Source organism: Panthera pardus, unplaced genomic scaffold (assembly GCF_024362965.1).
Source record: "Panthera pardus isolate Hobbes unplaced genomic scaffold, ASM2436296v1 HiC_scaffold_12, whole genome shotgun sequence".
Taxonomy (NCBI): domain Eukaryota; kingdom Metazoa; phylum Chordata; class Mammalia; order Carnivora; family Felidae; genus Panthera; species Panthera pardus.
This window is the reverse complement of record NW_026526677.1, coordinates 89,728,383-90,016,740: the sequence shown is the minus strand read 5'-3', so window position 1 is coordinate 90,016,740 and position 288,358 is coordinate 89,728,383. Positions and strand designations below refer to the sequence as shown.

The 288,358-nt window shown below is 43.7% G+C and overlaps 1 protein-coding gene, 2 long non-coding RNA genes and 1 other non-coding gene across 9 annotated transcripts; 1 reads left to right on the top strand and 3 right to left on the bottom strand.

The window, feature by feature from the left end:
- Window positions 1-56,628: 56,628 nt before the first annotated feature.
- On the bottom strand, window positions 56,629-56,735 carry LOC128776271 (U6 spliceosomal RNA). Its single transcript, XR_008421359.1, has one exon. It is a non-coding gene; the product is annotated as a U6 spliceosomal RNA (small nuclear RNA).
- Window positions 56,736-68,985: 12,250 nt separating this feature from the next.
- On the top strand, window positions 68,986-69,652 carry LOC109250328 (uncharacterized). The gene is made up of 2 exons (XR_002072988.2): window positions 68,986-69,460; window positions 69,562-69,652. It is a non-coding gene; the product is annotated as an uncharacterized LOC109250328 (long non-coding RNA).
- A 50,112-nt stretch (window positions 69,653-119,764) lies between these two features.
- Window positions 119,765-123,717, bottom strand: LOC109250359 (uncharacterized). Its single transcript, XR_002073001.2, has 3 exons — window positions 121,213-123,717; window positions 120,752-120,861; window positions 119,765-120,374 (listed from the first exon to the last, which is right to left on the bottom strand). It is a non-coding gene; the product is annotated as an uncharacterized LOC109250359 (long non-coding RNA).
- A 31,597-nt stretch (window positions 123,718-155,314) lies between these two features.
- Window positions 155,315-287,854, bottom strand: ETS1 (ETS proto-oncogene 1, transcription factor). 6 transcript variants are annotated; one of them, XM_019421387.2, is made up of 10 exons: window positions 287,745-287,854; window positions 274,214-274,299; window positions 257,499-257,643; window positions 188,654-188,773; window positions 186,927-187,127; window positions 184,083-184,160; window positions 182,951-183,199; window positions 178,374-178,634; window positions 160,352-160,470; window positions 155,315-159,396 (listed from the first exon to the last, which is right to left on the bottom strand). In XM_019421387.2, the coding sequence occupies exons 2-10, from the start codon at window positions 274,280-274,282 to the stop codon at window positions 159,181-159,183; spliced, it is 1,458 nt and encodes a 485-aa protein (XP_019276932.1). In that variant the 5' UTR covers window positions 274,283-274,299; window positions 287,745-287,854; the 3' UTR covers window positions 155,315-159,180. The 6 variants fall into 6 exon arrangements, with proteins under 6 accessions (XP_019276932.1, XP_019276933.1, XP_053756242.1 ...); XM_019421388.2 differs by having other exon boundaries at window positions 287,734-287,812; XM_053900267.1 differs by lacking the exon at window positions 178,374-178,634 and having other exon boundaries at window positions 287,734-287,816.
- Window positions 287,855-288,358: the final 504 nt, after the last annotated feature.

The following is a 288,358-nucleotide window of genomic DNA, read 5'->3' as shown; positions in this document are numbered from 1 at the left end:
AGAGCTTCCGATGTAAGGAAACAATGTCTGGTGCTTGGAGAAAACCATTCTGCCAAGTGCACCCGCAAGGGTGCTGACAAATCATTATGAAAGTTGTTGCATAAATGTCAAGTATAGTTACAAAACGTGTGCTTCTTAAGAGATGGGACTTTGTCTTATTTACCATTCCAGCAGTGGAACCCAAAGTAATGCCTGGCACAGGAGACGTAATTGGCACGTGTTTCTTGAATGAATAAGTAAAATAATGAATGACTACAAAGGGATCAGTAAGTGATGGAAGAAAAACTCCTTCCGTCCTTTGCCTCAGCAGGTCCCTCAATATATTGTGCTCAACTTTTCCGAGTTTGGTCCCTTAGAACTGGGAATCTCTTTTAACCATTGTCACAATCAACTGGGGTTCTTAAGATGGGTTTTGTTCTGCGAATAAATTGAACCCCATGACACTGTTCCTCCATAGAACAATTTTCCATCTGTCAGGCAGGGAACCTCAAATGGGAAACAATGGCAGTGACAGAATTAGAAGAGTCTTTTCCCATTGTCTCTGCTGTTCCCCGAAAGTTTACACCAGAGCAACCCCACCTTTGTCCAGTGCTATATCCCTTCGTGATGAGAAACCAAGATGGCCCTTGACTCCATGGGGCAATTCCCCAGCAAGGGGCAAAGAAAGAAAATAGAAATGAAACGAAGGCTGGGACAAGAAGGGGCAGGAGGGTAGCAGTAACAATGTGAACATGAAACAAAACTGTGGCCTCCTGGGTCCCTCACCTCCAGAGTATATTCCCCAGCAGGCTAGGCAAGGGCAGTTGGACATGGCTTTGAGGGTGAGCCCCAGAATGTGTATCGCTGAGTGGAGTCTCAGGCTGTAGGGCCCTTTGTCTGAACAGAAGGAGTGCTGAGGAGACATGCTTATCATTGAAGGTGGCAAGAATCTAATATGGGAGACTAATCATGGAGGTCCATGAGGGAAAGTGACCTGAGAAGGCTGGAGGGGATGGAAAGAGGAGATCATAAAGGGATCCTTCCAGGAGAAAGACCAGATTTCTGACAGACATTTACTTGATTTCCCTCTCTCTAGAGTGATGGATGAGTGGCTAACTAAATGACCCTGTTAAATATTGAATATTTAGGAAAAGGAGGTAGCAGGCCCAACACAAATGGACTCAGAGCTTGCACTTGGCTCTGGCCTTGGAACGGCTTTCATCTCTTGGGTGGACTCAAGTTAGAAGTTCGATCCATAATGGTGCTTGCATTTATTTATTTATTTATTACTGACTTGCTTACTTATTTATTTATTTATAGAGCAGGAGAGAAGGGCAGAGGGAGAGAGGGAATCCCAAAGAGGCTCCACACTCAGTGCAGAGCTTTGAGGCAGACCTCAATCCCACGACCCTGGGATCATGACCTGAGTCAAAACCAAAAGTAAGATACTCAACTGACTGAGCCACCTGGGTGACCCCATGACAGTGTTTTAAAGGGTCTATAACATTGCCTATCTTGGTTTTCTTACTTTTTTCCTATAACTTCTAAACATTTCTAAAAAAAATTTTTTTGACGTTTATTTTTGAGAGTTGGAGAAAGACAAAGCACGAGCAGGGGAGGGGCAGAGAGAGAAGGAGACATAGAAACAGAAGCAGGCTCCAGGCTCCGAGCTGTCAGCACAGAGCTCGATGCAGGGCTCAAACCAATGAACCATGAGATCACGACCTGAGGCAAAGTTGGATGCTTAACCGACTGAGCCACCCAGGTGCCCCTAAACATTTTTAATAAAAATTCAATTATGTGGAATTATTTAATTAAACTCCTTCCCAAGGAAAAAAGAGGGAGGTCCAATGAAGTCTCAGCCAGTCTTGTGCATTTTGATGTGTAGTGAGTCTCTCTCTGCCCAAGTCTCTTTTTCTGTTAATTGTCCTGGTTGACTAAATTCAGTGTTTTCCTCCCAATCACCACATACTCATGTGACTTTCACAATGATTCTTCCTTTTTTTTTTTTTAACTAAAATGAGTATCATTGCCAGTCTAAATTTTCAAATAAAATAGCCTGGAATCATTTTAATTAGAAAATAGGTAGCCTGGAGGTACACTGTAAACATTTATGTTATGAAACCCAACAAGAGGATGAAACAAAAAGAGTTTAAGCCTCCCAGTGAGGAATGTTCTACATGAGATCTTTGTCTTTGCACCCTGAAGAAAGCTTGGGAGAGCTCAGGGAAGTGGCTGCAGCTCATCTGTTCCCCAAGTGTACTATTTGTACTGTATTACGTGAGGTTTGGGAATGGTGTCACCGAAAGGAGCCGATGAACAAGGGAATGCAGTGAGTTTGCTTGGTTCAGGGACAATCTAGAAAGCAGAGGTTCAAGGACACCCCAATACTCTTTCCGTGGCCACAGTTACACAGTGCATCTACTCAACACATTTTTAGTTCAAAAGACACACTCATTTGAGAGCCTCAGTGGGTTATAAGGGGGTAACTCCTGTTGTGCTTCCCAGGATAAAGGGAGAAAATAAGACTCTAGGAGTAAGGGAACACATGGGTTCCCAAAACACACTGACAAGGTTCATATCCCAGCTCTATTGAACAACCAACTCACATAAAAATTGAAGCAAATGATTTGAGGCATTACGTGATGTTCCTATTATCTTAGTTTGCCCCTTTATAAAATGGTAAAGATAACAATGCTTATGCTGTAAGTTTATTGTGAATATTACACATGAAAACACAGAGCTTAGATGTAATTAGCATTCAATAAAGCTTAGCTATCATTATTATTAATCACCCCAATAAGATTTCTTGTATAAGAGGTTTTGTGTTATCGAGTTATTTGGAACTCTATATCACCATTTTCTACTTATTTTCAGTCAACAGAAAGCTTTAAGAGAACTCTTTCAATATAAAAAGACTTCTAAATCCCTGTCCTCTGTCCCATTAGGCTGTAAGAAAAGAATTAGATGACCCCTTACCAAGTCTTTAGGATGGATTACATTATGCCACTGAAAGTGACGCATGCAAGCGTAATATAGAAACGGCATTGATCAAGGACAACTTTCCAAGGACCTTAATGGACTTACATCTTGGTCACATTTGGCCAAAAGATAGCATTTAAAAATGGGAAACCAGTTAACGGCTGCCTCTTATACTCTGCTCACTCTCATTAAAAAAAAAAAAAAAAAAAAAAAAAAAAAAAAAGGAAGCTATCATAAGCGGAATTGAAACTTGCAAAGCAAGTTAACTAATATGTAAGGCTAACACATGGGTTCTAAATTGTTCAACCTAATATGGACAGCCCATACTCCCATCGCATTCTCTCGAAACTATCCCTGATTAGGACTCTGTCCCATCTATATCTTATTAACATTTCATTTCCAAATGGCCCTGTGTGGCGAAGTCACCTACCAGCCTTTTTTCCGAGGGCTTCCATAATTAGATTGCTCCTCATCCACTTCACCTGAAGAGTCACAGTATCTAAGAGTCTGTTTATTCTCTCTTCACAAGGAATTGGTTGTCAGAGTTCACAAGATGTATATTCTGTTCCTGAACTGAGGACAGCTCCGGGTGCTACCTACTGGTCTCTGGCCAGCCCTCCAATCCATTCGCCATACTGCAGCCAGCAAGATTATGTAAAAATGAATTCTTACCACGTCACCTTCTGTAAAAGCTTAAATGTTTGAAAGAAACAAACTGTTGGATACATACGCCATTATCTTCTTTATCCATTCATCAACTGATAGACACTTGGACTACTTCCATATCTTGGCTACTGTAAATAATGCTGCTATAAACATAGGGGGGCATGTATCCCTTGGAATTAGTGTTCTGTAAATACCCAGTAGTGTGACAGCTGGATGGTAGGGTATGTCTATTTTTAACTTTTTGAGGAAACTCCATGCTGTTTTCCAGAGTGGCTGTACCAGTTTGCATTCCCACCAACAATGCACGAGGGCTCCTTTCTCTCCACGTCCTTGCCAACACTTGTTGTTTCTTGTGTTGTTGATTTTAGCCATTCTGACAGGTGTGAGGTGATATTCCATTGTAGTTTTGATTTGTATTTCCCTGATGATATATGTATATGTGTATGTATATACATGATATATGTATATGTGTATGTATGTACATATATATATACACATGTGTATGAATATAGAATGTAATTCCATAGAGAGAGAGAATATAGAGAGAGAACGTATATGTATGCACATGTACGTGTTCATATACATATGTGTGTATATACACATGTGTATATACATATATACACACATATATACAAACGTATATATATGTATATGGAATGTCATTCTATATACATATATATACATTCTATATACATTAACATTCTATATACATACATGTACATGTATGTGTGTATATATGTACATATGTATATAGAATGTTATATTCATATATTCTACACATGCTATATTCATATATATGTATGTGTATGTATATGTAAATAGAATAATACTCATACATATATATGTATATAGGATATTATTAAGCCATAAAAAGAATGAAATCTTGCCATTTGCAACAACATGAATGGAGCTAGAGAGTATAATGCTAAGTGAAATAAGTCAGACAAAGACAGAAGATGATTTCACTCATATGTGAAATTTAAGAAACAAAAAAAAAAAACCTAGCAAAGGGGAAAAAAAAGAGATAAACAAACCAAGAAACAGACTCTTAACAATTGGGAAAAACTAATGGTTACCAGAGGGGAGGTGGGTGGGGGATGGGTTAAATAGGTGATGGGGATTAAAAAGTGCACTTGTGATAACACTAGGTAATGTATGGAATTGTTGAATCACTATATTGCACACCTAAAATTAATATAACACTGTTAACAGCTGGAATTAAAATAAAAATAAAAAACAAACCATCTTAAGTGACATCCCACCGCTCCTGATGAAAATAAAAGCCAAAATTTAACATGGGCAACAAGTCCCTAAGGATCCCAGTCTAAATTTCAGTTTCACTTTGGTAGACCTCTCCCCTCACTCCAGCCAGACAAGCTATATTTTTGTTTCTTACTACACCACCAAGAGCATTTACATATGCTGCTCCTTTCTCCTAGAATGTTCTTTCCACTGTTCCCTTCATTTTGGGCTCAGGGAGTTCAGGCATCCATTGTCTAGCTCAGGTCTGGTTTGGGTCCTTTAGTTATATATGAATTCATAGTACAAACACCAATATTCAGTTATGTATTTATCACAAGTATTTAATTAATGAATTAATATTCTCTCTCTCTCTAGGATACAAACCCTGAGAGGGCAGAGACTATTTGTTTTACTCTTGGCCACATCTCCCAGGCTTAGCACATGGTCAGCCCTCACAAACAATTGAATGAAAGCATTTTTATTTTGATGCATTCATGCATATTTTTTTTAACTTAAGAAGTTACATCAGGGGTGCCTGGGTGGCCCAGTCAGTTAATCATCTGACTTCGGCTCAGGTCATGATCTCACTGTTCGTGGGTTCAAGCCCCACCTGGGGGTCTCTGCTGTTAGCACAAAGCCTGCTTGAGATCCTCTCTCCTTCTCTCTGCCCCTCCCCTGCTCTCACTCGTACTCTCTCTCCCTCTCCCCAAAATAAACATTTATAAATACATACATACACACATAAAGTAAAAAGCCAAATCAGATTAATTTGCACCTTTCATCATCAATCTTTTTTCCCAAAATTAAAATAAAAGTTATCCAAGACCATAATTTTCTTGGATTACTAATGTGAAGTCTTTCCCGAACATGACCTTCTCAGTGAGATCTTCCCTGGCAACTATTTGTAAAACCTAAATTCCTACCTCAACATTTAGTATACTTTTCAGCTCAGCACTACAAGACCCATTAATTCTGGTGCTAATATCTTCTCAACAAAACCTTATATGCCATAAGAAAACAGATTATATTATTATATAATTATATAGTGGATTTCAAACGATTAGTACAAAGAAAAGAATGCAATATATCTCAGGAATAATTTTATACTGATTACATGGTAAAGTGATAGTATTTTGGGGAAGCCTGATTGGCTCGGTCTGTTGAGTGTCTGATTCTTGATTTTGGCTCAGGTCGTGATCCCAGGGTTGTGGGATCCACACTAATCATGGAGTCTGCTTAAGATTCTCTCTCTCTCTCCCTCTGCCTTTCTCCCCTGCTCTCTCTCTCTCTAAAGTAAATTTTTAAAAATGAAAAAAAATGATAATATTTTGAAGATACTAAGTTAAGGAAAATATATTATTAAAATAAAGTTTACCTCTTTCTTTTTATTTTTTTTTAAATTTTTTAATGTTAATCTTTTTTTGAGAAAAAGAGAGAGACAGGGAGAGAGAGAGAGAGAGAGAGAGAGAGAGAGAGAGAACTAGCGGGGGAGGGGCAGAGAGACAGGGAGACACAGAATCCCAAGCAGGTTCCAGGCTCTAGGCTGTCAGCCAGAGAGCCCCATGAGGAACCCAAACTCATGGACCACAAGATCATGACCTGAGCCAAAGTCGGACACTTAACCAACTGAGCCACCCATAATTTTTGAATTATGTTACTAGAGAATGTAAAATTACAAATATGGCTTACATTATGTTTCTATTGGAGAATGCTGTTCTGGAATATAATATTCCAATATCTAAAAACATTTTGGGGGACAAATGTCAGGATGCAAATCAAAGAGTAAAGAGTCCAATTTCTTAATTATCTTTGAAGGATTTCATATTATTTGCATGTGAGGAATAAAGATTTTAAGAAATGAGTTCCTTTTCACATGGGTTGTGAATCTCTTTCTTTTCGAGGCATGAAACAAAGAAATTTGGTAGAACTCAGAGTGGTTTGGGGATCCTAAAATCAGGTGATGGTAGTAGAATTATTTATTTGTCCATTTCTGGTATATAATCATTATTCTGATTTTCTCAGATTTGGCAGAATTCACCAAAGAGACTGACCTGGGTTGTCTTAGGTTTGTATTATTCTAATTATGTTTCCAAATTATATTCCTCATGAAAAGACGCATGTAGGTTCTTTGGAGGTGGTATCTCCATTTTATAGTCTGGACTAAAAAGTTTATTTTCTCATGGGCCACTCATCTAAAAAGAATAGATTAAATCAAAGAAGGAAATACCTAGTCAAATTCATCTGTAGGCATGGCATGAATGAGTGCTCATGGAACTAGTCTAGACATATTCTCATCCCATTTGTGAAGTAATTTTTGTGCTGGTCAGCAGGTTTTTAAAGGAATATGTTAACCCTGTCTTTGGGTAGTGTATAGTTTAGTGAGGAAGATAATACACGAACAGTTAATTTCAACATCATGTGGTAGATTCTCTGATAAAGAGAAATGCTGGGTATAATAGGTACATAAAAGAGGGGGGGAGAGAAAGAGAGGGAGGAAGGAAAAGAAAAAGAAAGAAAGAAAGAAAGAAAGAAAGAAAGAAAGAAAGAAAGAAAGAAAGAAGAGAAAGGAAAAGAAAAAAGAAAAGAAAAGAGAGAGGAGAGAATGGGAGGGGGATAGGGGGAGGAAGGAAAAAAAGAACCAAGCTGGGCTTGCTAATGCCTGTGTGTGTGTGTGTGTGTGTGTGTGTGTGTGGTGGGTGGTTGGAGAGATAGGGAGGAACTAATACTATATCTCCAATTATAAATCAATGTTTTGATTACTTAATAGTTAGACCGTCCTTGTTTATCACCATCTCGTGCAGATATACTAGATTAGTTTGAAAGTGATCACTTCCTCCTTATCACGACTTTCACTATTAACTGTCCCAAATGGTTTGCTCTAACAAGGAGTGAGATCAAGGGGATAAGACAGCTGTTATGAAGATTGTCTGCATTTCTTTACTTTCGAAGAAACTATCCGCCATCAGAAAAGGAATGGTATCTTCCTTCCTTAACTCCCATGGCACGGTTTGCTATGGTTACTCAGCCAACCATCCCTGTGGGTCTGACAATCCACACAAGCACCCCTCGGAGCATTTGAGAAAATCCAAGACGGCTTCTTGAGAAAGTCCTGGTCTTGACAGCAAGATCCCCCCCAGAGTCCATCTTTGGAGTGGTTGGAAGGCCTTTTATCTAGGCGAAAGGAGAGGGTAGAGTCCTCAAGTGCCTAATACAATGTCCGAACTTTTGTCATCTGCAGATCCAGTATCAAAATCTTGTGGAAATTCCTTCACTCAGGAAGCAGCTCTGAATGCAGCTGTAGGCTTGAAATGTAAATTAGTGAATTTCAATTCCTGTCCTAATCAGAGATAAATGGATTAGTTTTCAAAGAGAAAGAGTTCAAAGTATTCTAAATTTAATGATTTTTTTTTTAATCAAATGGGGTGACTGGAAAGCAACAGGTCCTACTCCCCTTCCCCAAGTGCAAAATATCTTTTCCTAAGTTAAGTTTTCAGGTTATGTCCTTGGCTTGTACCAGCAAGTAATAATAATTATTATTACTCCACATTTTTCATTAAGCCATGGCTAAAGAGATGATTCTTTATGTAGTTCAATAATCTTCTTGCATCCAAAATTCATTTGAACTTAGAATATGAAACAAAAATAGATTTTATCTGATGAAAAAACTATAACTCATTATGTTTCTTTAATTGCCCTGTCTGTGAGAAAGCCCAAGCAGAACTAATGTTCAAACAAAGCAAGTACATGAGCCTAGGTCAGCATTTCCCAAAGGGTACTCTGTAGATCGCTACCGCAAGCTGCTTTTCAAAAAATGTGTTTAATGGCCACAAGTGTGAGAAATGAGATTTACAATGCCATTAGCATATTAACAATTCTAAGAGGTCCAACAATGAATGTTTGAACTTGTTTTATCCAGCCTTTCCTGAATTTATTTGCTTGTGCAATTCTGTCTTTGTCTAACACTTCTTACCATGAAACACAACGAATTTGGGAAAGTCTGGCCTAGGCATTGATTTTTTTCTCTCCCCCATCTAGAGATGCTTTTGGATCTACTTTTACATATGCATTATAAGTCATAGATAGTAAATACCTTGTTAATGGGGGTATGTCTACGTGTATGTATATGTCTATATATTTATATACACACACACACACACACACACACACCACATCAACACAGGCAGAAAGGTCCAACTTCTACTTTGTTCCTTTGTTCCTAGCTGTACAGCTACTCTTTACTTATGTATTATGGTGTGTGTATTTATTACACAGAAGGTCTCAGTTTCATTTTGGCCTGCCTAGCAGATCTCCTGTCTGTTCCTGGCAGGATCTATAAGTGAACAAGAGCCTTCTAGGGAAAACCCAAAACCCTCCAGGAAGTGGTCTGTGATGATGTGATGTAGTAGCTAGTGAGTTTCCTTCTGAGTCAAGGTTGCCACAAGGGGGTCCCCAGGAATTGACACCTCTCCCAAAAGATGTAAAGATGTTAGTGCTGAGGTCATGACCACCTCTACCTTTGTTAAGGGCCCTCTATGGCCCTTAACATTTCCCAAGTCACTGAGATGAATAGAATCCAAACCAGATTTCAGCCCAGGTCCTCCCCCTTCTCTGAATTCCCCTTGCTTCCCTGTTTTAATACTTCCTTGGAGTATCTTCGGTTGCCTGTTTTGGGTTTCACATGCTTCCACCATGAAATACACATCCCTGTGCTACATCTGAAGCAGCATCATAAAGACGTCCCCCTGGGTTCATTTTACATGTTCTCCCACATCTTTTCATGAAAAGACTGAGTTGAAAGCATGCTTGAAGAATACCATGTGCCTGGGCCAGCAGTAATAATTCTGGTCCACAAGTTTATAGACCTTTAAGCTCTTCTCCGCTGTATAATTCTTCCTCAACTTACGTTGAGAGTAGGTCCCAATAAACCCATCGAACGTTGAAAATGCCTTAAGTCAAAAAATGTATTTAATACACCTAACCTATCCAACATCATAGTTTAGCCTAGCCTGCCTTATAGGTACTCTATAAGTGTACCTTACACTAGTCTACACTTGGGCAAAGTCACCTAACACAAAGCCTATTTTATAATAAGGTATTGGATATCTCACATAATTTATTGACTACTGTATGGAAAGTGAACACCAGAATGGTTTTATGGGGGCACAATGGTTGTAAGCTTATCGGTTTACCTTGTGTTTATCCTGGTGATCACCTGGCAGACCAGGAGCTACAGTTTTCTGCCCCTGCCCAGCATCTGGAGAGAGAATCCTACCACATATCACTCACTAGCCCAGGAAAAGATCCAAATTCAAAACTCGAAGTACAGTTTCTACTGAATGCATATTGCTTTCATACCACTGTAGTGTTGAAAAATTGTAAGTAGAACGATCGGAAGTCAGGGATCACCTCTACTTCTCAATGCTTGTCTTCCGAGGCTCACTTCTGTTAGGGCCACACTGAGTTGGGTCTTACACAAAAATACTCCCATGCTGCTTTGTAAGGACTCAATTCTACCGTATCAGGATTCTAGGATTCTTGACACTTAGTCAAAACCACACTTACTCCATGCAAAAATGATTTACAATTTAAAATAACCACTGCTCTGAAGTGTACTTATATAGGGACATGTTTCTCCCCTCAGCCTGAATGTGTTTTAAGGGTAGAGGTTCCCTGATTGATCGCCGCATCTTCATTGCCTAGCAGAGTTAGGGCGCGAAGTTAGTTCTTAATAAATATCTGTTGAGCAAATGAAGCAATAAAGCTAGTAGTAGTTACTTGGTAAATTACAAAAGATTCATTCACTTGGGAAAGCAAAACCAGGGCGCTAAAGATTTGGGTCACCCACTGTTATATCAGGAAGTGCTTTCTCAAGGGAAATCTATATCCCACCCATTACGGGCAAAGCGCATTTCTTCTGATTCTGTGCTCAGGGACCATGACAGATGCCACCTGTCTGGACCCTGTGTTCTGACAATGGCAGACAAATGAGATATAGGAAGTCTCCAGTAATATTTCTTCCAGAGCTTTTTTGCTGTTACTGAGTTTGTATCTACGATTCAGAAACACTGGCCTGTTATTCTTTTGATAGCTGCTGTCTGGGAAGTTATTACCTACAGAACAGCTTTAGATCCTAGAACTTCTTCCCTCTAGAACCCTCCAGATAATTCTCAAGCCATCTATGCTATCATTCTTCTTTGAATCTTGGAGAGTGAGGCCCAGTGAATGGCCACGAAACACAATAGGCTGCCACTGAGACTGTTCTGGGTTCAGCATAAGCGCTGACTGTCCCTCCAATAGTCAGCACTATTTCCTGGACTAAATCCATCATAAAAAAATCAATGTTTCTAAAACCTAGGCTCAATAAACCAGAATCCCCTGAGGTGCTTATTAAAAGATTATATTTTAGCAGTGAAATCTGAATACAATCTGTAGTTTAGTGAATAGTAATGTGCCATGGTTATGTGACAAATTAATATTAGGCTTCTGGGTATACACCCAAAGTAACCAAAAGCAGAGATTCAAACAGATATTTGTACACTGCATTCATAGCAGAACTGTTCACAATAGCCAGAAGTGGAAGCAACACAAGTATTATCAAAGCAGTGTGTGTGTGTGTGTATGCATACATATAATATATATATATTATATATTATATACACTGTATATAATATATATATTCTACCTTTTATATATATATACATATCACAGATTATTTTTTCTTTTAAAATTTATTTAAATTCTAGTCAATTAACATACAGTGCCATATTGGTTTCAGGAGTAGAATTCAGTAACTCATCAATTACATACAACACCCAGTGTTCATCATAACAAGCAGCCTCCTTAGTATCCATCCCCCATCTAGCCCATCCCCCACCTACCTCCCTCCATCAACCCTCAGTTTGTTCTCTATCTTTAAGAGTCTCTCATACTTTGTTTCCCTTTTTCTTCCCCCCCATCCAAGTTCATCTGTTTTGTTTCTTAAATTCCACATAGGAGTGAAATCAGGAGTAGGTGTCTTTTTCTGCCTTATTTCACTTAGCATAATACACTCTAGCTCCATCCATGGCATGCAAATGGCAAGATTTCATTCATTTTGATCACCAAGTAATATTCCATTATATATATATATATATATATATATATATATATATATCACATATTTTTTATTCATTCCTCAGTTGATGGACTTTTGGGCTCTCTCCATAGCTTGGCTATTGTTTATAGCATCACAGATTATTATTCAGCCTTAAGAATGAAGAAAATTCTGACACAGACTGCAACATGGATGAACCTTGAAGACATTGTGCTCAGTGAAATAAGCCAGTCACAAAACAAATACTGTATGATCTCACTTATATCAGGTACCTAGAGTAGTCAAATTCATAGCAGCAGAAAGTAGAAGGGTGGTGTCCAGGGTGGGGAGGGAGAGAATGGGGAGTTAGTATCTAATGGGTACAGTGCTTCAGTTTGGGAAGATGAAAATGCTCAGGAGAATGAATGATGGTGATGATTGTACAACCCCAATGGATGTATTTATTTAATGCCACTGAACTACACGCTTAAAAATGGTTAGGCGGCAAATTTTATGTCATGTATATATTACGACTGTTTAAAAAATTTTTAATGTTTATTTATTTGAGAGGGCTAGGGAGAGTAGGAACAGGGGAGGGGCAGAGAAAGAGAGAGGGAGAGAGAATCCCAAGCAGGCTCCATGCTGCTAGTGCAGAGTCTGACACAGGGCTGGAACTCATGAACCTCCAGACCATGACCTGAGCCAAAATTAAGAGTCAGATGCTTAACCAACTGAGCCACCCAGGCGCTCCTACCACAACTTTTAAAAAAGAGAAATCAACACCAGGGAAAATGGCACGAAGGCTACACAGAATTCTTGATGCTATCTTCGCAACTTTTTCTTTGTAAATCTAAAATTGTTTCCCCAAGAAAAAGTTTATTTAAAGAAAAATAAGTAAAAACACTACTGGATGATTGGACAAGCCCCACTACCAACAAGAAAAAGATATTCTTGGCCTCTGCACTAAACTACATAAGAATCTCTGGAGTTGGTGGGGGTGGGGGTAGTGTAAGAGGCCTCATTTTTAATAAGTTCTAAAATTTAGGAACAGCTATTTTTTAATACATTCTTAACAACGGTTTTAAAAATTGCCTTCTTTCTTCCTGCCTCTTTCAGTCTAAGTGCCGGAACCAAATCCGTCCTAGAATTCTTGAGCAACCAATTTTTATGTAGATCCTGTTTTCCCATTGTGCTTTGGTTAGTCTGTGGGCCCAACATGGACCCCAGGGATCGTGTGTGATCCCGGAACTAGGGGCGTTGCCAGCGTCTACCCCTTCCCTGGATCTTGTCTCCATGGCTCCTGCTTTTCCGCCATTTCTACCCTTCAACCTTGTGAAAGGCGCTCCATTCCTGAGAAACTTAGTAACCATGGACAGATTGGGTCATGACCAAGCTTATTTTTCCCTCTCTTTCCTTACCACTTCCAATGACCCCTTTCAACAAGGGTCACAGCCAGATTTGTAACTGAATACAAGAACAACAAGCAGAAAAAGGTGACAAGAGCATCAAGTCATGCCGGGCTGCTTTAAAGCCTTTATAACCTTGCTATGCTGGTGCATTCAAGAAAAAGAAAGAAGGGGGCTGCTGTGATGGTCATGAGCATATTAGGCAAAGAACTCCAAGGCCAGAGAGCACTCCATAAAAGCCACATCAACTTCACCTCTCAGTCCCTCAGTTTACCATTTGTAAAATAACAGACAAGAGAAACACTCGGGGTTCTCCAGTTTTGAGACTCTGTGATTGAACAAAACAAAATCATCCTGACCAGAAGTATTTGAATGGCCGCTATCCTCAGGGGTGAAACTTGGCATTTTTTGCAGCTCAAGATTTTTGAAGAGAGATTTGGCACCAAGGGTGACTCACATGAAGCTTCTAAAAGCACGAAGATCATATAACTTAGTCAACTTTTCCAAGTCCACTGGGAGGGGGGAGTGATGAGAGGAGAGAGGAAAGTGGCATCTGAGAGACCATCAGAAGTGACTCTGTTCTTAAATGCATGTGAATGGCTCCTGTCCTGTTGTTGATTATGTGTTGAAGGAAAGGAAACTGGAGAGAAGAAGGTAGGTGTTCAAAGAAGATGCTGGGGTGGGGTGGGGGGCACTTGCTTATGTCCCCATGCTTGCTCCTTCTTTTCTCCTGCCCACAGATTTCTCATTCTTTTTTCAAGCAATACCCCCTACCCCCGGAGAATCTCAAGACTTTGGTTCAGCTGGTCTGATCTTTGGAATTTTGGAATCTGGCATTGTGAGATTTGGAGGCAGTAGGCTTCCTGGTCAAGGTCAGAAAGGTGAGTATTTAATAAAGTTTAGGAGCTAGTGATCCAGCTGTGACAAACAGTGCCCCAAAGCCATTCTGAGTAGCACAGAGTTAGCACCTTTAGCTCAGCATAGAAAGAGGGAAACAGGTCAAAGGTGAAATGAGGCAGAGAGGCCAGAAGAGAGTGCAATGAGAGAGTAGTGCAGATTTCTCAGGATGAGGGGCTCCCTTGCCTGAAGTTGCCCTTCTCAGGCTGAACCCAATAACATCTAGATATACAGACTTCCTTAGGTATCCCCGAATTCTCCTTCCTGGGCTCTGGGGTACAGAAAGCTTATAAGCAGCACCACAAGCCTACCAAAATCTTGCTTACTGTTCTTCCTGTTGCTTTCATTCTCTTTCTAGAGTTGGAAGGTCATTCTGCCCAGGACATGGACTCTTGATTTCATTCTTTCTGCTGCAGAGGCAGCTGTGATGGTTGGTGGATTGCTTTGGGCCTTGGAGGATGGGCAGGCGATGCTTCCACAGTTGCTAACAGGGTCATCTTAGAAGAGCCTCATTTCTCTGACTCTAGGCACCAAAGCGGGGAGAAAATGCACAATGGGCCAACCATCTGTGGCTAAAGAGAGCAGCTGAGCCCGGGGAGAAGCAGGCAGCTGTGGCCAATGGATGAAAGGTGTCAGCACACCCCTTGCAGGAACTTCTGCAGATTCCCAACCTAAACAGACCCCAAGGAAAAAAGGCTCAGCTCACAGGCTGGGAACAGACAACCAGAAGCTCTATGAAAAGTTGTGAGCTCTCACTGGGCAGAGTTAGAGCCTTGTCTGCCTGCTTTGCACTTCAGACACGGGGCAGCAGTGTGGGGGACCTGTCATGCACAGCCACTCCACTAACTGATTTGCCTAGTGACCTGGGGCAACTTGCTCAGCCTCTTGAAGCTTTAGATTCTCCATCTATGAAACAAAGTTCAAAATGCCCCATTCAACGTTCAGGGACCTAGAACATTGCAGATGTCCATAAAGACATTACTCTAGTCTTCTAAGTGAGCCTTGAGAATGTGCGTCTTTCTGTAAGTAAATAAATAAATAAACAAATAGTGAATAATTTCTTCTCATGATTCGTGGTCTTTTGCAAAGTTAGGGGGGAAAGAATTCCCTTGCCAGGGCACTTTTCTTGTGTTCCTGTTATGTCACTGACTCACTGGGTAGCTTTGATCCAGAGTCAGTCTTCTGATCCTTGCCTCAATTTCCTCATCTCTGAAAAAAATTCCCCTCCTCCTACACTCTCAGTTCAACTGAGAACCTCCTGAACCACCCCCACACAATCCAGCCCTGGGTCTCACGTCTTCTCCTGAATACAAATGATTTCCATGAACTCCTCATGTCCGGGGTTATCAGATTCCTGAGACGGAGTGTTCCATGCTCTGGCAATGTCACAGTTTACGGAGCATGACATTTGTAAGAAAGATGAGCCCCGGATAATCCTGCCCACAACACAATTACTATCTAATCCTGCCCCCAATCAAGGGTTGCTCTTCCCCTTTGAGTCACAAGGTATCCTTGTAACATGAAAAATAAAAAATTTGAGAAGACTATCAGAAACACCAGCACACGTATCACCCACCTAACCAGGCTGCAGGGGTGGTGAGTTCTCGCTTTGGTTTAGATGCTGACGTCTGCGGGACTCCGCCCATCAGCTCAGAGGCAGAGATGCTTCTCGAGCAGGGAGGTGGCTCAGAGGGAATATTTATATGTTTATCTTTATAAACACTATATATTCATCTTTATAAACACGATGGGGCTCAGCATCAATGCTCACCACGTAAGAAATTGTCTTGACTATTGTCATTAGTGGTAGACAAATAGCCAAGGGGGAAAATAAACAACCCAAGGGGAGAGATAAAGGGAGGAAACCTAAAGTCTTTCTAGCCCCATTTCTAGCTAAAAGGCACCCGTAACAGCCGTCTGGAAACTCAGCCGTGTCTCCCACCACCTCCTGGAAGCAGAGTGCTAGGTGAGCACTGGGAGCCCAAGCAAGCTCACACGGAGGAGTGTGGAGTGCTCCCCACCACCTCTGTGCAAAGCACACTGACATGCCAGACCGCCTGCAGCCTGTTGGTTGATCTTATCGGGCCTGTCAGGGAGGTGAAGTGAATGTGTCAAGGAGTTCGTGCCTGTTCATCATTGTGGTTGCCCCGAAGTGGAGCAGGCAAGGTAACACTTGAAGCCATTTTTGCAGAGAATTGCACAAACATCAGCGGCTGTCAAGAGTCAGTGGTTCCATTTCAGATCAAGAAAACACCCACAGAATGGCGAAGGCCGCTAACAAAACACCACAAACACAGAGCGACATGCACACGCACACACACAAAATCAAGCTTGAGCCCCGAGCCCCCGGAGCTAGAGGAAGTGCTCGTGTGCCAGCAAAGAAGCGAAAGACTGGAAAGGAAAGATGGGTTTGGTGGCAGAAGAGTCTAGGGCCTGGGGTGGTGCTACAGATGTGTGGAAGCCACACGGCTTTCTTTGAGGGGACAGTTCTGAGAGGAAAAAAAAAAAAAACCCAACCCTGACTGTTCTCAGAGTTTGAAACTGAACATTTCTACTTCAGAGAATTGGAAACAATTTCTTTCTGAAGGTGAGGGTAGATGGAGCAAGGAAAGTCTAAATTTGGGCCTTGAAGGAGGCAATGGACATTATTCAACCTGCTAAGCACTGCAGGGGGCAGGGACTGACAGTTGTTGATAATTTTACAATCATTCTTAGATAAATATGATTTTTGTATAATGATTTTGTATAAAGAAGTTTTCTTTTTTCTCCAAGCAGAAAGGTAAACCATGACCTGAATAAGTTAGCATTTGAAACATCTAAATTGATGTCATGGTAACCGCTATGCATTTGTTGATTTGGCCAACATTATACAAAAGTGAATGAGACAAACTTTGTCTTGTTCTTGTATAGTTTTTTACCTAGTCAAGGGAGCAGACATTAAAGAAACAGGCACTGAAATGTATAATTATAAATTATAATTAATGTTTTTTAATTTTTTTAATGTTTATTTATCTTTTTTTTTTCACCAGAAATAAGGAAATATTTATTTAATTTTTTTCCAATATATGAAATTTATTGTCAAATTGGTTTCCATACAACACCCAGTGCTCATCCCAAAAGGTGCCCTCCTCAATACCCATCCCCCACCCTCCCCTCCCTCCCACCCCCCATCAACCCTCAGTTTGTTCTCAGTTTTTAATTGTTTATCTTTGAGAGAGAGAAAGAGAGAGAGAGAGCAAGAGCAGAGGAGGGGCAGAGAGAGACAGAGTCATAGAACCTGAAGCAGGCTCCAGGCTCTGAGCCATCAGCACAGAGCCCAATGCGGGGCTCGAACTCATGAGCTGTGAGATCATGACCTGAGCCAAAGTTGGACGCTTAACCAATTGAGCCACCCCAGGCATCCCAAATAGTAATCAGCGTTTTAAAGAGAGATTATGTGGTGTTAGGAGAGAGGATATTTTTACCTAGAAGTTTTGAGTCTCTTCAATAAGCATTTTTTTTTTTCAACGTTTTTTATTTATTTTTGGGACAGAGAGAGACAGAGCATGAACGGGGGAGGGGCAGAGAGAGAGGGAGACACAGAATCGGAAGCAGGCTCCAGGCTCCGAGCCATCAGCCCAGAGCCCGACGCGGGGCTCGAACTCACAGACCGCGAGATCGTGACCTGGCTGAAGTCGGACGCTTAACCGACTGCGCCACCCAGGCGCCCCTCTTCAATAAGCATTTTAAAGCAATGATTCTGTGTAAAATTTTAGTAATATATAGAAATGCCTGAAATATGACCCTTACTTGCCAGGAGTTCAAAACCTTTTAAGGAATTCAGGCATGTTGATAAATAAATAATAATATTTGAAAAGAGAAATAAGATTTTTCATTAAGTTACTTGAAAAACTACAGTTTATCTACAAAAGAGATGTGATTATGCTTTGTGCTACTCACACACCACACACACACACACACACACACACACACACACACACAATTGTACCTTTTGGTTATGCAGGTCTGTGAGAGTCTTTATAATTAAGATTAGAAGACGTAAAAGATATTACCATTTACCTGGTATAAGCCATCTAACTCATGGGCAGAATGTCTTAGAGCAGAATTTCTTAAAGTTAAATCACTTGAAGATTTTGCCAAATACAAACTCTGACTCAGTTGGTCTGGAGTGAGCCCTGAGATTTAGCACTTTCTGTAGCAATTTTGCAGATGCTGAGGATACTGGTGACCTGTGGGCCACACTTTGAGTAGCAGGGTGTTGAAGGAAGGAATCAAATTCTACAATACTGTGTTCACCCAGCACTTTTTCATTCAACATATGCTTCCTGAGTATCAACTGAAGTTGGCTTATGTTAAGAGTCCACCAGCCCTTCTCTATATAAAAAAGGGGGTTCACAAACTAGAGATTGAACAGTATATGGTTTTTCCAATCCGGGTAGCCATTTTGTAGCTGGTGAAAATACTCAAAGAATCTGTGGAATGAACCAACGAAGATGTCAAAGACAGCATCAAGATTCTGAATCCCTCATTGGCTTTCTCACCAATGATGGCTACATTGTGATGGATGACATAAATTGACATGGACGTAAATTTTTACACCAGAGGTGGCTCTGGAGCTCAACATGGGTGTGTCTTAGGATCATGGACCTCTCCATTCCTCTCAGGTGAGCACAGAGCACCACCTGCCTTTTTCTCCAACCCCTCACATCTTCCCCTCAAGTCCTTTCACCCTGCCATTTTGCAGGCAGGCTTCCCAAGAGAGACCATGGGTCTGCTGCTGTCCTTTCCCACATGACATTTATCAACCAAATGAAACTTGGCATTAGAATTGTCATTTTAGTGAGAAGATGATAAAACCCATTTAACCTTCCCACTTGATAGGCTGATAACTCCCTCCAGCCTGATGAAGCTCGGCAGGGGTTGGCCAGAAGAACAGAGTCAAGCGGCATAGGGCATGTCTTTCCTTTTCATGTTAGGATTTCATTTCTACCCGATCATTGTCAACCTTCACACAAATGGAATTTCCAGAGCCGGGTTTGAAGAAAGCACCTTGATTGCCTCCCACTCACATCATGAAGAACATCAAAAGCCTTGATAAATGATGGAAGGAGGTAATATTCTAGGCACAGATAAAGTCCTTCCTCCACTTGTTTCAGACTGTCAGGGACATAATTGATGTGCTTCCCAGAGCCCAACAGCCTCGCTCCACCACCTTTTTTCCTATTGGGAATTAACCCTGTCACTTTGTCTAATTCTCCACCAGTAAGAAGTATTCGCTGCCAGAGACTGACCTGTCATTGGCAGGTGTGATTATTTGAAGGCAATTGCAACATTTAATATTCTGCAAATGAGGGACAATCCTGAGAATAAAAGAAAGGATGACGCATTAAAAAAAAAAAAAAAAAAAAAAAAAAGAACAATTACTCTTCATTCTCTAACTCCAGGTGAATGGCTGTCTACATTATCTGAACTAACTGATCCAAATCCAAATCTTAGGAACAGGAAGAGCTAGTCAGAGATTCAAGGGAAACCACTTAGCAAAATGCTTCCAGGTATGCCATTGTTTCTTCATGTTACAAATAGTTTGTGAACATTTCCCATGGGAAGGCACTATTACAAACCCCACCCATTGTGTAGGGGGAGAATACTCAGAAAAGGGAAGAAGACCAGCTAAGAGAACATGTAGAAGATATGAAAGGCAAAGTGAGAATATGATAGAGTAAGAAAAGCCTTGGGCTAGGGGTGCTGAGCTCTAAGCCTGTCCATACCCTTAGCTGGCTGTGAGAATTGGAGCTTGACTGAACTGGCTCCTAATTTCCTCACTTGTAATTAAGAGAACTGGGTCCTTGGCGAAGTTAATGTTTTATGGCCTCTTGTAATGAAAACCTTCCCATCTCCTAAGGAAATTGCATTATCTCCCAATCCTTTATCTTGCAGGTGATTGTTGGCTTGATACTAAGCTGCTCACCATGAGAGACCAGGAGATGTGATACAAACTTCATCACCCATTCCTTCGAAATAAGTCTGTCTGTCATTGCTTCACAAACCAAAGGATAATCTTACCCAATCAAAAAGGCATGTCTGGATATCACTGTAGGTATCTACAGAGGGCATGGTCCTTCAGTTTTAAGAAAGTCAAACTAACAAGGTGACCAAGGTCAAAATAAAATTAGTGTCTCCCACTAATTTCATTCTGAAATAAATTGGAATACTTGGGGTCAAGCAGCCTGACAAAAAACATCCTAATTTTACTCCGTGTCTTTTTTTGGCTTCTGAGTTTAACAGACTAGGTGTGGAAAGAACAGAGACACCATATAAAACTAAATTCAAATTTCAACTGCTCTATCTCATTTGACCTCCACGATAATTCGCTGATGGAAGTTATGCCCTCTGATTCATAGATAAAGAAACTGAGCATGGAAGGGTTAATTTATTTCCCAAGTACCCTGCTGCTTGTGGACAGCAAGACACAATTTGAACCCAGATGTAATTATTGATATTCAATCTTAGATATCTGCCTCAGCTTTCTTACCTGTGAAAATAGATCCGTAATATATCAGTAAATAGACTGATCAAAAATGGATCAACAAATCACAGTTTTGTAGACAGAGTTAAATGACATGATGGACACAAAATGTTTAACTCAGGGCCTGTGGCATAAGCGATACTCAAACTTTATTGCCTTTTCAAATATAAGAAGACACAGGTCTGTAGTATGGGCTTTAGAAATAAACATTCTTACTACAGAATGGGGAAGAAAAAGAAAACAGCATTGATGAAGCAGTTGGATGAACTCACCCAAGACCTTTCTCCAAGTAAGTTATCTTTCCAAGGTTCCTGTTATTACTTTCTCAAAGACTTTGTGCTTATGAAGCAGATATGGACCCAGAAGGGTGGGCCAGGCCCTCTGGTCAGTCTCTCTCCAGCCTCGCTTGTGTTGGGTCAGCAAGCTAGTGCTCATGCCTCTGTAGAGGGTGAGCACCCTTTCTGGAATCTTGACGGGAAATGCATCCCCACCCGAACCCCCGCCACTCTCTCCAGGAGTCATGGGTGATGAAGATGTTTCCTGCCATTCTACACGGGACAGAGAGTCAGTTAACCCTGGTTTCATTATCAGCAGAGTGGCCGGCGATTGGACCTCTGCCCCCTGCAGTGAACAAGCAGCCAGGACTAGCCCTTTGGCATCACCCCATCTTGGTTGCAAGCAGGCAAACCTGTCACCTTCCTGTTTTATCTACACATGGTGTTTGCTTCCTTTGACGTGGATTCTTACACTCGGGGTGGGAGGGATTTCTCGAAAAACAACATTTGTTGTATGCCACTGATTCCCTGTCTCCCCACCCCTTTCTCTTTCCTTTTCAAGGCTCCAGGAATTGCTAAATGGCATGTCCTGAACACCCAACACTCTCAGCTAAAAATACCAACGCGTGTGTGCTTATCTACATCGGTGCTTCCTCTCTAGGGGCTCTACAGACATTATCTCATTTATCCTTAAAAACACCCTGTGGGGTAGGACGTGGTCAACGAACGCTATTCCAGAAAGGTGAGGAAGGCTTTCAGAGGAAAGGTCATTGTTTGAGGTTCTATTCCGAGGCCTGGTCTTTAACTTCTCAGTTTAAAATCCCCATCACTGTGTATTTTCCCCATGGAACCGTGGAAGTCCATTGAAAGCAAACCTATATGCAAGAATACTGGCCCACAGGGAGAAGCCAGGTGTAGATGGAATTGGAACCCCATCACTGCTGCTTCTGCCTTTAGTCTCATCACATCTCTAAAGACTGGTGACCCCCCCTATCCTGCCGCCCTTACTCATCTTCAAATCCCTCTACAAATATCCTCCGGATTTACCTCTTCTGCCGCCATGGTTGTGACTCTCCCTATATAAACCAGTGGTAACTACCAGCCTTCTGTATCTCTCACCCTCTTGCCTATATTAACTACATAGTAGACGTTTTATATGAATTTGTCACGTGTGCTTCAAAAATGTGTTCCTCAATGTTTCTTGATTCCTTATCTCAGGACCTAAAAGTAATGACTCCATCCCCAAATCTAGGACTCATGGCAGATTCCACCCCCTTTTCTTATTGCCATGTATAAATGGTTACTGAGCCAGACACCTCCTACATGCCCCTCCAGATCCACATCCCCTTCTGAAGCACATGCCCAAGGAGACTGACTTATAGGACATAAACCATAGAGCTTCCTTGTTCTTTGGCCGTGAGCTGGGTTTGCCTTTGGTGAGCTTGGACAGGAGACGGATAGAGCAGGAGTGAGGATGCTTTATGTATTCCCTCCCTACAGGGTCACACCATGGTCTGGCTGTTTCTTAGACAAAAGGGCAGACCCGATGACACATCCCTTCCCACACAGCCCTCTCTAGGTGCTGGTAATCATCTCTTCCTGCTGCCCGTCAGGCTTGGAGGTGATAAAGGCTCCTACTTCTGGATGTTACCAACCCCAAGGCACTGCTCAATCCTCACTTCATTTCTTAAGCCTCACTCATGCACTCTGTATTAAACTTATTAATGCTAGAGTGGACCATTACCTTCCTGATAGGACCCCAACTATTATAGTCACTGATTTCTATCCTTTTCATCTGATTCAGATGACTATACTTTAAGCCATCAGTACGTCTTAGCTGATTGCTATGTTACTTCCAAATCTGTCTCCTTGTAGTCTCTTTGCCATTGTTCAGACTGTCAAAGTAACTTTTGTAAAATGTCCATGTAATTATACCAATCTTGCATAAGTCCATAGAAGGCTCTCAGTGCCCTTCAGCACACTTGTCGATCTGTCTTTCTAGAGTAAGTCTTTTATCTCTCCTGCCAGAGCATCCTGCCCTCAATGAATACTTATTGAATGAGTGAATATTGAATGGGACTTTAGGTCTTAAGGGAAATATAGCTATTTCCTTTGACAATATTATTTTTTATTATAGAGCAATTTCTTGTCCTCTTGAATGAGTCTCATGGTTATGGGAATACAAACACCTGGGAATAATGTCATGCCTTTCTATTGTCCAGAACTCTTATCAATGAGGGGTTATGCCATGATAAAAAAAAAAAAAGCAAAGGCTCTAAGCTACATTTCCTGGATTTAATTCCTGATTTCTCCTGTAGTTCTGTGACAGCAGACAAGTTACTTAACATCTTATGCCTCAATTTACAAATCTATAAAATGAGGATAGGTCTATCATCTCACTCACGGGTTTGCTGCAAGAATTAAGGGAATTAGCACATACCAAACACTAAGAACAGTGCCTGGCATAAGGTGAGTACACAATGTTTGCTCTTATTGCTTAGCTACCTTTGTCCATCACTGTCATCCTGTGTTGTCTCTGCTTATAGTTCAGCTCATTCTTTTACAAAAACAGACCTCTACTTAAAAACCTTCTAATATCAAAGACTATTCCAGGCACAACTATTCTAGCAGTTGTGCCCATGAGAACTTCATCTTCAGTTGGCATACAGCTGCCACTTTCCATAGCCTCTTCATAAATGATCTTCTCTTCCATTCAATGGCCTGTCAAGAAGGGGTTGGGGAAAGAGCACAGGTACTTACAATGTATTTGTATATTACAGCTATGGTTCCCTCATGATCTTTTCCAAAACCCAAAGAACATTGCCTCCAACAATATTGAGCCTCTGCCTCTCTTTCTCCTCTTTTCCTTTTTGAAGACACTCACACCTACATCTCCATTTCTTCCAGAGACTGACAGAGAAACATTACATTTGGAATTTTAAAGATAAACTTGCCAAAGCAAGCTTTTTAAAACTTATTGTGGTATTTATGTCTATAATTAAAACAATTTTAGAAAAATCAAAAATATATATATATATATATATATATATATATATATATCAAGAAGAAAAATATAAAACTACCATTCTAACATTCCTAATATCCAGAAACTATCACTATTAATATTTTACAACAATGCTTACAGACTTTTTTAGATTTATATGTGGTTTCTTTCATAGTTGGGAGTACATTCTACATATATATTTTGTATCCTCCATTTTCCCATTTTGTCAAATAATAGTCACTGATCCAAACTATATATAAAAGTAATTTTAACGATATCACTCATTTAATAATTTAATTCAATGTCCTCATGATATTCTATTATTTTCAGCTATTTAATTAAATATCCCTATTATTAGAAAAGTTATTTCCTACTTTTAAAATTATTACCATAAAGCTATGGTAAACATCTTTGGTTATAAATTTTTGTTCATATTTACGAAAGATTCCTAGAATAAAACTGTTGAGTTGAAGAATATAAATATCTTAAGGCTTCTGATATACCTTAATAAAAAACTGCTTGTCAGAAAGCATACGCCTATTTATACTTTTCAACAGCAGTATGTGAAGGTTAAGGTTAGAATTAGGATGCCCTTAGCAAGCTCTAAATTTATGTTTTGTTTAATCTCTTCTCACTGAAAGGCAAAGCCTATATTTCTTAAATGTGTGTTATAAACAATAAGTATTAAAATAGATATAAAGAGGCTTAATCCTCATTTGAATTTCACATACTTTATTTCACTCCAATTTAGACAATTTTAGTTAATTATGTATGCCATGAGGTATTTAAGGAAGAGCTCCTTTGCCATCAGAGACGCACCTGGCAGAGCAAACCATGTCACTCTGGAGGACACCCTGCAGACACGTTCCTGATGGAGCCATCTCTAGACGTGGAGGATTGTGGGGAGGGTCTGGCAAGAAGCAAAGCCCTGCTCACAGATTGCAACTGGCTGCTCGTGGAGTCTGTATATAGAGAAGGAACCCATCAGCAAGAGAGCATTCTTTCCCCTAATCACCCAATAAATGAGAACTAAGAGCCAATTACATGGGAGAACTATACTGAGCACCAGGAACACCACATTAACAGGAGAGACTTAGTACCTACCTTTGCAAAGCTTGCAATTTAAAGAAAGGGATGATATTCAACAATTGATTACCCAATTAGATTTTTAATCACATTTCCAATGAAATGCTAGAAAATGTATTAACAGACATATTGAACATTCCATCTGTTGAGTTTACATTTCTGTTTGAGGTATAGCCACATGTCACAACTATCTTGGTACATGGAAGTCATCCTGTGATTTGTAAACACACAGTAAGACTGAAAATGCCATCTGATGACCATTTCTTTCCTTTATTCTTTGAGTTTCAGAGTTTCGTGAAATCACACATGTTCCAAGAACAAACAGAACAGGTGCTGCTTCCCTAACACAGTGTACTTGTCAGAAGAAAAGTTGAACTTCCAATGCTCAATGAATAATGGCTGGGCAAAGATGGGGGGAGGGGGGAATGGGTTTATCTAAAACCTTTCTTTCCATGAGTGCAGTGCCTTGGAGAGCCTCAATGGCACACCCCATGTGTTAAGGGAAAATTAAAGCCCAAAGAATTTATTTTTTTATTTTTTATTTTTTTTAATTTTTTTTTCTTTTTTTTTTTTTAATATATGAAATTTACTGTCAAATTGGTTTCCATACAACACCCAGTGCTCATCCCAAAAGGTGCCCTGCTCAATACCCATCACCCACCCTGCCCTCCCTCCCACCCTGTCCTCCCTCCCACCCCCCATCAACCCTCAGTTTGTTCTCAGTTTTTAACAGTCTCTAATGTAAAGCCCAAAGAATTTAAATGATCTGTCCCATTTCCAGTTTATCATGGAAGGACTAGGAACTGTCCTATGAAAGAAATTATCTAGTTCTTTTAGATCGCTTTACAAATAGTCATTCGCTCACCTGCTTGACCAGCAAGTAACAATTTGTGCTGGGTAAGTGACAAAGAATCCTACTTTGGATTATTTCCTTTCCCTTAGCCTTTCACATACTTGGTTTCATTATAGGTTATTATTCTGTAGATGCATCCTCTTACATGGCAAAGGAGGGGTGATATCCTAATCTATGCAACCCCATCCACACCATATAGATCTAGGGAGATCAGATCAAGGTGCAGATCCAGGAGAATTGCCTGTTGCCCTCTGTTCCTTCCACACCAGGCTTCTCAAGTTTCCTTTCGTGGTTATTTGTTTAAAAGGATGAATGCAAGGCAGAAAATGTGGCCAAATAGCCCACTCTCACCACTGGTGAGGAATGGCATCCTCTGAATGCCGAAGTAGCTTCCGGTTAAACGGAGCAAAACAGAGATCTTTGACACGTACAGGCCAGGGAGAAGTTCTTGAAGGAACAATGGGACATACTGCGGACTATTTACAGACTCCACCGCCCTGTGTTATGGCTACTGAGTTGCCTGGCGATTTGTATTGTTTGGTTCACAATCCCTAGGCCTCCCTCTGCACCCCCTGCCCCCACCAACTGCCTGCTCAGCTATTGTCATTGATGGCATCATCCTGGCCTTCCCCACCCCCCCACACCCACTGCCCTCCATCATCATTTCCCCTATTGTTTGCCGGGCCTGGCCCTGACCCCTGGGTATTTATAAAGGCCACTTCCCGCTGCATCATTGTGTGCTCCGTGGCCCTCAGCTCCCCACATTTCCTGACAATGAGGGGGGAGCTTGTTAACAGCCTGAGTCCAGCTCCCGACTTCCTCCATGTCCTGTTTACTGTGTTTTGCAAGCACCTCTCTGGCCACTCCTCAGAGCCCAGCAGTGCGGATTTATCCCAGCATGGGCTGCAATCATATTCCAGTCTAGCAATTTGCCTAGAATCAAACAGCCCAAAGGATGAAAGACTTCCGCATAACGGGCTGGAAACTTGAAAGGTGTTTCGGTCTTCGGATTAAGCTACTCAGGTGGTGTCCTAAGTCAAGATTAAAGATGATTACAAGATGAGTGTCTTACATCCTGTGTGTTGGCCAAGGGGAAAAAAAAAGAGTACTTTTGTGCATCTGTGACTCTAATATTTCAAACTTTTGCTAGTTCATTTTCAAAATTAATTTAACAGGGAGCTCCTTCCATTTCCTTTATATAAGGTGAGAGAACCAAAGCCCAGGCAGTGCGAGTAAGAAATTTTCCCGAGGTCATGAGCTATATTGCAAAGCCCAGTGCCTACCGAAAAGCACTATGGTTGGTGGCTTTGGTCACGTACTCATTCTTGATGTCACCCCGTCCTTTCTTTCCTCAGGGTTCCAGTGTCTGCCACCTCCCCATCTCCTGCCTTTATCACTCAGTTACTCTCCGGGCATGTGTTGGGAGACCTGACATAACGTCCATCAAAACTCAGGAACTCCTTTTAGAAGGATTCGTTGTGAAGCCCTCCGGACCCACAACTGCTAGAGAAGAACGTTCTAGGCTCCATCTACTGGGATGAGCTCCTGGTTAAATCAGGCTCTAGCCCAGGCTGGCTTCTGTGATGTTTGATCTCCCCCAGTATGGATCCTGTCAGGAACTGAGACTTTGACTGCTCTTTGTTTGTTATTGCAGCCGTTGAATGGGAAGCACAAAGGTGACTGGAGTCACCAACCCATCAGCCAAGCCTGCCCCCTCGTGCCTCGACTGTTTGGTTTGGCAAAGCCACGACGTCTTCCTAGTGTCTGGGTACCAAAAGCCAGACCCCTTTCTCCCAGGGGCCCATCTAGCCGTCCTCTTTGTCCCTGATCACGCTGCATCCACGTTTCCCTCGGCCACGCAAGCTGAGCGTGTGTGTTTGGTCTGGCCTACATCATCCCCCTCGTCTCGTGGCCTCCACCCTGTCGCCTCTCCCAGCAAGCATCCTGTTTCGTCCCTGGCTCTGCCGCTGCTCCAGACCGAGGAGCTCCCGGCAGGCAGTGGGCCAGTCTCGGGACTGGTGACAGGGTAAATAATGCACAGGCCAGCCAGGAGGTCAGAGGGCAGTTGCTCCTGGGATTGCATCTCCTTAGATGAGGAGGCCTGCTGGCTGTGATCATCCTGTGGAATTTGTTGCCAGAACTGATGGGCAAGATAAAGCACATTAGCAAAATGCGCCCTCTTTGATTTTATGCCACAGGGGGCGAGAGCTGGCCTGGAGGATTTGAACTCACCACTGACCCTCTCCTAAGGCTGCTGCTGCTAGGCTACAGGCTGATCATCCTTATCAGCACCATAGTCATTGTACAACACTAGAATGTTAAAACCAGAGTGGGTGGGGCAAAGCCTCCTTTAATAAATGAGGCACAGAGGTCCTGAGGGCTCAAGTGACCTGCTGTAACCTGCACCCCACTCCCTTGTCCATCCCAGCGACCTCTTCAGCTCTATTATGCCACCGCATCCGGGAAGGGCCTCCCCGGGGTTACGGGGAGGAGGTTGGAAGTATGAGCTGCTGATAGGAGGATATCCCTATTTCTCAGATTAGCTTCAAAAGATGAAGAAGAATGAAATGCCGGGAATGAACTCCCCAGTCCAAGAGACACGTCCTTACTTGCAGGTAGGGGGAGATAGGAGAGACCACAGCCTCCAGCCCTGGGGACCAGTTTCCTCTCTACCCGTTCATTCTGACCTACTTCATATAAAGCTGAAGTCACAGAGCCATAGCAATAAACACTAGAAAGAGAGAAAGAACACACACGAAAAGATAGCATCATCGCCCAATAATACTTGTTCAACCCATAGATATGTATAGACTTATGTGGTCATGCCAAACCCCCCTCAACTCAAACTAGATGGATATAGTCCCTGACATATAAGATTACTCATTCAGTCAGTCAGTGAGTCAGTCAGTCATTCCCTCATTCCTTCACTCAGCAAAGAGATACGTCAAGGTCTCTATCAATCTACATTTATCCATAGCATACTCTATGCTGAACTAGGTGGCAGGGTAATTCTTCTGAGGAATTGGAGACTACAGTTTGGTGGGGGTAATAGACACATTAAAAACAATATAGCCTGACATGAGAATATATATGCATAATACATATACATATACATATACATATACATATACATATACATATACATATACAATGTATATATGCACTGTTCACACACACAATAGAGATGTACACAAGGAGGCTGAAATTGCTTGGGATGGATGAGAACATCAAAAATATCTTCACAGAGAGACAATATTAGAGCTGAGTTGCAGACTGAGAATTGAGAGAGCATAGCAGAGGCAACATCCTATCAAAGAGGCTGCTCAGAGAGCCACATAAAGTGCAGAACAAGTGGAACAGAGGATGACATGGCTCTTCGGGCAGGGCCTAGATCCCAGGAGGCCTTGAATGCCATGCCAAAGAACATGGGTTTTATCCTGAAGGTACTAGAGGTCCATTAAATAACGAATAAAGCAAATAAGAGGGTTCTGTTTTCCATAAAGAAAAGCGTTGGTGCTCAAGTGAAAAATGAACTGAAGGCAGGTGAGACAGGCAGCAAGAAGTCTCTGGAACAGTCTAGATGGGTGCTTCCATTTGTGTCATGCCTGGTCAGTGTCAGAAACTGAACTTAGCCCTTTACCCAGTCTAATAAGTCTCTGTCAGCGAATATTAATGAGAATCAACTCGGTTCCAGGCTCTGTGGACACAATGGTCAACTATACAGACGAGTCTTCCCGTCAGAGAGCTTCCTGAAAACTGGCATATATCAGATTAGCACGTGACCTCACAGGCAACGTGGCACTCTGTCTCAAAAGAAACCTCTATGTCTGTGATGGTTATTTTTCCCATTTTCAGAAGTTAAATGTCTTGCCCAATTCACACAATTAGTAACTACTGTAAAATGGATTCAACCCCAGACAGTTTAACACCTGGACTCACAGAGATAGTCACTATTCTATACTATTCTTCAATACTTGATCATTAAACAGATTTGTGTTTTAAGTCCCTCACAGAGCCTTGGGCACTTTTATTTTTGTAGACCTCGTCTCACATTTCGTATTAAAAAAACACTAAATCGTATATTGAATATTATACATATAGAACTGTATGAATTAAGTTGAAGTATACTAAGTTTAAATCATATAACACTTCATAGACATTTAATTAAGCATTTATAAACTATGATTGGGCACTAACTTCAGATGCAGGCTAATGTAATAGAAATCAGATATTATCCCAAGAAGTTTAAAAGTAACACACCTGATGCAAATTGGTGGAACTGGGGAATGCTTCTTCGGAGATACATCTGAATGGAGTTTGGAAGGATGGGGAAGAGTAAGTCAGACAAAAAGAGGCAGCAATCAGTCCAAGAAGAAGGAAGGAAGGTTGTGATGTGTGAATAAAGAGAGAGGTATGAGATAGCACGGTGGATCTGGGAAGTTTCAGGAAGACATTTAGACTCTATGGAGATAACTGTCATTTCAAATAATATTTCCATGTAGAGAGAAATGTAGCTTATTTCTAATTTTTTTAATTTTTTTTTTTGAGAGAGAGAGCGGGGGAGGGGCAGAGAGAGAGGGAGAGAAAGAATCCCAAGCAGGCTTTGTGCCCAGCACAGAATCCAATGCCAGGCTCGATCCCAGGGCCATGAGAGCATGACCTGAGCCTAAATCAAGAGTGGGACATTCAAGCACGTGAGCCATCCAGGCGCCCCATAGAGATTTTTTTACTTTTAAGTAATCTATACCCAACGTCGAGCTCAAACTTGCAACCCCAAGATCAAGAGTTGCATGTTCCACCGACTGAGTCAGCCAGGCGCTCCTATAAGGCATCATTTTAGAGTCTTGTATTGCAGAGAAATAGAACGTCATAGTGGTTAAGAACTAGGGATTTAATCCTAGTTTCAGTTCAGAATCTTTATGTGACCTGGGGTAAGTTCTTTACGTCTCACAGCTTTTATTTTTTTTCTCATTAATGAAGTAGGAACAAGAGTTATATTTACTTCACATGGGTTTTTTTTTTAAGTGGAAAAGTCATTTTGTATAGTACTTGGAATATAGAAAGCACTCAGCAAACTTTTGATTGCAATTATTGTTCTTCTGTTGGCCCTAAATTGTCCTGCATTGTTGTTTTTGTTAGTATTCTTCATGCTGGGATCCTCTGAGACTTAGGCTGTCTCCAGAGATCACATTCACACGCAAAAGAATAAAAATGAACCACTAGTAAGGATATTTGGGAAAATGCGCTTCAGGTTTTGAGTAGGTTTCATACTTCTAAATGAGTAGGTGTCCTTTGTGATGGGAACACCACTGAACTCCGTACAGAATGTCTCTCAGAGTGGAGCCCTCTCACCTGGCTGACTTATTATGGCACTTTGGGTTCAAAGAACAAAACTCCATATAAAAAATAAGGTCTCTCTCTCTCTTTTTCTAAAATAATTTTTTAAAGTTTAAAAAAATAAAAATCTTTAAAAAATAAATAAATAAAAATAAAACGGTGCCTTATAACATAGACCTGCAGCAGGGCCGTTGCATAACCCTCCTACAACTTACACATTCTAACTGGTGGACGCCTACGTCACAATATATCAAACATATGATTCTGTACTTATATCTTACATAAATGTGGATTGTCTCTTTGTTGAATTGTTTGAGACTATTTTGTATAACAAATAGCTTTGTTAGTTTTCACTTATAGCTTTATTTTGAAATTGGCACTTTTCCTAGTCTCAAATATTATCTTAGGGTCTCAAAAGCTCTGTAGACTATGGGGGAACTATGGCTTTAATACCATCCTCTGTAGTTTTTCCCAAGGAGGCACCCGAGAAAGGTTTAGAATCCCTCAGTTGAAATAAGCACATGGCCTCCCCAAATGAATATTGTACTTTGAAAAACTTTTACCCTCATTATTTCTAAGCCTCAATATGCAGATGCCTGACATTTCATACTCTGAGGAAATACAGCAGCACGTCCCTTGTGGTCATTTTCCTTGAGTGTCCTGGGCCTTGGCTCTGTCGCCTGAAGCCCAGTCCCATGTCTTCTTTCCGTTCATCTAAAAACCACTTGGAAAGCAGACAGAATCTCCTTATCACTCTGAATTATTCATGGGCAGAGCCTAGTGCACCCATCTCTCAAGTCACACTTTAGTTTTAAGACTTATACACTGTACCCCGTTATGTATTTTCAGGAGCAGGGCAAGCCTGTACCGCAGCCTCGTTTATTTTGCCTTTGAAAATGGAAAGAGATTTCCCTAAGCACTGGAAAGAATTTGAGATAGGAAAGAGAACACCAGAAGGGAAACAAAACTTCAGACAGAAGGGTGGAGGAAGGAAGTAGAAACAGAGACCAGATGAATTCTGCTTTCCTACTTTCAACCAAAGACTGTCTCCCAGAGCTGTGGGATCCCTAGGCTGGCAGGTCCCCCAGCCAGGATCAATGTGTGCATTTCCATATCAAAGGACAACACACTGGCTGCCTAGGTCTTCAGTGAGAGATCCAAAGTGAGAAGAAAGTGACGTTGGGCTCCTTGGCACACATTTAGAAATAACTTTAAGCTTGAGCAGCTCAGACCTCATTTTGCTCATCCACAAAGACAAATCATGTATTAACCAACCCATCAAGTCATCCCAATCTCCCACTTTTATTCACCTCCTTCAAGAGATACAGTAAAGCTTCGGTCTGTGAGCCTAATTCGTTTCAGAAACACGATGGCAATCCAAAGCACTTGTGAATTTCACAAAGTGAATTACAAGAACCATTGGTTCAGTTGTGATCGTGTGACATACTACTCGTATTGCAAGACATTATTCATTTATCAAGTGAAAATCTGTTGGAAAATTGGGGCACCTAGGTGGCTCAGTTGGTTAAGGATCTGGCTTTGGCTCAGGTCATGATCTCACAGTTTGTGGGTTCGAGCCCCACGTTGGGCTCTGTGCTGACAGCTCAGAGCCTGGAGCCTGCTTCAGATTCTGTGTTTATCTCGCTTTCTGCCCCCCCCCCCTTGCTCTCTCTCTCTCTCTCTCTCTCTTTCAAAAAAAAAAAAAAACATTAAAAAAATTATTAGAAATGTTTGCTCGTCTTTCAGAACACTCGCAGGACAAGTTACTCAGAATCCAAGGTTTTACTGTATGTTTCTGGACTGCCTGCCATAGTGTATGAGCATAGCTAAAGTAAAACATCTCAGAAAGTGTAGACTGGTTCTACCTTTCAGGTATCAAAGGAGAACTAGTGGCCTCTGGGGCCACCAGGAGGAGAACACCTTCCCTCTGCTGTTCAAACACCCATAGGAAGTTGGAAACTGAGAAAGGATCTATTTCCTGAACATAGAAGTCTTCTGAGAAAAGATCTATTTCCTGAACATAGAAGTCTTCTGAAATCTTTCCTCACCTCCAACCTGAGCTGAATCCATTCCCAATAAGAGGGCACAAATTGGAAGAGAAGCAGGAAACAGGACAGATGCAGGAAATCAAACCATTGAGAGCACCACTCAAATAGCCTCATTTGGATGCAGCTCCCTTTGGGAGAATGCATTGATGGCATGAGGGGGGCACTGGCCCAGCCACCATGTGTTGAGGTGTAAAGTGAGTAAGCCATGCTTGGCCTCCAGGGAAAATCTGCATCCATCAAGTGGCTTTCCACCCTGGGAGTCACAAAAATGAACTTCAAAATAGCCGCTATAATCAAGTTGTATGGGTGGAGTATTCCCCGGCCAACTCCAGGAAGTTCCCTATCCAGAGCTATTCAATAGGCTGGGGCTGTGCAAATAATTAGTCTCCTACTTGCTCCACAACCCTGCTAGGCTGAGAGCCCAGCTGATGAGTCCAGGTGGGACCATTAAGCCACATTTGGGCAGGCGGCTCAGACATCACCATGGAAACAGGAGGCTTTATTAATTTGACTAAAAAGGACGAAACAACACATGCTGTCCTTTAGACAATAGGATCATGTCATCTGAGGCCTCCGTGCCCAGGTGACAAGCCTGGCCCCCAACTTCTGTCTGCTGGGCCTCCCCACGCACATTCTGGAGGAGGTGAGCCCAGCAGGCTGCTCTAGGCCAGGCGATCTGAGGCTGACAATGTGTCACTGCAAAGCCGCCCTTGCAGATGTTTCCTGGGCTGAGCCTGAACAAGGCTGAGAGCAGAGATTTTGGCAGCAGGAGGCAATGGGTGGCGGCCCTGAACTCTGAGTCTTGATAGCCCTCCTGAAAATTATAAGCCAGGTGCAGGGGAGATAAAAATGCCCTGCAGCAAAGGATCCTTAAAAAGTTCTTGTTATTTTAATTAATAAAAGGACTTACAAGTTGGAAAGAAGTGCCACCTTCATGATCGATGACGACTGGCCCTTTTGTTGACTGGCCCCGAGGAGATCTCGAGGAAAACAAAACATACGACTTCCTCTCCTCTCGTCCTTCATTCATGATCCAAGTTCCTGCCCTACCTTCTTCAGGAAGCTTCCTTCAGTGACTCTGGTTTCCCTAGAGCTCTCTTTTCTCTGGATTTCAACAGCATGTGTCACAGCAACAGTAGTAGCGATGGCTCATGCTGAATGAGTGTCTTCTCTGTACCGAGCGTCACTCTAAGCAGGGTACGTGAATTACCATAATCTCTCCTCACAACAACCTCAGGTGGTAGCTACTAATATTATCCTCACTTTATCAGTAATGGCGCTGAAGTATGGAGAGATTAAGTAACATGGCTATAGGTCACACAGCTAGTATGAGGCAAAGCCTGGATTGGAACCAGACATCTGACCTCAAAGCCCCAATCTACCCACTTCACTTTCTCTCCTTAACGGGTTCTTTTTTCCTTTATTTTTTTTTAATTCACCAAATATTCTGGAATATCCAATATGGCAAGGTATTTGGCTAGAGATCGTGTGAGAAGTGACGGTGGATGCAAAACAGTCTGAAACATGTACCCAAGGTCTTCAAAATGTGCAAGCGCGTATAATACATTCCCAAATGAGAATATTATGGGAAGAGGAGATCCCGTCGTAAGTCATGGTTACCATAGGAGATCTGTTACAGGCTTTAGGAAGAACCCACCACTTAAACAGAATTTTGAGGGGGGATAAAGCCAAAAGAGAAAGCGTTTCTGACAGGAACATGTTCAAGCAAAGCAGAGCAGAATGCATGTTTGTAGATGGTGACTGTCTAGATTGATAAGAATGACACACATATGAGTGGAATCCTGGGTGATAAGGACAAAATTGGTAGGTTATGGCCCGAAAATGAATATTACCTAGTTTAGGGTTTATTTGTAGATAAAAAGAAGTCAGTGAAGGTATGTGTTTGAGCAATGGAATGGTGCAAAAAGAGTAGGCTTTGGAAAGAGTCATCTGCAGTATGTGGGAGGATTAAGATGAAAATGAGAGAAGAAATAAGGGATGAGCTGGGTGACTATCACAGAGCAGGCAAAAGATAATGATAAGTTAAGCCAGAATGAGATAGCAAAGGGAGTGGAGGTTAGAACTGATGGGAAACCCACAGGGAAAGTTGAATCAAAAGACCTGTTGACGTGTTGTACATGTAGGGGCCCCTGGAGGGGGACAGTACCCAACTAGGGACTGGAGGAGTATTGTGGCATTAAAAGAAAAGGAAAAGTTATGAGGATGACACGGTTGGTGGACAAGAGGGGAAGGTTTATGTAAATGGTCTCAGAGAGCATGAGTTTGAGATACACGTAAGTACATAAAGCAGAAAGTTGAAAATCTTAGAACACAGCTTAAGAGAGATTCCAAATGTCCTGAAAGAGATTCAAGCATCATCCACAGAGTGATGACAGTTGTAATAGAAGGCAAAGATGAAATTGGCATGAAAACGGGTACAGAATTTGCAGTAGATTTTTTATTATAGAAAGGAAAATAACACAGGCTCTAAGCTCCCTGAAGGTACATTTCCCTGATGTAGATCTAATGCATTAGACCTCAACTTGGTACAGAAGAGCCTAAAAGAGGAAAGGAACAAAGATTTATAGGCTCGAGGTGATTTAGAAAATTAACCTGTTTGGATGATTGGGAAAACTTTGAATTCTGCCCTGTATAAAATACAAACAGGCAAACTAATCTAATGTGTTGTTTTCCAGAAAGAGTATTGGGAGCATCCAAATTAGATCTAGAATCTCCTCTTATGGTGATGGCTTCCAAATTCAGAATTATGGGAGCTTCGAGGCCACAAAACCACAGAACTGAATAATGATGGGCTTCATGTATGTTTTCCTCTCTAAGCCCTTGGCAGTTTTCAGCTCCAAAATGTCAGCCTTTCCAGCATGGTAGACAGGTCGTGCTCCCCATCTCCATGTTCATCCATAAAATGGGGACAGAATTCTCAGCTTCCACACTGCAAGGAAACATCTTGTCAGACTCCTTGCAGAAGAATTTTAGATATTTTTTCTAAATAGTAGAGTAATTATTAGATGATGCATTTACTATTTTTTAAATCCCTTTTATCCCAGGAATCACTTCTAAGAATTGTTTGGCCCAGTTTACAGATTAAAGAGGATAGATTCTGAACTAGGACTGCAGCCAGCTTTCTCCAAGTCAAAGATAATTAAGTAGGAAGATTGTGTATACACTTGAGATTGGTGGATATCCAACAATGGCCAAGAGTACACTCTGAGCCATGCAGTACTCCAGTCACGGAATTTCCATCTGAATTTTCAGGTCAGCTCTCTAAGATATATTTGGGGCAACAAGATGACTGTGCAGTGGTTTTTCTCTGGTGGTTCTGTGTAGATTGAGGGATGGTTGAGGAGATAAACACGGAGACAGTGTTACCACAGATACCTAAATTTGTTTTTTTTCTCATCAAAAGATATTCACCACATACTGGTTCTTTTTATCTCTTTGCTGGTCCCTATCAAAGGCATTGACAGGCACCCTCACCTAATTCTGAAATCAAACTTCTGAAAATTTAAAATAAAAAAAAACAAAAGGATTTAATACACCATTTCGTCTTTTCACCTCTTTCTGTTATTGTCTTTACATTTCCTGTTTCCCTGCATATGATGATATTGCCTCACCTCAGCCTTATCTGCCAGGGGAAATGTTGAAATGTGCTATTTGTTGGGACCTGACACACTGATAGAGATTAGCTTCATTGGTTTTATTTTTCAGATCCAAAGTGAGATCAAAAGGCTTCACTAAGATCACCCAGCAACTGAAGAACTAGGGCGGGAAGTAAAATTCACAGCTACCGTATCCCGGAGCATAGAGTATGAGAAAACAGAAGACCATCACTTCATCATCCTTAGCTTCAATAAGCAACTAGATTAAAGGATTGGAAATGATAATAATGGGAATAATTTTTAAAATTAAGTTAAATGGCAAAAGCTGGAATTGGGTTTATTGTGTCTTCAGAAGATTATCTACCTCCATTCCGATCTAACCAATATGTCCACACTTCTACACATCCACACCTCCTCCTCTGTTAGGAGCATGAAGTCAGCCTGAACACGTTGACCCCATTCCCGTCCTTCATGTCTGATCAATTTTTGTCATTTATGGACCCATGTTCAGTTTTAGGTTTGCCTCCTCAAAAACACACAGACACAAACATAACTATCTATCCACCCATTTATCATGTCAAAACCATTGACACTGAAGGGGAATTCTGATCCAGAGAAGGGGTACTTTATATATTTGTGGTACATTACAATTACATGATGCAGAATTATTGTTAAAATTCAGTAGTGAAGTTGAATATTTTTAACTTGGGACACGTTTTATTAAAGATACACATGCCTATGAGTAAACGAAAGAGAATCTGTTTTTCCACAAGAATGTTTGAAATTCTTTCAACTTGCATTTTGCATTGGAGACCCAGGTTCAATCCATACTTTGGGGTGAAGACTCCTATAAGGGAGTCATGGAATCGTGTTTGCATTAACAATCAATAATCCTACCTAAGGTGAAAAGAAAATGAATTTTTCTCATTGTTTTTCAGGGCTGAAAGATGTGAAGAATGCACATGGCATAACTTATATTTCCTACATAGTAAATACCCAAGAACCACACTGAAATCCAATGTTGGGTTGCTTCCACTTTATGGTAAGAAGCCACCAAAGGCCAGAAAGAGCATCACCCAATTCATATTCCACTTCCAGTCATAGTACAAATGATCACACATCCACACCCACATGTACTCTCACATACTCTCAATTGAGAGTGGTGAGTCAGGAGCTGTAACTTTGCAGCCAACCTGCCAACAAGAATGATGCTCTTAGGAATCCAGCAGGTTTTATTTAGCATAGGAGTTATGGCCTTATAGACCAAGGGTTGGGCTAAGCCAGAAACACACCCTGTTGTTATCTCAGGATACTTACTGCAAGAGAAGGTCACCATGGAAAATGCATTTATGACAGAGCTGTGGCAGAATGTGACATCACCCATGTGCTTAAACCTTCACCTATGCCTGGAAACACCAGACCACACAGAACAGGTTTACCTCAACATGTGAAGGCCTCTCTTCAACTGAAGGGGAGCCTAGGGACCTTGAAAGTGTGGGCGGAGCCTAAGAGAATGGAAAAATTGACGTGTCACTTTTGAATTCTCAGAACATAACTATAAATACCCTCGGGGCTTATTTGGGAGAATAATGTGTGTAAGTTAATGAGTGTATAGTTTGTGGATCTAAAGCAAAGAGTGTAAATCAGATCTCATCCAAGTGTGCTAACAAAGGCCAGACATATGTCTCTAGAATCTGCATGGTCTCAGTGCTGGAGGAGACATCATCCGACCAGGAAGGATGCTTCTTGTCAGGATGAAAACACTTGTCTTAAGTGTAGAAGACAAGGGTTGTGACTCCATACTTTGCACTCTCCATAAGCCATTTCTCACTTCTGTGCTCACTTTCCTATATATAGATAGGCAGACTGAACTAGCTGATTTTCAAAATTCTTTCTAGTGTGGAACGTTTGTAGCTCTAAGTCCCTAGGTCCAGCCATGAAGATAAGACTCCAGTATTCTATGCTCCATGTTCCAATGTTCTCCAATATTTTAAGTTCAATCCTGGCTTCTGCATCCTCAGGGAAAACAGACAGATACCTACTATCTTATCTATTTCCTTTGATGTGATTTTTATTTATTCAACCATCTCCATTCAGCAAACACATAGTCAAATGCAAGGCACCATGATAGATACGGGAATTACTGTAGTAACTTGTACCCAACTAAAAATCCTCCATGGCCTCTCATATGTGTTTTTTACTTGGAGCCTCATAATAAGCCTGTGAATATAGGCACATCAGGCATGCCTATTCCCGCTTTGATAATGAGGATACTAGGAACTGGTGAGAACAGATGATTTAACAGTGATCACATATCTAAAAATTATGAGAGACGGAGCCAATAATCACATTTTTTAACTCTTGGACTCATCTCTGATCTAACATTCCACACAGCCTCACCAAAGTAATATTCTACATTTTTAATTGAACATTATACTTTATAGAACACTCTTCAAAAATATCTGTTTATCTTCACAAAAGCCCCCAAGTATCTATGAGAATGAGGCCCAGCCAACATAACCATGCATGAAATAAAGACTTGAGACCATGTTATGGTTAATTCAGGTACTGTCAGCTACAAACTTACCTGAATTTCCACAGGCTGAAAACAAGGAAGATTATCAATCACTTCATTCTGAAAATATATCAGGCAGCCACTGTGCTATTTTCTTAACATGTATCTTTTTAAAATGCCTACAGGTGGCCCCCAAAGTAGGCATTATCACTTGACAGATGAGAAAAAATTGAGGCATAGATAAGTAATATGCACAAGGTCACACAACAACAGAAATGAAACTCTAACCCAAGGACATCTGACTGCAAAGTTGAATCTCTCCCACAGTTCATAGGGAGAGTCTTTGGTTCCAAACTGATAACCTCTGTTCCAGGTCACATTAAAAGACTCATTTGGCCTCCATCCTTCAAGAGGCAGTGATACTGAAGAAGTCCCTAATCCAGCGACATCTGGATGGGAAGTATAGAGAGGTGAAATTTGGGGGAAAAGCACCTTTAGAAAGAAAATAATCAAATAAATTGGGTGATAAGGATGCCAGGATCAGTAAAATCCCTGCCACAGTCTTACAGAAAGAAGATAGCAAACAGTGGTTAGTATTCATTCTTAAATCTATTGCACAGACTCCTTTACTGGCAAACGCATCTTCAGCAAAATGATACTAGCCAGTCACATTTTTAAGAGTTTTCAAGAGGCTGGACATTTCCTAGCTATAAGAGTCAGGATGATTAGGTTATGCTGAAAGAAGAAATTAACCTAAAAATCTCACTGATACTACAAGAGCAATGATGGAGTTTTATTTCTAACTATGCAGAATTTGCTGCAGCTCCAGTAGCCCTCCAGGGCAAGTCTCTTCCATGAGGTATATTAGGCTCCAATCTACTTCCCCAATATGGCCTCCAGGTTACCAGAACAAAGGAGGAGAAAGCCACAGGGTCAAGTGTTCTCCCTTAAATGCTTCAACCCACAAGTAACATGTGCCACTTCCACTCACAATCCAGTTTTCATAAATAGTCACATGACCTCCCTTGACACATGGAGAAATTTGGGGAGTACATGGATATTCAAGAAGTTATAAATATCTCTGCCAAACTACTTTTCAAGGACAGTAAAGCCCATCCCCAGTCATAATGAGAATGGGTATTTTTCCTCTTCAAAAGGCACTCTTTACCCCCCTCCATCCTACTCTGTGCCCTGGAAAAGTGAATCATACACACTGCACCAAATGGTCACCTGCTCTTTGACTTCTTCTTGTGTTTGGTCAATAGAGAGTGCTTTGAGGTCAAGGTAATGATTCCTTTTTATTCCCGTGGCATCACTGGAAGTGGTGCTGAGATTCCACCATTCTCCACTTTAACTCTCTCTTTCTGGGTTCCAGAAACCACTCCTACCCCATCCCTGCAGGGAGGTCAACAGCCTACTCTTACAAAGCTAGAAGTATTGCACCATTGCTTGTGCTTTCCTCACAGTCTGTGTCTCTACTATACTCTAATTGCTCAATTTAAGTGCTCTCTCTGTTTCCTGCTGAGATCCTGACTGATACAAGGGAGCTCTGAAAAAGATTATAATTTTAACTATTGAGAAGAGCCTTTATTATACTTACCATTGAATTAGAAATGTGTCAACCTTTAACAGAATCTACTTATAGTGAGCTCATAAATTGGTGTTCTTCCTCCATTTCCACCTATTCTCAACATCATCAGAAAAGTTGCTTATTTTTTTCTGATTATCCATGCCTTTATAATCTTCTAGTGGCTCCCCATTACCACAGAAAGGCATCAACACTTTAGCCCACATGTCAATACCCTCCATGAATCAATTTTCAGCTCACTTTGGGTACATTATACTCAATTTTCTAGACCAGAAGTTGGCAAACTCCAATCCATGGACCAAACCAGGCACTTTGGTAAATACAGTTCTACTGAAACAAGCCACACTCGTTCATTTACATATCGTCTATGGCTGCTTTCACAGCACAATAGCAGAGTTGAATAGTTGAGACAGAGACTATATGGCCTGCAAGCCTAAATATTTACCATCTCTTCCTCTGTAGGCAAGGCTTACCTACACTTTCTGATACCCACAGTATCTGCATAAACATTCACAGATGCTGTTCTTTAGCCTACAATGAAAAATGTCTCTAGCACCAACACCACCTACAAATATTAGGCTCAGGTGTAGTCTTTGATCTCACCCCTTCCATCAAGTTTCCCAATGATTTCAGCTAGATTACCATAGTAGCTTATTTGCACCTCTACTTATCATTTACTCTGTGTATTAGTAAGAGTTCCCCAGAGAAACAGAACCAGTAGGATATGGGTAAATATGTATATAAGAAGAGAGTTATTTGTGGAGAACAAAATGATGGTTACCAGGGGATGGGTAAAATAGGTGATGAGGATTAAGACTACACCTACAGGGGTGTATGACTGGGTGGCTCAGTCAGTTAAGAGTCTGACTTCGGCTCAGGTCATGATCTCACAGTTCATGGGTTCGAGCCCCACGTCAGGCTCTGTGCTGAGAGCTCAGAGCCTGGAAACTGTTTCAGTTTCTGTGTCTCCCTCTCTCTCTGCCCCTCCCCCTCTTGCGTCCTGTCTGTCTCTCTCAAAAATAAATAAATATTTAAAAAAAACTCTTTTAGAAAGTACACCTACAATGATGAGCACAGACTAATGTGTACCTAATTGTTGAATTGCTATATTGTGTACCTAAAACTAATACAACATTGTGTGTTAATTATCCTGGAATTAAAATAGAATAAAGAAAAAAAAAAGAAAGAGAGAAAGAGTGGAGAGAGAGAGAGAGAGAGGAAAGAAGGAAGTAAAGAAGGAAGGAAGATTTATTATTGGAATTGGCTCGTACAATTATGGAGGCCAAAACTCCCATGGTCTGCCATCTGTAGGCTGCAGACCCTGGAGAACCAGTGATGTAATTCAATCCAAATTCAAAGGCCTGAGAACCAGAGTAGCCGATAGTTTAAATCACAGAGTCCAAAGACCCAGGAACAAGGAAGACCAATGTCCATGGGTAGGAGGAGATAGAGGTAACAGCTAACGCAGAGACAAAATTTATCCTTCTCCACATTTTTTACTCTATTTAGGCCCTAAACTGACTGGTTATTAGCCATCTGTACTGGTGAAGGTGATATTCTTTACTCAGCCTACCATTTTTATGATAATCTTTTCTGGAGACATCCCCACAGACATGTCCAGAAAGAATATTTTACCAGATATCCGCACATCCCTTAGTCCAATCAAGTTGCCACATAAAATTAATCATTACAAATCCTCCCTTGTTAACTTGGCACCCATATTCATCTCCTACCTACTTGCCAAATAAAGACAATAATAAGGCTACAATTCTGCCTAACATGATCCAACTTTCCTGTGTACAACCAAAAACAGATTAATCCATTCTCCAGATGAGGAGGTGAAGTTCTTGAATGATGTTTACTTTTTTCCTGATATTCTATAACTTGAGTACTACGATGTAAAATTAATGGCACTTAAATACTAATATAAAGTCAATACACCTATATTACATGACAGAAAAATAAGAGAGGAAAGAAAACCAAGATATTTGCTTAATATGTGTGTACATAAACACACAAACATATTCATAACAAAATAAGAAGGAAATACTCATGACAATTACAGTCCTCATTTCTGCAACCAGTCTCCTGTTTGTAGCTGGTGTTTATAGCTATATTCCACTACCTAATCTGCATTCCCTTTGCCTTTAGCAAGCACCTCAGCTTGTTGTGGTTCTTTATCTGGCAGGGTGACCCAAACCTTCATTCCTGAAGGGACTTGGCCATTCGTAGTCCTGCCAGGATTAAGTTGTTGTAGTTTTCCACTGGCCTTAATCACAGAGCGTGGTGAAACCCTATGAAATGTCTTGCATTCCAGACGTACTCTTCCTTATCCCCAGTGTAGAGTAGTAAGCCAAATTTCCCTTGGTAGTTTGGATCAGTCACCCCAGCCAACACTGTGACTCCCTTTTTTGCCTGTTGATTCAGAGGCACGAGGAGCCCCCAAAATGACCAGGTGGCAGTCTTAACCTCCAGTTCCCTGAACATTGTTATGTCTCCTGATGGGAGCAGTCCTCCCTCTGGAGCTAAGACATCTAGGCTAGCAGGGCATAAAGTCATAAGAACCAGAAGCAAAAGTTTGGCTAGTAGGTCACTAGGGATAATAGTGAATGGCACCCCACCCATTTCTGCTCCTCAGTTCTTGGACCACTGAATCCTGGCTTTCTCAGAGAGGTAGCACCATATACCGGATGCTGCTTCAAAGCACACTAGGTTATACCTTCTAATGGAATTGGCGGTTTTTATGGCTGCTTCTTCTCAGTAGATTTGAAAGAAACTTGAAGACAAAAATTGCATTTTCAGTATCTTTATATCTTCTTTGATACTTACATACTGCCTGGAACACTTTCTGTGTTGGGTTACTGCGTTTTGAGTGAATGGATGCCAACAGCAGGCAGAAGTATCAATGGCTCCTGGAATCAGGAGGAGAGAGGGAAGGGAATTGACGGAAAGTGGTCAAAAGGCACAAATTTACAGTTATAGCCTCAATAAGTACTAGAGACACAAGGTACAACAAGATGATGATAGCTAACAGTGCTACGGAATACGTAGGAAAAATGTCAAGAGAGTAGATCCTAAGAGTTCTTGACACAAGGAAACTTATTTTTTTTTCTCATTTTATTGTATGTATATGAGACAATGGATGCCAACTAAACCCATTGCGGTAATCATTTCACTATACATGTAAGTCACACTGTCATGCTGTACATCTTAAACTTACACGGCGACGTATGTCATTTTTCAACAGAAGATGAAAAAAGGTAACATGATCATGGGGCATAAAGATGCGTACAGAAATTGTCATCATTTGACCACTCAGGAATCTAAGGAAAGACAGAGATAAATGTGGATACCAGTCTTCAATACAGTAGGGTCGCCTGTGTGAACACTGATCACCAGCTCTTCCCACCTGCATCAGGGAAAAGACAAGGGAAACCTATATTTCCACAGAAGCAAAAAGAATTTATATTAATGTTGCAAAATAACACTGAGGCACCAGGGGTTGTGTGAGCTGGAATCAGTTAGCAAACAGTAGGTAATATCATGGGATGTCCCAACATATTTAAGTACACCTCACATCATTGTCATTATCAGCCTTATAAATAATAACCACAGTGTTTTTCTTCCACAAATATAGTTCACTGGGGCTTTTGATGCACTTTAACATCCATTTATTCCTCTAAATATCAGAACGATTCCTGGTTGAAATACGACCCTGTTTTAGTGTTGGGAAACACACAGAAAAGCCCATGAAGATACACTCTGAACATGTGCTCTCTGGCTTTCAAGTATGACAACAAAAAGTTCGTGCAATAAAAAATGGGCTGTGGGTATAGGTAGGAACTTCTTGTCCATTCTGTTTTTAAGTTATTCGTAGCAATGAACAGCACTCATTTTCTGAACACACACACAAAAAAAATTCTGGACCATTGAATACTGAACAAAAAAACCCTGCAGACACTTCTTCTCGTCAATCAATTCAATTGAAGCCAACATGTTTCTGAGGGAAAACCAATACAATACAGAGGATGTAGATTATTAATAAAGTCATTTACCTGATTCAAATCTGAATTCATTCCAAATGTCCTTATTTTTCCCATTGCAAGTCCATTTGTGAAGTATTGTCTATCTCCTTTTCCCTTCCCAATGACTACATCCAGGTTAAGAGAAATAAATACATGGCAGAAAGATGCATAACAGGATAAAATTGGGGGCTATTACCACAGGTTGTTTCCCATTGCTCTCTCTTGTACCCATTACCGTCTCCAATTTCCATTGTCTTCATTATGACTCTGCCAGTGGTAATAAGTTTATATACTATCCTGTGGAGAGAAGTTGGTCCAGACTCTACACTTGAAACTCAAGACATTATACTTGAAAATCTGCCCTTAAATCTCCTGTCTGTGATAAAAGTATTGAAAATCAAAGCTTTCAAATACATAAACCAGTGTTTTGAGAAATGGGGGGGGGGCACAGGAAAGAATGCATTATGATCTAAAAACATTTTTCTCACTCAAAAGAAGATAAAAGTCTGACCACAGGTAGGAAGAGGAGAATCAGAGAAACGTGACTAGAATTTCAGTATTTGCTGTTCTCTGAAAAGGACCCTTACTTTTTGCAACAACCCCCAGGGAAAGGATGAAGGGAGCAGACTTTCCAGAAGAAACTTCGAATCTGTCTATTAGAGGTGATGCAGGGGCAATTTCAAAGCAGAAAGCATGACTGCCTAGCTTCCCAGGGTTATAGCCCTAATGAGCTGCAAGACGTAAAAAGAACCCCATTATTGGGACCTCAGCTACAGAATAGCCATTCCTGAGTGGATTAGTCAATGACAGCCTCCTATATAGGGCCCAAAGCTAAGCCTAACCCCAGTGAGCAGAGATGGTGATTATCTAGAGAGCTCATGAAGTCCCCACCCCATTTGGAAAATTCCGCCCATCCTTCCCTTTGCCCAACAAATAGAGTTCCCTGGAAATTAGCTAGTTCAAAGCCCTCTCTCTTCCTGGACACACTTTATCAGAGAATCCATGAAGAAGAAATGATCTTCAGCAGCAAGATCCCAGAAACATCTGGGTTGCATCCCGAGCTGTCAATCTTGCTAACTTATGAATAACGGAGAGGAATGGCTAAAAAACTGGATAAGAAGGTTATCAGCTCCTCTTCCCTCCCTAGCATCTTTCTGATGGCCTTGATTGATGCCAGATTGCCTGGCAAGGAATAAAAGTGCTATTTTTAGTTGGCTCTGACTCTGAGGGACTTTTATTTCTGCTTGTGAACCTTTATAAATATTTAAGAGAAAGAAAAAGCATGAATGGAAGAACATGTGGTCTCACGGATATCCATCAAAGCTGTCTGTAGAAATTATAGATATGTATGTGTGTGTAGCTGGAGAGCCGTCTGGAGGTACAGAGCTGCATGTGTATGAATAAAAGAAAACTCCCAAGGCCTTGGAGAGAACTTCAAAGTTAAGAGGAAATCAAGGCTAATAAGGTGCACACTCTGAACTCTTTATTCAGCTGCCTTCACCACCTTCAGCCTGTTTTCCAGTCACAGACCAGGCGTGCTTACCTTCTTCCTCCTAAAAAAAGGAGAAAGGCTGGGTGTGAGAGGAGATCAGAAAGTTGGGTCCAAGTTCTGGGTCTGCATCGTGCATTTGCCTGGATGAGCAAAACATTTCACCAGGCGGATCTCAGAATCCCTATGTGTAATACGAGGGTAGGGCTAACTTCCAAATCGAAACCTGTACTTGTGAAGCAGTCTTCTTCCTTCTTATGACCTTTATCCAAATTGTTTCCTTCATTTCAGAAAAATCTGAAATGTCCTGCCTTTTGTGTTCTGCTATGGCACATTAAAAAGTCAATTCAACAGGCATTTCCTGAGTGTCTGCTACACCAAAAGCTCAGTACTGGCCTGTGGGAGAAAGGAAGCTCAGGGGAGGATCGTGTTCTCTGGCAGAACAGTGCCAAAAGTTCTTTTCGGTTCCCTCAGGTACAACTTCAAAAGGAGCAGTTCCCTTCAGGCGAGAAGAGTCTTCGTATTCCTTCTTCCAGGGAAAGCACTCCAGTGGATTCCAGTTTTAGTCGAGATTTTGCCCACCCTTTCTGTCTCAACGCAACTCCTAATTACATGCCCTACAGGGCCAGAAAGTACACACACACGCACGCACACACACACACATATCCAAAGATTCCATCAGTAGTATTTGCAGAGCACCTACTAAGCTAAGCGCTGAGATTACAGCATCAAAGGAGCAGGACCCACTAGTCCCACTGTTGTGGAATTTACACCATAGTTGGAAATACAGACATTAGAAAATAATTATAAACTTCATACGTAAGCACAGGGTGCCATGACATGGCCACCCATATAAGACATTCTAACCATCCAGGGGCGCAGAGGTGGCTCAGTCCGTTAAGCGTCTGATTTCATCTCAGTTCGTAATCTCGCAGTTCTGGAGTTTGACCTGCTATCAACAGACAGCTCATCTCAGACCCTCTGTCTCCTTCTCTCTCTGCCCCTCCCCCCCCCCCCTTTCTCTTGAAGACAAATAAATAAACATTTTTGTAAAAAAGGTCCTAACCATCCAGCATACAATGAACCCCTGTCTTGATCTTGGCACATCCCCATAGGAGGTCACAAGCAATTCTTCAAAAGCATCATCAGTATCTGAAACCAGCTCAGGAAATTCTCTCCCTACATCCTAAGCAAACCTCCTGTTGTCCTGATAGGGTAGCTCTGTGTCTCAGTTTCCTTTTTTCATCCATTCCGGGTTCAAGTATCCTGGCTGCAGGGTACCCAAACTGGCATTTCTTTAGGAAGTCAGTGCAAGCAGCCACCCCTCCACAGTTGAGGTGAGTTTTGGCAGGATACTATACCCTGCCCCTGGCCCAGCCCCAGCTCTGTAACACCACCAGCCTTCCCTTCGGCCACTCGGCTTCCCAGAGCTTAGGCACCGATGGAAGAAGGCAGCACAGCAGTGAAAGAGCTATAGGTGGTGAAGTAGGGGGTGTGAGCTCAACCCTTGGGGTGGGTTGGGGGTTGGCTTTAATGTCTGACTCTTAGACTCAGTACAAAACTCTGCTCGTGTGGGCATTAGGTCAGTAATTTCTGGTGAGTGCAAAGTTCTGGGAAGACAGAAAGAAAGAGATGAGTATATGAAACTCTCTGGGACCCCTTAGTACAGAATAAACTGAGACTTCCTCTTATTTAGAATATTAAAGCAGTGACAGTTTGTCCCCTGTGTATCTTGCTGGCCGTCATTCCCTTCCTCACTCACACATGAAAACCTCAATAAAGCAGCTCTGCTTGAGCCCACTCAGCCCACCCTGCGCTTGCACACCTCTGTGAGCTTGTCAAATAACTCCCACTCGCTTCCCATCCAGCTAATTCCAGCGCCGCCACCCAGACTGTGCAAATGTCACTTCCCTTGGGAATGCTTCCCTGACTGCCACCTCCCACAAAAAGAGCGAATTTCCCAGCAACAGGTTTTCGATAACACTTTACAGTTTTATTAGCATGAACTCATTCTTTCAACAGACATTTATTGGGCACCAACAACACTGCGGGTCCTGACATGGGTCTTCGGCAGAACCATCTTCTCCATTAGGCTGAACAGCTTCGGAACAGAAACCACGCCTTTTGCCTTGGGGTCATGCACACATCTAGTTCATATAAGCCACTCAATCTATGCCTGGTCAATTGATGTAAACTGATGTAAACTGTGAGTTTCTTCTTAAAGGAGTTGATGGACATGAATTGGCAGAGAGGAGATCTGAACTGATGTCTAGGGAATTAGACCTTGTGAACAAAATGGAATGAAATTTGATTACGTGGATCTCTTGCAACATCGTAATTCCATTCCAGAGTGGAAGTCTCCAGTTTAGGAGAGCTAAGCTCTCGTATCTAAGCTTCCCTAAGGGATCCCAGGATGGGATATGATCTATTCCACAGGCCATGTCCTCTTTCCCCTTTTGACTTCTGATTCTTAGCATTGCAGAAATATTACTCCCAGAAATAAACTGACCTTTTGAAAAGTAACCAAAATCATGCATTCCAGCCGAGGACAATGAACTTGATGTTTAAAAAATACATTTCTGTGCCAACATAACGAACTTGTTGGCTACTACTCCATTCTCTCAGTTTTTAGATAAACATAAATGTGATTCTCAAACATTTGTCTTACTAAAAATGCTTTTTTTCTCTACCTTAGGAAAATGCTATTGAAAATCCAGTGGGGTGATTAAACACTACCTTGTATCAAGTCAAGATTGTGGAATTCTTGTTTCAGTTGTGTGACCGTCCTCCAATGACTTGCATCATCCAGATAGATTTGGATGTGAGTGCACTGTGATTAAATTTTAATTCCACGATGATAAATGTGGGAGCTAAAATATAAAGCCTTGCTTTGAGTCAGATTGATTCATTCATCACTAATAATAATAATGGATATTGGCACAGCAAGTGACAGTTTACCAAACTGTATTTATTGGGGTTTTTTTATAGGATCCTCCCAACAAATTAGGGAAATGTTTTATTATTACTGCCATTGTCTATATCTTATGGCCACAAAACTAAAATTTGGAAACATTACATGATTTACCAAAGAGCAAAGATAAGACAAGGTTTGGAAACTTGCACGGTATAGCAGAAATTATGGTGGCTCCAGCCAGACAAAACTTGGTTTGACTTTTGGTTCCTCTACTTACCAGCTTTGTGATCTTTAACCATAAGAGCCATTACAACAAATATTTATTTAGTGCTCACCATGTGCCAGTCAATGTCCTAAGCACTTGGCTTGTCTTGTATCGTTTAATTTTCATAAGAGTTTATAAAGTACATTCCATCATTATCCCCAGCAATGGCTGATGAAATGGACACAAAAGGATAAGCAACTTGCCCAGAATTTTCTAACTGCTAAGTGGGAAAAAACAGGATTTGAACCCAAGTAATGTGACCCCAGAGTCTAGCCTCCTAACCACTAGGAAATAGTATTTCCCTGTGAAGTTAGTTTATCTTTCTTACCATCAATTTTCTCATCTATTAAAGAGAGGTGGGGTGCCAGGGTGGCTCAGTTGGTTAAGCATCCAATTCTCGGTTTTGGCCCAGGTTGTGGTCTCATGACTCGTGAGTTCAAGCCCTGCATTTGGTTCTGTCCTGACAGTGAGGAGCCTGCTTGGGATTCTCCTCTCTTTCTTCCTCTGCCCTTTCCCAGCTCTCTCTCTCTCTTTTAAAATAAATTTAAAAACTTAAAAAAAATTAATATTAGAGAGAGACAATGCTACCTACTTTGCAGGATTGTTAGAAAATTAGAAATAATATCCATCAAGTACCTAATAAAATTCCAGGTACATAGAGAGCTTTCACTAAATTTTCAGATTTTACTAACCCATATGATATTTTCTATGACACACTATGCCGGGATTTCTAACCTGAACCTATATATGTGTCCACAAATGAGCTACAGAGAAACTGCAAAGGTGTGTGTGTGTGTGTGTGCACGCGCACATGCATGCATTTTTTTCTACAGAAACTGTCTGTAGTTTTCATCAGCCTCTCAAAAATATCCATGGCCCCAATAAAACAGTACCACTTTGGATTATCTTGAAACAAGCCATACATTCTCTGCCTCTATTTTTTCATATGGAAATATATTCAAATATTTTCTTCAGTCAACATCAGCAGCAGAAATGAACTGGTGAATTCGGCTTACTGTTATCCAACTTTTAAGTACAGGTTATTTTTAAAATCCATTTATTTAGACGGGTATAATAGAGTTTGAGAATTTCTGCCTTCTGTATTCTCCCCTGGCTCTATTTGGGGTTGGAGAAAAGTTTTCCTAAGTACGTGTGAGTGCGTGTGTTTCCATGAGCCCTCAGGGTGAGTGAATTCTGTGAGGCAGGCTGAAGGCCTGGCCTCAATTGGCTGCCCTCCACTTATCGGAAAGCAGTGTCCATGTTTATCCTGTTCCCTAATTAATCTCATCCCAGCCAACAGCAGACTACCACCAGCAGCTTTATGTCTCACAACATTTGGCGACCATGTGGAATGCTGGGGAATGCTTGTGGTCCTTGCCTTGTTTGTCTCCGTGACTCACTGGGCTCTGCCAGGCTGATGAGAAGTGGGTGTCAATGGGCACGCCAGCCCAGTAGCCAAAAGAGCTTCATGGGAATGGGCACTGCCAGGGAGTCCAGAACCTCACACGGTCAAAGGACAGTACAGGCATCCGATGCTGATTTGTATGAGATTTACAGCAAGTTCAAACCAGCCTAATCCTATTTTTAGTGAAGAAGTTGGTGGTGAGATCACAAAGGGCCTTACTTAATAAGTCACCCTATCTGAGAATGCACAAGGAAACAAATGCTACGAACAGTGTGAAGTTGTGATCCCCCCTCCTGTTCCACACTGGCTTTCTCACCATTTCTTGTCTTTTATTTCTGCGTCTCCGTCACCACTTCTGCCCACTTCCTTCAGCTGGTTCTTTGAGAAACACAGCTGGATTTCATGAGTTCAGTGAGTAGAACTAAATATTCCTGGGCAAAATCAAGGTATGAAAGTTATGACATCTCCTTGAGTACGTAGTCCATGGTCTTTGAAAGATTCTAGAGAAAGACCATAAGGTCCTCTCCAAACCCTCTTGCTCTTAGATACTTCATTAGGGCTTTGCCATTTTCAATGTTGGATGCATTTTAACATGAAAGTGTAATTGTTCACATTTATGTAGCTCCATTGACCAGAGTCTCTGATGTTATTATAATCATCTGTAAGGTATGCAAAGGAGAATTGAAGACAAGAATACTATTTTAAGTGGTATAAGGCTTTAAAGGTTTTAGACCATGATCCCTATTTTCTTACCTATGAACTAATGTATCATTTTTAACAGGTAATGCCCCAAATTGTGAAGTATACTTTAAAGCCCAATATTAATCAGAGGAGACGGTTAATAAGCAATGCTTGGTTTATTTTGAAACTCTAGAAAACACTTAGTGGAGGTGTGAATGAAACTTCAAATTGATGATGACCTCCCTTAACCTAAAGAAAAACTCTCTTCAAACTTCCCACCTAAACTATCATTTTATCTCTCGCCTTCCTTTCTCAGTCACATTTCTTGTTCTCCGCCCACACATTGCCCAAAACCTGTAAGCTGGGTTCTTCTCTCAACACCTATAGAAACTAGCTTCCTATAAGTGATGTATCTAAATACCATTCCCCATCTCAGAACTCCTTTCCTGCTCATTCTCTTTGAACCCTCCACAGCGATGCTTCCCCCAACTACCCTACAGATTCCGCCTTACTTTCTGTCACCCATCCTGCCACTATTTTCCCTGCCACTTATTTTGACATTTCTATTGGCCCATTTTGTGGAAAGCTTTACTATCAGATATACTCATTATCCACTGTTGCAGCTTGTTCCTTTACCTGAGAGTACTTACTAAATGTCCAATCATGCCTTGGAAGTCTGCTTCTACCAATATAGCAGAGACTATAAAAACCTCCCAGGTACAAAATCCCTAGAAATACCAGATAAATATATAAGAAATCATTCAGATATGGAGAAACTACCCAGGACACATGAAAATAGGAGGAAAACCAAAATCATAGGCAGGATGTTGAATAATCCTGAGGCTGTCTTTTCAAGAAAAATCCGAATTCACAATTTTGACCACCTACCACACAGCCTCCTGTGACTATGGTATGAAAACCCCAAACTTGAGATAGACTAAAGAAAGAAAAGCAAAACATCTTCCAAAATGTTCTCTCTCATTTGTTATCTGCCTAAGCAAATGGAATCACAGATTTTTCTGCCAGTCATCTCTGCGGTTTCTGTGTTATCCTCTCCCCAGTAACCTGTAACCTGTAACCTGATCTCCAGTGTACCCAGAAAAGAGTCTTGGCCCTCAGGTGTCTTTAGGGTTAGTTCCTATTAATTCTTCCCACTGGATAAGTTCATGTGGCTGGGCTTCTCTCTTGGTTATCTCAGGCATTCTCCAAATCCTCTGATGAGGCTAAATTCCTTCTGTGTTAAGCAGGAACACTGACACTATCTAATTCTTACCAGACTCTGCCTTGACGATCTTCTGTGCCACCACAGTGTGACCTCAATGATGCTGCCATGTCATTTTGAGCATCACATTTGCCTAAATTCTCTACTGGTCACACCAAACCTACAACTTCACATCCCAGTCTATAGCCCTCAGCCTGGATATTCATGCTAGCAAATATAGCAACCTGAGAAGCTGCTGCCTACATACTTTTCCCTCTTTCCTGGAAGGGAACACTTCTAACTTAAGAGGGAGACACCTTGAAACAAAACTTAAATTTTACCAACGACTGGGATTCGTGTATTTCTGAGCATGTATCTGGGGAATTGGTATATCGGGTATGGTCATGCCTACCCAAAGTTCACGTGCATGAGAATGTGATGAGTATCTTGGGAGAACACACATCTCAGGGAAGAAAAGGTTAGGGAGAGAATACAGGCTAAGATATAAAGCCTTGGTCATTGAAAAGAAGGAGCAACTTTGAGTTTAACACAATATCAATTTCTATTTCTCATATACCCCTCTAAGCCCAGAACCCTATAAAATCCTGTGTGTAAGCTACATAGAAATGGTGTGTCTGTTACAGGGATAAAATGCAGAGAAGTGAAAGTCTTTTTTGTGCTATGGTAATTACCAGGCTGAATTTCTGGTTGCCATCTTGTACTCAAAAGTGAAAAGAAATCTCAGGCCTAGGTTTGGTGGGAGGGTTGACAGAAAAAGATGACATTTGTCCTCACAACAATACAGTGCCCCAGAGTCCAAGAGACTGAAACTCTGGCTTCAAATTCAGCATAGAAGAAGAAAGGAAGAAAAGGTCAGAGTGGCATGAGATTAAGGAAGGTCCAGGAAGAAGCAATAGGCACAAGAGTAAAATTTCAAGATATTGACTTGGTACAAGTGTTTTAGCTTCAAGGGGTTCCCAGCTCCCCACTTTCCACTCAGTAGGCCTACATCTCACTAAGATTCGCCAGCTTCACATTCCCATTGCACTCTCTACACAAAGTAGGTTATCAAGAAGAGGATGTGGAGGGGCACCTGGCTGGCTCAGTCAGTTAAGCATCTGACTTTGGCTCAGGTCATGATCTCGCGGTTCGTGAGTTCGAGCCCCGCGTCGGGCTCTGTGCTGACAGCTTGGAGCCTGGAGCCTGCTTTGGATTCTGTGTCTCCCTCTCTCTCTGCCCCTCCCCCGCTCATGCTCTGCCTGTCTGTCTGTCTGTTTCTCACACAAATAAACATTTTTTAAAAAATTTTTTTTAAAAAAAGAAGAAGCTGTAGCAACTAGTGCCAGAGTACCAGGTTATGCTGTAATAAGTTAATATAACCCACAAATACTTACTACAACCCCTTCCCATGTGTCCTGGTCAAGCAACTCAGGCTTGCTTAATTATAATTAGCTCCTATTATCAGTCTTACATCTCTTTCTCTTTCCTTATCTTTATTTTTGTGCCATGATCAAAAGTACATTTTTCAAAGTCTCGCCCCCTCCTACCTCTTAACAATGTATGAATCCTCATATCCCCTGATATACCTCCTGGAAAATTAATATCACAGGTATGCGATGAAAATTACTATGATATCTTTCTCTGAACAATAACTGAATGAAATGACTGGCCTAGCTGGAAGCAGAAAGAGATGATTCTAAATATACAATTCCCCTCTTAGGCAAAAGGAAATTGATCTCATGTTGAGCTGTATCCACTTGACACTGACAGAATAGCTTACTATGTAATTAACATAGTAGAAATTTTGAATGGATAACAGATGGAATCGTATTGTGTCTTCTGGTCATCACTCCAGAGAATGAATAGACCCCAGTGTTTCTAAGCACCCTGGACAGTTCCTTTGCTCTCATCAGTCCTACCCTTGCATCTTTCCATTTGAATAAATGGGTCATATTATCACTACACAGGTTTAAAAATTGTATATCAGAAAGTATCTCAGCTGTCATCTTGCACAACTTCTTTTTTGAGAAGTGAAGAAGCTTAGACCCAGGGGCCAATTACTTTGTCCAACGTCACTGCTATCTTGTCCAGAATAAAGAACAACAACAGCTACAACAACTTAAGTCTCATGAGTCCTATTCTGAAAGCCTTCTCTACAACATATTGAGGTTTCCTAAGTTCCTCTTAATCATTACTTTGAAAGTAAGAGAATCCAAGAAGGTTGGGAGACTCTAAACATATTTATTTGCCAAAGTTAACATTCTCTCCTTTTCCACTCATCTTCATAATCTGAAAGTGTGGTTTGGAAGAAACTTGTGTCATTCTTTCTACCTAGTTGAGGTTAAAACTATGCCATATTTATCTATATTTTTGTTCATTTTTTTTCTCATGCCTCTCTACATGGTTAGGACATGAAGATGTCACAAAAACCAGTGTCTCCAAGGAGCATGCCCCTCATGCAGGAAATAAGAGATTAAATTTCCTCTAAGACATTACCTTATATGTACATAAAATATGGTTGATTCAAAATGCTCTTAACCTAATAATAAATCTTTGAATGTTAATTGTGCCTTTATTTCCAGCACACATTTGTATCAATAACCTCATTTTTAAATCACTAGGGCCTTTTGCTACTGTTGTTTTTGTTGAAAGCTAATGCTGGAGGTGATGTGCCCATAGGAACCTCTAAAAATCCATTTTTAAGTTTATTTTTATTTATTTCAAGAGAGAGATAGAGAGAAAGCAGGGGAGGGGTAGAGAGAGAGGGAGACGTAAGCAGGCTCTGCGCCATCAGCACAGAGCCCAATGCAGGGTTCGAACTCACAAACCATGAGATCACGACCTGAGCCGAAATCAAGAATCAGATGCTTAACCGACTGAGCCCCTAAAAATTCATTTTTACATAGCATTACTTACACTCATCCATTCTTTCCTTTCTGCTTTACAGCTCTATTGGCATCTTTCCTTTTCAGTCAGTTTCTATTAATGAATGTTAACATATCATGTTTTAGGCTATGCTAAGATGAAATAGTGTCAAAAGAAATAAACCTTTCAACAGCCATCATCGTTTCCTCTTTTCCTGATTTTCCTACTGCAGTAGAAGTTTTCTTCCTTTTCTTAAATGTCCTTTATCTTGACACCTTTTTCTTTTAGCTACTATACTGCTAATATATCATATTTACCAACGTAACTGTTCTAGAATACATCTGATTCTTAATTCTTAAAATCTTATATATCTAGTCTCACCTTTCATCCTTTCTGATCAACTAAAGTGAAAGCCACAGCAACCTCCCCCACCTCCACCCCCCCACTTAACCTTTCTTATCATCTGCAGGACCAGAACTGTTGCAAGAATTATTTCTGCTGTTAGAAAGATTATAACAATCGAGTTGCCACAGCCCTACATTTCGTTTGTATCCCTCCTCACCCTATATCTAGAAATCAGACTTCTAGCATTTCTTCTTTGAATATGATGTGGCTATAGTGTCATCAACAACACTCATTTTTTTTAACACCCAAGTGCCCTCCTTATTCCCCATCACCTATTCAAAAAAAAAAAAATATGGCACCTTCACGAATTTTCATGTCATCCTTGTTCAGAAGCCATGCTCTTCTTCTCTGTATCATTCCAATTTTAGTATATGTGCTGTTGAAACAATCACATTCATAGATTGTTGTATTCAAAAAGACTTTTCAGAACTCTCTCAGAAGCACAATATCACATACATTAGGGCCACAATTGTAAAACTTCTTTATATTAATTTTCTGGACATTTAGAAGCATAAGCAGAGTACTAATTCTTGGCATATCTTTTTTACGCTTATTTATTTTGAGAGAGAGAGAGAGTGTGTGTACAAGTGGGGGGAGGGGCAGAGAGAGAGGGAGAAAGAGAGCGAGGGAGAAGCCCATGCAGGCTCCGTGCTGTCAGTGAAGAAGACACAGGGCTTGATCCCATGACTGTGAGATCACAACCTGAGCCAAAATCAAGAGTCGAACACTCAAATGACTGAGCCATCCAGGCACTGCCTTGGAATATCTTTATAGACTTTAATCAGTTTCTTAGCTGTAGCAACCTCTAAAAGTGTCACAAATATTTTTTTGAAGACTTTATTTTTATTAAGACAGTCCTATTATTTTAAATTTTGTCCTAAACTTTCTTACTTTCTTGTAATCAATTTTCTTTTTTCTTCTTCTTCTTCTTCTTCTTTGTTTTTGTTTTGTTTTGTTTTGTTTTTTTGAGAAAGAGAGAGTGCGAGCGGTAGAGGGAAAGAGCAGATCTTAAGCAGACTCCATGGCCAGTGTGGAGCCCAACAAGGGGCTTGATCTCACAACCGTAAGATCATGACCTGAGCCAACATCAAGAGTCGGACACTTAATCGACTGAGCCACCCAGGCGATCCCTCCTGCAATCTTTTTAAAAGTTGAATTTTTGTTTAATAAATTTGAAATTACTGGCATTGCCAGTAGACTTGTCTTTTAGACCCTGTTATGTTTTAGTAAGAAAAATCTCCAGGTGGTCAGGTGAGGCCAGATAAATACTGCTAAATAGGGAATACTCTCAATTCTAATTCTTTGTAAGGAAGTGTACAATTATTTCAGCTCAAATGTCTTCGAAGTTTCTATTTGTGGGTTTCCATCTAAATTACTTTCACTTTGTATAGGATCAAACTCTTCAAACAATATGTCTCTATTTGCCACATTAAAAATGGTGGCCAGAGGAGAGGGGCTGGGGGCTGGGCAAAATGGGTGAAGGGTTGCTAGAGGTACCGGAACTCTAGGCATGGAAGGAATAAGTCATGGGAATGAAAGGCATTCATAGGGAATATAGTAAATGATACTGTAATATCGTTGTATGATGACAGATGGTAGCTACACGTTTCACGAGCGTAGCATAACGCATAGAGAAGTCGAATCACCATGTGGTACACGTGAAACTAAAGTCACATTGTGTATCAACTATACTCAGATTTAAAAAAAACTTAATAAATAAAATAAATGTCTCATAAAATGCAAACGCTGCAAAATCATAAGTCTTCTCAACTTTATTTCCATTCTGGAAGAAAATATAAATGCATCAAATTAAAAATAAAGTTTCCATGAAAAGACTATTCCCCAAAGCTGAAATATTTCAAGGTCTTATTGAATTCAGAATGAAGGCTTACATATGTTGAATCCTCACAGCCTCATCAGACAAGATATACCCCACGCTGGTATTCAAGATCAATTCTTCTCCTGCATTTGTATTCGTTTTCAGGATTGTCTTGCGTGAAAATTTTGTTTGTAGTGATTCCAATTTTCTAAAACCTTCAAAAACTGAAGTTGTATAGTGTGCCAATTATTGAAAATTCTTTTTTTTTTTTTTTTGACTGTAACTGACCTGCTGGACCTCTGCCTCCCACCTGTCCTACAAAGGAAGTTGGTTCCCAGGTCCTTGGCCCTGGCTGTGGCTATGCTGGCCCGGGAATTTCTGGGCCCCAGCTACCATGAACAACAGCAGCTATAGCCCAGCTGACAAACAGAACATCCCAAAAATTTTCATAACAGATGTCCAAGTGATTTGGAACAAAATGCAATTAAAATCAGGTAACTCATTCACACACACAAAAAAAAAAAAAAAGAAAGAAAGAAAGAAAAAAAAAGAAAAAAAAAACAAGCTTATAGGACATGTAAGATGACTTACATAAAGTTTTAACATTTGTAAAATATGCTCATTGACAGCAAAACATTTACCTCCTTTTTATTTTTTTTTTGTATTCAACATCAGCTTCATAACAAAACATTAAGTTTAATTGTTTTAGCTGTATCTATAAAAATAGTTGTAAATGTTATCAGCAATAGCTTCTATTTTTGACTATGGAATACTGTGGCTTGTTTGGATGGATGCAATCTGAATAATATGTTCGTCACTAATTCCATGCACATTTCTATTCCACAGGTCTCTCCATTTAGTAACAAACACTGATCATCCGGAGGGGGTGAGCCAACAAACTTTGTGCTTATATTTTCATCACAGAGTATTTCATTTTGTTTCAATATTGAACATTTTCCCGAAATGACAGTAGCATTCAAAATAATGTCGGAAATTTCACCTCTGGAAGAATGAACTTCCAGAAGATTTACTTGATTCCATGACTGGGTGGGTGAAAAACTATTTTTGGAACCATCTTTAGGGACTTGCGATTTGAAACACATGACTCAGCCTGTTTCAGCCAGGAATCTTTCAGAGAATTAAACTCTGATGCTCCAAGGCATCCATTGTGTGCAATGGCGTGCACATCTGCAATGGTATAGTTATGTACCATCTTTGGGAAAATTGAGAAAACAGTCTCTCAAGTCACTTTTCTGCATTCTGTGGCTCAGCCGAGAAACTCAGTTGATCGCACTAATGTAAAACTGTCATCATTTAACTGCTACTGAATATGCTCTTCTGTAAAAGGAGCCAACACAGTAACAGTTACTACTTCAGTTCTTGTATTGTATACACAAGAAAACTCGGCATAAAAAAAAGGCAGAGAAAATAATTTAGAAGAATGTTCCTTTTTTAAGTGTGCATAAAAAAGTCAAGCTTCACATCATTGTCTGTAAACACACCCTCTAGAACGGCAGAGATTAAGCCGTTGCCTTCAAGCGTGATCTTCTTAAACTACGAACCCTCTGGATGCTGGGGCTTCTTCAGCAGTTTTGTGTTGTCATGTTGCCATGTGGTCAGTGACCGCACCACAGCCTCCGGGGTGGACGGTGAATGTGGACAAACATTGTGTGCCAGGGACACACTCGTCATCAACTTCCATGAGAATGAAAACTTGGTCCTTGAATTTTCATTGGTGCACTTTTCTTCCTTTTGGGCTTATTTCTGTCAAAAAGGTTTACTGCCAAAGAAAAAAATGTATCACCAAACATTATAATATTGGCCATAGAGTATATCCTATCCGTGGTGACATCACCTTAGCGAAAGCATTCACACTAGTCAGTACCTGATCTACACTGGACCGCCCAGTTTTCAGTTCAGGCACACATTTCATTTATTTATACCTCACAAAAGTTCCCATGCTTGTCATTGATCCTGCCAACCGGTGGCCTGGGGGCTTTGGGCCTCCTTCAGGTTAGAGCAGGAGTCAGGGCAAGGCCATGTCACAACTGGCTGGCAAATCAAGACGCCACCAGGGCAGCAACTACGAATGCCTCTACCAGTACCTCTCAAGACCAGAAAAAATGAACCATCCCACACCACTTGCATCTGAATGCATTTCATCACTGAGCATCTGACGTTCCTCCCTTGAAAACGAGGCATCTGCGAGTTGTGTCTTAAAGGAGTGATATAACCCCACAGTCAGTTCACACCTCCATTCAATATATACATAGCTCACACAATACTAGAAGAGATCAGAGCGGAGGCGTTATTGGCTACAGAGTAGAGGTCCACTAAGACCAACCTAACAAAGTGCTGTTAATGCAACAATTAATATCTCTACTTCATTAGCCAGTGAACAATGCCGAGCAAATGCTAAATTGGAGGGAATGCTGGACAGCAGGTAAAACCTGGAGACGGTTGCCAGCAAATTGAGGCGTAAGAGTCCTTGAACTATAAGGAAACAAACAAAATCGTCTAAGCAGAATTTTTCCTTGAAATATTTTCATTTCCACGTTATAACATTCAATAAGGATCATGGTTTTATTACACGGTTTCTTTAAGAAAAACAATCTCTGCTAAAATGAGTATATTCCAAAGGACATTTTATGGGGTTGAACCAAACGAAGTTGCCATTCTTTACAGTTCAAAAACAGTTGACTATCAGCAACTTTGTATTGATCGTCTTAACACCTCGAGACAGTCCACCGTTCAGATAGCACGTTGTTGAAACCAAAGAACGAGAAAGACTCTTGGAGGAAATACATTCTAACCATGAAGAAAATGTACACATTCCAGAAGACGATTAGAAAATGGAAGATCAATCAAGGGCTAGACAAGTCACCAATGGGTCTTTGCTTTAATTACGTCCCTAAAATTTTGTGAAAATCTTGTCTCGAGCGAGATCTACCCTGAAGTATCCTCAAGAGGGTACGTTCAGAAACCAAAAAGAAACCAGAGGCTCGCAGAGGATACCAGTAATTTGTCTGGCACTTTGCAAAGTGAGAAAGAGAATTGAAAACGGAATGGGACCGATTAGACTCGAAAAGAAAGAAAAGCAAGAACAGATTCTCAGGGAACCTCAGGCCTTGCCCTGAGGTGTACCAGTCACGCACTTAAAACCCTTTAACATCAAAACCCTGTTTAACACATGCTAACGCCCAGCTGGATGTGATTTTCAATCCTCCCCTTAATTTTTCTCAGGTGCTGAACTTGTAAGGGCCCAGCTTCATGCAGCTCACAAGGTGGGCGGGGAGGAGTTCCTAACTCAATGCTATTCCACGGCAACGGGGGGTTGCGAGGGAACCTCTACTGTTTTAATCTGGGACAGCAGGGAACAGGCTGTTTTGGGCAGAGAGGTACCGGTACTGGACCTGTGATTGGTCACCTCTCTCACATATTAGCTGTGACACCCACCAGATCACTTCATTGCCCTAGACTTCATCAAGAAAGGGGGAGCTTGGACCAGGGAAGCTCCAAGGTGATGGTTCTGTGCTATTTTCCTGAAATTGGGATAATGCAAAATTAGCAGACCACTTCTGTTCCCTTATTTGTGTTCTTAGGTAGCTCCCAAGAATGGAGAGAGACAGAGAGACAGAGAGAGATCCTAGGAATCTTTAATGTGGAAGAAGTTACAGGATCAATAAATAAGAGCAGAGGCCAAAAGTGGGGTCCAAGTTCAGGGGAGGAGGGGGTGAAGGATGAATTTGTCTGTTTTGAGGTTACTTTTTACCAAATCTGCTTCTGAGTGCTGTGGAAAAGAAACATCATTTAAAAGGAGTTTATTTTTGCTTCTTGCTGAGATCGGTGTGACTGAAATTCAGCCTTGTTTTTTTGTTTTTTTGTTTTAATTCTCCTGATGTTTTTCTGTTTGTTCAGTCCTGAGCTCTTGAGAGATATTTTAACTCCAAAAGAGAAAGAAAAAAACAAACTACAGGGTAACATTCTATGTCTGGACATTTTTCTTATAAATTCTCTCTCTCTTTTTTTTGGGGGGGGGAGTGCATATTTGAGGAACTTCAAAGCATGTGTTGTTAATCACTCTATTGGCATTTCATTAATGTTTGCAATTCTGACTTATTAAATCTAAATGAAGTCCTTATTGGAGACATTTAATATATGCTACAGTATGCTATGAGCAGGGTAAAATGTCCCGAAGGATGGAGGAAATGAATTTCCCTGCGTGTCTTCCAGGGTAGCATTTTTTCCTGGAAGGATATCCTCCAGAAACAGGAAGACGCCATTGTTAGTTGTTTGAAATACAGATATTTCACCTGCAGTTAACCTATTAGTGGATAATGTTGTTTTGACTGGAGATACGAAATGGACCATAAAATAATTGTTTAGTCCTCATTGTTTAAATAGAGAAACCAAAACTATCCAAGGTATGGGCTTTGCCTAAGGTCATATAAGTAATAACACGGTCACACCTTCTAACTTCTGGCCCTTGGTTTATCCCACGACATAAATTAAAGAATACTTACTCACATCTGAAAGTTCCCTTATCAGGCTACCATCTTGGATTGGCTGGGTGAACTTAGGTTGCATAACCACTTGACCCTCACTGTTTTTTTGTTTTGTTTTGTTTTGTTTTTTGTTTTGTTTTCTCTCCTGATAACTTGGAGGTTTCCACCTTACCCTGTTGAAGGTGGCAGGTTTGAACAAATGAGTCCATCTGTCGGAGTCTATATTAGAAAGAGTCAAGCAGGAGAGGTCGGATAATGTAGGCTTCAGAGCAATTATCCCTGCCCCAATTCCTTAAGGATTTTCTCTATGGAAACTTCTCCACTGTTCCTCCAAAGATCAGAATATTGAGAAATAAGGGAGCCTGTTGTTAGCAAAACTCAGCTAATCCCCCGCCCTCATTTACACTAGCATGTCTATGATCCCTGTTCACCATTCTGAAATCTGAAAAAGAGTTTCTGAAAAAACTCTGAAACCAGAAGTTATCCTCAGTGAGTCACTAAAACTCATTCGGCAACAAAAGCTGATATAAACTAGTGTGTTTATTTATAGTCTTTATTTATCCTAGGGAGTATGAATGAATATTCAGCCAGTATCATGGCATTCATTTATAGGGCAGGTATCCAGAACTTGCTGGGGGGTATAACATAATGGCATAGACATTATATTTCTAAACTTTACAAAGTCCCCAGTTGCAAGAGACATCTGGCAATTTTGGATTTTGAATAAGAAATATATACAGGTTGACCTGCATATAAAAGTTGTGTGCTTTGAGAGCCTTGGGAAAATTCAAAGCATGATTTGTGGCACTCAAGTGAGATGATGTGTCTCATGGCGAGGCAAGAGTCTGTTTTGGGTGGCGGCATCTCTCGTGTATGCAGAGCATATGTTTCCGTACCATACCAGAAGAAATCACGTTGACTTTCTCAGAGGACAGTTCAGGGAAATTCTTTTCAAGAACTGACACGCTCCATAGCTTAGATCCAGAAGTAATTCTTGCGCTTGGAGTATATATGTACAAACACTCATGAACTGGGGACTCAGCAAATGCAACGAAGTTTGCAGTTAAGCTAGTGACAACTTCCCCCAAACAAGTGTTCCACGGCCAACTGCCGAGACAGAAAAGAAGGCTGTGACCAAAAATGCTAGAGGAGCCCCGAATATTCCTCCTGCTCTTGAAAACCGACAGTGCACTTTAGTTGACTAAATGCTTGGAAGACTCCTGCAAAAACAATAACTGTTTAGCTCCTTTGGCAATGAAATCTTTCATTTCCAAAAATACCTCGTAACATCTCAAAGTGCTTAACATTTTCACGAAAGAAACACTGAGAACGTTCCTTGCTGACGTTGAATGTGACTAAATTCCGGGTTCTCTGCCATTCCTAAATAGGATGACAGATAGAGAAGAGCAACAAGGAGCCAGGTCATGGAGGAAAGGTTATAGGCACTTGGGTGGGAATATGAGTCTGACAAAGAGAAGATCTGGGGTCTTCTGATCCATCGCTGATTATTATCTTTAAATGTTCCCACTACTATCATCAGAGTTTCTCCTCCTGTGGCTATAAAGCTCCTTCAGATAAAATTTTCCAGTTGGCCTCTTTTAGCTGAACACAGCTATTTTCTTGAACCATGGTATCATACTTCTAACATGAACTTTCCCGTATGAATCATTTATGTGTCAAGTTCAGCGGCGTTAAGTTCACGCACATTGTTGTGCGATCGTCACCACCATCCATCTCCAGTTTGTTTCCATCTTCTCAACCTGAAACTCTGAACCCATGACACAATGCCTCCCCCTTCCCACTTTCCCCCAGCCTCTGGCAGCATCGTTGTACCTTCTGTCTCTATGAATTTGACTACTCTGGAGACCTCCTATAATCGGAATCACACAATATTTGTCCTTTTGTGGCTGGCATACTTGGCATAATGTCCCTAAGATTCATCTGTGTTGTAGCACATATCATAATTCCACTTCTTTTTATGACTGAATGATATTCCATCGTATGTACATTTTGTTTCTCCATGTATCCATTGATCGACATGAGGTCTGCTCCCATCTTGAGGCTATTGTTAATGATGCCCCAATGAACATGTACGAATATCCGTTTGAGCCCTTGCTTTCCATTCTTTGGATGTGTACCCACAGGTGGAATTGCTGGATCCTATGGTTATTCTATGTTTAATTTTTAAAGAAACCATTATACTAATTCCAAAACAGCTGCACCATTTTATATTCCTCCCAGCAGTGCACAAGGGCTCCAGTTTCTCTCACTCCTCATCAATACTTGTTATTTTCTGTTTTTCTTACTGGTAGCCATCCCAGTGAGTGCACAGTGACATCTCATTATGACTTTGCTTTGTATTTTCCTGATGACTAATGACGTGGAGCATCGTTTCACATGCTTATTGGCCATTTATGTATTTTATTTAAAGAAATGTCTATTCAGGCCCTTTGCCCATTTTTCAATCAGGTTACTGGTTTTGTTGTTGTTGTTGTTGATTTGTAAGATGAACATAATTTTTATATATTTATATATATAATATATATACTTATATATTATATATTTATATATATTTATATTTATATATTTATATTATTTTTATATATTATATATAAGTTATATATTATATATAAATAATATATATATTAGTTATATATTATATTATATTTATAATATATAGATATATTTATAATGTATAAATTATATATAAATATATTTATAACATAAATATTATATTTATATTTATATATATATTTACATTTATATTTATTATATATTTATATATAAATATATATAAATATTACCTCTCCCTAAAGGTAGAATTCACTGCCTCTAAGATGGTGAATTTGTATTATTTGAAATGTTCAAACAGAAGCTGAAATTGTAGCTCTTTAGTAATTTATTTCCTTTAATAAAAAAAAAATGTTCATGCTCTAGTTAAACATGACTGTTTGAATGCATGCATTTATTGACACGTCCACTTGAAACTCCACTAAATTGGAGTTTCAGTGATTCATTCCACAAATATTTATTGAGCACCTACTATGTATCAGGCCTGTTTTTGGCACTGGAGATAGAGCAGTGGATAAAGCAGTCTCTGGAACTGAGGAACGTATGTTGTGACATGTGAGGAGTTAGAAAATGGAAAGTGTTGTTATTTCAGAATCACAGTGTCTGTAAGAAGAGAATTTCAGGTAACAGGACCAGAAGCAAAAGGCCTTGAAACAAGAGAATGCTCGGTATCTTCAATAGAAGTGAAGGCTAGTATGGCAGAGAGCAGTAAGTACAGGGGGTCAAGTACAGGAGATAGAATTTGAATAGACAGAGCATATAATGCTACAGAAAGACTCTTGGATTTTATTCCAAAGATAAAGGGAAGTCAGTGGATCACTTTGAACAATGGAAATGCATGAGCAGATTTTGATTTTAAAAGGTCACTCTGGGGGTGCCTGGGTGGCTCAGTTGGATAAGCTTCTGACTTCGGCTCAGGTCATGATCTCACAGTTTGTGAGTTCAAGCCCCGCATTGGGCCCTGCACTCCACTGACAGCTCAGAGCCTGGAGCCTGCTTCAGACTCTGTGTCTCCCTCTCCCTCTGCCCTCCCCTGCTCATGCTCCGTCTCTCTCTGTCTCTCAAAAAATAAGTAAATGTTAATTTTTTTTTTAAAGATCACTCTGTCTTTTGTGTAGAGAATGTTCTTAGCAGGCCAAAAATAGAATTAACTATTAAGAGTAAACCAGGTGACAGACAATACTGGGTTGGTCAGGTCAATAGTTGTAAAGGTAATGAAGCTTCAGAAGTGAAATATTCTTTGAAGGTAAAGTCAATAGATGTGCTGATGGATTGAATAAGAAGGTAAAAGAAAGAAAATAAGAAGATCTCAGCAACCAGGTGATTGTGCCATTTGCTGATATGAGGACATGAGAAAGGCAGGTCTGGATGGATAAGAAGAGTTTGGTATTAGAATGTTAAGTTTGAAATATAAATGACATATCATAAGGAGACGCAAAGTAGGGAACAAGCAGAACGTTAGGCTGACTTAGCAGGATAGAGAAAGAGAAAACTTCCTCTGGCAGTTAAAACAAACAAACCAAAAAAGACTGATTTACCCTATCTGAGAAAAGATCAGGAATTTGAGGTGATAAGATAACTTCTGAAAATGGTAGTGGAAATAAGACTGAAAATAGCAAAGTTGATTAGAAGTCTTTGTAGGAGAGTTGGATGCAGAAGCCTGCGTCTCTACTCCCTCCATTCAGTTGTGTATCTGCCTATTCTTTGTTCCAGCAGAAGAATAAGGGGCTGCCTTCTGGATATGTCGAACCAAAGACATTCTGGAGTTGAAGACATGAGGTTCAGGAGAGTGTGGGAACATGGCACTGAAACAGGAATGTTACATTACATTACACTGTATGTGAAGACCCCACCTATTCTCCTACTCCAACTTGACTCTCAGGGGGGTAATCAAGTTTATTTCTCCCTATGGAAAACCACAGATTCTTCTTTGAGGGATCTGCCTAATCCACTAGGAAAGATTCTGAGATATGAGGAGTCTCAAAAAAAGTGACCAATAAAATCACCCTATAGAGAACCCCACCAGCCCACAAGGTACACTGAAGCAGAAAAAGTTTCCAAAAAGTTTTTAATTTTTTATGTTTATTTATTTTTGAGGGGTAGAGGAGCAGAAGGAGAGGGAGACACAGAATCTGAAGCAGGATCCAGGCTCTGAACTGTCAGCACAGGGTCTGATGTGGGGCTTAAGCTCTCCAACCGCAAGATCATGACCTGAGCCGAAGTCGGATGCTTAACCGACTGAACTATCCAGGCACCCCCCCAATGGTGTTTAGTGAATTGGTTTTAAATATACAAAAAAACCAAAGAATATCAGATATTTGAAGAAATTCTATAATATGAAAGATATACCAAAACAAACAAAAAAATCAGAGAGCTAAAGAAAACAAAAACTATATCTATAATTGAAAACTTTGGAAAGACAAAAGTTGTAAGTCAATGAAACAAAAATATACAGCTATAAAAAGAATGTTTAGAGAGGTCAAAAAAGAGATTTTGGTTGTTAAAAATATCTAACCTATGTTTAAAAACGTATCAGTGGAACCAATGAATAAGATTGAGAAAATCTCACTCAAAGTAAGACATACAAACTAACATACAGCAGAAATGTATTAAATGTAACTGAAAGTGTTAAATAAAACTGAAAACCAGTCGAGAAGAGCAGATATCCATAACAGGAGGTCCAGAAAGATAAAATGGAGGGAAGAAAATTATATAAGAAATTTACATAGAACCGAAGAGCATGAGTTCCCAGATTGAAAGGGGCCCAACAAGTACCCAGCAAAAATATCTATGACACACAGGGAATCACATCGTTATGAACGAAATTTTAAAATGTTGGAGGTGAAGAATAGACCCTAATAATCATGAATGAGAAAAAAAATACAAATCAGATTACCCACACAAACAAAGGACTCAAGTCAGAATGCCATAGAAATCTAAACCAACCTAGTTGCTAGAAAACAAGAGGAAAAATGCCTTCAAATTATGAGGGAAAATGATCTACCTAGAAAGTGTATCATCCTATTATAGATTAAATGTGAGCAAAGAATAAAGACATACTCAGATTGCAATTTAGAATAAGAGTACTTCCAAATACTTTTCCAGGATTTATGGTACTACTTTTTTCCACCAAACTTAGAGGAGAGACCAAAATGAAAGAAGGCATAAGATAAAGGAAACAACCACACCAACAAAGGAGACAGGAGAAAGGCCCAGGATGATATGGGAAAGCCCCAGATGACATAGCTACAGTGGGCAAAGAAAACAACCGGTCCACATTGGGATAGGAAAATGGAGGACCACAGAAGATATTTCTCCAAGAGGTCAAAACTGGCAGAGTATCTCATATGTTTGAAAATATTAAGGGGATATTGACACTTTTGAGACAGTGTTCTGGGTTGATTTTGTTCTGGGGATACAGGAAACTAAGCAAGCAAAAAATTAAGAAAAATTAGTAATGCTGGGGGAAGCAACATTGTACAAGAAAGGATATATAATCATAGTAGTCTGCATGGCTCAGCTGCACATAACATTTGGTATTATCATGAAAATGTGAAGATTAAATACACCACCAAGAAAAATCATCCTATATCTATATTGAGAGAGCAGATGAGAAATACATGTAGGGAGGGAGGATATGAGAACGAAATCTTTCATGGTCATAAGTTAATGGAAAATGTTTAACTTCATAAAAAAACCCACATTTTGTATTGTCCACCCTTAGTTTGTCTAATGTTCACTTCCCTTTAAGGACCACCTCAACACTGAAATCTGGCTTCCACACTTGTCAATAGCAAATATCACCGATGACCTTTTTATTGCTTAGGCCAAAGGACATGGACACTTTGTAGCTTTTGTGTGTCTTCTCCACAGCCATTTCTCTGTCGACCTGAGCTCCAGTTGCAAACAGGCAAAGGCCCTCTTAACATGTTATGGATGTCCCAGAGACTCCTTGAGACTGATGGGTCAGAACCTGGACTCCCTGATCACAACCCAATCCCCATCCCCCACTCCCAGATCCCCTACTCCTTATCTCATAGTCCCAGGCGTAGTTAATAACACCATCATTCAAAGCATTATGGAGCAGACCAGACCAAGGGCTGATCAGAGGGAAAAAACCTACTGTAATGGCTAAAAGCTTATTGGAAACAAATAAAGAAAACCCACATCTATCAGATTTCCTCTCAGAGGGACCTGTCAAATAAACCTTTTTCAGTCGAAGGTAATTTTTCTAAGAAGTATGCTCTAGTACAAAGAGAGGATCACTAAACCCTCTCCTAAAGTGGGACAGTCTGCTTAATTGCTCTCCTTTTGTTAGTTTAGGTGGAAGAAGCAAGTTTGAAGCCAGAGGACAGTAGAGGAGAAGCAGGGGACGTTTGCGAGGTGCTATGTCAAATAGATCTGTTTGATAGGGTGCTACTTTATTTACTGATGGGAGACTTCCACCTGTTAGAGTCTGGTTTACCATTACCCCGTCAATTACCTAAATCATACGCCTAGATCATTACCCTTTTCCATACAACCCACAGGCAGCCAGTCACCACCGAGTCCACTTTCTCAATCTCTTTTAATCTGCCCCCAAAACTATTTTCCCCCCTTAACCCGATTTCAGGTCCCGAGTCTCTTCATCTCTCGCAGAATTCTTTTAGTAGCTCCCTAATGGATTTCCATCCTCATCAATGTTTTTCTTCAGTTTCACGTTTTTCCCCACCCATCCTCTGTATAGGTTTCCACTGATTTTTTCCCACCTAAAACGTGAATCAGATAATGTCCCTACGTGACTTACAACTTTGTGAACTTCCAAATGTCATTATTTAGAAAAGAATGCTTTACGTGACTTCTACTCCTTACTTAGTTTCACCAGAAGGATTCATGGCCAATCCCTGCACAGATCAGTACATACTGGGTGTGTGCTCACCTGTACACAGGTACAGACCTCCACCCAATCTGTTCATTGTCCAGCCTGTGGGCATGTGGGCATTCACACCTACCCTCGGCCTTGAAGGTACTGCCGACTTCACTTACCCTCGATAAATCTTACCTGAACAAGGTGCTCACACAACTGTCGCTTTTAGGAAGCCTGCCCTGCACCCCCTTGTCCGTGTTAGCAGTTGCTCTGTCTGTGAGTTCACCATACCCTGTGCATACCATTATCTTCGTCACTATCACATTGACTTGAGATCTCTTTTGTTTATTTTTCTTTGCCTTCTCCATTAGACTAAGTTCCTTGAAAGCTAAATTCACATAAAACTCCTAGTCTAGTACAGAACAGTTAAATAAATTAAAATACATTGAGTGCGTAGTTGATCTTCAGAACTTTGTGGGGTGTATAAAATAGGTTTTAATATCACCATTTTAAAGATAAGAAAACTGAGTCAGAAGGGGTGGATGTGACCCAGGCTAATAAGGACCAAAGTATCTCAAGAACAGGAGTCTCATGCTCCTCAATTGTTCGGGAGGCTAGGTTTTCATGCATTTGTTCATTCAGTAAGTACTTACTGAGCTCCTACTATGCGCCAGCCATCACGCTAAGCACTGAATGAATAAAACCAACCAAAATCCTTAGTTTCATGGAGCTTGCATGCTAGATAACCTCAAGGTTCCTACACTTTTAAGATTCTACACTGCGATACTCTAATTCAGAGAAGGTGTCTCCCGTTTGCAGAAAGGAGAAAAGCAAACTATCTTCTAGAGCTATGAAAGCGGAAAAATCATGGGAAAATGTTGCTTTGTTTTCTAGAAGCAAAGACACCTCCTGAATCTGCCCTTTGTAGGTTCTTGTTGATCAGCAAGCCACAATTCAGGAGAATGGGACACACACCCGGAAGCCAGCGGGCCCAAAGATATTTCCAACATGTATTCTCTGCTCTTGTCCGCTCCAGGTGCCATATTTATGCTCACCTCAGGGCTTTTGTTTATGGATTTTTTCACCTCTCCTTTCCTCCTTTTCACTCAAATCCTACCCACCTTTCAAGGTTTAGCCCATTTCACACCTTCTTGGCAAAACCCAACTCAATTTGAAGACTCACTAAGGCCAACTCTTTCTCAACACCAAAGATTATTTTATCTATTATGTGTAGGATTTTTTTTTTTTTTTTGCCAACTAACAGAGTTTTCTGAAGGAAGACATCATGCCTTCTGCTTCATTAGCATCTGCTAAGTCCTGCACGTGTGTGGGGCATACGAGAGATAACTAAACAGCACTGAATGAATGAATGATTGATTGCTAATTTCCAGTCATTCGCCATCTGATACTCTCCCGGAAGGGATACAAATGCCTCCCTATGAAAGGGACACTTCTGACACAATGGCAGGAGCATCCCACCCCAGTGCTATTGGCCATGATTCGGTTCTTCTGAGGGAAACATCAAAGGGGAAGCAAGACAGGCCTGGCACACAGAAGCCGGCCTCTCACTTGCTCCTTATACCTCGGACAGCAAAATGCCAGAATGAATCTCTTGTCTGAGCCATGAGGTTAATGTGGCCATTTATAGATAGAAGGAGATTAGGTATGTTGAAAGGGGAAGGTTTTTATGCTTTGCTTTTGATCCCGTCTGGCACTCCCCAGAGCTGCCATGTGCCCCACACCTGATAAATACTGTTTTATAAACGGCAAAGAAGAGAATTTAAAGCCATAAATCTATCCCCACCCCCACCCCTCTCTTTTTTATGGATCTAAAGGCTAATTAAAACCATGCCCTTGCTTTGCAAATGAAGCCTCATCTTTCTGGCAGCCCCCCTTTCAAATGAACTTGAGGGCAGTGTCAGTGCAAAGGGCGACCTTGGGTTGAGGCTGTCCAGGCTGTCGTGAAGCACTCTCCGGCCTTCTAAGTCTGTCTCCAGGTGTGTGCACACCCCCCAGGGGTGCTGCAATGAGCAAGGACACCCAGTTCTTCATGGGCTTTGAACTTGGTTGATGCACAGTGTTAATGTGGGCCAGTTCAAGATGTAGTTCTTTTCAGAGAGGAAAAAACAACAACAACAGCTTTCTTCTTTGGCCGTAGGCTGCTACCCCAAACTTCAACCATGGCTTTTGGTTTCCGATAGGCACCGGGAGACTGAGAGAATGAATATAAATGGAACAGTACTTCCAAGGAAACAGTGCAAAACCTTATGTAGTCATTAATCGAATCATTATAAAGGCTATGTAATATCAGGGAAAATGTTTAAGATGCAGCTTTAAATGGAAAATGCATGCTACAAAATATGTTTTGGTTTGTGATAGAAAGTAAAACTACATCGTTTTTTATTACATATTTTCAATTATCAAATGATACGTGTGCACATGGTTGAAATAAGGAATAATCAAAAGGGCTTACACACAAAAGGATCCCATCTCACTTACCCCCCATCCCCTCCCCACAGCAAATACTTTGAACTCTTTCTGGCAACTTCTTTTCCCCTGGGAGTTAGTGCCATACCTCCAGATAATATATGTTTTTGCTTCTACTTCTTATTCACTTTATATATTATCTCTTGAGTTCCAGATAAATTAGAATCTGACTCACACAACCCCACCCCATCTTCCCCGGCACCAAATCTCTTTAGTAAATCAAAATTATGTCCTTTATTCTTTACCTTTCCATAATTACTTTGTTGTTTTTGTAGTTCCACCAACGAAAGAGAGGTCACTCTGGTCACTCTGTCAAGTAAGAATACGAGCATCCTTGCTCTTTCCTTCCAATCTCAGCTTTTTCTCCCCATCTTCTAGCACCAATTTCTCACATGCACACTTCTTTTACATCTTCAGAGTGAAAAGCAGTTACCTTTTGTTCTATAACCAGTTTACATCAATGAATTGATTCTAGAAGTTGTAACCACTGACGTCTCTGTGATCAAGACCACATCAGCATTGAACACAGCAGAATTAAGTCATGTTTTCATGCATATAGCTCTTCCTTGCAATGCTTTGTGCATCTTCTGGAACTTTAAATGCCTATTTTAAAATTGTTTGCCTTTATCTTAATTTAAAAATGTTGCATCAATGGGGCGCCTGGGTGGCGCAGTCAGTTAAGCGTCCGACTTCAGCCAGGTCACGATCTCGCGGTCCGTGAGTTCTAGCCCCGCGTCAGGCTCTGGGCTGATGGCTCGGAGCCTGGAGCCTGTTTCCGATTCTGTGTCTCCCTCTCTCTCCGACCCTCCCCCGTTCATACTCTGTCTCTCTCTGTCCCAAAAATAAATAAAAAACGTTGAAAAAAAAATTAAAAAAAAATAAATAAATAAAAATGTTGCATCAAAATTTGTGTTTCTGTTTTCACATAGATTTGTCCTACCTAGGTCCCTCTGTCCTTCTGATTCAATCTAGACCTGTGCCCTCTAGTCATGTACATTGTCCTTCCTGGGATTTTTCTTTTCTTCTTTCCTGGATAAGTTCCAACATATTCTTTCCTTATTGGTTTAACCCCTGGTGTACCACAGCAAAGTAGCAGACACACTCCTCTTTTCTGTAACAAAATCTTGTTTTATTCCTGTATCCCATTTAATGATTCTGTACTTTGCTAAGTCAATCACATTAACACTTTCCATTGCTAATGATTGGCTGAGAATGTGTATGCATTCCATTCCAGATAATGAAACATGAGGGGAAACTTGCTCAGGGATCTCCAGTGAAGTCTTCAATTAAAAAAAATAAAAAGACCCACAAGAATAGAATACCTTTCCTTCTTCTGTCCATTTTCATATTTGCGTCTCACATCTTTTAATCATCTTTTAATAAGAAGAGAGCCATCTAAGGACTATGCATCTCACCAAGAATGACAGAAAGGAAAAATGGGAAGAATATAGAATTTTGGCGATATTGACTTAAACTTCACATTTATAAGGTATACAATTTGATAATTTTTGACATGTGAAGATATTCTTATTTTCAGGCTTCTTTAACTCAGTACAGTTATTTATGGGCTCATCCATATTAATGCATGGATCAAGAACCCATTCCTTTGTGTTGGCATATTACAATTTGTTAATCCTATCAGTATGGTCATAAACTTCCACTGGGTAAATAATAGAAGTGGAAAGGGAGGGTCATATGATACGTGTGTGTTTAACTTTTTAGGGAAGTTCCACGCTGTGTTCCAAAATGTAGTGTTTTACATCTCACCAGCACAGTGTGAGAATTCCAGTTCTTCCACATCCTTTTCAACATCTCATAAGACCATGTCTCCCCTTCTCACAGTCTCTCTCTCTAAAATAAAATTTAAAAAAAATTTAAGAATAGAAACAAGAATTCCAGTTTTAGCTCTGACATGTAAAGAGCTTAGAAGTCATCATTCATATCCTTTCAACAAGAAAGTTAAACAAAGTGAAATCAATGACTTTTCTTAAACCAGTCAAGAAACTGGTTGTGAAGTTGTATCTTCGAATGTTTTTCAATTACATTTTTCTATTAGTATTGATGGTTAACATCTTTTAATATGTTTATTCCATATATTTATTCATTAATTAGATATTCTCATTTTCTGCAATTTTCTTGTCTACTTTCTCAGTTCTATTTTTTATTTTTATTAATTGATACATTTACCTGATGTATTTACAACACTAATTCTTTGCTAGGTTTATATGTAGAAAATATATTCTCCCAGTTTGTGGCTCAATATTTCATGTCTCTGCGACATATTTTTTATGCATTAAAAACGTTGATGACTTTAATTACCAATTTAAAAAATAAAAAAAAAATAATTGAGCCAACCACCCACTTCTAGGTTCCTTGTTATTTGAGATAATAATTGTCTTTCTCCATAAGCCTGGTGAATTGGAGTTTTCTGTTCTTGCAATAGAAGGCATCCTATCCAACAGAGGTATTTCTTCAACAAGTTTCCTAAAATGAGTGAGTGAAATAAATGTTGAGTCCTTAAAAATAAAAATGTTTTTTATTTTACTAGAACAATTTAGTGATAGTTTGGGTGGGTATAGAATTGTAGGTTGAAGACTCATTTCCCCTAAGAATATAATACTATTAATGCAATTGCCCCAATTTCCTCATCTTGTTTCTTTGTGAGGTTATCTATTCATTCTCTCTTGTTCACTCTCTTTCAGTCGGCTTTTAGAATCTCTTCTTCCTTGGTATTCTGTGATTTCACAATGATATGTTTAAGCATGGCTTTTTTTTTTTTTCACTCATTGTACTAGACAATTAGATGTCATTATAATTGAGAATATCCTTTAGATAGATCTGGATAGTTAAATTAATGCTTCAATTTTTTCCCTTTTATTTATGCAGCTCTCTCGTAGGCATGGCTGATGAAGTCAACAAGTCAAATATCTGATTGACAGGTTAATTAGATTAGGTTAATTAACAGGTTAATCAGATATTTGACTTCTTGAATTCATCAGCCATGCCTATGACCATTTGTTCTCCTACTTTCTATCTCTTTGCATTTTATTACTCACTCTTGGATATTTCCTAGACTTTACTTTCCAACCCTTTTAAAATTGTTACATAAAATGATACTTTTAAATAATGAAAGTTCTGTAGTCTTCATTTCCCTCTATCACAGCATTTGTTCTTGTATTATGTGATATTTTTCAAATGTCTCTTTGTTCACGTTTAAGGAAAAGACAACAGCAAATTGATTGGATGTTCTGGATACAGCTGGTCTCTGCTATTAGGTAAAATGTCACAGTCATCCCCCTGACACATGCTTTTCATCTTCTACAAATTTGTCAAAATCTCTGATACTCCCACTCCCATTCTCTATCTTTCAAAAATTATTTTATCATAAGTTTAGAATATTTTAATGAAATAAAAGAAAAATCTATGCAAGCAGGCCTTCATATTTGAACAGAACTCTTTCTGTAATTAATTCATTTATTCTCTTAATACTTATTGAGCATTGACAATGCACTAGGTTTCAGGCGGCATGCTAAGCACTGGACATAGAACAATGCATGAATCTGGGCGCCTGGGTGTCTCAATCGGTTGAACGTCTGACTTCAGCTCAGGTCATGATCTCATGGTTCGGTTCATGAGCTCAAGCCCCGTGTGAAGCTCTGTGCTGACAGCTCGGACCCTGGAGCCTGCTTCGGATTCTGTGTCTCCCTCTCTCTGCCTCTAACTTACTCGCATTCTGTCTCCATCTCTCTCAAAAATAATAAATAAACATTAAAAACATTTTTAAAAAAGAACAATGCATGAATCATAGGGTTTTCTATGATGTTAAAGATCTCTGGTGGAGAATTAAAGAAAAGTCATGACGATACAGTGTAATATGAGGAGCATGGAGTCTTAAACCAAAGCATTTGGGTTTTAATCCCATTTCTACTTATTGGCTGAGCGATTTTTGGCAATGCATTCAAAGTATACGAGCTTCAATTTTCTCAAAAATCGAATGAAGATAATAGTATTAACTTCCTTAAAGGATTGCTATGAAGAGCCAGTGAGGTAATTCACTCAAAAACACTTTATAAAAATTTAGTGGGGTGTGATTATACCAATCATTATATGCTCTCCATTTAGCTTACCCCAGTTGGCTAAAGGATCCTGACTAAAACCAATATTGGGTCTCTTTTGTTTAGGTTTTTATCTTTATCATAGTTTCTTTTAATGTAAAGCTTCATGTTATAGATCCTAGCTCCATATTCCTCATGGACACTCTTCCACATTCGACTCTGATTTCCATTCACACTGACCTTAGGGATCTGATAATCATTCTGTGTTAGGGCTTTTACTCATTTCCCACAAATGTATTGGTCATTTCTCTCAATCCTCCCCACCCCCTCCCAGTACAGGCTGGAGTATTATTTAATCATTTTTCCTTGATCTACACTGTAGAGACACAAATACACTGAAGTGGATACACACAGATTCATTTTAAGTTCAATTCTAATTACTCTCCCAATGACCTTGAACAAAGTCCCCTAGACTTTCTGTGCCTCAGTTGTCACATTGCCAAATTAAAAAAAAAAAAAAAAAAAAGGTTATACACTGCAAGAACTTGTTGGGACTAAATGAAAGGAATTTATAAAGGTGATTTGTGAGCTGTATAGGTGCTAAAAATGCATAAAAGTTGAGGGTCTCACTTTTCTGTGTCATTTACATGTGAATACACATTGCTATGGGCTCAACTGTGTCCCCTCAAAATTCATATGCTGGAGTCCTAACCCCCAGTGCTTCAGAGCGTAACCACATTTGGAGATAAGGTCTCTGATGAACTTAAAATGAAGCCATCAGGATGATCATTTAATCCGTCCGGTGTCCTTATAAGAAGAGGAAGTTTGGACACACAGAGAGACACCAGGGGCATTTGTGCACAATGGGACAATCATATGAGGATTCAGAGAAGGAAGCCATCCATAAGGCAAGGAGAAGGGCCTGGAACAGATCTTTCCACTGTGACTCTCAGAGGAAACCACTCCTACTGGCATTTGGATTTTGGAGTTTCAGGCTCCAGAAGCGTGAGAAAATAAATACCTGTTGTTTAAACCACCCAGTCTGTGTATTTTGTTCAGGCATCCCTAGCAGACTAATACACATGTGAATGTTTTACATCATATATATTATTGGCTCCTCCTTTTCCTCTATTCTTTTCTTTCCCAAAGTAGAGTTTAAATTTTTGTAGCAGAAATACAAAGAAAAAGAAAGAACAAACATTCTGTTTTTGAAGTGTAGAATGGAAGTTTTGAATCTTCCCTAAAATAATAGCCTTGGATGTCAAGCATTATCATGAGAGGAAAAGTCTTTTTTCCTAAAATCTTCAAGTTTCTCTTGATATTGTCAGTGTCTGAGCAACTTAAATATTCAGCTACCAAAGGTAATGGTGAAAATAACTTAAGATGTATGATGTAAAGGGAGTTGGAGAGAGAAAGTAAAGCAAAGTAGAAGCCCCTTCCTTCCTGATTTTAGAGAGGGAAAAGAGAGAAGTGAAATAGGGAAGTCACTGTCTGCATCCTCCTTTCCACTCCCCCACCATGGGTGAGGAGGCTCGACTAGTGAGTTGGACATGATGGGGCCATCTGGATGGGTAAGATGGACTCCCAAAGCACAAAGGCCAGTGGCCCACTTCCCTGTCTGGAGGTCTCATGTCTCTGAGCAGAGATTCTCAAATGTGGCTGCACATCAGAATTACATCTACATTCTCAGGGCACCTACAGCATAATCTCTAGACATAGGATTTAGGCATCAGTAGCTGAGAAAACTTCTCAGCTGATTCCAAGGTACAGGCAAGGTCAAGACTATCGCTCTTTGAGAAGACTGGCCATCAGCTCAATGTTACTTCCAAACTAGCTTAGGGGGAACAGAACACACAGCATCAAGAAGGCAGGTGGCTGGAAAGATGGCCCCTGAGGCCCGCAGGGCTTCTGGCTCTCCTCAGTCTGTGTGTGTGTGTGTGGAATACAAGAAGGCTCAAAGCCCCACAGATGCCAGGATGGGAGGGGAAAGAAAATAGGAGAACATGGAGTCTCTGTCCCCTAACCAGTGAAGATTACAACCAGATCAGTTGGCTGGGACCAAGGACTTAAGCAATGGGAGCCAGAACAAAGACTCAAGAGCCAGAAAAGAACCAGTCCCATCTCAGCCTGATGAACAGCATGACCAGCATGACCTGTTCAAACCAGCTCTTCACAAAATAGTACAGCAAGAGCTGGAAGCCAGCAGGTGGATCTGAGGCTCTCTTTCCCCACCTCAAGAGATCAGTCACGTAAACATTCCCATACACGATTTGAGGGGGAAGCAGGGAAAGGGATAGGAGATCTGAAATACCAGTCATTCACTTGAAAGATTACTTAACCCAAAAAAGACTCTCTGAACCAGAATTTTGATGCATTGTTTTCTGGTAAACATAAGACACACATACACACATGCTGACCCTATGAAATGGACAGTGACTCATGCAGAAGAATAAACCAGAAGCAGTATTTTCTGTACATCAGAACACAGTGCAAAACTGAGATTCATCTCCACATGTGTGTTTACATGCGTACCTACAACGATATAATCAGTAACATAACCTTCAGCCATGTCAAGAAGCAGGTGCAAGCATTCAGGGTTGAATTCTTGAGAGATCCTAAGAAATCTATCTGCTTTACTTTTGGGTAAGAGCAACCACACTGCTACAAAAAAGCAGTACTCCTTAGAGAAGGATCCAGACAAATGGAAGATTAAACTTCTCAGCCAGCAGTCAGGTCCTTGTGCCTTTTGCTAGCTCTCAATTCTCATTTTTAAAATGTCACTCTCTTGTCCTGCCTCCTGTGCACTGCTCCTCGGGTGCCCAGCCCTTTCCATGTCTAGCCACTACCTACCCAGTATATCTCACAGGATATAGGCTGACACAGTTCCAATCTGTTCTGGATACATCATATGTCAGGCTATGAGCTACAGAGACTATATAACAATCTAATTTCACCAGCTAGTAGATAGAGATATCTTTATTTTACAGATGAGGTTAAACGATCCAAGTTCACACAGCTAGAACGAAGGAGCCTGGGTTGAAATCTAGATACTTCTGACCCTGAAGACTTTGCTATTATTCAGCACTGCCTCCCTGCAACCCTCCCTCAGTCATTCATGCGTGCCCATTAGCTCAACAAATATTTATTTTCTAAAGCATATCTGCTCTCAAATATCCAGGACCCTTCTCTCCAAAGCACATGTATGCTGGCCCATGTGTCCTTAGAGTTATTTTGAAAAAATCTGTTTGAAAGAAATTCCAGCTCCAGTCATGGCCTCATCATACTCTGGTATTATTTTGTTGTGTTCTATTTTGTTAAGGTTGTGCTTCTTTTTATTTATTTATTTTTCTTCCAAGTTTTCATTTAAATTCCAGCTGGTTAACATACAGTGAGTGTAATGTTAGTTTCAGGAGTAGAATTTAGTGATCCATCGCTGACACGCAACACCCAGTGGTCATCACAAGTGCCCTCCTTAATGCCCATCACCCATTTAGCCCATCCCCCCACCGCCCCTCCAGCAACCTTCAGTTTGTTCTCTATAGTTAACAGTCTGTTTTATGGCTTGCCTCTCTCTTCCTCTCCCACCATGTTCATCTGTTTTGTTTCTTAAGGCCCGTTTCTAAAGGGAGAGTCAGTTATGCTATATTTTAGAACTCTTCAATTCTTTATCCTTCATTTATCTGAATATTCTTGATAGAAGATATGGATTTTTTTCATCTTTCGATTTATTTCTTCATTTACCTCTTCATGACCTCTCTCCCCAGTGAGCTATAAGCTCCATAAGGACAAAGTCTGTGGCTCAAACACAGTCACCAATGTATGTATACACCAGCCTAACACACAATAGACACCCAACAAACGTTTATGGTACAAATACATGCATAGTCTCAAAGGGTAATGGATATATTCTAGTGCTTATATTCTAACTTTTTCTTAATGTTTTCATTTATTTTTGATAGAGCACCAGTGGGAAAGAGGCAGAGAAAGAGAGGGAGACACAGACTCCGAAGCAGGCTCCAGGTTCCAAACTGTCAGCACAGAACCCGACGCGGGGCTCGAACCCACGAAGTGTGAGATCATGCGCTGAGCCGAAGTTGGACGCTCAACCGACTGAGCCACCCAGGCGCCCCTGGCGCTTATATTCTAAACCTCACACACAGGGCAAAATTTTCCACAGATTTCCACACTTACCAGAGGAACAATTATATCAAAGCAAAGTTGTCCTGCCTGGCCACTCTGGCCCAGCTGCATTTCTGCACATTAAGCACATAATTCCCTCCCTGCTGCCCCTCCCTCTCATTTTATAGTTTTGTTTGGGTTGGAGTTTGTGGGTGTGAAGGTCTGAATTGTTTGGCTTTGCCATGGAACAGAGACCTATCTCAGTGACCCTTCCTGCTTACCTGCAGTCACCCTACCCTCCTTATCTGCAGCCCCATGCTTTTGATCTCTGTGATACCAGCATTTTCCCAAACCCCCCTGGGATGAGAAACTGGCTCAGAAAGTGAAAAGTGATCCGAGCTTAGCACATTCTGCCCTGATGAACACAGCCAGCGACATCAAACAGCACAGACTTCCCCTGAGTGGAAACTCGGACAACGAGCAAGGGTTTACTGGGGTCTCTCTCCTCACCTGAGGCACGGTCTGATGTACACCCGCAGGCACCCGGTCCCTGGGCTACAAATGCACCACATTCAACTCCGTGTTCACATTCCGCCTTTGTTTTCTCTTCCCAGTGCATGAATTTATACAAAATATGTATTGATCACCTGTGAGTTTCTGGTTACCGGGTTGGATTCTGGGACTATAGTAAATACACGTGCACACACACACACACACACTCACTTACACTCCCTCCATCCTTCTAGATCTGCTCTGAGGTCCATCTCCTCCAGGCAGCCTTCTCAAATCTCCATAGCTTCCATGATCACTTATTACTAAGTGCCAATTAGGTACTTAAGCATAATCTCTTTCACATGGTCTGTCATGGTTGCATGTGGGTTAGTTCTATCTGTGCAACTAGATTATAAATTCCTTGAGATCACAGGCCACATCCTTCATTCCTGCTGCATTCCCTTAATGACCACTAATGGAACTAGGACGCTAGCTCCCCAGCGAGCTGGCTGTTGTTGTGAGCACACGTTTTTTATGCAAGGCTTAGGCAGAGAAGGAAGAGGAGACAGAAGAAGACGCAGTCGCCTCTCCTTTTTATTACAAACATTCAGCCCGGCATCTAGGCCTGTACCCTCGACTGTGACCCAAACCGATTAAGTGGGAGGCTGGGGGTGACAAACCCAGAAACCTTGCAGCTGATAGAGTACTAATGTCAAGAAGCCTCCCTGAGTTGTGACTATTTGAAGACCTAATGCTTCTAGCAGATTGGATTCTTTTGCTCCCTGTGCATGCTGGCATTCCAAGACCCAAAGGTCAAGACAAGCACATGTGAGTAGCAAACAGGCACTCGTTGAGCGACAAGAGCGGGGCCAGGCTGGTGAAAGCTGAGAGCCCGGGTGCGGGGAGACAGCCTCAGACTGTGCGGTCACAGGACGACTGACCGGACCCATGGAGCCTGGTCAGGGAGCAGAGAGAGGCACTGGGGATGAGAAGAGGTGGTCTCCCTGTCCTGACCTGCAGTGGGAACCAAGGTGAAAGGGGAGATCGCTGGGCCAAGGCAGTGACCCGGAAGGCCCCTCCAGAAGTAAAAACAGATGTGAAACAGAAACTGTCAGTGTCCTGTGGGCCATGGCGGGGGGGTGGGGGTCTGCCCCACAGGACATGACCAAATAAGATGCACTGTCGCTGACGTGTCCGCACTAGGCCAGCGTTTGGCAATTAGGGCCAGAGAGCCATAGGCTTGAAGCACTGACCAGAGCACGCAAGATACTGTGTCTTTCCGAATCAGCAGGGAAGGGGACAGGCCCTGTTATGTACACTGTGGTCATTGTTGGCTCAGAGTCCCAGGGGTGCTGAGTTCTATAAGATACAGTCTTTGACTTCAGGTCATATATTAATGCCAACACATGAATTCTGAATTGCTGCCTCTGGTCTAGCAGTGATAAAGAAGACTGGATCAGGGGAGTGAGGGCTCTTCAAGAGAGAAATGGAGAGGTCTGCCCACAAACCTAGAAGATCGAAGACTGTCTCACTTTCTGGGCTGTAGTAAAGGCATTGACTTATGTCTAAAAAAAGACCAGCCCGCCCTGTACCCAATGTTCCTTCTGTAAGAGAGGCCAGATAGGACTGTGATTATTCTCAGGACTCATGCCGACGGGACCCCCAGGAGACATTCTAACTTTCGTGCCAAAATCCACAGAGTGTCCCCCAGCTGGGATTTAGAGGGATCCAGGCCTGAAGCCCCACTTTAACAATCATTAAGATTTGGTTGGTGCTTTATTTAGAGTTTAAAAATCTGTGTTTCGAATTCACTATTTCATCTAATTGTCATGATCCCTTATGATTATCCCCATCACAAAGAAGAGAAAACTGGGGTTAAGAAATGTTATTTACCCAAAGATGCGCAACAAGTAAATGACAAAGTCAATTCCGAAATCTACATTAGAGCTCCTCTGCATTTCTGTTCTGAACAACTCATTCCCTCCAGCCATGCCCTCCTCCTGTCTCCCGGCAAATATCTCCTAATGCTAGATTAAATATCACTCCTGCAAAGACTTTCCCTTAGAGACATGCCCCTTCTTTTAGATGTTCACCCTTATTTACTTAAAATATACTGGTTAACGGTGACTTTTAACTCATTTTCTCGTCACTTTTTTTCACGACCATCCATAAGCTTTCCTGCTATCAGTTTTCGGAGAATTTTGGCTGTGTTTTATTTTTCCTGGTGTTCTCTTTCGGTTGTTGACACACAATGGGGGATTAATAAATGTTGATTGAGTCCAGGTCTTCCGGGCTCCAAATCTCAGGTTCTTTCCACAACAGAACACTTCCTCCCTACTCTCAAAAAGAAAGCAGAGAGATAGGTCCACCCAGCAAATATACCCAACCCCGTTCCTCCTGACTTAGCTCATCAGATCAAGGGACCTGAGTAACAACATGGTACCTATCTCTCTCGGGGCTCCCCTCTAACATATGGGGGCTTTGGGCAGTAATGTAATTGGAGTGCAACATGCCATGAGTATAAATATTCAAACACAAAGTATCTGGCTACATGATGGATCTGGCTATCCTTCTTTCCTATTCTATTTACCTTCCTAACAATCGACAAGACCTGGGTGAAATGCAGTATTCTCAGTTTCCACTGATTTCTATACCAAAACATGGAAGCACGAAGCATCCACCCTTGGCCCATGCTCCATTTCTTTCCACCCCTGTCTGTGGCCTCCAGCATGGAAGTTCGGTCTGTCTGCACTCCCATAAAGAGCCACTTCTTGGCCACCATTTAGGTTGAAGACGTATACACCATCTACCCTCCAGATAACACCCATGAGGAAGAGGTCCAGGAAAACTCTGGAAGCAGGCTGAAGGCCAGTTGAGCAAGGAAGTCCCGGGCCACAAGTACCCCGAGTGTGACCTAAAAGGTGACGTGAGCTCCAGATGTGGGGCCAGAGTGGAGTCCTTTAAAGCAGGTCCTACTATCCACACAGGGGTGGTTCTCTCTCTTCTCTCCAGTGTGTTTCTAAAAAAAATGTCCATTTCACATGGAAATGAGTGATAGAGTATTGCCCAAATTCTTCCACCATTTCTGATGAAGCTGAATTCCTGAAAAAGTCTAATCCTTGTCCCCAAAGAGGAGAGCCCAGCCTACTTGTCTTGGGGGCAAACTAAAGTGAATAGTAGTTAGATTTATGCGATCTAAACTGTTCTCTTACAGAGATCATAGGTCTAAAGAGGAAAGGCATTTCAAGAGCCAACAGCCTGGGCATGCAATCTGTTTTTCCAATGTTTTCCCCAATTAAAAAAAAAAAAAAAAACAGGTGGAAAAAACATAAATGCTTCGTATCATTACCAATGAGTTTCATTTGATCTGGGGGGAGAAAGGGCAAATAAAATGCTATGAACTCAGCAAAATGGTAAAAACCAGCTGTCTGATGCCCTGAAAGCACTTTAGAGTTGCCTCCAAATCACAGAAAGAAAGAAAGAAAGAAAGAAAGAAAGAAAGAAAGAAAGAGAAAAAGGAGGAAGGAAGGAAGGGAGGGAGGAAAGAAGGAAGGAAAAAGAAAAGAAAAGAAACTCCTTTCGTAACAAATTGCATGAAGATCAAATCGCTGAAAACAAGTCTTGAAAGGAACTGGGATCTCAGAGAAAGCAATTCAGGCATGTGAACGTTGAACTGCAGATGGCCTGCCACATGTCTCTTTCGCCTCAAGCCCGAACTGCACAGCTACCCATCCACAGCCTATAGGGAATAAACAGGGATAAACAGGGAAGTCCGGGGTAGGTGGGAGAATGTGAGGGTGTTATGAGAACAACCCAGTTCCATCAGAAAATGAGCAAGAATTTAAACTATAATCTGTGGGTTCCCCCTAGAAAGTTTGTCTCCCAAACATTCTCTATAAATACCAGAAGACCCAATGGTCTCCTACCGAATTTCAGTTGTCCTATTGAACTCACTGATTTGGGGCGGGGGGGGGGGGGTATATATTTTGAAAGACTCATCTGCCAAGGTCTCAGGGCCTTGCCAGGCCACGAGTCACTTTTGGTTAGATGATCATTATTCATAATTCAGAAGTCATTCCCATTATGGGAAGGAGTAAACTAAGAGAATATAGAGTTTTGCCTCGCGGTGTGATCATTTCGTTCGTATCTACAGATTCATAAAATCCTCTGAATCCATTTACATATGTCGGAAGAGAGATTTGGGGAAATTAATTATCTGGCAGAATGATTGCGTTGTTGCTTTGTTTTCAAGTCGCTGCGTTTGCAGCCGTGTTGGTACAAACTGGATTTGCACTTGTCACATCCCCTTGAAACAGGTGTGATTTCCAGTATTTTAACGTTTATATTCTTCATGTCCTTCCTTAATTTTCTGCCTGTTGCACATCTGTACCACTGAGCGGCATGGCATCGATGGGTTTGTTGAGAGGGTTTAGTGTCTTGCAAAACACATAGTGTTCTGCTTTTTCTTCTGACTGTTAGGGTTGCCATTTGGGGGAAGCTAATAGCAGAGGGGACTTTATGCTTCTGTAGAAGCTTGTGCTCTCTGACCTTGGTAAGGAGGGACGTGGGAGGAGACCAAGATAGGAAAAACCCAGAGGCGGGTGTTGGCAAGTTATTAAAGGTCCCAGGACAGTTCGGGGCCAGTGGAATATTTTTGGCAGAAATTAACTTTCAAAACCACTTATAAGACTGACTTCATTCACTCCTAAAATATGTATCATGTCTACATTAGGTAATAGATACACAAAAGGAGAGAAGGCTTAATAGAGAAGCTTTGAGCAGAGACTGGGAAAATGAGTCAGATTTCTATAGTTGGAGAAACGATTTACAGCCGGAGGAAAGAGTTGGCCCAGAGGCACGGAGCCCCGACATTCTTGGCATTTAAAGAAATATGGAGCAGCATTAAGAGGGAAGTTAACTGGGTATTTGAGCAATCCAAAGGCTTCTGTCTTTGCCCAAACTGAGGCCCATAAGGAAGAACGGTTGCATGGACGATATTTTCGCTCCTTGTTTTTCGGCCCCTCCCATCCCCGCCAAAAAAATGAACAAGTTCCTTTTAGTCCTCCAGCCTTGGCTGATCCCTCACCTCCTAAAAATATTTGTGCACATGATAGCACACACGCACATACACATTCATGTGTGCGCGCGAGTGCACACTCACATGCACACACTGCCTTGCACAATTAACCTGCCAGACATATAAAGTTTTGTCAGTGGAGTAAGAGACGGGTTTCTTGAAGACAGACGTCAGTAACCATCTGTCATCCCACTGTAAACGCCACAGTCTGAAGCAGTTTTAAGCAAGCATACACTTAATAAATATTTGGTGAGTTGAAGTGAATGAGATCAACAGGCAGGATAAGACATTGTGTATGTAAAGCTCTCCCTTGGGCCTCTTAGATTTGTATTCATGACTTTGTTCCCAAATAGACAGAAGACTAGCGGGAAGCGATGTAATCCTTTGTCTTCGTTCAAAAGCAAAAGAAGAAAACTAACAAATACCGAGTGTCTTCTACATATTTTACTTGCACGCATTTCATTTTATTTACCCCAAGTTGTCCCCATGTTATAGACAAGAAAACTGAGGCGCGCAATGGGAAAGCAACTTCCAAGGCTGCACAGCCGTCTGCAATAGAAACGGGTTTTACACTCCCATCTGTATGATTCCAAGGACCTCAGGTTTTGCGCTCTCCTCCAGTGCTTCCTGGGAATCTGAGCGGTCTTTCATTTCACTAAAATGAAATTCCTCAAGTTCCCCTTTAAAAGAAAAGGTTTTATCTTCATTCACAAAAAGAAAAAAAGAGAGAGAGGGAGACAGAGAGAGAAAAAGAAAACTTCCTCTGACCAGTGGAAAAAATAATCCATTGCTTTGCTTACTGGCAAAAGGCCCGATCTGTGGGCCAGGCTGTGAAAGAGAGGGAGCGAGATTCTCATGGAAAGCAGCCCCTTCACCCACTCATATTTGTGGTTCTCTGAGGTTAACCCAGGGCCCCCACCACCGCCCAGGACATCGCTCTGGTGACTGTTCCCACCATCAGCAACCAGATAGTATAGAGGGCTGAGGCATTAGAATCTTATCACCCCCTATTAAAAGATAAAGCCTCAAATTCAACCCTTATCAATATGAGCTTTCTGTGCTCCATTCAGCGCTTTCAAGGAAAGCACACTAAATGTTTCTGTTTGCTGCTGAAGTTAGACCAGGCAGCCTTTGCCTTGCTAGGGCAGCCTTGAAAAGGGTAATTAAAAACAGAGTGGTATCCTTTGTTTTGATACTGGCCAGACCTTCTCTTTAGGAAATATATGGTAATAAAAATGGATGAGATGGGAGTAAAAAACATGAAATCAACGTCTCCGCTCAAAGTCAGCCAGAGGCTTTGTGAACATCCGTCACTTCTTCCATGCGGGCCGTTCACAGTTAAGTTGTGCTCCCAACCCCATACAGCTCATCCTCCCGTGCATTCATTCATTCATTCATTCCATAAGTGTTTTTGAATGCCCTCCATAAATCTGCGTTGCACTGGTCACTGAAATATAAACCTGAACCAAACAAGACCCTGGTCTTCGGCAGAGGGGAAGATAAGGGGTGTAAACAGAGAATTATTTGGAAGTGGATCTTAGTCTCCTCTGCAAATTTAACTCATAACCACCAGTACCCTGCACCCACCTCCACCCCCACCCCGCCCTGCCCCTGCAATGCTCTCACGCAATGTGCTCCAACCATCTGGATGTCTTGCAGCCTCCCAAGCGTGACTTCCCTTCTCTTCCCATCACGGTGTGCCCACTGTGTCTCCCTTTTCTATTGGTCTGCTACCCTACCCTCTCTTTCCAGCTAATTTTTACTCATCCTTCAAGGCTCAGCTCAGATGTTAGTTTACTCAAAAGCCATCAATGCTATCTTCTCCCCGTAGGTTGGGTGTCCCTCCCATCTCTTTCCAGCATCCCTAAATTTCCCTCACAAAGCCTTTACATACCTCACATTGTAATTATCTGTATATTTTTCTTTCCCCTCTACTGTATCAAGAAAGCTCAGAGGGAAATGGGCCATGTTATAATTGTTCTGGAACAAAATGTCCAACATATAATAAGTACTCAGTAAATGTGGAAAAGAGAAATTGTTTTTGTATATGGTCAGCTCTGGGCTGAGGGAGCAGATGGGGTCAGAGAAGCCTTCACAGAGAGGACTATTGAAATCAAGCTGGAAGAATTAACATGAATTCGCCAGATGGGCAAATTGGTGGAAGAACTTTCCAAGGGGAACGGCACAGGCAAAGAAAACACAGAAAGAGAAAGTGCACTTGAATACATGTAAGTTACCCTAAATGTGCCTGGGGTGTAGATTATCAAATGGGAAATGGGAAAATAGCGCAAGAGAGGAGGTTGAAGAAACAGACACACGGAAGACTGCAGAAGGCTGCGACTATAAATACAAGTTTGCATTGTTTCTTATTCGCATGCAATAGAGAACGTGTTCCTACTGTTTCTCCCTGCCAGCACGTCCACATAAAATCATTCCAGGAGTGTCCGAACACCCACAACAAGGCATGAAAAGCAAATCTCATGTAGGAAAAAATGGTCTCTATGTTATTCTGAAACCAAACGAATACAACTTTGGGTTATTCACTGTGTTGGATTATCCATATTCCTACCCAATTCCAGCGACATAGAGAAGGATGGAATTTATTTAAAAAATAAACGAATAAACCACCATCGTTTAGGCTCTCGCCTGAATCAGGTCAATAGACCCTGGGGGCACAGGCATGCATCCTTCAAGAAAAGTTTTCACAGGTAATTCCAATGTGCACCCAAACTGAAGACTGCGTAAGGAACTGGGGCCATGAGGACACGGGCTGTCTGAATCCATAGTCCGATTGTCCTCATTGGTGTCTTCGTTACTTTAAAATAACGGGTTCCAAGTCTTGCAAAGGGACACATTCTCCTCCTGCTTACTTTTTGTTCTCAAACTAGGTTTTAACACAACCCACTTGATCTATTCAAAGGCTGAGTGAGACAGACTGCCAAGGTCAGAGCAAGCAACTGTCATCTTGGGAACCGAAAGACGGATGCACCTTCAAGGGAGATGGGATTCTCTTTCTCGTGTGGGTGAAGAGCCGTTAGACAAACAAACCAATGGGGCAAGGGCAGCCGTGTAGGACTGAGCACAATCTGCTAATGTAGGTGCTCACTGATGGACATAAGCCAGCTGGCCCATATGCAAAGGGCGTATCTTACACTCGATTCTTCCTCGTCAGACACCGCGAGCTTCTGGTGCAGTCAAGGACACCGCTAACCGAATTGTCCTCCACGAGTTAAAGCTCAGCTTTAAATGGATATCTTATTGTCACTTGCTCACCCAACCCCACGTTTAGGAGCGTCCCATATGTTTGCAATATCCCACACTTCTTAACTGCAGTCGGGACAAATGACCATATGGGTACTGTTAAAGGAATTACATGAGGAGGCCACTAGACTTTGGTGGCTCTAGTGCCTTGCAAACCAAAACCTAAGCCAGAGCCAACTCCCACAAAAGAACATATATCGGGGTTCGGGAAATGAAATTTAGAACAAACCGTCATGGCCAGCCAACGAGGCTTTCCCAGAGAAGGTAACCACGGAAGCTGTAGCCAATCGAATGAGTTCCTTCCTTTTGCATCCACAGCTGCTCCCTTCTCCTAGCTCTCGTTGGTAGAGAGCTCCCAAGCACTTCCAGTTTGGCACCGCCCGATGCAAACTGACAGTTGTTCAAAAAGCTCTTGAGAAGTTTCACATATCTCAGTTTATCTTTCAACAGTATAATATTCGTTACACAGGGGAATGCAAATCGAAGCGCCCGTGAGATACCACTCCACACCCACTAAGGTGGCCAGAGTCAAAACGGCAGATAATAAGAAGCATTGGTGAGAACGTAGGAAAGTCAGAATCCTTATACGTGGCTTGTGAGAGTAAAAACTGGTACCCCTACTTCGGAAAACTGACATTTCCTCAAACTCTAAACCTAGTTACCAGGGGATCCTGAAATTCTACTCCTACGTACAGAACTCGAGAAATGAAAACATGTGTTAACACGAAAAAAAACTTGTCCAAGGATAGTCACAGAAGCAGCGTAGGTAATAACCAAAAAGTAGAAACCAACCTACATTCCCATTAACCGAAGAATTGATACATATGATGCACTGTATCCAGAGGACGGAATAATATGCAGACATGAAAAGGAAAGAACTATTGGGACAGGCTGTGGCCTGGACCTTGAAAGCATTATGCTAAGTGAAATAAGCCAATCAGAAAAGACCACATATGATTGCACATACATGAAGTGTCCACAATAAGCAAATGTGCAGAGATAGGAAGTAAACTGGGGCGCCTGGGTGGCTCAGTCGGTGAAGCATCCGACTTCGGCTCAGGTCATGATCTCACGGTTGGTGAGTTCGAGCCCCGCGTCGGGCTCTGTGCTGACAGCTCAGAGCCTGGAGCCTGCTTCCGATTCTGTGTCTCCTTCTCTCTCTGCCCCTCCCCTACTCACGCTATCTCTTTCCCTCAAAAACAAATATGAGGAGGAAGAAGAAGAAGAAGAAGAAGAAGAAGAAGAAGAAGAAGAAGAAGAAAAACAAACTTAGTGGCTGCCTAGCCTGAGGGGAAAGGTATAAGGTATATTGGGGGGATCTGGGAAGTGACTCCCAATAGGTACAGGGTTTCTTTTGGGGGTGATGAAATACTTTATTTTGTTTAATGTTTATTTATTTTTGAGAGAGAGAGAGAGAGACAGAGCACGAGCAGGGGAGGGGCTGAGACAGAGGGGGAAACACAGAATCCGAAGCAGGCTCCAGGCTCCAAGCTGTCAGCACAGAGCCTGACACAGGGCTGGAATCCACGAACTGTGAGATCACGACCTGAGCTGAAGTCAGACACTTAACCAACTGAGCCACCCAGGCGCCCCATGAAATACTTTAGAATTGATTGAGGTGATAGTTGCACAACTCTGTGAATATTCTAAGACACACTGAATTGCAGGCTTTAAAAGATAAACTAAGCATAGCTTAACATGTAGAATTGTCAGGTCACTATGTTATACACCTGAAACTAGTGTAATATTATGTGTCAACTGTACATCAGTAAAAAATAAAATTAAATCTGGGGCGCCTGGGTGGCTCAGTTGGTTAAGCATCCTACTCTTGGTGTCAGCTCAGGTCATGATCTCACAGTTCATGAGTTCGAACCCCGCACTGGGCTCTGAGCCAACAGCCTGGAGCCTGCTCAGGACTCTCTGACTCCCTCTCTTTCTGCCCCTCCCCATTCATGCTCTCTCTCTCTTTTTCTCTCTCTCTGTCTCTCTCTCTCAAAAATAAATAAACACTAAAAATAAATTAAATTTACAAATAAAATAAAAGAGAGTTATGCATTTAAGAAATAAAAGAGGAGCTACCCAGGAATAGAACAGAATATTTCAGTTCAGCTCAGTCAACAAAGCAAGGATCATGGTGTCATCTTAGGTAAACATGACCTTGATCCCCTCCGCTGCCCTCCCAAGGAGCCGTGGGGCCCCTGCTGCTTCTCACTGTGCTTCTCATTTTGGCCACAGCCTTGGTGATGCAACCCCACCTCTCAACAACCCTCTCAGATGTTCCTTCAACAACAGATACAAGTGAGAACAACTTTTCACTTTGCAAAAAGCAGGGGTAATATTCAAACCGTCACCAACCAGTCAGCACACATTCCACGCAATCCGAACCGAAGGCCAACCAATCAAAACGCCCACGCTGCTAAACACGTGCCTGCTGAATGCCAATGAGACCTCGCATCAGCTTCATGGTGAGGTACTGGGCAATTTTCTTTGGAAAGGGTCATTCCGAAAATTCTTGTACTAAAATAACATTTTGGTTATTCTATCAAATTAAACTTTTTGAGAAAAACATAGAAAAAATATTTTTTAACCTACAATGTCTCAAATAAGGTGTTTTCTTTAGTATTTATTTCAAAGTTTTGCCACATTGGGGTGGCAAATGTAATTCAATAGAATTATATTCCACTGCACAATATAAATTTATCCAATGAAAAATAGGACTTATGTTAAAATATTTTTTGCAAAACGAACAATTACAGAATTTCAGAATTAAACTTCGCACCTTACTTAAACTAGCCTCAATCATTAAATTTCTTTCCTGTCTTGCTTTCACAGTAATACATTTCAATGTATTTCTGTAATACGGTCATATTTACAAGCATTAATTCCAATAATTGAAATTCTCTAAAAGCTACAAAAGACGACCCCTTTTGACTTCTCAATCACCGGATTTTTTTTTTTTTTATTGAAAACTTCCAACTGATTTTGAAATAAATGTGACCAAATGTAGAAGACCCATTTGTTAAAAGGCTCAATAGAATTGTACCCTCCTGACGTTGGTTGACAAAATACTTTTTTGCAATTTCAAATCTTTCTAAACTTCAGTTGACCCCAGACACCAAAAGGTAAAAATGCCTACTGCCATGCTAAAGAAATGAAGAGGAAGAAGAGGGGAAGGAGTAAACATCAGATTCATCACATAAAAAAAAGAATATTTAAGGGGTGCCTGGGTGGCTCAGTAGGTTAAGCAACCGACTTTGGCTCAGGTCATGATCTCGCAGTTTGTGAGTTCGAGCCTCGCATCAGGCTCTGTGCTCACAGCTCAGACCCTACAGCCTGCCTCATCTTCTGTTCTCCCTCCCTCTCTGTTCTTCCCCTGCTCTCTCTCTCTGTCTCTCTCTCACTCAAAAATAAACATTTAAAAAATTTAAATAAAAAAGGAATATTTTAAATAAATACATCTTTTTGTCACATTTTACTATTAATCACCTATAGTTCTAATCATCTAAAACCATTCTCTGTTCATTTTATTGTATTTCCTTCCTCTCTTTTCTCATTACCTAATTTTTTAGCCAAATTGCCGATTTGATATGTATTTCCCTCTTATGCCTTTTTCTTATTACACCAAAAATATTTTTCATGCAGTATATACTTTTCAAACACACAACTTTTTATGGCTAGAAAAAATACACCATTAAAATGTTCTTAAATTATTGAACCCCTGACTTAGCTGGTTATTTTAGGTAAGTGATAGATTTCACAATTTTTATAATACTGCAAGAGACATTGAGCAAAAAGATTTTGGTTTTGTTTTTGAATTTAGGATTATTTCCTTAAGGAAGAATTCTAGAAAAGGAATTTCAGCTATCATCATTAAGAGTGAATTTGGGCACGTTATTATAAATAGAAGGTTATCACGTTAATTAAATATATCTTAAGACTCAATCACCTACTTCAGGAATTTCAGAGAACTAGCATAAAATTTTGCATTAACCACAGACACTTGAACCTGTAAGGGGTATTCAAGATCACTGTTGTGTTGTGTGTGTGTGTGTGTGTGTGTGTGTGTGGTTTGTTTTCATATATAAATATAAGTAGATAAATGCACGTATACATAGAGACACAGAGGGGGGGCAAAGAGAGAAAAGGAGAAATAGAGGGGGGGGCGCACAGAGAGAGACTAGAAAGCTTGAGTGACTCATTCAAAGTCAAGAGCAACTTAATAGCTGACTTGGGTCAAAACAAAATACTGCCCTTCTATCCTTGCGTTTTTCCCACTGTACTACAAGACCATGTTAAACAGTTCATCTCGAACCACATATAAGAAGCTATATTGACTGAAATAGTATAAGAACACTACCTGAGCTTTCACAGCAGACCTAAGAAAGGAAATTAAAGATGCAAGTTATTTAAGAAAATCTGTATTTGATTCAGAAGCTTAAGTAAAAGAAAAAAGGAATGTATGCTGTACTCAAATGTATTAGCTTTCATTATAAAAGCCACGACAAGTTAGAGCTGCGCTTCCTTCATCATGTCCAAATACCTTAGCTGAGGTTTAGATTTAACATTTATAATGACTGACATATAACTTCTACCCAAAGAAAGAAATGCCACGTTCTGGGGGTGCCTGGGTGGCTCAGCTGGTTGAGCATCCGACTTCAGCTGAGGTCATGATCTCACGGTTCATGGGTTTGAGCCCTACATTGGGCTTTGCGCACCTGCCTTGGGTTCTCTGTCTCATCTGTCTCTGCCCCTCCCCTGCTAGCACTGTCTCCGTCAAAAATAAATGAACATAAAAGAAAGAAAAAGAAAGAAAGAAAGAAAGAAAGAAAGAAGAAAGAAAGAAAGAAAGAAAGAAAGAAAGAAAGAAAGAAAGAAAGAAAGAAAGAAATGCTATGCTCTGGACGTTTACTAAATATTTTACATTATTCCCTATGTTACCTTGAAGAATCCTTGACTCCAGTTGTGTAGACCAAGGTAACATGAACCGTTTATGTAATCAACTGTAATTGCATAAAATATTCTCTTCGGTCCATGGTACCCTCTAGATGCAAAGCAGGATATGATCACTTGACTCAGTATTATGTCATTTCCATGATTCTAAACCAAGAACCTTCAAGAGAGTTTGGGCTGCAAGTTGCAGGGTCAAGTCGAATGCCATTTGTTGTAGAGTTGGCTCCCTAGCATACAGATCTCCCAGGTAACTTGCTTTAGATGGTGTGATCGGGGGCGCCTAAGTGGCTCAGTTGGTTAAGCATCCGACTTCAGCTCAGGTCATGATCTCAAAGTTCGTGAGTTGGAGCCCCACGCCGGGCTCTGTGCTGACAGCTCAGAGCCTGGAGCCTACTTCAGATTCTGTGTCTCCTTCTCTCTCTGACTTTCCCCCACTTGTGCTCTGTCTCTCTCTGTCTCTCAAAAATAAATAAAAGTAAAAAAATAAAAATAAAATTTTTAGATGGTGTGATCGTATGGCTCAGATTTTCCATGACAGTCTTATTTATACATATTGCTTCAGAATATTTATTATAGCTGCTCCTTTCACGCACAAAAGTGTTCTGGTAATTTATAAAATAGTTAGCCTACCCGTATGGAGTATGTTTACTCATTTCACATTCAACATTTAGTGAGTCACTCTCACACATGGTCCTGTGTTTAAGGCTTAATAGAGGTTATTGGGCAGACCTAGCTTCATTTTTACCAACATCACTTTATTTTAAAATAACTGAAAACCTGCCTTAATCCTCAGACTAACTCCTTAGCAGCCATTAGGTGGCTTCTGGAAATTACTTCTCCTCTATTCTTTATCCACATATCCAGGAAATGAGGAAAATTACATCAATCCTACCACATCAGGTAATAAATAATGGTCTAGGAAGTAATGAGGTTTAGGAATTGGACAGAAACTGAGCAAAATGCTTTAGTACTAATTAGCAACATAGCAGATCTGGCTAACGGATGTCTAAACGAATGCACAGTGAGTAAGCTACCTCTAATGTTTACCTTGTTAGTCATCTTATTTTTGTATATATCTTCTAAGTGTATCTTCTTTTATATGTATCTTCTAAGTGTCCACCCTTTAGAAAGTACCAATCTTGAATCAGTTGGGCTAGAGGCTATATTTTATGCTTTGCTAGGCATCTGCTAACCCTAACAGTAAAGGAGTGTGGGCATGGTCAGTGAAGTGATCCCATATCCCTGCAAATATTATTCTGTTAGTGTGAAGTAACATAACAAAACTCCATAATTATACACACACACACACACACACACGTATATATACATATATTTTTACATCAATAATAATAATATAAAGAAATACATGGATTTACACACATAAAGTGGTTCAGGTGAAGAGTGGCTCTGGTGTTCTTGAGCTGTGTCAGGCTCTGTGCTTCTGAGATGTTTGCTAACTGCGAGCAGATCTAACGTCAATGAACACTTCCCAAGTGCCTGCTGCAGTTCTGGTTTGGGACTAGACAGATGATTTGTCATCACATCTTCATTAAAATCCTGTGCACTGGATATTCGGATCCTCATTTTGCAAGTGAGTTAACTAAAACTTAGAAAGAAAATAAATAATTTACCCCAAGTTACAGACATAACAAAGGAAGTAAGTAAAACTTAAACTGGGATCTTTTAAGTTCAAGGCTAGTTCTCTGTCCCTTGCAACATATGCCCAACAAGGAGGTTGCCCAGAGCAGCAACAGAAGTGAAGAGGCAGCTGCCAGATGGACAATGTATATTTTCCCTGTTGAAATAGTTACATCTCTTGCTACACAAACGGCATGAAAATAACAAAAAGCTTTTCCTCCACACACTACTCCAGCGCAGATAGTCAGAAGTTCCAGATTCTATTTTTAGTTCTTTATGTTTTTCTGGTTACTGAATTCCTGTGCAATTAAAAAGAGAAAAGCAGGGAAGAGGGGGGAAGTGAAGGAAAATATTCTTTGGAATTTCTTTCATGCTCGGTTCCCAGCCTGTGTATTTCTTAGTGTGTTTTTAAAAGGTTGCATTGACTCAGCAACAGGATAGCCAGTTAGGTGACAGTTCATCTCTGGTTTCTATTACCCATGATTAATGCCAGGGATCGTGTTTATACTTGGAGTCTACACATCAGTTAGGGGCTCAGGGAATTTGGTTCCGGCCCTGGGGAAAAAAAAAAAAAGAGTTGCGGGGGTGGGGTGTGCACAGGATGGGGCCAAGCAGGTAAGAAAGGGACTGCAGGCATTTCCCAGGCAGTAGGGGTGAAAGGTAATGGTCAGAGGAAGGAACAACTCACCAATCCTGGATTCCAAGTGCCTAGCGTCTCCTGCCCTGTTTCTGATGACAGCCACATTTCAGTCAGGACACTCTTAGGAGAAGAAGGTGGAAGTCAGAGCTGAGAGCTGTGACCTTGTCAGATCAGAGAGGCCGTAACAATCATCCAGTTAATGAATGAGACCCTCTGCCAGCCATGAGTTCATAACCAAAATTCGGAGTGGGGGATGGGGTGTTGGGGATAAACGTATCGTTAAGAAACCGCTTTGGAAGGGCACCAAACTTAATATTTGTTTGCTGGGCACTAGTCCTTTCCATGGTTTATAGAATAATTCTCCCTCAAGGTTGCTTATAGACATTGAAAGTCACCTGGCCCGGCCTATACTTCATGCTTGAATGTCTTCTATCATGTCTCACCAAACATCATGTCTGGATAATTCCAAGAATGAAGAAACCCTCTCCCTTTTGAGGCAGCTCTTACTGTTTAAAAAATCATTGTTCATTCATCCAACAAATATTTATTCAGTAACAACTAAATGCCCAAGCCCTAGTTTAGACCCTAGAGAAAAGCCGTAAACAAACAAACCCAAAAATCCCCTACCCTGATGGACTTTCCTTTCCTTACATTAAGCCAAAAGTTGGTTAAACTTCTTCCCATTGGACTACTTACAATCCTCTGGATCCTCTTTTTAAGGGGAAAATGTGCTTAAGTATTCTCCCTTGTAAATACTTGAAGACAATGGTAGTGTCTCTCTTAGCTTTGTCCATTTCCTTTATTTCTAGTTATATAGTTCCGACACTCTTTGCTACACTGGTTCCAAATTTCTGAACTTGTGCTGGTTTGTCCATGTTCCTTTTTATTTATTTATTTGTTTTATTATTATTATTATTATTTTTAACATGAAATTTATTGTCAAATTAGTTTCCATACAACACCCAGTGCTCATCCCAACAGGTGGCCTCCTCAATACCCATCACCCACCCTCCCCTCCCTCCCCCCCGCCATCAACCCTCAGATTGTTCTCAGTTTTTAAGAGTCTCTTATGGTTTGGCTCCATGTTCCTTTTTAAAGCACAACACTCAGAAATAGTTAGAGGGGTGTCTGGGAGGCTTAGTCAGTTGAGTGTCCTACTCTTGGTTTCGGCTCAGGTCATGATCGCATAGTCATGGGATCGAGCCCTGCATCTGGCTTCCAGATGAGTTGAGCATGAGCCTCCTCAAGATTCTCTCTCTCTCTCTCTCTCCACCCCTCCTCCACTTGTGCACACTCTTTCTCTCTCTCTCTCTCTCTCTCTCTCTCTTTCTCTCTCTCTCTCTCTGAAAAAAAAAAGAAGGGGGAAGAGGAGGAGGAGGGGAAGGGGGAGAGGAAGGGGAAAGGGAAGGAGAAGGAGAAGAAGAAGAAGGAGAAGGAGAAGGAAAAGAAAAAGGAGAAGGAAAAGAGAAGGAGAAGGAAAAGAGAAGGAGAAGGAGAAGAAATTATAATAGTCACAAGGAGTTCTGACCAGCATGGAACATAGCAAGGACATCATTCCCTTGTTCTACTTCTCAGATGTCCATCATTATGATCTGAGTTTACTTTGCCAGTTTTGATATCACATCTCTCTGCTGACTCATACGAAACCCTCAGCTAAAGTTTGTAAACCCTGTTATTATGCGAAGGTATTTATCTGAATTGGAAATAGGCCCTATTTTCACTGCTAACCAGCGGCAACAAACCACACAATGAGAAGTGCCTGAGAAACAAGTCTGGGGCCTCCCAGAGAGGTCGACGCCACATTTTTAGCCAGTCTGAGGACCACACGTGCACCCTGGTGCAGCTCTCTCCTGCACTGAGTGAGCAGATGCAGACCCTAGTTATAAATGTCAAATCTCAACCTCAGCTAAAGTATTTGCAAACCATAAGGCAAGAGCAGCTCTACCTTGGTGTCCTATTTGTGACGATGAACGCTAATGCATTTTGTGCCCAACATGCATTATTTCATTTCATTTTTACAACCCTTTCGGTGGGTGTTAAGTTTACCAATATCCCGATTCATGGATGAGAAAACCCAAACTTACTGAAATTAATAAGTTGCCCAAGGGGCTCCTGGGTGGCTCAGTCAGTTAAGTGTCCCACTTCGGCTCCAGTCACGATCTCACGGTCGTGGATTCGAGCCCCACGTCAGACTCTGTGCTGACAGCTCAGAGCCTAGAGCCTGCTTCGGATTCTGTGTCTGCCTCTCTCTCTGCTCTTCCCCCACTCGCACTCTGTCTCTCTCTCAAAAATAAATAAACATTAAAAACATTAAAAAAAATAAGTTTTCCAAACTCATTCCGATTTTAAGGGCGAAATAGAACTTACACACAGATTGGTGAACCCCAAAGCCCATCCACCTGACTACTGCAATCACCTGGCTTCTCACCTGCATTACTAGCTGCCCAGGAATGTTTCTTGAGAGGGAAAGAGGCACATCTGCCCTAACATATTCTTCTTCTTCACTCCTTTTGAAAAAGTTAATCGTCAAGCAAAAAAAAAAAAAAAGCCCAACAAATCTGTTAAGTGGAGAAGGATAGGACTAGGCTTGACCAGTGTCTCCTACCAGCTCTGCTGAGCAAGAACATTCTCGAAGGTTCTCTCATGAAAAATCCCTCTGGGGGATGCCCGGGAGGCTCAATTGGTTAAGCATCATACTCTTGATTTCGGCTCAGGTCACAATCTCATGGATTGTGAGATCCAGCCCCACATCGGGCTCTGGGCTGATGGCACAGAGCCTGCTTAGGATTCTCTGTCCCTCCCTCTCTCTCTGTTCCTTCCCCCTCTTTCAAACTAAATAAATAAACATTTTTTTTAAATTAAAAAATGTTTAAAAATCCTTCTGATTCCAGCCTGAAGACTGTGACTCTCTCCATTTCAGAAGTCACGTGGATGGCAGGGGGTACTGAACTTGACAATAAATAGCACTTTCCTGGCTTCTGCATCGTTCCCCATAGTTTGCAACAAGAGTTGACTGCATTTTCTCTATTGGTCTGACTCAGTGGAGTGGTCTCTAAGTCAGGCCACACACAGCTTTGGATCTCTGTCTGCCGGGCAGGAAGCCACACAACCTCACTGTGCCCTGCCCAGGCAACCCAGGCATCAGGGAGGAACCTTCCACAGACTGTAGAGGACACTCCTGTAATCAGCGATGAAGAAGAGGGGGATCGCAGATTCTAGCACAATCAAGTCATGTTCACAAAATTTCATGTTCTTCAGGTTTTACAAGGGAATTCACTTTCTTCGATTTCTCCACCTACATATGGGAATTTATTTTCTTTCTTCTTACTTTTTCTGGGTTGCTTCTTTCGCTGATCCCCCATCCTGTACTCCCTGCGTAACTCCAACAGAGACAACGATAAAATTGGCATTATCAGTTTGTTGGAATTGCTTTCTATTTGGTTTACTGAGATGCCTGATGACCAAAATAATGGGGTAGCGATGTATGTTACAGCAAAAGGAGAGAAAAGTACATTTCTTAAACATTTCAGAGAGAGAATTTAGATATAATTTTTTTACCTCCTTTTCATTCCATTTAAATAGGGATTTAAGGACCTTTCTCATGAAATAGCCTCAGTTTGCCTGCTAACGTCACAAAGCTAAGTCAACAAAACACATACGCCTCCAAATTCAACTGAGACCCCAAAAGGCTGATACCATACATACGGACTTATTCTTTGAACAATTTTTCTTCTGTTTTTACATGGAAGTTACTCTATCAGGTGCCCCAATCTTACAGACTCCGCATGGCAGAAAATCAGCAAAGAAATAAAGTGGGTTAAATAGAAAGCTTACAGAAATCTAGAATCACTGACCAAAAAATTCACTCAGAGAAGGCCAACATATCTTTCCCCTTGAAAATTCTTTCAATTTATGTGGTACAAGTTCTGTGGGTATCTAGAATGACAAAGTGTTAAGTCATCTTTTCAAGTACTAATCTCAGAGTAGTGTTTTCCTGGGGGGGAAGGGTCCTCACAGGGGATGAGAAGGCCACAAGGGATTCATTGCAGACTCCAAAATATGCTGGGGTTTTTTTTGAAGAACAAATTCATCTCAGGGGTGGCGGGGGGGAGGAGGGGTATTGCAGATGATCTAAAAGTGTTTTTACTTTAGGGAGGCTGAGTGGTGGTTTTCATAGCTCCAGCAAGAGTGCAAGGTGTTCCTTGCACCGGTCAATGGTGACAGGAGGAAGAGGTGGAAAGGCAAGTGACCCCACATGGCCTTTCCAGCCTGAACCTGCATGGCATTTGACTCTTGATTTATGGGGCTCCAGTTCACTTCTGGATGAAAATGGAAAGAGGCATTTGTGCCCTTTGCTCTACCAGACAAGTTTACTCAACTGTCCCCAATCTGTGCAGCGTTCACCTGTGAACTGGGTTAGCCTTAGAAACACTGCTGACTACCAAGCTTCCAGGCTCTTTGGTCCATGCTAAAGGTGGATTTATGATCTCCAAGCCTTGGTTGGCTCTGTTCATGGGATGTGCACTGAATCACAAATAGTAATAACGATGTTGGAAATAAAACAACCTGAGTGTGGCCTGTATGCAAACCCCACCCTCCCGCTGCCCCCTGCTAGGCCAGCAAAGAGTCCCCCTTGACCTCAGGCTTGGCTTCACCATTCATCCTTGTAGGATTCTTCCTTGGGTTGCTACCTCCCAACCCATGACCCCAGGGGCTCCTTACGTTTTGTGTTTCCTATGTCTCAGTGCTTTTGAAATGCCTTTAGTAAATTTAATCTTTTTAGGAAGCTAGACATATTGGGGCTGGACCAGAAGACCCAGAAAACCAAACTTCCCAGCCAGTGTTGCCCAGAATTCGGTTGCTTCCTAGAAGTATGATATGCGCTTTTGAAAGCCAAAAACATTTTGGAGGCCAGAGAGCATTAGACTGACAAAGATTTCCTAACCTCAAAGTTGACATACTCCAATATAGTTACCAGGAGGAAGTGTTCCTTTAATTATTGAATTCTGCAATATGCATTAAACCCTTTACACAGATTAACTCACTTCTCCCTCCTCCCCTGTGTTAAATTAGCTCCCCTTTACCGATGAGGAAATATTTAGCATAAGTAACCTACTAAAGTCACAAGACTAAGAAATGGCCGACACTGGATGAGCTCAGGCATTTGACCAGTATGCCAATGCTGCCTTTAAGAAGCCTTAAGATTGCTGGAGCTCTCCATCCAAACTCTTCTTAATCTGGAATGGTCGGTGACATGCCACAGGAGAGGGCGGTAGAAGGTGTCTACACTGTGAGAAGGAGTATCACAACACTCATAGTGTTTAGAATTGCCAGTGCACGGTGATAATAAAAAAGCAGATTGACTTATAGTGAGCTTCATGATTGTCTTTAATTCTTTATAGAAAATGCACCCTCTACTGCTTGCCTCTAATTCTCCCCCAACCTCCACCCTGGGGTGAATCTCAGGATGGTGAGAAGGTATTTGTTTAAGAAAATTAAGTCTGGATTATATTTGAACTGTATCATAATGGAACTCTTGCCTATACCTGCCCAAATGTCCCGGACCAGCCCCTGTGTACAGCCTTTTCCTCCTAACCCTGTAATAGAACCACCTTTCAGAGAATAGATTAAACTTCAGAAGCCATAGGTTACGATTGTCAGGGAGGGGTTTGGGCTCTGAAGGAATTTTAGCCTCAGTCTTCCCTCTGGGGCTTACAGACCTTACATTTTGCAAATCAATGAAGCCTAAGAAACACCAACCCAATCAGTTTTCTCTCACTGAGTTGAAATTCCATTTTTAAAAGGTGTGGTAACTGGAAAAACCTGGCAAACACTGCCTTCACCAACTAATCCAGGTTAACTTCCCCAGAGGTAAGACATATTGCTAGCGTGTGCCCCCCAATATGTATTCTTTATCGTATTCTTCCCCCAAATGCATGCCCCAGTCTAATCATGAGAAAAACAGCAGACAAACCCAAATTTCCTGGTCAGTACTACTCAGAACTACTAGGATCGTGAAGGATAAGGGGGAGAAAACTATCACAAACCATAGAGGACCAAAGGGGACATGATGATTAAATGCAATGCGGAGTCTTGGATCAGGCCCTGGATGAGAAAAAGGCCATTGGTGTGAAAGAAAGAAAGAAAGAAAGAAAGAAAGAAAGAAAGAAAGAGAGAAAGAAAGAGAAAGAAAGAAAGAAAGAAAGAAAGAAAGAAAGAAAGAAAGAAAGAAGAAAGAAACTTAAAATTTAATTACTATGTGAGATTTGTTAATAGCTGCACACCAATGTTAGTTTTTAGTTTTGACAAATGTACCATGATAATAGTAGATGGTTAGCATTCGGACAAACTGGGTGAGGGGTATATGGGACTTCTCTGTATGATCTTTGCAACTTCTCTGTTAATCTAAAGTCATTACATTTAAAAAAAAAAAAATTTGTGAGCCCTTGAGAAGAATAAGGAACACAGAAAAAGAAAACAGGAAGTCTTCGTTTGTAAAGGCCACCAAATGTCCCTAATGTTGACCTGGAAATCAGAACATATTGCTTGTTTTCCTATAATATTATTAATAGCGTCAATTTTCACCCTCAAAATTGTGTTTACTGGGTGATGAAATCTATACTGACTTATCTTTGCGCACGAAGACAGACAACAAATATACAAACACATGGAGTCAGTAAACAAAAAGATGCTCAGTAATTCTCTAAAAATTAAATAAATGCACACAGGTATCATTTTCTTGACTCACAAGTTGACTGAAATTGATATTGAATGATGTTTTATTATATGGGTGTTTTATATTTTATTTAGTCCTCTGTATCTAGGTATTTAGTAGATTACATCTGGTTCCCAGCTATTATAAATAATGTTGTCAAGAACAATTTTATAACTAGACCCATGATTATTTACTTAAGAATTTCAGGAAGGAACACCAGCAGCTAGCACAGGGACCTGCAGATATTCCTTTCACTAGTAAATAAAATTCCTGTGTCCGGAGAGCAGGCACAAACAAGGCAGAAATACACTCAGTGGAGGAGAAGCCACAGAAGAGAAATGCCAGAAGCTGCTTCAAACGTCAAAAGAGTAACAGCTCAAATTTAAATCTGTACATACTTTCATTTGATCTCCCCAGGAGGCTCCTAAAGATGAGAAAATGGAGGTTCAAAGTAAATAAGCAACTTGCCGAAGGTCTTCTGATGCCCAAACCAGTATCTTTCCACTACTTTCCCACCCTCTGAAGAATGAACATGTCAACAATGTACATGACATTGATGGGCCTGGGCCCTTTGTTTAGAATATAAAGGCCCGGTTTCTCCTTATTGGTGACTTCCTTTTTTAAAAATTTTTATTTATTTACTTTTATTTTAGACTGCAAGAAAGCATGAGCGGGTGAGGGGGCAGAGGGACAGAGGGAGAGAGCGAAAATCTTAAGCAGGCTCCACTCTCAGTACAGAGCCCAACATGGGGCTCGATCCCACGACCCTGGGATCATGACCTGAGTCAAAATCAAGAGTCAGACGCTCAACCCACTGGGCCACCCAGGCACCCCTTGTTGGTGATTTTCTGATCCTCTCTACCTTGCACCCTCCTTCTGTCTACACACCCCCAACCCATACTCTGGCTCAGAAGTACTTTCCCAAGGGAACACAGGTCCTATTGCTTAAGTCGTCTTCTTAGTCCAGTGCCTTCAAAAAACACCCTATACTTTTGCACTTTGACACGCTACTTCGGAATTACCCATCATTATTTCAGACAACCAACATGCACTAAGCCCATACTACTGGAAGAAAGACCTCGTGCTAGATGTGGTAGGGTTGCAAAGGCGAGACAAAATCCCCGTCCTACAGTAACTCCAGTCTACTAAGGGAGATTGATTTATCCATTCCCCCAGTGCGAACTGAGCATTTATTTGCCCTCCTAGTTGGGCACTGACAGTTACCGAATTATAAATTAGTTAGAGATGAGGAATATCAAGGCTGGGGAAGGAACCAGATGTGCCGTTCACATTACACAATCAGCCACCGGGATACAAAAGGCCCGGAGATAAGGGTCATGAGAAAGACACAGACACATGCTGAAGGTCTTTCAAAGCTGGCCCTGGATGAAAGTGACCCGGAAGTAGCAGCACTTGAATTGGATATTGAAGGATAAGGTGGATTTCAACACGGGCTGTGGGGAAGAGGCCACTCCAGACAGAAAGTGAGTCCGGTTGGGGAACGATAGGACTTCCCAGGGCACCTGAAATTGTCCATGAATTTGAAATACTTGTAGGTGACTGAGGAGGGGCATTAAGTGGATGATAGGCCCAAGAAAATGCTCACTTTGGATGTGATGCTGATATTTCTGAATTTTATTTAATAGATTTATTTAATAGTTTTGAAGATGCGGGGCACCTGGGCGGCTCAGTCGTCTGAGTGTCCAACTTCCGCTCAGGTCATGATCTCGAGGTCCGTGAGTTCAAGTCCCGCGTCGGGGTCTGTGCTGACAGCTCAGAGCCTGGAGCCTACTTCGGATTCTGTGTCTCCCTCTCTCTCTGCCCCTCCCCTGCTCATGCTCTGTCTCTCCCTCTCTCTCAAAAATAAATAAACATTAAAAAAATTACAAAAAAAAAGTTTTGAAGACGCTCTTGTATAAGAGGATAAACGGATCAGACATACATTCCTTATACCTCCCAGTAGGCCACAAGCTGCTGGAATAAAAGGGAATATACTTTCTTTCCTTTACATCTTCTTAAGCATCTAGAACGGAGTTTGGTCTGAAAAACAATGGGTGCAGTTCGGCAAACATAGGCACCAGCAATGTGAACAGGAGTGTCACCTGGTTCCAATCTTTACAACCAAGCAGAAGACCCAGTTGGAAACAGATGCGTTCAATGTCATTAGGAAAATGATAGAGTTATTCGCAGGATGCTTGGAAGCATGGAGGGGCACTAAATATTTACACTCGATAAATAGCTGTGGCCTAACTGCGGGGGAGTGTTTGGAGAGCTAAAGTTGGCATGAGATGTACAGATGCAGAGTGTGATTCTGCAGAGACCATCTAGGATCTCTTCATTTATGGCCCTTTTCAGCTCCCCCGCGGACTCTCCGCGCGAACTTGAGTGAGTAAACCTTCTCGGGATCTGTTTCTTTTGTTTACAGAACTAGGCGTTGCATGACAATGATTTGGGGGTTCAAATTTTCATAAGCTCGTATTTTAAGCTGGGTGATTCTGTGACTTCTCTGGTTCCAGACCCCTTCTCTCACTGCCTTCCCCACCCTGGGCCCCAGAGCCATGTTAGTGTGCCCCCCTCCCCAGAATCCCTGCAGGATGTGAAAACCGCAAGTCCCCCCTTTCAGGAGACACAGGGGAGGGCCTGGGCAGGGACCTTGGTAAAGCTCTACACACGCAGTCAGCTTGCTGTTGGGCTGTTGGGCTGGGCAGCCCTGCCCCTTCTGTGCACAGAGACTCCACTCGCCACTCCAGAACCCCCTCTGTAAGGCCCCCCCACCCCCACCCCCACCCCCAGGCAGATGAGCCACCCCTCCTACTCCCACTGGTTTCTAAGCGAAAAAGACTTCTGCACTGTGTCTAACGTTATCTGGTCCCTTTTGTAAAAAATGAGATTGGAAGAGCCACAACTCCTCTCTCCAAGGGAAAACCCTCATGGCACTATTTTAATTGCGTGATGAATTAAGCCCTGCTGAACGGCTTTCATAAATCAACTGGATAATGCCTGGAACTTTAGGAGGCAATACAGAGTCAGATGGGGGCTCTAAAAGTCAACTTAAAAGACAGTAGGGGGAAACAGAGAAGGACCAGCAGTAAGCCTCAGAAAAGGATCAGATTCGAGTTAACGAGAAAAATTGGAGAAGCAGAGAAATTTCTCTTTCTCGGAGCCTGGTTATTGTTGGCAAGCCACAGCGGTTCTGCTGCAGGGACCTCCCATGATGTCCAACAGAAAAAATAAAAAGATGAGACTGTGCGGGTGTTTTCATTTTAATTAGGGTTATTTATAGAGCAGAGAATGCTGTGTTTACGTGTTGTGCATTTTCTTTCTCAATGGTCATCGTCAGCTTTTTTGGTGTTCTCATTACAGAAACAGAGAGGCGACTACTGCTTCTGGTTAGTGCCGACCTGAGAGTTGGTCGGCGCACGGGAGGGAGATTCCAGAAACCTCTGCTGAGTCAGGTGGAGATTGAGCTGAGTCTTAAGAAGCGAGGGTTCTGAGGTCCTGCCATTTCGGTCCCAGAGAAGATAAAAACTGCTGACATGCCCCGGCTGCCCCTGGGAAGGAATTCTCTGGTGTTAGCCTGGACTGTGAATCAGGAATCTCAGGAAACAAGGAGAAGAGATTGCAAAAGTCTCTGGTGTCAAAGCGGAGGAGCCTGAGAAGTGAAGGAAACAACTGAGGGCAAAGCTACCAAGTCTGCCCCCGCTCCTAGCTCCAGGGTTCGAAGAGAGGGACGGAGGAGGGCCCCTGAGTACTTTGCTGTTGACTAAACAGGCCGCTAGACAAGAAGTCTGGGATCTAAGTGCTGGTCCCAATTCTACCATAAATAAGAGTCCTGGGCAAGTCCCTTCTCTTACCTGGTCCTCAGTTTCCCTTTCTGTAAAATGAAGAGTCTTTACTGTTCTTTCAGAAACCAGGGAGCTCTGTGAGAAGAGGAGAGAGCTGCCTCGCTCACTATTTCTTCAAACCATCGTTGACCAAGGCACTGGATTTCCCGGCATGCCTTGGCTCAGCAGGCCATGAAATGGTACCTACTTCTGAAGGAAGGGATAGGGAAAGCAACGGAAGCTGGAAGAATCTGTCCAACTGCACGCGACACCATATTCACACAGATGTATTAGCAGAGACATTCGCTATGTTAATGAACATGTAAAAACACACACCTTGAGATGCCTAAGCCTGTTGTCTTATGTGAATAATTTGTTACTCCTCTGCAGAGAGAAGTTCCTGTGCCTCCAAGGGTAAGAAAAGAAACATACTTATCCAATAAACCACCACCCGAATTTAAGACTGTAATGGAAACAAGGTGGACGGGCAAAAAGATAAAAAGAAAGGAATGGAAAGTTGATGCTGTTCACCACACACAAAGCCGCCAGTGGCTCCTATTTCATAACTAGGTTCCGTATCCTCCCCCCACCCTGATCGTGATCCCCACTGCTTGTTCATCCAATCACCTCCAAACACCCCTTGTCTTCGTCTGGGGCAGTGGTGGGAAAAGAAAGAAGAAAGGTAAAAGATCCGAGGGGAAGGTTCTGGAGAAATTTATGATTAGCTAAACAAGCGGCAAAAGAAAGAAGAAAGGACAAAGAGAGAGAGGCCACAAGAAGAATTTGTTGATGTGGACAGGACAAAAAGGGTAACCTTGTATGTTATACAGGCAACCTCAATGCAGGCTGAGCTCTGAAAACAGCGCTCCCCTCCTTAACTGTGACCAGAGGACCCCACACGTGTCACCCTTCCTTCCCCGCCCATGGCTTTCCCATCACCTCTGTCCCACATCCCCTATTCTGTTTCTGAGCAATCGTTCTAGTAAGTGAACAGTGCCCTTCCCATACACTTAGGCAGATGTAAACAGTTCTCACTGCTGCGCTCACTGCCTCTGTCTGCCTCTTTCAATCTCTTCCGAAGATAAAGACAAAAAGAATGGTGGGAAACTAGGTTTCCAGAACCCAGCAGCCAAAGAGCAAATCTCCTGGTTTGGAGCAAGGCTGAGAAGAGGTAGAAGAAAGATTAGCAACACTGTAAATTAGCTTATATGAGCTTGTGGTATATACACCCTTGCTTGTGGTAAGGAGAACTCCTGGCGACTCACTGTATTATTCCTAGGAGTTTGGCTCCTGCCAGCTGGTTTGCTTCAAGATCTTCCTAAGTTTTTTGTGGTTCCCGTATGCTGAGAAAGCCATTCTTTAAGAGGGAACTGTGATCCATTCCTCAAGTTGTGCAATCATCAAATTTGCAAAACCAAAGCGTATTACAGCTCTGCCAGATTTCATCTGACCCCAAATAACTAAGGGACCAGTGCTGGTCATTTGCATGGCATTGTGGATCCCAAAAAGAAATCTTGAAAAGAAGCACTCGTGCTTACAAGATTGGCTGACACAATTTTTCAACTCTGTTAGCCCACAGAATGCTTACAAATCTCTTCTGAAACCAGTCCCAGGCCAGTGATGATATATCAGATAGAAATTGTCCAAAGGGGTGCAGTATTAAAGCTCCAAAATTTGCCCAAATTCAAAAGGATCACAGCCTGATTTCCTCTCAGCTCAGCCCAGTGTTTTTCAGCCTCTTCTTCTTCTAGCCAAATTTGAAACAATTGACTCCATACTAAAATCATTCTTTTATTTGGTTTGCAAGTCCAGGGAAGGATGGCCTTACCACAAGAAGTAAAGAGACGCCCTGTATGCATTCAGATGCGCCTGTCCCCAAACCAAGGCACATTTGCACACATCCCTAAACTCTGAAGCCATCCGTGGCTTCTTTGCCAGAAACATTCTGATAAGCCCGAGGGGCGAGGATCATCTCTATTTTTCTCTCGGGGTGGCTCAGTACTAGGAGAGCTCTCCAATACGTCTTTAAGGTCTCTAAGATCTCCACACATTTTCTGCACTTTTGATTCCAGGAAACTGAAACTCCATTCGACATCTCCCTACCTGTGAGAGACTTCTATCCATTAAATTCCATTCTTCCTTTTTTTTTTTTTCTTAGTCCAACATTTCCTGTATTTTTGAATCAGCAGCTGCACACATCAGGCATAAACAGGTTTCTTTTTTTTCATTTGACGACACATCCTACTTTTCTGTGTTCCCCAGTTTCATTGAGATATAATTGACATATAGCATTGAATCAGTTTAAGCTGACGCCATAATGATTTGTTATGTGTATATGTTGCAAATGATTACCACAGCAAGTTTCCTTAACATCCGTCACGTCCCAGAACTACAACTTGTCCCCAAAGCAATGGCAGATTCTACCGATTTCGGCACCGACTCCTAATTTTTTCTGCCATTGTTCCAGTAACGAAAGCTTAGGAAGATATCGTCAAACGACTGCACAAGAGGACCCACTCCGTGATTTAATCTCCTTCCAGACTGTCTCTGGAACACCTCTTTCTGATTCTTCCGTTTCCCTTGGAAGGGAGGCTTTTGTTCCAACAGATATTTTTCAAGTCATTCGCTTTGTCACTACAGTGTTGCAGCAAAGTTTCGTGAAGTGTCCCCTTATCTCCTCAGTAGCTTTTGATCTTTTAATAATCTGGAGAGTGGTAAGGTGAAAGAACTGGCCGCCATCTGGAGAGAATTCTCTGGTTGATATTTCTCTGGCCTTCTGTTTTCCAAGATTTTTCTGTCTTCAAGACACCTCAATCTCCAAGGGGAATGGAGCTGAGCACTCACCCTATGACTCAGCACCCCCGCACCTCAAGTTGGGTGAGATTATGTCTATGTTGAGATATTGTACGCTCATTCTTCTGCTTTTGATATAATGCTTAGCTGTTTATTGCTAAGAATGGCTCCAGTTCCAACCACTGAAAGATTAAAAAAAAAAAAAGTGACTTGAAGGATATGTGAGTCTAAATCATAAGAGAACAATGAGAATAAGAGAATACTTTCTCTCTAGATAGCACGTCACTTTCCATTCCTACTAAATTCCATTACATCAAACATCTCCAGTGAGCACGATAATTTCTAATGCCCAGCTAACGGACCACTTATTTCAAGAAATATTAGATATACCTACATTTGAAGCACATTTTACAAATCAGGCAGATCCTCGAGATTGTAAAGGAATGTTGCGTGTGGAACACTCTAGTCACCCTGGTAAATTTCTTTAATCTCCCATCTCTTGATCCATATAGCTACATTAAAGTAGAAACGATAAAGGCTTTACTATGACCTACAATGCCCGATATAATCTGATACCTACTGAATTTCCAACCTACTCTCCTGTCCCTCCCATCTTTGTTATTATTTTTATTTTTAATCATACTGGCCTGAAGTTCACCATGTTCTGCCCTACCACACCCCTTAGCAAGCTTTCATATGCTGTTCCCTCAACTGGAATGCTTTTCACCTTCTCTCAAACATATCCAGCTTCTACGCATCTTTCAGATCACAAACACCATGTCTCCCAAAAAGAAACCTTCTGTGTTGTCCCCAGACTAAGTCAGTCATAGTGAATATCTGTGGCTTTTGTGCTCCTGTACCCATTCAATTTTCCAATAATAAGCCTATTCCATCATTTCTGGGGAACCACGCACCCCTCACTCACAGACCACAGTCTCCTTCTGGCGGGGATCTATGGAGTCTAGGCCTAAGCCAAAAAAGATTGGTGTAGAGGTGGGTTTATTACCGGATTAGATATTTATCTGAGAATGCTGGAAAAAAGATTCTCACTGTTTTCCACTGGGCTTAAAGTTGAGATGTAAAGCTACTGTATCTACAAACTTTCTGAAAATGGCATCTACACAGTAGGAACAGAGCTGTGAGATGGAGAAAGATAAACAGATTCAGATGGCTTTGGAACCCCTATTGCCAGATAGGCCTACAGATTTCAACTTTCCAATTATGTGAGCAAATAACACCCCCCCCCCCTTTTTTTTTTTTTTTTTTTTTTTTTTTTTTTTGCTTAAGCCACTTTGATTTGGATTTTCTTTCATTTTCAAAAGAAAAGTCCCTGAGAGCCCGGTGTTTTCTTGCATTTTGGCAATCCTGATGTGGGTAAGCATTTGTTCAATTTCTGTTTTTCACATTAGGTTGGGAATTTTATGAGAGCTGGAGCCAGGCAAGTCTTATTTATTGTTGTTTTCCAGTTTCTAGTACAATGTGGAGCACGTAGTAAAATATCAGTATTTTTGAATGAACAAAAGGAACGAATAATGCATGAATGGGAAATGCAAGGATCCCAGGGCCCGTCCTAAGGTCCTGATCTAAGAAATGTTCTTTGTTCCAAGGTCCTGGTCTAAAAAATGGGGTCTAGTTCCCTGTGCCTCATGTTGGACTTCATGAGCTATTAGGGGACATTCCCACCTTCCTTTCTCTCCTTCATTCTCCAGAAGAGTAACTTACGCAGGTATACCTCAGCTATGTAGTCCGGCATACCCCACTCATGCTCCCTCGGCCACCAATGCAATTTCTATAAACTCAGCCTTCTGTTTGAGGGCAGTGGGAGGAGGAAGGGTTCATACAATGCAGAGACTCTCTAGCAAGACCATAGGACCCTCACACCTAAGCCATGTTCTCCAACTGCTTCTTTTTTTTCATTTATTTATTTTTGAGACAGAGAGAGACAGAGCATGAACAGAGGAGGGGCAGAGAGAGAGGGAGACACAGAATCTGAAACAGGCTCCACGCTCTGAGCTGTCCGCACAGAGCCCGACGCGGGGCTCGAACTCACGGACCGCGAGATCGTGACCTGAGCCGAAGTCGGACGCCAAACCAACCAAGCCACCCAGGCGCCCCATCCAACTGCTTCTTTAATAATAAAGCCATTGCATTAATCTGCAGCCTGTTGACTCCATAGGCAGCGTGTCTAAACTGCTCCATAGACTTCATGTCTAAACTGGAGCAAGAAAAAATGGGAAGCTATTTACTTTCCCTGTGAACCCCAACATCTTGTTTATTGGGTTGGAAATGTTCAGAAATAAACAAGGATTGTGATTTGGAAAACTAGTAGCTGTAGATTAGGGCTTCAATGGGTCCTTGATTGAAGGCTTCAGGCCATAGATTTTAGCAACCATGGGTATTGTGAGGTTCTGACCTTCTGCCATGGGGTTGGTTTTCATAGTTGTGTGGTTGGCTTTTAACTAGAGCAACTTGTGAAGGCGAATTTCGGCCTTAGGCTTTAGAAGTAAAGCATATGGGATTTTGACCTTTGTAAGTCACTGTAGTTTACGGTAGTTTTGTCTGCAGGTGAGTAGCTTGTCTTAGCACCCACAGACCTTAGCAAAATGCCAAACAAATGGAGGGGAGGTGGTGCTTGGTAAATGTGTACAAGCTGTGCTGATTCTGGCACGGATTTGATCAAAGGAAAGAGTCCTGCTTATCCACCCCTTTGGGCATTGTGGTAGAACAGAGAGTTGCTGGGGCCAGATTGAGGAAGGGACACTGCAGGGCAATGTTGGCTGCTCAGTCCAGAAAGTCGGTCTAGATTTTAAACTTTGAAGGTAGCTACCTTGCATTTGTGCGACAGCACATTATTATGTGAGATGCTAGCTTTAAATTTTTAAACCAGTGAAGTTTGTCCTAGATCAGCTACTGATAGAAGGTCATAAATTTCAGAGTCCTAAGCTTCTTCCAGAAAAGAATAGATTGTTTACATAAACAAATGAAAAAGAAGCAGAGTCTTTATTATGAAAAGAACATACCATTATCTTGGGATGATAGAGAATAAAGTGGAATTGTTATTGGAATTATTATAATCATCAATGGAAATATTAAAAACTCAAAGGCTAGAAGAGAAATTTAAATACTTATATCTATAATGCTTAATCTCTGGGGATCAAGCCAGCTCAGGAAATTCAAAAGGAACTGGAATACTTTGCAAAATCAAAACCTTTGAGTCATACAAACAGAACAGGGGCGATAAAATAGTAGGAAAACTTGTCCAAACCCTGGAAAAAATCAAAGGGGAGGGCGGTATTTTCTTTCAATATCATACAGAAGCTTTGTTTAATAGGCCAACCCAAGGATGATTTCATTTCTTGGGGAATTTGTTTACTTTTGACTTTACTATTACAATTTGATTAGAACCCAGACATTGTAAAGTTTGCGTTAATGAGAATATTTCTGTCTGATGAAGAAGTTAATCCCAAAGGTTACAGTTTTACTGCCCTGTAGGACATTAACCAATTTGGTATCTATTCTAGCAATCTTATGCTAACGTTCCTTCTTTTTAATGCCTATAAAATACCTAGATCCTCAAAGCTGTCTTCTCTGAACCAAGTGCACATTCTTAACGGTTCCCTCAATAATGAATAAACATGGATAAAGTTTGCAAAGCAGTCCTTCTCTATTTGAATGAGAGTCAGGTTTTTAACTTCTTGACAATTGTTCTTTAACAGTTGGGAGGGCCCAATGAGATGCCCACAGAGCCAATTAAACTGTAATTGTCCATTTCACAGATTAAGCCCAAGAAGGTCTTTTCTTGGTTCTTATAGTAAGTCTTGTCTCTAGTGACACTATGTCTTATCCTGCCCTGACTCTTTTCCTAGTCTTTTTTTTTTTTCTTTTTAATTTAATTCTGTGTTTCTGTTTTTGCTACCGTCATTAACCAAGCTTGGTTCTGCCTCGGACTTGTGCATGGCTGAGAAGTTCTTCCCCAAAAATGTCAGCACTGGTTGGCAACCCAGCCTTATCATCTGACCCTTTGATGATCTCTCTTGAACGACGGGGATCTATTCTAAGGTGGGACACAGTAGAGATTCTGGTTTATTAACTTTTGTCTTCCTGTCTACTTATGAGCTCAGATAAATACTATATGCCCTCTGAGAAGGAGAATAAATCTTTGAGATCTAGTCTGGTGAGTTTTTGTGGTTACTTTGACCTATGGCTGAAGTTGTAAAGCTGCATCTGTAAGTGTGGAAAGTCTTTATCTCTCAGTGTGTAAATGTGAACTATTTTTCTGCCTCTTAAGTATATTAAGAAATTAGAACATAAAGTACTTTATTTTTTTATTTATTTTTACATTTATTTATTTTTAAGAGTCAGAGAAAGACAGAGCACAAGTTGGGGGAGGGCCAGAGAGAGAAGGAGACACAGAATCCGAAGCAGGCTCCAGGCTCAGAGCCATCAGCACAGAGCTTGATGCGGGGCTCGAACTCACAAACCGTGAGATCGGGACCTGAGCTGAAGTCGGACACTTAACCCACTGAGCCACCCAGGCGCCCCAAACATAAAGTACTTTAAATTAAAGGAGATGTATTTTAATTAGTTTAGAGAGAACAGTAAGTGTCTATGCAAATCTTTTTCCAGAATTAGGAATATTTTCCTAGAAAATGAAGAAAGGAAACACCTCATACTTTTATTTTTATAGGAATAAAAATTCCTTCTTATGGAAATTGCTAGCTCAAAAACATTTTTATGTAAAAATCCAAATTTATGTAATTAAGGTGAATCCATGCTGGTTTGGTCTTTTTATCTGAAAACATCCATACTATTAAACCCTAGTTTTACTGGTATTAAGTATAATATAAGCATATATTTTATTTTTATAAGGCTTGGATTATTTTTCATGAAGAAACTAGTTATTCTGATCTTCCTAAAGTTCTTTCATTGGCTTACTGATCAAATAAGCCAATATTTCGCCTACATTAATTACATTTATGAAAATTGTAACACTATGTGTTCAACTAAATTAAAATATAACGTCTACAAAGTTGTAACATGTTCTATAATGTTTCAACTTAAAAATAACTGCCAAGGTTCTTTGTTAACTAAGACTGATATTAAATTAATTGATGGCTATTTTTCATATACCTGGGTAATTTCTAAGTAAGAGAGACTGCTAAAACATTGATCATACCATATATCATAATTTATACACCTTTGTTTCTTTTATATGGTGTGGAGTGAATAAACCTCCAAGTCACATTATCGAATATATTCATTTTTACCATTTCAGAAAGACAAAAGTGGCTATAGGAAGTGGTACCATGTTATGCCTTTGCAAGTCTGCTAAAATGCTTGCAAATGAACAGATAATTATCAACCATCTACTTCCCAGTTTTTTTCCAATAAAAGTAGAAGTGATTTAGTTGCAAGTTATAGTTAACATGGGTAATTAAGGCCATAGTAGCAGAGACAGTGTTTGCATAATGATGAAATGTGTTCTTGTCCGTCAAGAACAACAGGAACGGGAGCCAGCAGGCTGGAGACCCAGGGAAGAACTGCAGTTCAAATCCAAAAGCTATCTGCTGACAGAATTCCCTGTTGCTCCAGAGAGGTCAGCCCTTTGTTCCAGTCAAGCCTCCAACCGATTAGTTGTGGCCCACCCACATTATAGACAGCAATCTGCTTTGCTCAAAATCCACCATTTAAATGTTAATCTCAGCCAGACAAACACATCCCCACAGACACATCCAGAACAGCGTCTGACCGTTTAGCTGGACACCTTGGCTTAAGCAAGTTGACATATCAAATTATTTTGGAGATTTCCCAGAAAGTCCTGGACAATCACGAAGATTTATCCTTTCATCTAATACAAAGGCAAATACTAGAACTGGCTAGGTATACTCGGTATGGTCTGTACTTTTTAATTAGCTCGGTGATATTTCCGGAGCTGCAGGGGGAGAGTTGTTAAATCAAAGGATAATTTTACGTAGGCAAAATGTCACTAATATAAATGTTTCGGAGATTGTACACTTTATGAATTAAAAGTACTTGGAGATCTATTAATGTCTTCACTCTCTACAATATGTTCTTATCTTCAGGAGAAACATTTGTCAAACCCTTATGAAATAGCTATGTATTCTCCTCCAATAGAAAAGTTTGCATTTGGCTATTATTGATGACTGTAATAGCCTCCATTTGGCTATTATTGATGACTGTAATAAATTACGGACACAAGCTATGATCACTTTAATTTCATCCACAAATATTTTCTGCTTACCTGAAGGCTCACAGCCTTTTCTTATGTGTTCAACAAACGACAATCTCAGAGCCTCATGCAAAGGATTCCACTGTTCAGTAGTGCAATTTCAGAGTAGAAAATCCCAAGTGTGGGCTTCAGAGCTTAAAACCTAAAGTGTTTTTCGTTCAAGAGCAGATGCATTCAAGAACGCAGACTGAATCCAACATCTAGCAGCCCAAGAATGAACTTCATGGACAGAATGAATTGATGAGGTTAGTTATGGTTATTTGGAAGATTATCTCTTAACATTCAGTACTCTGATAGAAATAATGAGTAAGACCTTTCCTTTCCCTTCATAATATACCTCAAATTTTCAATGTGGTAGACTCTGCTTTTGCAAACTAAAATTAAACATGTATAAATGGCGTCTGATTCTCAATGACCATTCTGAAATCAGAAGCAATTTGAGGGTTTGCAGAGCATATAGTCTCTGTTATAACTACTCAGTGTTAATGAATAGATCTAAATTAACATAATGGTCAGTGTATCTAAATTCTACAGCAGCCATGGATTATATGCAAATGAATAAATATGGTTGTGTTCCAAAAAAACTTTATTTAGAAAAACAGGGGATGGGCCTGATGTGACCAGGTGGGCCATAATGGGTTAACACCTGATCTCAGGCATCCTGAAATTTCTCCCTTTGCTGCCCTAGGACCTTGACTATTCCAGTGCCAACCTAATTGCTAAGTCTAAAGTTTATCAGATACAAGCTTTCATTGGTGAATCGTTTTTAGGGTCTTTGAATTGGTGAGGCTTTTCCTCTCTGTCTGTTTAAATGGAGATTTTATCCATGAGGTAGAGGCTAATAAGCACCAACCATCTTCACCCAAGTTAGAATTAATACAAAACAAAAAACAAAAAAAAACACAGGAGTCAGAAAGTAGCGATCAGCATGTCACTTTTAATCCAGATAAAATCTATTTGGGAGAATGCAACCAAGGTTTGTAGTCAATTAAGAATGCTAGCATCTGGGGGCGCCTGGGTGGCTCAGTCGGTTGAGCATCCGACTTCAGCTCAGGTCATGATCTCACAGTCTGTGAGTTCAAGCCCAGCGTCAGGCTGTGTGCTGACAGCTCAGAGCCTGGAGCCTGCTTCGGATTCTATGTCTCCCTCTCTCTCTGCCTCTCCCCTGCTCGTGCTCTGTCTCTCTCTGTCTCAAAAATAAATAAAAACATTAAAAATAAAAGAAAAAAAAAGGGAATGCTAGCACCTGATTCTGAATTAGGCAGGCTTGGCTTACCCCATCACAAGCACATTTGGACGCAGGTCTCTCCATGTGGACCTATCCCTGTAAAAGTCAGATTTATCTCTCAAATTCTCAATCAGAAAAGTAATTCCCCTCTCCCGGCGGGGGTGGGAGAATTGAATTAGGGGATTATGAGGTCAGAAGTATTTCTGCACTAGAGGTTTATTCACAATGAAATATAAGTGAGGGGAGAAAAAGAAAGGGTTTCTCCCAATACCTAAATAATTCCTGATCAAAATGTTTAATAACCCCTCTTTCCTTAGAACACCAATTCTGATATCTTAGTGTGGTATTAAAGATGCTTAGCTATCTGGCTCTAATTTACAAATGTACCTTATTAGCTACTACCTAGTGTGACTCTGGCCAGATGAGTCTACTCATAATTTCTAGAATATGACATTCATATTGTATGACTCCTTTCTTTTCCCATGCCATCGCTTCCACTGGAATGCCCTCCCTAATTTTCTTATTTGGCTCATATCTATCTTTAGGGCCTGCTCCAGCCTCTGGGGAAACTTCCTTGGTCATTCCAATTCTCTTTGCCCTTGAACTTCTAAAGCCCTTGGGTTCTGTACCACTCATTAGGTATTTGCAGCTTGTGTTTCCATAAATTTTGCATGATTATATCCTATTACCAAATTTAGATTTTTCGGTTCCTTAAAGATCAGAAACACTTAGTAGGATTCTTTGGATTCTCAGAATGGCTAGGACAGTGATTTCACATACTGTAGGTACTCAAATATCGGCTCATTGATTATATACCTTTTAAAATGATTTGTGAAATGCTTACAAACATATACCAACTAGGATTCTTCACTAATCTGTAAAAATTAATATGGAATTGCTCTCTTCAAGATAAGTCCCCAGGCAATTTTTACATGTTTTTGTGCTGTTGTTGACTCAGAACCACGAAGTGAGTTTTTAGCCAGTTGTCCCCCAGTGCTGTGGAAATACAGGTATGCTGGACTTCCAGTCCACATGCTTCGGTGAACAGCTCAGATGGTAAGGTTATTTGCTTCCCGAGAGAGAAATGGAGTGGATTCTTTCTTTCTCCCTCAAGAAAGTGTTGACTCATCTTTTGCCACAATACCCAAGTAATTTGGAAGTGTGAGAACATGTGCATAGATAGCGTACGTTTTTTAAATAACACTGTTCCATAAAACGTTAACGCTAATTTCTCAAAGTAATTTTTTTTTTTTTACCTGAGTAGTTCAGTGCAGATGTAGCTCCACGTTGGTAAAACAGTCTCGGAAATTTGAAGTGAATTTGCGGCTGTCACAATATCGAGAGGGGATGTTACTGCCATTTAGTGGGCAATGGCCACAGATGCCGATCACGGAATGTATAGGACATGACCATGCAACGAAAAATTACCCCACATTCCAGATACTTTTCAAATGCCCCTGCAGTCATATGGGCGAAAACCTATTTGTAAGTATCTGAGCCTAATACTTAATTGCATTTACATATAAACACCAAGGATCTCATTTTCATACAGTTTTAAAACATGGTTTTATGTGTTTTGAGTTTTCCATAAATGCCACTGTTATGTAATTCAAGGGAAGTTTGCATTTTGGCTTGTATGGAAATTTAGCAAGCTCCGTTAATCATTCTGAAAAGTCCTATTTCCAATGGCAATACCACTTATGGCCTTTGAACGCCCATTGCCACACACTCGTCAGGTGTAGAATCATCATTTAGAATATTTACTCCATAAACCATTTTCCAGGAACTTCTTTTCTCCAGATTTATTCAACCCACTGATCTATCCTGCTCTTATCAACACGCTAAACACCCTCAATTACATTTATTAACGTGGCCTACAATTTTTATTTACATGTTCATGTCCCAGCTTTTAAACCGTGAATTTCCTTAAGAACAAAGACTATGCCTTATTCATTTTGATATCTTTAACATCTTGCATGGTACCCAAAATGGAGAAAGTACTTAGGACATGTTTAGTGAGCATATGAATTCATCCTTGCGTTTGTCTTCTGACAAGTATTTATTTAGCATTTACCATGTGTATCACTTCTCGGCCTCTTGGTTAAGATCATATATATGTATATATCATATACATATACCGTGTATAAAATAATGCCAGATGGTAGGAATATTTCAGGGAGCGAATCAAATGTGGTCTCTGATCTCATGGGGCTTAAACTCTAATCAGAGAGAGAAAAAAGTATTATTTACACAATTTTTAGTTCTGATAAGCATTGTCATCCATTATACAATTGACAAGTATAAGGTTCTATGAGAGTGGATAAAGGGAGAACCCGATTTAGGCTCAAAGAGAAATAGGAAATTATATTGAAGTGTATCAGCTACCTACTGTTGCATAACAAATCAACCCAAAGTTAGTGGCTTAAAATAACCACCATTTATCATTGCCCACAAGTCTGTAGATCAACTGAAAGGTCCTGTGGGTCTGGCCCGGGCTCTGATCTCAGCCAGGCTTCCTCGTGAGTTTGTGGGCCAGGTTGGTTGGTCTGGGATGGCCTCAGCTATGATCCTCCAGGAGGGCAGACCAGGGTCATTCACGTGGTGATGGTGGGGTTCCAGGATAGCAAGCAGAAGCCTGCAAGGCTCAGGCTCAGAACTGGCACAACATTTCTTCTGCAGGATTCTATCGATCAAGGCAGGTTGCATGGCCACCTCAGATTCAAAGGGCAGGAAAAGAGAATCCGGCTTTCAATGGAAAGAGCTGCAAAGTCACATGGCAAAAAGTGCAGCTAGAGGAGGGGTGGAGAATTATGGTCATTTTTGTGATCAGCTGTATCAAGTTAAGACCAGAAGAACAAGAAGGAGGCAACCAGACAGACGGGGAAGAGAATTGTGATCGGCATGTAAAGACCCTAAGGCAGAAAGAAGCATGAACGTTCCCAGAAGTCAAGAAAGCCAGAGAGGCAATGTGCTGAGTGAGAGAAAGAGCTGTATAAAAGGGGTCTGCTAAGGAGGGAGGGGCCACATGCCAAAGAGCCGTGTAATATAGCCACGTTAAGAGCCTGGGCCTTTCTCCAGGAATATATTGTTAGCACAAGAGGGACATGTTTAGAGCTTATACATATATATCTCTCTTACCTTATGAGTGGACCACATCTCAGATGAGTTAAATTAGTAGCTCTGGGACCAGGTACCTGCAGTAGTAAAACTTTCCCAGGTCATTCCAAGATGCAGGCAAGGTGGAAACTCTCTGTGTTAGAGAGAGGCAACACGTAGGAAGTTATTACCACCTGCTGTCTAGGTGAGAGAGGATCGTGGCTTGAATTAGCATACTTAGTGAACGAATGAATGATGGATTAAATGAGTGAGTGAATGAGTGAATGAATGAATGATTAAATGAGTGAGTGAGTGGACAATTAAATGAGTGAGTGAATGAATGAAATCAAACCTAAGTGAGAGGCCTAGGATCTACAGTAAAACTGCTTTGTTTCAAGCCACAGCTCCATCACATACCAGCTCGGTGACCTTGGACACCCTACCGACTCTCTCTGAGCCTTCCACATCTTCGTGTCCAAGATGAGGAGCGCAATCATACCTACCTGTGCGATGTGTTATGAGAACTAATGAGGTGATCCTCCCAGGGTATCGAACGCTGTGCCGGGGGCACGATAGGCACGCAGTAAACATTAGCCACCGTTACAATCGTCGGTAAATGGATGATATCTGGAGCAGTGCGTCGTCTCATGCGGTGAACAGCTTCATCCCCAACAGTCTCCCAGAGGACACTCTATTCCAATTACAACTGTGCTGTGCAGCCCTGAGTTTGCTCATGTGGTTGCGATTAAGCCAAGGCGTGAGCTGGGACCAGATATTGTCCACTTCTGCTTGGCGTGCCATCGACCCCCAGGCTGTTCCTCCTCGGGTCTCATGCTCTGTCATCTGGCTTCAGCCCATCTGGGGGAGGACAGGGAGAAGCCAGACAGCCGTGAATCTTGCTGTCTGCTCGCGATGTCTGCTGTCTAGGGAGGTCTAAGAGGAGCTCCTGTCAGGGGAAATGTATGGCTCGGTAGCAGAGGCGGATGCCCTTTGGCTGTGCCAGAGCTCAGGGTCAGCTGAAATCCTTCCAGAGACAGCAGGGCCCAGTTGGGGCCTGGATTTACCACACACTCCTGTGGAACTCAAGGTGATAAGCAAAAGGGAAAAGGAGGGCGCTGCAGCCTGAGCCAGAGCTGTTTCTGTGCGTGTGCAGCTGGGGACGGGGGTACAGCTCAATTCACAAGAAAGAGGTGATCTTGCACCATTCTATGTAAAGAACTGTTTCGACTAAAGTACATGTTTTAAGGAGGCTTACACAGAAGCTAGAACACTGAGCTATCAGAATGGCGATGGTGGTTGTCTCTGAGTAGGAAGATTAGGGATGTTTTCATTGTCTTCACCCTTGTTCTTGATATTCTCATGGGTTACCAATAAGCCCATATTTTAATACCCCTCCCCCCCAAAAGGTGGACATTTAAAAATCAAATGTCAAGTGTCACAGGGGTTTGCCCTGCATTCTTCCTGGATTGATGAATTGCTCTTCATAATTCTAGAGTGCAGTTCTGGAGAAAAAAGGTTTCACTCCCAACCAGTCCCAATTTACTCCATTTGGGTGTATTGGATAAATACGTGACCCCCAACAAAGCAGACGCACAGTCTCCCTGCCTTTCTCCCCTTAGGCCTCCTCTCCATCAGCCCTTGACACTCAAGATTTGCTGTACCCATTCCTTAGGGCTCGAGAGCCCGGTTTATGGTGTTAAGAGGTGAGTTGAATGTAAATCAGACACGTCTCAGTAATGTAACATTTACCGGATCCTCAACTCAAGTTCATCATCTCTCAAATGAAGATAAAGCTAGTATCTGTTTCACAGGCTGTTTGTGAAAATTAAGTGAGATACTAGATATAAAGCACTTAACAGTGCCTGGCATACGGTGACATTTAAAGAATGATTATCCCTAGCCCAGTCTCTCTCACTATAAGGCACGTGACGTTGACTGTAATCGCTGGGCTCTGGTCGGTTGCCCACTAGGAAATATAAACATGAAATAAAAACTAAGTCAAATAATAAAAGCAGGCCAGTTTTTATTATGCCAGTATGTGCCTTGGTGACATCACGTCGGTGGCATTGGCAAACACCAAGTGTTTTCCAAGGAATCTGAGTGCAGAGGACCTGCCCCAAATATCTCCCCACCTGTTAAGATTTCCTGCCTGAAACTGACGGTGGTTAGGAGCAGAGCTTTGAAGACAGACCTTGGTCCGCACCCTCTTTCCCCTCCTGATAGCTGTGGGACTTGAGCAAGCGGCTCTGAGGGTTTTTATCTCTCCCGGGGGTAATGACACCTACCTTGGAGAGCTGAGGGGCATGTACTGTGGTCTGTGCTGTCGTCCGGCAGGTGCCCTAGAACCACCCCAGGGGCTTCCTCACTTCTCTCGGGCTCTGATCCCATGGCGACTTCTTGGCAGGCTTTCTCGGCTCACCCTGCATAAAACAGAGGCTCTCCCCCACCTCCAACCCTGCTGAACTTTTCGCCAGTGTTCTTACCTGCACCTGAAATTTCACATGCATGTACTAATCACCTCTCAGAATTTCAGTACCATGAGGACAGGGTGGTTGCATGTTGTATTTGATGCTTTACTAATACATGGCATGTAGCAGACACTCTATAAGCATAAAGGACCAGATTAATTAACTAATTTTGTCAAGGAGAGCAGGATCTTTGAGAAAGGAGGATAGATGAACACCACAGCATGATGTGGGAAGAAGTCCTGATTGGTCTCAGTCAATAATTACTCACTGATACAACACTGGCCTAGGACATTGCTCTCGGGGCCTCAGTTTCCCCATCTCTCAAATAAAGACCATACCGTACTTACCTCAAACAGCTGGTTGAAGGATAAATTTCAACCGTGGAAACACAACTGCCTTAAACACTGTCAATCACCACACAAAAATGAGATGTTAGCATCATTTATTTCAAAAGAACACAGCAGTGTATTTCCTGGGTGACACCCTAAAAAGAGAAAGAAAAAAAAAAAAAAGGTCCAGTCAGAATGGGACAAAGGAGAACGTTTCATTTGGGATCAGTGTCTGGTTTGAAACCTTGCTGCCTCTACCTGAGTCACCCAACGCTCCCTCACTCCCTCAGTCCAGCCTCACAGCTGCACCAACATTGCTGAGAGCTGGTCTCTGGAAGCCTCCATCTGCCCTCGCCAGCAACGCGCCTTTGGCACATCCAGCCCAGGGTTAGTAATGGGATACAGAGCTTCTCGCTGGGCGAAGCAGGGTTTACGTCAGGAGTTGTCGCTTCCTGGTGGTTGCCTGGTGACCCTAATGGAAAATGAGCTGTGGCAACAATACCACAGAAACCACTCCCTCAGCTGGCGAGCTCCTCGGAAAGCCCTAGTGCCATGGGAGGGGGAGGGGGCTGCTTCCAGATGACTTGTCACGGGCGCTTCTGTGTAGGCGGTGGTGGTAGGGATAGGCAGACAAGTGCGAGGCCCAAGGAGGGCCGGGCCCACAGCATGGCTCTCCTTCCTGCCTGATCTGCTGCTCATAAAGGAAGGGACCCTGCACAATCCTTAATGCTGGTCCCAGGCCCAATTTTAGAGAAAAGCACACACATGCAAAGTTCTGTCAGTGCTGACACTCCGTAGCTCCGACAACAGGTGAGGAGACATTCTGAAGCTCTTATGAGGCCCCCCTCTCAGACCCTTGCATTGAGAATTAGAGTCGCCATAGAGGAAAGGCAGGGCCCACTCTGTGAAGCGACCCAGCCAAGAGAAGCCCCTGCACCAGGACAGGAGGAAGCTTTCTGGTTGCGTGGCCTGGAGGAGAGAACACCCGGAGGAGGGTAGGACACTAGTTAGTCACGAAAGTATGTGGTGCGTGCCATTATCGGGAAAATAAATTACACGGTGCATTGAAAAGACCTTGAGCCAGAGCCAGACCTGACGAGATGCCAACTTCTCAAAAGTGTGCAGATATGCTCTCCCGTGTGTTGGAGATGCTCTCCCATTCTTGTCTCATTTGATCCCAAGGTTATTACGATAATATTTGTAGGTATTAAAAGTCTTGATTTAGCAATGAAACCGAGACCCAGAGAGATTGAACAATTTGCCTGAGGGTCACAGGGCTACTCAGAGAGTCAGGATTGGACACTTGCTCTTCTGATTTTAAGTCTTGTGGTCCTTTCCTAATGCCGTACCACCACTCCCCAAAGAAAATTCTTTCCCATCACCACACCACACTCTTTCCCTATTCTATTCCCCTTCCCTCAATATCTGACAAGCAATATGCCCCACTCCAATGGTGGCTTAGTCTCACTTTGATGAATCAAGAGCAAATATTATGGATTTATTCATTCAGTCAGTCACTTATCCAATGAGGCCCCCTTTTTTTTAGTTTTTTAATGTTTATTTATTTTTGAGAGAGACAGAGCATGAGCAGGGGAGGGGCAGAGAGAGAGGGAGACACACAATCCAAAGCAGGCTCCAGACTCTGAGCTGTCAGCACAGAGCCCGACGTGGGGCTTGAACCCACGAAACCGTGAGACCACGACCTGAGCCGAAGTCTCCACTTAACAGTCTGAGCCACCCAGGCGCCCTTATTTTTTGAGGCAAATTTCAGGCATCAAACCAGGTGCTGGAGATGCCACAGCAAACTTAGGGATTCGTTCCCGATCCTCAAGGAGCATAGATTTATTTACCCCTTGAAACGATAGATTCACAAATAAGCCACAGCAAATACCCACTTACGGGGCTCCCCATTACTACGCCTGCTGTATTTGGAAAGAAACAGCATCTGGATGAATGGATAAAGAAGATGTGATATATATATATATATATATATATATATATATATATACACATACACACACACAATGGAGTATTACTCGACAATCAAAAAGAATGAAAACTTGCCATTTGGAACTACGTGGATGGAACTGGAGGGTATGATGCTAAGTGAAATTAGTCAGCGAAAGACAAAAATCCTATGACTTCACTCATATGAGGACTTTAAGAGACAAAACAGATGAACATAAGGGAAGGGAAACAAAAGTAATATAAAAATGGGGGGGGGGACAAAACAGAATGGACTCATAAATACGGAGAACAAACTGAGGGTTATCGGAGGGGTTGTGGGGTGGGTAAGGGGCACTAAGGAATCTACTCCTGAAATCATCGTTGCACTATATGCTAATTTGTATGTAAATTTAAAAAAAGAAAAAAAAACAAAAAACAAAACATCATCATTTCATGCCATCCTCTTCTGTTCAAACAACTGCCCAAGCAGGTCCCCAATCCAGCATCCGTCCAATGAAAAGTTTACGAGTTTCCAAAAAACAACAAGTAATATTGTCTTGATTCATATTTTTGTCTTAGGATCGAAAAGACTTTTGCTGAAAGTATTTCAATGAATGTGTTACCAGCACTTACATAATGGTCTGAGTGCAGTGAAGAAAAGGCTGAGAACACAGCTGAGATCAATCCCATTCATGAGCAAATGAGTCAGGGAGACCCTGCCAGGAGTTCAACCCTCCCTGTCTGCCTCCGGGCCTCCCGAGTTTGGAGCAATCCTCAGGTTTCTGGGTGCTTCAGTTCATTTGTACTTGGCTGAAGACTGTTTCCTGTTTCTAAGAAAAGACTCCTCGGATGTCTTATGAGGTCCCTTGGACAGCAAGTCCTGCTGGCCTAGGCATGGCCCAGGGGTAGCAGGGGTGGGGGTGAGGGGGGTGAGGGGGGGTGGTTGGGAAGCTCCACAGGCAGGGGTGGTTCTCATTAACCCCCTACAGCCCGAAAGGCGTCCTGGGATTCACAGAATGAGGTTATTACAAATATTTGTCAGACTGGCTGAAAAATGAAGAGACGCGTAGGCCTGGGCCAAATATGCCCAAGCTGGTCGAAGAACATCTGGGTTTGCTGAGCCTAAACCGAAAGACAGGACATGACGAGGCCCACAGAAAGGGACAGGTGCGCCTCGCACCTTCCAGCTCCGGCGTGGACGCCACCCCCTCTCGGGCCGGGGCTCCCCCTCTCCCTCCGGCCTGGGCTCCCTGCTTCCAGCTCTGTAGTCCTACAAATGGCTTTTCCAGTCATGCCTCAGGCTGTTACCATGGAGGCAGCTGTTAGGGCAAAACAAAGCTGTCCCATCGTCACCCTGTGGCTCGCAGCCACATGTGGAGGGGAGCCATCCTGCGGCCACGGGCCTCGGTGGGGCGCAATCGGGACCGCAGGCAGGGGTGTGGGGTGGTGGTGGGAACGAGACCCCGTGTCGTAGGCAGGAAAGCCCACGGGAGGGTGGAGCCGAGCCTCCTTGCTGCAGGGAGACCATCAGCTGCCTGGTCTCCTCCTCCCCCCCACCAGCCCCAACCCCGCCCTGGCTGGACTCTTCTAACCTAACGGATGGCTAGCCACAATTTTTCTTTTTATTTTCTTTTGCTTTATTTTTTTAAAATAAAATTTATTGTCAAATTGGTTTCCATACATCACCCAGGGCTCATCCCAACAAGTGCCCTCCTCCGTGCATGGCTAGCCACTATTAACAGCATCATCGGACGGGACTTACAGAGGTTTTTGATGGGAGAAACAATGCACCGAAGGTTTGTAAACTCAGGCTCTGGAGTCAGAGCTTCCCCAGGGTTCAGATCCCGTCTCCGCTGCTTACTAGGGGTATGGCCTTCCTAAAACCACTCAGGCTCCCTGAAGCCTCAGTTTCTCAATTAAGACAATAGCACATCATCCTCGGTCGGGTTGTTAGGATAATCAGTTGAAATACTGTTGGTAGTTCCCTCCTGATGGAGCTCCCGGTTTTCGCTCTTGCTTCGTTCGGATTCTTATCGACCAAGAGCCAGAAAGCTCTTGTTAAAATGTGAATCAGATTATGTTGCTTCCCCTCTGAAACACTCCAGTGGCTTCCACCGGCAATAAGAGTCTCACCGTGTCCCACAAGGCCACACCTGCTGGCAGCCCCATAAAGCCTCTTGTCCCAGCCCCACTCATGGATCTGCTCCAGCCCCCCCGCCCACCCTCCCCTCCCCGGGACCTCTTTCTGCTCTTCAAGTTTACTTCTGCCTCAGGACCTTTTCGCTTGCTCTTCTCTCTACCAGGAGCACCTCTCCTGTATCACGTGGTTGGCTTCTTGGTCGGTCTCTTCCACCTGAGCACAGAAGTCAACTCCTCAGAAGGCGACCATCTATAAAAAACTGCCATGCTCCCCACCCCCAGAGACTCTCCATCCCATTTTCTGTAGCATTTACTTATAGCAGTCATTAATGTCTGAAATTGTCTTCATTATTTTTGTGTAATTGTTTACTGTCTCTCTCCTCCAGGAGAAAGTAAGCCCCAGGAGAGCAAGGATTTTGTTTTCAACTGTATTGCCAGTTCCTACAACCGTGCCTGGCACGTAATGAGCACTTAAATAAATGTAGCTTATTACATTAAATTATTTAGTGCAATGTCGGTTAAATAAATATTCGCTGCATATATTATTAACTAATAGTATAGGATATATGTATCACTAATAACATATTACCTTGTTTGAATAGTGATAATAGTCTCCTCATACACAGAACAGTCCCTTACAGATTCACAGGACATTTGACCTTCATACCTCACTTGCCTTACAAAAAGCCTACAAAATGGCGGGCATTACTTTCACTTGCAGATGGTGCTGGAGGAGACTGGGCAACGTGCTGGACTTGACGCCAGGCCTTCAAACTCCAAGACAGAATTTCAGCCACCCATATGATCTGCCTTCAGACGACATCACATCTCGAACCAGGAAAAAATCATGCGTGTCCTGTTCGGGAGGCCTCCCACCTGAAGTGAGGCGAGGTGAGGATTTCAGGGCCTGTGGCAGACAATGGTGGGAGGACCCTCTGGTCACCTTCAAATCTCAGTTCCCTCCGCTGGGAAGCGCGGACATCTTGGTTGGCACATCTTCCCGCACTCATTGTCTGAGACAAAGATAGCTTCCACCTCAACAGCTTCCTCTCGGCCACACACCCCCTCTTCCCCTAGCCCTGGTCTGTTTAAGGCAGTTAGAAGATATGCAAATCAAGGCCTGGGAGAGCCTACTGTGGGCTCTGGGGGCCCCAAGAATGCAGAGCTTGCTTAAAGGTCACAGCTGAGGGAAGAGAGTTTGGAACCCCTTCGCCCACTCTCTCCCTTCTCTTCTCTCCAAAAGGTCAATAGGGGGTTCCCCATCCAAGTGCGGAGCACTGGGGCCAGAGGAAGAGAGGAGGCCCTGGGGTTGTAGCCTTTGTGCAGACTGAGGAAAGGGGGCATTCCCTTCCTCACAGTGTGGGCCACATTCATAAAAACAGTCGAAATAATAACAATGCAGGCCCCTGCGCAGGGGTGACGGCCTATGAGGTACCCTCCTGGGCTCTAGGATATTGTGGAAGGACCCAATTCCCTCTGGCTGAACTGGTTGATCCCAGGCCCTTCTTGGTTGGCCCAGAGGTGAGAACCCTCATCGCCATCACCGTTTTCTGTCATGCTCAGCCTTCTCATTCTTCCCATCATGTCAGAGTGGGAGGGGTCGGTTGGAGGGATGGAATCACCTCTGTCTTCTCTCCTTTCCTTTGGATTTGCCCAAGGAAAGTTGTATCCTGGCATTTCCGGTAATATGAATACTCCATGCCACGTTTTCAGTAGGTGACGACGGCTAAGTTTTCTGTTCCCACCCACATCCAGCCACTGAAGTGGAACTAACACCAGCACTAGAACTAGAGATTTTGCTGGTAACTATTCCTGGGAAGATGGAAAAGAAAGATACTAAGCTCCCGCGGAACCCTTGTTGTCTTAGCAAATACCCAAATACCAGTGTGGGTATGAGTTCAAGTGGCAAGGACATGCCACGTGACACTGGAAGGACGTTCTGGGTTACATGTTGACGCATGTCACAGAGCTCTCAGTTTCCAGAGAAGCAGCAACCCCAGCTGGGGTGAGTATACACTCCAGTCAATCAGCCAGGGCGCAAATAAACTCAACCACTTTAGTTGCAGGAATCTCATAGGCAAACGGGGGTGATAAGAGTGCTTTCCCTTTAGCATTGTTGTGACAATTAAGTGACATAATTTTGTGCAGTGTGATTGGCACAGAGCCCGGCACAAACTTGACCAATGCTGTAGTTGCCATTACTATTATCATTCAGTCGAGGCTACGTGCGCTGCTGGATTCAAACGTGTTTGTGCGTTTCAGTCAAATTCGTAGTTGAGGCCATCCAAAAATGTTTATTATTATTAGCTGGGGGAGGTCTCCGAGAGAGGACTCATTCAAAGGAAAGTTGGAGCTAGGTACAGCTATAGTGAATTATTTCAGTAGCAAAGCTTTAGCCAAACAAGGCTGTGGGGAGATTCTCAGATGTTCCTGTAAATAGAATCAAGGCCCTTCTAATGGGACTTCCCACCTTAGTGTATGGTAGGGGTGATGGAGGGGGTGTCATCTGTTCATTTTAGCTCAGACACTCAAACTCTCTCCCATTGCCCTCAGGCTCTGGTGTTAGTCATTTAGCCCTTAGTATGAATTACATCAGGCTCTTAGCTCCCCTGCACAACTGAAGCATTGAAAACTCATTCTCTGGGTCAAGTGGAAGTTTGCAGCAAATGTTGTGTAAAGCAGAAGGTTCTTCCTTGAGATCCTAAAAGACATGGGAAAGGCACTTGTACAACGAGAACTTTGAGTCCTCGGCTGTCAGGAATGGTCTCAATTTCAAATAATCTCATCTGTTATTCTCATGACCCATCCATTTTTTTCTGGAAACTACATTTCCCAGGCTTTTCCTCACACTTGGATGTGGTACAGAAATCCTTTATTATACCATATGAGTCTCCAATTAACCTGGCAGAGGGAGCCAGTTCATTAATGGAAAGAATTCTAGATGAGACTCAGTTCTGCTTTGAGTAGAAGACTTTGATGGACTAAGAAGTGGAAGAATTCATGGAACATAACTCAAAGCAAGCGCTATACCACAAAGGCCCATTCTAGATCATTTCAAGGCCTCCAGAAAGACCCACGAGTCCCTGAAGTTTCAGTAAAAACCTCCCTGCGAGAACGATGGAGTTCATAATAGAGAAATACATTAACAGCATCCCTTGGGAATCTTAAACCGAAATCTACTTAGTCCTAATACAGCATCGCTTGAATTTTAAAGGCTGATGAAACAGAGACCCGGGCTGAACCATCTATGCAGTTTCAGTGTCCATCAGAGCGATCAGACTGGAATTTGATTGTGCTGACAGGTTCGTCTGTGATCGTCTTAGCCCATGGAACCCATTGCCCCACCCTGGCTCTCCCCGAAAGTCAACATAAAACAGCTTAATAAGTAGAAAGAGGCTTCACTTTAAAAGGCAACTCTGTTACAGAGAAACTCAGTTTTACCACCGGCCCTACTGAGATTCCACAAACGGCATTTCCTATTACTTAGTTTTCATGCTCTCACAGTCTCTGCCTAGCTCTGCTCTAATTTGGCTACCACTCCAAGTCATCTGGGTGTGCTCTCCCTGCCCCTGTTGACTTTCTTGTGAAGTCTGTGGGCGGGAGGCAGGGAGAGGGGCCCTGGCACAGACCTGGCCTCTGCAGAGACTTTCTCATGGAGAGACACCCCTGTGCTTAGCCGGATGGGGCAGGCGGGTGCGGGGAGAGATATCGAGGCTCAGCCTCCTAGAGATTTTGACTTTCTGAGTCCTACTGAAAGCTGCAAGAAAGGATCTGAGCCATAACCTGGACTCTCTCTCTTTCTCTCTCTCTCTCTCTCTCTCTCTCTCTCTCTCTCTCTCACACACACACACACACAGAGGCACGCACACACACAAATATGCACCGCCCCCATCCCCTCACTGCCCACTCACTGTACGGAGAAAAAAGGCAGAGATATCCCACGCCTGGCTTTCTTTACCAGCCCTCACCAGCCTCTGCTGGATTTGGCTCTTTCCAGTGAGAAATGAGCCCTAAAGCCCTGGAGCCTTCTTGGTGATTTACCGAGAACTGTACTTCCACATGGGCTTTCCGGCTGCAACCAACCCCAAAGAGTCAGAGGGAGGAAGAGGGAGAAAATCATAAATGGATAGTAAGATGAGAAACAGATGTTTGGAGCCTTCACTGGCAGGGAATTCTCCACCTCAACCTCCTCTCTTCATGAGATTAGAAGGGCTTAGTCCCTGAGGGCACTCTCTTGCTCTACCTATGTCTCACCTTCCTCCCAACCACCACCCCCAACTGCTACTCCATCTTGCAAGGGTCTTGTGGGCAACCTTGCCATGTGGGTATCTACCTTGTTAGGTTATTTCTTTCTGAATTTAGCCAGAATGAATGAATGTTTGGTGCTCTGACCATAGACATGTGTTAGACCCAATCCTTTGCCATCAAGGAGCTCACAAGCTAGCAAGGGAGACAGAGAAAAAAACAGGCGGTTCCAAGAAGATAGGGTCTATCCTAGGACAGAAGTCAATGGTGGACACTGTAGAAGCACACAGGAGGGACTCTGAACCCAGGCTTGGGGCTCAGGTGAGTGCTGGGATGTCAGAGGATACCTGAGCTGAGTTTCGAAGATCTTTCTCAATTGACATTGATAGAAGTCACTTTGGATATATTAACGTAGCAGCCTTCAAGAGATTCATACATTTATTTGGTACAATACAATGGTTAAGGGAAACATCTCCAAAGCCAGGCTGCCTGAACTTGAAACCCAGATTGGCAACTTAGTAGCAAGTTAATGAATCTCTGTGCCTCAATTTCCTAATCTGTAATATGAAGACAATTGTACCTATCCTGTAGGGTTCTTACAAGAAGTGTGTGAAATATTATTGTAAAACATTTAGAATAGTGCTTGGCACATAGTAAGCTCTATTTGTGTTTTTCAAAAAAAATTTTTTGAGAAGTTCAAGAAGTATTTTGAGCCTGCTATATATCAGGCAAGTGAAAGGCCTTCTGGATACTCAAAAGTCCCAGTCTCTCTTTTTAAGAAGTCCTGAACAAATGTGGTTGAATTATCAATGCATTATGATGCAGTATCTTAGGTGGTAAGATAAAGGTATCAGTCACAGGCATCTGATCTTCTCCATCCTTCCAGTTGATCAAACCTAATCTAGGAGCCAGCGTGGACTCTTCCACTGCCCACCCCCACATTCAATCACAGAGTCTACTGCTTTATGATCAATTGCATCCCATTCCTTTGCTCTTTGCATTGTTATGCTAACTCTGGTTCCTTGTCACCTTTTATAAGGACTAGTGAGTTTATAACCAGTTTCCATATCACAGGAGGTAAGCTGTCTCCTTACCTCTACTAAGTCAGTTTCTTCCTTCCTTCCTTCCTTCCTTCCTTCCTTCCTTCCTTCCTTCCATCTCTCTCTCTCTCTCTTTACAGTTTTATTGACGTATGATTGATACATACCAAAAATGCACATATTTAATATATACAATTTGATGAGTTTGAACATACACACACACACCTCTGATACCATCACCACAGTCAAGGAAATAAATACATCCATTACCTTCAAAGGTTTCTTCACCTCTTTGCTTGTTTGTTTGTTTGTTTGTTTGTAGCAGCATCAGTTATCATGAGATCCTCCCTGTTAGCAAATGTTTAAGTGCACAACACTGTATTGTTTACTATAGGCACTATGTTGTATAGAAGATCTCTGGAACTTCCTCATCTGGCATAACTAGAACTTTATACCCGTTCAACAATAATTTCCCATTTCTTCCTCCCCCTATCTACTTTTGGCTTTTGTAAGTCTGACTATTTTAGAGACTTCATTTAAATGGAATCATGCAACATTTGTCCTTCTGCACCAACTTCTTTCACTTAGTATGATGTCTTCCAGATCCACTAATGTTGTCACCAATGGTAAGAATTCCTTCTTCTTAGAGACTGAATAATATTTCACTGTATGTATATACCATGTTTTCTCTATCCTTTGTCCATCAATGCACATTTGGGTTATTTCATATCTCAACTATTGTGAATAATGGTGTAATGGACATGGAAGTGCAGAGAGCTCTTTGAGATTGTCATTTCAATTCTTTTGGCTATATACCCAGGAGTAGGATTGCTGCATCATATAATAGTTCTATTTTTAATTACTTGAGGAACCTCCATATTGTTTTCTGTAGTGTCTGTACTACTGTACATTCCCACCAACAGTGCCCAAGGTCCCTGATTTCTCCACATCCTCACCTAACAGGTGTGAGATGGTATCCCACTGTGGTTTTGGTTTGCACTTTCCTCATGATTAATAATATTGAGCACTTTTTTCACATACCTATGGGCCATTTATATGTCTTCTTTGGAGAGATGTTTATTCGAGTTCTTGTTTTAATTGTGCTGTTTGGGTTTTTTGCTATGGAATTGTAGGAGTTCCTCACATATCTTGGAATTTAACTCCTTACCATCTACATGCTTTGCAAATATTTTCTCAGATTATGTGGGTTGCCTTTTCACTCTGTCGACTCTTTCTTTGCTATGCAGAAACTTTTTCATTTGACAGAGTCCCACTTGTCTATTTTTGCTTTTATTGCCTGTCCCTTTGGTGTCATGTCCATGAAATCATTAGACCAAGGTCTTGACACTTTCCCCCTACGTTTTCTTCCAGGGGTTTTACAGTTTAGGTCTTACTTTAAATCTTTCATCCATTTGGAGTTGAGTTTTGTGCATGATGGGAGAGGGGACCGTTTGCATCCTTTGGTGTGTGGGCATCCAGTTTTTCCAGCACCATTTGTTGAAAAGACTATCTCTTGGGATGCCTGGGTGGCTCAGTCGGTTAAGCGTCCGACTTCAGCTCAGGTCATGATCTCACAGTCTGTGAGTTCGAGCCTGTGTCGACCTCTGTGCTGACAGCTCAGAGCCTGGAGCCTGCTTCAGATTCTGTGTCTCCCTCTCTCTCTGCCCCTCCCCTGCTCATGCTTTATCTCTCTGTCTCAAAAGTAAATAAAAACATTTAAAAACATTTTATGAAAAAAAAGAGACTATCTCCTTACCATTGTGTATTCTTGGTACCCTAGCCAAAGATTAGTTGACAATATATGCCTGGATGTATTTCTGGGTTCTCTCTACTTAAAAAAAAAAAAATGTTTAGTTATTTATTTTGAAAGAGAGAGGGGTGGGGGAGGGGCTGAAAGGGAGGGAGAATTTCTGGGCTCTCTCTTATGCTCCAATGGTCTATACTGTCTTTTCTAATGCCAATACCATATGGTTTTCATTATCAAATCTGTTTCTTACTGCTGCTAGAGTCATGTTTTTGGCACTCAAATTTCCTCATAGCATTCCTCAATTCAGAATTTCTCCATTGATCCCTCATTGGCTATGGACAAATACCTAAATTCCTTACCATGGCAGAGTCCTTTGTGATCTGGTTCTTAGTTTCCTTTCCACTCACATCTCTGGACACCCTCAGCCCCTCAACCCAGGTGACACATCCTTCTGTGGAATTACTGTGCTCTCTCTGTGAGCATGTTTCTCTCCCTGTTAGCAACGCACATCCTCCTTCTTTACTAAACAATGTGTGCATCCTCTGTAACAAATTCCCTGAATCCTCCAGTTCCTCCTTCATCAAATTTCCTTGCAATCTGCATCTAACTACACAATGATGGGGAGAGTTTGAGTGGTCAGAACATAGTACCCATTTTCCCTACATGAGCTCTGAAATGCATTTTTGAAAAAGACCAAAAAAAAAAAAAAGTAGATGGAACGGGATCCCAAAATATTACCCTTCCTAGTGATAAAGCTGACATAATAATGAGGAGTGAATAGCTATGGGCAACTAGACAAACGACATTCCTAATAATGACCCTAGAATGGGGCTAACTTAACCGTCAAGGCACAGGCTCAGATGGACTGGTCAGTCTACCTCACTAGAGGGCCTACCACTATAAGATTTACAGCATGGGCTAACAGAAGAGAAAATGAATCCCTCATGAGCAGGACTAATGTCTTCTTTCAAAACTCAGTCATCAAATACATCAGTCCTTGGAGTAGGGTAAGGAAAGGGAAGAGAAAGGCTAGGAGGGTTACACTGATGGCGTTCCATCCACATTAAAGGAAACACCAGGAGCAGAGAAGAAAATTGCCTATCCCTTCTGCTACACACACATACACACTATATGTTATATGGTATTAGTCTTTTCTTGTCTCTCCATGAGATTTAAAAGATACTTGTAGGCAAGAAACATGCTTTTTTATCCTATATAACTACAAGTCAAATACTTATACCTGACACAAAGTAGGTGCTCAACCTATTTGTTAAACATGTTGAAGAGTGAAGAACGAAAGTGTGGTGGGTTCACTTAAGCAGGAACGGCTCTATCAGCAGAAGTTGGAGGAGAAGGAAAAAAATAGGAGGAAAAATGGGAAGGAAGACTCTTCCTAAAAGAGGAGATATCTAAGCTGGACTGTGGCAAATATGGAGACTCTTCCTACATAGAAAAAGCCAAAGGCAACAACAATTGCATAAACCCAGAGGCAGGCATGAGATTGCATAGCAAGTCTCTGGATTTAAAAAATCCTATATGAATGTAGTACAGAATGAGGCAGGAAGGGCTTCATGTGTTTCCCCGCCCTGGAATACTTCATAGAAATACCTAAAAATTTAGCAGCCAAAGGGTGACTCTCTCCTTGAGTTTAATTGTTTTTTCTTTGAGTTTAATTTTGATCATTAGTACAGTCGGGACCATGTTTTAAGCTATAGGGAACCCTCCTCTAGACCTGTCTGCTTACTCTTCCTGATCCAAAAACAACTCCTACTTAGAGTACTAAGAGCCTCTGGGCTCACATCTGGGAAAACCCAGAATGCTGATGTCACTCCAGCAGTATGAAGCAACAGCGAGTAAGAGGCCACAAACCTTGGCATCAGGGGAACCACATACTGCATGTCTAGATGATGAAAAATGAGAGTCTGAAAAGGCTGCTCGTTGCAGATGGTACGATTTCCCTATTTAAATAAGCCAGGCAGATAAGATGATGTTTCCTTTATTTTCATTTTCAGGATGTTTTTTCATGAAATAATTATATAAAAATTTCCAGCCGAAAATTAAGCTTCCTTTACTCAGGAAATCTACGTTTGAACCCAAAGTTCATCACCAATGTGTGGAATATATACCAAACTTTGATTTCTAACAATACTTGAAACTCTATGGTGTTTCAGTGACTCATGTAATGACCACCTACAGAGTTTTCCCCCTGGACCCTCTTTTCTGGGAACAATGCACCCCACACATAGGGGCTGGTCACCCGTCATATTTCTGCTGTGTGACCCTGACCCCTGACTATACCTAACTGGTTCAGAAATAGGAACTTGACTCATGCAGAGAATTTGGAACTGGGGCTGAGTTAGTTCATCCTTTATGAGACTTAAATTATAAAATCTAAACTTGGGAGCTGAACATCCACCATCTTTTGCCTTTGTGTGGACTGAATACTAGAGATTGATGGTGAGCAGATAGGGAAGAAAGATGCTTCCATGGATGGCCAAAACACTTGGCAAGAGACTGGACACAGCAGAGGGGGGAAGAAGAGTAGTCCAGGTTGATGCCTCAGCTTCTGGCCATGAATATTGTAGGAGATGATGCTACTAATGACAGAATAGAAGAGCAGTTAAGAAGGGGATACAGGTATTGGAGATCAATATTATAAAAGTGATAAATGAAATTATGAGAATTGGTAAGCTTCCTGAGAGGGTGTAGTCCCTGAATTCCATGCCCAGATCCTTTGAGGTCACCCAAAATTAGGGGCAGAAGAAAAGGAGACTCTAGGAAAGGAGTATGGGAATGAGTTAAAGACACAGAAGGAACAAGATATAACGTTAGATTGTCCCTCTCCGATATTTTAACTATCTAAATTGAATATTACATTTGAAAGACTTGGATATAGTGGGACAGACTGCAGAGCTGTTATTTTGATTTAGAAATAGTTGTTCCTAGGCACCATTGGTGGGAAGGTAGACCATTCTGGAGGAAAACATGGTAATATACATTAAAATTGTTACCTGCATACATTTTGACCCCATAGAGTGGAAACAGTGAGTTGTCTGCCCAGACACTCCTCTCTAGACACTGCCTGCCCTACCCACAAGAGAAGCTCCCAGAAAAAGGATATCTTTCCCACTGCTACATGGTCAGAGGTAAGAATTTGACCCATGCTGAACTAATCGGAGCCCTTTCCTTGGGATTTTTAAAATGATGACAGAGAAAGAGAGAGATTTGGTTTCTTGTTATGTGGTTGGACCCATGCCACTGAAACTCCGGAACTTTTGCAAGGCCATGTTTCCTATCATATGGAACAAGAATAACAGTGGAATCTTGCCTACAAAGAGGAGGAATAAACCTGCAGAAGTACAGAAAGCAGAAACAGGAGATGAACGGGAAGTCCTGATGATCTTTCAGTCCCTGGTTCTGGAAACTTCACAGTTCCGGCTGCCTTCCTGACAGTCACAGAGGCCCATCACTCACCCCCGAATCCATAAAATGCATATTTCCCTAGGAGATCTCAAGATGTCTTCTATTACTTGTAACTAAACAAGTCTCAACAGTAATCCCATTGGATGGTGATGGATGTTAACTGCACTTACTACAGTGATCATTTTGCATTATAGGCAGATATCGAAGTATTATGTTATACACCTGAAACTAATATAATGTTGTAAGTCAATTATACCTCAACAAAAAGTTTTTAAAAGACACTGGAAGTTTGGCCTTAGGAAATAGTTGCGGATGTGTGAAGTTATATATATGTGAAGATAAATATCACTCTTTCCATACAATCCAGCAATCACCCAAAGGAGTTGAAAACTTAGTACACACAAAAACCTCAATAAAGTTTCTTTATAATGTTATCAGTGGCTGGTTAGCTCAGTTGGTTGATGTCCAATGTCAGTGAGGCCAAGACCATGAGCTTGAGTTATCTATAGGCCAGTTAGTTGCTCTATTTCCAGCAGCAACAAAATGGGCCTGTATTTTCCCTAAACTTTAAGGTCATTGAATTACCATGTGAACGGCTTAAGGAAACTCATAATTACTATAAGTAAGATAGAATTTCTCCAAGTAAATTGTTTAAAAGCAGTGGATCTTAGCAGACTGTTGGTTGCAATGGAGAGCACTGTATTTTCTAAAAATGGTTTCTAATTAAAGTACACTAAGATGCACATGTGTAAAGTGTATAATTTGATTGGCTTTGAAAGATGTATATTCTCATGAGACCATCACCATGATCAAAGTGCCAAATATTTAATCAACTCCAAAATGTCCTTTGTGCCCCTTAGTAACCCATTGTTCCCTCCCCCTCATCCCCAGCAACGACAGAACTGCTTTCTTCTGTGCTGAATAATTTGCTTTTTTCTATAATTTTATATAAATGGAATCATACGGTAGGTGCTATTGTATCCCTTAATATCTTTAGAAACGAGCTATGCCACCTCTCTTATTCCTGATATTAGTGATTTGGGTCTTTTTTTCCCCCTGATCAGTTTAGAAATGTATTGGTTTTAATGACCTTCTCGAAGAAAGTCATTGATTTTCTTAATTTCATTGATTTTCTCAATTGCTTTTCTATTTTCTAGTTCATTAATTTGGTCTCTGATCTTTCTGTGTCCTTTTTTAGATTTGCTTTTCTTTTTCTAGTTTCTTGCTTTTTTATTTTTGAGTAAGCTTTTTATTTTAATTCCAGTACAGTTCACATGTTATACATAGTGTTATATTAGTTTCAGGGGTAGAATATAGTGATTCAACACTTCTGTACATTACTCAGTGCTCATCATGGTAAATGTGCTCTTACTCCCCATCACTTTTTCCCCCATCCCCCTCACAGCTCTCCTCTGGTAGCCATCAGTTTGTTCTCTATAGTTAAGAATCTGTTTCTTGGTTTGTTTCTCTCTGTTTTTCCATTGCTCATTTGTTTCTTAAATTCCACACGTGAGTAAAATCCTATGGTATTTGTCTTTCTCTGACTGACTTATTTTGCTTTGAATTGTATACTCTCTAGTTCTATACACGTTGTTGCAATGGCGAGATTTCATTCCTTTTTTGTGGCTGAATAGTATTCAGTATATTGTGGCTCAAGAGTATTCAGTCCATTATATGTATGTACCACATCGTCTTTATCCATTCATCTGTTGATGGATACCTGGGCCGCTTCCATAATTTGGCTATTGTAGACAATGCTGCAATAAACACACAGGTACATGTATCCCTTTAAGTTAGTGTTTTCATACTTTGGGGTAAATACCCAGGAGTGTGATACTGGGTCATAGGTAGTTTTATTTTTAACTTTTTGAGGAACCTCCATACTCTCTTCCAGAATGGCTGCACCAGTTTGCATTCCCACCGACAGTGTATGAGAGTTCCTTTTTCTCTACATCCTTGCCAACACTTGTGTCTTGTGTTTTTGATTTTAGCCCTTATGACAGGTGTGAGGAGATTATCTCATTGTAGTTTTGGTTTGTATTTTCCCGATGATGAGTGATGTTGAGCATCTTTTCATGTGTCTGTTGGCCATCTGGATATCTTCTTAAGGTGGACACCGTGTGCATCGATTTGAGGCCTTTTTTTTCCCTTGTCTAACACGAGAAATTTGTGCCATAAATGTTCCTTTAGGTACTACTTAAATCCACATTTTTTAGTGTTGGTTTTTATTTTTGTTCAGTTCAACATATTTGGAAGTTTCTCTTTTGATTTATTCTAAATACCATGAGTTATTTATAACGTAGCTTAGGACTACTTGGGGGTTTTCCAGCTATCTTTCTGATACTAATTTGTAATTTAATTCTGTGTGGTTATAGAACAGATTTTCTATGATTTGACTCCTTTTAAATTAATTAGATTTGTTTTACAACACAACATATGGTCTGTCTTGGTAGATGTTTCATTGATACTCGAAAAGAAAGTATATTCTGCCGTTGTTGGGTACAGTGTTCTGTAATTGTCAGTTAAGTCAACTTGATTAATAGTGTTGTTCCAATCTTCTAGATACTTACTGACTTTCTGTCTATAATTTCTATCAGTTATTGAAATCTTTGACTATAACCATAATCTTTGATCTGTTTTTTTCACCCATCAGTTCATCCTTTCTTGTCTCATGTTTAGTGAAGCTCAGTTACTAGGGGAATGAATATTTAGGATTGTTATATCTTGGTGAATTGACCAGTTTATCATTATTACATGACCCCCTTTACCCCTGGTTCTATTCATTGTTCTAAAATCTACTTTTTATGGTGCCTGGGTGGCTCAATCAGTTGTGCGTCCAACTCTTGATTTCAGCTCAGGTCATGATCCCCGGATAGTGGGATCGAGCCCTGCGTTGGACTCCACACTGAGCATGGATCCTGCTTAATTAAGAGTCTCTCTCTCTCTCTCTCTCTCCCTCTGCTCCTGTCTGCTCACACTCTCTCTCTTTCTCATAAATATATAAAGAAATAAACAAAACAAACAAATAAAATCTACTTTTGCTGATATTAATACATCTACTCTAGCTTTATTTTGACTGGTATTAACATTGTATATAATTTTTCATCTTTTAATTTTTAACCTACTTGTGCCTCTATATTTTAAGTGCATTTTTTCTAGCTAACATATAGCTGGGTCTTTCTTTTTATCACTCTGATATTTCTGACTTTCACTTTGGGGTGATTAAACTATTTCTGTTTAACATTATGTACACGATTGGTTTTAAATTTACCAGCTGGCTAATTTTTTGTATTTGTGCCATCTGTTTTTTGGTGCTCTTTGCCCTCTTTTTGTGCCGTCTTTTGGATTAGCTGCATATTTTTGTTATTTCATTTTATCTCTTGTATTATGTTAATGGTCATAGAGTATGTCTTCAACATCACGGTCAGCTCTCAAGTAATACTGTACCACTTTACATACAGTAAAAGCAACTTACAACAATGCACTTCCATTCCCTACCTGCTGACCTTTGGACACCTGTTGCCATACATTTTATTTCTTCAGTGCTCTTATGTTTACTTCACACAGTCAGTGTTCTTTCAGAAAGATTTAAATAATAAGAAAAAAAGTATTTTATATTTCTGCTCATTATTACCACTTCCAAGGCTTTTAATTGTATTGTGTGTATCCAGATTTCCATCTGGTGTTATTTTCCATGTGCTTAAAAAATATCCTTTGTGATATCTTTTTTTTAATTGCTCATTTTATGTTATTCTTTTTAAAAATATTTTAAATTTTATTTTAATTTCAGTGTAGTTAATATCCAGTGTTACATTAGTTTCAGGTGTACAATATAGTGATTCAACAATTCAATACATTACTCAGTGCTCATCAAGAGAAGTGCTCTCTTAATCCCTATTTCACCCATTCCCCTTCCTCTCCCTTCTGGTAAGCATCAGTTTGTTGTCTATAGTTAAGAGTCTGTTTTGTTTGTTTGTTTGTCTCTCTTTTTTCCCTTTGTTCATTTGTTTTGTTTCTTAAATACCACATATAAGTGAAATCATATGATATTTGTCTTTCCCTGATTGACTTATTTTACTTAGCATTATACTCTCTAGGTTCATCCACATTGTTGCAAATGGCAAGATTTCATTTATTTTTATGGCTGAATAATATTCGTGATATATATATATATATATATATATATATATATATATATATAATATTATATAATTATATTATATATTAGTGTTTTTGGATTAGTGTTTTCATATTCTTTGGGTAAATACCCAATAGTGAAATTACCGGATCATGGGGTAGTTCTATTTGTAATTTTTTGAGGAACTTCCATACTGTCTTCCTGAGTGGCCGCATCATTTTGCATTCCCACCAAGAGTATAAGAGGTTCCTTTTTCTCCACATCCTCGCTAACACTTCTTGCTTCTTGTGTTTTTTATTTTAGCCATTCTGGCAGGTGTGGGGTTATTTTATTTTATTCTTGATTGGATATTTCAGTAGGTTGTGAAATGATCACAGTAAGTCTAGTTAACATCTATCACCACATATTGTTACAAATTGTTTTTTTTTACGATGACAACATTTGTTTTTAGAGAGAGACAAGAGAAAGGGGGTGAGGAGAAGGGCAGAGGGAGAGAGAAAGAGAGAGAGAGAGAATCTTAAGCAGGCTCCACACTCAGTGCAGAGCCTAAGGCGGGGCTCAATCCCATGACCCTGGGATCATGACCTGAGCTGAAATCAAGAGTCAGACACTCAACCGACTGAGCCACCCAGGCTCCCCTATGAGAACAACTTTTAAAACTTTATGATATCTCATAGTGTAGTTCTGCTGATGATAAAATATTTCAATATTTTATGTTTGAAAAGGCCTTTGTTTTGCTGTTGTCTTTGATATATTCACTAGGTATAAATCCTAGGTTGACTTATTTTTTCTTTCTGTTCTTTAAAGATGTACACTGTCTTCTTGCTTCAATTGTTTCTGATGAAAAATATGCTATTATTCTTACTTTTTATTCTCTGTATATATATTTTTTCTTTAATTGCCTTCCAAGTTTCCTTTTTATCACTGGTTTTAAGAAATTTGATTATCATGTGCTTTGCCATAATTGTTTTCAAGTTTCTTGTGCTTGGAGTTTGGTGGACTTCTACCTCTTGGATCTTTGAGTCTGTAATTTTGATCAAATCTGTGACAATTTCAGGCAGTAATAATTCTTTAAATATAATTTTTTCCCTAACACACTCCCTGCCCCTGTGGAGAGTCCAATTACATGTTTATGCAGACACTTAAAATTTTCCCACGGCTCACTGGTACCCTGCTCATTTTCTTTTTAATCTTTCTTTTTCATGTGCTTTATTTTGGCTAGTTGTTTTGCTATGACTTCAAGTTCACTATTTTTTTTCTTGTGCAGTGTTAAGTCTACCATCAATCCCATCCACTGTACCATTCACCTCTCACGTTATAGTTTCAACCTCCAGAAGCATGAATTGGGTCTCTTTTTTTGTATGTTCTGCATCTCTACTTAGCATGTTCAGTCTTTCCTATAGCTATTGGAACATATGAGATTGTTACTCTCCTTTAATATACTGTGTACTAATTCTAGTATCTGTGTCATTTGTGGGAAATTTCCTCACTGATGTTTTTCCTCGTTATGGTTCATATTTTTCTGCTTCTTTGTATGCCTGGTAATTGTTTATGGGATGCCAGACACTATGGATTTGTTGGATATTTTTGTATTACTAAAAATATTTTTGAGCTACGTTACTTGGAAATATTTTGACCCTTCTGAGTCTTGCTTTTAAGCTTTTTTAGGCAGGAGTACACAGCATTTAGTACAGGCCTAATTTTGTTTCATGACTGATGCAAAACCTTTCTCAGTACTCTATGCAATGCCTTATGAATTATGAAGCTCAAGAGCTGGCCAAACCAACCTATGGTAGTCGAGTTCAGTGATTGACTGCAGGGGGTGGATTTGGGAACTTTCTGGAGCATTATATACACAGATATATCAAATTGAACAATTAAGGTTTGTGAATATCATTGTACATAAATTTTACCTCAATAAAAACATAAGTTTGGTATTAACAATACACATATTCAATAGTGAAGCACATAAGGTGATTTGTAAAATTATCCTCTGAATAGTTTTCAGTATTACTTAAATTTTCAATAAATGCACAATCTTTTTAAAACACAGATAAAGCTAATATTGAAAAAAGAACAAAAGTATTTTGGGGGAACTCCTTGCCGTGTGGAATCGATGAAGGAGAGGAAACAAATGTTTACTGGGCATTGCCATGTATCAGCCCCATACAGGGAAATTTATTACATTATTCGACTTGATCAACATGTCAATTCTATGAAGTAGGTATTATCCCATTTGCAAAAGAAGAAATGGTGATTCAGGCAGATTGTTATTAGTTCAAGGTCCCCCAACTTGATCTTAGGTCTGCCTCCTTCTGGAGTCCACATTTGGATTTTAAAAAGAGACTGAAGCTCCCGGTATGGACTTTTGAAATTCCGAGAATAAAGAATGCTTGGCAGGATGAGAAAGTCCCAGGAATATATCACTGTCTGCTGGCTTAGGAATTGGCACCCTCAACTCTGGGAGTTTACTCTCATGGAAAAGTGAAGGCAGCCACAAATCAAGTATAGTTAATCTGAAACTCGGAAGTCTGGCCTAAAACAAGAAGAGAATTGGGTGGCTCAGAGATATTCCAAACAATCTAAGACCCTGTGCGGCTAATGGTGGGAGAGAGAGCGATGTGCTTCTTCCTAACAATTTGTCAACAGCTTATAAGGACAAAGCCCGCTTTGTCCTCAGATGGGATAACCCCTCTAAGGTCAAGGGTCATGGCTGTCAGGTTACAGGAACGCAGGTATTCCCTATATTGGCTGCCTCCTGCCCAAGCAAGCCTGACTCACAGGTTGGTCACCTGTCTGGAATGGACTGTGGGACAGCACACCAGTGAGGTCACCCAGAGAGCAGTGGGCCAGACCAGTTTCCTTGTCAACCTGTTCAGGCCACACCAGCTCACTCACCTTTTGCTGAAGACTGTTTCTTTGTGTAGGGAGTCTCTTTCAATAACTACACAACGTACTTTGACTGCTGGGCTTTAGAAAACCTCACTTGCTTTCTTTTCATCAGCCATTTTCTTAAATATTGGGACAGAGAATCTCTGATTCCCAAAAAGCTCTCCCAGGTCCAATTGCAAGGGGTGCGGGGGGATCTGGGATTGACTTGAACCTAAAGCTCTGTTTAGAATGAGGGGCTCTGACGGGTATGTGCAAGCTGGTGTGTGTTCTCTCAAAGCTAGCATATGACTGTTAGGAGATCATCTAAATCTTAGTTTGAGCCACAGCTAGGGACAGGAGCCGGCAGAGAGAAAGAGTATGGCTCTCGCACTCTGATGGCTCCATCATTCTTCACCTTGTATCCGTGGGTGCAAAATGGCAGCTGGGGAGAGGAACCAGAAGGACTGAGCCTCACTCCCCACACCAGCACCAACACTGCCTCTTTTGTAACAGGGCCGGGCTGTGCCAAATTCTCTGCCAAAGGCCAGGCCCCAGGCTCAGTGGGGGCTTCCTAGTTTCCATGGCTCATTCACTTCTGAGACCTTTGGCCAAGTTGCATCATGGGGGGCTAATTACTGCCAATTGTGGAACTGTTGTGTTCTACCTTCTGACGTAAAAAAATGGTTCTGCTGGGAACTGGGCTAAAACCAACATACAACCATTTATTGCACACTTGTTAGGAAGCCACCAGGAAGGCCTAGCCAGAGTGGTTTTTAAACATACACACTCAAACCTTCTTTCCCCTTAGAGCCAGGAACAGCCAATCAGTGATTGTTTTGAAAAACACAGGCTTACCTTCTCAGCCACAAGGGAACTTTCTCTGATGGGCAGTAGTAGGATTTCATAGAGAAGGAGTTTCACCTGAAACCCTTGGGTCCTCCTGAGTTTCTCAGCAGAAGCAAGATGAGAGCCGAAAAAGCAAAACATTTCTTGAGTGCTTACTATACGGTAAGTACTATTCTAGGCATTTAATATAAATTAATTGATCCTCAAATTCTACCTGTGAGGTGCCCTCGTTGTGATTTTGTGGAAACGGAGGCTCAGAGAAACGATATCTGTTCCCAAAGTCACATCGTTTTTTAAGCAGTGGAGTCAGAATTTAAACTGAGATCTTAACTGATTGCAAATCCTGAACTTTCGTTCACCATAAACAGAAATCTTGCTGGCCCACAGAAAATATTCCTTTAGAACAGTCATCTCCAAACTTTTCTGACCCCATATGCCCATCAGGAAATATCTTTAAGCACCACCTCTAATATGTGCATATGTATTTATAAATCAGATGCACTAGTTAGTATCTGTCAGAATTGGTTGATAATACAATACCCCAGGGCATTAATTCTCATTCATGACAATAATCGTAAGTCTATATTTAATATCATGTTGATAATTTGGACATCTTTCTACCAAATCTAATTAAATCGTTGTTGTTTTAACTTCAACATGTGACCGACAAAGAATTTGTTCCAGGAATAGAAGTAATCTGGCTTTTTTTCTTTTTTTTTCTTTTTAAGATATATTTATTTTTGAGAAAGAGAACGTGAGCGGGAAAGGGGCAGAGAGAGAAAGGGACAGAAAATCCGAAGAGGGCTCTACACTGACAACAGCAAGCTCGATGGGGGGCTCGAACTCACGAGCCCTGAGATCACGGCCTGTGCCAAACTCAGACGCTCAAACGACTGAGCCACCCAGGGGCCCCTGGCTTTTTTTTTCTTGTCTTTATGTGCCTGAATTGTTCCTGAATCTGCAATACAGTTTCATTGCCGGAGACATTGCAAGCCACTTGTCCATTCTGTGAGGGTTATTTGGCTAAAATTAGATATTCTGGTTTATAAATCTGCTCATTGTGTGCCTTGTACACGGTAACACTCCAGAATATGCTAAAGGGGAAAAAAGAAGTAAGAGCACCAGAGTAGACCCCCCCTTCTACATCCCCTACTTCCCCCCATCATGCTTGGAATTCCTACTTCCCCCCATCATGCTTGGAATATGTGCAGATGACCCAAGGCAGCCTGACTGGAGGCTTCAGGGTCCATATGCATATTCAATATTAGTAAATAAAAATGCATCGCCTATATTTAGACTAAAAATAAATATGCCTCGAAGTTTTAAATGGTTTCTGCCGCACCCCATGCCGTCTGTACAGTTCCTGGAGTGGGCAAGACCTCCCCGGGAGACCCCTGCCCTCGAGGAGGCCGATGCTATATTCCTGATGTAGATACAGAAGGCAGAGGGCTTGGATGAGAAAAGCAGCCTGTCAGGACATGGGGAGTCAGTGCGTGGGGCTGGGACCAGAGGACGCCCAGGCTGGAGGACCACAGGAAACACTCTGAGCACAGGCAACAGAACAGCTCTGGGGCATGAAGGCCCCACTAGAAGTGGGTTCTGGGCCATCCCCGCACACCTCCCCCCACCCCCCCACCCCCGTCCGAGGAGGGCCCATAGGCTCCAACAGCCTGGTTTTCTAGATCTCACTTATCCTTTCTGAATCCAGGTCTTTCGCAGGCCTCCCTCCTAAATGCTTGAATACCAGAATAAATGGAAACACACGCACCAGCACAATGACCCCTTAAGGTTTGTTTTCCAAGATGGAAAATAAAGGCATTTCAGCCCTTCCATGGATAAAAATAACTTGCCGTTGATTTTGAAATCGGTTTCCTTTGTCTCCCACAGACCAGCCCCATACAATGGCACTTTGTGTGAGAACGTTCGGCAGGGGCCGGCCAGGCCCTGCTTCCTTCTGCCGGCCAACGGGAGGAGACGAGAGGTGGGCTCGGAGCCCAGCCCTGGGAGAGGACTCTGGGCAGGCCCAGCGTTGTTGTTGGACGTCATTCAGAAGTCCCCGCTCCACCGAGGGGGGAGTCCAAAGAGGAAAGCAAACAGAGCAAGGAGTAGTGGAAAATGCTGAGTCCTGGAGCTGGCCGGAACAGCATTTGCCTTTCCACGCTCAGAGCCAGTCTCTCTGCCCACCTGCTGCCGCAACAGCAAGCGTGACCCACAGCAAGCAGGGAGGCCTGGGCACCCAGCGTCCCGTCCAACGGCTGGGAGGGCAGGAAACAGACACTCCTGTCTCTTCAGACAGGACCCCCCAGAGCCCTTACACCGAATGCTGAAATCTTCTCGTCCGGGAATCGGGGAGGAAAAAAAAAAAAAAAAAAAAAAAAAGGTTCTCAAGGGAGAAAAAGACTTTCTTGAACCGTAGTTGCAGATTTACTGATAACTCCCACTTACCCAACACTGTTGTGTCGAACACCAACAGCTATGAATTGGCAATCACCGTATCAATCCTTTAGGTTGGTATTATTATTCCTATTTTTCTGGATGAAGGAACTGAGGCACAGAGAGGTTAAATCACCTGCCCAAGCCGCACAGCTCGAAAGCAAACGGGGCTAGGACTGAGGACCGGGCCGTTTTGAGTCAGAACCTGTGTTCTTAAATGTGACTGCCTCTTGTCTTCGGCCAATCACATGCATTTTCTCTCCAGGAATAAGAGATAGGAGGGGCAGAGAAAGGAAACTCAGATGAAGAATGAAGGGAATGGGTGAGAAAGAGAGAGAAGGAATCACCGGGGACTAGAATATTAGAAAGACTTAAAAAAAAAAAAAAAAAAGGCAGGAAGCTGTCAGTCCAGGAGAAGGTGTGTGAGGCCAAGGTATGCACATGGCAGGAAAAGCCAGGTTGAAAATGGAAGCCATGATGGTCCTGGCCAGACACCTGCTCTTTCGTAAGCCCCAAATAGGACTCTGGAAATAATACTCAGAGATCACTCAGCAAATGGGGCTCAAACAGCTCTCAGGGAGGCTGGAGAGCATGCAGCTGGAGAAGAGAAATGAGCACCTTCTCTTTCTCTTCCAATTACAGCCTGGGGTGGAGGCAGGTGCCCAGGGCTCCAGGGAGAGATTAGCACCCTGATGAGAAGAGACAGCTTATGTCAGCCCAGCGGGGAGGCCTGTCACATCCATTTGTAAGCTAAATAGCTCTTGTCCTCCCAGCAAAGAAGGGTAGGAAGGAAAGAAGGAAGGGAGGGAAGGAAGAGATAGGTTATTGGTGGCCTGTGTTTGGAGGGACAAGCCCTTGACCCTCATCAGATACATAAAATTGGGTTTAGAGTCAGAAGACCTAAGACCTAATTTGCCCCTGTCACGGGTTAGCAAGGTGATCTCAGATAAGTCACCTACACCCTCTTACCTTAAATCCTTTATGTATACAATGAGAGGATTGGACTTTATCTCCAAGGTTCTTTCCAGATCTAAAATCTGTATAACGGGGGCGCCTGGGTGGCTCAGTCAGTTGAGCGTCCGACTTCGGCTCAGGTCATGATCTCGCTGTCTGTGAGTTCGAGCCCCGCGTCAGGCTCTGTGCTGAACAGCTCAGAGCCTGGAACCTGCTTCAGATTCTGTGTCTCCCTCTCTCTGTGCCCCTCCCCCACTCATGCTCTGTCTCTCTCTGTCTCAGAAATAAACATTAAAAAAAATAAATCAAAAATAAAATCTGTATAATGGTGACATTGTGACGAAGGACAAGGCGCCTTGGCATACAGCCCCCTCTATCCCTCCCCACACCCCACCCCGCCCCCACCCCCGCCAAGTCCTGTTCCTACCAGTGGCTCACCACCCATCCACACCGACCAATCACCCGGTCCTAGCAATTCCATTTCGCAAGTACCTTTCTGATCTGCTCGCTGCTGATTCTCTCGGAGGGCTCTCTTCTGGAAAAATAAAGCCATTTTCCAACCGCTCCCCTTGCCTCCATCCTCGTGCCCTCTGATCCATTCTCTGATGAACAGAACTATTTTTCTAAGCAGAGATCGGATCACGTGACTTGGCCTGCAGGAAGGTCCTCGGGCCTCCACCTTACCCATCGCAGGGGACACAAGGCTTTGTATCATCTATCCCTTCTCCCTCTCAGCACCACTCACCACTAGTCCATTTCACCGTGAGCACTGGTTCCACACTACGACTTCCAGTTTCTCAATCCGTCCATGAACTTTCTCACCTCTAGGCCTCAACCTGGACCTCTTTCCACTTTCCACTTGGCTGACTGCTACTTACCTTCAGGATATAAATTCTTCCTGGCTGAGTGCTCCTCCTAGATGTCAAATTACACTGTTACTGCACTGGATGCTCATTCTCCCTTTACTTGTCTACAGCCTCAATTTACGAAGAGCAGAGTAAGCTAAGAGTTGTGCCTAAATTTTCTTTACGGTTCCCTGATATTGAACCCAGTGCCAATGGCAGGGCGTCGATGAATGTTTGCTACCTGAATAAATTTGTTTGGTAGTATCGTCACATAGGGTACCTTCTGGCAGTCACATCCTGCTGGAAACCTTCCTTCACCCCAGGAATCTTCGGTTCCCAACCTGAACATGTGCATTTCGCAGATTTTTGGAATCCATCAGAACTAATACAAAGAACTGTCATTATCAATTCCGAATCAACTACGGTCAACTTTAAACTAGGATGTGTTGTCTGGAAATTGGATGAGATCCAATCCAGTAGAGAAAGAAGGATAAGGGGACATGGGGAGAATCAGATCTACCTTCTAGTGCCATTTCTGTCATTAATGGGGTGACTTTGGGCAAGTCTTTGGGCCTCTCTGGACCTTGAGTTCATGCATGCCTTCCTAGTTGAAGAGGCTGGACTAGATCATCTTTAAGGCCCCTTTTAACTTGAAAATGTAGAATTTTGAATTATGGCGTTCACTCTTTCATTCATCAGCTTCTAGGCCATTAATGGTTTTTATAAGGAGACCATATAAAATATCATCAAAGTGGAAGGAACTGCTGTGAATTATCCCAGACAATGGGTAGACACTGGGACTGTCCCAGGTATACCAGGCTCTGTGGTCACCCTTGTCTTAATTCCGTCTTTGTTGGCAGGTTTCAGGCCTTTGGCTGTTGTTAGTGGTGGCAGAGAAGACAATTTGGAATTTGTGCCAAAGCCTCTGATCTGGGATTTCAAGCAGGCTGCTCACATGGGTGCCCAGAACAGCTAACAGATTCCTCCCCTCCCCCCTCACCGCCATCATGCAGTTGACCCACCTGGTTCCCCTACCTGCTCCTGAGCAAGAAGCCTGAGCCCAGAGGAGCCCATCCCCTACCCCAGTGGTCTAAAGTCAGTGAAGAAACTACTTTAAATCCCCATGGGCTCATGTACAGCTTTGCTCCATCACTCTGAAAACTTGACCACAGAGAAAACAGATCCCTGAATGAAATATCTATTTACCCTCCAAACACAGCTCGTTGTCTTTACCATCACCCTTACCTTTCCTCTGATACATGTAAACATCTCAAATAAAAGGTGCAGTGGCTGGACTGTAATTGTAAACTTTCTGATTCCCATGGAAACTAGAACACACGGGACAAAATCACTCTACCCGAGAAGTAGATTAGTAGAGAAGATTCCCCAGTTCAATCACTTTTGAGGTTCTGAACTTGTATTCCCCTGACATCTGTAAGAGCAAGGACCAGTTCATATGAGCACTACCATTCCCAGAGCCTTTTTTTCCTTTAAGTTCGTTTGAGAGAGAGAGAAAGCAGGGAAGGGCAGAGAGAGAGAAGGAATCCCAAGCAGGCTCCACGCTATCAGCATGGAGCCTGACGCGGGACTCAGTCCCACGAACCGTGAGATCATGACCTGAGCTGAGAACAAGAGTCAGATGTGTGACCACCTGAGCCACCCGGGTGCCCCCCCCCCAAAGCTTTTTTGAAGTTCCCAGTCCCATTTCTCATCTCTCCTTCTAATATTTGGAATATTCTTGCCTCCAAAAGGCAATCCCAGATCAAAGCCAATAGTCATCATCAATTTTCTAGCCTTGTGAAGATTCTTGCCACCTCTTCAGGCCACTTACTATATCCAGGCACATCTGGGGGACAGCCCTTCTAAGGGTAGAAGAAGAGTTACAGCTGAAAGTTCAGGATTTGCCTGTGGAAAGATTAAAACTGGCCTGCTCCTGCCCAGGGTCAGTGGCTCAGATTCACAGCATGGAAGGAGCAGAGAGAAGGTAGTGGTCAAGCTATCTCCTGACCCTCTGTAATTCCCACAAGTGGCTGCTGAAAACCTCCTTGGTCTTCCACGTGGTATCTCATGGAATGACCAGAGCTGACCTGACATCAAAGCTCTGTAAAAATGCCGTGGCTGAGAGAGCACTAGAGCCTGAGTGGCAGAAATGAGAGATTAGGGACAGACTGGGAACTCAAAAGGGCTTGGGGACTGCACAGCATGTCATGAGACCTGGGGGTCATTGTTGATTCTCTAGTGCTGCCATGGGCAGATGATCGTCACTATCGTTACTTTGGATGTCAGCACACGGAGAAAGACCAGACAATTGAACGAAACCGGCTTTTTCGGGATAGAAATATTTTCCAGAAAAAGGGAAAAGAGATCAGAACATTGAGTAAAAGAGGAAATGGCACTGGACAAGGGGCAGGGGCAGAGCCACTTTACTCCCAAATTTGCAGTTTTAAATTCTCAGTGAATGGTTTGTACCTCAATTTTGAGCCTTTTCAATTTTTCAACAATGGATTGGCACCTGCTTTCATCAGAATCCTTAAATCTCTGCCTCATTGTCAGAGGTGCTAGGAAAATGCTTTGCTCTGTTACTTGTTCTTAGGGGAGGGTTCTCATAGTACGGAGGGATTCCAAACAGCAGTGAACAACCAGCCGCATGCTGAGTCTATTTACCTATAAAATGGCAAGGGCCAGCTACCCAGGTCAAGTTTCCCTATAGCTGAGCCAGAGAAAGGCCTCTGTCCAACTGAAAATGCATTACAAACCGCCTTCCCAGAGCTACCACTGGGAAAAAGCAGAGGTTAGAAAGCTGGTTGTGGAAATGGAAAAGCTTCCTCATGGAAAGAAGACTGCCCTTGTCCCGTGTTTGATGTATGAGGTGTACCTCCTAGTAACTGGGGCTGTGGCTCCCATGGATGGAGGGCCATTAGCCAACATCATCAGAGGAGACCTTTTGGAGCTGCTGGGTGGCAACGGGACGTAACGGAAAGAACAAGGGCTCAGACGTCAGAGGGTGCTGATGAATGTGATGACCTCTTGTACTCCCTTCCACCATAGGTTCTAGAATAAAATGGGTCTCATGCCAAGTAAGCGTAGATCCTGAATAGATAGCTTCATAAGGGTCACCAAGTCAAATTCTACAGGGACCAGGCAGGAGTGCAAATGTGTGGGGCTGACCTAGAGACAGAATAGGAGATTCATGTTCACCTTGAGGGGCACCTACCCCTCGGTGTCCACGGGTGCCTGCTACAAAGGAATGCTGGGATTCGAAGACCACCCATGACTGTCCTGCAGCACACTGTTCCCTGGAGCTGCAGAGGTGAGTCCCAACACCATGAAGGCCAAACTGAACATCTTTATGGTGCACAATTAGCCCACGGTCGGCCCCCACGTAACTTCTCGTCTACGTTGCCTGCCTCATTTTACCCAAAGCACAAATCACAATCCTTTTCCTTTTTAGGTTAGAAAATTACACCTCATTATACAGGATTTTTATGTATTTGTATGTGTGGCCTGAATGTTACAATTTGCTCCAAAGCCATAGCAGTGGTGAGCCAGATTAGCCTTGGGCAATTACGTTATCCCGTAACCTCCTGAAAGCCTGTCAAATCTAGAGATTTTTGATGACCAGCTTCTCTGAACGACTCCCCTTTTCCCTGCGTCTCTATCCTCACCCTACCCTATTCCTCCAGGTCCTGTAGTTGTTTTAGAAGATACTGTCTCTCTGGCCCAGCTGCTCCCACCACTGCTCCAGTATGGTGGTCTTGGCAGTATCATTAAGAGAAATCACCCAAACCAAGTTGTCTGAGACTTGCCCTCTAAACTCTAGCTCCTAGTTTGAGAAACAGAGGTCTAGCTTATTTCATTCAAGCATATCTTGTATCTTTTAACCTGGTCAACGTTAAATCAGATTCGTTGGGGGAGAAGAGCAACTTGGCACCAAAGGAAAGCTCTCTGACCTACTCCTTGACTGAGGCAGAAATCTATTCTCTGTGTAGTGTTTATTCAGGGGAGATAGCTCTGATGGGGCCTCAGATTGGCTCAGGAACTCCGGCTTTGCTTGGGATTGCAGCTGAAGACTAAACCATATAAGGACCTCAAGCCACCTTCCCAAAGTCTCCCAGGGGGTGGTGGTGGCTTGTCTGAGGTGTAGGACCCAGAGCCCCCCTCGTGGCCAGTCCAGCGCTCTAACCACTAGACCACACAGTCAGCGTTCAGCATGCACTCAGCAAACCTCAAGCTCCAGGCCTGAAGAAATAGATTTTCCAGAAACAGAGCTCTCTTTGTGAACAATTCAGCAAAAATTCTCTTTCCAGCTGTGACTTGGGATTCGTGTTGCAAATGCTGGTGTTAATTAAAAACATCCACCTTCTACAGTTTCAACAACAAGAGAGGAGTTCCACGCAGGATGTGTTCCCAAGCACTCGTCCCCAAAGCACTTACAAATATGATTTTATTTATGGCATGGGCTGCTGGGGGTTCTGACAGATTATCATCATTCTCCGTTTTCAGTCCCAATGAAAGAGTTGGGGCCATGGAAGTGAATGTGATGGGTCCAAATTTGCACAGAGCAAAATTAGTTTCAGAAGAAGAAACCAGAACACTGTTCATGTCCAAAGCACCAACTAAGATGTTCAACTTTTTTTTTTTTTTTTACTTATTAAAAAAGGGGAGGGGCAGAGAGAGGGAGAGAGGGAATCCCAAGCAGGCCTTGCACTGTTAGTGCAGAGCCCGATGTGTGGCTTGAACTCACGAACTGTGAGATCGTGACCTGAGTTGAAATCAAGAGTCGGATGCTTAACCGACTGAGCCACCTGGGTGCCCCATCTTTCTGTGTTAATATCAGGAACTTTATCCAGTTGAAATCAAATGTTTATCTGTTGGGTCATTTAAAACTTGTTTCACGTGGCTCTTAGTTCCTTCAGACATGAGCAAAATGCGTTGTGAAAGGCCACGGACATCCAGCTAGGATGACACCATATTATAGTCAATAATCAGGGCCTTACTTTATACTTCCCTGTATTCTCTCATTGTAAGTTTATTAGGAAATCTTTAGCTGAACTGGCCCTGAGATAGTGAGATCAGCGAGACTGAACTGCATTGATTTCTTCCTGTGCTTGTCTCTGGTTGGTGAGTCTGTCCCACTTTCACACATGCACCAGACAGGAAAGAATGGAGCCAAACCCACATTGTTATGAATGAATTTCTTTGTTTTTAATCTCACACAGTTTAAAATACAATATGAAATCAGGCTACAGTATATAAAAAACTCTCCAGCAAAATGATGTGCCAGCATCAGCTACTAAAATAAACAAACAAAAAAACTCCCCTGTAAGAAATTTTTTTTGCATTTAAAAAAAAAAAAAAACACATAGACACTTACATCGCTACATCTCTAAGCTACCTCAGTTCTGATTTTTAAAAAGCACCTGCTTTTCCTTTTTTCATCTTGCTTTTAAATTTTCAGCTTTTAAAAAATATAAATTATATGAAAATACAAGTTGGAAAATAGTCAAACACAATATAACATCTTTTTCACCCCTATACTTCTCAGCTTAAAAAAAAGTATTCTTAAAAAAAGTTCAATAACTGAGGCAGTATTCCTGATAGAGATAATTTCATTTTAATATATATACTTTATATATGTATATGTATACATATATTTATGGTTCCTTGAAATTTCTTTGGAATGTAGATATGAGTTCAACACATTTATATAGACCCCAACAGAAAGCAGCATGCACAGCATGACTAGAACAGAGAAGGTATAATTTTCACCACGAAGATTAGGCAGGTTAATGCTTTAAAACCCAGAGTGTTCATCTCCAAAGTGAGGAAAAGCATATCTGATCTTTGAATGCTACCTCCGATCCCCAAAGCCACAAAACCAGGGCTCTGTGTAGGGAAGTCCCTCCCCTGCATGGAGAAGGAAACAAAAGTGACCCTGAACCCTACAGCCAAAACCAACATGGGTTAAGGCATCTCCAGGAAAATAAGGGTTTCACCAGCTAAACCAGATTTGCCCATCCTTCCTCTGAAGTTAATGTGTTTTTAAAAAGCATAAATGCAACAATTCTGCTACATTTCCAGTGTATAAACCACCCACCACTCTTCCTGGGATGGTCTCTGGCCTCTGGACAGAAGGAGAAAAAGCATCTGGCCAGATCGACAAAGCTGTCTTAACTAGCACACTATCTACAAATACTGAAAACGGCCGACCTCGAGAGAAAGGCATCTTAGCAAACAAGCGGGCTGAGGAGCATTAAGGAGGCACTTTCTTATCTCTTATCTGCTATGGAATGATTGCAGGACTTAGACACACTCACACAAGGGGAGTTTTCAGCACAAATTTAACAGGAAAGGTTGATGCACGGAGAAAGTGATGTTATGCCTGGTTGCGAACAGCAAGCAATGACCGATGTCCCACCTTGGTTCTACTCTTGCCTGTTCATTACTGAAATGTGGAAAGACTTAACTGAAAAACTCAGGTATTATATCAGCTGTAGTTTTGCATGTCTGCAAGCACACACACACACACACATGCACACACACACACACACACACACACACCTTTGCCAGTGCCCAAGAAAGATCACATGATCTAAGAGAAAACAATGTAGTCCAACAGTTCCGCCTAATACTCCCTGAGCAGCTCCTAAAATATTTCGAGAGCTTCATTAAGGCACCTGCATCCGGAAGGAGATCAAAATACACAGCTGGGCCAATTCTGCTTTTGCTTTCCAAGTGGATGCTCTGATTTATCAGTATGAGGAAACTCATGAATCACAGAGCTAAGTTCCTGATCATTCAGGGTCTGTAAGAGGACCTGGGAGTAAACAATCCACGTTCTCGAAGATAAGCCAGCAGGTAGTTAGTACCTCCTGTTTCTCAGCCAGATCCCAAGAAGGGCTAGCCCCTGAGAAACCCACCTAAAATGTTTCTTCGCCTTGCCCACTGGTCCGCGAGAGCTAACTCTCTGTCATCATCCTTTTAAATCAGGTATCTATGGGACGCCTGGGTGGCTCAGTCGGCTAAGCATCCGACTCCGGCTCAGGTCATGATCTTGCAGTTGGGGAGTTCGAGCCTCACGTTGGGCTCTGTGCTGACAGCTCAGAGCCTGGAGCCTCTACAGATTCTGTGTGTGTGTGTGTGTGTGTGTGTGTGTGTGTGTGTCTCCCCCTCTCTCTGCCCCACCCCCGCTTGCACTCTGTATCTCTCTCAAAAATAAATAAACACTTAAAAATATTTTTAAATCAGGCATCTATGGTGGGGGGCCGGGGTTCAACTGTATTAGGCACTTTTCCTCACTGGTTAGATGCTGGTTTCCCTCCCCCCTAAAAAATCCACACATTTTTCAGGCCACCCTTCACCACTGCCCCAGGTGATTAAGTTTCTTGTTAAACTTTGGAGGAACTAAAAACCATAGTTTTTAGTATAGCATATTCGAATCTCACAGACCACCTTGTTTTTCCAAGCTCCTTTTCTTATGTTTCCTTTGCCTTCATTTCTCTCTTCTGCAATTATTACCCTTCACTTAACCCTGATCCAAGCACAGGGCTCTCCTAGTGTCTGCACTGTTCACTCTGCATGCACAGCCTCACCTGACGTCTGACTCAACTAGCTCAAACTCTTCAAAGGAAAGCCTTGTACTTCTCTCAAAGACGGCCAAGCCACATTTTTACTCCTATGCAACCCTAGTCTCCACTGTTCCCCAAACTCAGTACGTCTAAATGGCTTTGTCCGACACTCTTCAACTCACGTCACGTCTGCCACTCCTCTTTCACTCACCAATTGGAAAGCTGTACATTTCTCTCTACTGAGTCATGGGGGGGGGGGGCGGCGAGGGGGTAAGCAGTAAGTATGGGATGCCGGGAAAATCAGACATAAAGGAGGAAGTGTAGGGTTTACAATGACATGCATTCAGGACTTACTTCTTAAGACCTGAGGGATAATGCCCGTGCACACAGCTTTTCTTCCAAGTTCTGTATGTTACAGGTATAGAACCCATTAAGAACCAAGTCAGTCCTCCTCCTTCGATACCCATTCTATGACTTCAACAGTGCTCCTACATTTACTGGGGTCCAAAACCAGGGCGGCAAAATACATTCAGTTCAAAGACTTAATGCTTCTTAACTCAACGTTAAGCCCAAACCCCGAGAATCCACTAATGACAAGTAAGTAGAGGGGTGTGATCAGTTTTTAAAATACAGATGAAATTCACATGCACAGGTCCCTTGTACCCAAATCAGCATTGTTTTTTTTTTCCTTCATATAGAAGTCACATGAATTTGGGATCCCCGATCTGAGTGACAGCACTTTGCGTTTCCAGTGGGGTCTATATAAACAGTTTCCTTTCACTGTGACAGAATCCTCAGTCGGCAAATAAAAACAAACTCGCATGAAACCGCAATACTGAGACCACCTTAGAGCTTAAGACGATTTTTTAAGAAAAAAAATACTGGCACAAAATTTAATAAAATAAAATTTTAACACAAAAACAGTTTTGGACCCTCCCCACTGAAGTCTATCTTTGTTTTCAAAGTAGAGTAAAAGGTAAATAGTCCTTGGTTTTTAGTGCATCCCCCAAACAAAATGTTTTATCCCACCTCCCTCTTTTTTGCCCTCCCAGACCTAAAAACAAAAGCAAATAAATTGTCTCTCATGGGTCTCATGACTCCTGACGTGTCAACTTCTTTTGCTAATAGGTCCACCACTCGAGACGCATTGTTTTCACGGATGAGTTTTAAAAATAATGGGACACATTAGTCTCCTCCCTTAAGCCAGATTCTTCAAGCTTCTTAAGGAGACCCTTCTCTCTGTCCTGAAAATTTGCTCAAGAATTTCTTGTCCCCCCCCACCCCTCAAGTCCTGGCCGTCCTTTTCCAACTGTGCACAATTGATTATAGCTGCAGCCCACTTAGCGCCCACCCCTGATTGTAAAAAAATGAGTTCTGGAAAATTAAAAATAGAATAACAATTAAAAATTAAGAGTCCGACCGACGTGGTTGTTCTTCGAAATGTCTCAGCAGAGGTGCCCCGACCCCTTTGGTGTCCATCACTCGTCGGCATCGGGCTTGACGTCCAGCATGGCGTGGAGTTCCTCGGGCGTGTACCCGAGGAGGCTCTGCAAATCACACACAAAGCGGTACACATAGCGTTTACCCGCTGTCTTGTGGATGATGTTTTTGTCATAATAGTAGCGGAGGCCGCGGCTCAGTTTCTCATAATTCATCTTAGGTTTGTTTTTCCTTTTTCCCCATCTCCTGGCCACCTGAAATTAAAGGACGAGAAAGGGGTGAACACCTACAGGATATTCCAAAGAGACGTGTTTATATGCCTCAATATGTACTCCTGGGGACCCATGACGTTCGAGTAGGACCGATGGGAGATTCCGTGCACCGAAGATCTTTTTTTCCGACCTGTCTCTTCTAAATTCCCACTTTCAAGAGCTGGGCAACAACGGTGATCAAGCTGATTCTTTAAATTAATGAAAATCAACAGACCCTGTATCTCTATGTGATAGAGTTACCTGATACTGAAAGGAAGAAAAGACAAACAACACTAGAGACTCTCCTTTCCTTATGTTACTGGCAGAGTATCCTTGCTTTGAAAGCGTGAAATTTAACGTGAGCGACTGGAGCAGAACTAAGCTGCCTTTCATCCAGAGGACACCTGCCTTTCATCCACAAGAAGCCTTTTTCCTGTACTGGGGCACCATTATCTACGGGGGCACCATGTCTCATGTCTGCCGGGATAGAGCTATCGTCTCTCTTCTTCAGCATCTTTGATTCTCTCTTGATGTGGGCCCAGAGCAAGCACTCAATATGCACTTGTCGAATAAAATAATAAGTGGAATGAATGAACTGTAGTAATCCTCTAACACCTCTTGAATTGTCCGACCTCTTCCAGATTCACAGAGCCACAGGGCCAGAACACATGCTAAGACATATTTATGAAGGGTCTGCTATGTGCCAGGCACCCCTTGCGCATCGTATCTGTGAGTCCTGGAAAGCAAGTGAGCATTGTGGGTATTTTCTCTATTTTCCAAATGATACCACTAAGGCTCAGGCAGGCTACGTAACTGGCTTGACCGAGGTCATGCAAGTACCCAGGGGCAGAGGTGGGACTGGAATCCTAGGACAGGTCATGCAGGCCCACGTAACGACTTTCCAGAGTTCACCTTCCTCCCCCTCAACAGGAGTCCTCACAAGTCGATTCCTTCATACCTCATCTGGATCAGAAAGCTTGAATTCCCAGCCATCTCCGGTCCAGCTGATAAAAGACTGACAGGATTTATCAGTGAGTAATTCCAGAAGAAACTGCCACAGCTGGATTGGTCCACTGCCTGGAAACACAAGGCATTGTGAATCATTACACCAGATGCTCAGCACTGCCAGCAATGAATCCCATTTTACGTGTCCCTCTTGCCTCCTCTCCAGTCCATCCAGCCTAGAGAGAATGGAGGCAACATGTAGCCCAAGTGTTGGAGGAGGTGCTAAGAGTTCAAATGGATTGAAAGGTGAAAAACTTTCTATCAAAAACAAACAAACAAACAAACAAACAAACAAACAAACAAAAAACCACACACAGTATACCATGGTCTTATCGATCTCATCTTGATTGGCTTAAAGGTCAGTCCATTTTTGTTGCTACACAAATTCTAGAAAGAAAATACTGGATCTATCCTCTGAGATATCCTCAGGCAGCATAATCTTTTCTGCCTTCAAGAACCAAGTCATTATTTTTGCCTTAATTCGTAATAAGGATATTAACTAAGGAATATCTTTGCCAGTTCTAATCTGAAGTCAGAGCTCATAAACACTTCTCTGTATCTGAGAGCTCTTGGCCCCTGATTTGTAAGTGACAAGGATTGCTACCCTGGGGCCATCTAACAAGGACACAGAAGTTAGATATTCTTTAGTCATAAGGTCATAATATTCTCCACCACCATCCTGTTCCTCCAGGCCACTGGCAGGCACCCAAACTAAGAAAAGAGAACATCATTACTTTGTAAGTGATTAACCTGCCACCCACGAAATCCTCACAGGTGAGGTGAGGACTGTCTCAGAAATTCCTCATGGGTTCACTATATTCTAACTTAAATTTTTTTTAATGTTTATTTATTTTTGAAGGAGAGAGAGAGAGAGAGAGACAGCATGAGCGGAGGAGGGGCAGACAAGGAGGGAGACACAGAATCCGAAGGGGGCTCCAGGCTCCGAGCTGTCAGCACAGAGCCTGACACAGGGCTCGAACTCATGAGCTGTGAGATCATGACCTGAGCTGAAGTCGGACGCTTAACCGACTGAGCTACCCAGGTGCCCCATAGTATATTCTAACTTAAACGCACACACACACACACACACACACACACACACACACACACACCCTCTTATCTTAGCCATCAACACTCCCAAGATCTTAGTTCTATCAAAAGCCAGGCATACTCTGATACTCAATTTATCTTATGCTAAAGGACTTCTGCTAATAGATTTCCTTTTAAGATCACTTTCTATTCAGATATGACAATGCTGCCAGTGATTCCTATCTAATTTACGGGTGTAGCCAGAGAAACAGATATGGGTTCAATTGTCTCTGCTGCTTGTTACATGTCTACACTCACAACACCATCTTAGAAGCCATCTGGCAGAGCAGGGCTGGGAAAGACCCAGTCTGTGCAGATGAAGGAAGCCAGGAACACTCTAACTCATACAGAAAAACTTGACTTTCTAAGGCCCTCATCCTTAATCTGAGCTTCAGATTCATCTGATCCAAAGTAAAGTGAGATTCAATAGAAAACAAGCTTTAGGTTCTCTCTGTCAAAAAAGGCAACGCTCTTTATGATCTAGAAGGGTGATCTCTTGTTATGCCTTATACTTCTACAAGGTATGTTCACACGCATCATTTTGCTTAGTCTTAAACTCCGTCCCCCAGCTCTCTCTATAGGTGAGGCACAACAGGTCTTACTATTTCCATCCTATTAAGGCAGAGAAAGAAAAATGCTCAAGAAAGCGATGTGACTTTGCTCCAGGGCACAGTGAGAAAATGGTGGTGTGGGGTCTAACGCCCTGGCCTGCAGACTCACTCCAAGTACCAGGGCGACAGCGACTGGCATGGACTGTTATTAAGCAACCAAAGAAAAGGCCACCCCCACCCCCTACCACCCCAGTAACGGCCTGCGGGGGGCGAGTCTCGGTGTCCTCAGCACAGCCCAGGCTAAATATGGAAGATGGAACAGCTCTGCCTTATCCTTCCAAGAATGCACCTGGAGCTCTTTAAAACCATCCTGCAAGTAACACCTTATGCAGGTTCTAGAATACAATGACTCAGTGGGCCCTACAAAATAACCGGACGTTCAAAGAAACAGCCCAGAGTGTGACACTGGTAAAGCCTTAGCCTCTCCTGTTTCCCTGTGCTGTTAAAACACCATTTCGGATGCAACTCAGACACATTTGCAACTTTCTTGGGAGGGGAGTTCAAGTTACCGGCTACCACTGCCTGCCTGGGCTCACGGGCTGAGATGTGACATTATATGAGGAATCCGTTGAGAAGCCATCCTGGTGGACAGGCATTAAGTGAACAAACCTCTGTTAAGAAATGCTATGGAATTTCTGGCAGTGAAGAACTTCAGAATCCTTGCAAAAGAACAGATTTCTGGAAGAGGTACAGAATGGCTCCATACCCAACAGGACACCGCTGTCTTCCTCTTATTTTGAAGAGAGACAGAACAAAGGAAAAGTCAACTACTCCAAAGCTAGGCAAATGAGCCCTGGAGTCTGCAGCCCTCTCCTGGGCCAGGCCCACACACTGTGGACACAAGACAGAGACAGGAGTTGCTTTGAGACCCTGAACAGAAAAACTACAAGCGAGAGCCGTTAAGCTGTTGCACACCTACTATGCACGATACTACGTTTGCTGCTTTATGCTGATCTCATTTATTCCTTACAATCACTCCAGGGAGTAGATACTATTACCAAATTTGCTTTTACCATTTTTACGACAGGGAAAACTGCTACACTGTGCGGCTTGTGTCCACTGGCCTTGTCCAAGGCCATTCAGAAGTAAAATGGCCGTGAGTGGAACCCAGGCAGTCTGGCACTCCAAACCCCTTTGCCTCGGCGCTGCTTTGTCATTAGACAAAAACAACCCAGAGGATGGCATCTAATCAGCCCGGCTGGCTGAGGTGACCACATGATAAAAGGACATAGCTTTTAAAAATATATATACATGTCTTCCTCACCTCTCACGGCAGACACAAGACACTGGACGGCCAGTGGTTCTCCAGACGATCTGACCATTGGTGACCTTGGTGTTCACCTCCACAGGTGGTATTTCCAGCCCAGTGAGTCAGTCCCCCTCCCGGTAACTATTAGGCTAATGTTACTTCGCTACCCTTCCCTCCCTCAGTTGCCTCCAAACCTCTTTCACACTGCTCATCTTAACATCCCTTTGGGGAGTGAAGGGCCAGTCACACCAAGCTGAGGAAGGGAAAGGAAGGACATACCAGGTTACTTCTACCCAGGCAAGTCCTAGTCATTGGCAGGGAGCCGCTAGCTTGTTCCAGGTCCCAGAGAACATACCACAGTCCCTTGCCCTTGAGATGGGGCAGCCAGAAAGTGCAAAGGGGGAGTTTAAGTCATGTCGGTGGAACCAGCTCAGAGGCAGGGACGTCAGACAGAATTATTATTGCTGTTTTTCCTGGCAGGGCCATTTCCCGAATTGAAATGTCAGAGGCGCGGGCTCTATATGCCTGCTCCAGCTCTTTCTCTGTGTGCATTTGACCCCCGTCTGCATATAACGGCCGGGTTGGGTGGTGGGCAGGGTATATTCTTATCCACGGGTCTCCTCTTTTGCTCATTGTGAATTTTCCTCTGTTCACAAGGAATACAAAACTGACACATTTAGGAATGCGGAGCCCAGGTCGTAGGGGAGGGGCTCTCAAACTTCTCTTTTGTCTTTACACTAAAGGGAAGAAGGGAGCGTAAAGAGGTAAACCAGATGTCTAACAACAGCATAGACACTTGAATGAGGAGAAATGTGTCTGGGGAACGTCACAGCAAGGAAGTCAAGACAGGGTGATGTCAGCTCAAGCCTCCTTCCCCCGACTCTGGGAGAAAGATCGTATAAGCCCACCCAGCGCTGATAGGCACACACAGCCTTCTCGCCATGGCTTTCCTGAAGTGGCTGTTTCCCCCTTCGGAAGGCTCGCGCGTGGTACCAAACAAAAGGAATCCAGGAGACCCCCCCCACCCCCCGCAAGGTTCCTCCTATTTGCTGATTCCCAAACTGCCCTTTGGTTGCGGGGAGCCATAAAGAGGAAGGACGTGGAATTATTCTTCCGGCTAGAAACGCCTGGTCAGGGCAAGCATTCTGGTCTCTGGGGGGGGTTCGTTCCCTGGCCGGAACCAGTGGCCAGACTTAACACAGCCACTTGTCACCTTCATTTCAGATCTGGGCAGGTACAGCAGGGCCACCTGAGGGAAGCACACCGCCGGCAGGCAGCTCTAGGGCTGGAATGCATGGTGGCCCCCTGCCAAGAGCATCCACATCTAGGCCCTCGGGAACTGCTGAGGCCCCACAATGGTTGAAATGCTGCAAGGAGGCCAGCGCTCCCAGAGACACATCTCCCACAGGACATTCCTGTATTGCTTAGCGTAGCTCTGCCCCATCTTGCACCTCCTCTCACCCCGGGCCCAGCCCCATCCACCCACCCAACTCGAAGGTGCTCCCAGTGACCTCTGTCCCAGGGAGCAGAGGATGGTGCTAAGAATAGTACCAGTCATGGGAAGGGGGAGTTCACAGACTCAATGTGACTCACAATGGTGTCCCTGTCTGGGGCCCCCAAGGCAGTCAACGGCGTCCTTCACCATGCTGCCCTGGGGTGTCACACATCAGGAATCCGGTGGCATCACTGGGAAACTATGCTTCTCAAGTAGAGACTCTCAGCCACAACAACAGAGGGGTCCCTGTTAGAAGGGAGGCTCTCGGCAAAGAAGTGCAGGAGGGAGGGCCCCACACACGCTCGCGCTGGGCCTGCACACCCCCCAGCTCCCTCGCTGGCTGCAGCAGGGGGATTTCCTCAGTTCCTCACACTGCTTTGTTCTTCTCAGCTTCTGGGCCAGAGGAAGGTACAACAGTGACAGTCCTGATGTGAAGAATGTGATACAATCTTCGAAGCAGAGGTATCAGGTGGGGACCCTCAAGGCTTACTTCAAATCCAAGGCACCAATCTACAATTTTTTGAGGTACAGCTTCGAGTAAATTCCTACTCATTCTGGTGATGTGTTAAGTCCCTTCTCCTTGTCTAGGAACTGGAAGGCCTGCCACGTATCTTGATGAGGGCTGGTTGTTAAAAATCCCCTTCTATTTTTGTTGTTGTTGTTGTTGTTGTTGTTGTTATTGTTGTTGTTCCCTTACTCTGAGTCTAAGAAGTGAGCCACTGCAATTTTTTTAAATGTTTATTTGTTTTTGAGAAAGAGACAGACGTAGCGTGAGCGGGGGAGGGGCAGCGCGAGGGGGGAGACACAGAATCCCAAGCAGGTTCCAGGCTCCGAGCCTGACATCACAGAGCCCGACGCGGGGCTCGAACTCACAAACCTCGAGATCACGACCTGAGCCGAAGTCAGACACTTCACCGACCGAACCACCCAGGCGCCCCAAGAAGTGAGAGACTTAAGATATACAGCAGAAATTTGGCTAGGACCAAATTTCAGTAAGATTCTCCTGGTAACAATGCCTTCCATTTGCCAATCTGTCAGTCGATTTCTTCTCATTTTCTAGCTTTGGGGGCTATCTGCCCAACGGACTCACTGCTAGCGAACAGGGCCCAGGATTGGACTTGAGTTTTTCCTTTTCATTGCCACCACAAGGTCTCACCCTGTCATCTGCACCCCAGCACGAGGCTGACAGATCAGAGCTGATTTCCATGCAGACAGAGGTCAGCACAGAGCAGTCGCTCTGTCTGGTAGCCATCCATTATGGTGTATTTATACCAAGGCCATCAGCTCCAGGCCCATCTCTCTCATCACTAGAATATATGCTCTGAGGACACACACTGTGCTTCTTCACTGCTGCAATCCAGAGCCTAGATGGTGCCTCACCGGCAAATACCGACAATCAAAAAGCTACCTGCTGCCGAATGACCCCAGTTGTTGGCTCGCTGTGCGCATGGACTACCCCTCGTTGATCCTTATTTTCTCAATGGCAGGTATGGCATCTCAGACCAGGGCTCAATAAACATTTACTGACTTGTACTGCTCAAACAATCGTCCTCTGAAGAAAGGGGTAAGGATCTTAAAAACCACCCCACCTGCTTCTCTCTATTAAACCAGATCTGGGACTAATCAACATGAGTGACTCCCGGGCTGTTTCATCAACATGTTCCCCAAAATAAAAACGACCACACCGCCTGCCCTTTGGGGATTAATTTGCTACTTTGAGAAGTTAATCTCTTCAGCTTGACTCTAAAAGTCAAATCAAATACCTCAGTGTGGGCAGGACACCACATTTATTTTAACCTATGAAACTCTCATGGTTGGTCACCCTTGCACAAGGGCAGACTCTGCCCTAAGAACACACATCTGGCAGGTGGTCCTAAAACAGAGGAACGGGCCTGATGGGCCCCTCCCTTCCACCCAGGTGTCTCTACCCACAGCCAAACGATGATAGCAAAAACAGAACCCTCAAATCCAGAAATGACCCATCTGTTCACAAGTCTTATCTTCCTCTCCTACTACTGTAAAGGTGTCCACCTCTGGCAGCAGACGGGGTGACCCCAGAGCCTAAGCATCACACCCCTTCCTGTCAACCCCCTTCTAAGCTCTCGTTCACGAAAGATTCCAAAATGTCTCTATTTCCACGAAGTCCTTACGAAATGAAGTTGAGGAATGACCAGGAAACATCCTGACAGTTAGCTTCTTGCTCTCTGGACCCAACGCCACCTGAGGCAGCAGACATCTTCTGCCTGAGGATGAGTAACTGCTGGGCTGTTTGACAATCAAAGCACCGGGAAGATTTTTAAAAGAAAAGGAAGGGCAGAGATTGCTTGATATTTTGGCTTGGCTTTCTGTCCAAAAAAGGTATCTTTCCCCTTTTTTCTTCTAAGTTACGCCCATCTCTTGCCCCCCAACCCCAACCCGATCGCATTTCACCTCCAACACGATCTAGATACGGTATGTTCTATAACTCGCCAACAATGCCTTGGTTTAATGAATCGCATGTTCTATCAGTGAGTTCCCATATCAGTGCCTAGAAACTCAAGGACAGCAGTTGGGGGATATAAATTCTAATAATTCAATGCACAACCACAAAGAACACTCTCTGACAGGGGATGGAAAAACACACTCCACGAACATAACGCACAATAACTCCGTGAACTTTATTGCTCAAAGAGCCAGTACCTAACAATGGAAGCAAGTTAGAAAACCGCTCTCAAATCAATTAAAACCAGCCTTTGATGTCAAGTCCATGTCTCTGGCACGTGAGACCAAAAGAAAGGAGAACTTGAAAAAATTAAAAACAGACAAACGTGTCAGGCAGTGGTGAACTGAGAGAGGAGAGCAGAGAGCATCCCACGAAATTAAAAAATACATAACATATGCCCATGGGATGCCCCAAGTGGGGAGTTCAAGCATTCGGCACTTCCCTGATTCACTGCACAATCTTATGCAACTAACTGAACCTCTCTGGGCTTTAGTTTTCCCATCTCTAAAATGGAAACAGCTATCCCTGCTCCTCCCTACTTTATAAAGACATAAATTAAGTTCCTGTTATTAAGAAATATAGAAATATAAATACACACACACATATTATGTATGTACATAAAGAGGTGACCACAATACTGAACAGTTTGGGAACAATATAAAACACAACAGTGGAATTTAACAGAAGAACAACACAGCAGAATATATATATAGATATATAGATATATAGATATATAGATATATAGATATATAGATATATAGATATAGATATATAATAGATATATAGATATATATATACACACATATATTTTTTTATAGTTTATTTTTTTATTTTGTGAGAGAGCACATGCTCACATGAGCAGGGAAGAGGCAGAGAGAGACAGAGAAGAGAATCCGAAGCAATCCCAAGAGAATCCCAAGTGGGGACTCGAACCCACGAACAGTGAGATCATAATCTGAGCCAATACCAAGAGTCTGACGCTTAGCTGACTAAGCTACCCTGGGTTCCCCTAGAACATATATTTTTAAAAACAGACTTGTCAGAGAAAGACAAGCAAAAAAGATGAAATTAATAAAACACACACACACACACACACACACACACACACACACACAGCAAAGCACAAGATAAAATTCAACTATTCTTCCAAGAATTAAACCGGCCTTTTTTTTTACATGGCAAACTTGGAAAAGGAGGAAGTGGCAGGCTGAAAGGAAGGTTCAAGTATATAAATGCGTGATTTTTAAAAGATACTGTACACGAGAACAACCAGTGAAGATTTGCTAAAGTTAGGGATAACTCTGTGAAGTTCTCGCTCTGATTCAAAGTAGGTGCACACAGACAAGAGCAGATGCACACTGCTTTGCAAGTGAAAGTATCACACACATTTATGGTTTGGGGAAATCTTGGCCACAGACAGACTTAGATCCTCTTTCCCCCAGTGTGCTTTTTTTCCCTAATCATTTATGCTCCTCACAAAGCACGCTCCGCCTACTTATTTTGTAGGGCTGACCTAGGAATTCAGCAGCATTGCCCACAGACGTCGGTGGGTCGGACCCGGAGGCGGATCCCATGAGCATGACCTGAAGGTAAAGCAGAAAGTCCTGTCCAGCTCATCCATGTGCAAGACACACCGGGGGGCAAGCCGAGGTGGCTGGCCACAGGCCAGCCGGGCCGCCCCACCTGGAACAGACGTCGGCGAGGCTCCCGGGCGAGTCTGTCTCGGTCCTGAGAACGAGACAGTCACACGCTTTAGGGTGTAGAGGAAAGACCCTTGTTTTTGCTTGGGCTCCTCACACCTGCATGTGCTCAAGTACACCTGCGTGGGGGTGGAAGGAGAAAGGAGACGGGTCTTCTCTTAAAGGGGCCGCCTATATTCAAATACAGCCACCCCTGCCACCAGACCCAAGAGCCCTGACCATACTCGACCCACCACTCACACACAGACTCGGACACAGAGAGGGGGAAGCTCGAGTCAGGAAGTGGGTTATTCAGAGCTTTTCCTCCTGATGTCTTCTAGGTAACGGACTCTTTTACGAAGTCCCCAGAAACAGGTTGGGTTTGGATTTGAGGGTATGGGGTGAGAATCTTGTTAGAAACCCAAGAGACGCTTTGTGGTACCAATGCAAATGTCAAAAGAAAATGCCTCCCGAATGATGTATCTGGGTAACAGGAAGAAAGAAAGGTGTGCTCACTGATGAGGATTAGAACACAGAATTGGAGGAGTCGGGCACCCGTGCTTCTCAGGGGGCGGAGGGCACTCTCTGGAACTTATTCTCTCCTAGCAGCAAAGTCCCCCCTGCGTGTCCAGGATGGCACGAAATGACCAGCTAAGTCTGTTAGAATTCTCGGGGAGGTGAGCTAGACCCCAAGGGACCATCGAAGCACCGAATTTTTCAATTCTATCCAGCTATCAACCTCCGAACGCCCCTCAGATGTAAGGTGTGGTAGCCAGACCGGGTTGGGTAGCAAACAGAACGTGAACAACAGTGAGGAGGTAGACAAAGGAACGTATTTTGTTCCGCCATCGTGTGATGGCCTGTGTCCTACCTACGCCTTGCCTTTAAAGAAGAAAGGACCGAGAGCCTTGCCTTGAGGGGCCCTGCCCGAGAAACGGCACCCATCTCAGCTTTGAATGTCAACCACCTCCACAGAGCTGCACCCTGCGAGCACCTCTCCAGCGGGTGGAGAGGAGCGCCCCGGCCTCCCGTCAACGTTTCACATTCACTCACTCAGGACCACTTTCACTCTTGTGATTCTCAGGGAGAGGTGAGTCACACAGAAGACAATGCCATTTTTGCTTTGTTGAGGGCAACAACAGGCACAGAGCTCTGAAGCCTATCATGGGCCACCAAGAGCATCGGGACCGTGGCCTTGAGTCCTGCCGTGCTGGCCTACCCGACAACCCGTGTTCGTCGGGGGGCTGATGTGGCCGGTCAGCAGACCTGCGGCAGCCGTGACGAGGTGCTACTCAGACCTCTGACTGCAGGCAGCAGGACTGATGGGATCCACCATGTCCCCGCTGAGGCCACACCATCTGGGGCCGCTCCCCAGAGGCATGAGGTTCATTCCTGGGGGACACAGAGCTGCTCCGCTGGGCAACTCTGGCATGAGGATTCCCCAGGAGCCTGACCAGACTTTTCTTGGCACTGAGCCCACTCATGGAGGCTCTTCCCCACCCAAATCCGCCCTCCCTCTCTCCTTTTACAGGTGTCAGACCTGCAGCCTGGTCTAAAAGCTCCCCGGCCTTCCCGTGCTGTCCCCCACTTTGTCCTTCATGGACCTCCCTCACACACCAAGACATTTCTTGCAAGTCTAATCCCGTCTTGACATCTACGTCTTAGCAGACCCAGAATGACACTAACCCGGCCACTAAGAGTGGATCTTTTCCTACTAATTGCCCGACACCGTGAAAAACTTTGAAAGGCATCTCCTTTGTGGTTTTCTAGGCGACGTTGGGCTAGACCTCTTTCCCCCTCTGAACCTCGATTCCCTCATTCGTACAGTGAGACTCACAGAACCTACCCGGTGCGGTGGTCGGTGACAGTTCAAAAAAGGTAATGTCCATGAAAGAGGCGAGTGCACAGTAGGAGCTTAGCACAGATGGTTTGAGCTGAATGGCCAGAGTGACCTAATCTGGTATTAAGTATCTTTCGTGCCCTAAGTCACTGCCACCAATTACTGGAATTCTCTAAATAAAATACATTAACCTCTGGCCTCAAGGAATACAGAATTACACCGGAAAGACAAAAGTTGCAGGATGATACGGAACAGTGGTAACCTGCTATGTACCTAGCAAGGCTTCTGGACGCTTTCCCCAAACGATTCCTTCCATCCTCACAACCGTCCTATGAGACCATAACTATTACTGCTACCATTTTGCAGATGAGAAAACTGAGGTACGGGGACGTCTGCTTGCCTGAGGTCACACACGGTCAGTGGCAAAGCTGGGACACACGCAGGGTGACCGGCGGCCGAGTCCAGCTCTTGACGTCTCCATGAAACATAACCAGGGCTTAAACAGCCTAGGAAGGCCTCCCTCTTGGGCGTTTTGCCTGGACTGAAATGGGAAGGCATTCCCAAGTGACAGACCTACCAACCTGTGGGTGTCACATGGAAGTCGCCTTAGGAAGAAACGGAAGGGGTACAGCTGCTCTTGAACTGAGTCTCTATACCAAGGAACCACTCACTGCTCATGCTCCAGAGCAGTGAAGGCCATCCAAGGAAAAGAGAAAGATGCCAAGGGGCAAAAGCAGGAATATTTGGGACGTCTGGCAGGGCCTTTCCCAACAGAAGCTGCGGGGAGTTTCCAAGGCCTGTTGGTTGAAGGCAACGAGGACCTGTGTGGATGCCTCAGCAGTGTGCTGGCTGACTTCTGCTCAGTGGAAACATTTTACTTCAAAGACCAAAAAGGTGGAGCCTCAAACTGGAGACAGAGCAGGAATTCCAGAACAGTCACCACCCAATTCCATCATTTGTAGTTAGCTTTTGTTAAAGAAACAGGGACCCACAAAATCAGAGACTTCGGGACTCCTCCAAAACGGGCAGGGGGGCCATCCCCAAAACAGAGGGGTCAACTTGCAAGTCGCCTGCCATCCAAAATCCGGGTACCCGCTCGGCCTCGGGTAGCTGGGGACGGCACCAGGGACTGAGGCACACCGTGTGAAGGGTAAATGGGCAAAGACAACTTGCGAGGTATTACTGTAGCTGAATCAAGACAAGGAGGGGGCTCAGTCAGCTGTGGCCTTCATAAACAACTGGCAGAAACAGGGAGCCTCCCTTTCCACGTTTTTTTTTTTTAAGACATTTAGAAAAAAAGAAAATTAATAATGAAGCCGAATCCCGCTCCCCTGTGATCCTTTTCTACTCGTGTCAGATGATTACAAAGAACTACCACAAAGTGAATCAGGGGGCAGAAGCAGGAAAAGCGCCCTGCAGACCAGAGAAAGGGACCTCTCTCATCCAGTTCAAATTTCGCAAGGAGTTTCCCTCCCCCATGACCCACGGTGTTTCCCCGTCAGTCTCCTAACTGAGCGGCATGTTAACCCATCACTCCAGGGAGATCCCTCCCCCCAAAGCATTCCACGCACCCCTCCCCCATCCCAGGACCCACCGCCAAACACAGCACAGAGAATCAGAATCCCGCCCGGCTTCTGAGATGCTGGCTGGCAGCAATGCCCCACTTTAGGCCAAGAGGGGTGTCTGCCTGGCTTTCTACAACCTGCTCATCACAGGGCCTCTGAACCGGAAAGGGGAGACACTCTCTGTTGCTGCCTTTCTCATTTCTGAGCTCGCTTCCTCCTGCCCATTCAGGTGCTACCCAAGGATGCTCTACACTGAGACTGTGGTTGGCCGCCTGCAAGCCTGAGGGCCAGCTCCAGCTTCGCCTGCCCCCAGAACCTCAGGGCACCTGGAGAAGGCAGTTACTGCCCGAAATGGGGACCAGAGTTCTATATTCAAGTCCACAAGTTGTTTCTTCTCATCTACAGCCCATGCACACACTCTTACACTGATGGCCTTCACCCAGAGACTATATTCCAGAGCGTGGCTTCGGTAGTTATCCCTCCCCTGGCCCCCAAGTTAAAAAGCTCTATGCTGTTCCTAATAACATACCCATCTGGATTCAGAATTGTAGAAATCTCCCGCACAAAGTCCCGCCGCACTAGGAATTTGCTTTGGTGACCCCTCTCCCCTTTCCTTATCGGTAACTTGGGCTTATACCAAAGGTTTCCTAGGTTGCTATTTGTACCTGAGTACCTTGAGATTATTTTGCAATCCCGTTTTCCTTCAGAAAACTCCGATTTCAGGTAACACTGCCAAATCTCGGGTTTCATTCTGAATTGAAGGGCTTTGAAGCACTTCCTTTTGCAGTGAAGTTGTTTATTTTCAAAAACACGTTTTAACAGTAGCTTTGGGTTACTGAACCCTAAAACTTAACTGTGAGCCAGAACTCCAAGGTTCTGGGCTTGGCCTAGGGACTTTCTTACTGTATGACTCTAGACTGGCTCCAGGGCCATCGACGACATGGCAAGAAGTCTTTCAGTCCAGAAGCAGTTCGAGAGGGTTCCAGGGGAATGCATTGCATGGGGCTTCGTTTTCTACAAGACTAGTACTCCTGTTTTTGGTGATGTCTCATGCAAAAGTATTTGAAAGTTGGACTCCCGACAGTCCCACATTTAGCCATAAGGAAAATGAGGGACCGTATTTTCACCAATCTGCAGAGCACTCCGTCATCTCGTTACAGTTAATAAAACGAAAGTTAATGAACGGTTTTGGGCTCAGCCTTTTTCAGCCTTCAGGATGAAAAAGAGACCCTAACCACTTCATTCACAATTGCAACTCTGGGTGGGGACATACCCAGGCACTGGACAACAATAGCATTACCACCAGGCTTGCTCAAGAAGCAGCAGTGATAGGAAGGGTGCCTTATCTGGCATAATGTCTGGCCATCTGGAATGAAGTTCGATCAAAGGTGACCTAACAGGCCAACGACTCTAGACTGAAGCCAAAGGCTAGCATTATGTCCTCCCAAGAGCCCCAACCCGTATACGTGTGGTGCTAAGTGGTAACAAGCGGGAGATGAGGTCTCTAATCTACTATAGGAAAGCAACTGAGGTAAGCAAGGAGTCTTCTCGTTCCTTAACGTGGACAAGGACTGCAGAGGTGAGTGAGACAACTGGCACTTGAAGTTCAATTCGGGAGCTACTTCTGGGCACGTGGCAATGACGCGGTCACTTTTTGTGCCTCAGTTTCCTCATCTACAAAATGGGGCCAGAGGAAGAGAGAACACTATTTGACAACACAGAATGCTCCTCTGTAGCTACTGCAATTGAAAAAATAATCGGAGACTGCTATGTTTTTCAGGGATCTGGGAAGCATTTTGCTTAGGTCTATCAAACAGATAGGAAAACACTGGGCCACTTCTCTCAGATTGTTTTGTAATTGGACGGGGTTCATAATGTATCTTCAAACAAGAGAAAATGGAGCTTTCTGATTGTATCAGTTTGATAACCGTAAGCAGTTCACAGTAAGGTAAGAAGGTACATTTTGGCGGAAGCCAGCGTTGCATTTGATGTATTCTTAACTCAGCTAACAGGCAGCCTTTCAAGCCACGTTATCTGCCCCCACATCTTGACCTAATTTTACAAGTTGCCATGGGAGCCCAGTGAAGGTTGATGCAATTTTCTTATCTTCGGAGGAAGAATGTAACAGTGCAAGAGAATGTGAAAATTCAGTTTCTAACTGATTTCCACACATACAGTGCAGTAACTAAGACATCACATGAAGAAGTGAAATGCAGTCCTTTGAAGGTGATAGAGACAAAGACCCAAGCTCCCTGTGCGTAATGGCAGGGAAATGACTCTCTTCCCAGCTCGGAGGACGTATACATACACACTTTAGCTGAAGCCAAGTACTGGTGATGGAAACGAACACGGCTCCTCCTGTGTGGCCACACATACTCTGGAGTAACAGAATTTTAAGGGAATGAACAAAAAAGGAGAGAGAAAATAGGTGTGACTTTAACAGGCAATAGAAAGTTTGCCAACACTCATACAACGCTTTCTGCTTGCCAAAGGCCTCTTCCAAACTTCAGCTCATCTTAACATGTCTGCATAAGGCCAGAGCCCCATCTCTAGGAATCCCAGGCACGTGCACGCGCCGCGGCTGGCGGAGGAGGCTGAACAGGTATGTTCCATCCCCTTCCCCATCCCCTAGAGTGGACCTGAAATGATACGGGACCACAATGAGCGGACAAGGGCAAGGGAACCACCACAGAGCATTCGTTTGCAGTGTGGACAGATGTCCACCAAGCACTGAGCCCAGGGAAAATGTCCCCAAAATTTGGGCTGGCCCCCCCACACGCCTAACAAATCCTGACCTTCATGCAGACCACAGCAAGAAGAAAAAATCTAGTCCAAGTCTAAGGACAATTCTCATTACACGAATTCGACAAGATCATGAACCCTCAAGGGCTACTCCTGGCCCTTATCTGCACTCAACAGTGCTCAGAAACATTTGTTGGAACAACTGGTTTGTTACAACTGAGCTCCCAACCCACACCCCCCATGCTTAGTATCATGCCTAGCACTCCTTTGCTTCATTAACTGATTTAGTGCAATTACATTTGCCCAGATCTCCCACCACCAAGATAAGGATGAACACCTTCCACTTTACTAAAAGTAGAAAAGGGTACAAGGTAAATTTGCCTAAAATCACACAGTGTGGTAGAGCTGGGGGGCAGCCCAGGGGACTTCTGTTTTCTGGGCTATTGTTCTCACCACCATATGAGACAGGGTGAAAAGCTGTATCCCCAGTCATAAAGCAAAACTGGATGGTGAGATGCTTAAAACGTGCTTTTAAAGGCAAGTGGCTGCTTTAGTCTTCGAGGCCTTTAACTGACAGTAACCTTCCCTCTTCTTCCACTCACTGGGTGTTATACTCCCTTAGAGAAAGAGAGAGAGAGAGACAGAGAAAAGAAGGAAGAAAGCAAGAGCACCTTTTAAAAACAACCCACTCAGGGGCGCCTGGGTGGCTCAGTCGGTTGAGCGTTCAACTCTTGATTTCAGCCCAGGTCATGATATTAGGGTGTTGTGGGATTGAGCCCCATGTCAGGCTCTGTGCTGAGCGTGGAGCCTGCTCGGGATTCCCTCTCTTTCTCTGCCCCCCTCTTGCACACATTCTTTCTCTAAAATAAAATAATTTTTAAAAATCCATCCAAATCAGGGGTGACGTCAGCCATAACTCAGACCTCCAGAGCACACCTGTATTTCTGCTGAAAGAACTTTCTGACACTCCTATCTATTTGGCTCTGAGCTGGACTTCCAGGGAAGCCTCACGGGCAGCAGGCTGATGCTGGGCTATCTTGATGGCAGCTCATGTCTCTTTGTATTCCACATTCATTCTGAATTCACAGTTCATCCCTTCCTGTCTCTCCCTGAAACAGGGACACTTGGAAAGATTCTCAGATAATTCTTTCGAGGTACTAAGATCATCTCAGTCAAAACCCTTTCAGTCACTCTTGTAGACTGTTAGCTCGGCAGGCTTCTCCCACACAGGAAATCCAATAACTAAGACATGTAACACTTGCAGAGGGGTTTCTATTAGAGGCAGAGATCGGGCTGCCACCCCTCCCAAAAACTCCTAGATCTGCACAACGGCCAGAGATCCTGACCAGAATCTTATCCCGTGAAGGGCGACCGAAACCATCAGGCTTTCTCTGGCCATAATTTTCTCTGGCCATAATTTCTCAGGCATAATCTGGCCATAAACTTTAGAACTTAGGGGTCAGTTTCCTTAATTTCAGTATCCACAAAACCACCCTCCCAAGCCAAGTTTTCATGATCACATACCTAGCTAAGACAGACTGATGAAAACTGCCATAGGAGAAACATTGATTGTGGATACTGGTGGTGAGAAGGGTGATTATGGCAGAGAGAATACAGAAACGCCTTCAGCGAGGGGAAACTAAGTTCAGGACTTGGTACTGGAAGTCAGGGTTGAGGCTGAAGAAGGGCTGGCCTTTACATTCGGCAAATGGCAGAGCACAGATCTCCCCGCGCCGCGAGAACAGAAGCAAGCGTGACCAGCTAGAGACCCCGCCACCTCCCAAGCCCACACAGTCATGCTGGAGGTTCCTGGGTCTTTCCTTTCTCCTCCTAATTAAGCTGCATGACTCCCCACTCCTTCCTCAGTATCCAACTGGAGTCCGGGGCTTAAAATACCCAGGAGCTGAGACTACAGGAGCCAGAACTCTTATACACCTTGAAAGAGGCTGAATATATTTTTTGAATATACACCTTGAATACACTTTTCCTCATTCCAGAAGTCATTAATGGAAAGGGGCAAACTTTCTAACAGTCTGTTGTCTGGAGATGGGAGAGGACTCCCTTGGAAAGCAGCACTTTTCCACATGCTAGTGACATTCAAGCAAAGACTGTGGGAAGCTACCGTAGAAAGAACAGGGTGCCTTTCTGGGTCCTGACTCTGTATAGACCTTGTTGCTACCTTAAAACACAGAAATAATAATTCCTGGCCACCGCTTCATGCAAGGAACTGCACCAGGAGCTACATGGAACATACAGCACGAAAGACACACTCCCGAACTTTAAAGGTGGAGTAAATTTTCTCAGCCTTTGAGTCGTTCTCAAAGGTCAGCTGGCTTCCCTAGTAAAACCCTGAGAGTTCCCTGCTAGAAGAATGAGGATCAAGCCCGCTTTTGAGATCAGCCAGGCACCGCCCTAGAAACACAGGTATGACGATTTGCCTCCATCCACACGAAGGGTGCCCCATGTCAACCTGTCCAGGGTGGAGTCAAGTACAAGAGAATGGTGGCCTACACAACAGAGTAACCGAAGCTTAAAATAAGCTCCACTCAAGCAACATAATTTCTAATTCTTAGAAAACACTACAGTCTTCTAGAAAGGATCTGACAGTTAACACATTAACGCTCCTTGGATATTTCACAGATACCCTCTTCAAAAGCCTCCAAGGTTAGGCAGCACGTGGGCTACGACACGTTCAGACAATGAACTGTTTGATTACCCAGATTCTCCATCAAAGCCTAAGCTCTCAATATCCACCTCCCACACCCCATGCTCTTTCTTCATTCACTCGTAGAAGAAAATCAGTAATAGAGCTAAGTGAGAAAAAAAGCAAGGGTTTCCCAACAGAGAGGCCAGGATCTGGACAGTGTAGGGTGACCAAGGGAACTTTTACCATTTGAACGGCCAGCCAATTGAGAACTCCCCTATAGAACAATCTAGAGTGTAAGCCATTCCATGATGCCTCTGAGGGAGAAGTTTTCCCTACCACTCTTGGAAATGATCCCTTGGGATAGAATGACATTGTTTACTTCCAAAAGTCAATGGCTATTCACAGAATGGGGGGACAGATGGATCGGACGTCTTAGAGGCTTGTTCGTCCCAGCTCCCCCGCAAAAAAGAAAGAGGCTGACTTCAGTCTCTAGGGACATGCACACGGTGCCTTCTACTGAACCCACCCATGGCAATAAGCACACAGAGGCGGCTGAGGTGGGGGCAAGGTGCCTACCTGTGTAGCCCGCCAGGGCGGCAGCAGGAATGACAGGCTTGTCCTTGTTGAGGTCAGCACGGTCACGCACATAGTCCTTGAAGGTGCCCTTGGGCTTGTGGTTGGGCAGGGCGGCTGGATAGTCCTCTGAGTCGAAGCTGTCATAAGAGGGGACGCGCTGCAGGCTGTTGAAAGAGGACTGGCTGCTCCAGGACTGGGTGAGGCGGTCACAACTGTCGTAGCTCTCCACGCTCTCAAAAGAGTCCTGGCCTCCGAGCTTACCTGGGGGAAAAGGAGGTGGGAAGAGGGCAGGGGGAGAGGAATTGGGAAAAGACAACTGTAAAAACCCTCTCAGTGACGACAGATTGCTCATCAGACCCGAAGGAGGGTTGGAAGAATGGAGAGGCCAGTGGAAACGGAAGCATATGGGTGTCCGGGGGGGTAGGGCGCCTCACTGGGCCCCATCCGCGAGCCCACCGCCACCGTGTTGTCCTGTGTTACAGCCCCTGGGACAGAGACTCAGCTGCATGTTGCTCTTATCAGTCAGAGGGGCACAGGAGTGTTCAGAACCAGAATTCCAGAGCCAGAAATCCAAGAGCAGAGCATCATACACGGTATTACAGAATTTCTGGCTGACGCAGTAGACTCAACGAAGAGATAAAGAAATCAGAGCAGTGTCAGGCTTAACTCCCTACTCCAAATCAGGCCAATGAGATGATTTCAAAAGGCCCAATTTGGCAAAATACTTTGGTCATAAGAAAAAAAAAATTTCCACTAGACTAAGAGCAGATTCACCTTCCTTGACCTTGGAACTGAAGTGTTATTTTTTAGCATTTTTCCAAATACTATTTTTAAATGAAATACATGCAATGCCTCTATGCCTTCTCAAATACAGAAATAACTTATGAGATGCTTTTTTCCAAGAGATTAAAAAACAAACAAACAAACAAACAAAAAAACACTATCGCTCTTCTATCCATGTTCTTTGTCCTCTCCAAGTACAATTTTGTACTTGGAATTTATACTTCACTGGGGGAGTGTGGCCAATAAAAAACAAAGGAGCTGATTAAAGAGTTAAGGTCCATAGCAATGTCAGAAATCCTTTACTCTAGGAGTTGCTTCAGGCATTCTTAACTGACCACAAGATCATGCAAGTTCATTAATTTCCCAAACCAGGTTATAAACAGCTGCTATGATTGCATAATAGCTCCTAGAGAAATTTCCATTGGCAAAAATGCCATTAAAAAGGAGACTAACCAAAAAAATAAATAATTTGGAGGAAAATAAATGTATCTAAAAGCTAAAAAGCTCACAGGAATATGTTCTATGTTCTCCTTCCAGGTAGTTTTCAGACAACCTAAACTAAATCACGGGAGACTAAATGGCCATCTCGATTCAGCACTAGCCAAGAGGCAAAAGGATGTGACAAATGTATATGCAGAAATACTACGTCAACTCTCAGTTGTTCAGAGGTGGCTGGTCCACTAGAAAGCTTAAAGCCCAGAGTAAGGTTGGCCTATACAAGCTAACACTGGTGGGTTTCTGGTGTATTCTCCCCTTCATAATAGTGGGGGTTGTGGTTAGCACAGTGTAATTCAAATATTTAATTATGGCATCCAAACTGAAACTAAATATATACTAATTGGGAAGGAAGATATGTTGCTCATAAAATTTAAACAAACAACCAAAAAATCCAAGATAAAAGGTATTCAACTAAATATATACTTTTTTGTAAAGCCACTGTTACAGATTTCCTGAGCCCCTTATCCCCTCCAATACTGCTTTTAACAGAAAGGTAGTTATTTACCTACTTAATCTCATTCCTTCCTCAAATCATCCATTCGAAGAAGAGTAATCTCCAGAAGTCAAACCAAAGAGCTCCGTGGGTTACTGGCTCTGCCTACCCAGTCCACTGGCACGTTTGCAAGTCTTTATTATTATGACAAATGAAAGAATTGTCTTTTCCAGAAAATTCACATTACAAGACTCAAGAAAACAGCCTACAACACGAATGCAATAGCTTCTTTTGAACAGAACAGGAAATTTTGTGGTGTCTCATAAAAAGGTGTTGGCTAAGACCAGCTCTCCATCTTAATGGTCATTCAATTTCTCTGTGAGACAAACACACCGATAGAAAGCCGAAGAAAGAGAATTTTTCATGAAGAACACCCCACCCGAGTCGCCAATATTTAGGTGGTATTGATACATAAATCTCTCTGAGCCGATTCTACCTCCGTCAGTCACTTTTATATTTGGAGGCCATGGAGAATGGAATTTCCACGAGCAGGACAGCTGAGTTTCCAAGGAGCCCCAATAAGCAAGGGCACTAAACTAGGCCATAACCACCCTCTGGCAGCCTCTCAAACATGAGCCAAATGTAACTCAGTGGAGAGTTGTGGTTTATGGCAGTAGGCTGCTTTCTTTTAGCTCTATTTCACAATCCTGGAGCTGGGAACCTTCGTTTACGGGTATTTTCTCCAAAAATGGGTTGAATCCAACTGGATTAGGCACTCAGTTATGCTACTGTGCTCATGCAGGGAAGCATGTACTCTCGAAGACGTCCACTGGCAAGCTTCTCGGAGAAATGGCTTAGAGCAAGTTCCGTCCAAAGCTATCGGACTCCACCAAAGAGACCTCAGAGCACTCTGAACAGTGGATGGGATAGCCCCACAGCAACCCGCTGCACAGACTAGCACAAAGACAGTACTCAGAGTCCAAATAAGTGGGACACAGAAGCACTTTGTATACTATAATGCTGTACACGAATACCACGATTATTACTACTAATAATCTGCTAACAGTGATGCATTCATTCGAACCAATCACACCATGGCCGTTTCCGTCAGCCCCTGGAAGATGTCATGTTTGCGGAACTTCTCAACTGCAAAAAAGCAGCCATGAGCAAAATGGTCTTCCTCCCCAGTTCGTGTGGTCAGTCTGTCGTAAGGGAAGGAGAACGAGGCCAGAGAGAAACACCTCGCGCCCCTTCGTCTGGGTCACTCTCTGGTCCACAGTCACTGACCGTGGGGTCGGAAGGATGCTGGGGCCCAAAACCAAGAACGAGAGAAGGAAGGGGAGAAGGGACAATCACACAAGCGCAAAGCCAGACGCAATTTAAAAACAGCGTGACGGCAGAGCTACCCGAAGTTATGCCACGGCAGAGCCCAGCCCTCACACTCGGCCTCATCGCATATATGTACAGAAAGCCCCATGAGAAAGAGTTCTACTGCTTTGACCTGCCTGGAAAAAAAAAAAAAAAAAAGTGCACACATACACATGTGTGTGTATGTATTTAAATAGACATGCACCCAAAAATAAAAAAAAAGAGTCAGAAAGGGGAAGGCAAAACTGGTTCCACCCATCCCCTTCGGTCTGAAACACAAACACCCTGGGGCCCTAAGACGGAAGATTACAGGTTCAGATTTTGCTAGGGACTTTCCCTCTGCAGGGCCTACTGCCTACCCTAAGTGCCTGCTGGGAGGAAGTGTAAGCCTCACACTCAAAGAAGATGACAATGTGTATGGCCCCTGGTGCCTGTAGAATGATTCTTCAAAGTAAAGAGGTCTTTGGGCTCCCCTCTGAGAGGCTCAGAAGAGGCAGCAGAGGGATTCATCACTGAGCAGAAATCACTCCGAGGCCAGCCCAGCCTGTCTTCTGTGGCCGAAGTGCTCAGAGCACCAGCTCGAGGAGCTTTCTCCTGTTCCTCTTCCTGTTTGTAATTTTTCTCCATTTATCCATTGGAAGAAGTCTTTTTTTTTTTTTTCCAACTTTCTAGAAATCAGCTCATTCTTCCTCGACGAACAAATATCTCCTGACAGAAGACTACTTTTCTCAGAAACAAAACAATCTGGACACTTCACAAGGCGGGCTTGTGCCTCTGAGTGTTGATGTCCTGATCTTAAATTCGGGTGTGCTTGACCTTTCTTTGCTTTATAAAGTCAGTCAGCTCTATCTTGAAACATTTACTTCCCTGTCAGTGAATGTTTTATCATTGTCCTAAGAGTCATGTCAACAAGAGTACCTTCTTTTGGAAGCCTCTGGCCACCTTGTTCCCTGGTCCTCTAGCTAAATATTACACATTTCCACCACACTGCTGATGACCGATTCCAAATAATCCACTGGTTAACCATCTTGTGTCTTCCCAAACCAAAGAAGTCACCGGAGGCTAGAGAGCCCAGGCGAAGTAGAGGTCATTCAGATACCAAGCCAGGGTCTACGGTCTGATGCAGAAATACTCTAGGAGGAACACTGGGGCACATGTGGAGTTCAGGGCTTTCCAGGAGGGTCACCTGAACCATTTTTAACTGGTTGTGTCTTCTTGAAGCAAAATTCTCCCAAAGAAGATAAATCACACCTTTAAAAACCACCACATTCAACCAGTTATTATTTAATAAAATATCTTACCCAAGTAAGAAATGTGACTGGTCACCATGCCAATTCCAGCATGGACACCATGCTCTTTGTCATGATGGTGGACCTGGCTAAAATTCCAGGTTGGAAAGCCCTTAATATCTACCTATTCTTGGGACCTGGAAAACTCACAAAGTTAGGTAATTTCTCGGAAACCCAAGAGCCTCTAGAGAAGAAATCGGACCTACCACGACTGGTCCTCCCCATGCACATGTTGTCTGGGGTTACAACTTCTTGTTTGATGGCGAAGTAGTCCGTCTGCAAAGTGTCTGTCTGCAGAGGGTCCCGGAGAATGACCGAGGGGTAGTCGTTCTCATACTTGAGGGAGAGGAGTTCCTCTGAGCTGATGGGATGGAGAGTCTGGTAGGACTCTGTAATGAAGCTAGGCTCTGAGAACTCCGAGGGAGGAACGCACTGAGCATGCTCGATACCATAACCTGGAAACAAAGAGCGTGTGCCATTGGAGAGAGGGCCAATTTGCACCTAAAATAAGCACATCTTCACCATTTACAATAGCCTCACAAGCTGAAAACAAGCTTACTACCTTAAGAGATTGAAAGGAACATATTTTAAGTCAGGAGGGCCTGGGTGTTTAACCTTGCTCTACTACTGAACAAGATACTTCCTTGACAAGATACTTCCCTTTTCTGGCTTAATTTACACATCTCTAAAATGGGGATGATTGCGATCTTCCTCAGAGCGTTGTGATAAAGATCAAAGGAGAGTGTATGTGTAAACTGCCTACCAACACTTGCCATCTTGGAGTGAATACCACTGTTGTTATTAGAATAAAAATCATAATAAACCGGTAAAATGAAAACAACCTGCTCAAGACTCCCTTCCAAAGCAAGGCCATCAGGTAAGAACAGCCCTACCCTAATTCTCTTCTTCTGGCCACCTCTCCAGTATGGTTAGGTTGTCATATCTGCTAGTAAAAGGGAAAGAGAAAGGGCCACAGCCATATCTCTAACCCAACCCTCTGATGGCCAGCATGGTACACGGGATCAAATAAGGTCAAAGTTCAGGGGTCAAGTTGTAGTCTCTCTGCATGACCTTTATGCTGAAGATATCAGAGGGAGAGATCCTGGCGTGGAGGAGTTTGCAGGTTAATAAAAACATCAACATGTAAATAGGTTGAAGCCTTGTGCCTTGTGGGAATAACAAAATAAACAAAAATAAAACAGGCTACAGTTAAGAAAATATTATTTTCCACAGAATTACCACAAAGGAGCCTGAGATCATCTGGGACAGGAATCCTTTCCTAGGTCCCCATCATAGGAAGAAAAAAAACCACAGGAGATGAGTGAAAGGTGAACTTACTAATGAAGTAATCCGAGGTATAGCGGGATTCTGGATAGGTAGGGTTCACTCCATTAACTTGATATGGTTTCACATCCTCTGTAACAGACAGGGCGAGGAACGAAACAAAGAGGTCAACGGGCAAGTAACGTTTGGCCTAAAAGGACCTTGGACACAAGGACTGCAATGATCTCAGTCCCTCTTCTAAGAAATCTGCATGTTCATTAACTGAGCTGGTGTCTGAGTCTACCCTGACTGGGGCCTTGTCTAGAAATGAGATCACAAAAGTATGGCTAAGTCTATTATTTCAGTAGCTGCAAAATGGTATTTAATATCTTGGAAAGAACACCAGTGAGTAATCTCCAAGGGCTGGGAAGGCATTCCACCCTCATTCTAATGGACGTGTGTACCACATTACCATCGGAGGCTTGGGAAGTTACCAGAATCGGTGCCCAACACTCAGGCTGATGCGTTCCAAAACCTTTCAGAAACATATTACAATCTTTAGGTAGGTTGATTTTAACTTCTTCTAACAGAAGTCTGGTTTTTGTGTTGTGTTTTTTCAATCGCCCCCACATTTCAAGTGTGGGCCCAGAGGAGAACAGGACACCGGTAAGGTGACTCTTTGGTGGATGTGGCAGGGCTTGTACAAAGAGAGAAAACAGTTATCACCAACTGCTGCTGGTGACCTAGTGCTAACTCCCCTTGGAAGGAGAAAGGAATGTAGGAGAATTAACTAAGCACAGACAAGGTCTCCGCTGAACGAAGGTAAATTCAGGATCCTCTCATTACCCTGGAATCCAGTGCCGTGACCTCAGCCATTGTACGGAGGGGTCTGATTCTGTTTCACCGTAAGAATCAGACATAAAGAGGGAGTATTGGTTTGGGTTTTTTCCTCAGATACCTGATAGCTTGTTGGGAGCAGAGACTGCTGGGAAAACAAGTTTATGCCTGCACCAAAAAAACAGTTCCCAGTCGAGATAAAATGATTAAACTCTGCTTTAGCAGCTTATCAGATTGAAACATCCCTGTACCTTTGGCCTTCCACCCCACCCCAAACAGCTATGTTCTGTTGCTCTAGTTTAATTACAGAACAAAAGCCATAGCCTCCATGCAAACACGCTGCTCAGCTCTTCAAGGATCTGAAGGGAGATGGTTCTTTACTGCCTCTCCCAGTAGAAAATGGGTAGGACGAGAGGACTCGTGTTCGCAAACATCTTCAATTATTTCCCCATCTGCCTAAATTCTATTCCATTATGCCTTGGCGGGGAGCAAGTAAGCCACACCTGTCTTAGGGACCCAGAGGCTCCTGCAGGAGTCCATATTATGATACAAAGAAGGCAGGGCAGGAAGTTCAATCAAAGAAGACCTACGTTTAAGGAAATGAGCGATCTGGAGGAAACCACCTAATCTGCCCTCATTTTACAGATGAGGACACCAACGGCACCCGCGCTACTCTTCCCATCTCACGGGGCTGTTTTGAGAATCCAGAGACAACACGTATTTGAAAGCACTCGGGGAACAAGGAGGTGCTGCGCAGTTATTAACGACAGCTGTGATCACAAACGCTCCAGAAACACCTGGCGACTCCATGGAGCTCAAGAGAGGGAAACAGCGTATCAGTAGAATATATTTGGGTTACACGGTCTGGTAGAATCCACCTTTGTGTTTATACGCCAATGGTTACATCAGATCTGTTATGAGCCTGCCCCATCTCTTCCCTCTATAAACAGGTCACTCGTGTCAACACGTAGGAGTGGGTGTTTGTGCAGTCACAGGGACATGTCGGGGTTTCAGGAAGCCTGTGCCCGGCCGTCCTCAGGCCTCAGGCGTGGTAGCCGCAGCGAGATTCATCTAGTTCTTGACTGCATTTATTTATTTATTTTCCGGCAGAGGCTGAGGAGAAGGAAGATAACACCTCTGAGCCCAGAGGAATCTAATTTGGGGCTCTCCTGAGCATCGCGGAGTGGAAAATCTCCTCAAACAAAGGAAGGTATTATATGGAATAAAAGTTCTAATCCGGAGCTCTGCTCCCCGCCCCCAGCGTCTGCGCCACGGGCTGGAGCTGGTGACCACAGGGAAAGGGTGGGCCTGGGTCAGAGAGGCCACCAGGCTTCTAGGCTTACAGTCAGCTGGAGGGCACCGCTGACTGCTGGTAACTGCAATTTATTTTAAGAAGAAATTCAGAAAAATAAGTGCAAAAACACCCAAGTTTGCCGCCTGCTGCTGTTTCTATACTCAGCCAGGACTGTGGTACATGAGTCACTTGGTCCAAAAAGGTTGGAAGAGGCTCGTAGGGGAGGCCATGTCATTACAAGGTTGCAACATGGTATCCTGACATGACCCCGGTGTCTGTTCTGGATGACAAAGGTATACCACACTGCTGTAACCCCAACCCCGTTACTGGGCAGGGAAGCCGGTCTTATTAGTTAGCTCCGAGCATCGAAGCTTTCTTGCAGGATGTGGACAGGTACCACACTGCCATGGATCAAGGGAATGGGTATGAAGACTGCCAGGCAAAAAACAAAAACAAAAAACAAAAAAACAACTATCTGTCTTGGAGCTGGCCGAAGACACTGCTCGAAGAGAACATGAGTTTAAGATAAAGACGGAGATGAGAATTTTGCATCACAAGAAGCGTCCAGAGTGCAATCTTGTGAAATATTACAATCTGAACCCCTAATACATAGGAGAAAGAGAAACTAACATTTATTAAGCACCTGCCACACGCCAGCCTGACATGCCTCCACAGCCCGTATTAAGACCTCGAGGGGACACCCACACATCATGGCATCGATGTCCCACCATTGGGTGTGTCCCCTCACCTACCGCTGCAGCAGCCCCACCCGGCCTCCACACCGTTACCTTTCTGCAGGATTTCGAGATGTTCCCACAGAATGTCCCCGACGAAGTCCGGGGCCAGCTCGAGAAAGCAGTCTTTCCCTAGTGCACAGAGAGCTGCTCCATTCATACAGAACTTCTGGAAGTCCACACCTTTCAGGCTGAACTCATTCACAGCCCACATCACCCAGTCCCGCACATGGGTTTCTGTCCACTGCCGGGGGTCTGAGGAAAGAGAGCAAAGGGAGATCCAGCAGGTCACGTTTTACCTCTTGCCCAAGCCCCAGACAGGACATTAAAGGATCTGAATGTACTGAGGATGTTCTCTCATTTACAGATTTAGGAAGCACCCGCCTATAAAGGCACGTTGTGGGGCACCTTTTATAATACTACCCCCCAACACTCAACATCCCCAGCTTCTCTATCTCGCCAATCAGGAGATCACTATCATCGACCAAAAAGTAATACATGAGTATTCTCCACCCTTCATTAAAAAATTCACGAAGCTCCTCTCTCACTGCCTTATTTTCATTAAGTTTTTTTTTTTTTTTTTTAAGTCCAGGACAAAGAAACAAAATGGCTTCTTTAATAGCAATAATGACAGTCAAGTCTGTTCTAGAGATTGCACTCACCTGCCCCTGCTCTTCACCGTTATAACGGACTTGAGGCGTTATTATTAATCATTTTTACCTTGGCTAATTACAACTGGTAATAATCATAGCAACTAGTAACAGTAAGTCAAACGGTACTTGCTAATAACAATATTATCAGATGCCTGTGTTCATCACACCAGACATCCTGCAAGGATGGAACAGCATCAGAGAACAGACAATACATACTCTTCCTACATGGCCTGAGGTGGAACGTGAGTACATCAGCGTGGCCCTCACGGAGTTCAGAGGGCGGCAGGCTGTGGTGCTCACCCCAGACCTGCTGTCAAGGTCACCCCCTTCAATCTAGCAGATGACTTTATGAGATGCTGGCAAGCCAGTGGTCAGAATTCCCTTTGTGAATATTCTGCTTTATGTTCTTGATAAGATGTTGGACATTGTTGTCAGCTGAGGTTTGTGGGAAAGTAGGACATACACGAGAGAAGGTTTGGAGACGCATTCACAGAATCTAACATGGGGGTCTGACTGGGCTGGAAGCAATAGACAGTGTTACTCTTACTCAACAGAAAAGTATTCTTTCTGCTCTCAATTGTTCAGGAAATGTTGCTTGCTGAAGGCTTAAGTGTTCTCCAGTCATTTGTCCTTTCTGACAACTCCAGTCCCCTTACATTCCTAAATAAACCCTTTCAGATGAGAACACCCAAGTATAAACACATTTCACCAAAGTACATGGAAAAGAAAAGAGCGATCAGTTAAATTCCAAGGAATGTAGCTCGCTGAGTTCATCCAATGATGGCCCAGAATGACTTGAAGACTGTGTTTTCCAAGCTTGTCTGTGCTTTGGAATTGCCTGAGAGGCTTCAAAAATACTGATGCCACCAGGAATTGCATGTTAGTGGGTCTGAGACATGGCCCCCGGCTGGGGATTCTTTGAAGATCCTGAATCTCATGTGCAAATAAGTTTGGGAACCACTGTCCTAAAACCAAGATGGCAGTTGTCAAACCCGGCAGATGGGAAAACATTAGCATGGAGGCACTGACCAAAGTATGATTAGCAATCATGTCTATCTCACTCTATAGGTGAGAAAACTGACCTCGCCTAAAGGCCTGATCCCATCTCTTTTTCTATCAACAACATACCTTTGGGAATTCCCAGTCGTTGCTGTTCTTTAGAGAAACCACTGAAAGTAGCTTTCAACGCTTGAGACATCATTTCTTTGCTGCTTGGAGTTAACAGTGGGACATCAGCACATTCCATATCTGTAAGAAAAAAAAATATCCTATGAATAATAAAAACAACACGGGCGATGGATGTTAGCTAGACTTACTATGGTGATCATTAAGCAATATATGCAAATATCAAATCATTATATTGTACGCATGAAACTAATACATGCCAATTATATCTCAATTTTAAAAAAACTAGTAGGTAGTTAACCACCCGTAAGATATAATAGGACATGAATGGTCTGAAGAAAGCAAGTTGAGAAATAACTATACTAACATCCTCACCAGGGCAGGTGAAATTTGGGGGGCTTTCCACAGTGTGCTAGGCCCCTCAAAAAAAAAAAAACAAAAAAAAAAAAGCCTGACTCTTGCCTAGAATGATGTGCATCCTTCACAAAAAAAAAAAAAAAAAAAAAAAAGCTTATTCTTTCTGTGTAGCTTTATTAATTCACCCAGAGTCCCTACTCACACTTCACATTCACTGAGAGTGTTATTGTGACTACATACTTCCAGTTACCTATGAAGAGGAAACAACATTCATTCATTCGACAAAACTGAGCACTTGTCATGTGTAAGGAATCAAGAGAAAACAGAAATGATCCCTACCTTCCTGGAGCTGGGTTATCAGATTCTGGCAGGGGATTCAGTATTATAAAACCATTTGCCCAATTAAACATTCGAAGATGTCAATAAGGGCTTCAAAGGAGAAGCAGAAGATGAGATGTTAACGTGAAACAAAAATTCCGGCAAGGCTGGAGGAACCTGAAAGGGTCTCCCTTAGGAGAAGAGACGTGCATGACCAGAGATCTAAACCATGCATACTAGTTTAAAAAAGGAAAGTACTCTAGACCAGTAGTTCTCCAAGGGTGGTCCCCAGGCCAGCTGCATCATCATCACGTGGAAATTGTTACACATGCAAATATCAGCCCCACTCCAGACCTCCTGAATCAGAACCTCTGGGGGAGAGGGGGAAGCCCAGAAATCTGTGCTTTTAACACACAATCCAGGGGATCCTGATGACCATGGTCCTAGACAAGGGGGAGAAGCACAAATAAAGGCTGTGAAATGGGGGAAACTTTGCCTGTTTTAGTATCAAAAAAATGAATGCAGTGGGAACAGAGAACCCCCAAGGACAGTTGTTTGAGAGAGGAAATAGACAAGCGCAGAATCTGTTAAGGGGTCTTGATGGATGTGAAGTGGCCCCACACTATAGTTCTGATTTGCATTTCCCTAATGATTAATGATGTCTAGCATCTTTCCATGTGCTTACTGGCCAACTTTGTATCTTCTTTGGAGAAAGGTCTATTCAAAGACTGTGCTCATTTTTAACAGAGTTGCTGAGGTTTTTTTGTTGTTGTTGTTGAGTTTTAGGAGTTCTCTACATACCCGAGTCAAGACAGGGTCTTAAAGAGAGATTCGTATCCTTCTGTTCACAGCAGCATTATTCACAATAGCTAAAATGTGGAGGCAAACCCAAGTGGCCATCAAGAGATGAATGGATACGCAAAATTTAGTGTATACACGCAATGTGGTCTTATTCCGCGGGACGAACCCGCACATTACGCTAAGTGAGATAAGCCAATCACAGAAAGACAAATTATATGAGGTACTCAGAATAATCAAATTCACAGAGACAGGAAGCAGAAAGGTAGCTGCCAGAGCCTGGAAGGAGAAAGGGATCGGGGGAGTTTAACGGGGACAGAGTTTCAGTTTCACAAGATGGAAAGAGTTCCGGAGGTGGATGGTGGCAATGGCTGTACAACATTGTGAATGTCTGTAACACCACTGACCTGTACACTGAAAAATGGTCAAGATGGTGAATTTTACGTTAGGTGTATTTTACCACAATAAAAAAAAAAAAAGGAGAAAAAAAAAAGAGAGAGAGAGAGATCACCTTAGCTATTCTGTAAAGAATGGTTGAGGCAGTGACTATGAATAGAGGTGGGAAAATTTGGTAAAAAGTTATTGCATTAGTTGCAGTGAAAGATTATGGTGGCTTTGAGTAGGGAGACGGTGTTACAGATAAAGTAGGTGGACAAAGTTGAAGTGCATATGGGAGGTACTATCTATAAAACCTGATTTCTGTAGGTGGTGAGGAAGAGTAAGGTATCAAAATCTGTACATTTGCAAACATGTCGTCTTTGGCTACATCCATCTGCATTTTTATCTCTATGTCCAATCCCTCTAGTACTTGGAGAACAGGTTCAAAGCAAAGATCCACAAATATGGCTCAAGGTAAAAATTCTCTGCATTCAACACAGGCACAAGTTCCTATATAAAAGCCAACCAGCAAAGAAATGACCTGAGAATTCCTACCAGCCATCCCGTCCGTGATCTTTAGGCAGTGATTACACTTTATTGCAGTAATTTCCAGAAGCCCTCTTCCTCACCCTGAATCTGGAGTGTATCATATGATTTATTCAATGGCTGAGTTCCAGGCACGGCTACTGCAGAAGTTCCTCGACTAGCCATCTCTAAACCCTGGCCACTTAAAAAACTTCCCTGGACACACAGAATGTGTTATTGGCTGAATAAAATGGAAACACAGAAGGGAAAAGATGACAATAGAGGACCTCTGCAAAAAGGAGCAAACATATTGCCTCTGAATATCAAAATGAATGGAAACTACATTATAAGAAAGGAGAGCCAGCACTTGCCCTCTGGTTTGCTTTGGGGGTTGCTGTCAGGAAACAGCTTGGGGTCCAGCTTTGCCCTGAAAGGACAGAAGGGTTCACTGCAGCGCTCCCCAGGCCCTGCCACGGAGGGTGAATCTGAAGGTCTAAGGAGTGGAGAGTCTGGGCTGCCCTGGGACAATGCCCCCAAACATCTAGTAATCTAGTGGAAAAACCAACATGCCTCCAGGAAGGTTGACAAAATGATGGAAAATCCCAGATTGTTAAGAGGGAAAAATGGGGGGGGGGGGGGGGGAGCGGATCAAATGTTGATTACATAACATCCAGCCCTTCAAACAATGGAGTAATCACATGAGTCACCAAGAGAGACATCAATGCCGCCCCTTTGTGCCTACTCCACACACCCAAGAACAGCTAAGTGCGAGGTCCAGAAGTGTCTCCACTTAGAGTCGAAGTCAGCTTTACCTCAGAGAAAGTAACTTTTTCTTTAACCCCAGAGCATTATTTTTGAAAGGGACGACCAAATGTAGCATCCTTACCTCCCAGCACGGAGAATATGCGAGTCAATCAACAAATGGTCAGTGAATTCAGTGTTATCCCAGTTTGAACCAACTTTCCTTCCCTTCACGCCTGTCCAGCACAAACCCACGAAGTCGAACGGTGTGTATTTTGTTTTGTGTGTTTGTTCCCTCCACTGATTTATGATTCGATGAAAAGAACTTTACTGATGGCGGATATTGGCCGGGACAACCCATGTGGAAAATACAGGCCAGGCCAAACGGACAAAGTGGTTCTGCTGCAAGCTGGAAGTGAAGGAGGAGATTGGCTAGGAGGCCCCAGGCATTTTCTAAACAGAAGATGCCAAGGTGATGTGAAGGCCAAGGATGACAGCAGAAAGCCTGACAAAGAGGTTTCCTGGAGTCTGCTTCCTATAACTCCACACACTCTGGAAGTATGGCCTGGACAGGACTGCTGGGCTGACAACTCTCCATGCACGCTCCTGCTTCCTGTTAGGGAACGAGCCTTTTCAGGCTCTCGCTTGCTCTCTCCAAGAGAAGCAGCTGGAATTACTTTCACCTGTCCACCTCAATGCCATCTCCAAAAGCCTGGTCCACACGCTGTCAGCTGCAGCTGTACAGCACCCATCGGCTTTGTCCCTGGCCCAGGACACAAAGTGCTGGATCCTTTGGAAACGTGCTCACAGCCCAGCTGGCTGGCAAAGGCCAACCCCACAAACTTGGGACACCTGCACTTGCACTCGATGAGCTCAGCAGAAGGCATGTCATTGCTCCTGGACCCAAAGGATTCAGACAGAAAAATCAGAGCTATTCTCCCTTGTTAAAATGGGTGGAATGCTGGTTTCAAAAAATTCAAACCTCCTCTGCAAGCGAGTGAACAATCAGCCAGGCCCGTCTTTATTAGCAGGACGGGCGCTGTGTTTAAAAGACGATGAACATTCCAAAGCAGACATTAATCTCAAATATTAAACTCTTTTTGTATAAAATACGAACGCAAAATCTCCCCCCCCCACATTGCTAATCTGTGGCTGCAGCAGTTCTATTAATTACACTGATCAACAATAATAATGGCATCATTACACGGGTGGAGAATCCAACCTGCTGTAGCCCAAGCAGGCATCCCTGTCATTCCTGCCACATTTGGTCTCATTACCCATTATAACATTTTTGCACTAGGTACCAAATATTTCTAATTTTAGGAATGGCATCTAGAAATTAATCAATGCCCTCCCCCAGAGAAATTAACTAATTCTATTTCATGGACAGTACTAAAATGGCCTTCATGTTAATATTTCTATTGGCAGTATCTTGAATTTAAATAACACGTTTGTCTCCAAATGCGGAGAACCTGACCTGAAGATATATTATGCCGATACAGTGAAGAGTAAACAGGATGCATTAGAAATTGAAAACACTATGAGCATATCAGGTTTCTAACCCAGTGATTCTCCTTCAGGACCCTACATGTGGGTTAATATTTCTAAGAATCACCGCGAGTTTTGGAGAAAAGAGTTGTACAGAAGCTAGGGAATAAGGAATAGTCCCAAACTCCATCTTACCAAGATTGTACAGTATCGAGGCGGAAATGAGCACATAGCACTACTTGAATCAGTAAGGGCATAACGAACCAGGGGCCTTCTGAACTTATGGAAACATCTGCTCATTTTTCACTGCGGCCTGACCCGTGAACAACAGCTTATACACACCCCATGGATGGTTTAAGTCAAACGCAGAACAAGGGGTTTCGATTCACTCATATGCAACTCAAAGTTTAGGGCTGTTCGATGTCCAAGAACCCCTGCGAGACGTTTTCATGTGACTTTTCATACCATCCCTTTAAGTCGTTTGAAACCAAATGGCTCATATCAACCATGTTACATAGAATCTAAGCCTGAAGTGATGTGTGTTCTGGGTAAAGTCAGGCCATGGCCTTACTGACCTGAGATGTTTCTCCCCTCACCGTTCTCAAACTACAGAAGAAAAGGGGAGCATCGGGAAAGCAAGGGTTAGGTGATGAAAGACAAAGCCAAGCGCTAGAAACGCCAGGTGCGTTATTCCAGTCTCGCACAGTCTCGCACAACCATCGGACTGGCCAAACCCCAGCAGGTTACCATGATAATGAGCTGTGTGTGGCGAGTGCTGTCCCAAGGAAGAGCAGCCTGAAAGAAACACCAACAATGAATAACATGCCTTGCAGCCAAAAGCTGCTTTTTGGTCCACAAAGATCTTCCATGAACACTATTTCACAATATCACCCGGGAAACTTCTGAGGCTCCTGGGAAGATATTACAGGATACCCATTTTACAGATGAGGAAACAGAGCTCCAAGGGAGCAAGAGACTGGCGTGAAATCACACAGCGAGCCTTTTTTTTTTTTATGTTTATGTTTATTTTTGAGAGAGAGACAGAATAGAGCAGGGGAGGGGCAGAGAGAGAGGGAGACCCAGCATCCGAAGCAGGCTCCAGGCTCTGAGCTGTCAGCACAGAGTCCAACGTGGGGCTCAAACCCACGAACTGTGAGATCATGACCTGAGCTGAAGTTGGATGCTTAACCCACTGAGCCACCCAGGTGCCCCAGTCTTTGAACTCTTCAATCCAAGCTCTTTCTACTCTACTCCACTGCTGCAGCAAACAGGAACAGATCAGAGATCCAAGAAAACTAAAAGTCTGACAGCTCAGAGACAGAAAATGGGACTTGCATTTCTTTCTTTCTGTCTTTCTTTCTTTCTTTCTTTTTTTTTTTTTTTTTGGAATTTTATTACCTAGTTTGAAAATTAGACACATTTGAGGAAATAATTATAAACTTAAAGTTTACTTCTTAGTTTGACAATTAGATACATTCGAGGAAATAATTACAGACCTAAGAACTAGCCCCATAAAGACATAATTAAAAGCCATTTACAGAATCAACTGTAGTCTTGTCCTTGTTCGCGGGGCTACGGGTAGGGACGCTTCCTTCCTTCCATACAAAGTACCCAAGTTAAATGACAACCTGGCTTCCTTCCCTGTCTGTGTTCACCCCTGAGTCACCCTGATGTGTGATCGTGCACATCATATAAGGTGCATTAGTTACATAAGGTCTTAGTGAAATATATTTCTCAAAGTGAAGGAAATCAGGAAGAAATCTTCCAGTTCATAGGGGGAGGAAATAAGAACGACAGTCCCAAATGGAAAGAGAACCCCAAAGACAAGGGGGGAAAGATGGCGTGGGGGGTGTGCAGGGGGCTTGACCCAGCCTGTTGCTCAAAATCCCTGGGTTCTTATCCCAGTTTTGCCACTAACATAATCACCCTGGATAAGTCACTTAATCGGTGCATTGCTACAAAGAGGTCTGTTGATAGGTCTAACATCCCTCAGAGCATTTTGAATTTTCCTTATGGCACTTTTCAAACATACACCAAAGTAGAGAGAATAGTACAATGAAATCCCATTCAAAAGCTATCAAAACACTACCCGTTCTATTTTGCCTCCTTCCTCACACACTGAAGACATGTAAAGCTCATCCCAGGCCACACATCCTCTCACCCACAGATATTTTATTGTCACGAAGACATTCTCTAGGTAAAGGAGGACCATAATGTGAAAGCTTACGTGAGACAGATAAACTCCTGGAAAAAGATGATAAAGATTACTTTCCACAGTGCTTACATTTTATTTACTGGCCCATCTGAACCACAGAACTTGTTTTCAAGCAGCACTACCATGATCTGGAACGTGAGGAAGTTGGATCAGAGAGAGAGGAACTCAAATCGGGATGGTAAGCCAGTGCCTTTGACTCCCGTGTCCTACCAGAAGAGACTGCAGGGATCATTGTTCCTGATGGTTAATGTCCACATGAACTTCTAACTGTGACTCTGGAGTGTGCAAGAAAAGGCTGGAGCTCCTGGGAAGCATCCAAAGGGGAGTGCCAAGCCGCCTAGAAAGTCCCAGTGTGGGACGGAAGGCATCTTTGCTCTTTTAGATCAATAGAAATAGAAAAAACTGGCTGTGGCCAGCAACTGATAACTGACTCCAGAGCGGCTTGTTCCTGGAAAGTTGTCACTGGTCTCTCAGAGGACTTCCCCCAGTGAAGATACTGGGATCTCTGAAAAATGTGAAAGGGAATCTCAAAACCCATTCCACGGCCCTCTCTCTCATTTGCGGAAGGGTGGATTGGAACTGGGCATGAAGAGACCTGGAAGGATCCTCTTTCTCCCACACTCTTGAGTCTAAAGCCTGTAGCAGGCCCTACATCCTATACTCCACAAAGCTTCCGGCTGTGGTTAGTGCAATGAAGGGAAATCGATGTCCCTCCTCAGCCCCTCGGCTCTGTTATCATAAACCTAATGATGTGACGGCAGTGAGGGGCAAGCAGGACTCTGCTCCAGCAAGCACATATGGCGTGGTGCCCTCGTGGAGCCATCCATCCCTACCAAACAGTCCATCACTGCCCCCAAGTAATGGGACACCATGAGCTCTGAAACAGACTTCTCACAGCTTCCGCCCTTCTCTTTACATATCCAATCTCCTAAGAGTCACCGGCCAATAAAAAACCATTCCAAAGTTCCAAAGGCGGGGTGGGGGGGGGGGAGAAGTTGTACAGAAAATCCCCAATCCGCCCTCCAATGACATGAGTGACCAAAATTGCAAGCCAGTCTCCAGTGACAGCATCTCGGCTGCACTGCCAAGGTGCACCGCCACTGGGGAGTGCACACCTCTCGGGTACGACATGCCAGCGCAGAGGTAGGCGCCCCTTCTCAGGGGGAAGCCGCCTCGGGACAAGAGAGATGGTCCTCGGCGAGGCACAGCACGCTCCCAAGTGCACTGGGACAGCGGCCTCGGGTCCTGCAGCCGGGCCTGGGAAAAGAAGCCTGCAGAGAGGACTCCTGAACATCGAACATCTGTAGGAAGTGACTTCAGTCCGCTCCCTTCTTCCCTTCATCCACCCTTGCCCCATCCCCCAAAAGGAGTTTTAACACATTATTACCGCCGAAGTCCTGAGGATTTGGTGACTCACCAGGCTCACACATGGTTCCAATGAGCCCTTGACCATTACATGGTAGGGGAGCAGGAAAAACAAATGAAAGCAGTTGTAATTCGGCAGCGCCGGAGTTCAGACCTGCCAGACAAAAGGGATTGCAGGCATGTTCCCAAATCCGTTCAGGCACCTGACATGCAAAGCTATTTTTAATCACTGGATTTATTTCTTTCCTACCCCCTCCACCATCCTCCACCTCAGCAAATGTTTCGAAGTCAGAGCAAAACCCAAATTAATTCCAGGTGTTCAGGGAAACCCAGAGAGGCTCTTCCGTTCCAGAATCTGAGCCAGAAAACAGAACTGCCCCCTGGGCCCTACAGCTAAATTTTCTTGCTCTTTCCTTAGAACAGTTCAACTCTCTTACCCTAAACTTTGGGCAAATGGCCTGAAAGAGGAAATATCAGAACAAGTGGAAGGACTCCTAAATCACATGTTGTTTGTTTGTTTGTTTCTAGCAGCCCTGGCCAAGTGAAAGTGCCAGAGACAGGGTCTCCAAGACCACTGAGACAGAGCATTCTTTCGTTACCCAGGATTCTCTCCCCTCCTTGCAGTGAGGATGAGATTAAATTAAATTAAGCGTGTGTGAGAATGCCAGAGCCTACTACATAGTAGGTGCTCAGTAAATTCTTGGTGACCTGAACTAAAAAGTGTCTTGTAAAATACCAAGACTAAAAACAAAAACAAACAAACAAATAAAAAATGTACACAATTTTATTTCCTGATGTTCAAGAGACAGCAAGGAGAAGGCCTCTGGCCATTTCCCCAGGTACAAGGAAGCAACTGAGAAAATGAAAAACTTAATGCAAAAAAATCTGATTCTGAGAGGTCACTGGAAATTGACATCTCCTGAATCTGGCTCTTTGTTTTACCAGACTAAGCGGGAAATCTGCAAACGAGAGAATCTTTCTTGCAGCAACAGCCTCTCAAATGTGTCCTGCCAGGAGAAGACCTCACAGCTACAGGATCCAATGCACCGAAGACGCCTTTTGGTGTTCAGCACTTCCTAAGAGTGCCACTTTAGAGCCAATGTGCCACAACACAAAATGGTAATTCTGTGCTCAAAACTCTCTTCTGTAGGTTTGCAGCTTGCCCAAACCCAAGCTGCACTTGACCCCAATCACGTGCCCTGAAATGGACTGACTCTCTCGCGATTTAACTACTGAGATTAGGATGCCTGCATAAAAGGTCCGGCTCCATAGAGTATTTTCAAGAAAAACTAAAAGTTCTTAAATGATCACGTAAAGCCATTTACAGAGTGCGTCACGTGTTTCATATCATTTCCTGTGGGCAGGATCACACTTGATTCCCACCATATCACACATTTTACAAGTCCTGAACATCCCCAAACTGTGCAACTTCTTTGTCATGAACACCACGGAGGAAAACACACAGCCGTGTTTCCACATTATTCAGGACGAAAGCGTGAACCGGCCCCTTTCTACCCCAAGGCTTTGCAGACAGTTACAGGAGGATCCTACTGGCTCTTCTCCCGTCTCATACTTCTGTGAGGGCAAACTCCTGTCCTGCCTTCAACTGAAATCCCCATGACAGGACCATTGGCTCTTGGTACCCATGTGGCACAAGATAACCCCACCCAAGACGACCCAGGGAAATATGTGACATCTTACATCTTGCTTCCACCACTCCTAGTTTACGTATCAGTCTTCGATGCCTCACAGCCTGAGATCCCGGAGATGCTGGTTAACTGGGCTGACCAATTTATTTTCACTTCAATTGCCCCCCGCACCCCCCTACCCCCAGTGCACCGCCTCTTAATTTCCAGCACGGTTATCGGAACAGAATTTCCCCTGTTGCAGAACGTTTGCCCCCATACTCCAGTATGACCCTGCAAACAACGAAGTGTGCACTCTCATCTCCACCACCCTGAGTGACTTAGCTGAGACAGTCAAGCCGGTCTCGTGGTCTAACCAGCACTCGCACCCAGATCCTCGGACACTAAAGCCAGGTGTTTTTTCTACCCAGACCTATTAGCAGAGGTTAAAGCCGGGCAGGGAGAAATGCTGAGCACAAGGACATGTCTTTCTATTTCCCCCATCCTTTTTATTAGAGAGAAAATTCTTCCTGGAGAAGGAAAGCACCTCAATCCCTGAGACCCTCTGCAGAGAGCAGTCATGTCACCAGAGCTCTTAGGGGCTCCAACGCAAGACCTACCCAGAATCCCCTGGCTCGGGGCCCACTTGACACTTGGGTCTGGGGGCAAGACAGGCATGGCGGGGGCTCATGAGGATCACCAGGCAAGCCAGGCTGATCAAGGTGGAGGATGAGGAGTTTTCTCCACGGGCAAAGGAAAAATCTGGGCAAACAAATGGAGTAGAGCCCGTTTATTTAGGCTGGAAGAGGTAAAGTTTTTCTGCACTTTTGAACTGTTTTCTCAAGGCCTGCCTCTCCCTCCCACGCAGGAAACAAACACAGAGACAGGCCTCTTGCAGCGAGGGCTCCAGTGGCTGAAGGCTAGCCCGGCAAAGGCTAGAAGGAAGAGGGGCAAGGGGTGGGGGGCAGGGTGCACAGGGGGGGCAGACAGAGAGGAGCTGGGAGAGGAGGAGGAGGGGGAGAGCTGGCACGGAAGACAGAAGGCAGGAGGGCAGAGACGGAAAAGAGAGGCAACGAGACGAGAACGCAGAGGAAGCAAATACTGGGAAATCTTAAACCCGAATAAAGGCCAGAGAGCAGAGGAGAAGTGGGCTGGGAAGATCCAGCAACTTCCAATTAATGATGTTCAGAAAGCAGCATTTTTCCATCAATTTTGAAAGGAAATTCTCCCTCGACTTTCTTATTTATTTATACATTATATAAATACATTTTTTAAACCAAAAAAGGACCGTTTTTTTCCAATGGGAAAAAGCCTTGTCTGAGATGAAAGCCGGTCTTCAAAAACCCCTCAGAGGAAGCTGAAACCCCACATGTCTTGGTGCTACAGAAAGAAAAACAAAGTGGACATTCTTCCTGTGTTCTAAGGCTTTTTTATGCAGATGTGTTTTTCTTTTAATAAATAAATCTGGACACAGAAGGAAAACGCGTACGCACACACATTCACACAGTGCAACTGTCTGCCTTCAACCCAGGGAAACCGCAGTGAAAAATAAGAATATGTAAGCCCGTTTGCCGAGTGCAGGGACAAAGCTTCTCAACATGCCAACCACAGCCAGTAAAGCTATATGCTCTACCTACGTAGCCTTCCCAGGCTCCCCAGGTGGACAAGGGACTGTGTGGTAAGGAGCAATGACAATCAGAGGTAGGGCTGGACCGGAGACCCAATCACCAGGCTTCCCAGAAGGGCCCACGGTGGTCTTTTAGGACAACACCTGACTTCCTAAGACATTCAGTCGCTTGGTCCTTTGTGAGGACCACTCAGGTTCCCTCCCGGACCACAATAATGATTTCTTAGTGATCACACACACTGAGCTCAAATCTGCCTTCTAATGAGTTCTGGCCTTTGCCCCTCGTGCTGGAGGCTGAAGCCACGCATACAGGTTTAAACTTTCTTCAGCTATCGGCTTACCAACGGCTTTAACATCCCGCGGTCACCGCCTCTTTCCAGGCTTTCAAATTCCTTGGTGGGTCCTTCAACCATTCACGACGGTATGGTTCTTGCCCATCTGCCCCCGCTACCCAGAAGCATTCCTGTGGGCCAGTGTTCCTACAGAGCATCCTGAGCCAGGCCAACATCATACTTCTCAAGAGAAAAGGACACAATCACCCTACACGGTCCACCTCTGTGGGCCCAGCCGGCCACGGGGTTTTCCAACAGCCACACGACAGAGGCCACTCAGAGTGCACTCCCAGGCCCACTCTTCCACAGGGACTGAAGTTCAGCCAGTTCTGCACCCGTTGACTGAATCTTATTAACCTCAGTGTCAGGCTTCACATTTATCCTTATGGAACTTGACCTCGTTTGTTTGGATCCGTGTTTCCACGTGCGGAGATCATTTTTATATCACGAATCTGTCCCCATTCTATGAGCTCTGTGCCATGTGCAATTCAGTAAGTATGCTTTATGTGTCCTTCTCCAATCTGACCCCCCGATAAAAATGTTGAAAAGGCAATGACCAAGTCCTGAGCCCCATAACACCAGAGACCATGCATCATTCTGACACGGGCGCATTCATCAAGACCCTTTGGGTACAGCTGCTCAACCAGTTACAAATCCTCCTGATTTTACCACCGCTGGATCCCCATATCCTCACTTTCAGCACAGATATATCATGGAAACACTTGGACAAAAGCTTCACTGGAGTCAGAACCCGAGGCTACAATTTTCAGATGCTCTGCCCAGGAAGCCAGTTCTCCCAGTTTGTCACTAAGGCCCAGGCAAGTGCAAAGGCAGCTGAGGGAATGAGAGCTGGGATTCAGATCTCTACACAAGGAGAGAAAGAGAGAGAGACCCAGAGACGGAGGGGGGAGGGAGGGAGGCAGGGAGAGAGGGGAGGAGGGAGGGAGGGAACAAGAGAGAAACAGAAAGAGGGACAGAGAGAGATGGAGAGAGGGAGGGAGGGAGCTGCAGCCACTTTGCATCCAGAAACAATGGGCATTTAGGGAACAATGGCTACAGACAAAGTCTTGGTCTATTTATATCTGCCACTGTGAGTCCCAGACAGGAGGAACTGGAAGTCTGCCCTGTATGCACAGCTCCAACTGGACCCGAGCTGGGAGGAAGATGAGGTCACCAAGAATGCTGCCTGCTTATAACGGGCTCCTTTTTGCTTGCATAGTTTCTTCTTAGCCTAAAGGATCTCTTTTGCCAAGTGAAGTCTGCTTGCCTACTTGCTAAAATAGAGCCATCACTGAGAAGGGGCAGGTCATATGTGTAACTGCTGCTCAGCCAGGCCAAAGCAATGAAGGCCTTTCTCTATAGAGGTCAAAGGAAGGTGGGGATGTCAAGGGAAGCCTAGCCAGTAGATGGAGGTCAACTCTACGGTTCCTGAAACTGAGGAGTCCTATCAGATCTGTTCAGTACACATGTCTCAGGGCACTATGAGTTTTCCTGCAGGAAAGTTCCCTCTTCACTCCTTTGGAGCTAGCAGAAAGAGGCTAGGAGCTGAAACTCAAAGATACGTGTGTCTCACGTCTCATGACGATCTCTGCCTCCCCTTTAATTTCAGCCCCTTCGAACAGACTCTCTCTTTTCTGGAAAGGTCATCTTCTGCTCTAACATTACTTTGCAGTGATCATCAATCTTTTTTTTTTTTAATTTTTTAATGTTTATTATATTTGAGAAGAAGAGAGAGAGCATGAGCAGGGGAGGGCAGAGCAAGAGGGAGACATGGAATCTGAAGCAGACTCCAGGCTCTGAGCTGTCAGCACAGAGCCCAACTCCGGGCTTGAATTCACGAACCTCGAGATCATGACCTGAGCCGAAGTCGGACGCCTAACCGGCTGAGCCACCCAGGCACCCCTGGAGTGATCATCAATCTTAATCCTTCCTGTGTTACTTATATTCCGTTTTTTATATGGTTCCGCTTCTCTTTGAATTTTTTTCTTTTCTTTTAATTCCAGTATAGTTAACATACTGTGTTGTATTAGTTTCAGGTATACAATAGTTACTGTGTTACTTATATTCTGAATCCTCCAATCCTTCCTGAAAAGAATCAGCAGTAGCCACATTCAGCCTGTCACTGACACCGAAATGAACACGGCCACAGCCGAGCCAGGGAAGGAGGGGTAGGGACGCGGCAGTGAGCCCTGAGGGCAGTCGCCCTGCTGCACCCCTCCACAGACAGCCCTCAGCATCCATGAGCCACAGGTGGCCAGCGACTGCACCTTCCCGATCCGGTCCAACCTTACAACCTCAAGAATCCTAAGTGCAATGCTGGTATCCCCCAAAGGCAAGAAACTCATGGCTGATACAGAGATTAAGGAGCAATTAATCCGAGGAGTAATTTCCGCTTCCCATTCATGCCTACAAGCTCCTGTCACCAACTCCCCTCCTTGCTCCTAGAAAACCAACTCGAAGTAGGCAGAAAGGAGCCTAAACGTTAAGATCCTTTTCCTCCTTTATATTGAAAAAGCTTAGGACGTGTCATTGAAACTATCCCAGGGAATGTCACCACATTCACAGGGAACTAGAAACAATGTTTTGGAATTTAAAAGCTTAAGCACAGGGCAGACAGGTGCCGGACATGGCTGCAGTCGGTGCAAACAACAAATGGTTAAGAGTGACGCGTTGTATTCCTTCACCACCCCACACCCTCTTTGGCGACTTCAGAAGTCCCTGAGTCAAGATGCCCAGGGTTTAGACCACTTGAGGGTGGTCTAAGAAACCTGAATCACAGGCTAAGATGATATGTACCACAACATGCAAACACTCCTGCACATCTTTCTTTCTAGGCAGATGGTGGAGACAGAAATGCAGAAAAAACATTGGACCACCTGAAATACGCCAATCTCTGAGGATGGAAGTAGGTGCGTGAGCCACCTGAGCGGACCCACTGCTTCGTTCAAACACTGCTTCCTGGACTCCGCCACCCATGCTCCCAACAGGCTAAACATTGCCTTCTACTCCAAGGGCTCTGCTGAACCGTCCCAGGGCAATTCAAGAGAGCCACATGGGAGGGGCGCCTGGGTGGCTCAGTCGGTTGGGCGTCCGACTTCGGCTCAGGTCATGATCTTGCAGCTTGTGAGTTCGAGCCCCGTGTCGGGCTCTGGGCTGACAGCTCAGAGCCTGGAGCCCATTTTGGATTCTGTGTCTCCCTCTCTCTCTGCCCCTAACCCACTCGCTTTCTGTCTCTGTCTCTCTCAAAAACAAATAAACATTAAAAAAAAAAAAATTTAGAGAGCCACATGGGAGCCACATGGCAGCAGCAGGGAGAAGTCAGAGACACAAATTCTCATCCTGAAGCGGGGCTGACATCAGAGAAGATGCAAAAGTTGCCACCCAAGGTATGTTTGGCAAGTGGCTGAGACAGCCCTGCCCGAGACCTATCAGTCTTCAAAAATGCCTGCACACCCGATAAAATGTACCAAAAACCGACGGCGTTGCCCTAACACAGCACATCTGGAGCTTACACCATCAGGCTTTATGTATTCAACAACTCATGAAATAAAAGGCCGCGCTCAGTTTAGTAAACGCGATTGTACGTCCCTAATGAGGAATCAGAAATCCTATTGCTTTGAGGGATTTAGGTAGTAATTTCAGAGTACCAGCTCAGGTTCCCTGAGCTGCTAAAGGAGGTACTTAGGACGCAGAAAGATTGCTGCAAAGGGATTATGGGTATTCTCCCTAAATCATTAGGTTCACTGCTTAAACCTATCATCTGAGGCCACTCCAAGGTTTGTTTAGATCCACCTAATCTGTAATTTTGGCCCCTGTATCTTCAACTTTGGCCTTTTTTATGGCCTTGAGCAGTAACTATCATCCCATCCACCCACTTGTGTGTTCACACTTTGCCTTGTCTCTCCTCCTCTATACCGACCTCACTATAGCGATAGGACACATAAAGCCTTATCTGGGGCCAGAAAGCAGGAAAGAGGAATTTATAGAATTTGCTATAAAACTTTAACAACTCCTTAGAGGGATGTTCTCCTTCCTGGCAACTCGACGTAATTACAAGATGAATGAAAAGCAGGCTGTTCGTAGAGGGGAGGAGGGGCCGAGCTCTGTCACCGGTCCGGGGTCCTACATGATTCTCAGTACCCAGAATCAGAAGGGCCTGTAGATGTCAGCTAGTTCAAACCCTTTCTTTTACAGACAGGGAAGGTGAAACTCAGGGAGGTGACATCAATGTGCCCTTGGTCACAGGGTTACTAATTCTAGACCTCTTGATTCCCTGTTCAGTATTTTTTTTTTTTCCTCTCTACACCATTACTGTTTAACTAAGGCAGTGGACCTGGGAGGAGTCGGTCTCCCTCACAACTTTGCTACTATCAAGATCAGGTTCATCATTCAGGACAACCACAGCTCCCCCCCTCCCCAAGTTCCTAAAAATCACAGAGGATCAATCTAAACAAAGATCCAATACACATGACGGGATGGTACAGACCCATGATGCTCCCTGTTCCCAGCGCAGACTGTAAGCTTTCGATATCGATGGTCAGGCTCTAATACAGAAGCGTTTCCTTTGAGGAGAGAGTCCGGATGAATACCAGGAACTCGAAAGCAAGCAACCTTCAATGCCTAACTTCAATTGTGTGATACCGCTGTATGTAACAGCTTTAAAATTTAAGGGTGCTATTCCTATGAATCCAGAGTGAAGGCAGCAGTTAATTTTAGTGACCTGTTAACCTCGACCTAAAAAGCACTGAAAGAAGCACAGATCACCAACATGCCATTCAAAGATTCTGTAACATTCCAGTCCTGCTGGTCCTCCGATCGGGTTGAGGGGATACAACAAACGCCACTGAAAAAGCCAGAACATAAAATCAAGGCCATTGGCCTGTACATTGAACCTGATGCTTCTAATTAATGAATCAGTCAGATCACATGTCTGACTCCAAAGGCCATCTCCCAAAGTAACACAAGCAGCTCCAGTTCTAAAGGAAATCCATTTAAATTTAGGGAGCTAAGGACTTAGGGAAAGATACACCCAGCTGTGATCTCTCAGGCTCCACGCGCTGGTTGGTTTGTGTGTTTCTCTCCTATCGGAACAGGCCTCTCTCTCCTAATGGCCCCAAACCTTCCGACAAGCCCACTGCTGCCCCAGCGTCCCGCCCACACTGGCCCAGAGCAGAAGGCACCGGATGTCTCTCCAGGTGGCAAACCCCAGAGGCTGAGGTCTCCAGGCAGACCTGCTCTCCAGATCAATGGGTATGATAGGCCAATAGGTGGAGAGCAGTGACCAAGTGATCGATGCAGAAGGGAGAGGGAGCAGAAACCACTCTCCATCTGCCTGCGTCAGGTGGGAAAGAGAGACAAAGATGCACAGCCCTCAGCCCTCATCCGCTGCTAATAAATGGCTCTGCCTCATCAGGAAGCCATTAGGAAATTGCAGCCACCGCAGTCCCCCGCTCTCGGACTGAATGGTCGGAATGCAGCTGGCGAAAGCACTCATTACTCTGCCCAGACATCCACTGGCTTTCTGCACCTAACCAAGGGAGCCACCAGAATAAGGCTGGGGCTTGCCTGGTGAGGCAGCAGGGGATGGGAGGGTCTTTAGCGACTGTGGACATGCAGAGAGCACCCCCCCCCCCCAGGAAAGTGCTTGGATCACCAGGGAGAGTAGCAGGGGCTCTTCTCAGGACACACGGATCCTCTGTGGGGCAGCCTCGCTGGCATTCCTTTATGCAAAAAGAGCCACTGACTGCTCATGGGTATGGGGTTTCCGTTCAGGGCTGATGAAAACGTACTAGAATTACACATCAGTGATGGCTGTACAACTCTGTGAATGTACTAAAAACCACCGAACGGCACACTTTCAAATGGTGAGTTTTATATTATGGAAATTAAATCTCCGTCTTAATACATCACCATTTTTTTAAGAGCTAGGGAGCCACCTGCTATGAGCCACGCAATGCCTTGGTGATGGGAAGACACAGAGCCTTCACTCGGAGTTTCCCTTCTAGTGGGAGAAACAGACCTTACATAGGCACCCAAGCAATAGCCACACAGTCACATCTCATGATGGGCGATACAACAATGACTAAGACAAAAGGTTTTGCAATGGAGACGAAGTGATGTGGCTGGGCTCCAGAAGCCTTGGGGAAGAGGGCAGGAAACAGCTTGCTGATGTCCTGTGTGTAGGGGGTGAGAGATAGCAGCAGGGGGTGGTCAAGGTATGAAGGCCAACTCCAATGGCAGACGGATGGCATTATAGAGAAAAGGGAAGATGGAGAGGCTGGGACTCTGCCATAGGAAAGCCTTCTGAGATGACAGATAGGCTCTGCTCACTGGAGACCACGGGAGAGGCTGGGCAAGGTCCATTTCCAGAGGCAGACATGCGATGTCTACAACTTCCAGAGCCACTAATACATAAACACTGAGGGGAGGGCCACAGACTCCAGAACACCTCACATTCCCCAAACCCCAAGATGTCCCCAGGAGATGCTGCCCAAACACTCAGATTCCTATCCTACAAGGCTTTCAAGAGAAAGAAATTTCCATCAGAACCTGGTGCTTTCTGGAGGTTTCTCTCCCAACCCCTGGAGGGAGACAAAGGAAGGGCAGACAGAACAGGGCTTCAGGCAAACAAACACCCGGCCAGGGCTCACTGGACATGAACCAAAGAAGGTGCAGTCACAGCACTGTGACCAAAAGAGATCTTTTGGAAAATTCTTTTCCAAGAGGGATCATGAGTTCTGTCCCCTGGAATGCCCCAGAGCAGTTCTGATTGGTTCCGTGGCCCTGACTCAGAATGAGCACGGGCTCCACCCTCAGATGAGTAAATAAACTGACCCAAGAAATGGAGGGAGGGGGAGGAGGAAAGAGAAGAGTCGGGGCTGAGAGCAGGACAGGAACCAGGAGAAGGCAAGTGCCGAGCCTGGTGCAGGGGACAGACGGATGAAATTCTAACTCCATTCCAGAGACGGGTGGTGTGGCAGAATTCAAGGAAGAATATTCTCTGAGCCTTACACCCCACTCCAGTTGGGATACAGCCCTGCCTTGGCAGCCTGCTCACGGCTGCTTTATAATATACTGAATTAGTCACTGGATTAGCAAGCACATTTACACACACTGGCACACAGCTGTTTAAAGACACAGGATCCCCTTCTCTAGGTGCCAGATTCTGGCTGTAAATCAACCATTGCAATGGGCAAGTGGCACATCCCAGAGCTTCACGGTTCCCACAGACGTCTTTAGCTGCGAAGCACTTTAGGGAAAGTGGGCTAGAAGCTGGGAAGGTCTAACAGGCTTTTGCTGAGGGACAGAAGGGACGGGGTGCAGAGAGGAAAGAAAGATCAGTGGGCTTTTTCAAGTCCTGAGACTTATGATCTTCAGCAGGTTTGCCAAATGCATCTGCGGGCCTGGACCCTCACAGGCAAGAGTGACATTTCCCCCTGGTTTGCCGTATACACAGGTAGAAGTGTTTCTGTCCCAGACCTCGGATGCCTGAGGTCGCTCCCAAGGAAAGAAAGGATCCCAGGGCAAAGAAGAGAGTCATTCGGCAGTCAAAATAATTTTATGCCCTGATTATGACAATTCCAAGAAACGTCCCTATTGGTGAGGCGAGGGCAATGCCTGAAAATAAAGCTTCTGAGTTGGAAACGTGACTGAAGTCCTACCTCAAGTTTGGTTAAGTATGCGTGAGTGCAGGGAAATACTGTGACTGGAGGCAGGGACTGCTCTGGCCCAATGGTTATGGGGGTGTCAAGTGGAAAATTTTCTGTAACCAGGTTAACAGAAACCACAGTTTTAACAACCGCTGAAATAATAAGAGCGCTGTCAGCAGGGAAGATGTGTGCAGAGCACGGTGGCCTAGGAGATAATGGTAAAATACCATTTACTGAGACCCTGTGGCAGTGGAAAAGTATTTTACAGGGATCACCTCAAATCCTTACAACAGTTCTGAAAGCTCTTTATTAGGATCTCCACTGTAAGGATCATTTTTGAAAAGCAAGGCTTTTCGACACTTTGCCTAAGGACAAATAAGTCGGCAGAAAGCCTGAATTCAAACCCAGGGCCGGCTCACCTCAACCCTGTCCTTCCAGGACCCCATAATGCCTGCAGTGAGGGACATCATTAAAACCCACATCATGAATGACAGACTGTGATTTGGGGACAAAGATTCCTCTCTATGGAGCAACCTAAATGTAAACCCCTTCCCTTTGACTCAGATGGGATGTGGGAAAAAGGGAATGTGTCAATGTGTGTGTGTGTGTGTGTGTGTGTGCGTGTGTGTACAAAATATATATAGGTATATAGGTATATAGATATGAAGATCAGGGGAAGAAACTCATGGCATAAACAAATCCACCTGACAAACAGAAGAACCAAATACAATTACTAAAAAAGGGTGCAGTGCATTGAGGGTCCAGAAGTACACGCAGGAATTTCGAAAAGATTTGCAAATAGATTTATGACTGGTGTGTGTAGGAGGAGCTTATCTCGCACCAGTTTTTACTGTATTACTTTTTTAACGTTTTATTTATTTTTAAGAGAGAGAGAGACAGACAGACAGACAGTATGAGCGGGGTAGGGGCAGAGAGAGAGGGAGACCCAGAATCCGAAGCAGACTCCAGGCTCTGAGCCATCAGCACAGAGCCTGACACGGGGCTTGAACTCACGAACAGTGAGATCATGATCTGAACCGAAGTCAGACACTTTACTGACTGAGCGACCCAGGCACCCCCAGCTTTCAGAAATTCAAATATTAAGTCCTTAGAATTAGTTTGCCCATAAAAACACTGAAAATATTCTCTTCTTAGAAAGCAAGGCAGCCAAGGGCCACCGGAGACTGGACTCATCTTTGCTCCTCGCTCACTGTCTGCAGCACGTCTGTGAGCATCACAACGTGACCAAACCCTATGAACCCAGAGGCAAGTTGCCAGGGCCCAATCTCATTGAAAAAAACCAACATCGCTGTTTTGTTCATCCAGCACCCCAACCCGCTGGAGACACTGAAGCCAGCCTGGAATTCCATATTCCCCCCATTAGCCCATTCATCACAGAAGAGTATAGGTGAGGGCATAGAAAAGCCACAAAGCTCCCCAAAAGAAGCCTTCGGAAATCCAGAAATAAAGAAACAGATACTTGATTTTTCAAAAAACAAAAAAAAAATCTCCAACTGAATCAGAGGTTAACGCCAGGTCTTCCATGTAGACATTGATTCATTCCATGTGTGTTTATTTATCTACAAACATTCCTGTTGCATCAAGTGGCCTCAAGGCCGAGGCTTGTACCTCTGAACATCCCCTCCCTGGAGAATTCTCAAGGAAGGGTGGAGCTCCTCCTTCATTCCTCGATTTCCCAATCTGAAAAATGGGGGCCAAGGCTCCAATTCTGTATGGGAGTTCGGTCAGTTCAGTTAGCTACTTTTCATTTGTGTATTTTGAATTTGAAAATGCACAATGAAAACTCTGGGAACTATTTTTTTTTTTTCTCTCTCCCTGTATTACACATACCAGCGGTAGATATTTATAGATCTACTGAATGTTTTCTTCCTTACCCTGGTAATAATGAGGAGCCTAAAGAGCATAAAGCACAAAACGATGTGCCAAGAATCACAGCTTTCAATAAGAATGTTAGCAAATTTGCTCTCCCAACAGATTCTAAGTTGGTAGGACTTTGTAATCAGAGAGATCTAAGCTCAAATTTGTGACTCGAAAGCTCTAAGGCCTCCAGAAAACGAACTGAACCTTTCCGAGAGTCAGTTTCTTATCTTCAAAATGGGGATTAAAACACCAACCTCACCAAGTTGTTTAAGGAAGGGGATTATTTGTGCAAAGCACCCCGCCGTGTGCCTGGCGCATAGTGGGTGCCCTGTAAATATTAGTTTTACTTTTCTCTCATTTCTCCAAACTGAAGCCCAGATACACACAAAGGCCAAAAACGAGCACCCGGCAGTTCTGAAGAACGTTCGGTTGCCATTCGGAGGCAAGGAAGGTGTAACACTGAACTCTTGTTCTTATGCAAAATCAAGGAGCATTTCCTGTACTCACACACATGACTCATCCCAGTTCCTATGTATTCAGTACTGCAACTCTGTCTGTATCATCTCTCCCACTAATTTAATAACATTCCCTGCATCACCAATGACTCCAAAAGACTTTCCAAACCTGAGCTCATTAACTCTCCTACTCTCTCCCAATGAGAGGCAGCTCACTAGGAGTGAGCACCCTTCTTCCAGAAGAATCCAAAGATGATGCTGAGACGTGGCGACAATCTGGCAGCCCAGAGCAAAAACAGACACAGGTATCCTCATTCTGATACCCCAGGCAATACAACGTAAAGGATGACCACCTATAAGCGGACCCGTGCAGTTTTCAGCCCAGAAAATGTGCATACCAGGAAAAGGTTAAGACCAAGGACTCCTTAGGATTGACCCAAACTACCCACCGGTGGAGAGCAGGGAGCCAAAGGCCCAATCCCCTGTTTGAGAAGGAGACACGCTGCAGCCACAGGAAGATATGCCTTAGAGACTACATTTTCCTGGCAAGCACTAAGTTCAGTGCCGAGGTTCAAAAGGACCAAACATAATGTGATTATCTCCATTTTTGGTGCAATCAGGGTACCACCCTCTCCTTCCCATCAGTAACTCCTCTTGCCCTATGATCCAGAGCCCCCCAAGGGCCCTGCTGGCTACTCAGGATTACATTCCCCCCCCAAGAAAATAACAACATGCCAAGGGGGACGCTTCTCAGTGTAATCACCTGTCACTCCACGTTGGAATGCTCTAGCTTCCTGAACAACCAACACAAGGAGGGAGGGGCCTTCTTTTTACTGCTAAGGAACAACACATTGTATTAGAGGGGTAATCAAATATAATTTTGCTAAACTCCAAGTGTTTATACCTGGTGCCACAGCAAATGCCCCTGCCCCAAATGGAAACTAGCAGAGAGATGGGGGGCGGGGGGGTGTTTAAAATCCACTCATCTAAGACGTCATCACTTCTCATATGGCTCTTTGGCACAATTCTTTCCCATAAAATGCAGGAGGAGATTCAAAGGTTTTTGTTTTTCGGTTTTAGGGGTTTTTTTTCCCCCTCCGGCTACCTGAGGTTTCTGCCAGTCATTAAGATGGACCTCATTTGCTAAAACGGGTAAACAGAGGCACAGAAGATTATATATTTCAACACAGGGAAACAGGCGGGACAGGAATTCTTTTCAAAATTCTTTATATTGAACAAAATAATGTATTTCCCGAAGTCTAAGATCAAGCCACCCCAGAGGGAAACTGCCCATTTGTCTAAAAGCCTGTGGAGTAATAACTCACATTTTTTTTTTTTTACTTGAGAAGAAACTAACTTGCCATCCTACTTAAAAGTTGGCCAGTGGGTTGGCATCTTGGAAAGCTATGCAGATTTTTCAGATCCTATGTCAGAGTCGTCGGTGAAACCCACTCAGAGCTCAATAATGAGCCAACTGTGTGGGACCCACTAACTACATATAAAGTATGTGGAGGAAATCTATATCTAACAATAGAGAAGAGGGTGTCCTGTTGGCATTTCTGATCTCGAGCTAGTGTTCATTACCATTACTATCATTAGCCATGTATTTACCAAGTACCATAGAAATAGTGAAAATATACATGGCTGAATGGAAAAGTCAGGAGGTTTGGAGGAAGACAGCTTCATGTCCTAACTCTGCCACTTACCTACCATGTAACCTGGGGAAAGAAAACTTAGGATCCGCCCTGCAGGTTCCCCATTTGTAAAATGTTCCTAACCCAAAGAATTACCTCGAGTGAGCGTCAAATGTGGTAAAGTCACGTGTCTCCCTGTAAAATCTCTGCCAAATGATAAGCAAGTATCAAGTGAACTGGTCAATCCTAAGCCCAGACAGACTGTAGTGTTTCCCCCAAACTCAACAAACATCCAAAGATTTATGCAAATTCTGGAGGCAGCACACACAGAACTTCAGAGTTCATGGGTCTGAATCCGAACCCCTACACTCACCAGCCATGTGAGCTCAGACAAGTTGTGTGACCTCTCAGTTTCTTCATCTGTGAAATGGAAAGAATACTCGGCTAGTAGAGATTAGGGTAAAATAATGAGGTCCCTGGCACATCAATATCTTGACACATTCATAAGTTAGCACCTAGTAACTAATAGAAAAAAAAGGAAAAGGATCAAGAGGAATGGAGAGACTCTATCCCTATGTACGTACCAGTAAAGTCTACCTTATATTACCAGTGGCAGTTTTTCTTGTTTTTCCCCAAACTGACATGCCACTGTTGGTCCGCCTGCTGCTGACAGAAAGGACGAACTGTGACAGGCTTTTCTCAAAATGTAGAAATAACATGGGGCACCTGGGTGGCTCAGTCGGTTAAGCGTCCGACTTCAGCTCAGGTCATAATCTCCCTGTTCGTGAGTTCGAGCCCCACGTCGGGCTCTGTGTTGACAGCTCACAGCCTGGAGCCTGCTTCCGATTCTGTGTCTCCTTCTCTCTCTGCCCCTCCCCCACTTGTGCTCTATCAAAAATAAATAAATGTTAAAAAAAAATTTTGAATGTAGAAGTAACATCAAGAAAATGATTTTTCATGGGCGTCTGGGAGCCTCAGTCTATTCAGTGTCCGACTTCGGCTCAGGTCATGATCTCGCGGTTTGTGAGTTCGTGCCCCATGTCGGGCTCTGTGCTGACAGCTTGGAGCCTGGAGCCTGCTTCCAATTCTGTCTCCCTCTCTCCCCCTGCCCCTCCCCTGCTCATGCTCTCTCCCTCTCTCTCTCAGAAATAAACACTAAAAAAATATATAAGACAAAAAAAGGAAAGCAGGGAGGTGTTGACTTTAAAAAAAAAAAAAAGAAAGAAAAAGAAAAACGATTTTCAGATAACAGCTGTGTGCAGGTGACACTCTTCCACGGCGGCAGAGAGCGGCCTTTGCAAAGCCAGGCGGCCTGTGCTCGCCACACCCCGACATACACTCGCAGCTTCCTGGACGGCTGTGGAGACTGAAGCAGGTGGTGTCTTGTCTGGCTCGGACTCCACCGGACGGCCTGCACCCCGCGGATGGGTCAGCCGGTTGCTGCGCAGACACCATTCCCTGAAAGGCCAGAAGCAAGCGGGCCCGGGGCCCTTCCCTCTGTACAAACAGGAGTCAGGGGCCTTGACTCGCTGACTATGTCAGGAAGAGGCACTGAGGTGGCTTTCAGCAGAACGCATTCCTGCTGCAGGAGGGGACTGTTTACCTACCGAGCGAGCAGCGCACAGAGAAGTGGCAGCTTAGACGAAATAAGCTCAGGGCTCAGACCACATGCTCAGCCCTGGGGAGGCAGCTGGGGCCGGCTGCTTCACCTACCGGACCCCTAACCTCCATCTCCTCCCTCCCGATGAGACCCCACCCTGGAACTGCCTTCCGCTGCAAACGTAGCGAAGGCTCCTGGAACGAGGAAGCCGTCTCAGGGAGGGGGACCAAGAGGAAGGTATGACTCCTGGCCCAGTGTCACCCCTGAGGCAACGTGCCCGGGTTCTCCGACTGCAAACGAGGCCAGGAATGGTCCCGGACACCTCTCTGCAGTCAAGTTATTCACCTTCACAGATGTATCCCAAATTCTCCCACTGATGGAACTGTGAGGAACAGAATTTGAGGATTAGGAGGAAAGCATCCTCGTTTGGCCTACCCCTTGAATGCCATTCTACGCTCCCTCCGTGCCTGAATTATCTTACATGTTATCTAGAGTCATAAAATGTCAGTGTTAATGGGGCGCCTGGGTGGCTCAGTCGGTTGAGCGTCCGACTTCAGCTCAGGTCATAATCTCACTGTTCGTGAGTTCGAGCCCCGCGTCGGGCTCTGTGTTGACAGCTTGGAGCCTGGAGCCTGCTTCCGATTCTGTGTCTCCCTCTCTCTCTGCTCCTGCCCTGCTCATACTCTGTGTGTGTCTCTCTCTCTCAAAAATAAATAAACATTAAAAGAAAAAGGGGCGGAGGCGCCTGGGTGGCTCAGTCAGTACAGCGTCCAACTTCGGCTCAGGTCATGATCTCGCGGTTCATGACTTCAAGCCCCACGTCGGGCTCTGTGCTGACAGCTCGGAGCCTGGAGCATGCTTCGGATTCTGTGTCTCCCTCTCTCTATGCTCCTCCCCTGCTCACACCCTGTCTCTCTCCCAAGAATAAATAAAGAAAAAAAATTTTTTTAATAAAATAAAATAAAAAATAAATAAAATGTCAGTGTTAAGAGAAACCTCATCGGTCATCTTCTCCAGCTGATGTATTTGACTGAGGAAGAACTTGAGGTCCAGAAAAATGAAATGACTCGCCCAAGGTCACAAAAACAGGTGCAAAGCCATGGCTAGCACCCAGGCTACATTTCTCAAAATGTAGAAATAACATGGGGCACCTGGGTGGCTCAGTCGGTTAAGCATCCGACTTCAGCTCAGGTCATAATCTCACTGTTCGTGAGTTCGAGCCCCGCGTCGGGCTCTGTGTTGACAGCTTGGAGCCTGGAGCCTGCTTCCGATTCTGTGTCTCTGTTGACTCTCCAACCAATGATGGGCCCCCCAGAGGACACCCTATTCACTCGACACACAATATGTATTCCTACTGTGCTGATGAGTCTCCTGTTCCATCCAAGGAACCAGTATTTCAAGGATATAAGACAACCTGTGCCTCATGTACAGAATTCACTTCAATTTTAGGCAAGGAATACCCAATAGACAGGAAAAACATATAAATACTGAAAGTAGAAAGGTCATCGCATGGAAACTCTTCCACCCAAAATTTCCTGTGATGGAGTTTCTGAAGGCTATTTTAAAATCCGACTCCAAAACACTCTTACTTTAAACCTAAACGCTGAAGTAATGAATTTCCCCAGCACTAAACTGTCATCACACAAAAAAGTCATCAGAGAGGAGCCGTTACAGTACCTGGCACCCAGTTTAGAGTTCCTAAATGCTTCAAAAACCATGATCTGCAAACACTCCCTGGTTTAGGAATGCCCTTGCCTGACCTAGATTCTTTATTTTTCATTCGTACCTTGAAAATACGTACCTGATTGATTCTGTCATCTTCTCTGAGGTTTAACGCCTATTCTGATAAACTGATACAGAGGTTTTAACAGTATGAGTAGGAGGTAAAGTAATGCTACCAAAAAAAAAAAAAAATTCACCCCTCTCAGAAGCCTATTCAATGTAACACTTCTCTGTCCTTAAAATCTCCCTACCTTCAAAGGCAAAATTCATCCTGAGATTCAAAATGTTCTTACATGGGTCCTGGCCTCACACTTCCTTCTCTCTTCCCTTTCTACAATCAAGGTATTTTTCTTCATATTTATGTAAGCCTTTCTTTTAACTCTAAACTTTTGGCATTCATCCCACACTGTTCTATCTAAAATAATCCTTTCCCTGTTCTTACGCCCCCTTCCAATGCTTCTGAAATAGCCACGTTCTCTCTAAAGCTGACCCGTGAAATTATTCTAGCTGAGAAGTGCTGGAAGAAAGAACCCAACGGGCCCAGGAAACAGAAATAATCATTGATCCACACAGAGTTCCATAAATTCACACAATGGTTCTCCTGCATGTTTAGCCATGGAAGCATCTGGAACACAGGGAAGATTCCATCTGATTATCCCTGACCAGCCGTGCATCTATGAGGGATTTAGGGGGTTCTGAAAAGATTCCACAGCCTAAGAGTGGGAACAACAGAGCTGAGGTCACCCACTTGACCACCTGAGATGGGTCCCTATGAGTTCTCCAAAAGTCTATGAAATAATCACGTGAATTCTTGCATTCCTTTCTTTAAGTATTTCTTCTTGTTCCTTTATGAGTTCTTTCTTACTTTCTTACTCTCTTCCTGCCCTCATTCGTTTTTCTGTCTCTTCCTTTTTAGCCAAAAGGGATGTTGCAACTGAATCCACCACTCCCTTCCTCCTCTCCTAAAGCACCGAGGGCTTGCTTTTTGCTTTTGTTTTTACCCACTTTAATGGTACCAAAAAAACTTTTTTTTTCCTTGCCCTTTTTGATCCCACCAGTAAAACTTCTCACCGTGGACGCGCATTAAGACAAAACAAAGCAAAAATGTTAATTGTCTTTGCTTGTGTAATGATGACATTTCCCCCCTACTCGAAAGTTCATTTTCTCTCTCTCTCACACACACACACACACACCACACATACACAGATACACCACACACATACACACACAACCACACACACACTACATGCAGAAAGTTTACAGTTTCTCTGCAGAACCTTGCAAAGCAAAAATCAACAGCTTAGCATAGCTACCCAAAGCTACCAAGAGGTTTCAAATGCCTGAGGTGGACTTGTTTGAGGTTGATTTGTAGTTGTTTCTCAGGCTCTGAGAAATATTATATTATGCGTCAAAAACACATTTAAAAATATAACTCATGGTTGGGGGAAACCACACTGAACTTGAATTGCTTCAAACTCTTAATCTGGTCCTCGTAGCTTAGTTTGGAAGGTCTAGCCCCCAAGATTAGCGACTGAGAGTAGGTATCATAAAGAATATTGTCATCTCAATTCAGTGTCTAAGTAGTGTGACCCTCGTTTGCTGGGAGAGTCTCAGTTTATGTCCATCATTCTAGTATCATTATTCACAGTGCCCATCACACTCTCAAAAGCGTCCCAGTTTAGATGGTAAATTAAATGAACTCACTACCTGTACAACATCAAGATCTGAAACCCAATACAAAACTGGCCAATACTACTTTGGGCCTTCAAGCACCATCTGCATCAATATTTTACAAATCTCAGGGACAAAACCAAATGCTACAGAAAAGGACAATTGAAAAGAGGTGACAGGACAGTAAGAAGTGCCCAGTGACAGGCTTGGACACAAGCAGCAGAAACTGGAAAGCACCTGGGAAATATGACGAAATTGGCCAAAGAATCAATAAATATTTATGGCTTGACCAGCAGTATTTTGAGTGTGTCTGTAAGCATGGCTCCCTGCCAATGAAATTGGATATACTGCAACCTCCAACACAGACCAATTTCTTTTCGTATCTGCACAGAGACTCCAAACTACACAATGAAAAAAGTAACACAGATAGGCACAGGGCTTCGAAAAGTAGCCAAGTAGAAATAGCCTGTTAATGCAATTTGAAAAACATCTACCGACCTTTTGAAAAAAGATGTCTTTAACCCAACTGAAAAAAAGCAAAGCCATAGGCACATGACCAACAGAAATGATACATTTGGGAATTGTCTTGATGTTCCCAGTGCTGAGTTAAGAGCTTAGCAGCTGTAAGCAAAGAGTGGGCCTAAAAGGCTGTGAACGTGAGAGCAAATCTTGTAAGAGATTCTGTCTGAGCGGAGAAGTGGGACCAACATTTCATTCTGGAGTAGCCAGATAAAAAGATGGAAACTGTGTTGTCAATATACAAATCCATCTCTACGATGACTGTGTGGGCCCCAGGATGTTACTTACTTGGGAGAAAATGCTCCCCATAAGGCAGTGATAGAGGGAACAATACCTACCCCATGGACAAGTGGTCAGGACATCTGTTTGTTCCCTATTAACCCTGGGTCGTAGAGGGTTGGTGAATCTTCAGGTAGAATCCCAAAGCTCGCCTTTCCTCCCTGTGCCAAAATAACTACAAACAGTCCCCTGACTCATGGAACGGACTTGAAAATGCTACATTTTAGTTGGAAAAAATAAAACATCTGTGCAGAGACAGAAAATGTAGGCGCCTATAGCTTCTTCCGGAAGCAGGAAAATTAAACTACAACCGAACTAAGAAAACACACTAGTTGCTGATCTATGTCTCTCATCAACCAGATTGTGAGTGAGATTCTCTGCAGAGCTGTGTCTGTGATACAAGAGGCAAAACAGGGAGCATCAGGAGGCTCCAGGAAGGATGTGAACTTGGAAGTGACCAGCATCACCTGGCCACCTGTGACAGAGCAGAATACATCTGGGAAGACATCAGACAAACAAGAACCCGGGTTCTCCGCGTGGTGGTCCAAGGCAAGCATTGCTCGAACCTTCAAGCATCTTCCTACGGCAACACATCAGGACTGGCAGGCCTGGAGACTGTCTGCAGAATAGGCCCTTTCCCTAAGGTCAGAGGAGTCATGCAAGGAGGGAGCCCTGTATCTCCTCAGCCCCCAGAGCACCCACCATCACTGCTTTCTCGAGCATCCCTTTTAATTTCCAGAGTGTCTGTGAATAACACGGGGCTTCTATTTTAGGTATAACATGCCTGCAAACAGCTCATCAGTTTGTAAGTTTCTAACAAGTGTGGCCTTGGGCAAAATAATGTATCTCTTTGAGTTTCCCATTCCTCATCTGAAAAATAGATAAAAAAAATAGCTCTCCCCACCTGAGTCCGGGTGAAGGGTCACAGTGTTATTTTATGGGAAAGTCCAGGCTCCATGCATGTTTCAGAGAAATCCCTGTAACTTGGGATGGCAAGAGACTACCTCCAATGCAAGCTCATGGAATGCCATGATAGCCACCGGTTATTCATTCCGCAAACCAGAGAGACGTCTGTAATTATGCTGTTGCTATAGCCATTGTAGAGTTATCTGTGCTCTTTGAAATAGAGAGAGCTGCTTTCCTGAAAAATCCTGACCTATGCTAACCAGCTCTCTGCCTTGTAGAGATTTTGCTGGAGCCCAGAGTAAGCCGGGCTCTGGGAGGCTGCCCACGGCTGGTTTGTCTCCCGGGGGCGGGAACCCTCCTACAGGGTGGTCTGGTCTCTTTAAGAAAGAAAAAAAGTTACATAGACAAAAAAAAAAAAAAAAAAAAAAAAAAACACAGCAATACAAACCAACCAAAAATGCCAGGAATGCAAGCTTTGCCAACCAAATAAATAAATAAAATGTGAGATACTTTATAATAACTAGACATGATGCATTTCTCAACTCTGCATAATTGAAACACTACTTTTCCGTCAGCCCTTCAAATGTCCCCCTGACTCCTAGTCTTGGTGGCTCTCTTGCTTGCTTAGAGATAGCACTGATAACCCCCATCACCCAAAGTTACTGACCAAGCCCCGTGCCTTAGCAGAGAGTTGGGACCTCGAGGTACTTGGACACTCTGAAAGTTACCTGGTTCACTGTGTTTGCTCTGTGGGCCACAGAATGGAACCTCACTGGTATGAGATCTCAGCTAAGGAGATGAAAAAGTTCTCTTCAACTTTACATTCTCTCCCAAAAAAGGAGATGAGGGGAAGTACATTATACAGCAACAGCCCCTATTAAACATTTCAAGGGGCCCCTGAAAATTCTACACTGGTTTTCTGTTGACTTGTTTTCTAGTTAACTGTTTAGAATCTACTTGGGTCAGTACTGCTTTAAGATTTTGTACACCTCAACAGACACAATTCTCCTGGCAGCCCTGTGAGACAGAACAGCTATCACACTCATTTTGCGGATGCAGGAGCTAGAGCACAGAGACATGAAGTAATCTGTCCAAAGTCACACAGCTAGTAAGTGGCAGAGCTGGGATTCAATCCCAGACAGGCTGGCTCCAGACTCCGGGCTCTGAACCACTGGGCTTGTTAGTCACTAATGGAGTGTGGTCCGCGGGGGTCTGGGAGCACAGTGAGCTTAATAGCCTGGGCAACGCTGCCCGTTTTTCTTGTCTACGCGGATGAAGGCAGAAAGACTGACCAAAGGGACGACCGAAGGAACACATCTTCTTCCTGTCTCTGAGGACTATGTGGGTGTCTGATGGAGGACGGGGGTGATCCTTTCATTCTCATAAAATAGCAAACATGGGAGAATCAGCACTCCCGCTCCTCCCTGAGCATTTCGCTCACCTCACCAGCAAGGTGGAGTGGAGAAGGAGGGGAAAATTAAGCGGCTTGGGAATGTATTTGCTTTGGCACCCAGCCTCCACCCTTCTCAGTGAGCTCCACACCAAGAGGGAACTCATGGACTCTCCATGGCTTTGTTTCTTTTAGCCCATGTAAGACCCGAGAGCCTTGCCATCATATATTGCAATTAGAATGGCATACCCACTTTACACTTACAAGGAATATGCAATTCCAATGTTATTTCAAAGCGTAGGTTAATTTGGTACTTAAAGCTGTTGGAAATCTGTGAGGTCTCAATCTAGAAGAAAAGTGTAAAAAGGTTCAGGATCAGGTCCTAGCCACAAAAGACAGGCAAAAAACCCAGGACTCCCATTTCAGCACCTACTTCCCTGCTGCCTCTCTTTGGCTCCTGGATTTGGGGAGGGAAAATCTTGGTTTAATTATTTAAGGCAGATAAGATCCCACACTAGTTGTCTCCACACATAAGAAACTAAACAACCCAAAGAATCATTGTGAAAAATATTTAAGTCACAGCTGTGGACACAAAGCCACGCTGTGAGAAGTTAAACTTTAAACACATGTCCTATATGGTCTGATGGGCAAAGCAAATCCCCACTTAGCCAGTGTCTTCTCCACCCCCCAACAAAGGCAGCAGCCATGGCGAATGTTTCTTCTATCCTTGCACCTGCAAGTTTAAGCCTCAACTGACGTTTCTTTGCTGAGCTTTTCAAACGTAATTTGCAGTATCACTCAAGGAAGGCAACGTACACTGAGAAGTTAGAAAAGTGATTAATTTAACCTTAGCCACGGGCTTACTAGATTTTCTTAAGTGACTTACCTTCTCTGTGCCTGTATTTTCCTCTCTAAGATATGGGTACAATATTCACATATACGCTACCAAAAATCCAGAAAAAAACCAAAACCAAAAACTTATGTATATATTTTCAAGTTTCTCCGTCTTCCCCAAGACAGTGCCAGAAACCAAACCTCCTTACGATAAATGGCAGAAGGCTGCCCAATTTCTCTGACCCACTGACATTTTGTTGTATTGAAGGATGCTTACAAAACCTGACCAGTGGCTTGTCAACCTTTTCTGGAAAAGAGAGGCATTGTAAAGATTCCTATTATAATAGATGCTGACTGTAGCATTAGGGCTTCCTGTCCCCAGTTTACAGATGGGAAAGCTAAGCAAAGTTACTTGCCCGGGGGCTTATTTTTTTTATCAATAACCAAAATAACAGCTCCATATGCTCAAAATCTCTAGTGTTAATATTAACTTACCCCCCAGATCACCTCAGCTGTTCGCTGTGACCCAAAACACGTGGTGCCAGGGGCTCTTCACTCCTAGCCCCTGAAATCCACTGTAGGTATGGAAACTGACCAGCTTACATGCTATTTCCCAGACAGCCGAATCTGTCTCTTCCCCATAGGCATGCATACAAACAAGCCATTCTTAAGGAAAGAACCTACGAGATGAGCTTACATCTTGGCTGCGAACTATCATTTCTTTCATGCATGGTTTGGTGCAATTGTGACTAACAGAATTTATTCTGGCTTCCTTGAACCCCAAACACAACCATCACAGCAGCATCATTTCTGAGCTGTAGCTCTAAGTGCCCGAAATGTCTCCACGGTTCTAGCTGAACTCAGCGTTGCTCTGACCATCAACATCCCTGTGACAACAAACAGTCTTAGCCTTCTTTGTGCACCTCCCAGTGGAACCCCCAGTACCGGGGCTGAATGTGAGGGGGTCTAACAGGAGAGGACATGGTCATCCATGTCTTTATGAACATTTCGGAATGATCTCCAAATGACAAAACATCAGCTGGGCTTGGGTTTGAAGTTTAAGCAGATTAAGAAAGGGTTAAACTAAGCAACTCATTACAGCAGAGGCAAAGAAGCCTGAACCACAGGCGGGAGCAGCTAAACTTATTGATAATCAGATACCACAGAGAAGCAGGTTACTTCTGTGAATTATTTTCCAGATGGCATCACCTTCGCACTGTATCTTATTATATACCTTTACCTCTAAAATCACTAATTTCTAAAAGATAGCTGGCTGTTGCCCATCCTAAAAGAAAACATCTACTCTTCTCAAAGCGCATCTATCCCAGGGATTCTGGATTCCAAGACAAAATCACATTCCTTTCCTATCCTCTTCTTCAAATCCTTCAAACCAAGGAATTGGACAACCAACCACCAACCAAAGACACAAAGTCGCGTTTGGTGTCAGGACGTTGTTCCCTCTTGTAACAGATCTTTGGTGGCAGAGGGCAAATTTATGGCAGACTAGGAAGATGGGTAAAGTAAGTAACCTGCAGGAATAGAAGCGGGATGTTTCCAGAAGTTAAGACGATCATTTCAGTTCTCCTCCCATGTCCTTGCCCTCAACCCAGAAAAGAGGAGCTAGATAGCAAAGGGACATGTGACAGAGGGGCGCAGGACGGCAAGATGTTTGAAACGTGCTTGCAGGCCAGTCAGTTACACACTATGTCGGTTCTTACTGCCCAGGGCCCTCCATCCAACTCCAGCTCTGGTAATGCGGGGGCCAGTGGATGATGTCTTCTGCGGCAGTGTCCACCCCCCCCCCCCCCCACAAAGCTAGGGGAAAAGGCCAGAGCGTTCTCACTCATTTGGAAAGATAAGAAAGCAGGAATGGGGGTGCTGGACATTCTATAAGCTTTTTCCCATTACTCACAAAAACACAGCTGTGAAAATAAATACCACCCCCCAAACAAGGGTCCCAGGCCACCAACAGTCTTCTCTACCTTGCTTCCAGCTGCTCCCAGCATCGCCTTGCTCAGGCAGAAACGAACTGCCTGGAAGGGAACAGCGAAGCAGGGGGGGGAGAAGCGGAGGGGACCCCAGCCTCCGGCCCAAAGCTGGCGTGGGGGCCTCGACAGTCACCACTCACCCGGGGAGGGGAAAAGCTCCAGATCGACTTTTTCCGTCTTGATGATGGTGAGAGTCGGTTTGAGATCGACGGCCGCCTTCATGGTGCCAGGAGTGGGGGGCAGACAGGATTATGGCAAGTTTGCTGTTATTCTTGTTGTTTGTCTTTTTAATGGGGATTAGTAACAGGGGAAAAGGGGACGGGAGGGGGGGGGGATCCGACTTTCTTCCCTAAGATTTCAGATTGCCGCTGACTTTTCCCCGCGCCCAGAAGGTGCGCGCCCGGCACTCTCCCGGGAAGTTGGCACTTTGCGGAGAAGTGCGCGCGCCCCGGGTCCCAGCCTCGCCTGCGCCTCGCCCCGCTCCTCCTCGTCCTCGCCCCGCTCCTCCTCTCCGCCGGCAGGCAGCTTCAGCTCGCTCTCGCTCTCCGGAGCCGCGGTCTCCCTCCCTCTCTCCCTCCTCTTTAGGGCGTTTCTCGCGGCGCCGTGGCTCGGCCGCCGGGTCTGCGCGCCCGCCCCCCCCCCCCATCCCCCAGGCTCTCCGCGGGGGGCAGGGGGGGAGGAGCGAGGGGCGGGGACGGCGGGGCGGGGGCGGCCTGGGGGCGGGGCCAGAGGCCAGCGGCCAATTGGCGGCGGCGGCCCAAAACGAAAGGAAGGAGGGGCGGGGCTCCGCGGCCGCCGGCGCCCTAGCCCCTTGCCTGCTGCCTGCCGGGGCCCAGCCGCCCTGCTGCCTAGAGCTGAGCGCGGAGCCGGCCGGGCGCTGAGCCCTCTGCCGCGCCGGGAAGGGCCCAGGGCCGTAGAGCAGGCTGGGTGCAGAGGCTGCCACGGCCGTTGGGGAAAGTCCGTCTGATTCGCCACGCATTCTTGAGGACTTGGTCACCCGCTCCTGCCCCCCCCCCCCCCCAGTAGCAGCATAGTTTTCCGAGTGCGTGTACATCATTCATTCACAAAGACTGACACACAGGACGTGAGGCATGCGGAGGAAGGGGCGTGCGTGCGAGCGGGCGCAGGGGGTTCTGAAGCCAGTGTCCTCGAAGGGCTTTATGAGTCCTGGACTGCAGCCGGTTTGTGAGTCAGGAATCGGTTCAGTGTTTCTGGAGGAGCCTTAGACTTTTCAGAGCTCACCCGTATCATGGTTACGAAATGACTTAAGACGAGGCAGCGTTGGAGAGCTGAAATCTTGTTTCGCTGTCCTTGAGAAGGATCAAGCTCAAGGCAGCCTCCTGGAGACCCCTAGACAAAGGCCCAAATACTTCTGTGTTATTAAAAGAGCATAGAACAGGGCCCCCAAACTGGAATCCAATCATGGGCTTCCATAAGCTTCCAGTTTACCTATAGCAGTGGTTGAGTGGAAGGGTAAGCTATTTTTCTTCTAATTATGTAGTCATGGGCCCTTCCTTTCACAGACTCTCTTCCACTGGAGAAAACTGGAAACCCCACAACTACCACCAGCACGGAAAGAAATGCAGAGGCCCTGTGGTTTTGAATTTCTGGAGTACATCATTCACAGCTGTGACACAATCAACAATGCACAACCCCTGTTCCACTTGGGAATTTCGGACACTTCGGACACCGCAACGCGATCCCAAATAATTAATGGTTTTGCACTAACACATTGGTTATCATAAGTGGAGGTAGTTGGTTCTAAGTAACAAAGCAACCAGTGAATATAGAGGTACGTACATAGACACGCTTAGGTATAGCTAGAGTCAGACATTGAGATCTACCTTTAGTTAACTAGAAGATTAAGCATATATCTTTCTGAACCTCAGAAAAAAGTTATTTTTAATACTGTTTCCTGATTTCTAAGCATATGTTGAACTACCACCACCTGCCTGTTAACTGTATGTAACTGCTGACAAACACTCTCCCCCCCCCCCCCCCCCCGGCCCCATCAATTTGAACACACCTGCTTACCTTTACCTAACCCCAGTTTTGTCTCCTTGAAGCATTAGTAACTTGCAGGTTTCCCACAGCAAATGAGAGAAGGAGCCAGGAACAGAAAATAAAGCTCTAGCTCTTGGTTCAAACTTCAGATGATGCCCCTCCTTCAGTAACAAGAGGAAAATATTTGTATGTGATAATCCTAATTTTTGAAGGATTGTTGTAATCCAACTGTTAGATTTCCAAAAGGTGTGAGAAAACAATGCTGGCTTCCAGATGACAAGAACAGACACTTCTGATCCCGGGAAAAGCTGGGGGAAACCGCTGATGAATGAATTGTACATTTATACGTCCAAATGAGCCGCAAAGGAGAGGATCTTGAACCAATCCTGCCTTGCCCGTTCTGAACACATCAGCAAAACAACTGAACAAATCAAGAGTTGCTTTGGGGAATCTTGTTTTATTGATGTTGTGTTAAGAAAATGCTGGTATTTTTAAAATCCAAGTGTGCGTACTTCTCTATTTGCAAAGGAAGCTTCCTCGGAGCCAGTCTTTTCTGTCTTCCCCAGAATTCTCCTCAGCTTTCTTCCTGCTGCCAACACCCCTCACCCTTAGACACTAGAAGAAGCCACCATGATCAAACCATAAATACTTTCCACTCTGGCAATGGGGGAATTTATTATTTCGGTTCCTTAAAAGTGACATCTCTCCTTGTCATTCATCCTTTTCTCTAACCCAGTCCTGCAGCACAGAAACTCAAAATAGCTGAAGGTCCAAATCAAGGAAGGGGTTTAGGTGAAGACAAGAAGGAGGGTGAGATAGCCAAAGACCACCACGGACCTCCAGGAAGTCGACTTCTGATTGACACTGATTGTGAATAGTGAAGTTACCAGAAATTATGCATCTAACTTCGGACCTAACTGAAACTTCACTTGGGACAAGGGGCCCTAGTATAGACAAGTTAAAACATTTTTTACATATTTGGGATATTAATAATCCAATCAGGCTTGCAAGTATCCAATCAAGTTTGATTGGATTTTTATTCTCTTTATGACACAAGTAGATTCTTGTAAATGTTCTATGGACTTTCGATGGCAGTTCTATCTTACTGTAGCCTAAAAACCAACAAACACCTGGCCCAGTGCTGGACACATGGCAGACAATCAATATGTACGCAGTAATGAACTGTCAACCTCCTGGTCACTGTGGGCACCTACTTTGTCACCATCTCTTTCTAATTTAAAGGTTAAGTGAGTTGGCTGTGCTATGGCTTGTGAAGATAAACTACAAAATGTCAGTGACTGTGCCCCTAGGTCTGCTCCTTGTCCCCCGGGGCAGAGCAGAACCCCTGTTCCCCAGCGTTCATGTCCACTTAGTTTCAGTTGTGCCTCAGTTTCCCCACCAGCAAAACAAGATCAGCTGGGCCTTGCCTTCCAGCTACTTGGCAAGTTGTTTCAAGACTCTCTGATTTAGAGGCACTCAAGAAAAATCATCCAAGGGAATTCTTCGCTTTTGTTTGTAATGCAGCAGTCTGTTCCTCCTGCACTTGCGAGAAAACAGAATTGTATCTTTAAACATCCCTGAAACCTAGGGAATTACATCCCTCAAGGGCTAAAACTCCTTAAACTAGGAACATCGTGTCAATAAGGGTCAAAACAAAGCTGCAGGGGTTGGGGCATAGGGGAATGCGATTAGATGTTAACGGTATCAAAGAACTAGTCACATTTTTACACAGAATTCTCTCACACACATAGAAGATGTCAAAAACATAACCTTTCTCTTTTCTACTCCCCCCTTAATGCCACGCCAGCCTTAACAAAAAAAGAAACATAAAAAATACACCCCATTTCAAACAATCGTGGAAGATGGACTCCCCCTCTCCACAACTGTGCTGGAATAAGTTATTTGTCTATTTCTGGAATCTTAAGCTTCAACAAACAAAAGAACCTCTGAGTTTTGAGCTAAAATATGCTGTATTGGAGGTAGGTGCAAAAACATTCAGACCACTAACGGCTGATCCAGAACACGTTTATGACTCACAGATGTTGATTTACTGGTTTAAATGTAAGATTTAAAAAAAAAAAAAGAAAAGAAAGAAAAAAAAAAGGTCCTCAACAACCTGTCTGAGTTGCGTTTGTGGTTGTTTTTCTCTGAGAAAAGGCAACAGTCCCCATCACACACAGGGACCTAGAAACAGGCGTCTAAAGCTTAACTCTAAAGCAAGTGGTTTCTATGTGATAAGTTGAGTCATTAAAAAAGCACACCGGGGCAGAAAAAGGCCTGGGGCTTCGATATCTACCATTATCAAGTAGCAATAAAATGGCAAATTGGAGATGGAAAGGAAAATGAAAATAACTCTCCTAATTAAACTCTGATGCCAGAAGGCCTGAGGGTCAGTTCAAGAACCCCAGCCGCGGGCTCAGGACTGCTCTGCTGCAGGCTGGCTCTGTGACCTCAGTGAAGCCACTTAACCTTTCTGTGTCACAACCTCCTCTCTGTTTCATGGAATAAAATCACCCCTGGCTCTTCCTACCGTGTAATACAGGCTCATTAGCTATTGTTTAGAAGGTACAATAAACAATGGGCGATAAGAAGTGCAGTAGTTGGGGGAGGGGGGTGCGGGAGTTGGGCAGGAGGTGGGGGCGGGGTGCAGGGAGGGGTAGGACTTAGGGGCTGGTAGGCCCCTGGGGGTGGGGGGGGGGAAGCTTCCACAATAAAACAAAGAGAAGAGTGAGCAGTGGAGGCTCTGGAGTAGGACTCCGGTTCAAACTCCAGCTCTGCCAACCAGCCAGCTGAATTACTACTCCTAAATCACTAACCCGAAAGCCTCAACTCCGCCACATTTAAGGTAGAGGCCATAATAGCGCCCACCCTTAAGGTTGTTTGGAGGATTAAATGAGATGACACATGCAAAGCCCTTCGCACAGTGTCTGTCTAGGTCACAAGACGTGCTCAGTGAAAGTTACATATTGTTACTGGTGTTCGTTTCCAGTATGAGGAAGAATAGCCAAGAAATCATGCTGAACCTCGATGACCATCCCCTTTACCGAGTAACTCGGATCCTCTCTTCACCTGAACTGTCCTCAGGGGAGAGATAGGGCGAGCGATCGTGTGTAATTGAAAAAAATCTCTCCAGACCCCTTCTCCTCAATTCCTGATCTGGGAACCTGCCCAGCTTTGGCCTCATTGGAGACATTCCAGCACTACCTGATTAGAAGAAAAAACCACAGATCTGTATTTGTTTTAAGAGTATAGGAAAACGGTAGTTCAAATGCAGAAGGAAGATCGTGTTTGTGGCGCCTCTGTGGACACAAAATCTTAGGTCCTGGCTTCATCACATGTCGGAGCTAGGTGGGAGGTTCTCAGAGACGGTCAAGTCCAGCCCTCCTGCTCCTACCAGGGGTAAAACATGAGTTTGAGAGAAGAGGTCATTCTGCCCGAGGCCACATGGCCTGAAAACGACAAAGGCAGTCCAGGATCCCGACTGCACTTCTGTCTGTGGCCTCTCCTTGGGTTTACAGATACCACGCTGGCAGAAGCCACTCCCATTCAGCGTAGTCTGTTACCGGGCACTCTGGAGACACAAAGCAGGATCCCACGTACACAGGCACAGATGGATGATGATCCGACTCCATTGCTAGAAACCTGACAGTGTTCTCCGCACCCGCTGTGTCGTCTTTGGGCAAGCCTAGCGCAGGATAACCGCACTAGCGCTCCCTGCGGGAGACAGCTTGGCATGGGCGGTAGGAAGGAAAAGGGTCTGGGTTGGCTCTATTGCTGTCTGCAGTTTCTTTAGACTGTAATTAAGAACCATTCAGCTGCATCTGCAGCCCCAACAATGCGGGATGGATTGGCCCCATCCGTAGACCAAGCGACATTACAAAAGCCACCAGTTTAGACATCACGTATTCCTGTAGCAGCAAATCAGGCTCTGCTCATGCAGAAAGAGGTGAAGAGCTGCCCATCAAGGCTCCAGGGTTCTGAGGCTTCCTCCACACCCAGACTGACCCTGTTTCCTGGGATTGTTGCTCCCTCCTGGGCCTGGATAATGCAGAACGCAGGCTACCCTAGGAGCCTTTGGGGATCGTGTAATTTGGATTCCCACTTAAATTGTCCTAAACTGGCCTCTTGAGGAGGTAGAGGGAGGAGAGCATTAGCACAGGTGGCAGGAGAACCAGTGTTCTTTAATAACATGCAGAAGCACAGAACCAGGCTCCTAGCGAGGAGCTCCGCGCCCCAGGAGAACGGAATCCCAGCCCCCTCCCGCGGCTGCAGGTGGTTTCATCTGGAGGAAGGCTAAGGCCTTCCTCTGATCTCCCCCTGCTTTTCTCTTGGGTTACAAAGACAACAGCAGACTTCAAAACAGATGTTCTCTGCAGTTGTGGTCTGAATCTTAAATTAAGATAATATCATTGTGGAATCTTCCCCTCCCCCCCCCCCCCCCCCCCGCTCCCCTGCCTTCCATTTTAAAATGCCAAGACAATTGCCCCCAAAAGACTACCAGTTACCACCCCAGAGATGCAGGAGCAGAGATAGGGTGGAAAAACCTCTCCATCCTGTTCTTGATGTCGTAAGGCAGGCAGAGGAAGCAGATAGCACCAGAAGAAGAAACAGTCCTGACGGGAAAAAGGAAAATGGTATGGGAGGAAGCGCTAGGAAGGAATCTTCTCAGAGAACAGAGAAAGGATAAGTTGGGGTCGGGGGCAGGCATGAGGAGGTACAGTGACAGTTGTTCTGTGTTCTGGTCACTTGAGGACTGAAAGCCCCAAGATCCCAAAATGAAATGAAGGCCCAGTAACGTGTCCCAGTATTGTCACAGAGTCCATTTACTTGTCCCGCATGGCCGACAGTCATAGAATGACAAAACAAATCAATAGGAGGTTCTCAAGCTGGAAGAGTTGCAAAGGATACAGAATGGGATCAAGGGGAGAGGATCTCAGGAGGAGGTCACAGAAGATGCAAGGGAAGGTCAAGCTGAAAATCGACACCAAACACAGACTTTCCCCCTCGTGGATGTGGATGTGCTATATGCAAAGAATTTCCCTCCTGGTCCCCACGAGGTGCTCCTCGTGCTCAGCAGCCGGTGCAAACACCGAGTGAATATTTGAATGTGCACATCCACCTCCCCCTCTACCTAAAGGCAGCAACCAGTTAGTTTCAGTATCATAACTTCCGGTGCCCAGCTCAGGACGGGAGGAGCTTACTAAACTACACTGATTATTTCACTGATGAACAGGTGACTTCCCAACATTCCACAAATGGATCTTGAACTCAGACATCAGTCTTTGATTTCATTTCACTGACTTGCTCGTTTGTTTGTTCAGTTTTGTCGAATGCGAGACTCAAAGTTGCCCCAAAATGTAAGACTTAAAGACCTAGCCACGTGACTCTTTTCCAACGGAAAAGGTCTTCATGAAGTTTGATTCTGTTCCTGTCATCTCCCACCTCCTTTAAAGGAAAATGTTGCTTAAGGTCCGCATATTCTTTTTATTTCTCATCTGAGCCTTTTGGGGATAGTTGTTTGTGAAAAGATGGCACTTGGCTTCCCACAAAGCCAACCGGTTGCTTTGTCGTAAGTCTGAACGTTTATACAATATATGGTCCATAGTCTCACTCGGCTGCCCAGAGGTAGTTCTTTAGGGAGTTCTGGACTTCAAGCTGAATCGAATTTTATTTCACTGATTGTCATGAAGGTACGATATATAATTGTTACATCCATTATTTGTAAGAGACAAGAGAATGCATGCGATGGGCCTCATTTTCTCCATCTTCATTAGGAAGAATGGACCATCAGATGCTTGTAGGGAGGCCAGTACCTGTTACCAATCTCCTTTACCTTCTCAAATTTGCTCGAACTGGTCAGGTTCCCCGAAGCACTACATTTGTAAACATCCTTTGGCCTTCCTGTAGGCATCCCCCCAGAGTGACAGGTGATGGGAATGGGGAAGGCAGAGGCTAATTGAGCCACCAGCACCTAACAGATGGCACAAGAAAACACACTAAAAAACCCTAACCCCTCTTGCTGGCTGGACTGTGACAGACTACCACTCTCTGTACTTAGTTATGTCTGCTAACGGATAATGGAAGTGTCGCAACAGAAAAGCAGGCTGATCTTAAACCATAGAAACCAAGGAAATAACGGGTGTGGTTAAGGTCCACCTTTACCACCAAGCTGTGGTGAGGATCATAAACCACACATTATTTTATACCACTTCATCCAGACCTCGGTCCATACAGCAGGCCCAAGAAAAAAAAAATGGAACCTGTCACACTGAGAACATCTTACTAGCTAATAACAATAACATCCTTTGGGTACCACCATCGTGGGCATCTACAAACATCTGACTCAGGAATGTATCCCTATCTTACCTTTAGCATCCTTCACTGAACATTATCGTGTCAGAATGAATTACCATGAATGCCACCTTTGCCGCTGCTGAATCGTGCAATGCAGAGGATTTTTTAAATTCCCTTGCAGTTTCGGATGTCCCTTGGTATGTGCACTGCCCTGAAAAATGGGCACAGGGTCCCAGTTTCGCACACATTCAGGACCGTAGACCCATGAAAACAACGCTAGGGTGTCCTGCGTAATTACTCATTTTTAGAACCCAGTACCCAACGTGCCACTGATAGAAAGTCAACAGTTGAAACAACCTCAGGAAGGGATATGTCAACTTTCTGGGATTAGAGCTCACATGTAGTTCTCTGTTCTTAAGAGCCAAGGAGAGATGGAGCCTTCCTTCATTTGCAGGAAGCCAGCTGTGTTCGCTCGGCATCTTACATCACCTCACGTGAAGGAGTCAGAATGTGGTGGATGGTCCCGGCAGTGACGCATGAGGTGGAACAGACCCCAGCTCACATCTCATCTATCTGGATTGGCTTCTATACAATAAAAACCTTTCTTCCTTGGAGTTAGCGGAGAGGAGGGAAGCAAATCTGACATGTGTGACGTGCAAGAAGGCGCCATTTAATCAGTCAGGCCTGTGAAGCACTTTCAAGCGTCCAGGGCTTGAAATGATAGGTAATGATAGGTAATGTGGAGAATGAAGAAAGTAGAAAATAGAGAAGTTACTTCTTAATGGGAATGTATTTCATCAGACTGATCAGAAACACGTGTTTTCCCCAGACTGGGAAACCATCTTGAAAGACTTCATCACAAAAAGGCCTTGGGTGGGAAGGGCCACTAGAGACCTACTGGGGAGGGGAGGAGGGAGGTGCAGCTGGGCGGGGAGCTGGCTGCAGACTGTGGGAGAAAGAATAAACAGCAGGCAGCTCTCTTGTGGCAGGTTCCCCGGAGAGATCCCTTTCCAGGAATTAAAAATTCTAAATAATGTTGAGAATCGTCAAATATCAAAAAGATTACGGACTTTTCTTTCAGGGCATTCCAAAGCAGTGAGAGAGACCAGACGGCTGGCAACGGCCTTTCCCGCGTCCATACACACTCTTCCTTTTCAGTGAGCTAACACTGTCTCTCGTGGAGAGTATTTTGGTAATTGGAACGAATGGAACTGAGGTGCAGAGGTAAAGAGACAATTCCAAACAAGTGTTCCTGCTTCGAAATAGCCCATACGAAGACCTGAAGCTTCTTGTCGGGTTGACTATCAGGCTTTGATTTCTTAACTCCACAGAAGGCTCTTAAGCTCTCAAATAACTGAGGAGGCAATGTAATAGTGTGGTTAAGAGCCCAGATGTGGCGGTAGCTGGACAAAAGTTTGAGTTTCTGTTTGGCCACCCTCCAGCTGTCAGTCCTTTGGCCTCAGAAAGCCTCAGTTTCTTCATCTATAATGGAGGTGATCATCATGCCCCACTCGCAGAGTTGAACTAAATATGGAAGGAACTTGTGTCGAGTAATTTGCCCTGTGTCTGATGCAGAAAGAGCACTCGACAACACTTTGCCCCTATTTTCAATATGAAAAGTCAGAATTATGACTTTGGAGTTAGTGAGCATACCATTTTCATGGAAGTTAATCCAAGCTGTGGTGCACAGCGTTTCCACGACGAGCTTAGGATATGGTGGTCCCGCTTGCTGTGTGCCATTAAATCATGAGATAATAATAAAGATAATTTTAGGTCTGGGTACGTAAACCACACGAAGTCTGACACCATCCTCTTGGACGAAAGGGGATTGATGCCCATTACGTACACGTGACGTACAGTTATGGAAGCTGTTGTCACATGTTCACAGCTATGTTACACATTAGCAGCAAAGAGAAATATTCACCCCCTGGGATTCCTTCCAATATCGGGTCGTCCCCACTCGGGGTTGCAGGTCTGATACCCACTTGTACAGCCAGAGCACGATAAGACCATAAGCAAAGAGCTTTGCCATTTGGCTCTCAAGCGGGCCAGTGACTTGGCAGAACCTTCCACACTGTCTCATATATACCCCTTACCATACCGTTTGAGACATTGCTTGACCCGGTCCCCGTCGGGCAGTACGCCGTTGCATTCACTTCGCAGAAGTCTTTTCGTATGTTACCCATTCTACATTTCTCTTGGCTCGCTCTTTTTCTGAGTTTTCTACCCCCTGAACTTGGGCTGGAAATCTGAACCTCAAACTACCCGTGGCGCCATACGCGTGCATTTTAGTTACAGAATTCTGGACCCGTGTTGCACTTCTCCAAGCTTAGACGTGCCACCCAGAATTCAGAAGGGTTTTATTTGCTGGCATCGCCAACCTGCACTGACCAGTTGCCCGAAAGAACCGTAGGGAGAGGTATTTCACACCGCCCCTCCTGTCGCCTGTCGGAACCCTCATTGCTCTGCGTTGCCCAATAGCCACACAGAGTTTGTTATTTCGGGGGCACCAGCTATCATTTGTATTCTGGCACCACCAGTGTTTGGCACCTAGCCATCAAGGCTGGCACAATAGAACACACAGAGTGTCCTCACTAGCTGCCTGCTCCGTTCTGGCCAGATGAATGCCGTATCATTGGAAAAGTGGACTGAACTGGTTTTCTGGGGGTGTTTGGTTAAGTCACCCCACCTCAGCTCCAACTTGATTAAAGTGTAGCTTTGCCCTTTCCAACGACCGTGGCAAATAAATGATGGGGAAATACTCCAACATGCACATGGCTGCGTCCTGTCGTTCTTTTTTTTTTTTTCCTAGTGACTTTGGGGAGGTTTGGGCACTGGTCCTGCGGGCACAATACTGTTCTTGTTCTTCTTTTCTCTACAGAGCAGCCTTGAATAGCTCTGTCTAAAATTATAAGCAGGGGCAGCCCTAGGCTCCAAGAGATCAGAGCCCTCATGCTGGGTCTGAACAAAGACCTTGCTTTTCCCCAACAATTAGCCCTGTAAAAAAGGACATCTATCTCCCTCTATTAAAGCCACCACGTGCCTTCAAGTCAGCCCATTGTAAAGCTAATTAAATAACACGCCTCTCTCCCCATGCAGGTCTCCTGATTAGCTTTCCTCTGTCCAAAACCTCTGCAAGGCGCCTGGAGATAGACGCCAAAGTACCACTCCTAAGATTCCCCCTTGGAAAAGCCACCTTATCCGTATTGTCGACTCTGTTCATGGCCCACATTCATCCAGAGCTCAGACTTAAGTCACCTCCAGCTTAGAGGAATGGGTAAAATTGATTGTTATCTGTTATTATTATTTGCTAGTATTATTTAACATTATTTATAAATAAATAAACAAACAAATAAATACATGAATGATTTGGGAAGGCAACATTTGTGTCCCAAGGTAAAATCTTCGGTGGGAACCCACCCACGTGGGACTGAAAGTGCTGCCCACCCCCCACCCCCCCTACCGTCCCACCCCCTGGAGTGGAGTGAGTGTGAAGGACTTTCAACAAAGGTCTCAGAGCCTGGGGAAGACATGGCCAAAAGGGACCACGGGGCAGTTCTCCACCATGGAAGTAGGCAGACGTGTGTGACAGATGAAGCACAAGGTTTTCGAAAAGGTATTAGAGAGGAAAGCGGAAATAAGGAGAGATTTCAACCAAAATGGTTTTTAAAAAAAAATTTTTTTTTAAATGTTTATTTTTATTTTTGAGAGGGAGACAGAGCGTGAGCAGGGGTGGGGGACCAGAGAGAGAGAGAGAGAGAGAGAGAGAGACGGAGACACAGAATCCGAAGCAGGCTCCAGGCTCTGAGCTGTCAGCAACAGAGCCCAACGCACGGCTTGAACTCACACACCATGAGAGATCATGACCTGAGCCGAAGCTGGACGCTCAACCGACTGAGCCACCCGGGTGCCCTTCAACCAAAATGTTTTAAACATGATGTAGAAATAATGAACTCCTTCAAAGTCTCCTTACTGCTAACCAGATAAAATCCAAGCACCGCCCAAGAGGCCAAAATTGGCCCCTGCCCACCTTCCAACCACGCTTCACCTTCTTTCTCTCAGAGGGACGCTGCTCTCCAGTGCACCTGCGCTGGTTGGAATCCCTTGAACACACCCAAGTGCTTCACCCTTTTGTGCATTTCTGCAGGCCTGGCCCTTTCTGGAAAGCCCTGGTCCACCTGTCCCACCCATCTGTCAAGACAGAGCAGCAAACATACCACCCCTGTGAAGGTTTCCCTGGGCCTTCAGGATAAAATCCGACACTTCCTCCTCTGCTCTCTCACTGTGAAATGCCTCTGAGTCAGCACACACAGGCTTCTGACTGAGCACATTCAACCTTCCCGAAAATACACCTCAGCCCTTGGAGGGTAGGAACCATATTCTATTTCACATGTTAATTTCCAGCAGAAAACACAGCGACTTGGACATAGGGACATCCTAAATGCTTAATAAATGTGAAAGAATAAAAAACCTGAATGAGTGAGTGAATGGAATAATGAGTAAGTGGGTAAATGAATAAAACAACCATTTGACATTAAATGTGATCTGAGAGGGTAGAATTGGGCACAGCTTCACTGTGCCTGGCGCTGTGTGCTTGAAAAGAGGCGCTGTTGTTTTATGACATGGTTCCCTCTCTCCTAAATGGTCCGACCTCACACACATGCATACACATGCACATACTTTTCAGATACAATTTTTTAAAATAATAAAGTGGAGAAAGACCAGGCAAGCCATTTTCTAAATCTGCTTCAAAGTTCTACAGCTCAACTTTTCAAACCCACTCTAGTCTTTGAGGTTCCCAGCTCATTTGTTCACTGGACCATATAAATCTTCCTTTCCAAGTGTTTTTAAGACTCACCAATCTTCTTGGGCATCTTATGCCAATGAGTGGATGCCTAAATTACAAAGTAATCCCATATACAATTTAAGTTGCACATGAAATACTAATGGGCTTCCAAATTAGCAGAAAAAAAAGAAAAAGAAAAAAAAATTAAAGCATGTGGCAAAAGAGATTTTGAAATCTGCCAACTTCCCCAACATTAAAAAAACAGCCAAAGTCATGGAATGATTCCCATCTTTAAACCATAAAGCCTTGGGGCTCCCGGCTGGCTCAGTTGGTGGAGCATGTGACTCTTGACCTCAGTCAGGGTCATGTGTTCAATCCCCACGTTGAATGCAGAGCTGACTTTAAAAAATTAAACAAATAAACAAACACGCAAATGTAAAGCCCCATAGCAAAACTCACCACCGGATGATTTGTCCCTAAAGTCACAGCTGAACATGATGACTTGGGTTTGGTTCTTTCCTTGTTACATTGCCACCACAATCTCGATTTTTAAAAAGATGTTTTTCTAATATTTGAGGGTGCCTTCCATAGAGAGAGAAATCAAGGCATAAAGACACAGGGGAAGAGGGACACCTGGGTGGCTCAGTCGGTTAAGCATCCGACTTCAGCTCAGGTCATGATCCCGTGGTCCACCAGTTCAAGCCCCGCGTCGGGCTCTGTGCTGACAGCTCAGAGCCTGGAACCTGCTTCAGATTCTGTGTCTCCCTCTCTCTCTGCCCCTCCCCCCTCGCGGTCTGTCTCTCTGTCCCAAAAAATGAAGACACATTTAAAAACTGAAAAAGAAAAAACAACAGACACAGAGGAAGATTCCACGATCCTACGGAAGCAATAAGTGACCATTTCAGCAAAAGAATTTATAACATCCAACCTGAAACTAAGGGAGAAAACACCATCATTCATTTGACAGTCACTTTATTCTGGCAAACTTCCTACTTGCTAAAGTGGAATGTCCACTTTATAATGATCATAACGGATTGAAAGCCATAAAATTAGATTCTGGCTGGCAATAAGCTCTTTATTACTTGCCTTTGCCACAGTGTGCCCCCATTCTCAGATCTTGCCTTAAGGAAGACGCATCCAAGACCTCTAAGGTATGCAAAAATAGGATAATAAATGAAGAAAAATAGGCCTGCATTTCTACATGGATCTGTCTCCTCAAGATACAGCTTAGTGTGAATACAAAGCAGCCATTGAGCATTGAGCGTGTAAAAATCACACCTGTTAATTTATCAAGAACAGATCAAATAAGCTCCATGGCAGGAATAAACTATTACAATGAAAATAAATAGAAAACATGGTACCAAGAGAAGAATGATTGGAAATGAATGTAAGTGGGAATGCCACCGTATTAATCAAAGAGAAATACCAAATGCATATAATCAATGCACTTTAAGCAAAGAGTAGGAACACAAGGTAAGAACTGTGTTTGTAGATGTGAGTACTGTCACAGAGATAATGGGTACAAGGATTAAGGACATTGGGTAAGCACAATATTATTAAGGTCCTGGAAAATAGCATACTTTACGTGGGATAGAAATGGCTGCTTTCTAAATCCAATTGAGGTTTTTCAGCAATATTCAAAACCATAAAATAGACAAATCAAGACACACAAGAATCTTCTCATTAGGAGGAGGAAGAGCTCAGAATTGATGGTATATTACAGCCGTGTTGATAGTTCATGTCAATACATTCCAGTTAGCAGGTTATTTGAGCAATGACTTCAGAGTAAGCTGGCCATGTATCTCTGCAAATGGGAGCCCTTAGGAGGGCAATCAGGAGACATCCATTTCACACTACCTTCCTAGAATTTGGGTCATTTTCAATCCTTTATGTGCCAAACCTCAGGACTGAATATGAGTAAGCATGGTGCCTTTCCTCTGATTAAAGGAACAGCAACGCTTTCCCTGGTCTGGCCTAGAAGGTCACAAACACTTCCACCAACATCGTGTCCCAGCACCTCCTAGATATATCTAGGAAGAGGGTACGCATCCCAGGGCTGGCGCATCCCAGCCCTCAGCATGCCAGTGTCTGTCCAGTCACTCAACTCTGATCTACGAGAGCTGTGCAACATACTGAAGACACACATTTGCTCAACTCTTTGAAATTATTCATATGTCCCACTTCGCTCTTACCTACCACTCAGAGACCTTTAAATGCCATTTTTTCCCCACCAAGTCTTTTGTCTCCTTTGTTGGATTTCTTATTAGACCCTTTATCACTTATGTACTATAAACCATCTGAGTCATTATTTTCCCACCAAGAAAGTGTGAGGGGGAGAAGGAGGGAAGGCGTGGTGTGGTGGAGAATATATTATCATTGCATTAATTCCCAGCCATCTTCACTCAAAATAGAAATAAGCAGAGCTGTCATTGGGAGGTGGATAGAGTAGGATCCCAAGTGATGCATCTGGCTGAGCTCACGGATGAACCAGAGGAAGAATGAAATAAGGGCTGGGATTAAGGGAAAGGGGAGGAAGGACTCAGCTCCCTTCCCATGGGAACTAAGAGGCAAGGGAAACTGACATGGAGTAAACTCCTGCACTCAGAACACTCAACATCAGCAGTGCATCTCACAGCTGCAGCAGGAAAATGTTGGGAAGCATTAGAAGTAAGAGCAGCTGGTCACAAACACATATTTCTAATTGTCTTTTTTCTATTTATATATGTATATTGGGATTTTACAATAACGTGTTCCAATAGTGATTTCAGGACAAGTAAGACATTCATTACAAATGCACACACAATACATTCTGGGAAATGTTCCGTCCTTCTAAAGTTACATACCCCCATTCTTCACCAAAGGCCAAGTGAGCACCCGAAAGAAGCAAGAGAGAGGAAAGAAACGGGAAGAGAACTTGGGGGATTGATTTCAGAGGTGACATTTATTGACACCTCTAACAAGAGGCAGTTCGGCTTCCCTTAGATGCACAATGTTTATCCCTTCAAGATGCCCAAATCGAATGTATTAATTTTACTAAAAGTCTTCTTTATGGCCACCTCTTACAGACTCAGGATATTTTCAAAACAACTGTGAGTGACTTTCTTTGAAATCTATCAAAGGTAAGACCCTCAAAAACATAAATAAATAAATAAATAAATAAATAAATAAATAAATATCAGTATTGATGTCCTGGGCAAACAAACATGCATTAAATGATATTTACACAATTAATTCCTAAAATGAATTAATAAAATTTTCTTAGAAAAACCTGCTGTTGTTTTTTTTTTTCTTCTTGGAGTTAGAGAAGTTCTTGGAGTTTGACTGATTGATTGATTTATCCACCCTTTGCTTTATTGAATCCTCTTAACATCCCCCACAATGTTAAAAACATTGCATCAAAAAGGACAAAAAGAAATACACTGAAGTAACTTAAAAATCAAATACTGCTTGTTTTGGGCTCCAGGGTGGCTCAGCCCGTTAAGCATCCGACTTGGGCTCAGGTCATGATCTCATGGTTTGTGAGTTTGAGCCCCACGTGGGGCTCTCTGCTCAGTGCAGAGCGCACTTCAGATCCTCTGTCTCCCTCTCTCTCTCTCTGCCCTTCCCCTGCTGGTGCACACCCTCTCTCTTTCTCAAAGCAAAATGTTTATTTATCAAAAATAAATAACCATTGCGAAAATACTGTTTGTTTTGGCTTAATTGTAATACAAGAGGTAAAAGGAAAGTGCCATGTTCCCATTCAGAGGTGAGAAAATTAATATCCATTTAGCATAACGAGATTTTTAGATTTGCATTCTTCATAAATGGTATGCACAGTGGCTGCTTTCTGCTGCCTTTTCCTGGTGACTATCATTCATGGAACCTACCCAAGGTCCAGCACCCGGTTTAATACGAGGCTAATAGAAGCTCAAATTTGGGGTCTACAACTTCTAACAGTGCAACTTTATGTTCAGCTACAAACTTTATGAAGCTCAGCTCCCTCCTTGATAAAATGGACTTAATAATAACTTACAGGATTTTTTGGTTAAGATTTAAATAAGATAATATACATAATATTTATTGAACCAGTGTCTGGTTCAAAATAAATAATAATTTTTTTTCAGGTTCCAAAATTTAAAAATTACACTCCAAAACAGACTGAGAACTCAGGTATCCTCAACCCTCTAAGTCTACTCTCCATCAAAAAATACTTATCACAGCAGGCAATATTGAAAAAGCACTTAATACAAATGAATATCTAGGCCATAGATTAAGAAATACATAGGTGGTTTATGGATTTAAAAATATGTGTTTATTAACTGTGCCAGGACGATAGGATGAGAAAAAAATCTTTGCTTATTTACTTAAGTAAACTCTGTGCCCCACCTGGTCTCAAATTCCCATTCCCAAGATCAAGAGTCACCTGCTCTATGAACTGAGGCAGCTAGGTACCCCAAAATAAGAAAAATCTTTTAAGAAATAGTGCTGGGACAATGAGCTATACATATGCAAAAGAAAGAAATTGGACCTCTTTCTTTACATTATGCACAAAAGTAACTCAAAGTAGATCATAGACCTAAATGTAATAACTAAAACTATAAAGCTCTTACAAGAAAACATAGGAGTAAATCTTCACAACCTCGAGAAACAAAAGAAAAAAAATAGATATATCGGCCTATCATAATGAAAAGTGTTTGTGCTGCAAACTACAACATCTGAAAAGTAACAGACAACCCATGTTAAGGGAGAAAATATTTGCAACATATATAACTGATAAAGAACTTGTATTCAGACGATATAGAACTCTTATAACTCAGTAGTTAAAAGACAACCCAATTTAAAAAAAATTGGCCAAGTTTTAAACAGGCATTTCTCCAAATACAAATGCCCAATAAGAAGGTGAAAAAATGCTCAAGATCATTAATCATTAAGAAACTCAAATCGGGACACCTGGGAGGCCCAGTCGGTTAAACGTCTGACTTTGGCTCAGGTCATGATCTCTTGGTTCGTGGGTTCGAGCCCCACATCCGGCTCTGTGCTGACAGCTCAGAGCCTGGAGCCTGCTTCAGATTCTGTGTGTGTGTCTCTCTCTGTCCCTCCCCTACTTGTGTGTGCGCTCTCTCTCTCTCTCTCTCTCTCTCCCTCTCTCAAAAATAAATAAACATTAAAAATATTTTAAAGAAAATCAAATCAAAACCACAATGAGGTACTATTTCACATTCGCTAGGACAGCTATCAGAAAGACAGACAAGAACAAGTGTCAGAGAGGCTACCTAGAAATTGACACCCTTGTACATTGCTGGTGGGAATGTAAAATGTTGCAGCCACCTTAGAACATGGTTTGTCAGTTCCATGAGAGTTACCATACAAGCCAGCAATTCCACTCCTAGGTATAAACCAGAGAGCAATGGAAACATACCTTGGCACAAAAATATATACATGAATGTTCATAGCTGCATTGTTTATAACAGACATAAAGTGAAGACAACTTAACTGTCTATCAAATGATGGGTAAATAAAATGTAGCATATCCATATAATGGAATACTCTGCAGTGATGAAAAAGAATCAAGTACTAATAAATGCTACAACATGGATAACTCTTGAAAGGAGTCAAAGAAGCCAGTCACAAAAGGCCACATATTGTAAGACTGCCTTTACAAGAGAAGGCCAGAATGGGCAAAGTTCTAGACAAAAGTTGCACCACTAGTGCAGAAGGGTGGGAGGGATGAGGAGAATGTGACTGACTGCTAATGGGTATGGGATTTCCTTTAGGAGAAACAAAAATGTTCTAGAATTAAATTGTGGGGAATGTATTTTAAAACCTTAAATTGTTTTTTTTTTAAATGGGTGAATTGCATAGTGTATGAATTATATCCCAATAAAGTTCATCTCAAAACTTTCTAAAAAAACAAACAAAAAAAAAAACCTCTGCTTTTCCAGAGGTGAAGTCAAGACAAATAAAAGAGAAAAAGAATTTCCTATCATCCAGTAAAGCCTGCCCAGTGGAGTCAATGAACATCATCTCAAGACCATTTGCTTAGCCAAAGTTCAGTGGAAAAACATCTAACATTTCCATGACCTTCTTTTCTAAACTTCCTAAGTGGCTCAGAGAGAGGCTGCCCGGGGAAACTCCAAATGGAACCTAAAAATATTATCTCCTGGCTTTATAAACATCAGGAACGCTAATGAAGTGAGGAGCAGCAGACCTAACGAATGGAACATTTCATTCAGGTTGGGAGGCCCGAGCAGAGTCTAAACTCATCTCCGAAGGCGGTCAGGAAGGCCCAGATCAGGGCCAGGGAGGTGAAAATCAACACAGGGTGAAGAAGGAAAGAATAACAGTGAGGGAGGATACATAAAGCAGAGCAAGAGTGGCCACTATTCTAAACATCAGTAAAACAACCCCCATTCACATCAAACTGTCCATCCTCATTCCGCTGACCAAGTTTGGACAAGTGAGTGCTGTTCAACGCAAACACACTGTTTCTTCACTTTCACGTCACTTGCAAAGAGGCCACAGGAGGAACCAGGTCGCCTTGGTGTCTCCTCACTCTGGTATACAGCAAGAATATTCTCCTTACAATTCCCACACTCCCGGCGCTCCTTTGACTGCCCAGCGTGGTCACGTCTGTCTTAGCCTCCCATCAAGGTTATGCTGATGCTCCTTGAGCATAAGTGTACCACCCTACTTTGTGTGCCTAATACCTCATGCAGAATAAGGGCTTGGCAAATATGTGTTGATTGATAGAGACAGAATAAAAGTTCTCTAATGTAACCAAGACCCTAAACCGCTCAAAAACCTTGAATTACCTCTGGTCCAATTGAGGACCAAGATGCCAACCACCCCACCAGGAGCTATGATGAGCTTGGACAACCAGGATACAGACATTCATCACATCCTCTGCTCTATGGTAGGTACTGGGGCTAAGCACTGAGGAGATGGAAATAAATGGTAAATTCCCTCGGCCTTACAGGGAGAGACAATGAATACAAAGAGCCTTATGGAACAATCTTTGGATTTTGTCTGAAAGGCTTGGGGGGTTATTTGTTTGTTTGTTTTGTTTTGTTTTTTTAATTTAGTAACTTCTTAACTGATTTTAAAATCCTGGGTAGTTTTCACGATCTTCCTGACAGAGGAATCTCATAACCCTGTTTTACTTATCCAACAGACCTTAACTGAGTGCCTGTGACAATTCAGGCACTCTACTAGGTACTAGGAACAGGACAAGGACAAAAGCCTACACTCAAGGTGCATATAGACTAACAGGAAAGGCAAAAACCAGTGATCGCAATACAGTCGGGTAATCTCTACAATTCAGGTACTCACCACTGGTGGGGGAATGCAACCGGGGCCTGAACTAAGAGATTGACAATGATGACGATGATAATAATAATAATAACAATAATCCTTATAAATTTAGAAGATGAGATTGACAGGACTTGTACCCAACTTAATATTAGGATATAGTGGTCATCAGCTGTTTTGGTATCCCTATAGTTTTCCCCTCTTCTTCCGGTACAGGACCCCTCCCACTTCCCTTCTAGAAAACACAAGACAGAAGCTAAGAGAGAAGGAGGAGAAGGAGAAAGAAAGAGAAAGAGGAGGGCAAAGGACTTGACAAGATCATTGATTCCGTAGGGTTCCCCAGACTGGCTCTTCTGGACTTCTCAGTTCTGTAAATCAAGAAATTCCCTCTTAAATTTAAGCTAGTTGAGCCAGATTTCTGCCACGGGCAAACCAAAAGAGCCTTAAACAACACAAGGGTCCCAGAAAGGAGGGTGTCAATAATGGCTAGTTTTCAAGGCTGGTGATTGGTAGATCACTTGGTCAGACAGGACGAAGGGTGTAGGTTAGGTTACAGAGGCAGGAGAGAAAGCGATGAACTCAGGTGGATAACTGTGTGATATCCAGGTGAACTATTCATAGGAAAAAATATCCAGAGAATAGACTTTAACGGTAACCATTAACTTATGAAACCAAAGTGCCCTTTCCCCCGAAGTATTCTTTAACTGACACATCTTCTTTAAAGTGATGTATTATTTTTATAATAATTACTGCAAAGAAAATAAGCAGGGCATATATGCTCATGGCGAAATAGTAGCACACACCAGGAAGAGGGAAATGATTATGTGTTTTAAAGCAACCCAAACTGCACACAGCCTCGCTTGCTTTCCTCTTGCTTTTCACTTTGGTTAGAGGGAGGGAAGAATGATTAATTTCCATTTGCCCACCTGCCATAGATATTGGCAAATTGGGTAGCGTAAAGATTACGTAAGTGACTGATAGCAATGGGAAAAGATTCAGAATTACATTTCAAACCTTCTGCCCTTTGCCCCCAAATCTTATTCGGTGAGTTCTCCTAAGGGCATGCTTCGCTGCATCCCCTTTTTGCTTCACTCATTGAAGAAACTCTAAAAGATTATTCTCAAAGTCAATAGCTTTATTTTCATGCCTGACCTGCTCTTTCCCACTTGATGGCTTCCTAAAACATTCCCTTGAGGGGCGCCTGGGTGGCTCAGTCAGTTAAGCGTCTGACTTCAGCTAAGGTCATGATCTCACAGTCTGTGGGTTCGAGCCCCGCGTCGGGCTGTGTGCTGGCAGCTCAGAGCCTGGAACCTGCTTCGGATTCTGTGTCTCCCTCTCTCTCTCTGCCCCTCCCCCGCTCATGCTCTGTCTCTCTCGCTCTCAAAAATGAATAAATGTTTAAAAAAAATTTTTTAAAAATTCCCTTCAAGTTCCCTTAAAAGGTTTCAAAATTTTTGTCTTACATTATAGAAGTGGAAGGATAATAAAAAATTACTCAACCTACTTCAGAAATAACCTGAAAGACATTTGAGAAGATAGGCAATTCGCAAACTCCTGGAATAATGGATTTCAGAGTTAAATTTCACCATAGTTCATCTAAATCCCTGTTTTCCCATTTTTTCCCCATTTTTTCCCCTCAGTCTCCAGCGGATCTGAAGGGATCCTGGTAACTCCCTGATAATACTTTACAAAGAAGAGTGAAGTCCTCATAGTTTTTAATCTTAATTGATTTTATACTCAGTTCCAACTCACTGCTTACCTGAAGCCCGATTTCTATGAAAGGCAGTGAAAAATTTGAAGAGGAAAAGTAATTCAAGCAAGGGAAGAGGAGTGTTCCCTTGATATAGCACTTGATGGCACAGCACCAGTAAGGTTGAAAATGTCCTAATTGTGGAAACCACCCTAAGTGGTACAGGAAAGCAGTTTTCCTTATATATTTCACAACTTACAGTTTTCAGGTGCTCTCTGATGTAAAAACAGGTAGAGAGCAAAACCGGGGTTCCTTCAATTCCACTAAAACTTGTGAGAGCAGGAAGAAATTTTGAAAAGGCAGATGGAAAAGTGATTATTTACTAAATATACATATTATATATAACATATATAATATATTATATACAGAATTATATACTATATGTGGAATAGAATATATAATTATATATTATATATTTTCATATATTATATATTGTATATGGAATTTCCCTCCTCCGTAGCCCAGTCAGTAGGGCTGGGAGAGGCAGGCAGCCCCGGGGGAAATGTGGATAAATACACTGAGGCCAGAAGCCCCATCTCTGAGCCCCTCACCCCTGCCTGCTCCAAATTCTGCTTAGAGACATTTCCATTCCATTCTTTTCCAAGGCTCCCCCTCTCCCGTCTCCAGAGCAGCAGCCCCGAATCACATTGAGTTGAAAATAAAGAAATGCTTTTCCTAAAGAATTCGCACACAAATAATCTCATTACCCCAGCGCTTGGGTTTATACAGCAGACGTCTTCTGCCAGGGGGAAAAAAAAGCACTCTACGCTCACTCACACGGAACAGCTGCGAGGAGAAAAATGGTATTTAATTCATTGTGAAATATTCAACAATGGCTACACTGCACTTTTAAAAGCCTTTTGATAGTAAAACCCACAGAGAACAGCCCATCCTGTGTGCTGAAAAGCAGCTTCCCCACAATTAGTCCCTCTATTCAGAGGTCTGAGAAGTCTGTGTAAACTTCAGCACGTGCTGTGTTCACTGTGGATAGCTTCAAGGGTATAACCTTTCACAAACTTCTTAGGGTTTAGTCTTGCTCAGCGACTCTGTCTGCTCCAAACGCTAGTTGGTGGAGAAGGAGAAAGGGGGCGAAGGGAGTGTGATGCTTAGGTGACAGACCCTAAGTGAATGCCCAGCAGAGGAAAACACATTCTCCCAAGAGGGCTCGCAGATGACCGTGCTCCTTCGTTCCCAATGTCAGACTAAAAGGAACCAGAGAGTAGGTCCGGAAAGATAGGCTACCCACGCTCACCGTCTCTATTCAGCCCCAAGATTTTCACGGGTCTCTGGTTTGTGGAAAAACTAGGAAACTTACATTCTCTTATCCCATAGGGCAGGCATTAGGCAACAGTGAAGTCCTAAGTAACATTTTGGGGGCAGGCCAAGTTTGCCTCATGGTTCAGAGCATGGGCTTTGGGGTAGGATCCCAGTTGAAATGACCCTCTCCCCACCTCCCAGAGTTACAGCTAGACTTCTTTGGGGAAGCAAAGTTACCTCTCCGGGCCTCATTCATCTCACCCGCAAAATGGGTCATAAGATCACCTTCACAAGAAAGTTTGAAGAGTGAAATCACCACATATGTGCAATTCTTAGCATACAGAAAGTATTTAATGAGCGGCAATTAGTCATCCTCTCAATCTGTTCTAGAAAGAAGGCAGGCCTTCTCTTGCACAATAAGAATATTTAAAATTAAACAAGAATGGGATATGGACTATTTTTTACTCTATATTCTTAATTCTTTTAATTAATCAGGAGAGAAGTCACAGGAAATAGAGACAGGCACAGCTATCTAACTGGAAATTCTGAGGGAGCTGAACCATGTTGGGGAAAAAAATAAAAAAATAAAAAAATAAAAAAATAAAAACTAAGAGTCAAAGGAATTTTGCATTACAATAGGTTGGCTTTGTTGTTCAGGAACTTTAACCTCAGATTTTCAAAGCACAAAGTACTGATGAAATGCCTGAATATTTCAGGTATGGCTGAAGCAGACACAACTTTTCTGTTCTTTCCAGTCTTTACTCAACTGTCCACGAACAGGGCCGCAGGCATGTCAGCCACTTTCATTATAAAACCCAACATTCAACTTATCAACGCGATGTAAGCTCTAAGCCCTGTTCAGTTAAGAACATCCACCTGTACTGACCAAAGAAGAAAATGCTGAGATGTCACTGGGCCGTTCAAAGTAGCCGACCCAGGGTGGGGTAATCTCTCTCCCTAGATGGAAGGCTTCTGAAAATTGTCTCCACTTGGCCAAGCCAGTTTGTGGGTGCGGATATAACAGCCAATGGTTCCACAAGAGGCCAAAGGTCAGAAATGAGGGCTGAGACCCTGAAGGATGCCCAGAGTGGGAGGCGGTTGGCTGGGAATATGCAGCTTCTGGAGTTTTGTGGGCCATCATTGTTTCTGTCCACGTTGCTGGTGGGGGTGTCAGCTCTGGACTCCCACCCCCTCTGGAGGCAGTGTTTCCACGGCTCACTTTCCACCCCCCAGAGGATAGCGGTGCTGGTCTGTCACCAGAGACAAGTCTGTGAGAAGCAGATCACCGGGTGACTCTCCTGCGGCACTCGGAAGTGGCCTGGAGTGCTCTGCCCCTCCCCCATCTCCACCTCACAGGAGAGAGGCCACAAATCCATAACCTTCATGGACATTTGAAGAGATATTTTATTTTATTTTATTTTATTTTATTTACTTTGAGAGAGTGGGAGACAGAGTGCAAGCGGGGAAGGGACACAGAGAGAGAATCCCAAGCAGGCTCCACCCTCAGCTCGGAGCCTGATGCGGGGCTCGATCCCACGACCCTGAGATCATGACCTAAGCCGAAATCAAGTCAGACGCTTAACCGACTGAGTCACCTGGGCGGCCCTGAAGAGATCATTCTAAAAGAGCATGAAATGAAAGGGGGTGTTGGAAAAGAAAAAGGAGAGATGTGGCTGGACTTCAGCCAAGACTTCAATGCCCAGTGTCTCTGACACAATGGGATAGACTCAGCTTCCAGATTTAAATACACTCTCTTGGGCCTGGCCAGAGTGGTGACAAAGGATTGATAGGAAGGAAGCTTCCACCACAGAATTCAGTCCAGTTCAACAAAATAGGCCTTGCATACTCTCCACATACAGCATGCTGAATGCTGTTGGGGCTACAAAAGTACCTTTTCTCTTGGACAGCAGTAGTTCTTAACTTCTTGGGGGTCTCAGATCACTTGGAGAACCAGAGGAAAGCCACAGACCCTTTGGAAAACTCCTTGCATGCAATCGCGGAGGCATCATGCCTTTCTGAGTCTCAGCCAGGTCAAGCATCCCTGCTCTATGAGAATCTGCAGGTCTGAGACTTGGCAGAAAGTTGTCAGGGTTGATTAACACGATGTATGAAGCGGGTAAGAAATCCAGAGAACAGCAAAGGTGACCAGAACCCTGCTTCTGTGGCTATTCAAATCACCCACACCTCTGTTTCTCAAGCACCACTGCATCGAGTCCAGGGAGACGTGGGAAAGAGGCAGAACAGCCTGGGGAATCAGCCCTGTTGTCTTGTTTTGTTAATGCCACCCTGCAAGGATGAGAGGTCCCACAGGTCTATTTTCTTCAGCAGCCAGAGAGTCCGAAAGAGCCACTCATTTTCACAGAGGTGGGAAGTGCATCTCACTGGGGTGTTCAGGAATGCACTGGGGGACGCACGCCCCTATTTTTATAAACCAGTGATCTGGGAGAGGGGATGGTCAACTGACTAGATTGCCACACAGGGGCAGGGTCTGAACGGAAAGCTGCCAGACCACTCACACTGGCAGCCTCTGAGAGCCGAAGGTGGCCCTATACATCAGCGGAAAGGTAATTTCTCTCACAGTGCAATTAGGACTCATGTTTGGCCTCTGACCTCTGGCCCAAGAGATATTTATGCTCTCCAGACAGAAAGCAACAGGGCGAGGGAGTGAAGGTCCAAGCTGAAGCAAGGCATTTAAGAGGGAAGGGAAGAAAGGAGGGGAGGACAGGAAGGAAGGAAGGAAGGAAGGAAGGAAGGAAGGAAGGAAGGAAGGAAGGAAGGAGGGAGGGAGGAAGGGAGGGGGGAAGGGAGGAAGAGAAAGAAGAGAGAAGGGAAGGAATGAATGTAAGGGAGGGGGCAGAAGGAGACAGGAACCTGATCAATTTACAGCAATCTATGAAATTGACTTTGGTGTTTGCCATTTCCACCTTCAGTGTGGTGTTTTGTTCCTCACACTAATTCTGTGAGGGAGGCACTATTGTCTTACAAATGGGCAAACTGAGGCTCAGAAGGGCTCAGTGATTTGGCCCTGGGTACAGAGCTTGTAGGCAGCAGGGTCAAAACCTTGACCCGGAAAACCCTCGCGCTCGTTTCTAAACGGTAACAATCCACACGTGTGCTCTGGGTAGAGCGTTAGGCTCCCCTACCTATCTCTCTATCTCCCTGACCTACCTAGAACTCCCTCCGACCTCTTGCAACACTGCATCTCAGTGCAGAATCTCTTCTGTTCCAACCGTCTCTTTCCAAAGCCAGGCCATGGGCAGATGTGCTACCACAGACTGAATGGAAGGCATTCAGGCCCAGGGAGTTCACTCCCCTCTCCTCTCCTCCCTGTCTGGATCTAGATTTAAGAACTCTCTCGTCCTCCAGCACCCTACCTCCTGGCTCTCTCCGCCCGCGCCAGCTTCGCTGGCAGCGCGGGGGTTAACCCGCCAGCCCTGCGGAGCAATGATTTCTGTTTTATTTCAGCAGGGGAAGTGTGTGCCTGCCTGATTAGCCTGATGGTTTCCTCTTTTCCCATAACCTCCAGACCCCCATGGCCCAAGTGTTTACTCTCTGAAATAAAAAATCTGCTGGTGTTTTTCTTTTTGTGTGCTCGTGTATTTTGGGAGGATTGCAGAGGAGGGAGGCGGGGTAGGGGTTAGGGACGCGGAGGCTGGGGGAGGGAGCGAGACGCCTCCCCCTGCGGGCGGCCCTCCCCCACCGAGCCTCCTCCAGCTGCGGGCTCCAGGCTCAGACCCCTGGCCGCAGTGCAAGAAAGAAACTTATTAATGAGGGAGCTGGGTCGCCTGCTTCAGCAGCTATAAACACAGAGAACATCTGGAGAGAGAGAGAGTAAGAGTCTCTCCGCGGCCAGACACTGAGAAAAACAGGCTGTCTCTGCTCATCCAGCCCCCCACCCCTGCACGGTCCCACGCAGCCCTCTCCTCCCTGCCGGACTCCAGCTCCCACACCACTCACCCAGCCTGAGGTTTCCATTCACAGAGTGCAGCGGGGCCGGCCGAGCCAAGCGGGGGCCGACGCCAGGCGCAGCATCCACCGTCCCCAGCCACCCTCCACCCCCCACTCGAGGAGTGCCAGAAAAGGGGTCAAACTGCTTGAATCAAATAAGAACTCGGTGCCCCGGGGACCTTTTCCCAACTCGGACCAAATATTTGTGGTTTGAAAAAGTTCAGAGAACTTTTTTTTTTTCCCCTCCTCCTCCCCAGCCCCCTGGGATTTTTAGTGCAATGTTGTTACATCCTAGGATTTTTGAGAAGCAATGCAGAGAGGGTAGCCAACAGAATGCTTGTATTCTGATTGTAACTCCGCGAACGGGTTCTTCTTCTGGGGGTCCTTCCTCCCCAAGCACCTACAGAGATGATTCACATCTGTGAAGACCTTTACACTGCTTACCGCCCTGGGCTGCTGAAGTCATGAGAGAGAGAGAGAGAGAGAGAGAGAGAGAGAGAGAGAGAGAGAGAAAGTCTCTGGGCCCTGGTGGGGGTGGAGCTTCTCTTTCTGGTCCTTACCAGGCTCCCTTCTCCCTTCACTGGTGAAAGGAGACACATAAAGGATAAAATGGGAGGGTGTCAGAAAATTGCCCTTGGGCAAGATAAGTGGGCAAGATTCATTGGATAAGGGTGGGGCATCTAGTTACTTTGGCTCATGCTGAAATCATGCTGAAATGCACAAGAAGGAAGGTAACATTTATTGACCACCTGCTATAGGTCATGGCCTTTTAAGTGTTACCCCTGTTTAAAAGGAGGAAAAGAAGCAGGGTCTGCCTTGCTTCTGGTTGCAATCAGCACACGTAGCCCACCTGTTAGAGGTGAGGTCACAAGATTCCAGGCACGTTGATGCTCTTTTTCCATTATGCCACTGCTAAACCCTTTGTTTGGACTCAACACCCTTCCGCTTACACTCAGAAACTTCTTCCGATCAGTTCATGTAATCTGAAGATGAGATAGCCCAGGCTCGAAAGCTGCCAAGGGGTCAAGAGGTGGGAGTAGAAAGGAGGAGGCGATGTGACGTTGGCGAGTAGGAGCAAATTGAGTCCATGGCCAGAGCGATAGCCTTCGTTTATGGAGAACAGGGTCAGGCATTTGTAGACATCTCATTACCGGAAGACCAGAATAATATAGCAAGGGTGGAGGGTCGTTTTTTTGCATATAGAGTCTCTTCCTAATGCACTACATAGGCAAGGCAGGCCCTGCTTCTTTCCCTCCTGGCAACCTCTAGTCCTCTCTGGTCCTCTCAGAGATGGGATGCAGGTGGGGAGAGGGTACTTTTGCATCAAGCTTCCCTCAACCCTGTCCCCTGGATGTGACTTGTCAGGGCAGCTGGGCCCCAGCCAGAGCCTTCTGCGAATGGCCAAAACCTAAGACACGGTTAGACCTTCCTCCTTCCCAAAGGCGGCATCTATCAAGTCAGCATCTGAGAAGGTCAGAATTTTCCCCCAGAGGAATGATGCACATCACAACAGCCCAGAAACCCACATACACACACAGGATCAGAACTGCTTTTAAAGAACCAAGAAACTGAAACAGGTCCTCCAGAGAAGGAAAACACACCCCAAATGAGGAAAGACCAGATATGTGTAGCAGACAGTGTTTAAAATACTGTTCCTTAAAACCGCAGGGCCATCTGAGATAGTCGGTTGAGAGGCCAAACCTGCTATGAGAGTAAACATTTCAGAGCAAGGTGAATGTCCATTCAACAAGTGTGCCTGGCATTCTCTCAATGTTCTCAACGCTTAAAAGCCAAACTGGAGGCATGTTTCTCCTGCTGAAACTTCCCACCTGGTTGTCAATAGCCCTTTCCAAACACTGGCCGGGGTTTGATCTCTCCCAGCCGCCCCGGCCCTCCGACAAAGCCCCAGGAGAGACCAGAAACTCAGTCTCCCAGCACATCTCCCACTTGAACTTCCAAAGTTTATTTGAGAAAGACATTCTTTCGTTCTACCATTTTACTAGTGAATTTATCGCGGAAATATTAAAGAGTGAGATCCAAAGTCGCACACGCTGCCAAACATTATCTTATGAATAAGTATAATATTTCACATGGGAACCATTTCGTCTATCGTGTAAACGTACCCCCCCCCCCATACACGCTTGAACAACGTTGCTTCGAGACAAGGGGTGAGTCTTCCCCTTCTCCGTACATCTCTGTTTCCAGTGGATGGCACTCGACCACCCAAAGTGTTCAACCAATCAGTGGGGTCACTTTATGACTCAATGATGCTCAGACATTTCTGGACATTTCGGGGCAAGGAGTGATGATAGCAAACATTCATATCGTGCTTGCTAAGTGACAGCACTGCTTTGAGCTTTACATAGATTAAGTTAGTGGTTTTCAAAGTGTGGTCTCTGCACCAGCAGCAGCTGCAGCAACAGCACCTAAGACTTTGTGAAAAATGCAAATTCTTCAGCCTTACCCTAGACTCACCGAATCAGAAACCCTGGGGATAGAACCCAACAACCTGTGTTTCAACAGGCCCTCCAGGTGATGCTGGCACTTTGAGAACCCCTGGTGTACAGGAGGAAACGGAAGTACAGAGACAAAGTAAGTTGCCTAAGCTCACCCGGTTAGGAAGAGTTGGTGTGCAAACCCAAGCAATCTGGCTCCAGAATCTGGATTCTTTACCAACATACTATATATACTTCCTCTCTCGTGAAGAATTAAGAAGTGGAAAGTATGCTGTAAATGTGAGCAGGTGACGTTTTTACCGTGTTTGATGACCAAAAGCATACCAAGGTGCATTCTACAAGAAGAAAAAGAGCGTTGTCTTACTTCTGAAATCAAGGACCGTGGTAATGACACTATAGGTTCATTCCCATAAGGGTGTAAGTTGGGTATACCGTGTTCTGCAGCTACAGACGGCTTTCCAGCCCTAAGCAGTTATTTCGCAAAAGTGAACCCCGGTTACAGCATCATATCCGTAAGTTTGACTAATTCAAGACAAATCCACCCGTGAAATGAAAAATAACTTGATAGGATATCACTCTGGAAGGGTGCTCCATAAGCATCGTATTTTCTGATATGCACTCTTGTCATTCATAATACTGACATTAAATATGGACGGGTGTTAATCAGAGGGATGGACTGTGGTCTTGTGGCCTGGGTGCTCAGTTGGGTCTCCGATGTCAGTTTTCTAGTTCCCAATGGAAAACAGGCACGGCATGGCTCCAGCTGGGTCTGGCACCACTCTGAGCTCACTGGCCCTATCCCAAAATGGTTTGCCATCTACTCCGTCCCTTCTCAACAGGGCTGCGGTTAGGAACTAGTCATAATAGTTAATGGCAGTGAAATGTCAATGAGTTCTTAGGGACAAGAAGTCAGAGACTGACAGAAAAAGTGATTCTAGCTATGATGATTGAGAGGAAGGGCTGATGTTGGGGACACAAGAGAGGACGGGAACAGAGAGGAGGCAGGGTCAGTGGGCTCCACTCCAGTCAGACTATAAACAGTAACAGACATTTCGGCCGTGTCTCGTGTAAGGGGCTCTATTGATTCACAAGACTCCCTGACAGAGGGATGACGAAGAGCTGAGACAGAAAGGGCCATTCATTCATGCAGAACACCAGCTCGCCGTCCCCATTGGCTCTTGCGAATGGCTCCAGGCTGATAGGGAGGAGGGGGAAGAGGCGGACGGGAGGCGGAGGTAGAAATAAAAGAAAATGATGACTACAAGATTGTCATGAAGAAATGTACAGCTGCACAGGCAATTGCATGCAAATGTGGCTTCCCTTTTTAGCCGTATAGTTAATGTCCTCAGATTCATCTGTTGTGCTCTTTCATATCCTATCATCTTCCCCTCCCCTTCTTGCCTTGTCTTTTTCCGGGCTCCCCTTCGTCTGCCTTCCCATTCAGCTTTCGTTTTCTCTTCCCATCCTCCTCCACTTCTCTACCAATACCTTTATTTCCTGTCTATTTCCACCCTTCTCTGTCTTCCTCAGCAGCTTCTTTTACCGTCTATTCTTCTGTCCAACCCATTCTTGACTCTCTTGGTTACTGAGTATTCCCCCCTCTCCACCCTCCCACCCCCCCCACTCCCCCCCCTTCCCCGCTCACCTGGCAGGCTCTCTCCCACTCACGGCTTCTCTTCGATTCATTCTCTCTCTTCCCTCTCCCTCCCTCACCCCCTTCCTCCTCCTCAGCCTCTGCCCCTCCTTGAATAGGAGCCACATTATTAGCAAAGGGCCTAATGTTCCTGGAGTGCCCCTCCTGCTGGGTATTCCAGTCACTGACAGATGTGGAGTCCTTGGAAAAGAAGTTCATTCATCCCTTCTGTGAGCACAAAACGTGAGACAGGAGCGGGGGTGGGGAGTGGCCATGAGACGGGAAGGAAATTGAAGTTAAAAATAGGATAAAAGGAGATGAAAAAAAAATGTAGCGTATTTTTTTTCTCTCTTTCTTCTTACTCAACACATCTCCAAGGAAATATGCTGCAGCTGGAGAAATCATTGGTTGGTCCACATCTTCATTTCCCTTCTCTGTAACCCCAAATCTCCTTCCAAAGGACACCCATCACTGAGGAGGGCTGGACCACAGCCCAGAAATAATCGCTGCAGCTACTTCGTCTGGACAGCTCAAAAGGCAAAGGAGGGGCTGCAAAAGCTCAGGGTTCTTGCCAGATACTTCCATCAGAGGGAGCCTAGGGCAGAGGGAACTGCGGACCTCACATTTGCCACCAAGGCACAGCTCCCCATGGAGGCTTTCTAGTATTTTCTGAGCTGTGGTTGTTGACAACCCAGGTCCTCTTAGGACCCATCTTCCCATCCTACTAAAAAGCCACCAGTCTGGGTGACCCCAGCTCCCTTCTTCTTGCAACAATAAAAGGGACGAAGTGGGGAAAACGACTATATCATATGGCTATGAATCCTTGCATTTTAAAGCAGCTTCGCCCTGAGAGGGTCTTCCCATGCGTCACAGACACTGTGTCATTGGCTCCGAAAAAAAACCTCCTTTGCCTTTGAGGACCTTGACAAGGAAAAGAATGAAAAACCATCTTTGCTTGGGAATTTATGTAGTTCTTAGCTGGGAAAAAAAAAAGGACCATGTCTTTTAGCTATGAAGAAGGGACATCTAATCTTGAGGCCATGGACCAGTGTGGAATAACCTTGGCTATTAATACGGCGTAACTTGCAGCAAACAGAAGCACCGTCTAGAGCAGAGAGGGTTAAGGCAAGGTAACTTTAACCTGGATTGCATTCAAAGACACAAGACTTAAGCCCAGCGGCATTGGTAAGTTTCAAGAATTATACAAATAGAGGCACAGCCGTTCTGACCCTCTGCTTATACAAATGAGACCTATTTATTTAGGGGCATCTGGGTGTCTCAGGCGGTTGAGCGTCCAACTCTTGATGTCAGCTCAGGTCATGATTGAGCCCCACATCAGGCCCTGCACCTGCTTAAGATTCTCTCTCTCCCTCTCCCCCTGTTTCTCTCTCTCAAAAAAAAATTTTTATTTAAAAAGATCTATTTGTTTAGAATCAAAAAGGATGGCTTTGTTCATCTCTTAGAATTTTAAGTCCTTAAGTCTAACCTGTGAACAGGTGCAAATCCTCCCTGTCTCCTGTTTAAATGGGTAGATAGTTACTGAGACACTTGTATTTATGCTTGGGAGAACCAAGCAGAAAGTGACAGCATAATGTCTGATGTCTGAAATCCAAGGGCAGTGCCCTGAAGAATATGACAAATATCAATGGCTATTGACTTGAGAGACTAGGGAACACAAGGATTGATTTCATTCTGCCCTAAAGAAGAGCCAGGCAACTGGAAAGCAACTCACATGCCTTCCTTCCAACTCCCACCAAGATGCTACAGCATCTTGCTTTGTGTCTTGGTATTTCTGGTCAAAGACGAAGAATGGGCAACAAAACTAACACTTGTGTTCCCTCTCCACTATTATAAAAAGTAGTATCGTTATGTGGAGTAAAGAAACATTAAACAAAAAGTTGCATTTAAGTTAGTCCCCCAGTGGCTTTCTCCCTGTGTTAGCCTCAGAATTACATATTTTTAAGTTAGTGCCCCAGTGGCTTTCTCCCTATGTTAGCCTCAGAATTACATATTTTATTTTATTATTTTTTTAAGTTTATCTGTTTCTTTTGAGAGAGAGTGTGTGAGCAGGGGAGGGGCTGAGAGAAAGAAAGAGAGAATCCCAGGCAGGCTCTGCTCTGTCAGCCCTGAGCCCAACATGGGGCTTGAACTCACAAACCATGAGATTATGACTTGAGCTGAAACCAAGAGTTGGACACTTCACCCACCGAGCCACCCGGGCACCCCCAGAATTATATATTTTCCATTTGTGAGAGTAATGAGATTTCTTAGGCTAAGAATTCATCCTGGAAGAAAATACAGATTTGAACTGGCTTTTTGGTATTTGGATACATAATCTGGTCTCATGATCCATTGAACTTAATAGCAGAACCCACCACTTCAGAATCCCCAAATCAAGGTTTACGTTTTGCAGTAAAAAGAAACTAACAAAAACGCTAGCAGGTAAGCACAGACTAATGGAATTTGTGAGACACCCAGTGACTTCGGCAAAACAGAATGGGGGTAAGGACGCTCAAAACCTGTCGGGTCTTTGGGAGACAAGACCCGGGGGAGAACTCTCTGGAGGAGTTTGATTCCTGATCACCAGGGGGCAGTACCATGAGCAGCAAGCCTGGGAGAGAAGAGAATGCTGGGAGGAGAGGAAGGAGGTCTGCAAAGGAGAGCTGAGAGGAGGGAGAGAGGGGGCGGACCAGAAAGAAGCCAGACGCAGGTGGGCACAGGCGAAGAGGTCGAGGACAATGCGGGAAAGAAGATGAATGAAAGAAATGATGTTTTGTAAGAAGGCCAACTGTTTATCCAGCTCTTCCTTCAGGACCACAGACCTTCTAGGCCCTTTGTCAACAATGAGGCTGCAACGGGTAACTCTCAGGAAATGCACAGTGGACAGAACTATTTACAGAATGGAGACCTGAAGCAACCCCTCTTGGGCTCATTCCTAGAGTTTCATCTTCCTGTTGTTGGAGAAGAAAGCAACTCGGAATTATGGAGAAGTCCGGGGACTTTCCACCGGAGAACAATAGCATCTTGTCCCCACATAAGCCGCAGCAGCTGTTGTTGCTACAGAGAATGCAGCCCTCATCACACTTCACTGTCCTTCATCTCCATCCGCACCCCGAGCCTCTGTTCATGCTCCTACCTGAGCCACAGTGTTCCAGACCAGTGGGAACTTCCTGAGTGGCCATCTCATCCCAGAAGGGGTAGTAAGCTCTTTGCGGGTGATAACTGGACTGGAAACCACAGGCCATTCGAGGATCTTCGTAGGAGTTGATGGGTCCCTGCCTCTGTGACCAGGAAAAAAATACGGAAATATATTAACAGGAAAATCTCTATACTCTAACCTGAATGGGACAATAACCTCCTATCAAACAACCGCATGTGAGTAGGAATCATCCATAGATGACAACAAAATAGAACCAACTGTTGATCACCCCTCCCCCCAAAACAGACACAGGGAAGAAGGGTCTCTTACTCAGACTGTGCATGCACTGCCTTTCATCCATTTCTTTAGGCATTGGACAACGACCTTTCCTATTTTTTTAAAGTTTATTTATTTATTTTGAGAGAGGGAGAGGGAGGAGAAGAGAGAGAGGGAGAGAGAATCTCAAGCAGGCTCCGTGCTACCAGCACAGAGCCCAACGCAGGGCCCGAGCTCAAGAACCAGGAGATCATGACCCTGAGCCGAAACCAAGAGTCAGACACTCAAGCCACTGAGCCACACAGATGCCCCTCCTAATTTTCAAATAAAGACCCAAGATTCACAGCAAGGCAGAATCTTGGCCATCTTTACACAATCCTGGCTTTTGAATTTTCATGTGATCTTACTCTGTAAAAACACCTCGAACAGATGTTCTTACAAGACATTCCATTATCATGGAACCAGTAGGGGACAAATGCCAAGGGAAAACCAAAAAGTGGGCCTATGTAATAATAATCACTCATTTTTCAGTCAATCAATTGTGCAGAAGTTTTGATGATAGTGATTGCAGACTGAAATTTCCAGCTTCTCCCAACGTATGGGGACTTGTGCCGTCCTTTCATCAGCTTTAGGAAATCCATAAAATATAGCCTCTACCCAGTACTCCTTAAAGAAAGCAAATGGGCTGTGTAGGCGGCATGTTTGGAGGTGTTTAAACACTATTCTTTGAAGCTGCGTCTACCTGGATTCAAATCTTGGATGTACCGCTTACTAGTGAAGGGCCGAGGCCTGTTCCCATATCTAAATCTCAGTTTACTACTCCATTATAAGATGGGAATAATACCTGCCTCATATGTAGGAAGGATTAAATAAAATATGTGTAAGAAAATTATATATAAAACAAAATAAAATATAAAATGCATGTTGGGGCATCTGGGTGCCTCAGTTGGTTAAGCGTTCAACTCTTGGTTTTGGCTCAGGTTGTGATCTCATGGTTTGTGGGTTCCAGCCCCACATCCATGCTGATGGCGTGGAGCCTGCCTGGGATTCTCTCTCTGCCCCTCCCCTGCTCTCTTTCTCTCTCAAAATAAATAAATTTAAAAAATTAAATATATATAATCCATGTCATAGCCTATGTGAATCCTAATATAAGGTAGATATTATTTTACTATAACAGGCCCTTAACATTCCTGGGATTGAGCAAGAGGATTAAAAAATAAGACACAAAAGGAGAAGCAGCAGATTCATAGAAAGATTTCCTGAGGAGTCTAATCTCCACTGGCCCAACCTTTATTTTCCTTTTTCTTTTTCATTCTTTCTCTCTTCTCTCATGGTCCTTCTACCTCCATAAAAAAATCTGTTAAGAGAATCAAACTCTGCTAGAATTTGATGTGGTTAAATCTATCGATGTTAAGGGGCTAATTAACAAAAGCAGCTTCACAGGTGGTATTCTCATCCCTGAAGGGTAGTTTGCTAACCTCCAGTAAGATTCTCTCATTCGAGAATCTCCTATGCCCTCGTTCCCCTTGAGCTGCAGACAAAAACTCAGCACTATTCTTTTAGATTCAGCATTCACTATCTACACTCTCTTCCCATTTTTCAACTGTCCATTCACTTAAGCTCAGTAAAGACAACGAAGAGAGTATAGTGGCACAGACAAAAATGACCACTGAGGCCCAAAGGACATTTTGCGTGCGTTAATTGGGACAACATTCTCCATAATATTCAAAAAATCATTCAAAGTAGAGCTGGATGAAGTTTACTTTGGGGCTGTTCCACTTCTAACTGGGCCAACGGTGCTGAGAATGTAGTGATACCCTTGGAACTGAACAGAGTCACCTTGAGTTGTTGAGTAGCAAAGGCTAACGTCCTTGGCTTCTGTTCCCAGACCCTGATGAGAACCACTAGAATATAAATGGAGCAATGGTGTTCTGCTACCTATTTGGGTTTGGGACCAAGAAATTTAGGGAAATCACTGGCAAGAACACTCCCCTAAGCTTCAGTCAGAAAACGTTTCCTGAATTCCAGTTCAAACCACTTTGGGGACATTGTATTTTCATATTGTAAACTCTTGAGGCAACTGCCTTTGAATCCCCAAGAATAGGTAAGTCTTCAATAATCCTTTGCAGCTGAATCCATTTGAAACATATTCCCTGGACTCCCTGTGTGTTGTTAATATCTATCCCCATCTTTTGATATTTCCCCAGAGTCTTTCTCAAAACTCAATGTCAAGTACCAGAGCTGTAGGAATAGGGTCTTGAGGGAGGAAATTTTGATTCTAAATTATATAAAGGAGAAATCTAAGTTGTCTAGCCCTGTTTTCTTTTGGGACAGTGTGTGTATGGTTTGCCTAAACCGTTCTCACAAGACCCTTCTAAGACAGCAGTCCATAGTACAGAGAGAATCCTTATAGATAGGTAGTGGGTAGTCTGTTATGAGCCCTGCGAAGGTAAGTAGAAACCTAAGGAGAACATTTTGTTTTTGCATTTTATATCACTTATTTCTTTTTTACATTCATTACTCAAGTAGAGTTGACATACAATGTTATATTAGTTTCAGGTGTAGACCATAGTGACAAGACAATTCTGTACATCACACTGTGCTCACCATGGTAAGCATAGCCTCCATCTGTCACCGTACAATGGTATTACAGCATTACTGAATATATTCCCTGTGCTGTACTTTTTATCTCCACGGGACATATTTATTTTATAACTGGTAGTTTGTATTCTTAATCCCCTTCACCTCATTGGTCCATCCCACAAACCTCCTCCCCTCTTGCAACCATCAGCTTGTTTTCTGTATTTATGAGACTGTTTCTGTTTGTTCATTTGTTTTTTTTTTTTTCTTTTTAGATTCCACATGTCAGTGAAATCATATGGTATTTGTCTTTCTCTGTCTGACTTATTTCACTCAGCATAATACCCTCTAGGTCTATCTGCATTGTCACAGAAGACAAGATTTCATTCTTTTTTTTATGGCTAAGCAATATTCCTGTGTGTGTGTGTGTGTGTGTGTGTGTGTGTGTGTGTGTGTGTGTCTCATATCTTCTTTGTCCATTCATCTGTCCATGAACACTCGGTGTTGCTTCCATATCTTGACTACTGTAAATAATGCTTCTATAAACATAGGGGTGCATGTATCTTTTCAAATTATGGTTTTTATTTTCTTTAAGTAAATAAATACCCAGTAGCAGAATCATTGAATCGTATGGTAATTCTATTTTTAATTTTTTTGGACGAAACTCCATACCGTCTTACCCAGTGATTATGTAACACAGTTTGCATTCCTGCCAAAGTGCATGAGAATTCCTTTTTCTCCACATCCCTGCCCATGCTTGTGGTCGCTTGTGTTTTAGGTGTGAGGTGATATCTCATCGTGGTTTTGATTTGCATTTCCCTGAAGATTAGTGATATTGAGCATCCTTTTATGAGTCTGTTGGCCATTTGTATGTCTTCTCTAAACAAGTGTCTGTTCATGTCTTCTTCCCAGAAGAATCTGGATTATTTGCACTTTGTTTTTTTGGTGTTGAGTTGTATAAGTTCTTTATTATTTAGGATATTAAGCCCTTATCGGATGTACCATTTGCAAATATCTTTTCCCGTTGGATGGGTTGTCTTTTTGTTTTGTTGATGGTTTCCTTCACTGTACAAAAGCTTTTCATTTTAGTGTAGACCCCAAAATTTATCATTGCTTTTGTTTCCCTTGCCTGAGGAAACACATCTAGAAAATGTTGCTAAAGGCTATGTCAAAGAAATTATTGCTTATGTTTTCTTCTAGGAATTTAATGGTTTTGTGTCTCACATTTGGGTTTTTAATACATTTTGAGTTTATTTTTGTGTGTGATGTAAGAACGTCCAGTTTCATTGTTTTGCATGTCACTGTCCAGTTTTCCCAGCACCATTTGTGGAAGAGACTCTCTTTCCCCCATTGGATATTTTTTCCTCTTTTGTTGTAGATTAATCGACCATGTAAGTGTGGGTTTATTTCTGGTTTCTCTACCTCCTTCCATTCATCTATATGTCTATTTTTCAGTACTGTGCCAGTACCATATGGTTTTGGTTACTACAGTTTTGTAGTGTATCTCGAAATCTGGGATTATGATACCTCCAGCTTTGTTCTTTCTCAGTATTGCTTTGCCTATTCAAGGTCTTTTGTTGTTTCACACAAATTTTAGGAGAATTTGTTATAGTTATATGAAAAATGCTATTGGTATTTTTATAGGGATTACATTGAATCTCTAGATTGCTTTGGGTAATATGGACATTTTAACAATATTAATTCTTCCAATCCATGAGCATTGTGTGTCTTTTCATTTGTTTTTGTCATCTTCAAAGTCTTCCATCAATGCCTTACAGTTTTCAGAGTACAGGTGTTTCACCTCCTTGGTTAAATCTATTCCTAAATATTTTATTCTTTTTGATGCGATAGCAAATAGGATAGAGACACATTTTTCAGGTTTAAAAGTTTAGACTTTCTCTGCTAAGGAAAGGCCACTGATGGCAAGATATACAGTGCCAAGAAGTGCTGAAGGAAAATGATCTAGATGCAAAGTGCAGGAGAGAGATGGAAGGCAGAAGGAGTACTTAGTGGGTTAGGGATAAAGCAATGAGGTTCCAGACCCGGGCAATGACAACAATGTAGCGGTGTGGTGAGTCAACTCCCAGCCTCTGATTAACAACCATGAACTTATGCGGTTGGCTTTTGTTTTTTGTTTCTTGTTTTTTAGGAATCCCTCCTGCCCGAAACCAGGCTCTTTGTTGTCAGGGATAGTTCATCCATTATTTTATAAATGGAAATCTATTTTTAAGACGTTATTTCCTCTTGAGCTGCCCTCAGTGGAACCAGAGGACCCTATTTTTAAGAATTAGGAGGACATAACGCAACAAGCCTACCGCGAACCACAAACATCTTTACTAACAGATGCTCCTGGAAGCACCATGATTCTCGTTATCTAGACACCTGCTTGTTTATTAGACATTTCACAAACTGACTTCATACCTATTTCACAGAGTATGAAAATGACGTTTTTACTCAAAAGAACCACATAGCTAGTTCCAATTCATTATGAAACTGTCTTAGTTGAGGAGAAAGAAGCAGGTTATTAACAGGTCAGAAATCTGGGCTGCCCAGCCCCCACCTCATCGCCTTAAAAAAGCGCCACCCAAAATGAGTTTGAGTCTCTTCGCTGACACCTTCCTTTCCTGGCTGCAACTGGAGGTTGAACTCATGAGACGCAAGCGCCATTTGCAGCCCCTGTCACAGTTTGAAGAAAACCATCTGACGGGTCCTTGCTTATTCATCCCACAGGCAATTATCGAAAGGAACTAACGCACATCACACACCTGCCCTATGCCAGTTGGTGTGCTAAACATAGTGCAGAAATGGTCACGTCGAATCCTTACCACAATCACGCAAGATGAGTATTTGTATCCCCATTTTACAGAAGAACAAACTGAGGCATTTAGAGAATAAGTAAATGTCCAAAGGCCGCACAGCTAATAAAATAATAAATATAGAATTCACACCCAGTTCTATTTGGTTTCAGACTGTCTTTGCTTCTACCTGCCCAACATGAAGCTTACTGGCTCTTGTACAGATTTCTGAAGAAGGGGAACTGTTGTCCTGGGCTAGGTACTTGACAAATTATGACAATATGCATTTATGGGGCAAATTTATACCATGCACCTGGTCTATGCCAAGTTTTATGTTAGATGCTAAGAGCACAGCATGAACAAGAAATGAACTTCACCCTCATGAGCATACAGACAAGTAAACAGGAAATTACAGCAAGGAGATATGACAGGGTTAAGTACCAATGTGCAGGGGGAGGGGAGTGGCAGCAGGTAATACTTCCTGGAGGAAGCAAATTAAGGTAACTGAAAGGTTGAGTAAGATTTAGCCTAGAACACTTGGTGGAGAGCCTAGAGAGCAAAAAAAAAGACGATCACACTACCTTAAGGTGAATAGGAACATATAATCTGTTTAAGGAAGAATAAGAAAGATTCAGAGAGGTGATCTAGAGAGATAAAGACCGTGTTGTTCGGTGGTGATAAGCATGTGGGAAGAGTGTGCTCTTGAACAACGTGGACGCTTGCCATGGAGGGTAATTAGTAAAAAGTAAAGCTGGTGGGACAGGGTAAGATCACATTGTTGAGGGCCATAAATACCAGACAGGAATCTGGCTCCCGGAGAAAGGCTTCGGAGGTTGCATTAGAGGTAGTGACATGTGCATCAATATGTTCTAGAAGACTCATTTGACTATGCCAGGTAGGATGGGTTGGGCAGGAGAAGGTGAAGAAGCTGACACAGGCACGAGAGTACCTCACGGAACCCTACTGGAGACTCAGGCCGAAAGAAAAAAAGCAGCACTACTAATCCTAACTCTGTTTAAAGTTTTTATTTTTTATACTAATTTTTGCATTAATTTTGATTTTTGAAAATATTGCATTAAGGTGCACGTGGGGGGCTCAGTGGGTTAAGCATCCGGCTCTCGGTTTCTGCTCAGGCCATGATCTCACTGTTTGTGAGTTCGGGCCCCGCATCGGGCTCTGTGCTGATAGTGCAGAGCCTGCATGGGATTCTCTCTCTCCCTCTCTCTCTGCCCCTCCATCGCTTGCTCTCTCTGTTTCTCAAAATAAATCAGCCTCAAAAAAAATTGTAAACAAAAGAAAATATTGCATTAGGATCTCATTTAGCTTGATGACTGAGCACTGGGGCACCCCTTACGTTTTGTCCCCCACCTGAGTGCATCACTGGTGTCCCGCTATTTCTGGTGCTGAGCAGGGGTCCAGGTACAAGGGCAGAGTTAGATCAGGGTCACGAGGGCAGAGGCGAAGAGGAAACAAGAAACGTAAGTATGTTTCAAAGGGAGAATCAACATGATTTTCTGATAGGAGATGAAGAAAAAGGGAAAATCCCAGATAAGGCTCAGAATGCTTGCTTTTATAATATAATAATGCAAAAGGTGAGTTTAAGTACATAAGTAAGGAGAGAGGAAGAGAATTTCACCCTTAGCTGTGTTTAGATGGAGTGATGGCAGAACAGCTTGGTGGGGCGGGGGGTCCCAAAGGTGAACGCAGGATAGGAGAGGACAAGAAAAGGCACAGTTAGCTCTGGAGGTGTGGAACGCCCAGTGAGAGGAGAGTCAAGAAAAATGGCTGTTCAGACAAAACAGAAAAGAGATGAAAAATGGGTCTGTAAAATTGCCTATAGTTTTGCGAGACATGAAAGGGGAAAAAACAGCAAAGAAGGGCCTGTTGAAGACAGAGGAAGAAAATCAAGAAAGTGTACAGAGTGGTGGAAGCCAAGGGCAGAGCTTCAGGACCAAGGGCGGTTGGCTGGTGGCCACCGAGAGAAAGATGGCAGCCACACAGCCTTGGAAGGATTGGGGCCCCTCCCCCAGGCATCTCAGGGAAAGCACACATTTTGCCCTGCTCTACCACACACATGGTGACGAGCTGCCTGGGGAACAGCACTCCTCCCTGGCCTCTTGGGGGCTGTCAGAGGACATAGCCAAGCCTACATGCTTCACCTTTATGATACTGCAAACAGATAAAACAAAAACCAGGAAACGCAGAAACTACCAGGACGATGGACACACGCTCTCCCTGCTCTACTCTGACGGTGGTGAGCCAGCTCTAATGGCCAGCACAGCAGCTGACCACCTCCATTAGCCCTCCGGTCAAGGTCTCATGTACTCTATGACCTCTGCTTAGCTCCACCTCTCAAAGTTTCAGAGTCTGAGGCCTCTGTCTTCCCCCGCCCACATCTCCCTGCTGCTTTTTCTTCACAACCGCCTCCTCGCCCTTCCCCACCCAACCCTGCCAGACCTCACAGCTTTTGCCTGTTGTCTGCCTTCTCCCTGCTCCCCAAAATTGGAAAAGAGGGAATAGGGGAATACTTTTACAACACGAAATCACAAACATATGGAGTTCTCATGTTTCGAAGGGTATGTGCGGGGCGCCTGGGTGGCTCAGTCGGTTGGGCGGCTGACTTCGGCTCAGGTCATGATCTCACGGTCTGTGAGTTCGAGCCCGGCGTCGGGCTCTGTGCTGACAGCTCAGAGCCTGGAGCCTGCTTCTGATTCTGTGTGTCTCTGACTCTCTGCGACCAGCCCCCCCCCCCCCCCCCGCCCCCGCTTGGTCTCTGTCTCTCTCAAAAATAATTAACATTAAAAAAAAAAAAAAAAAAAAGAAGAGTATGTGTGATCCATTCTTCAAGTCCATTTCTGTCGTTAGCCAAGCAACCTTGAATGTCCTAGTGTTTGTCTACTAATTCCCTCTTTTCTCTTCTGTATGTGGGCTCAGCACACGATCTCTGTGGAAGCAAACCTGTCTTTTCTTGGATCGACTTCTGAATCCTAGGCGTTAGCCTTAGTATGAGGCCACGAGCATATGAGACCCAAGAACTATTTCTAGATGCTGCTGTTTACAAAAATAAATTAAAACAACAAAAGACATTTTACGCCCCGAAGCGAAGCTAAGTGAGCCCTGGATGTCTGCTTCTGCGGAGATAACTGTATTTTTCTAGGCGTGTCACAGATGTTCATGCGCTCTAGTAGGCAGACTGAAGCCTGGGAACCAGGAAGCCTGGATTCAAGTCCCGCTCTGCTCCTGAGGAGCTGTGTAACCTCCAGCCTGTCACTTAACCTCTTTAGCTTTTGTTTCCTAAGGAGGCTAGCCCCACTGACCTCCGGCCTCCTTTCCAACTCTGCTCTTGCCTTCTGCCACCCTGTCCCCATCCTTTCTCCTGACCTGTGACCAACTGGCCCCATGAGTAGAGAAGCCTGTAGAGCCAAACGTTGCTTATAGTCATAGTTTGGATTCATGGCATACGACGTCCCCCCTAAATTTCCGAAAGCCTTCATAGTGTTGTCCTCATTCTTTCCTAAAGCCATGCTCAAACACTGCTTTGACCCCACGTCCCCCATTTTTCAGTAGAGAACAGGGAGGCGGAGGAAGTGCCTGCCTGCGGAATAGCTCTAGGGGCTCTGGCACAGTAGATACTCAGGAAAGGCTGTGTGACCAAGAGATGAATCCTCAGCTTAGACCCTCTCAGCCCATTGCATCACTGCGTGCAGCTGCCTTTCCAAAGGGGGGGGGGGGGGCTGCTGAACCCTGCAGCTTTTAATCAGGTCTGGGCCTCCGCCTCAGAAGATGCCAGACAAGCCAGTGTCTTCTTTCACTCACTGTCCAGCGGGTCATGGAGAAGCTCTTTCCACAAGAAGCCAAGGGGGGTGTTCTGGGCAGACGGCGTCTGGCCTTCAGGACGCTGGGGCAGACCTGCTTCGGGAGGGCACATGTGTCCTGCTCCCTTGAGAGGCAGAGGGAAGGACGCAGACAGAAATACTCCTTCGCGTCCATTTAGCTTTCCTCAGCCTACTCTCGAGGAGGAGGGAGGGGAGGGTGGTGCCGCCACAGGAGAGGCGGGAACAGACAAAATAGGAAACTCTCAAAGGGCAGTTTAATTTTAGACTCAAGGCCAGGAAATTCTTTTTAAAACAATAAGAGCGCTGGGCTTGGGGCTGGGTGAAAGGGCAGGCCTGACCCACGGCAGGTTTCTGAGGGAGAAACGTGAGACAGTCCCATAGAACTCCTCCGGGGACTGTGGCTGAGGCTGCCCCGAGATGTGACCGGCCCTGCTCGTGGCAGCCTGAGACCACCGCCCCCTCCACCCACAGCGAGCACTTAGTCACATAGCTGAGGGTCCAGGGCCTCTGAACCTTGCCACTAGTCCAAGCGCCTGGACTGGACGCTTTCCTGCCGAGAGACCAGCGGTGAGACACGGGTTACTGGTCGGCTTCTACTCCCTCGACGTGAAGCCTGCAGACTCCCAGTGGCTCCAGAGGGGACAGCCCCAGGCTCCCAGTGGCTCCGGAGGTGACAGCCCCAGGCATCCCACGGTGCAGGGAGAGCAGGTGTGGTGACTCAGAGCCTCGTTAGGAGACGCTGGGTGGTGGATAGAAAACTCTCGCCTTGGCCGAAAGACAGGGCAGTAATTCCAATGTGCCCAGTGGTCCGCTACAAGCTGGGGTTTTGGGTTTGTTTTCTTTTTTTCCCTAACTCGAGGAAGACCCACTTCTTCATTCATTAGGCATAGAGATGCAGGAATGAGAGTCTATTAGAAGTTCTTTTACACTACCACACATCTAAACAGTGATTAAGATGAATTCCGCAGTAAAGAATGTCCTTAGCCCCGAGTCGGGAGATCTAGGTCACACGCCAGCCTCTCGCCAGCTCTGTAAACTCAGGCACCTCTTTTAATCTCTCAGGATCTTAATTTCCTGATATCGGGAGATGGCCTCTCGGCCGTGTCCTGGCTCTGAACTCCTCAAGATTGTACCCACTGAACCCGGGACCTTAGAAAAGCCCCGCTTTTTCAGATGCTGGAAAATACAGACATTATTGGTCTTTCCTTCCATTTTTCTGACCGGCCCTAAGTATCCATTTATATTCCAAATTTCTTTCGCACGTTTTCTCTAATCCCAAAATGCTTCATCCATTGTCCTCCGGGATTTGCAGAGAGAAGGAAAGGGCGTCGGTGCTGGGCTCCACAGTCAGTGACAAGCGCGCGCCCTTCCCAAGAAGGGCAGGGACAGCACAGACTCCCTGATGACCACTCAAAGGCTGGAATCCTGAGGCCTGTAGGGTGGAGGTGAAGAGTGTGCGAACAGCCCTGACTAAGAAGGGAATTGCTTCCCAAGGAGGCCCAATTAAACTGCAATTACTCAAGATAAGAGAACCAGGTCTGTTTACACAATGGGGTTGTAAACCACCAGCCCATTACAAGAGAACTTTGATCTGGTGGCAAGGGAGCTGTTTCTAGGGCAGGGGAGTGATGAAGCAAGGAGTTTACTCAATAAGAGTGTCTCCATCTTTACCCCAGAAGCCCCGTCTTGTTGTGGCAACACCCTTGCACGGACAATAAGTGGAATCATCTCCACTCCTCCCTCCATGCTTCCATCCAACACGATCGAAAAGTCCAGAGAAAGGCATAAGGGAGAGAGGCTTAGCTGAGGTCATCTTTGTGGGAGGCTCTGGACACGCATTTTCTCGTGTAACGATCATGATGGCCTCACATGGCAAGTTATGCTCTGCCTTTTAAAGAGAAGAGGACGCTGAAGCACAGAGAGGTTAAGTAACTTGTCCAAGGTCACATGGCCAAGGAGTAACAGACCAGAATTGAACCCAGATCTCTCTGACTCCTTGAAGTGCTTTCCATTATAATTGGCTGGGCTGCATTCCACAGCTGCCTGGCCCAGGACTGAAGGCTCTGTCTGAGGCTCCTGTAAAAGAGGCGGGAACAAGGGGAGTGGGGTCGCCTTTCTGCCTCACCAAGTGTCAGAAGGTAGAAATAGAGTTACATGGCGAAAAAAAAAAAAAATCCATCAATCAATCAATGATGAAAGGAAGAAAGAACGTGTACAAAAGGGAGTCACTCATGCCACGAAGTGATTGGCAAAGATTCAGCCTCAGAAGTCTCTGTGCCTGGCAGCTGTGTCCGAGGGCACGGTGTGGAGCTCATCTTTGCAATGTGCTTAGCTAAGCCCCATGGCCATGCCACTCCCATTTGCAGGCATCGCCATGGAGACTCAAGAAGACTGGCCAGCGGCGAAAGTTCCTCTGGAAAAGCCCAGGAAGGACAGAGGCCAATGCCTAAAACCAGCCAGTGGCTGGCAGCCTTCCTCTGTCCCTTAGAAAGCTGATATTCGACCCGGACTCTGGCATATGTCCATCAGTCCATTCAGTGATCCTGTCTCTGACATACCCCTGGCTTCATACCATGTTATTCTACACAGTTATAGCAACTAAGTGTCCAGTAGGTATGATTGCATTCATACCACTCATATCATAAAGTCACAAGTCGGGGGCGCCTGGATGGCTCAGTCGGCAGAGCGTCTGTCTCTTGATTTGGGGTCAGGTCATGATCTCACGGTTCATGAGGTGGAGCCCTGAGTTGGGCTCCAGGCTGACAGTGCGGAGCCTGCTTGGCATCCTCTCTCTTTGCCCCTCCCCTGCTGGTGCACTCTTTCCCTCAAAATAAATAAATAAACATTAAAAAATAATAAAGTCATGAGTCTAAAGTCTTTTGCTGGGCAGTTTCTGAAACACTTCTTTTCACTCAGGAAATATAGTTGCCATATTAGTAAGAGAACATTGGATCCAGAAAGAGTAAAAGAATGCCAAGTTTTTAATGCAATTACCCCACCTCGGGCTGCATGGGATGTTCCCCAAACCCAGAGCCTTAGCCTAGGAAATTCTGGCATCTTAGACCAACCTCTTGGGTACTGGGTTTTCCTGGGGGATCTGGCCCTCCGGGAAGCCACTCTCGCCCCAGCAGATTGCTCTATCCCCAAAGGCCTGAGCTCTGACAGGAGCTGAGTGGGCAGGACTGTTCCTTTCCTCTGAATAGTTCAAGGTGCTTCCTAAAGTTTGCATGGCCCAGGGGTCATTAATCCCCGTGGACCTCCTCCACACATCCTCCTCGCTTTCAAGGTGGCCAAAGACTGTGACATGTTTGGTCAAAACCAGGAGCGACTCATCCCTCCCATTCCTGCCCTCCCCCAGCTCTGCAGCCCTGGTGGCCTGAGAGGATGACGCAGGAGAGGATAAAGGGACCAGCACTGCTGGGGACTTCCAGGGCTCACCATAGGCTTGCTGAGGTAGCATAACAGGAAGGAGCGCTTCCTCCCCTTGGATGAAAGGGTCCCTGACACACAACCCATATTCGTACCTGAAAAACGTCACCCCCTCCCACACAATGGCCAGACAACTCCCAAAAGCGCTGCCGCTCTATCCCCCGGGTATGACATCACCTCATTCGTTACCATGGTCTCCTGAAGGACTGACCTTACAAGGAGGAAAGCATGTATCCTGGTTTGGACAAAGGGACCCTGAGGCAGATATTGTGAGTCCCCCTAAAATGATTATTCCCTGACCGTGACATGAAGTTTCTAACTGTTGCTCTGATTATTGTAAGCCTTCTTCTGGTACAGGGCATGATCAAATAATGCTAATGCTACCTCTCATTTATGAATAATGAATCAGAATTAGCAGGCTTCGGGGACTGGAAAGTATTCGTATTCCGATTTAGATCGAAGCCGACTCTAGATCGAACAGTTAAAACAGCGTGTTAAGCAGAAGCCTTCATAACACGAATATATCCTCACTTGTTTTCCTTTTCTGAGATTTCCCTTTCTAGAGCAATCGTTTACAAGTGGCAAAGACCTGCTCAGACCAACCTGTACACATAACACCATCCTCCCTTCAAACTTGATCCTGGGGCGGCTGCAAGCAGGGCCTCTCAACCTCAGCACTACTGACATTTGGGGCTGAATAATTCTTGGTCGTGGGAGACTGCACTGTGGATTGTGGGGCTGGCTAGCTGCATCGCTGTCCTCTATGCCTAAATGCCAGGGGATGCCCCCACCAAGTTCTGACAGTTAAAAACATCACCGAATCAGGGCACCTGGGTGGCTCAGTCAGTTAAGCGTCTGACTTCAGCTCAGGTCACAATCTCGAAGTTTTGAGTTCGAGCCCCCGTGTCGGGCTCTGTGCTGACAGCTCAGAGCCTGGAGCCTGCTTCGGATTCTGTGTCTTGCTCTCTGTCTAACCCCTTCCCAGCTCATGCTCTGTCTGTCTCTCTGTCTCTCAAAAATAAATAAAAACATTTTTAAAAATTTAAAAAATAAAAATATCACCAACTAGTCCCGGGGCGGGGGGGGGGGGGGGGGCGGCTAAAGCAGCCCTATTAAAAACTCACTTCTCTACAGTTTTCCTTCCACCCTCAGCTTCCCATACCTGAGACAGAGTTTCTTTTCTTGGTGGCCCAGCCAAACCAAATTGGAGCCGAGGGCACCAGGCAGGAGGATATGGATTATTGAATTAAGTACCTTTGGTTGACCTGTAGATAGAGAGGCTCCAACTGACTAGACCTGGGCGCCTGCGGCTTTGACGTTCTTGTCTGGGAAAGTTAATGAATCTGTGCTCACTTCTTCACAAAATCTTAGATTGGGATCGAGGGTGTGAGATCTGTTAGTGTCGCTAATGCCAGTGCCCCAAGGCTATAGTCTGCAGGCAATTTACAGATTCTTCAACTGTTTCTTATAACGCAGGCTAAGGTTGGGGGTCATCTGTTAGGAGCTGGTTTATTGAACCTGAGTTTGTACTGAGCGATGTTATTTGTTTGTTTATTCATTCGTTTGTATTAGGGAGAGCATACGCAAAGGAGTTTCAGGACTTCTCTGCTTGCTAGATGGTTCTGAAAGGTTGCCTAACTAGTCCCAGTGATGGAGAAACTAAGGCCCAGAGAGAAGTTATGCGTGAAAGTGCTAGGGCAGTAACTTAGCAGTTCTCTTATGCAACCTTCTGCTTTTGCCCAAGCAATTCTGAAATTCACAGCGAAAAGGATCCCACACGCTGATAATGCTTTTCAGATATGGCTGTTGGGGCTGGGGGTAAATGCGTTCTTTGTTTTGAAACCAGTGGAAACCACTTAAAATGCATTAAAACTAGCCAGTGTATGCAGTTGGGGGTGGGGTCGTTCGTTGAAAACATGTACCCAGAGTTGGGTTTTGGTTTTCTAATTTCATACAATTTCCAGATACCCTGTCAAGGAAAATTTATTCTTATACCTGTAGTTTGAATCCTTAACATAAAAATGCATTTTGGTGTCAAAAACATAATAAAACAAATACAAAATTTGCATGGCACTGCTTTTTAAGAGAAGTTATTCAGCTTGTTTCGTTTGGTTACAGGACCGCTAAAGAGAGTTAACATAGGCTGGTGTTTAAATCTCTTCTTCCAAAGCCAATGATATATTTTGCCCTGCAACCCCAGCATGCTTTATCTGTTTTAACAAATCTCTACAATATCATCTTTAAGAATAAGTTAGTGTAATTTGTGCCAACCTCAGATGATAACCTCTGTGTGAGAAACAAGAGGACCCCTCCCCCAGAGATTTTTCCAGTCCCTTATGTGACCTGCAGGTTAAGGCTCTTGGCAACTCCTATGAAGCAGAACTGAGAGACCACTGGTTTGGACTTGTTGTGTGAGTGCGTGTTTCTAAACAAATTTCCGGTGGTCATTATACTCTAAACTTTTTCCTGATTCTAATTTTTTAGAAAAGTGAATGGTGTTTCTATGAAAACTGAAGCCATTTAAAACAGAAAACAAAACAAAACACCAAAACAGGTGTTTCAGAATAGCCAGGAAAGAGAAATGTGATAATCACTCCTTGAACACAGAACAGCTTTTGAGCACTTATTTTTTTCAGTGACACAGAGAATCATTTTCAAGTACATCACATCTTTCAATAGACAATTACAACGAGAGGCCATGGTTAACTTCAGGTTACCAGTGTTAAAAATTCTGCAGAACCACACACAGGACAGTCTAGGACTGGAGTCAGAAAAGAGCTCTGGTCTATTGGTGTCTCTTTAGACCTATAAATGTAGTGCAAAGAATTAACAGTAAACTTATCTGTCCATTTCCAGAGGAAGTGAAAAGAGTTCAACATTTCTGTTGGCTGTCTTTGCATGAAAACATACACAATTAGGAAGGAATAGTTAATAATACATCAGCTAATATTAAAGATTCATTGAACATTGGGATGGATCAATGATAGCATTATGGGATTGCTCTCACAATACATTTATAAGAAATTCATCTAGGGGTGCCTGGGTGGCTCAGTCGGTTGAGTGTCCGACTTCAGCTCAGGTCATGATCTCACGGTTTACTTCATGAGTTCAAGCCCCACATTGGACTCTGTGCTGACAGCTCAGAGCCTGGAGCCTGCTTCCAATTCTGTGTCTTTCTCTCTCTGTCCTTCTCCCCCTCATGTTCTGTCTCTTTCTCTCAAAAATAAATAAACGTTAAAAAATTTTTTTTAATAAAAAAAAGAAATTCATCTGAACATTCTACTGATGACCACATAGCTTGGGTTGGTCTTCTTCCCTAAGGGAAAGAAATTTTATCCGGTCCTATTTTAAATTCCTTTTACCTCTCTTATTCTGAGATACATGACATTTTCCTATAAAGTTACTATCACATTCCCTAGTTTTAAATTCTGTGATTAGATGGCTTGGGTTATTTAGCTCTATCGATATGTGAAAAATCTTCACCAAATGAACTGAGTAATGAAAAATCACCTGGCTTTCACCATTAATCATGGTTGAGTTACATTCTCTGAAACACAAACATATTTTTTAAAATAAAACCTTTGTAAGCAAGTCCACCAGTCTTGGATTTTTATTTTATATGCTGAGAAAAAGACAGATAATCTCACACTTTAGCTCCTCCAAAAGATTCAAGGCTGATTCCAACTTTGGAGGTGGGTCCCCGGCTTCTCTGTCCAGGAGGGGTTAGGATGCAGGAAGGAAGGGGAAGACAGGAGAGGCAGGTGGGCAAAGGAAGAGCAGGGAGGGGTCCACTTACCGCCACCGCAGGACGCACTGCTGAATAAGGGGCAGGGCCACTGGCTGTGGAATCCACAAAGTAGCTCATCCTCAGGCTTTCAGCACCTGCATGGGAGAAAGTCTTCACTGAAGCACCAACGTGTGTGCTAGAACCACGGCGGGTTCGAATCTTACAATGGGTTGTCTCCCAAGGAACCATAGAGTTCACCTCTTCATGCTACAGAGAAGGAAACTAAAATTCAGAAAGATAAAGTACATGGACCCCTCGCACACAGAGAATGAGCAGGCCCCAGACCGGGACCCCTCTTGACCACAAGGCAGCAGGGATAGCTTCCGTGAGCTGTAGACAAGAAGCAGTCACAGCATCTACAAAAAGACCCTCTTGTAGGGTTTCTGGGCAAGCACCAGGTCTTAGTGTCATTTTTGGTAACAGCCCCATCCATATATCACCTTCCCTCCACCCCAACTAGGTCTGCCACATAGCAGGAGCTCAGCACACAGGTGTGGTGTGAATTAATTGATAAAGGAGTAAAGAAAGAAAGGTCTGAGGGGAAGAAGGACGGAAAAGCCCTATCTATGAGACACATCAACCAGGACCTCAAGACACAGATAAACAGAGAGAAGGCCTGAAAAAGGGATTGAACATTATTCATCTGGGGCGGGGGGGAGGGGGGGGGAGGGGAGGAGAAATGCTTTTAAATAATTCTTGTCCAGAGCTGTTATCTACATTGAAAATCTGGATGTCAAGAACGCTTGAGGAATGTTCTGGCTGAAGGGATTTTCCAGCTGGCTGTCGGTCATCAGGAAAATCATTTATGTATCAAATATTTCTGTTGATCTCAATGCTTTCTAGAGTGCATTAGTTCACACTTTCATAAACTCAGCATTATATACTTTAAAAAAGTCTTTCTTGAATGATGTACACAAGATGAAGTTCCTAGGCACATCATCTGAAGGCCAAATTCCCATTGTTTAACAAATGACATTTTAGCTTCAACTCCACTGCTTTCCAGTTCATCTTTGTCTTTTCCTTTACTCCTGCTAATATGTAAAGCCACTGGCACATTTCAAGAAAAATAGAGTACTACCTGTCCTATGTTCAGTTTGTGGTGTTGGTTCACCGTCTTCATTCAGGTGACAGCCAGTGAGCAGGTCTTCCTTCATATGAAATGTATTTAAACGATAATAGGTAAATGGGCTCAGCAATAGAAAATTATACCCACGAAGGGCTAAACCACAGAGCAACTAATATCATATGGTTGAGATTTGTAAGCTAGAAACCTTCTAAAGACATAACTTACCCCAGGACTTTGCTTATTTGCTTTTAACTAAAACTTTACTTCTCTTACGATGCATTTTCTCCAAAAAAAAAAAAAAAAATTCAGGAGAGATAATATTAATTAAAAAAAATTAAACAACTACAGGTAGTTAGGCTACATTAATCAAAATTTTGTTCCCTTGTTTTTAGGGGGTTGATCTCCACTGCAGCAAGATGGCCCCCAGAAGAACGCCCGGTGGTGACATTGAAGAACAGAAAAAGATCCAAGTGTGCTAGTCCAAGGACATTGTTAATATCTGTTATCAGTGGTCACCTATTCAGTGCTCATTCCTCAGAATAATGAGCAGCTGCTATGTATCAGAGCGCGCTGGGCACTGACCATGAAATAAGGTCCATACAACATAGCTCAACATGGCCGGGTCCTGACCATACGTTCTGAAGATAATCTCAATGAGCTCATTGTTCCCTTCCTACTGAAACATCCCTTACTTTTAACATTGAAATCAGGTGCAAAGGTCCCAATGAAACGTCATCAGTCTATTCATCCCCACTTTTGATCTACTCCCAGATGAGATTTACAAGTTAACAATATGGAGTATGTCATACCTCGAATGGATTAACCATGGTCAGATTCCCTAGGGAAAAGCTGGCCATCCCTCCGGCCCTGCAGGGCAACCTATACCTTTGGGGAATGTCTAGGTATGGGGTCACCGTTTGTGCCAGCCATTCAGCCCTCCAGGGTCCTCCAAAAAAAAGTCTCGCGGATCCCCTGAGATATCACGGACCTCCACCATTCATTCAACAAGCACAATGAAGACTTCCTTTGCTAGGAACTTGTTTATTCATTCAGCAAATAGCTACTATGTGCCTGCTATGTGCTAGATAGACATTCTTCTGGGCATTTGGGACCCACGGGCAAACAAAGACCTCCGATCTCATCATGGACCTCACATTCTCTCCGACTCAGAATAAAGCTGAGAAAGACAGCCTCTATCTTCAGGCAGTAGAGAAGACAGACTTACCTATGGCTATAATATCATGTGATGAGTAGTTTACCAACAATATGGAAGAAAAAGAAAAGTAGTCAGTTCTTCTGGGTGTGGGGAGTGGGAAATCGTGGAAGATTGCACAGTGTGACGTGTGACCCCACGGCCCTATGAGTCACCCCTATACTCCCACAAGCAGCAGAAAGACCTTTACTCTTCTGAATTCCCATTTTCTTTACCTATTTGTAAGAAAAAGGATTTTTGGAAGTGGCAGCCTTGTCCTGAAGGCCAGCCGGACAACACCCCTCGCAGCAACATAGCCTGGGGAAAGGTTCAGTGGAAATATGTGTTCTCTTTCCAATTGACGTGAGGGAGGAAACCTACAGCCCCACATATGGTGCATTCTGTGCGGGATTGTGTTCCTGCAGCTACGTTATATGAATGACACTTCCCTTGGGGAAAAGCCCTTCACCCAGGGAGGAAGCTGAAAAGAGGGAGTTGCCAGGGCACTCGAGGGCCCTCATCTCAGGAAATAACTCCGGGACAGAAATGGATTACTGCTGTATTATTTTTTGGAGAAAGAAAAAAAGAACTCACCCTTTTTCCACTTGTAGATTGTGACACAGAACAGCTGCTTAGGACATAAACCCTTTCAGAAAAAGAAAGAGGAGTGTCTGCGTGATACTTTTTTTTTTTTTTTTTTGACTTGTTGGCCAAAGAGAATTCCCTCCCACGTAACATTAAACATCAGCTGGACCAACTTTTTTTTTTTTTTTTTTTTTTGGTCTTGGCATTATAAACGTTTATTACCTAAATACAAAACAACTGTGTGACTTAAGATTTACTACCCAGCCTAGAAGCAGCCATGGGCCTGTCAGAATGTAGAAACAATGTGAACAGTTGAGAACAGACTTTTGAAGACCTGAGTTCATTTTTCTTTCTTTCTTTTTTTGATGTTTATTTATTTTTGAGAGAGAGTGAGACAGAGTGTGAGGGGGGGAGGGGCAGGGAGCGAGAGGGACACACAGAATCCAAAGCAGGCTCCAGGCCCTGAGCTGTCAGCACAGAGCCCGATGCAGGGCTCGAACTCACCAACCGCAAGATCATGACCTGAGCCGAAATCGGACACTTAACCGACTGAGCCACCCAGGCGCCCCTGTGTTCATTTTTCTTGAAGGGGACCAGCTACTTCAGAGCAGCGGATAAATGGGTCTGAAGTGGCTTTATCCTCAGGACACTGCCCTGGCTTCCACGAGCGGCGCTCCCAACCTCTCGGGCCTCATTGCCCCCACACACCACTGTACCTCTGCTCCCCCAAGATGGAATCTCTGCTGTTCCCATAAGCTCCTGGTGCCAGTTCTCACTTCCCCCCGTTTGTCCTATGATCACATCTGATAGAAATGCCCTTCTGCCCTCCTGCTCCCCAGCTATCAACCCGCTTCTCCTCTGGCTTTAAGGCTCATCTCAAGAAGTTCTGGCTGCCAGGAACCCTTCCTGCACCACCCTTCACCGCAGCCAGGGGTGTCCCCCTTTCTCTGTGTTCCCCGCCATCACTGGGCGTAACACACCGTTTTATAAACATCTGTTTCCATTTGCCTCTCGCCCTAAACTCGGAGCTGTTTGAAGGTAGGCACTATGCTTTTTCACCTTTGTGTCTCCAGAATCGAAGACGAACTAAGGGGCATCAGAGAATTCGTTTTTGTTGTTGTTGTCATTGTTGAATTGGCGAATGAAAGAATGAATTGCTCTCACAAGGCCGAAACTATAACGCAGATCAGATGTACATTGGATTTTCAACTCAGAGAAGCTGAATAGATTGCAGATCTGGATGAAGATCCGCTTGAAATCATCAGGTTTGTTGCATGACCCCATCCCTAAGCGTGGGCCGCTAACATCACCTTCTCACAGAAGCGCAAGGATTTTGTCCACCCTTCAGTACATCCCCCTGGCCCCCGTGCCACTGCTGGTAGGAGACGGACACGCAGATTAGAAAGCTTGTACTAGCCCTTTAACTGACTTAAGCCCTGTTTTACAGATAAGGAGGAAGACGCAGGTAACCCTGTAAACTGGTCAGGCTGAGCTCTGACCCTGGGTCTTCAGCCACCTTCTCCTGGGCTTCTCTCTCCTCACTAGCCCAGAAGTTTCCAGAGAAAAATGCTCAGTCTCTACGGAGGACAAAAAAAAAAAAAAAAAAAAAAGGATAGCCATTTGGTTTATGTGGGTGTATCTCAGTCTGATAATGGATTTTGAACAGTTTTCTGCGGGACTCTGGGGAGAGCTCTGTTCTTCGTAAAGCATGCTACTGACTGCTTCTGGAGATTTCCACCCTCCGCAAGCCCAGTGACAGGGCCAGCCCTGCAGGCTGACACTGCCTTTCACCCATATCCCTTTGGGGCAGGGTGTGGGTGATGCCTAGAGGACAGAGAGGCTGGGGAGTGAGAGGGGTGCACCAGGCCAGCCCACAGCAGTAGGAAATCCCAAAGAGACCAGGTCTGCGTGAAGGCTGAACCCAGTTCACATCAACTCTGCCCCTGCTTGGCTGCGTTTCTAGTGGAGCACTGTGACATCACTTAGTGTTTTCCTTTTGGCGTTACGTGCTTTTCAAGGAGAGACTATGCCTTGAAGGGAACTAACCCAATAAACTATACTTAAACATTTTTTTCTTTTGAAAATGATTGCTTTGGGCAACGGGATACGTGCTTATTGAAAAAAAAATTACACTAAAAATACAGAAATGTCGAAGATGAATGCCAAAATCATCCCAAATCCCACCATCTAGAGGTCACCATACTAACCCTCTATTCAATGTTCCCCTGGGTATTTTTTTAACGTGCCTTTACAAATGTAGGTATAACGTATACGTATGATCATAATTTTACCGTCGTGATATAATTCTCTGCATGCCATTTTGCTATCTGCTTCTTTCACTGACATCTGACATAATGCTATGAATATTCTTCTTTGTCAAGAAATAGAACTCTACATTCCAAAGATTATGGTTGTCAAGTATTCTATTATATGGGTGCCTTATTCTTTTCTTAACGAGCCGCTTATTACTGTATAATTAATTTGTCCCGAATTCCATGTGATTATAAAAGTTCCCAAAATGTTTTCTCTTCTCATTAAATATCTATAAGTGGTAGTGTTGGGACAAAGAACGCGTACAAACTGCCTTCCATAACAGAGAAGCCAAAATTTTACAGCCACTGACAAAGGCATTGTGTTTTCCATCTGACATTACCCCCTAGTCTCCCTATTACCTTCATGGGTCAGGAGTCATGGCTACTGTGTATCCTCAATGTAAAGATTACAGGTGGACAATTCAACTGTGGAATAAAGCCGTGACATGTGGATAATGTGGATAAGTTGCTATGCAAAATTTACATAGATTTGCAATAAGGATTTCTCCTAATATCAACAATTTAGGATTCTCATTAATTCGTATTAAAAAAAAACCACCCTTTTGGTCTAGAATGCAGGAGAAAAAGAATTTGACCTCTAAAAGGATTATGCATTCAAAGAAAAATGACAGAACCTTTGCCAAACTAAAGACATTGTCCTCTATATTATCAAGGCAACACCATGAATCTCCAATGAATAGAGTTTGAGTTTCTTCTTTCGGAATGCCATGAAAAATCTGTTTTTAAAGACTCAGACTGAGCATTACTTCTTTCAGGAAGCTTTCCCCCAACCTCCTAAGCAGTTAGATGGGCATTCTCCACCCTCCTCCACAGGACTCACCATAACAACCTGCCTACTTTGGTATTTGGTATTTGGTTCAGAGTACTTCCTGTATGCATATCTGTTTCTGTTCCTGAATCCTGAGTTGGTTAAGAGTAAGGACTATCTTTTTATATGTCACATAGTAGACATGCAACACATTTATTGACTGAATGGAAGAACCTTTCCATGAAATAGAATTAGAATGTGCAACAGTAGGTCTCAGGGCCTGAGTATATCCAAGAGAGTGGAAGAGAGATCTAGGGCAAAAAAAAAAAAAAAGAGTTATCACTTGTGGTCACATGCATCCATATGCAACCCTAAGCTGAGACTTCTTTAATGTTAACCACGAGCAGGATCATATTTTCCCCTAAACTAATGAATGCACCAGATTGACAACTTTTATCTATTCTCCTGTATCATTTTCTCTCCAACTCTCATGAGTAATTCATTGGCATTTTTCAAATCATTTTAGTGGATCTCTCCTTTCATCTGGCAGTGTAACAAAAGCTACCAAGTTCAATTCTGGCAAGAACGTCAATCTAAGCATATTCAGATAGTTTCCCAAGGAAACTTTGTGGTTGCAATAAGGAGGAAAAAAAATAGTTTGAAGGATTGGAGACGGTTTCTCCTCCTTGTTCCTAAATCCATAAGAACTTTGTTTTCTTGACTAGGTTTCTCAACATTCCAGTAGTAAACATTCCTTCTTATTTTAGGTAGCCAGCCCTGGGGCGCCTGGTTGGCTCAGCCGGTTAAGCATCCAACTTCGGCTCAGGTCATGATCTCACGGTTCATGGGTTTGAACCCCGCATCGGGCTCTGTGCTGACAGCTCAGAGCCTGGAGCCTGTTCCCGATTCTGTGCCTCCCTCGCTCTCTGCCCCTCCCCCACTCACGCTCTGTCTCCCTCTGTCTCAAAAATAAATAAACATTAAGTAGCCAGCCCTGACCCATAAAGGCAGTGGTCTGATTTATGTGCTGTTACTCATGGTATCGGACTATCACATGAGGACAGTGTTTTGCCCTTCCTCAACGAGTTAACTCCTTCATATGTCCTGAAAAAGAGAGAGAGTAAAAGACTGCTTTGGTCTGCTGCACCATAGCAATTCGGAAATAAGGAGTGCCTCGTAGACTATTTAATGTTTCCTCTGTGTGGACACAAGTCCCTCCCTGTCAACTGCTGGCATGGCATGATGAACAGTGGGCAGAATGGAGTCCCTTCTTGTAAACATCAAGGGAGTACATTAAAACCCACCCGCTCCTAAATGAGAGGAATTTGATGACCACAATGTCAATCCTCGTCTCTGAAACTTTGCAAAACCTAATGCTCTCCTTTTGGTAGTCAACCAGGCTTCGCGTGGAAACATTTCCTGGAAGGCTGAAGGTAACATTCAATACACTGGTTTACAGTAAAAGTGCTCACAGCCTGGTCTCCAAGTGCTATTCTTCAAATGCTACATGGATGCGCCATGAAATTCAGCAAATGATCACTGAGTCGATAAATTAAAATGGTTTTTTTACTAAGAGACTAGAAACACAAAACAGTAAGCTGGAGAAAAGACAGGAAGTACTCTGTGCTTCACAATGACAGATGTAGCAGAGGTCATGATATACGTATGAGATTCTTGGCCAAGATGAATCTGAAGAAGGCCCGAAAGACTAAAACGTCAACTCTAACCCAACGGATGCTGCCAAAGGAATCCTCAAAGAGCCTAGAAGTTTAAATTACTTGTCAACTTACACGCGTGGCGCATGTTGGATATAAATCTAGACTTCAGATACGGTTCTGGCTCTTAAGAAGTGCTCAACAAAACTGAGAGACATCACACACAGAGGTAGACACTCAGAGAACAATGAAAAGGGGACAGGATGGATATTGAGAATGTCCTTTTCCAACTGTACTAAAGGACACCAGCTGCCTGAGAGCTCTCAAATCCAGCAAGCAGCTCCTTGGACTATGTCTGATTGTGATTTTCACGGTGGAGTTTCGGTTGTTTTATTGCCCAAATTGTAAGGTTCCAATTTCTCAGTAGAATCTTGAACGGCTTGCTGCCATTCTTACACGAAGAGGGATTTTGCAAATTCAGTCAGTTTTGGAGTTGGAAAACAAATTCACCGAATCTGCCATTTTTTATTGGAATAAACTGACTTCAGAGAGGTGACGTGTTTATCAGTGATAAAGAGCTCGGGAGTTGCAGACGGTGAGTTAACCTGTAGCTCCTTACTGAGCCAATGGCCATGGGCAAGTCTCTTAATCTCACAAAGTCTTAGTTTCCTCAACTGTAAAATGGAGATGATAATACCAACCTTTTCAGGATTATTGAGGAGGGTTCTATAAAATAAAAGTGCTCAGCAGAATGCTTTACGCATGATAAAGCGGTCAACAAATAGTGGTTATTATGTATTGCTCTCTTGTCACAGTGACTGGCATTAGTAAGCGTTCACTAATTAAGTCATAGTGGTTTTTATACATTATTATTCTTACTGCCCAAGGTGGCTATTCATTCAGGTACCATAGGTGGAACCCAGATGGCCTAAATCCCTGTCTCTTTTTCTAAGGGACTTGCATTTAAATAATCAGCAAAAGATTCCCTTCCATAAGCATTAGTTAAGAATTTCACTGCAGCAAAGAGCCACCATTGCTGTTGAATGGTAGTCTGTTTGTACCATTGTTATGCATAAAACCAAGAAGTAAGCATCTTTCTGGCACTGAGGAACAAACTCATTGGAAGATTCCAGGGCACAAATGGGGAAATACTGTCGCATCTTGAGCGAAACCAACATCTTTTTGACATAAATGTCGGTCTTTGGTGGAGTAACCCATTAGCAACTAGATATACACCTACGGAAGTTGTAAGCTTCTACGGAGAATATTGCCAGAATTTTTGTTTGTTCGTTGTTTTCGATTTTGTTGTGTTTGGCGGTTTTGTGTTTTTTTTTTTGCCAGGGGTGGGGGGAGCACGTTTCCCCAACTGATTTGCATAGGAATCACCTGGGAATTGCGTTACAATGCTAAGCCCCAGTCAGCAGGTCCGAGGTACAGCCTGACCATCTGCATTTCTAACGAGATCCCACCTGATGCCCAGGCAGCAGCTCTCCGAAGACCTCGCTTTGAGTAGCACGCCAGCGTCTGGACAAACTCGGTTAAATTCATGAGTAATCCTAACAAGGCAGGTGTTCAGGAGACAGAGCCCACCGAGGAATGGGCAAGAAGACGTCTGTGGCGCAGGCTGATGAGAAGTTTGATTTTTATCCTCACTACAATAAGAGCCTGGCCAGGGGAACGTGGAACTCAGCACTGTCAGTGCCTCTCAAGCCACATGTCACATGATGGCCACATATGACAAGGCTTCTTGCCTTTCCTGAGAAGCTGTGGTTTGAGTTATCCTCTAATGTCAAGAAATGGGCATCGCTGTGGTCTCCCCATTGACAGGAATCCCTCTGGACTAAAGACGGCTGGGGGCACTACAAAGACGATTACGTCGTCATTTGCGTTATATTTTTCACAATTTCCAAGGACTTAACATCTGTCGGAAACTCTTCGATCTGTGTTTTGCAATTCTGATGCATCTGAGATTATTTCGAAATGAAAAGTTAAAAAAAATTCGAAATGCAAAAAAGGCTGAAATTCTGGGGTTTTTGACTTTTCCCGGTGGCTTGGAAATTTAGAGACTTTATTTCCCCCTTCGAGAATATTTTCTTGACATTTTCACTAAAAGGTTGCTTCTTGGTTTTCATTCTAGTTAGTACTACCTAAACATTCTCTTCTGAGTTCCTGAGACAGCAGCAGCCCTTGACCAGGTAGAATATCAAATGTATTCTTTTTCTTTGAGAAACAAAATTGATCAGAAATGTCTTTCCCCAGGGCGCCTGGGTGGCTCAGTCGGTTAAGCATCCAACTTTAGCTCAGGGCTCCTGAGTTCGAGCCCCGCGTCAGGCTCTGTGCTGACCGCTCAGAGCCTGGAGCCTGCTTCGGATTCTGTGTCTCCCTCTCTCTCTGTCCCCTGCCCTGCTCATGCTCTGTTTCTCTCTGTCTCAAAAATATATAAACATAAAAGAAAAGAAAAGAAAAGAAAAGAAAAGAAAAGAAAAGAAAAGAAAGAAAAAAAAGGAAAAGAAAAGAAAAGAAATGTCTTTCTATCCCTGTGTTAGACACCAATTCTTGCCATCTGAAGTCCGAAAACACTCAGACTGGGTCACATCGCTTAACACTTATATTGTCTTTTACTTTCAACCCCTTTTCAGGTAAGATCTTGTCTCCTGAAATAACTTATGTTGACTTTATGAACAAAACTTCCATTATTGTTCCTTCTGCATCTGTCACATCACCCAACACAAGGCTGGACACAGCATAGAAATTCGATCAATATTTGTCATGAGAGAGACTGAAGGAGAGATTTGCTGATCTGATCAACTGGACCTTGTAGCTTTCCTTCAGAGTCAGTATTACTCTCTAACAACAAATAGTTGAGCGGCAGATCCCCCTTTGGAAAAGAAGCCTAATCCACAGAATTCTCCCATGTAAAACCAAAACATCAGTCTGAGCAGAAAAATCCAGCCCGAACTCATGTAAGTATCTCAGAGCTACTAAAGTTCCTGCGAGATACAGTGCCAGCCCCAAGGTCTGGACTCACATCCCCTTGGTTCTAATCAGGTCCCTCTTCTACACTTGTCATATTACCAAGCCTCAGTACCTTCATCTGTTAAATGGGAATAACAAAAGTGCCCACCTCAAATACTTCCCTGTAGATTAAATGAAGTGGTCTGTGCAAAGCACTCAGCAAGGGTCCTGGAGCATACCAAGTGCTCAATAAATATTAGGAATTATTATCCTTCCTCTGGTGAATTGGAGGAAACCAGGTATGATACCCAGAGTATCACCAAGATGAAAAAGTTGACTTCCCTGGGGCGCCTGGGTGGTTCAGCCAGTTAAGCAGCTGACTCTTGGGTTTCGCCTCAGATCACTGATCTCACCGGTCCTGAGTTTGAGCCCCAAATCAGGCTCTGTGCTGACAGCATGGAGCCTGCTTGGGATTCTCTCTCTCTCTCTCTCTCTCTCTCTCTCTCTCTCTCTCCCCTTCTCTCTCTGCCCCTCCCCCACTTGTGCTCTCTCTTCTCTCTCTCAAAATAAAGAAAGAAAATTTAATAAATAAATAAATAAATAAATAAATAAATAAATAGTTGAGTTCCCTAAAGCTACATTTTCGGTAGAGCAGGGACAAAGGAGATGAAAGGCATAAAACAAGTTATTTTCCTAAGTTTCCCCAGGATTGAAAACTCACCCAGCTTGCCTCACGGGCCACTAAATTGCTGCATAGCACATTTAGTTTGCTCTAATACTAAATACTTTTACATTTCCATATCGAAAGGAAGAAATGGGAGAAGGGGGGAAGGGGGACTGATATACCAGCTTCTGGGGTGTAACCCTTCCTTCTGCCACTTGATGCTTAGATGGGAATTTTAAATGGGTAATCAGAAAAGGAGAGTTGCTGTGGAAAGCAGATCCCTTCCTCAATAAATAAAATCAGGAAGGACGGCCAAATTCGAATTGTCGGGGAGAAATTCGGTTCTACCTTGAGGCTCCGTGTGTAATCAAAGAGAGGACTGTCAGTGCCAATTATTTGTGTCCCTAACATGTATTTGTCAGTCTCCCACCCCACCCTCCCCTAGGGACCTGCACCCACACACCCAATTTGTTAGACTGCTGTTCACTTCTAGTCGCCCATCTTTGTGGAGTAGGTGGGGCACAAATCATTATTCACATTTTAGGGATGAAGAAAACAAGGCACAGTCAGGTTAAATACCTTGTTCCCAGGTACCAAGCCCATCTCTACTAGGACCCAAATGCATATCCGCTTTCTTGACTCCAAATCCAGCGCTGGTTCCAGTTATGAGCCTACTCAGCCTTTGAACTTCATTATAATCTGAGGCAGGCAACTGGCCTGCGTCCATGCTCTCACCCAGTTCGCCAAGGTCACAGATCGCCAGATGTTGAAGGATTACACCTTTTACCCGCCTTCTTCCAGGCTCTACTCTTGGACCTTCTAGCACCTCTACCAACTAGCACCTTGGTGCCAGAAGCCTGAAAGGCAGAGATACCCTCTCTGTAATCAGACTTTCATCAGACCCTCTGCTTCCCTCATCCTCAGTCCTCAGCAGCGGAACCAGGACGGAAGAGGCTGCGTGGCTGCCTCGGCTGTTTGTTTTCTCACTACTGAGTTGGCAAGTATGGAAGTTGTTGATTTACAATTAGAAGCAGCATGCTTCTTCAAATATTAATATTAATAACTACAATGCTGAACACATGAAAAGGGCTTTTCATCTTCAAAGCACTTTGCAGACATTAACTCATTAGCTCTCCCTTCCCTCCATTCAGGAACAACAGGTAAGTAAGAATCTCAACAGCAACAGCGGCCACGCAGCAACCCTCCACGCGTGCATAGCCCTCGCCTGCAGGAGCAAAAGTTTTCCTCTTTTAGGATAAAAAAAAGAGACGATGCAATCCAGAACCACAACTGATGAAAGGGTCAAAATGCCAGTCATGTTACAAATCAAATGGAACTGCCAGAATTATCATTTTAGAATCTGTATTTCCTGCTGTGTGGCAAATAGGTCTGTCTCCTTAGTCACACGGCAATGGTATGGAGTGACCGAGAAAAAATGGTGAGAAAAAAAATCTTCCCCAAAAGGCAATGAGGAGAACCTACAAGCAAATGCCTAGTCTTTTCAACAGTTCATTCACGTAAAATGTGACTTTAAAAGGGGTAACAGGGATGTTTTAACAGCCGAAGCCACGAAGTGGCATTGCAGGATAAAATCCCCAAATGGAGGGGAATGGCCATCCACACCCCCGACCACAGCCATAGCCCATAGCAGTGCCCCTGACGTTCAGCTCTGCGGTGGAGAAAAGAAATGCCCCCCCCCCCGACTTTGAGACTCTCCCTGCCTCAGCCACAGCCCCCCAAAACAGGTAGAATATGGAAGAACATGGAGTCACAGAACAGGGAAAAACACTAAAAAACAAAAACAACAAACAAACAAACAAACAAACAAAAACCTGGCTAGTTTGGCTTGAAAGATTCGTGTAGCAATTCCCTCTCCACAGAAATTCATTAAGCTGCTAGGCTAAAAAAAAATAAAAATAAAAAAAAAAAGTAAAGCAACAGGCTTGCTAAGAGTGAAAGGGGGGGGAAAAGGAATTTCTATGTTTAACTACAGCTTTATTTCTTTGGAACCGCTCCAATATGCAAAGAAAATTCAGAGTTTCTGACAAGTAATCTGCAAGTATCTAAAACGTGTATGATTTTGCTTTTATAAAGCAGGGGAAAGAGTGAAACGAACTGATTTCAGACTATTTTAAGAAGGTTAGGAAGTATTTTTGAAAAATTATGAATGGAAACTATAGAAACATGTGAACAGAGGAAAAGAAAACCCACTTGTATCCTGAAAGTCCCCCATCAATTTACTGTTTAATTCCACAGACTGAAACAAACAAAAAAAAAAAAAAAAAAAAAAAAAGGAAAAGGAAAATAGCAAAGTTTTAGGCAGAAACTCACACTTCACTTACTACTTGGCCGGAGAGACTGGGTGAGGAAAAGGTCCTGAGTAAGCTTCCCTCAATGTCTGTGGTCTCTTTCCAACTACCTGCAGGAATCCTCCGCTCGGTGGCTATAGAGGATGCAAAGACCATAATGTTTCTAATAGAGCTGCCTCCTTAAATTGGGGGGTGTGGTCAAGGCTGGGGAGGCTGGAAAAAAGGCTGTGTTCTGCTAGCCCCTGACACCGCGGAGGCAGCCGCTGGGACAGGCTCTTCGGTCTAGGTGGAAGAGCAAATATTGTTACTGGCTGGAGCGACACCAGATCACACCTTATTTTCTATCCTTCAAATTATCCTTCAATTAAATATAACTCAGCCACGAAGAGTACCAGGGAGGGAGGTGAGCCAGCTAGCTCAGTGGGATAACTTGTCTGGTCCTCCGCGGATGCATTAGGTTTACTTTCTACTGAATATGTGAATATTCATGGATTCACATTTCTTGACTTTCTCAATGGAGCCCCATTTAACCCAGGCAAGGGGTCTGGAGAGGCCGGGCTTGCTGTAGAATCAGGCCCGGAAAGACAGTCAGAAAGTAGGATATCTACCAAATAGTTACCTGCTTTGGCTTTTTATTTATCTCTGTT

Coding starts and splice junctions, on each gene's coding strand:
- ETS1 (XM_019421387.2), bottom strand. CDS start 274,282: ATGAGCTACTTTGTGGATTCCACAGCCAGTGGCCCTGCCCCTTATTCA. Junction 188,774..257,498: donor TCTGGAACACTGTGGCTCAG/GTAGGAGCATGA, acceptor TTTTTCTTACAG/ATATGGAATGTGCTGATGTC. Junction 159,397..160,351: donor AGCTTTCTGATCCAGATGAG/GTATGAAGGAAT, acceptor CTTTAATTTCAG/GTGGCCAGGAGATGGGGAAA.